This window comes from Culex quinquefasciatus, chromosome 2, assembly GCF_015732765.1.
Source record: "Culex quinquefasciatus strain JHB chromosome 2, VPISU_Cqui_1.0_pri_paternal, whole genome shotgun sequence".
Classification (NCBI taxonomy): Eukaryota; Metazoa; Arthropoda; class Insecta; order Diptera; family Culicidae; genus Culex; species Culex quinquefasciatus.
Window position 1 is genome coordinate 49,932,265 of NC_051862.1, and position 269,279 is coordinate 50,201,543.

Sequence of the window (269,279 nt, forward strand, 5' to 3'; positions counted from 1 at the left end):
TTTCCTCATCCCAGATCATAGAAATTACCTTGTGGAGCGCCCTAGCCAGTTTCTCTCCTCCATATTTGAAAAGCTCGCTCGGCAACCGATCTTTACCGGCGGCTCTGTTGTTCTTCAGCTCCTTGATCTCCTTCTTAACCATCCAGAGATCGGGAGCCGGGAACTGGTCATCAGCTCCGGGAGCTCCAAGGTTAACTTCTATGCCGTCTCCGTCTGCTGTTTCGCCGTTGAGGTGTTCATTGAAGTACTGCTTCCACCTGCGTATCGCCTCGTTTCTGTTCACGAGAAGATTTCCCTCTGCGTCCCGGCACTTCTCAGCTCGCGGCACGAAGCCTTTCCGGAACTGGTTTATCTTCCCGTAGAACTTCCGCGTCTCGTTTGCAAGGAACAGCCGCTCCATCTCGTCGCGGTCCCGGTCTTCTTGCTGGCGCTTCTTTATCTTGAAGACCGCGGTTTGTCGTTCCCTTGCCTGTTTGTATCGATCCTCGTCCTCTATCGTACCGGTCTGCAGCTTTCTGTTGAAAGCAGCTTTCTTCTCGTACGATAATCGTTGGCACTCGTCGTCGTACCAATCGTTTTTCCTGACTCGTTCCACCCTACCTAATGAAGTTTCAGCGACACTACCGATGGCTGAGCAAATCATACTCCAGCCATCCTCGAGAGAAGCAGCGCCTAGTTCTTCCTCACTTGGCAGGTTCGCCTCCAGCTGCTGCGCGTAACTATCAGCCACTTCGCTATCCTGCAAACGCTCGACGTTCAGCGGAGGTGTCGGAGGGCTTCGTCGCTGGTAGCAGACCGTCGACAATTTTGAGCGCATGCATGCTCCTACCAGGTAGTGGTCCGAATCGATATTCGCACCGCGATACGTGCGAACGTTCGTTATGTACGAGAAGAATCGTCCGTCGATTAAAACGTGGTCGATTTGATTTTTCGTTCTTCCATTTGGCGATACCCAAGTGGCTTTGTGGATGTCTTTGCGTGGGAAAAAGGTACTTCTTACCACCATTCCGCGGGAGGCTGCAAAGTTGATGCAGCGTTGGCCGTTATTGTTCGTGGCGGTGTGAAGGCTGCAAGGCCCTATCACCGGTCGATACATCACCTCCCTTCCCACCTGAGCGTTAAAATCCCCGATGACGATTTTCACATCTCTTCGTGAGCAGCTGTCATACTCCTTCTCCAGCCGCGCGTAGAATGCTTCTTTCTCTTCTTCGGGTCTTTCTTCGTGTGGGCAGTGGACATTGATGATGCTGTAGTTGAAGAGACGGCCTCTGATCCTCAACTTGCACATCCGGTTACTGATGTGCTTCCAGCCAATCACCCTATCCTTCATCTTACCCATCACAATAAAGCCGGTCCCCAGCTTCTTGTTGTTGGTGCCGCAGCTCTGGTAGAATGTGGCGTTAGTCCTACGACTATCCCAGTCCTTGTTCCCCTGCCAGCAAAGCTCCTGCAGTGCGACAATGTCGAATTTGCGGGGTCGCAATTCGTTCGCCAAAGCGATGTCGCAACCCTCGAACTTCAGCGACCTACAATTCCAGGTACCGAGTCGCCAATCGGTGTCCTCTTTGTACGTGGGCTTGCGCCGTTGGTTCCGGGTCGTCATTCTCCTTGTCCTTCGCGATTCCTACTTTTCAGCAGGCGGCCGGATCGGGGCAGCGCTGCCTAGTCCCGGGGCGTTTTACGCCTGTGAGCTTCCGGGACCTAGCTCCGGTTTTCTCTCGCTACCGTAACGGGGGCTTTTTTTCCCGTGGCCTAACGGTATTCTTCATTTCCGGAAGAGCACGTGGCGGCACACTTTCGTGCCTCCTTTTAGTGTGCGGCACACCACACGATACACAAACACTTTTTTAGTTATATTTTTAATTATACAAAAACTTTTATTTTTTTTTCCAATTTCCAAAATCTTGCACTCCGAACACTCCGTGCAACGAATCCGCAGTACACGCACACACGCGACACAGCAAAACAACTTCTGCAGGCCACGGCGCAACAATAGAGCTTCTGGACAGTGCACGCGACGACGACGACAAAACGCAAAATAAAATCCACTTTATCTGCTTGGTCTCGATCGCCGGGACGAAAACAACACTCGTAATCGATTCACAACTACCGGCGGCACAAATTAATCACACTTCGGACCGCGGCGGGACTCGGTTTCGGTGGTTTTTTTAGGAAACATTCGCGGAGCCGTATCAAGGTGCATTTGTTTCTGCAATGTTTTTGTTTTTGCAATTAATAAATAACTATTAAAATTTATAAAATATTTTTTGATTTTTTTTTTGCCTTTCTTACTAAAGAAAGGTATAGGTTTTACTTTAAGCCAGGACGTCATTTCCTTCTTTGTAAATATGTCGATTCAGCATGAATTTTAATCGGAAAAATCGCCAAAAAATCACACTGCATCGATTTTCGACGCTCTATCGATTCACCTTGACAGAACTCGTCTATCTCAAACCCTCGAATTTTGAGAAAATAAATTTCGTGGAGGTCGAGTGATGTTCGTATGTGGTAAAATTTTGCAAAATTTTGTGTCGCGCCGTTCTCAGCTCCCATAAATCCGATTTCGATTCTTTTAAATGCAGATGAAAGCTAGTGTGCTGAACCTGGGCGAGTTGCCGCGCAAATTTCGAAATATCCATCTGTTTTCGGATGTGGCAAGACATTTCCAGAAAATACACAGTTTTCAAATGAAAATATGGTCAAAATTTGTCATTTTCATTTCTTTTATTTATCTCAAAAAATGCATTTTTCGAGCTCTACAACCTCCCAAATTTTCATCCCGATTCATAATTTGGTTCTCGAGTTAGAGCCGTTTGATTAACCTACCATAAACAAAAAAATCCCTAAAAAAAGGTAAAAGCCCACCTGGTGACCTTCGCCAACATTTTTCTTCCTAATTTTATTCGAAATTTCTTTCTACATTCATAGTACAGACCATGAGTGAGCATCTGAAACAAATTTGACATCTATCGGCAATCCGGATCAATTTTAGAACGATTTACTTTTTGCCTTTCTTACTAAAGAAAGGTATAGGTTTTACTTTAAGGCAGGACGTCATTTCCATCTTCGTAAATATGTCGATTCAGCATGAATTTTAATCGGAAAAATCGCCAAAAAATCACACTGCATCGATTTTTGACGCTTCGACAAGTTGTCAAGTTGAGCTTCGAATACTGGCGCGAGAATGCTGGCGCATATATGTTTTGCTCGACTTATACTCGTTTGTAGTAGCTTGTCTACCGATGTTTCGTTCAACATGAAAGATATCGTAGCTTCTCGTTTTTTTTTGTCCTGTCCGTTTTGCATATCTGTCCAATGTTTATGCTAAAACTTTTGTGACATAGGATATTCATCCTGCTATAATCAATTTGTTTCCCGTTTGCTCCTAAAATCGCTTAAAAGTAGATTCCATTTTTTCGTGATTTAATAAGTTAATTGAACAGGGTGCAATTTGGCGCCCTCAGCAGGGCCCAAGAGAAACATTGCATTGCTCTATAACTTGTTCTGTTTTGATGAATCTTTCCTCTTTCTAGATGTTGCTACGTTTCTGGGTCGCTGTTCGTTTTATGCATCGCTAGCATACAATGACCGGTGTAATGGTATATCAGGGTCCGGTCTGAGTTAGAAGTAAATATTTTTTGTTCGCTGCGATAATTAAATTTATTGTGGCTGGAGTGGCTATTTATTGCCAAATCATCAAAAAATAAACCTGCAGTAGGGGTGAAATTAGGTCAAAATTGATTTTTTATGGACTTAGCAATTTCTCAGTCTTTTCAATGAAACTTGATCCTGTTTGAAGGGTTTTGTAGGAGACAACTCAAATAACGTTTTCTGAAAATGTCACATTTTTTATATGTACGGTTAAACATATTTTTTTGGTGAAAATTGCGTTTTTTATTTCTTTTGGAAAACATATCATTTATAATACTTTGCTTTCGTCATATTCTTTTGTGCTGACGTTATAAATAAACAAAGTCGATGTTATACATTGAAATATACTTTAGTAAAAAAGGCTCTATCTCACCCCAGGTGGGATTAAATCGGGTTTTTTATTGAAGCAATACAAAAGTATCGTACTTGAAATCCTCAAAATAAACATTTTAAAAAATAAAAAATTGCCAATGATTTTTTTTAATGCTAGGAATATCAATAAAATATTAAATGAATAAAAAAATCTAATTTTCCAAAAATACTTTTTTAAATCAAGGAATTTTTTAAAAAAAAGGCAAAATATTGAGAGAAAATTGAAATTGTAAAAAAATAATAAATAAGCCAAAAAAGATGAAAATAAGCATAATTCTGAAAATGTCAGAGATTTTTTTTAATTTTATAATTCTCAGAAAAATAAAAAGGATTTTAAAAGTAACTTAAAGGATTAATTTAAAGGATGTTAAAAATATAAAATAGAAGAGTTTTAAAAATGTTATACAAATAAAAAGTTTCAGAAAATGAAAAAAAAATTAAACATATAAGAGGTGCCAAAAATTCAAAGTGTAGAAAAATAAGAAAATTAATAAAAAAAAAACCGTCAGTATTCAAAACTCCGAAAGTGTTTAACATATTTAAAACTCATGAAATTTTAAAATTTAAAAGATAAAAAAGTTTAAATAAAAAAAAAATTGAAAGTATTGTTCAAATAAAAAAAAAATGCAATTGAACAAAAAGACATAAATAAAAATAAAATTAAAAAATTATACATAAAAAATTAATTTTAAAAATATAAAAAAATACCAGCAATGAAATTACATAAAATAATATAATTTAAAGAATTCAAGACTGAAATGATATTAACAGTTTATAAATTCAAAGAATAAATAAAAATCTATAAAATTACAAAAAAAAATGCATCCAAACTTTATAAGAAAACAATAAAAAAATAATAGAAATAAATCAAAAAAGATTTTCAAAACTTTCGTAGACTTGATTTTTTTTTAAATTAAGAAAAAACATAATTTTAACTTAAATTTTCATAACAATAACAATAATAAAATGATTTCAAAAAATAGGCCTATTGAAAAAATAGGTCTATTAAAAATAAAATCAATTATTTTAAAACAGAAATAAATCACAGAATAATAAGATCATTTAAAAAAAATAAAAAAGTGAAAAATTTAAAAAATAAAGCTTAAAGAATTATTAAAATTTAATATAACTAAATTTGCTAAATTTCTAAAATTATTAAAACATCATTTTAAATAATAAAATGTTAAAAATCAAAAATAATATTTTTATTGAAGAAATTAAGTGAAAATTCACAAGATCATAAAAATAATTTATAAAATTAAGAAAATCTGTAAAACTAAATAAAATAATTTAAAAATATCAGAATTAAAGAATAATGAAAGTAATACTAAAATATATAAAAAACCAAATAAAAACTGAAGAATTCAGAAAAAAATGATGATTTACTTTTAATATCAGAATTTCAGAATTTTGGAAATTTTCATTTGAAGATTTTTTTAATATCCAAAAGTTTTCCAGATTATGACATTTTTTTATTTTTAGAATTTCTGATGATGATGTTTTTTTTACATTTAGAGCCTTTTTTAATTTAAGATTATTATTTATTTTATAAATTTGAAAAAATCTTTTTTTGTTTTTTTATTTTTGAATTTTTTTACCTTATTTTTAATTTTTTATATGTTTGGAATTTTTAAATTGTAGTATCGAGATATAACGACAGAAATATTTCGATCACTACATCAGTGGAAACTTTTCTGATGAAGATTCTTATTTCGCTGATCTCCAGAGAACACCTCATTTGTACTACACGCGCTGGCCACTGCTGTTGCCGCTCGGACTGGACTTCCCGGGACCCCCCGAAGGGGATGATACCCATTGGGTCCGAACAATAATTCATTGGAGACGAAACAATATTGGTCAGCGGGCGCGTTATGACCCTTCCGGGAGATGTAGCGGCGGGATGGACGTTGGCGAAACTGCATCGTTGCACGTCAAAAAGGGGGAGGCCTGGATATTGGTCAACGGCACCAGAAGCTGCGCCAGCTCGTAGGCTGTGTGGGAATCCGTCCAAGACTCTTTTTTATTAGGTCACGCTGGGCTCGCCATAGTCTCGTGCAGTTTTAGTCGTTAAAGTCATCCTCGTTTGTTAGGTTGGATGAGGGACCTTGCGTGGTCCTCATTAGCCGCAATTACTGTCAGAGGAGTCAGGCAGTCGTGTGGCAGTAAATAATAGAACATGGTCATGGGCCACGGTCTAATGGTGTCAGAGAGGGTGGCGCTTTCGCGCATCCCTACCGGGGTCATGAATTAGAGGGGTGTCCCTTGGAATTTATTGGCGAAGATTATTGGTGGGAAGTTAATGTTATAGGTTGCAGTGATGGGACTCCTTTGCATAACATTTTTGAAGTAAATAGTGACCGCTACAACCGTTACTCATGTTAAGAAAACACAAAATAAACAAATCTTCAATTTTAAACCGTTCTTGAACTCCTTTTCCAATCAAGTAATAGCTCCCACGTCAGCCCAAGTCGTAATAGATAAACATTCACTCCCTTTTTTTCCCTAAATCAGAACACATAATAGATTTGCATTCTTCTCGGATCAGCCCCCAACATCTGCTGACGGTTGATTGTGTTTTCATTCTAGCTAAGTGACCATCATTGATCCATCAAAAAGCCGCCCCAAAAAGCGCTGACTAATCTCGCTCTGATCCACAAGAAGAGTCCAAAATCCAAGAATGCGGTTGGACCAGCAAAACATTGTGATCCCGCAGGGGGTTTATCTTAAGGTTAGGTTGTTTTTGGAGCCGCCCTTTATGTAAACTCATCGTGCCCAAAAAACGGCAGCATCAGATCACAATCGGGACGCTTTTCGGCGATATCTTGAAGAGCGATGCTCGAGCTGAAATCCGTTACAGTTACGTATCAATGTTTGCTCAGCGAGATGAATGACCCTCGTTTTTTGACCGATGCCGTGCATCAACCGATTTCATTCAGATCCCCCCTTCAAAACTTTAGCCCTTTTGCTTACATAATTTAGGCTGGAGCCATTGAGATGCGAGCCGAAATGGCCCCAGGAATTCTAACGATCGATCTTCTTCCTTTTCAAACGATCCGATCCCCTCGAGGGGCGATCCGGCACGTCAAAACCAGTTTCGTAATTTCCCAGAAAAATGTCATCATTACGACTGCAACCGATTTGAACGATGCAATTTAGTGGAATTCTCAACCTTTTTCCTCGTCTCCCCAAAATAGTTTCGGACAGTTTGATGGTCGACCGGGCTGAAATGTGCGAATTTTATGTGACCATTTTACGAGTTTTGTACCAAATCATAAAAAGGATAATGAAAAAAAACTCCACCAGAATTATTGCACGGCTTGGAATTCAATCTGCGATATGAGCTGCAAAGTTGATGGGATGTTAGTCAGAGCCAGTGATGTTCTAAGTTTAGGAAGATTTTTTTGATTTGGAGTGAAAAAAGTTTTCAAATCTTTGAAGATCAAATCATTAAATCATAAAATCATAAAATCATAAAATCATAAAATCATAAAATCATAAAATCATAAAATCATAAAATCATAAAATCATAAAATCATAAAATCATAAAATCATAAAATCATAAAATCATAAAATCATAAAATCATAAAATCATAAAATCATAAAATCATAAAATCATAAAATCATAAAATCATAAAATCATAAAATCATAAAATCATAAAATCATAAAATCATAAAATCATAAAATCATAAAATCATAAAATCATAAAATCATAAAATCATAAAATCATAAAATCATAAAATCATAAAATCATAAAATCATGAAATCATAAAATCATAAAATCATAAAACCATAAAATCATAAAATCATAAAATCATAAAACCATAAAATCATAAAATCATAAAATCATAAAATCATAAAATCATAAAATCATAAAATCATAAAATCATAAAATCATAAAATCATAAAATCATAAAATCATAAAATCATAAAATCATAAAATCATAAAATCATAAAATCATAAAATCATAAAATCATAAAATCATAAAATCATAAAATCATAAAATCATAAAATCATAAAATCATAAAATCATAAAATCATAAAATCATAAAATCATAAAATCATAAAATCATAAAATCATAAAATCATAAAATCATAAAATCATAAAATCATAAAATCATAAAATCATAAAATCATAAAATCATAAAATCATAAAATCATAAAATCATAAAATCATAAAATCATAAAATCATAAAATCATAAAATCATAAAATCATAAAATCATAAAATCATAAAATCATAAAATCATAAAATCATAAAATCATAAAATCATAAAATCATAAAATCATAAAATCATAAAATCATAAAATCATAAAATCATAAAATCATAAAATCATAAAATCATAAAATCATAAAATCATAAAATCATAAAATCATAAAATCATAAAATCATAAAATCATAAAATCATAAAATCATAAAATCATAAAATCATAAAATCATAAAATCATAAAATCATAAAATCATAAAATCATAAAATCATAAAATCATAAAATCATAAAATCATAAAATCATAAAATCATAAAATCATAAAATCATAAAATCATAAAATCATAAAATCATAAAATCATAAAATCATAAAATCATAAAATCATAAAATCATAAAATCATAAAATCATAAAATCATAAAATCATAAAATCATAAAATCATAAAATCATAAAATCATAAAATCATAAAATCATAAAATCATAAAATCATAAAATCATAAAATCATAAAATCATAAAATCATAAAAATAGGAAATTCAGAGTTTTTATTTTGAAGGTCTGCTTCTGGTTTGGCTTAGTGTGAGTTTTGTTTTGGTGATTATGTTAAATTGTCTGGGGAATACGATGGTGAACAAATAAAAAATATTTAAAGTTATGAAATGGGTGAAAATCACATTTTCAACTAAAACTTCAATGAAACAATATTGGAAGGAATTTGAGGGTTGATATTCCTTGGACAATTTCCTATATAATGCAACCAGAAGAAAGTATTTTGGTCTAATAGTTAGAAAGTTACGAGTAAAAGAATAAAAAGTTGTTTAGTAAATCGTCAAAAATGGGCGTGTCAAAGAAAAAGGAATGGTACAATTAGCTCCAAAATCGGAATTTTCGTTAACTATCGATAGGTTGTTTCCCCCAAGTTTGGTCCAAATCGGTGATGGTCGAGTCCAAGTGTACCCTGTTGACCTGGAATGCCCCTAATTTATTTTTGAATGATTGAAAATAAAAGATCTAATAATTTTGAAATTCTATTAAAAAGTTCTTGAAACACATGAAAAATTTAAACATTTTTACCTAACCAATTGTCCAGAATATTGAAGTCAATTATACCTTATTCCGTCCGAGCCGATTCTTCAGCAATACCAAAATTCAAGTGCCCGCACGTCACGTCTGCACAAATCTACCCCGTCATGTCCGGATCGATTGTTGTACCCAGATCGCTCGGAGATGCACATTGCATTGGAAATTGAAAGTTTACTGGCAGGACAAAGGAAGTGGCGTAACTCGCATCAGCATCCACGAAGTTGAATGACCTCCACCGTTTTTATTTTTTCGTCTGCCTCTTTTCTTGGTGGACTTTTTTTCGGGGTCCTTCTCCGGATGACTCATTTTCTGGGAAGAAATTTGATCGAAAAGGAAACAAATCTTCAAATTTGTTTAATTAATTGCCTCTGTTTTACTTTTCGCAGCAGCGTCCAAAATGCGAATTATTAATTTCACGTGAAATTTATTCTTTTTCGGTTTAACTTTCAGAGCGGGAGTCACAATCTGGCAAGGGCACTCCGATTACCCGGTGCTTGCTATCGCGGGGGAAACCTGATTAATGAGCACCACTTAAGGGGGGCCCGCACTCTTGGCATCACTTACGCTGGGTGACCGCCCAGAACGACTTTAACCGGCCAGAAATATTACATCCCATTTTTGATAGCCGATGAAGTGCGGGTTGCCCTTTTCAAATCCACTCGGCGAAGTTCATATGTAAGGTAGTCGCAACGATCATGAATTGTAAGAAAATGTTAAAACCTAAAGTTCCACAATTGGAAACACCACCCTGTAGCCGAAAATACGCGGGAGACTTCAACGCAAGCTCAGCGAAAAACCAGCGAGGAACCCCGTGCTCGCGGTGCGAAATTTGGCCGCAAGTTTTGACGTTCCGTCAGTGTAATTTTCGTTCCTGGGGAGCGAGAGATATCTGGTCTGATACGGCGATTCCGAGAAGTGTGGTGGTTCTTTAAAGCGTAAACAGTAGCCACCACGCCATTCCGCCTGGGCAAAGTGCCCTCTCATTAGGGCTGGAAATGGAACCCGATTTTTTCGGGGTGGACAGTGCGAAGTAGCACGGTGGGTCTAAATAAGTAGAAATTGTTGAAATCTTGATTTCATGTTGATTTCAAATTAACTTTTAAGAACAAAAATTTTATGAAGATAAAATTTGGGTAATTCTCTACCAACTCACACGAAATCGGGAAAAGTTGCCCCGACCCCTCTTCGATTTGCGTGAAACTTTGTCCTAAGGGGTAACTTTTGTCCCTGATCACGAATCCGAGGTTCGTTTTTTGATATCTCGTGACGGAGGGCGGTACGACCCTTCCATTTGAACATGCGAAAAAGAGGTGTTTTCAATAATTTGCAGCCTGAAACGGTGATGAGATAGAAATTTGGTGTCAAAGGGACTTTTATGTAAAATTAGACGCCCGATTTGATGGCGTACTCAGAATTCCGAAAAAACGTATTTTTCATCGAAAAAAACACTAAAAAAGTTTTAAAAATTCTCCCATTTTCCGTTACTCGACTGTAAAATTTTTTGAAACATGTCATTTTATGGGAAATTTAATGTACTTTTCGAATCTACATTGTCTCAGAAGGGTCATTTTTTCATTTAGAACAAAATTTTTCATTTTAAAATTTCGTGTTTTTTCTAACTTTGCAGGGTTATTTTTTAGAGTGTAACAATGTTCTACAAAGTTGTAGAGCAGACAATTACAAAAATTTTGATATATAGACATAAGGGGTTTGCTTATAAACATCACAAGTTATCGCGATTTTACGAAAAAAAGTTTTGAAAAAGTTACTTTTTGCGTTTCTCTTTGTTTCGTCGTCCGTGTCTGTCGCGGGTGACCATGAACGGCCATGATCGATGACGACCAACTTTTTTAAAACTTTTTTTCGTAAAATCGTGATAACTTGTGATGTTTATAAGCAAAACCCTTATGTATATATATTAAATTTTTGTAATTGTCTGCTCTACAACTTTGTAGAACATTGTTACACTCTAAAAATAACCCTGCAAAGTTAGAAAAACACGAAATTTTAAAATGAAAAATTTTGTTCTAAATGAAAAATGACCCTTCTGGGACAATGTAGATTCGAAAAGTACATTAAATTTCCCATAAAATGACATGTTCCAAAATTTTTACAGTCGAGTAACGGAAAATGGGAGAATTTTTAAAACTTTTTAGTGTTTTTTCGATGAAAATACGTTTTTCGGAATTCTGAGTACGCCATCAAATCGGGCGTCTAATTTTACATAAAAGTCCCTTTGACACCAAATTTCTATCTCATCACCGTTTCAGGCTGCAAATTATTGAAAAACACCTCTTTTTCGCATGTTCAAAATGGAAGGGTCGTACCGCCCCTCCGTCACGAGATATCAAAAAACGGACCTCGGATTCGTGATCAGGGACAAAAGTTACCCCTTAGGACAAAGTTTCACGCAAATCGAAGAGGGGTCGGGGCAACTGCTGTGTGAGTTGGCGGAGAATTACCCATTTGATAAAATAAAGAAAATAACAAACCGAAATAAATTCTGATTTTATTTCAAATTTCTCCAAGAACTGCCTTTCCTTGAAATCGGATGGACAATTGATGACAGAAGTTCAAGCTCTGCGACTGGTTCTGCAGAAATTTACACACGGTGAGACGGACGTCTCACGCGGCCCGAACAACCATGCCCGGAATATGGATGTCGTCATTTTCTGGGCTAATTATCTCACGCCAGTCATCAATCACACGGCTGTCGGCGTCTGCAGCTTTGACAGCTGAAGTTCAAGTTTATTTCAAAAGGGTTGTGTGAGTAAATTTGGTTATAATTTTAAGTCTTAATTTAAATTGCAATTAATTCTGGAAGACATCAATTTAATCAATTTAATAAAAAAAATCAAGAAAATTTAAGCCTAAACTATAAAAAAAAAAAACAGAACTTATTCAAGTTCAAGTGCAACTGCACGGAGAAAAAAGAGTTCCCAAAATCATGAACAAGCGTTCATGAAAATGAGAACCTCGAACAAAGTGTTCAAATTCCATGGTACGATTTTGAAAAACGTACCATGAAATTTGAACACTTTGTTCGTGGTTCCCATTTTCATGAACGCTTGTTCACGATTTTGGGAACTCTTTTTTCTCCGTGTGACTACTTTCCGTAAAAGGTAGCGTAGGTTTCAGGTTAAGGGAACTCTCTTTTTCATCGAGTTCAGAGATCCAAAAAACAAGAGGTCCATCCTTTTCACAACCGAGATGAAACAAATAAAAAAAATCCAACAGAAAAAAAGAAAGATTGCATAAACGAGATTTTCAGACTGTCTTTTTTCATTTGTGTTTTTTTTATTTTCTTTCCCCAAGCAACCTCTTCTCGCAAATGGTTCTTCCTCTTCGGAAAACGCCAAAATGCCATAACATGTTCCGCACGACCTCGCCCGGCGAGACTGTCACTTTTACCTGAACCCGTGCCCGCAAGAGGGGCGTTTTGGGGCTTGGACTTGAAAAAATAAGGAATCTCGATTTCTTGCAATGCCGTTCCTGGAGCGTGCTTTTTTTCGTGTATTTTAGTTACGAGTTCGAAAATGAACTCAAGGGCACGCAACGCAGGAATTTCGCAAATTAGAATCTTTTGAAATATTTGATCTTTATTTGAAAAAGTGGGCCTGAAATAACCAAACAATCTTTTTTTTTAATTTCAACTGACAACAATAAAACATCGCGAGAGATTACCCCACCCCAGCACAATCAACCAAAACCTATTTGAGAAGGGCAAACTTACTTTGAAAACTTATATTGCCGATTTTTTTTTAAATATCAATATTATTATATTGTAACGCAAAAAAAATTCTTTTCCTACACGGCGTCAAACTGTTACTCCACCAAGAAATTCCTCGTATTCGGTTTGGCTTATAACTCTTTTTTCATCTTGCCAAAACATTTCTCTCTGACCATTTTGGGGAACCGTGAGGAGAATCTTCAGATAACGATAATAAATGATCCTTTCCTCGGCGCAAGGAGTGCTGCCCGTACGCTGGAATTTAGTGGCAGTCTGAGAAAGATTTGCAATGAAGCTGAATGTTTTTCGATGTTTTCGACATTTTGCGTAAGATTAGGCAAGTTCAAATCATAACAATTTTAGAAAAAAAAACTTTTGAAAAATTCTTCTAAAAATTTCAAGCAATCCGAATAAGTTATAATCGCTTTTGATCCAGAGAAAAAAAAATAATTTGTGACAATTTAAAAAGTGTATTTTTTCCAGCCGCAAAAAAAATCACTAAAATCACAGATTAAAGTTTTTAGAAATCCGAAAAAAATACTATGCGTTTACAACTAAATTAAACTTCTGGAAGCTGGGGAAACAAAATTTTGGATTTGATAACAAACCAAAAGTGAAACTTTTGCTGGAGCATATAAATTTCTCTAACATGAAATTAATCAAAAATATAATGTATGCTGTGCAAATATTAAACGATAGTGAAAATGTTTTGCCACAAAAGATTTACATCGAAATCATTATTGAGAAATGATCAGAAATAGTTTCTGGAGTTTTTGGGGATTATTAGTTCAGTTCAATTTAGCTGACTTACTCTAAAATTTATTGAGGTTATTCTCCACAAATTCACACAAAAAATGCAAGAGATACCCCGAATCAACCTCAATCTCCTTTAAATTTGCACTTAAGGGTAATTTAGATCAGACTCCTTTCATTTGTCTGAACTTTTTACTCAGTTTAGTAAGGAGTAAGGAAAAGAGGCAAAATTTCTAGAATTAAGGAATTCGGTAATTTTTTATTTCAGTGTAGTAAAATCGTGTAAAGATATTCACTGAATTGTTTCTCTAAATTGTACTACAACCTTTTCAAAAATAAAAAGGTATACCAGGTAAGTGTGCGCTAGGGTGCCCAGAAAAAATGACCCCCTGCTCCACAAGCGGAAAACGGTTTTTTGGGGTATTTTAAGCATCTGTGTAAATTTTGAGCGAAATTGGATGAGATTAACCCATTGATACCCGAGCCTAAAAATGGTGAAAAAAAATGATTTTCATACAAAAAATGACTTTTTTAAATCGATAATTACTTTCAGGATAGAATTTCACAGCTTTGGTGTGTTCTACAAAATTGTAGAGCATTAAATTTTCAATAAGAATCTCACATTTGGGAATATTTGGATGGAAGTAGCGCACCGTGCAGACCAAACCGTAAGAAACTTGGGGTTTCCAAACATTTTTTTCGATTTTTCCCATACAAATTTCACCTCCGAGTATCAATGGGTAAATGATGAGCGATTTTGTTCATATTTGGTCCAGAGTCGTAAAATAGCTCAAGGAACAATATTCAGCTTGTGGAGCGAGGTTTTGAAAAAAACTAACTTAATCCACCTATGTGGTTGGAGCCTTCCTCACAACAATGGCTGTACACAAGTTTCATCAATTTTTTAGATCCGGCTTCCAAAAAGTACATCGATATCACTTAAGTAGCCATGTCTCGAGACAGGGTTGCCAGATCTTCGATGTTTTGCACTCGTTGGAAAGGTCTTTTGATAACCTAACCTAACCAACAATGGGTCGGATGATGGACCTGGACATAGTTTACATACATTTAAGTGAGATCCGGCTTCAAAAAAGTTCATCAATATCACTTAAGTGGCCATATCTCGAGACAGGGTTGCCAGATCTTCAATGTTTTGCACTCGTTGGAAAGGTCTTTTGATAACCTAACCAACAATGGGTCGGATAGTGAATCCGTACATAGTTTACATACATTTAAGTGAGATCCGGCTTCAAAAAAGTACATCAATATCACTTAAGGGGCCATATCTCGAAACAGGGTTGCCAGATCTTCAATGTTTTAGACTCGTTGGAAAGGTCTTTTGATAACCTAACCAACAATGGGTCGGATGGAGGATCCGGACATAGTTTACATACATTTAAGTGAGATCCGGCTTCAAAAACGTACATCAATATCACTTAAGTGGCCATATCTCGAGACAGGGTTGCCAGATCTTCAATGTTTTGGACTCGTTGGAAAGTTCTTTTGATAAGTTAACCAACAATAGGTCGGATGGTGGATCCGGACATAGTTTACTTACATTTAAGAGAGATCCGGCTTCAAAAAAGTTCATCAATATCACTTAAGGGGCCATATCTCGAGACAGGGTTGCCAGATCTTCAATGTTTTGGACTTTTTGGAAAGGTCTTTTGATAACCTATCCAACTATGGGTCGGATAATGGATGCGGACATAGTTTACATGCATTTATGTGAGATCCGGCTTCCAAAAAGTACATAAATATCACTTAAATGGCCATATCTTGAGACAGGGTTGCCAGATCTTCAATGTTTTGGACTCATTGAAAAGTTCTTTTGATAAGTTAACCAACAATAGGTCGGATGGTGGATCCGGACATAGTTTACATACATTTAAGTGATATCCGGCTTCAAAAAAGTACATCAATATCACTTAAGTGGCCATATCTCGAGACAGGGTTGCCAGATCTTCAATGTTTTAGACCCGTTGGAAAGGTATTTTGATAATCTAACCAACTATGGGTCGGATGATGGACTCGGACATAGTTTACATACATTTAAGTGAGATCCGGCTTCAAAAAAGTACATCAATATCACTTAAGTTGCCATATCTCGAGACAGGGTTGCCAGATCTTCAATGTTTTGGACTCGTTGGAAAGGTCTTTTGATAACCTAACCAACGATGGGTTGGATGATAGACCCGGACATAGTTTACATACAGTTAAGTGAGATTCAAATATATGTGAAAACACATTTTTATACATAACTTTTGAACTACTTATCGAAACTTCAATCTGTATAAAACTCGATCTATGGGACCCTAAACCAAGTCGAATGCAACAAGTTCGGGTCAAATCGGTTCAGCCAGTGCCGAGAAACATGAACTAGTTTGTTGGTCACATACATACATACACACACACATACACACACACATACACACACACATACACACAGACATTTGTTCAGTTTTCGATTCTGAGTCGATATGTACACATGAAGGTGGGTCTACGACGTTTTTATACGAAGTTCATTTTTAGAGCAGGATTATAGCCTTACCTCAGTGAGGAAGGCAAAAGTCCCATATTCTGAGCACCCTAGTGTAAGCACTTAAATTTCTCGTAAAATTTTATGCGGAAAAAAATTAAATAAATAAAAAATGTTGCTCAAATCAATTGATTTATTACAAAATATGTTGAAACGATGAAAAATTTACATCCATGCCAAAAACATCAAAGTTTTTGATTGCAAATTCGTTTTTTTTAATCGAAAAATGAAATAGAAAAATGTTGCAACCTGTATTTCAATTTTATGAAAAAATCAGTATTGATTTAAAAATAAATAACTTGGTCAAAGATTTTTTTCCCATTCTAGCAATTTCTGAAAAGTTGGCATTTGATGTCCCCTTAAACATATCAAAAAGAAAAAAAAATAATAGTGTTTTTTGCAAATCAAGTTTTAGTGCCAAAAAGTAAAATTATAAAATCACCATAATTTTTTTAGTGTGTATCATTTTTTTCACTGTACCGTCAGTGGGGGTGAGATTGGGTCAAAGTGATTTTTTACGGATTTTACCATTTCTCAGGTTATTCTCAATGAAACTGAATTCTGTTAAAGGGGTTGTGTAGGGGACATCTTAAGATGTCTTCGCTGAAAAAATCTCGTTCCTAGAATAAATCCTGTTATTTTGGCAGAAGTCTAAAGTTGGGGTATGTTTTTGGCCAAAAATGACCTCTCGAAAAATCATTTTTTTAATATTTCTGTTAGAATTGCTCGAAAACTACCCAAATGTTCGAAAATCTCCACATCAAACATTGTAGCGTGTCAATACGATTCCCTCGAACAAGAAACACTTTTGGATGACTTATTTTTACCCCTCTAAGGGGTGAGATTGGGTCAATTTTCAAACTATTGGCATTTAAGGTAGTGTTCATCAAAATCCACCATATTTTGGAAAAATTTTAGTATGTTATTTAAATTGTTTTTGTTATTAAGAGATTTCGAGAGGTGTATCGTTTGACCCATAGTCACCCCCACTGACGGTAGTCCTTGTTCATACCTACAAATTTGCCGAAGACAACAAATCGATCCAAAAATTCCTTCGAAAGATACAGATTTTAGCATTTTCATAAATCATTTTTGTATGGACAGCTGCCACATTTGTATGGAAAAGTATATGGACAAACGAATAATGCAAAATGGCTTCTTTGGGCATACCGAAGGCACCAACAAAGTTTCAGCTGGATTAAAAAAAATCGAATGACTGAAATCTTAGAGAATTGCTTATATAACCAAATAACATGCTTCTTGATATTGCTGAATTCAAATATTTTGGAATATACATAATTCATAGTGAATTAATTTCACCCTAAAAAGCCAAATTCCCACCCATACTGCTCACATTCCCCACATGCTTGTCGTCAAAGTCCCGTTGTCGCGCTCGGCGGTTCAAAAGGTGACGACAAGAAAACTCTATTAGTATAAATTAAATGAAGAATCGGTTGCTTCCGCCTTGACAATCACACTTCTGCCTTCGTGAAGAAGAGAAAGAACCTTCTTCATCTTCTTTTTTATTTTATGCATGCATACATGCATATCTGTTCCCGCGGAGAAGTCCCTTCGTGCAGCTCTCGCACTAGCGCAAAAGACCAGTAAATAATAAAACACAATTTCAATACATTATCATTTTAGCTAACGAATTGCTGCTCTGCCCTCATTCACCCACCCCTTTTCCTCCTCTATTGATTGGGGGGGGGAGGTCGTCTCAGTCCCCAACCAATTGTGTTCTACCAGAAAGAGACCCAACTCTCACGTACGGATCATGCACATGCACAGCAAAAAAAATGATTTTTTTTTTGTAAAAAAATGCTACAAAAGAATCTTAAAAATCTTTCTATTTGTGTAATCGTGTTCGGATCGTGGCGAAAAGGGATAACGAATGCACAATGAGACCTCTGGCTCGACTTCGGCATTTAAGTGCAATTGCGCACAAACCGCAACCAGCAAACCACAATTTTGAACTCTCCTTCCAGGGTCCAAGATTCACAAAGGAAAAAGGGAGACGTCTTCAAGAACAAATATTGAAAGCGCGAGAGTACAGCTCAAATGGGACGGTATTGAGGGGCTAACAAACGACTTTTGCTCTGCAAGTGCGGAAAGGAAGCCACGCCGGGATGTATAGTTGGAAGCCAGGAGCAAACAAAGATCTCCGGGGGAAACCCCAGGTGAACAATTGGTGGGTATCAGAGCAGGAGGACAAAATAGGGATGCTTTTGGAAGTTTTAATTTAAAATTTCTTATGCAAATACATTAAACCGTTTCTTTTTTGTCATAAAATCTGCCTAAAAAAAAGAATAAAAATCTACCAAAAATAAAATTACAACTTGAGCATTCCTAACCTCATAGAACTCATTCCTTTTCGCCCTTTCTCCCGCAACTCCCAAGAATAACAAACGAGCGTTGATGATTCGAATGTAGCTAAATGCATTTGAATAAAATGCGCAATAAAACTCACATTGACTTATGCTCGCCAATTAATCAAACGCAATAAATTCTGAGTAATGGCCCAGGTGCGGCGTAGAATCGGAAGCTCCAGAGAGATGATGGTGGTTGCCTCCCACCTTGGTGCAATCCTTAGATAATAAATACTGGGTCTTGGGGTAACATGCACCGGTAACGGTGGTTTTGGGCTCAACGACGGTGCTGTTCTTCTGACGAAGGGATTTCTCTACGCAGATGTTCAAGGAAAGCACGAAAGAAACGAACCGTTTGATTTGAATACAGCAACCGCAAAAAAACGCCTCCGTACTTTCGTTAATTTCTCCATTCATAGCTGAAATCGAGCCTTCATCAATCGACGCTCGAAACACTTTTACTTACTCATCTACGGTGGAGTGATGATGATAACAAAAAATCTAGTGTTTTTTCTTGCAACTCGAGTCTAATCCGAGAGATAACTCGTAGATTCGACGGTGTGGTCCAGAAAAAATGACCGTGAAATTAATGTGTTTTCTCGCCGAGTTACCCGTAAAAAAGAGGGGCGCTCTAGCTTCTGGCCACATAATGGAATCATTCGCATTTCTTCACTTTCATTGTGCGTCATCAGGGTTGGGTAGATCTAGGAAATTTAGTTTGAAAAAATAAAAAAAAAATATTTTCATTTTTTAAAGAAAACAGTAGCCACAATCAATCAACCGAACAGATCCGTTTATTACATCTTCAAATTCCAAAAACATGAAGAACCACCCTACGCCATAGTCAAAGCCGCTATCTGGAGCCGCCACAGGCCATTTTGATCTGAAAGGTTTTTGATTAACACTATCGCATGGTTGCAGCAGCCCCAGCTGCCGACATGGCCCACCTGGAGCAAGAAAGGGGAATGCTCATCGAAAACGATTGGGAATGAATTGGGCAAGGTGATGAGAATAAATGAAAAAAAAAATAATAGAAACAGAGCAATTGATTTCATAGGCACTCGAACAAGCATTTTATACTTATTTATTTGAGATGTCAGGTAAAGTTGACAATATAAAGAACACAGCTAAAAAAGTAGTAATCCAGCTGCGTGAAAAAGGCCTGGGTGTAAAAGAAATATTGCATTATTTTATGCAATTTTATGTGATTTTACACTCTAAAATATGTAGCCCATCAGTATGGGAAACCTACTTGACCGAAATGTAATGCTCATATATGCGTTTATCCTTACAGCTTTTCATTGGTATGGTGGCCGAGTGGGCTAAGGCGCCAGTCTTTACTGTTGGTGCTGGGTTTGAATCCCGTCGGCTGCAACTTTTTCTTTTGTTTTTGCAAAAATTGTACATGCGATGTGTAATATTAAGTGTTTATTTTGACCAAGGTGATGTGCATGTTTTTGCATGCGATTTTACCATCAGTTTTTTTTTCTTTTTAATTTTAAGTTAATTTTGATTGGCCTTAATTTGAACTAAAATACAGACCTGTTCTCAATAAACAGATACATAAGCATTGAGTAGCTTTCAAATTTGTAAGGAAATTTCTATGAATAAACCAGTACATACTAGTTGAGTCAACGATTTGGTCGATTGCATCATACAGATATTCAAATCAAGTAGATTAAAGTTTGTATTGAACGACTCATTTCAAAATTACATTTATGTCACTTTCTGGCGTTAATCTAAGAAGATGCTCAACAAAATTTTTGTGATAATATTCAAAGCCAACATCAAATTATGTTTATAACTAAACTTGGCAGGAAGAAACATAAATGAATCTTCAAACACCTATATCAAGCATGCTTTTTACTTCAATTTCACGGCAATTTAAATCCACACAAAGCAGATTACCGTACAAGCCAAGGAACGAAACAAACCCATAATAAATCGCACAATTCTTTCCTCGCAAAATCGCGAAAAAAAAGAACCCTCACCAAACATTCCCGGGCCCAAGAGTTATGAATATCATAATTTAGGGATGGAATTTTAATTCGCCCCAAACTGAAATGCTGCTGCGGCTGCTGCACTTCCAACAACCCGGACTTGCACGAAAATTGGCAATTAGACAAGCGGTTGATATAATGAACAGTTGTTTTTCGGGAATCCTCTTCCTTCTCGGGATGTGAATTGAGTGCCCCCCGGCGAGAGTTCCTCCGGTATCCGCCCTGGAACGTCCTTCGTTAAGTGATTCGATCACGCAAAAGAGAGGGATCTCTGGGGCAGGGTTGGGAAATGCTGAGTTAAATCTGGATTAAACATTATATTTCTCAAAATGATCTTTCAACACTGGTTCCGAGGTCTTAAACGACCCTACTGACGTTCTCCACCTTCATTTTACGTTTTTGCTTCCAAATAGCTGGATGTTCTGATTTTTGGACCTTTAAGGTTATATTTCCTCCATCGTTGATAGCCTTCAGCTGATGGGTTGGGTGCAAGGCCATTCGTTACGTTTTAGCTTGCATTTTTTTGGTTGTTTGCCTGCCCAAAAACTAACCTGCCATAGTAATTTACTGCACTCTTGCCCCGGGAGGTTTTATGGAAATTTAATCGATGTTATGATAATTTGATTAAAATCACATCGATCACTGTCCGAAAGCTCTCCGCGTGAGAATGCCATAATTTATGGGCTGCTCAAATTGAATGGGTTTGGTCCAGAGTCATTACCTACCATCCCTCAGGGGGGGGGGGGAGAGCATTTCAGCAAATATTTGGCAAGAGACCCTTGCCAGCACAAAGCGACAAACCCGGTTCTTTATTTATCGCAAGTGCCATCAAGCTTCCATGTTACGCCGTAGGTTTTATCGTGATTTGTAAATGTTGCAACAAGCACTTTCCCCCATGAACTTAAGTGCTGAAAAGTGCAACTTTAAGGTACCCGGTGCAAATTAAGTCTGCACAGGAAAATAAAGTTGAGATCTTTCATTCTAAACTTTAAAAAATATAAACAAGAATTAATCAACCTCGTCTACTTTGCAACAGTCACCCAGGCAAGCCCTGAAACCCACACTTTTTGCATAACAAATGGCTTATGTTGAATGCAAATTGAATGAGTTAACTGCTGGCGACATAAAATGCAGAACCAACCAATCACTTGAAAATGAAAAAAAAAGCGTTGGCGCATTTAAGAATTTAGTTGGGCGTTCGCAACATTGTATCAGCAGGGGATTAAAATGAATTAAATTCTTAAGTCACTATTAAAAATGCATTACAGTGAATGTTTCGGTTACATTTTTGGCACTGACAAGCCGCGCACCAACGTTTGATTGATGTACATTACCGAACGGCTGATCCGTAATGCATTCGCATAAATCGCACAAATGCCACACCGGTTGTAACACTAACGTGTGACGTCTCAGTAGGTTGATGGTGCTGTTTGTTTTTATTTGCTCGATTACGAGCAAATGTTTTCCAATAGCACCACCGGCGAAAGGGGGAACTGTAACGTGGTGCAATTTTGTAAAACTTCAGATTTTTGTAGTTTATTAGTTATAAAGGATTTTTTATTTTTTCAAATTTTTCAGTTGAACAAATTTAGTAACAAACAAAAAGTCGTCAATTTGTCATCAGTTGACGGTGACCGCTATCAATTACAACCCTCCAATAAACACTTGAAGCTTCGGGCCATGTGGCCAAGCATCACTAAGCCCCAAAGAGTTAAAGCTGACAGTCGGAGGCGGCATTAGGAGCTGCTGGGGTGGTGAAAATGAAAGTGAGCAAAAATAATTTATTGATGCATCCAAGCGCGATCGTCGTAATGTTCAGCAGCAGCAGCAGCAAAATTGCAACCCACAACGAACGGGATTGGCTTAGAATTGGATAAACAACGGCAAAACAGTTCCACTAATGATAATTTTTACACTTTCATAGTCACGGGGCTGCGAAGGAGAAGGAAGAGGGGGTAAAACACAATGTGGAGCAAATAATAAAACGCAAATAAAAACCAACCGATTACCGAGGGCTGCCGGAGCCGGGAAAATTGTTTGAGAACGAGTAGAAAACTAAGTCATCGTTCGGGATATGGTTGAGTACGCACTAGGTTAAAGGGCTAGGAATAATTAATGATTTGATTTGTTTGAGTTCAAAAATGTCTAATATTATCACAATCAAATTGAAAAACTATGATTTCGTGTCTCGTGACTTAGAGTATTTGATCATGGTGATTTTTTTTTTGCGCCAAAGATTAATCTATTTAGATTTACTTTGAATTTGTCATATTTGTTAAATGGCCTTTGGAAAATCGATTTGTGCATTATTTACCTGTTAAAAAAATCTAAAATATCACATTTCGTAGGAATTTTTCTCATTATGGAACCATGCATAACCCACGTGACATTTTTTTTAAATCTCAGCCACTTCTTCAATTTACAATGAACTATGTACTCTCAGTGGTTTAACATAAATTTAACATTTTTTCCTAAATATTTTCCTTTATAGGGAATAATGTTTTTGCCCCTTTATCTTTGAAACAAATTGATAGGCAAAGGAGAGGCACACAAATTAAATAAAAATTGAATTGGCCTAATATTGCTTTCAATGTTGCAAAATGCTCAAAATTTTATCGAAAAATATCCTCTTTTTATTTTTTTTGCGGTGCTTTAAACTGAAATTCTACTTTTTTCAGTCTTTCAGTTCATGCAATTTCTTGTCAGTTTGAACTGTTTATAAAAAAAAAACTATGAAATTTATTTGCAATAGTCTAACATTAATATCAAAATACCCTCAGGCCGTAGCAAACATTTTCCAAAGGTTAAAGCACATAATTAATTTCTTCTTCATGTTTTGAATAGGTTTTAGTAAAATTACGATGCCAATATAACAATACAAGCAATTTTTTAACTCGAAAGAAAAAAAGTTTTTTTCTGAGAAATAAGATTCAAAATAACTTTTTTGGTAAATAGTGCATTTTCAACCCCTTTTCGTTGAAATCCTTGAATCCTTTTCAAAATGTGCGCCATTGGTTCCCTATGTTGATGGCACCTTTTGAAAAACTATGCCAAAAATGTTAAAACAATCACTTGTAATTTCGCCCTTCTTATAGATCATCTCAATAAAATTAATCATAAATAAATTTTAAAAAATCAATGAGGGAAACGGTATGTATTTACATAGCGCACCATATGTTGGCATATCAGCACTTTGGCGTTCGATTATGTGATGTTCGAAATGCGAAGATTCTGTCAAATCATTTGCGATACAATTTGTTTAAATAGTGATAAATTGCAAATTCAACGGAATGAGGACCAGGTCCTTAGCCAGTCAAATATACGAAATTTTCCCCTAAGTATCAAAATTTTATGACAGGGATTTAAGATCGTTTGCTTAAATCTCATTAAACAACAATTTGGGAAGTTTATTAATTTCACTCAAGTGCTCATAACTTTTGAAACGAAATGGATTGTTTTAATTTTCTTTCTTGATTTGCAATTTAATTTGAATATGGATTTGGCATATTAAAAAAAACTTACTTAATCCACCTATGTGGTTGATGCCTTCCTCACTTTTAACCAACAATGAGTAATAATAAGGGTTTAGACACGAATTTCATCAATTTTTCTTAGATCCAGAATAACAATGTACATAAATATCACATTAGTGGTCAAAACTCGAAACAGGGTTGCCAGATTTTCAATATGTTGGACTCGTTGGAAAGGTCTTTCGATTACCTAACCAACGATGGGTCGGATAATCGATCAAGACTTTGTTTACATACATTTAAGGGGTTACATACATGTAGAAAATCGCAACATTTCATATTACAGAAAATTAATTGAATCCACTAAAAAGATGATTTTCAATCACTCCTGAAAGTTTCATGAAGATAAACGAAACTATTGGCACTACGCCCCCCGGGGCATGACCTTCCTCTAACGTGGGATTTCTGCTCCAGCGCCTCTGACGAGACAGGAGAAACCGGGACCGACGTTTTACTTCACCATCCGATAGAAGCTCAGTGGATAAGGCGGGAATCGAACCCGCGTCTCATAGCATCATCGGGATCGGCAGCCGAAGCCGCTACCCCTGCGCCACGTGACCCACATGAAGATATTACATGATTAAACTGAGTTAGATACGATTTTAAGCTCAACATTTTGCCGTTCGCAAAGCGGACTGTCAAATTTTCTGAGCGTTTTTCTCGAAACACAGAGTTGATTTACGGGTGCCACGATATCTCGAGATGGGATGAACCAAATTGGCTAAAATTTGGGGTGAAGACTCTCAAGACATATCCCGTGTGCAAGACAAAGCCCGATTTTGAAATTATGCTTTTTTAAAAAATACAAAAATCAAAAACTGACGTTTTTTTATATGAAAAACACAAAAATATTTTCATATTTTTTTAAAATAAGTTTTTTGAAAATCGGTCTTCGTCATGCACACAGGTTTAACGAGCCTTCTCCAAAATTTTGAGCCGATTTGGTCAAGGCAGTGTGGAGATATCGTGGCACTATCAAATAGCTATATCTCGGCAATGATACTACCAAATGTCTTCAAATTTGTTTTGATAATAGATGAAAATGTATATTTTAGTGCCCTGATGACAGATTTTAAATAAAATTAAGTGTGTGCTCACACCAACCTCTGCCTTTTTTGGCGATTTACATGTATGTAACCCCTTAAGTGAGATCCGACTGCAAAAATGTACATAAATATCACTTAAGCGGTCATAAATCTAAGCAGTGTTGCCAGATCGTCAATATTTTGGACTCGTTGGAAAGCTATTTCGATAACCTAACCAACGATGTATTGGATAATGGATCTGGACATTGTTTACCTACATTCAAGTGAGATTCGGCTACAAAAAAGTACATAAATATCACTTACTTGGTCATAACTCAAGGCAGGGTTGCTAGATTTTCAATTTTTAGACTCGTTGGAAAGATATTTTGAGTACTAACCAACAATGGGTCGGAGAATGGATCCGGACTTAGTTTACATACATTTAAGTGAGATCCGGCTACAAAAAAGTACATAAATATAACTTAATTGGAAATAACTCGAGACAGGGTTACCAGATCTTCAATGCTTTGGACTCGTTGCAAAGGTCTTTTGATTACCTAACCAACGATATATAACATCGTCAGCTGTGTGCTATCTTGTGACAACGACCATTTAGTACTTTTCGAGAAAATCGATTTTTAAAGTTTGTTGGTAAATAATTTCAAAACTATGAATGATAGAGCCAAACTTTTTGAAGCAATCGGTTTGTATACTATCGCTTAACAAACGCTCCAAGTTTCAACTAATTTGGTTACACCAGTTAAAAGATACAGTGAATAATGTAAACAAAAATCTGAAAAGCACGTGTCACAAGTGTGTTTCGAAAGTAAAATTGTACTACGTGTCACAAGTGTGCACAGAATTCCTATACAAACTAAAATAAGCTCAAATTAATGGTTAAATTGACATAATCAGTATATTTTGATAAACAAAAGATTGCATTGCCTTTAGAAAGTATGTGTGTACATAAATTTGTGAAAAACAAGAAAAATTTTCCACATTTTTCAACAACATGTATGACGTGTCACAAGTGTGCACAATCATTTTGATGATTAATTGGTCTATGTCACAAGTGTGTATCGCGATATCCGGGAAACGGAAGCGAGTTTCCAAAATCGGGTTAAAGCATCTTGTAGTGTTTGTTAACCTGGCCATGGTCTTCGTTTTCTACATACACGAATGGTATTCCGGGTCTATAGGACCCAGAAATGTTTTCAGCTGCCAAAATTCGAGATTGTAACCGATTTTAGATGTCTTGACCGCAAATGAAAGGCTACGATGTCTACTTTCTGAACCCAACCGGCAGAACCGGTTTTGGACACCGTGGCCACCGGGAACCTGCTACAACCGAAAAAAGTTCTTTTTGAGGCCCCTACTTTGAGGACCTGTATCTCCGAAACGATTGCACATAGCAGGTTGCTTCCGGTTGCATTCGACAGATAATAACCTGAATTTTAAGCCCCAGAAAAATAATTGGTCCATAGTGGCCACCGGTTCCGGTAACCCGGAACTTCCGGACAACTTGATTTTTGCAGTTTTTGACATAAAACCGTCACACAGACCAGTATTTTGAAACGGATTATTTTCCAAATCATTGCAGAAGGATACTACATACTACCCCTGACTGTTTGGTATCGGTTCTGGCCAACTCTGGCCAATCCGGAACCGGTTCCAGGGTACCACTAAAACGGTTCCAATAATTGTCACGCTAGAAACCCGTCATGTTGCATATAAAACTTCATGAAATTGCATGTTATGACCATCTGAGGTCATGCCGATGTCCTCTGACCCATCCTGGTCACTCCGGAACCGGTTACCGGTGGCCACTGGGGGACACTATCGGAATATGCAATGAACCCTATCATCCGACGTATCAAACTTCATGAAATTGAAAGTTATGACCATCTGAGGCCATGCCGATGTCCTCTGACCCATCCTGGTCACTCCGGAACCGGTTACCGGTGGCCACTGGGGGACACTATCGGAATATGCAATGAACCCTATCATCCGACGTATCAAACTTCATGAAATTGAAAGTTATGACCATCTGATGTCATGCCGATGTCCCCTGACCCAACCTGGTCACTCCGGAATCGGTTACCGGAGGCCACTGGGGGACACTATCGGAATATCCAATGAACCCTATCATCCGACGTATCAAATTTCCAGAAATTGAAAGTTATGACCATCTGAGGTCATGCCGATGTCCTCTGACCCATCCTGGTCACTCCGGAACCGGTTACCGGTGGCCACTGGGGGACACTATCGGAATATGCAATGAACCCTATCATCCGACGTATCAAACTTCATGAAATTGAAAGTTATGACCATCTGAGATCCTGCCGATGTCTTCTGACCTAACCTGGCCCGGAACCGGTTTTCGATGGAACTGGTTACCGGTGGCCACTTGGGGACACTATCGGAATATGCAATGAACCCTATCATCCGACGTGTCAAACTTCATGAAATTGAAAGTTATGATCATCTGGGATCAAGACGATGTCCTCTGACCCAACCTGATCACTCCGGAACCGGTTACCTGTGGCCACTTGGTGACACTCTCTGATTATGTAATAAACCCTATCATCCGACGTATCAAACTTCATGAAATTGAACATTATTACCATCTGAGGTCATGCTAACGTCCTTTGAACTTATCTGGTCACTTCGGAATCGGTTTACGATGGCCACTGCGATTGTCCTCAATTCGTCACTTGTGTTATCTTGTAACACGTCTGCTGTAAAAAGATAGGAGATAGATAGCACACAAGCGACGAATTAGTAATTTCTTGCTTCACGGCACGTTTTGAGATTCCAAGGAACGGCTCGGGATCCACGAATATGTTTGATAGGCCTAGTCTGGCAAGTTCATCAGCCATTTCAATGCCTTCAATACCGCAGTATCCTGGTACCCAAAACAACATGCCGAGTAGCAAGTTCCAAACATGTTTGGATTCGCATTTAGAGGATTTTAACGCCAATAGTGCAGCTTAGCTATCCGAGAAAATACCGATTTTTGCGTGTCTATAATTTCTAAAATATCAAAATCAAAGGTTAGATGAAAGAGTTTCTGCACCCAAATCTCGGCAACACTCGGTTTGAGAGAATGACGGCCTCATGAAGTTTGATATGTGGGACGATAGGGTTTCTATTCCGCATATTCCACAAGTGTACACCAGTTGCCACCGGTAACCGATTCCAAAAGCCAGATAGAGTTAGGGGATGTTAGCGTAATTACCTTAGATATAATATTGTTCAATTTCATGTTGTTCGATATGCCGTCATTGCATATTACGATAATGTTCCCCAAAGCCACTGGTAACCGGTCCCGGAGTGGCCCTCAGTGGCCATAGGTAACCGGTTCCAGATTGATCAGGTAAGGTTAGTTTAGGTCGGCATAACCTTGGATAGAAATAATTTTTCAATTCTATGAAGTTTGATATTTCGGATGATAGGGTTTCTAGCATATTCCACAAGTTTCCCCAAGTGGCCATTGGAAACCGACTCCGAAGTGACCAGATATGTTCAAAGAACGTTAGCATGACCTCAGATGGTCATAACTTTCAATTTCATGAAGTTTGATACGTCGGATGATAGGGTTTACTACATACTCAGAGAGTGTCACCAAGTGGCCAACGGTAACCGATTCTGGAGTGACCAGATAAGTTCAAAGGACGTTAGCATGACCTCAGATGGTAAGAATGTTCAATTTCATGAAGTTTGATACGTCGGATGACAGGGTTCATTGCATATTTCGATAGTGCCCCAAGTGGCCACCGGCGACCGGTTCCGGAGTGATCAGGTTAGGTAATAAGACATCGGCATGACCTCAGATGGTCATAACTTGCAATTTCATGAAGTTTGATACGTCGGATGATAGGGTTCATTGCATATTTCGATAGTGTCCCTCAGTGGCCAGCGGTAACCGGTTCCGGAGTAACCAGGTTGTGTCATGGGACATCGGCATGACCTCAGATGGTCATAACTTTCAATTTCATGACGTTTGATACGTCGGATGATAGGGTTCATTGCATATTTCGATAGTGTCCCTCAGTGGCCAGCGGTAACCGGTTCCGGAGTAACCAGGTTGTGTCATGGGACATCGGCATGACCTCAGATGGTCATAACTTTCAATTTCATGACGTTTGATACGTCGGATGATAGGGTTTATGCATATTCCGATAGTGTCCCCCAGTGGCCACCGGTATCCGGTTCCGGAGTGACCAGGATGGGTCAGAAGACATCGGCATGACCTCAGATGGTCATAACTTTCAATTTCATGAAGTTTGATACGTCGGATGATAGGGTTTATGCATATTCCGATATGGTCCCCCAGTGGCCACCGGTATCCGGTTCCGGATTGACCAGGATGGGTCAGAGGACATCGGCAGGATCTCAGATGGTCATAACTTTCAATTTCATGAAGTTTGATACGTCGGATGATAGGGTTCATTGCATATTCCGATAGTGTCCCTCAGTGGCCACCGGTAACCGGTTCCGGAGTGACCAGGATGGGTCAGAGGACATCGGCATGACCTCAGATGGTCATAACTTTCAATTTCTGGAAATTTGATACGTCGGATGATAGGGTTCATTGGATATTCCGATAGTGTCCCCCAGTGGCCTCCGGTAACCGATTCCGGAGTGACCAGGTTGGGTCAGGGGACATCGGCATGACATCAGATGGTCATAACTTTCAATTTCATGAAGTTTGATACGTCGGATGATAGGGTTCATTGCATATTCCGATAGTGTCCCCCAGTGGCCACCGGTAACCGGTTCCGGAGTGACCAGGATGGGTCAGAGGACATCGGCATGGCCTCAGATGGTCATAACTTTCAATTTCATGAAGTTTGATACGTCGGATGATAGGGTTCATTGCATATTCCGATAGTGTCCCCCAGTGGCCACCGGTAACCGGTTCCGGAGTGACCAGGATGGGTCAGAGGACATCGGCATGACCTCAGATGGTCATAACATGCAATTTCATGAAGTTTTATATGCAACATGACGGGTTTCTAGCGTGACAATTATTGGAACCGTTTTAGTGGTACCCTGGAACCGGTTCCGGATTGGCCAGAGTTGGCCAGAACCGATACCAAACAGTCAGGGGTAGTATGTATCCTTCTGCAATGATTTGGAAAATAATCCGTTTCAAAATACTGGTCTGTGTGACGGTTTTATGTCAAAAACTGCAAAAATCAAGTTGTCCGGAAGTTCCGGGTTACCGGAACCGGTGGCCACTATGGACCAATTATTTTTTCTGGGGCTTAAAATTCAGGTTATTATCTGTCGAATGCAACCGGAAGCAACCTGCTATGTGCAATCGTTTCGGAGATACAGGTCCTCAAAGTAGGGGCCTCAAAAGAACTTTTTCGGTTGTAGTAGGTTCCCGGTGGCCACGGTGTCCAAAACCGGTTCTGCCGGTTGGGTTCAGAAAGTAGACATCCTAGCCTTTCATTTGCGGTCAAGACATCCAAAATCGGTTACAATGTCGAATTTTGGCAGCTGAAAACATTTCTGGGTCCTATAGACCCGGAATACCATTGGTGTCAGTTTTTTTGGGCACTTCCGGTGGCCACCGGAAGTTCATTTTTGGCCAAAATGTGTGTCTTAGTAAGATACACAAAGTCACAAAATTTCAGATCTCTAGGTGTTTTTGGTCAAAAGTTACAATTACTTTTATAGTGCTACTGGGTCCTATAGACCCGAAGACCATGCCCGGGTTAAGTATAGCAAAACGTCATCATTAACTCCTTTTTGACCAAAATGGTCTATGTCACAAGCTAGCACACAGCTGACGATATAGTGAATTGTGGACTTTGAAAACAAAGGTTTTTCTAGTGATTTTATTGCCATTCCTCAGTGAGGACTCTGAAATGCAAGATGCACCCAAAATCGGTACGAACATTAATCATTCCATGATGGTTGACGAGATTTCCGGGAAGTATCAGACGAAACAATAAAATGTTTCACTCGTGACTGCTTCTTGGCCAAAACTTTTACTGCTTTCCTGAGAATTTCGCGGTTCCGCTTTTGGCGTCCTCATCGTAACAAAGCGTTGTTTTTATTACAAATTATGAAATTGATATTTTTTTTTTCTTCGGGCAAACCTTTCATTTTCGTCTCTTCCCAAAATTTCAGCACAAAAAAAAGCGCTGCAGACAGATTCACTTTCCGATCAAGGTCACCCAGGGTGCAGTCTCGGCAGATTGCTGGCGTCGTTTTGGTGAGGAAGCTCGGTGTGCTGTTGTTTTCCAGTAAACAAGCAAAATAACATGGTCTTTGGAGGAGCCTCCGTAATTATGCTCCATTTACATGAACACACACACGCGGTCCGGGATCTCAACTGTTTGCATAGGTGGACGACGTCCTTTGGAGTAAAACAGAGAGTAGCTAAGGTTGTAGGTTTGTTGTAGTACAGCATTGTGGTGCATTCGTTTGAATGTTTCAAGAACTTTAGTAATGGTCAACTAGTAGCGGTCAACCCTATCGGTAATCAGGTAGCCCCTGAAGTGCTACATACACACGAGGAGAGGGGGGAATCATTTTCGTACCCATAATCGCGAAGAAGCCTCGAGTAGTTACAAAATTATTTTAATAACATACCATCAAACTCCGCGCGTTGCTGGTGCGCAATTGCTCCTGCCCCAGGTCTTCAGGATGTTCGTCGTCGAGGTAGAACTATTCTGGCCGCTCTTTACTCGACTCGACTCCGATATTACCGCCGCAGGGTAGGTCGTCGTCGTGGCCTCGCCAAGTCGTGAGGAAGTTTTACATTTTTATTATAATTCAAGAAACCGCTTGCGGACCGCGGAGTTCTCCAGCCGCCAAGGTCACCATGGCGATGATACCTCAGCGGGAAAACAAACAAGTGAAATCGACGACATCCCGCCGCTGGTAGAGGTTGTGGTGGTCACTCGGTGATGGGGTGAAATGTGTCCAGGGTAGGGTGACTTAAATGTAATGTTTAAGGGTACACAGCAGGTCTTCCTGAACTTCAACATCAACAGTTCCTCCGCTCCTTTTCTCTCAGAGTCTGGGCACGTCACTGGCCACCAGTTAGTCTCCAGCGGAAGGACAATGGTCCACTTGTGGAACAGGTTATTTTAATAATGAAATAAACACCGACCATTTATGGCGGCGTTGATCCTTAATGAACGTGTCCGGGCACGTCCCGATCGTCACCGGCATCCGTCTTCGGGTGGTTTCCCTTAACAACGTAATTTAATTAAGGGGTGGCTGGCCAACGAGAGCAATCGATGCTGGTGAATTTGGTTTTATTTTTTTAGTATTTTGCATGAAAATAACAGTTGTTTGCTAATTATAATGCATGAAAGACAAAATATTAAAACAAAATGCTATAATTTACCCTTTTATTCGAGGAAATGATTTTTAGTTTTTTGTACAACTATCCATGCATTCAAAGTTTGAAAATAAATTTAGAATGAGGGCCGTAAAATTGAAATTTGATTATTGAAAGCAATGTTAACACAAACATAACCGGACATTACAGGGTCAAAACTGAATGCAGTGTCCCACAAGGGGCAATATTTCGTACCAATTCAAATTAGCCACCACAAGCGTTGTTGGACACCGGGCCGGGTGTCTTAATAGGTGGGTAATAATCCGATTATGGCGAATTTAACCTCCCACCTGATTGCGAGCGGCGCTATAAAAGCACGCAATTCACGGCGCGACGCAAATGTTCGCAAAACTGTTTTGCTCTTTTCACTTTCAACCAGACCTTAACGTGTCGGCTATAATCGCATTTTCCAGTTCAACTGGGGCCAAGTGGCTTGCGGATTCTGGACAACAGCGTGCAGGGTGGAGATGGCGATTTTTGGTTGGGCGTTTTAACAGCTGCAAATGGTTGCCATAATGGCGTCCGCTATAAAGATCGTTTGACAGCTGTGGCCACAATGGCCGACTCTACCCTATTGGAGCAAATCTCAACAAACGAAATGATATCGCAGAGTGTGACACAATGCAGAAATTAAGATTTCGCTTTCCGAACGCTTTGTATTAAGGGATTTCTTATTTCTTGCTTTTTATTAAAACCTCGTGCAAAACCACAGGCTCAGTAACAGCTGGCGGCTCCGGCCTAGACCCGTAGAAAACGACATTCCACCAGCTGGTGTTCACTTTTTGAGGTTTGTAGCGCCAGTCCAGTTGTCAACTGTCGTCGATGCCGCCACCGCACCTAGTGACCTACTTTAGATAGTTGGGGATTTGGTGACCGGCAAAGTAATGGGATAGAGATTTGTGATGTTTTATCTTAGCTGGTTTTTTTTACTTCAGAACACAGTTAGATGATGCTTCTGAACATTTTGGTTGTACAAGACAAGACAATTAATTGGGTCCTAAAATCAGAGCTCCTCCTCCTCTAGATCCTGTTTAAAATCATTCAGCTGAAATTTTAAAATGAGTTCCTTTTTTGTCAGAAAAGCTCCATCATGGCATAACGAAAATCCTACTTTTTAATGCCCTGTTAAAAAATAGTGACCAAAATGCCGGGCCTTTCCTCGAAACGTCATACAGGCACAAAAGCTGCGTACCGAAGAACAGTTGTGGCCGCGTTGACGTTTTGGAATTTTGACATTTTGGAACGAGTGATCATGGCCATTCATGGTCACCCGCGACAGAAACGGACGACAAAACAAAGAGAAACGCAAAAAGTAACTTTTTCAAAACTTTTTTTCGTAAAATCGCGATAACTCGTGATGTTTATAAGCAAACCCCTTATGTCTGTATATCAAAATTTTTGTAATTGTCTGCTCAACAACTTTGTAGAACATTGTTACATTCTAAAAAATAACCCTGCAAAGTTAGAAAAAACACGAAATTTTAAAATGAAAGATTTTGTTCTAAATGAAAAAATTACCCTTCTGGGACAATGTACACGGAGAAAAAAGAGTTCCCAAAATCGTGAACAAGCGTTCATGAAAATGGGAACCACGAACAAAGTGTTCAAATTTCATGGTACGTTTTTCAAAATCGTACCATGGAATTTGAACACTTTGTTCGAGGTTCTCATTTTCATGAACGCTTGTTCACGATTTTAGGAACTCTTTTTTCTCCGTGTAGATTCGAAAAGTACATTAAATTTCCCATAAAATGACATGTACCAAAAAATTTTACAGTCGAGTAACGGAAAATGGGAGAATTTTTAAAACTATTTTAGTGTTTTTTTCGATGAAAAATACGTTAATTCGGAATTCTGAGTACGCCATCAAATCGGGCGTCTAATTTTACATAAAAGTCCCTTTGACACCAAATTTCTATCTCATCACCGTTTCAGGCTGCAAATTGTTGAAAAACACCTCTTTTTTCGCATGTTCAAAAATGGAAGGGGTCGTACCGCCCCTCCGTCACGAGATATCAAAAAACGAACCTCGGTTTCGTGATCAGGGACAAAAGTTACCCCATAGGACAAAGTTTCACGCAAATCGAAGAGGGGTCGGGGCAACTTTTCCCGATTTCGTGTGAGTTGGTAGAGAATTACCCAGAGACATCCATTATTTCGTACACATTTTGGAAAATTTTGAAACAAACTTAGGAAAATCAATACAAGGTTTTAATGTAATGTTAAATTGTATTTTATTGCTTCAAAATCAAAAATTATATCAGTGCTGTAGATTCAAAGGTGGTGAAGTCAGGTTTTTTTTTAAATGTGCTGGAGTTAGAATCGACCAATTATGAGAAGCTGAAGTTGGAGTCGCAAACTTATCGACAGTTGGTTTTTCTAGTAGATATTTGAAACAAACGTAGACAAATCAATACATTAGCTAGTTTTTATTATTTGGATACATCCATTTCTTTGAAACAGATACATTTTTATGTTGCGACTTCTTACATTTGCAATATTTACGAAACCGAACTGTCGATACAATGATTTGTACAAATTCGGATGCCATCTTGAAATTCACGATCGTATCTCTGCGATGTGTCATTTTTATGGTATCATAACAAAATTAGTCTTTCCCAGAATACTTTATGTTTTATGTTGATTTTTACGCTTAACCTTGTGGTTCAGGATTGATTTCACTTTTTTGAATCAAGAAAAGAAAAGAAAACGTTTACTTTTATCAATGTTTATAAACAAACGCCGCCATATTGCCAATGATGTTCGGTAGCGCAAACTGGCCCATCGCCGAGGCCCTGACATTTTTAGTAAAATAACAAGAAAAATTCAAAAAAATAATTGTTAAGTTGTTTTAAACCGGTAAGCAACCGATTCCCATGTATAATAAGACAGGGCTTTAGGAGCTAACTTTGGACAAAATCTATTTTACAAAAAAGTTGAGTTACGAAGCACGTAACGAGTAATTCTCTACGTTTTCGCAAATAGAATTTATTTTTATTTTTTTTTTCTACTTGTTTGAAACTTTGTCCTTCTATTCCTTTTGTCAAAAGAAGCGATTTTGAAATTTTCGAAATTCACAGTATCGGGTACAAATACTCGGTTTTATGTTTTTTTTTATCTTAGTTATCTAAGTTGCAGAATATACGTCTTACCCCCGCAACAGGAGGAATGATCGAAAAAACACTTTGTTTAGATCAATAAAAAGTAAAGATAAGTTAATTTTAATGATTTCATTTAGAAGTCCAATTAGAATCTGTATTAAATTGGAATTTAAAATTACGAGTTATTATGATTTAAAATGTGTTTTAACTCTTTACCATCTTACCCCCATCTTCCCTACTTTGGTTGAACGCAACTGCTCATGTCAGTTGATAATTACGTTAGGAAGAAGCAGGATATACTGTTTGTGTATACTTCGTTGTTAACCCATTAATTCAATGATAAATTTTCTAAATTGTTCTACAAAGTTTCAAAGAAGGTTCATCTCACCCCTAGGTGGATCCAACCAAACTTTATTCCATAGCTGCATCGCGCAAGAAATGCTTGTATCTACATGCACGGAATTCGACAGCAAATCACTGATTTTAATTCTTCCACCAAACTGACACTCTACCCGCAGTCCAACTGTCCGTCTGATAGTCGTAGGTGTCTTGTAACCATCTCCAGGTATCCCAGACAGTACCACATCACACTGTATCCACGCGGAGATCACTCCCGCGAAACGAGCGGCATCGGGATTAGAATTGTAAATGGCATGCGCGCAGCTGCTCTGACGCGGGAAATAGGTCACCATTCCGGCCCGAAGTGAGAGAAGGTTCTGTACCTTCTTCGATCAATAGCGGCTCAACACATCGCACTTCGGTACAACACCCCCTGCGAGACCTGTCAACCCGGTGGCCCACAAAGACACGACGGAATAACTGTTCCTCTGTAGGCCTGCAGCTGGACCCCATCGTTCCATCTATCCCGACCCGTTGATGATCATTGACATGGGAGGGAATGTTCGATCGTTTGGTCGTCCGCGTTGAAGATTTATGGAGGTCCGTCCAGATCGATAGAGCACCAGCACCATCACTTACGGGTCTACTCCGTGGTCCAGCATCAGCGTTAATTACGCTTTCAAGATCTACGGCGGGGTCTTCGGCCGGGCCACGTGGATCACCGATATCAATTCTAAGGGGGTCTAAGAGTCGCTGGGACGTGCGCGAGATGGTCAGAGATTCAATTCTGGTACTGTCATAATTAATCTTCCTGTCGGCCACGACTAGAGGGACCAGCTGGTTTGGATAATGCCCTCGAAGACCTGGAAGACATTGCCCCAATAGAAGTTGAAGGTCCAACTGCGCGATCTATTCTGGAACTTCCTCTCCCCCTTCCTGTCGCGCGTACTCCTGGGCAGGGTGGCTGCTCAATTTGGATGCAATTTCTTAGACACATACTGGAGTACCCGCCCTGCATTCAGGACGTCCCTTGGGAGAACCCCCCTCGTGCCCGCCGTAAAAGGTGCAACATGGCCTTTGAAAAATGCTCACTTCGTAAATCTTCCGGCCCGCCGGGTTGATTTACGGATCGTCGGCACCATCAAGACCGCCAAGGGATGACGGCGATTCTAAGTGCGGTCCGGGCCCTTCCTTGCGGTTCTAACCTCAATAAATAAATGAACATGTTTTTAATGGTTTCCGCTGGGCGCGCGGGCAGTTTGTTGGCGATCGCGTGTGATGGACCGCCGATCAGTTCTGCGGCGTTTTGCGGCTGGCCGTTTAGAACTAAACTAATCGAGCGGTTCTAATTCACAGGGAAGGGGGAGGGTGGGGAGTTGGTAAAACGAACGATTAACACTAATCGCGCGGGTTTGCGGGTGCGCGGCAAACGGTAGAACATCACGCAGGTTTCTAATTAATTTATGTTCAACAGCGGTTCTTAAGTAGCGGACTGCACGTTAGCATGTGTTAATTGAATCCATGCTGGATACCGCGGGTTTGAATGATGCTGAAAATGTCTTCAAATTAAATAAATCAAAGTCATTTTATTTAACACAACTACCATTCATTGAAATAATATTGATTAAAACAATGTATTGATTCAATTTCAAAGTAATCGATTACCAGAAGTCCTTGTCTAAATGTCACTTCGGCTTACCGATAAATAATCGAATCACGATTAGGGGAAGGTGGGGCAAGACGACCATATGGGGCAAGAGGAACAATCGCTCGTACGGCCGTAATTTTTACAATTTTGATTATTTCCAGTATAAGGAATTGTTGCTAGCAATGCAATTAGCTGATTCTACTACCACATAACCGCCAAAACGACGCAAACGCCACGGGGCATAAGATTTAATGAAGTTTGTTTCAAAACCTTTGTTTTCTTATAATATTTGGAAAGTACAAAATAAGGCTTAGGGTTCGTTTTAAGATACATTTTATCAAAATGCTATTTTTCCTAGATCAGTAGTGTCCCTACCAATGACATGAACCTATTACAAAGTATGATTTAACTTTTGGTTATTTTTGTAGAGAGATTTTAAAAAATCTTTTTTAGGTGGGGCAAGTGTACCATATGGATTTTTAGTATGGAAAAAATACGAATTGCTGCAACAACATATTTTATTGGGAAATAAATACATGAAAGTAATTAAAAACTGATAAACAATTGTTTAAAAAAAATTGTCCATACAAAATACAGTGAAATTATGAAAATTTACTATTTATCATCTATGTAATATTTCTTTTCGTAAAAACGATAAAATTTTTAGCAAAACATTATTATTTAATCTAAAAATGGAAGAAACCTTTCAAATACATTCTAATCTGATGTATCTAAGTGATAACAGTTCAATTGTTAGCAAATTAACATGTTTTTTCATGCATTGTTCCACTTGCCCCAACGGGTTGTTCGTCTTGCCCCACTAGTTGAGCAGAACGTACGGAAAATTTACATTTTTTTTTTTTTCATTTTTTTACATTAAAAAACAGGATTTTTTAAAAACATGCTCTGACAAAGTCTTAGTTAAGAACTAGAATAAGATGTTTATGATAAAATCCGACAGATTTTTTAACTTTTTAATGGATTATAACGAGCATTTCCTTAGCTTGTTACACTTGCCCCACTTTCCCCTATTGTTAGTTTTCTAGCTTTAGATCGCCTAGCTGAAATATAACTTTGAAACATTTTCAGACATAATTCGTTAAACATAATTTACACATAATACACATTTATAATATTGTTCAGCACAGGGCTGTGGAGTCGGAGTCGGAGTCGGAGCCGGAGTCGGAGCCGGAGTCGGTGGAGTCGGGTCTTTTTGGGGAGCTGGAGTCGGAGTCGGAGTCGTCAAAACTCGAACAGCTGGAGTCGGAGTCGGAGCCGGAGTCGGCTAAATTTTGAGAGCTGGAGTCGGATTCGGAGCTGAACATTTCTGATAACCTGGAGTCGGAGTCGGAGCCGGAGTTATCTTAAATTCAACAAAAAAAATTTTTTTTTATGGTTCAGTATTTCCTATAGAACAGTTTAATTTAAAAAAATATCTTTTATTTTTAATTGATTTATCAGATGCCATTATGTTATTGAAGCTTTTTATTGTGATTGAAAAGCTCTAATTGTGTTATTACACCATGAGTACAAGAAAATCAAAGTGTTGCATTTAAAATAATTGAAACTATCAAAAAATATCAAAAGAAGTTGCAACAAATTTTGAAATAATCATTGACTGTTGATGTTGATTTTAGGTAAACTATTTTGATATCGTTGCAAATTATCGTTGAACAAATCTCGAGAATTGAGTACAAAAATAAACTAATAAAAAAATGTATAGAACAAAATATAGGATTTTAATTTATTTTTCAAATATTATAAATAAAAAATCAGAATCAAAATATTATCAACTGGTACGAATTTTCTCATACTGTATGTCCCACGCCATTATGACGGAAGGTGATAATCATTGCAAATCAATGTACCTTAACAAAATTAAATATTTGTAACCTAGAAAATATTTTACTTGTGGATATTTGTTTTTTATTATATTTTAAGTTTTTTCATATATTTTGATGGAGGCGCAAGATCATTCATAAAGCTTCGTTTTAGGTTTCACGAAGTATCGTGAACCTCCTTTTTAAAGCATATAAAATATTAAAATTAAAATAAATTAAAAATTTCCAGGGTAAAATATTTTCCATGTCACAGATATTTGAAAAGGACATCTTAAGCGTCCTTTCCACGAAGAAATTGTTAAAATACATTGATTTGCAATAATAATCTCCTTCAGCCATGGCGTGATGTCCATGTACGTCTTAAAAAAAAACAAAAAAATGTTTCGTTTAAAATTGTCATTGAAAAAACAAGGTGCCTGTCACTGTGCTTCTTGCAAATGTCAGACTGAAAGTGAGCAAATTGAATTTTATTGTTGAATAGATCATTAAGGCCAAGTTTCTTTTAGTTATTCATTCAAAAATAACAATTTAATATTTAAATTTATTAGCTTTGAAAAAAATATTGAAGATATTTTTTGATTTCTGTTTCCATAACGTATAAAATTTTTAACCTAGAAACTTTTTTCCGTTTATTTACTTTACTTCACTTTTACTTAACTTATTTTTCTTGAGAAAAACATGACGCTTAGAGAGTATTTAAATAATCCTATTTATCAATGATTTAAAAATAATTAACTGATTATAGATAACTAACTTTTGAAACATTTAAAAATATGTGGAGTCGGAGTCGGAGTCGGAGCCAACTATTTGTTGAAAGCTGGAGTCGGAGTCGGAGTCGGAGTCGGCTAGAGTTGATTGGCCGGAGTCGGAGTCGGAGCCAACCATTTGTTGAAAGCTGGAGCCGGAGTCGGAGTCGGAGTCGGCTAATCTGAGAAAGCCGGAGTTGGAGTCGGAGTCGGAGTCGTTTGAAATATGACCCGACTCCGCAGCCCTGGTTCAGCATAACTTTTGATTTTTGTAACAAAATCATCAGTTTTCAAGGAAGACGAACATTTCGAAGATCCTTCCCAGTATTTAACCATGATTAACGATTAAAACTTGCATTTGACTCTCTCCCAGTTTCCAAAAGCCTCAGCATGAAGTCTCGTTCCAAGCCGGATTCATTGTAACCAAGAGAACTCTCCTAAGGAACTGTTTACGACAATGCAAAGTACCCCTGTCTGCTGCAAATCATTAGTCATTGCAATAAAATGGCGCAAAAATTCTAACAACCTCCCGCCAGCCACCCGGTGGTAATGAACTTGGGACGTGAAAAGTGCATCGTAAAAGTACCATTTGATTGGCTTTGCACAAATAATAACTCAGCACAGCTCGCGTTGCCCGTGGTTAGAACTTCACCATCAGGAGAATGGAACACGCCGCCGTGTGGAACGTGAGGATTCATTAAAATATGATTATGCAAATCTTGAAACATCAATCATCATCGCTGCTCCTGGTCCGAGGGTCTGGGAGTCTGGGATGTTTAGCCTCAACAAGCTGCCAGGCCAGGCCGACTCTCCTTCGACAAGAGTCGTCATCGATAGCTGGGGGCTGTCAAGTTGTTTGAAGTGATCTACCAAGGGAAGAAAACACACGTAGATTCTATGCCTCGAATGCCGCAAGAACTGCAGCTACAACAACAACAATAATCAGCAGGTTCGGTCATTTCGCTGTCGTTGAACTCTCCGGAGATGCTTTTCATTTTATTGCATCGGAAATAACGTCCTTTGGAGGGGAAATGCGATGGGGGAAACATGGCAGAACTTTTGCCTATTCAAATATCACTTTTTATGATGACTGATTGCTTTAAGCCTGGGTTAGCTTGTCGAAGGGTGAAGAATGCTTTTCTTTTACTTGCCTGAAGATTCTCAAGGATCTGTGATATAAGCTGGAAGGGGTTACCTAAAATTTAAAGATCAAAATATTGCATGAAAAGATAAAATAGTAATAGAAATAGTACCTTCATCAGGGGTGATATTGGATCTGGGGGTGAGATTGGGTCTTACAAATTTCAGCGTTTTTGTAAGACCCAATGTCACCCTTGATGACGGTAGTTTTATTTGGTAACAATATCTTGTTGGATAGACTTTATATCAAGGCAAGGATAGCAAAAAGTGTCTTGTTGTTCTTGTTGTTCTTGTTGTTCTTGTTGTTCTTGTTGTTCTTGTTGTTCTTGTTGTTCTTGTTGTTCTTGTTGTTCTTGTTGTTCTTGTTGTTCTTGTTGTTCTTGTTGTTCTTGTTGTTCTTGTTGTTCTTGTTGTTCTTGTTGTTCTTGTTGTTCTTGTTGTTCTTGTTGTTCTTGTTGTTCTTGTTGTTCTTGTTGTTCTTGTTGTTCTTGTTGTTCTTGTTGTTCTTGTTGTTCTTGTTGTTCTTGTTGTTCTTGTTGTTCTTGTTGTTCTTGTTGTTCTTGTTGTTCTTGTTGTTCTTGTTGTTCTTGTTGTTCTTGTTGTTCTTGTTTTCTTGTTGTTCTTGTTGTTCTTGTTGTTCTTGTTGTTCTTGTTGTTCTTGTTGTTCTTGTTGTTCTTGTTGTTCTTGTTGTTCTTGTTGTTCTTGTTGTTCTTGTTGTTCTTGTTGTTCTTGTTGTTCTTGTTGTTCTTGTTGTTCTTGTTGTTCTTGTTGTTCTTGTTGTTCTTGTTGTTCTTGTTGTTCTTGTTGTTCTTGTTGTTCTTGTTGTTCTTGTTGTTCTTGTTGTTCTTGTTGTTCTTGTTGTTCTTGTTGTTCTTGTTGTTCTTGTTGTTCTTGTTGTTCTTGTTGTTCTTGTTGTTCTTGTTGTTCTTGTTGTTCTTGTTGTTCTTGTTGTTCTTGTTGTTCTTGTTGTTCTTGTTGTTCTTGTTGTTCTTGTTGTTCTTGTTGTTCTTGTTGTTCTTGTTTCTTGTTTCTTGTTTCTTGTTTCTTGTTTCTTGTTTCTTGTTTCTTGTTTCTTGTTTCTTGTTTCTTGTTTCTTGTTTCTTGTTTCTTGTTTCTTGTTTCTTGTTTCTTGTTTCTTGTTTCTTGTTTCTTGTTTCTTGTTTCTTGTTTCTTGTTTCTTGTTTCTTGTTTCTTGTTTCTTGTTTCTTGTTTCTTGTTTTGTTTTGTTTTCTTAATGCTTTTTCAAGTTTTTTTTGTTTTATTTTCTCTGTAATGCTGAATTATTTGAATTATTTTTAGTATGTCTATAATTCAAAAAAGTGAAAACAATAATATTTTTCAATAAACTTTAAAACTTGCTTTCAATATGATGTAACCCCTTAAAAACAAAACCCAGCGATCCTCTTGTTCATTCCCGCAGGAATAACTTTTACTTTGTGGTGTACCAATTTGTGGCATTTGCACTTTTGTGGTCAATGTTTCTGTCTGAGCGTGCTCAAAGAAACTCATTGTTATATTGCGCAATTCACACGTCCTAAGAGGAAGAACGCGCGAGGAATAAATAATGAAAGCACTCAGTACAAAACTGAAGTTTTATCGTCACAACACTTAGGGCCAAGACATTGTTGCAAGCATAAACACTTTCGATGAATGCAATTGAAGAAATTAATTTTGTTTGAAATTTTGCATTTCAATTTCGTGTGATAAAGAAGCTTCATCGTTAGTACTGAAATTCTCATTAGCCTAACAAACAGCAATTTTCCAAAATACTCGATTTCCCTAACTGACCATAAAAGGAAAGAACAGAACTAGCAAACACAGGAAATTGAAATCAAATCAAGAGAGAGATTTACAGGAAAAGTGCCATTTCATTAGCACTTCAAGGGTTCTAAATAAGTCATCTCTGAGAGGGCCCCTCGTTTAGACTCAGAAGAGAACCCTCTGTCCGGCAAATTCGTTCCCTTGGCAAAGGTCCCAAGGGGCTCATTTAATCGCAAACCCCGCTCGCGCTCATAATCATAAATCATAAAATTTTATGACCCCACGTTGCAGCTGCAGGATTCTTCCAGCGGAGATGCGCACATAGAGCAAGCCATTTTTATTCTTTTCGCAAAAAGCATTTTGTTGACCACAAGCAGATATCACTCAAACACGGCTGAAGTGGTCAATTCTGGGCAGACGAGGCGTAAGCGTGGACTACGGCACAATAGCTCACTTAGGGCGGTTTTTTATATTTTTTTTAACTAATTGAAACCTTCCTGAACCACCCTATTCTTCTAACAAACTTCCATTCAAAGATTTTTGATTGCGTGAAGAATTGTGATTTTCTCAAAAAATCAGTTCTTAACAATAACAAAATAGACCATCAAGACCCTAATGAACCACCCTAACCCCTGCTCATCTCCAGCATTGAAATGCATTCGACAGAGTGCACAAATCCTGCTCAATTTGCATACCAACATGTAAAAGCAGTTGTACCATAGAGAAAGAGAGAAAAAAGGGGCCCCGTATGATTAGAATGGAATCCCTCTCCGGCAGGGAATGTTCTGCTGGACTGGGCGCCCGGATGGTGCTGGTCAGGGCGGAAAACTCACCGACCAATCAATCCGACATGCAAAGATGAGGTCACCCCTTTGGGCGTCCGTGGCCCCTCCGAGAGTGACCCTGTTTGATGGATGGTCCAGAACACAACCGGAATATCCAATCTGCGGGCTGTTTTGAAGGCAGTGTTTGGGGTTCAGTTTAGAGTTCCTGGCAATTTCCTGTGGAGGTGTTGCAAGGGCCACGCGGTTAAGGAAAACGGCAGTTCTGCAAACATTTTTTGTTGGATTTTTTTTTCTTTATTATGTTATTCTTTTTTTTCACGCTTCCAAATATTCTCACCAACCAGCGCAAACGCAAATTACGGATTTTGTGCATATCAATGCTTTTGTTATTTTTCATTTAGCTCAAACTTTGTGGGTGCCTTCCCTATGACCAAAGAAGCCATTTTGTGTCATTGGTTCAACCATACAAGTCCCCATACAATATTGACAGCTGTCCACTAGGGTGGTCCAAATCCGGGTTTTCTTGGGACTACCCCCTGAAATCATAGGTTGACCCATCACTAGGCCAAATTCCAAATTTGAGCTCATTATGTCCCCTCCCTCTAATCGCTTGAAGTTTGTATGGGAAAAATCGTCAAAATTTATAGAGAAAGGCAATTGTTTCAGATTTTTACATGTGGAGTGTGCAATAGTCGTCCAATCTTTATCAGTTTTCAGATGTAGAACCTTAGTTAAATTTTGAACAACTTTCCCCAAGACACCATATTTTTAGGATTTTTTGCTAAAAAGTTATTAGCTTCCGCAAAGGACCTTTTTTGCGCTGACGGTTCAATTGGGCAACATAACATGCGCACTGCCAGGTAGGCAGGCAGGTAAGCGCGCACGCACGTGCATTTTAAAATAATTGTTTCTAGGTAGCCTCTTAGAGCCGTCTATGCAAAAACGGTGCTTTTCGGAAGCCAATAACTTTTCAGCAAAAAATCCTAAAAATATGGTGTTTTCGGGAAAGTTGTTCAAAATTTAATGAAGGTTCTACATCTGAGAATTGATAAAGATTGGACGACTACTGCGCCCTCCACAGGTAAAAACCTGACACAATTTGCCTTTCTCCATACATTTTGACGATTTTTCCCATACAAACTTCAAGCGATTAGAGGGAGGGGTTCCCGTGGACATATTGAGCTCAAGTTTGGAATTTGGCCTAGCGATGGGTCAATCTATGATTTCAGGGGGTAATCCCGAGAAAGCCCGAATTTGGACCACCCTACTCTGCCCCTGATCGCATAAATGTCCCATATGCATTTTCATCGTTTTTGAGTTATTGATGCAGTTTTGTTCAAAATCGTGAGATCTTTCAGAAAAGCATATAACATCCAATACTTTGTTCTAGAAATCAGGAGGAAATCCAGTTTTTTCGCGAAAACTTATCACGTAGCCTTATGTGTGGGACAAACTTCAAATGCGTTTTTCTCAGCTTGCTGTTTTTGCATATGGGACATTTATGCGAACATTGGCAGTACTGTCCATTCAAATTAGAGGTGGACAAAATCGCTCTTTATTAGGAGCCTCTCATTTTTTTTAGCTCATATAAAAAGATCAGCTATTTTGAACGGATCTTTCACTCTTTTTAAAAAAATTGATTTGATTCTTTTCAAGAATGGTGTGAATTTCAAGGTTTTTATTGGGCTTGTAATAATTATTAAAAAAATAAACGAAAAAATGCGCTCAAAAACCATAAGCCTTGGCGGTCTCTATGTCAAGATTTCTACTCAAACCTTAACTTTCGAACAATTGAATGGCACTCAAACATAAATCTATTTTTTTTTTTGAGATAATTGCCCTTAATTTTACGAAACTGCGTTTATGTTTGCCAAATTGGTTAATTAGTTTATAAATTGATTAAATCGATAATGTCGATACATGCACACGTCTAATCGAGCAACAGAATTTTGTTTTTTTCCAAAATCTCGTAGGCTTTTCATTATCTTTTGATAAAAACTTTATATTCGGGTAAAACGATAAATACGATCAGTTTTACAATGCAAAGATTTTTTCATTCACTCTTGGAATTTAAAAGAAAACTAAGAAAACGGAAAAATATGACTTTGAAAACATTTAAATGGTGTTCATTATGGGAATACTATTTGTAGTCTTTCGATATATTTGATGAAAAAGTTTCAATAGACTCCCAACGAAATGTGACGATTCAGCTTTCAAAATATCGGAAAATAGCCCTGCTTTAACCTTCCGTTTTTTTATCCTAAAGTACTTGCAAGAATACACCGTGAGCCAATTCTGATATTAATTTTTTATCAGCATTGAAATGTATGAAATTATATTTTCAATTCTTAAAACCAAAATTGTGGCAAATAATATAACAATTACAATAAAAATAGGTTTCATTTCGCAATTATCATCAGTCATCAGTAGGTTAAGTGAATTTTCACGATTTCGCGAATAGCGTAAAAACTTTATTATATGTATATTGTATTACATTTATACTGTGATATAAAACATTCTTAAATTCTTAGGAAAACAAAACATACTTAAAAATAAAATTGATACAATATTTATATTTTGAAAAAGTAGTTTATGCAACAAGTTGCAAAAGAGAATTTTTTTCAGCACGAGTCGTACATTTATCCAACGAGGTTCACCGAGTTGGATAAATACGAAGAGTGCTGAAAAAACTCAAGTTTGGCAACGAGTTCCATATAACATTTTTTGCAATTCCAAAAAACACACACTGAGTGAAATTTTATGTCAAATTTTCATGTATTTTGTCAATAAATCGTTTAAATCAAAAAAATGTTGAAAAGTGTTACTTTTCAAAACAAGTGCTGAATAGTTCAACTTTTCAGCACCCATTTGAGCTATTTTTAGATTCTAATCATTTTTTTTTTTTTTCAAGGATAAGGTTACAGATTATTGATTTTTTTCCGTATTGTTTGCCTTTTTAAAAAGGGAGATGAAAACTTTTAAAAATATTTGTGTTGGGCAAAATTTTGCTGAAGGTTCAAGTTATTCAATTATTTTGGCTAGACGAGACTTAAATCTTATATTTATATGAAATTCAATAAAACCCATAAAATAGAAGCAAATCGAAACAAAAAACTTTTAGGTTGGTATAAGGCTTTCAATTCAAAAAATTACTAACACATTCAAAGTATGTTAACATGGCAGCTGCGAGTTCGGATTCATCAGATCTACTTTCTCTTTCTAGCAAAGGTTTTTTTGTCATGCGACTTCTAGCTGGTTTGTTTTACTGATCGCCCGATATTTCAGCCAACATATTTCGCAGGGACAGGGACAGCTCAAGCTCGATCATTGTTTGCATCAGGACACTGTGACGAAAAGTTCGTAATTTTTCACCAAACCACAAAGTAATTTTTCAGTCAAATAATTTTTTTCTCTGGGCCTGGAAGCTTGTTATCAGCTGAAAATATAAATAAAAAACAACAATAATTCATTTAATAAGAATTCAATATAAAGCCCTATATTTATTGATATTAAGGTTTCTTAATAATTATTATCTAATAAAATCAATCTTTTTTCCAATGCCTGTTTTAAATAAAAATATTTGCTTCCAGTTCCACGTTCGAAATTGGACATTGGAAAAAATTATAGTTTAATGAAAAATAATATAAAACGAAAAATAAAAAGAATTTTATGTAATATTTCACATTTCGTGCGATTTCCGTGAATTTTTGTGTTACAAAATTAAGGTCCCATGAAATTTTATTTTTATGAGCGTGAAAAATCAGTCCGGTCCAAATTCAGACCACCAAAAATGTATGTAGCCATACTTTTGAAATTCTTAGATTTTTTTTAAACTCCTCGAATTCCTCCTTAGCGCCAACTCCATGCATTCTACCGGCACTCTCTCTAGCCGCTTTTTATGATGATTTGTAAAACTGCAAAAGCCTTACGCGTTTCGCGCTTCTCTCACTTCAAAAACAACCAAACTCGTAAAATGTACAGGCACATTCGATGCGCGTGTTGGGCTTGGGTCGTTTGTTTATGAGTGGCCAACATAACAAGGTGCTGCTGCTGGGTCGATTGAGCTGAGAGTGATGCAATGTGGGCTGGGGGGCCGGGCTGAATTTAGGTTACCTTTCTACCTTCTTCTTCTACTTCTCGATCGACGGAGTTCACCAAAGGTCTGGTTAAAATAAACATGCCAAATTACCATCCACAACCAATCAGGCACGTAGACTAATTAGTTTTCAACTCCGTCCATCAATTTGCATGTTTCTCCGCTTGTTTGGGGCTGGGGAGGGTCGAACAAAAAAGGGGAGGTGCACTATTTGCAATGTTTGTTTTGATTTCCACTTAATGGCATGAGACCCTTCCAATTTATTTCAAACGTTTAATTTTCAATCTTGAACTGAGTGCTAATAAATTTCATCGAGCCGTTTGTGTGCCCACTTTTTGCTGCGTTCGACAATGTTGGTGTTGTTGAGGGATACTTTTTGAAACATAGTGGGAGAGTGAGTGTGAATAATTGAGATGATTATTATTTTTTTAGTAGTTGAAATCTATTACAAGAAGAAAAAAAGAAGGAAAAACAACAAAGTTGATAATAACAAATCTTATCAAAGAATTTTGTATTTTTTTTATTTGTAGGATTGCTGTTAGAAAGCCCAGGGTTACATACATGTAAAATTGAACAAAAGTTGAAATTTCTAAGAACCTTGACTGTAAATTGGTTTTTCTTTCAATTTTTTCCATGGTTAATTAAGGAATTTCAAAAATTCAAAAATCTATATCAAATTGCGTGCTACATGCTACATTATTTGGAAAGGATTTAATATTGTTAAAAACATAAAAAAAATCCTGACGTTTTTAAATATAAAAACTCATAAATTGCTTTCAAGAGCTGCACTTTTAAATTTTAAATCAAAATGTTTTCTAATGTTTTCAATAATTTTCAGAACTGAACTTGGAATAATCAGAGCTCTGTTTCCAAGAAATTCAAAATAGCTCTTATTTGTGCATTTTTTTTAAATCTTTTTTTTTCTAATTAATAAAAACAGTATTTATTTGAATTCACTAACATGAATACAGTGTGATATTCTGCTCCAAGTACTCCTTATGTTGGACCCTCAATTTATGTCCATTCTTCAATCGATTCCAATTTTTCCGTTCTTCATTCCGCGACGTTCCTCAACATCCAGATTTATTTTATTAGCTCACAGTCGTTTGTTTTTCCTCGAGGCCATGTTTTGCGTTTGAAGAGAGAGAAAAAAATCTCATCTCGTCCCAGTTTACGACGAATGTTCCCTCCCTAGCAATCCCACTGCAACGTTAAAGTGTTCGGAAGCGTTCTGGATTTATTGGCACTGGAAAACAATGCCAACCGAACCCCGACTGCGAGTGCCTTACCGTTCCAATATCTGTGGCCACGGATCACCGTGTGCCTTCCGGAGTACCACGACGTCGCACCTTTTCTGGGTTCTTTCATCGGCGAGCTGGAGCGGGGTCATCACCGTTAGATTCCAGGGTTCTCATGAAATTGGCCCCCTCGATCGGGGGATAAAATGCGCCGAGGTCCCGGAGTATAAATCAATCACTCCCGGAGCTCCCGGGACTGACGACCGCCACCGCCGCCGGAATCCATACGTCGAATCACGATTTCAATTATAGACTTTATTTGGAAAATGGTGTGTTTACTCACTCACAAGGGGTCGATTCTTACCAGAGGGTTTTATCGGTGTTTCTCTTAAAAATCAGATTTTTTAAATATTTACTTCTTTAGTTTGGACTTATTTTAAAAAATAACATAAAAGCATACAAATCAAAATAGTATTATTTATTCTACACAAAAAAAAAATATTTCCGAATGTTACATCATTTATGATGTAACACTTTTGCACGTCATTAAACATCTAAATTTAAATGCAATTTGATGTAAATTTGCAACAAATTATACGTAAAAACATGATTTTACGTGTGATTCAACCGTTTACGTCGAATCTCAAATTTACATCATCTGAGTTTACATGTGATTATTTTTTTCCGTGTCGAGTAAATTCACAATTTTTTTTTCTGTGTATGGTATGAAAATGTTTTTAAATCGGAAAATTGCTTAAAACATTCATAGTATTTTTTATATCCATTATTAAAAAAAATCATTTAAAAGTAAAAGTTTTCGTGAGAATCATTCTTCAATTAAATTGGAAAAGCATCGTTTGAAGCAAGTTTTGTGGTAGCCAGTTGCTTTATTAGAAGCGAATACTGGTGGAAATTGGGTTATCGCCGGATTGTGATTTATCATAACGGTTGGGAGTAAATTGCTAACTTTTGCAAAGTTAAAGTTGGCACTCTCCCACCCAAATGTGTCCGGTTTTGGTTCAATTGTGGTTACACAACCACACTGCAGTGCTGGTTGGCGGCAAGATCAAACGCGTCTACTGCAGCCCAAAGCTCTCCCCCTGGTGGAGTGCTTTATGAGCTTTGATGACTTGACCACTGAAATGGTTAATTTTTGCGCGAATCTGGACATTGTGGAAACGTTTTATATCTCGCGTGCCTCAAGGCGAATTATGATGAATGCAGTTGTAAGTGGGTTGAATTTTTGTGACTGGATTTTTTTATAAAATTCTTAATCAATATGATTTTTTTCTGTGTATTGAGGCAAACTAACAGAAAAAAGAGACCTGTCAATTTAAATTATCAAATAGGACCGTTTTTCAAATGATGAATTTTTGGAAAATTACTAAAATATTATCGAAAAAAATATTTTGGAAATCGAATTCATTATATTGTATCAAAGTCTTAGTAAACTTTTTTTTATTTTTTTCTTACTCTTGGTGACACCTTAATTTACAAGCCATAACTGTTCTAACATGGCTTATGATATAACACACAGCTGTAAGGAACTCTAAAACTCTGTTATGTACCGCAAAAGAACTTATTGTATCTTGGTTATTCACCAATAAAACCGAATTGTATTGAAAATTGAATATATTGTTTCAATTACAATTTTGTGTTTTATTTCAATAAATTCGAATTTAATGTTCAATAGGTCACTAACTTTTGTGAAATTGTCCCAAGAAAACTTTATCTGAATAGGTTTTTCTCAGTGTACCAATAATGCTTGATCAATTTTAAATAAGAAAATAATAAAAAGAAGCTTTCTTTAACAAACAATTGTGTTTTCTTTAATAATTGCGTAAAGCTTACATTTTAAAATGACACATCAATTACAAATTGGAGCTTTTTCAACTATAAAAATTGTTTATGATTTTTTATGGTTTTTGTAAGATTGTTACATTAATTTTTTTATTAAAATTGTGGAAATTCGTAATTTTATTTTTGGTCCTCAAAATTTAGAGCGGGGATCGGTAAAAATGGTAAAACTATATTTGTAAAAAAGAGATTCTTGAGAAAAAACTACAATAGTGTATGAAAAAACAACAAAATAGTTTTTGGATTGAAATTCTGAACTGAAATTCTTTGAAAATATTCACTTCTTCTTGCTATAAACATTTTTCATTCTTTTTTTCTTCTTCTTCAGACTTTTGCAGAATATTTTCAAAAATCTGAAGCAAATAATGCATTTTTATTTGTTGGCTTTCAGTTTAAATTTTGTTTAAAAATAGTTTTTACTAAGTGCCACCTTATTAGCATTAATTTTTCATCTATCGATATCTCTGAAACTATTGATTTGTTTTTCAATTATCAAAGCTGACGTTTTTGTGTTACATTCATTTCTTTTCAATCAAAATAATATCAAAATGACTCCAGTTTTTCAATTTCTAGTGCTTCAAATTATTATTATTACATTTAAGATATACAATTTTAGAATGCACTTCGATCAACATCTTAAGTAGCAACTTTAAAAGGGTGCAAACCTTACGCTACCAGAGCAAATAAAAAAAAAACAAAAAAAGGCAGAAAAACATTTTTCTGGGTATTTTTGGTAGGCTAGATTTTCAAGTTGAATATTCTCACAGAAAAGAACAGAAAATTTGATATTTCAATCAAAACATAGGGCCAATATCGAAGTGTAAACAAAGAGTCTACCCTGCTCATGTCAGTTGATGTTTACATTAGGAACGAGCAGTATATACTCTTTGTTTACACTTCAATATTGGACTAATTACTGGAATGATCATTCATTGACCGATTCTTCGGCTCCTTTTCAAAAAATTCCCAAGTTTTTTTCAGCGTTTTGGCTGTAGTGGCACAATTCAAGAAGAAACCCCCAATGTTATTACATATTTGAAAAGATAATTGATTTTCCAACATAGAAATGACATGCATAATGAACAATATTATACCTGTGCTTCTCCTGAAATGAAAATGTAGCGTGACGGAACAACATCGTAAAACTGTAATTTTAAAAGACACACCAAAATAATCGACACGGTTTTGCCAGATTGATTTTTTTAAACTTTTGCTGGGTTGCCAGATTAAACAAAATATTATTCTCAATAATCATTTCTTACAAATAATATTTAAAAATTGTATGATATTAAAAAAAAATTAATTCATTACAATTTATTTCTGTACTTAACATAATACAATTTGTTAACATAATAACTAACATCATATTATGGAGATCCTTTCATCAATAACAGAATCAAATATCATTAAGTTTGTTTGCTAAACTGATTCACATGTTTAAACAGAAACAGAAAAAAAATCAAATATAAAAAACTGCTAAGATAAAGGCAATTCTCGTATGTTTAGCAGGTTAAGGATTCGCTACTTTTTCCATCCATTTGCGATTTCCATCCATTTGCGATTTTTCCTATTTAAACAACTTAGTTTGCAAAACTTAAAATAAACCTGCTCATTTCGCATTCAGCAATTTTATGTAGATTTCAGTTAAAAACGCATTTAAAACGCTGTATTTGATTGTCAAATTTACAATTTACTAGCGTTAGTGGCCCGATGGAATCACATACTGTTCACTTAGTTAATATATTTTAATCAAAATTATAGTTTTAAAGAGCATTACCAAAGACTGAAAAACGATCAAGATTTACCAGGAATCGTTGAAAATTGAATCGTGAATGTTTCATAATGAATCATGATTGATAGAAACGATTACTTGCGTCAATCGCGCATGTCAGAACTTAGAACCTGCACAAAAGGCGTTCAAGGTGCAAAAAAAGATCAATAAATGTCCATGTCTGAAATGTTTCCGTAATTGTCCTTAAATAATTATGAAATACGCGCAGAATCCCACCATCTCACACAGCCCGCCATCCCATGTCCCCCTATTTAATCACGTAATCAGGTTCCGCAGGCGCAGGTTCCAATTGCGAATAATTGCGCGCACTTTTGAAGGGCGCAATCTCGCGCGACCACAACCCGGGATGGTACGTGCTATCCCGCGATTCACCCTCAATAATTACTTCACCTGGGTAATTGATTGATGTGCAATTACGTGATATTCTTCACCGCAGCACCACCACCACAGAGCATGGGCAGTAATAGCTACGGCTTGAACCTGGGGGTCTTCTATTCATCATATTTCTATTAGATAATGTCTGGCAGCAGCAGCAGCTAGCCGCCGGCCGGATTGTGTGGCTACCGAGTGCAAAATGGACCGTGTTAAGGCTGGTTACTGCCACCGGCTGGAATGACCATTCATTCTGCGGGTGTTAACCCTCTTCGGACAATTTCAGTTCAGCATCAGTTCAGTTTCAGTTTAGTGGGCAGTCCAGGGTTAGAGCACATTTTCAACGCGGGAGAAGTTGGCCACAATTATGGTCACCACAAAGGCACATTGCTGGGCACATAACCCGCGGGAGCTGCTCTGGACTGGGCACAAGGACGACCACCACCAAGACCAGGTTAGGGCGCACTGCGAACCGGCTTCTGTTGGTCATAACCGCCCACCTAGGGGTCGGTTCGATCTTGTTTGATACGCAGCAGTTGCTGCGCTGGGATCTAACAAATAACTCTACCCGGTGGTGGTTGAAAAGTGAACAATTATGAAAGCCCAGTTTGGTTCAAACATCCCTCTGGGATTTGACCACGTCTTGATGAGTTGTGATTTTCATCAGTTCCAGCAATTGAATTAGATGGTAAACAAATTCAGCAGAGAATGGAAATTTATAATAAATGTGGGTCTCGTGGCGCAGGGGTAGCGGCTTCGGCTGCCGATCCCGATGATGCTATGAGACGCGGGTTCGATTCCCGCCTTATCCATTGAGCTTCTATCGGATGGTGAAGTAAAACGTCGGTCCCGGTTTCTCCTGTCTCGTCAGAGGCGCTGGAGCAGAAATCCCACGTTAGAGGAAGGCCATGCCCCGGGGGGCGTAGTGCCAATAGTTTCGTTTTTCGGAAATTTATAATAATTGAGTTTTGCAAATATTAATGCCAAATCCGAGACGCTTCAAATATCTGATGCAATGACTGACTTTCGACCTCTGGTATTTAGGATCATTTTGGAACTTTCTCGCAAAAAAAGCGAAGCCAAGCCCAGAAATTGCCGGCGTCAATCACCACTTTCCATCAAGTTGCACGAACAAAAACTTTGCTTGCACCCATGTTTTACCTGAAATTGATCCCGTAACTTGAGAGAGAGGGACACACCTACGCAGTAGTTGTCATCGTCATCGTCTTGTCAAAAACTCCCTATTCCGGCATATGGTTGAATTAGGCTGCGACGTAGAATTTATTGCATTGAAAAAAAATTCAATTTTTAAAACGTGAGGTCTAACTTCACAACAAAACATATTGTTCCTTAGCAGAACTGATGTGTTAGAGCATCAAGCATCTGTTTTTTTCTATTTTTTTTTTTCGGGCAAACTAAAATATCTTTCATTTCTTTCTTCAAAAGACAAACTCTTTTAAAAAATGTATTACAAAAGCAAAAAAAAACAAATTGACCGAAGTGCCTTTAAATAAAATTATTTTTTTCAGGCAATTTACCGAACACTTTTGAAAATTTAAAAGATCAAAATACCAAAAAATGAAGTCCTCCAAAAAAAATCAAATGGGAAAAAAATATATTTTTTAATAAGTCAAAACAAACAAAACATCAGAATAGAATGATTTTTTGAACGCTTGGGAGGAAAGCACTCATCTTGGGCAAAATAGGAAAGAGAAACTCAGTTAATAAATATGTTGTAATACTTTTTGTTAAAATTGCTAGCACATGCACGCTTACTTTTAAACTGTTCTGAAGAGTTCAAATGAGATGCCTTGAAAAAATAATTGACTCAGATTTTATCGATTAATATTTCCCAAATCAGTTCAATAAAAACAAAATTTCAAAAACATCAAAAGCATCTTCAAATTAAAATCTGAAAATGTATCTTGAAAGGTATAAAACATTCATTCCATCTAGTAAAGAATAATTATCTGATTTTTTTTACCATTATACACTAAAATCAGTCTACAAGTTACATATTCAAATGTTATTGAAACAAAATTCAAAAATGTGATGTCATTTTTTACATGCAAAATATATTTTGAAAAATATAAAAAAATAATACTAATTCTAATTGATTTTTAGCAAAGTTGTCCCTTTTGGTTACCCTAACATAAAATTTGAATACATTTCATTGAAATTTGATTCACAGACCCACTCCAAAATGTTTATTTAGCAATTCTATGATAATATATTGACATTAAGTTGAAATAAAAGTTTGCAAATTTAAGTTAAGATAAGTTTTATATAAAAATTTCCCGAGTTATATAAACTTTTATAATAAGTAGTTAGTAAACTTTATATTCAATCCAAATTATTTTTTTAATCAGTCAAGGATGTCTATTTGGAGTTGGGAGACTGGATTCATGGTGATTTGTCAACAAATAACTTTATTTCTGTTAATTTTTCGAAAGGTGTACAAACTTTTTTTGCACCTTTTTTGATTCTTGTAATAATATTTGTTACATAACTTTTTTTATAGAAATCATTATTTCATAAGTTTTATGTAGCAAAATGTTTGGCATGAGTTTCTGAACAAAACGTAGTACTAGGTTTCTGTCAACATTCAATTGTTTACATGTTTCATCACAAAATGTGCATAGTGCCCAAAGGGTGTAAATATTTTTTTTGCAATTCCGTTGTGAAACTAGCTACTTTTCCTGTCATTCTTGAACGACGAAATAGCCTACTTTTCTGTACCAAAAATAACAGAATCGAATAGCAACACTTTTCAAAATAAATGCTGAAAAGTTCTACTTTTCAGCACTCAAATGGGTGCTGAAAAGTTGAACTTTTCAGCACTTGTTTCGAAAAGAAACACTTTTCAACATTTTTTTTATTTAAACGATTTATTGACAAAATACATGAAAATTTGACTTAAAATTTCACTCAATGGGTGTTTTTCGGATTTGCAAAAAATGTTGTATGGAACTCGTTGCAAAACTTGATTTTTTCAGCACTCTTCGTATTTATCCAACTCGGTGAACCTCGTTGGATAAATGTACGACTCGTGCTGAAAAAATCCTCTTTTTGCAACTTGTTGCATAAACTACTATTTTGACATACTGTATTCAAATCCTACAAATTGCTTTTAAAGATTTCTAAAATGTAGCGTCGTTCCAGAGAACTCGACAAATTAGTAAAACGTAACATATCGCGTAAAAAGTGATTTCCTCTACAAATTAATCGTTGCCTGATGTCGCAGAGAATGGCTTTTGTCAATGTTCTCAATAGTAGTTTATGCAACAAGTTGCGAAATGAGGATTTTATTAGCACGAGTCGTACATTTATCCAACGAGGTTCACCGAGTTGGATAAATACGACGAGTGATGAAAAAATCAAGTTTGGCAACGAGTTCCATACAACGTTTTTTGCAATTCCAAAAACACCCTTGGAACAGATTTATAAGATAAATGTCCATGCATTGAGTCAATGAATCGTTTAATTAAAAAAAATGTTGAAAAGTATAACTTTTTGAAACCAGTGCTGAAAAGTTCAACTTTTCAGGATCAATTTCAGTGCTGAAAAGTAGAACTTTTCAGCATTTGTTTTGAAAAGGGTTACTATTCGATTCTGTTATTTTTGGTACAGAAAAGTAGGCTGTTTCGTCGTTCAAGAATGACAGGAAAAGTTATTAGTTTCACGACGGAATTGCAAAAAATATCTTGTCTCATTTTCATTTCATTTCATTTATTTCGATGTTTAAGCATTGCATGTGTGAAGTAACTATCCTGAGATGTGGACTACCTTTCAACAGCTGATTAATTCAAAGTTGGGAACAGAGTTTGCGAGTGCTTAAAGAATCGAGTAAATCTACTGAAGGAAAAAAGTTACAAAATAACCTTCGAAATAGCTAATAGATGGGGGAAAGTTGGAGGAATTGTCTCTTGTTATATTTTTATTTTCAGCAGTTGATTATTTCTGAACAAGTCTAATAATGATGTTTATTGCCAAAAGCCCTGCTCCACCCGCCACAGGTATCGTCCATACGAGTTCGATCAAGTTTCGATCGCGCTGAAATCGAGCCGTCATCGAAAAAAAACTCCGTAGCATGGTAATGGAAGCGAGGGGTGGGCAATCAAACGTGACGATTTGGGGGAGGGCGGAATGTGAGAAGGTAAACAAACAACAAATGTTCCATAATGCCGGTTTTGGAACCCGTGTGTAATAATTTGTATAACTCCATAAGTTGAGCGTTTGAACAGTTTTTTTTTTCTCAAACTTTGGCAAGACACACTTTGGATGACGTCGTCATCGCCGACTTATTGTAAGTGTATAAATCATGTTGTTTCTCTTGTTCACTTTTTTCATCGTTGCGGCTTCAGCAGTGCTGCCAGCTCTCCGAGAAGCAAAGGATAGTACATGTTTAACGGCGATGTAATAACCGGGGACCCCGACCGGGCACAAGACAAGAAGAAGGGACGTCTGGAAGAAATTATGAATATTTATGGCGTGTGCTGCGATGTCAGCGGCGGTGGAGAGAGCCCAAGGAATCGGATCAACTGAGACCAAAAAGGAGCGCCCTGGGAGTTGCGTAATGACCGCGGCCGTCGCACGCGCCCTCATGAATACATGAATCAACTACATCTCAGTAATGTCTCACGCAGGACAATTCAATTACGCTGTCGCACCAAATTAAGTAATAAGTAGAGCTTGGTTCTTTGCCAACCCAGTTTTTTGGGGTTGAAATCGATTCATAAGCCACAGGGATTCATGCACTCAAGCTAATGGGTTTGTTGACTTTATGTTATCTATCGTTCTCAACATTTCACAAAACATTGAAATTTGTAAAGTTCAATGCCCATTAGATGTTCCAGCTCACTTGTGTCGCGTCTCTAAGACATCCCAAAGGGGGGGGGACATCAATTGAGCGTGCCATAAGTCTGCCTTTGACCTGCTGCGCGCAGCGCATATGGTTCACAAGGTGGAAACATCACGTTCGTGTTCTGCACAGCAAGACTTCAACAACACACATACTCAACATGACCGTTTAAATGCGCCATTCGTCTCGTGTACAGGACCAACATCCGTCGTAACCGCGAAGAGATGAAGAGGACACCTTATAGACCTGGACGTCAAGTTCCAAAGAAGGGTTTTTCGCGAGAAAAGTCGTAAACAGAATGTGTTTTGCGGGTTTTGTTCTGTTTGTATGACCCCGTGGAGAGTGAGGTTTTGCCATAAATTCTTCGTTACCGATGCTGTTTATGTCCCCGTCGTTCAGCTTCGTTTCGGGTTGTAAAAAACTTTAAACATTATCGATCAGAGTTGAAGACCATCCCGAGGAGGCAAATTGGAAATTCCTCATTATAGATATTTAGAGAGGTAATTTGCCGCTCTGTTGAACTTCGCTACCATTCGCTATTTTATCTTATTTTTTGTTTAAAAAGTAGAGTTTATTATCATTTATGCTGCGAATATATTTTTAATCGGTTTATGGAAATTTAGTACAGAAGGAAACTACGCAAAAAAAAATGCGATCTTTTATGTCCAATATAAACTCCACCCAATGTGAACCTGAGCCCTTCCCAGCCAGATAGCTGGTATCACTTTTCTAAATTTCTCACATTCTATGAATAATTAGCGTGCGCCAGCTTATCTCTCACGTGCGCAATTTTTCCTCACGTTGCAACTATTTTTAGCCCAGGTTCCCACTGCGCGGTCTATCTTGTCCCTCTTATACCCAGAACCTGAACCCCGTATCATAGCCAGGCCCCGTTCCTTCTACGGTAATCGGAACAAATTGCGCAAAATTTATTCTCCACGCGCGTGAAGCCTCAGCCTCTCTCTCTCTTGGGTCTCGCGATAAGGACATTCCCGCGTGACATTCGTTAGCAACCCCTTCATGGACCAGCTCTCCGGCTGGCTGTTGGTGACCAGAATCAGGAGGCCTTCTAATCCTTCCCCCCGCGTGTGATGCGACAACGGCGACGACAGCCCACAAATCAAACCGGGCCACGAGTGAGCGCGAGCTCGTACACACTAGACAAGTTGGTTGGGTCCCTCTAGCTCTAGGCTAGCCTTGGAAGGGATATTCGAGAAAGGGGGTGTTTGGGTAAGATGGCCAATATCATAGTGGGATTTTACTGATCGCAAAGGTTTCTACTAGTAGCACTTAGATTTTTATGAATAGTTTATTTAAAAAAAATAAATTATGTTTTTAATAAAGGGGTAATTCTCCGCCAACTCACACAGCAGTTGCCCCGACCACGAATTCGAGGTCTGTTTTTTTGATATCTCATGACGGAGGGGTGGTACGACCCCTTCCATTTTTGAACATGCGAAAAAAGAGGTGTTTTTCAATAATTTGCAGCCTGAAACGGTGATAACACAGAAATTTGGTGTCAAAGGGACTTTATGTAAAATTAGACGCCCGATTTGATGGCGTACTCAGAATTCCGAAAAAACGTATTTTTCATCGAAAAAAAACACTAAAAAAGTTTTAAAAATTCTCCCATTTTCCGTTATTTGATCAAAAAAAAAATCCTCACAAGGATAATTTCCGTCGAGTAGTTATCTCTAGAAATCGATATACTTTACACAAATAATGAGTCATTCGACCTTAAGAGTGCACAAAAAGTGCAAAATTGAAATCAACATTTATTACATAATTAAACTTCAATATTCAAATTTCTATACTTCGTGATCATTGCACAAATTTGGAAAACATAAGATAAATTTTCTTGAAAACACGATGGTGCACTTAAAACATCAACTTATATATGCACTCAATGTGACAATGAGGCAAAAAGTTGATGTTTGAAAATGGAGGTTTTTCAACAGTTTTTAAGAAACAGGCAAAGCTTTGGTGTGATGTCAATAACAAAGGGTTGTCCAATTTTGACGATAATCGCGATTTTTGCTTGTTTCAGTAGTTTCAACAGCCCCACCAAATTTAAGCTTCGTGAGAAAATGTTTATTAGACTGCTTATACTGAAGAACATGTGCATGAAAGTAAATTTTATTTAACATTTTCAAAAACATTAAAATTTAATTCGAAATAAAAATTCGATTCAAAATTCGTTCAAAAAAATCACAAATTATTTTTTGATGAAAATCAAGCACAAATTTGAAAAGTAATTTGGAGATCTTTATCCATGATTCATATTGTTAAATTTAGAACTCTTAAAAAATACAAAGCAAAATAATGTAATCAATTCAAATAAAAATTTCCCAAAAATATTTTAAATGACAAAAAATAATTATTATAACTCCAGCATCCAAATTCAGCCAAACTTCGGGACAATACACAGAACGGTCAGTCAAATTGTGTTTATTATTGTTTACATCGCTTGCTCTATTTTTTGTTTATTCAAGGTCAAATATTAAAACGCATTTTTCTCAGAATTTGTGTTACTAAAAAATGACTTTTTTAATGAGTTTTCTCAAATAAACTGTGGAAATTATTGAACATGTTTAATTAGTACAAAGCCGAAACATAAACTAAACAAAATAAATGCAAAAATAAAAACGTTACTTAATCCACCTTTAGCTGGTTGGTGCCTTGCTCTCATTTATAGAGTGATTACAAAAAAAAATAGACTTCCTACAGACTTTTTGTCAAGATTATACAGACACTGCCTTTCAGAAAAATGGCATCCCTCTACACGGCTTTTTCGAGGCGATCAGACCCGACCATTTGAGGTTATGTAAATTCAGACCATTTTTAAACTGCTTGTAAGTTTTGATAGGTAAGTCAGATCCTGAAAATTCTTAATCCACAAGAAAGGTCTTCTCATACGCTTGCTAAAAATATATAACATGTGAGGGTTTCATGAAAAAACCTCCCTTTTTACCATAATTTTAATTTAATATGAAACAGTTTTTTTAACATAACTTTTTAAATACATGATAAAACTGCATGGATTTAAATAGCAACTTAGGGGACGTTAAGACGGATCGATTAAAACCATTCCGGCCAAAATCGGTTGAGCCTGTGACGAGATATTCCAGTGACATTGATTTGGTACACATGTCTACATACAGCCAAACACACAGACATTTGCTCAGCTGGTGATTCTGAGTCGATATGTACAAATGAAGGTAGGTCTAGGAGGTCTAATTAAAAAGTTTATTTTTCGAGTGATTTTATAGCCATTCCTCAGTAAAGTGAGGAAGGCAAAAACCAAAAATGACACAAGAAAAACATAAAACAAGAAAAAATGACCTTCTGAACACGGGAAAAATAAAAAAAATCCAAATAATGGGCAGTACAGGGTTATTTAGAAATACAGTGGACTCTTTCGTTGTCGATATTGAAGGGGCCGTCGAGAGCGGGAGTTATCAAATATAGAATGAAAAACCCGATTTAATATCACCAGAGGTGAAATAGAGCCTTACTTACAAAATGATGAAACTCCGACAAATATATTGATGCAATTATTTTTTCAGAAACAAAATGATACCACCCAGTGAGAATTTGATCTAAAGCAGGGGTGCCCAACCTTTTTGCCCTGCGGGCCAGATTTGACTATTCTAAACCAGTGGCGGGCCGGATCAAAAGTTTGATAAAAGTTGAAAATGTAAACTTTTTTTAAATTTAAGGTTCTTTCAAGTCTAGAGTTTTTTAAATGTTTTTTATGTGTCCTATCAATAAATAAACAAGTTTTAGTTCATTACCTTGATTTTAAAAAGATAAACAAAGATAAATTTTAAAAATTTGTTCATTTGATTTTTTTTTGTTTAAAATAGTTTGTGTAATTGCTTATGGAAAAAATATATTTTTGCTCGCTGAATTTTTTACTTATTTTGGACTTTTTTAAAAATTCTAGATTTTTTTGCAGCAATCTTTATTTTCAGTATGACTAAATTGCTGTCTGTAAGCTTTTTCAAACAAAACTTTATCACTGCAAAGTTTTACTAAAAAAATACTTTGGTTTGCTTACTCACTAATTGAAAAAATCAATTTTAATCAAGTTCCTCAAAAAAGAAAAGCTTCAATTTGCAGTAAACATGGTACAAATTTTTTAAATTTAAAATTAAATGTCTTTTGTGCATTTTCAGACAGCGATACAAGTTTATTTTTCATTTAACATTTTTACGAAATGGGTAATTTCGTTATCTTGCGCCATTTTACAGTTTATTGGTTAATTCTGAAACTTTCAATAAAGAAATGACATGATGCATTCGAAAGAAAACATATTTCAAAATTACAAAGCCAAATCAAAATGAATTCTTAACATTTTATTGCAAAAAAAAATGATCTCAAGTTTATTTTTTATTTAGACACTCAATTTTTTTATTTAATATTTCATGATCAGCGTTAGGGGCCGGTCATAGAACTATTTTTAAAAATCGTCGCGGGCCGAATAAAATGGCTTCACGGGCCGGACGTTGGCAGGCCTGACCTAAAGCTTCGAATATTTTTAGGCTAAGCCTCGAATACCATTTTTTTTAATTTGAGAGGTACATTATGGGTCGCAAGGTATTAACATTTATTTAAGAAAAACATATTGGATTGACATTATTAGAAAAATATAAAGGGTACACAGTCTTTAAAGTTAGTCTATGATTAACTTAAAAAAATATGTATCGCTATTGCACTTTGTCGATCTATTATCAGAAGCCAAAAAGAACACTTTCACGCGCAAGCATAAATGTGCTGGCGTTTATGCTTCTACTTGACGACTTGTCGAGAGCGAGAACGTGCCGGGGCTTCGTATTAGATGTTCAGTATATGATTCTGTATAAACCACCAATTTAAAAAATAGGGTAATAGTAAGACTAAAAACACTTATATGGCTAATATGGCTATATCTCCGGGAATACATTTTGGAAAAGCTTCAAATTTTGGGCCCAAGCAGTTTATGGCGCAGGTTTTCGAATGGCTTTTTGTTTGAAACTGAATTCTTGTAATTTGATAGTGTTATCTGTAAAATAGTCCAAAAAATACCTCTAAAAATGGCATTGACCACATTTATTGGTCGAAAATTGTGAATCGGAAAATAAAATGTTCGTCTCCGACCCCATGGCTACAAATCTGAAACATTAAAAGTGTGGGTTTTACGAGCGGTTTTCCATTAATGGAAGACACACATTTTTAAGAGCGGATACAGACATCGCTCAAATATTTCAGAAAAAGAGCTCTCAAAAATTAGACTTTGAGTTCCGGGTTTCGGGCCAAAATTCAATCGAAAGAGCGCATTTAAACCTTTAATTTAGTAATAAGATTTTTTTCTGGGACGACTCCTCACCGCGCACGATTTTTTAAAAATTTCTGAGAAAAGTGTTTTTCCAACAGCAAACCTTAAACCTTTCTTTTGTAAGAAAGGCAAAATTAAAGCAATCTATTTGAAGGGACTGAAAAAAATATTGAAAGCTGGAGCAATATTGATACCGAGACGATTGACAGCCAGAGATTCCACTGTAGAAGGTATAAATCACAGCCGTCTGATTTCGAACAAGATATCGTCCCAGTTGTTGGAATCGAATTTCTGAAGCAACTCAAATTATCTTATTTTCTTTAGAATTATAAATACTAGAGTGTGTAGTAGAGCGACATGAAAAATGGGAATTCATGGAACACCTAGGTAAAAAAAGAATTTGGGCCAATTTTTAGCCACATCGGTGAAGGTTTAGTAGTAGCTGTTGAGCGGTGAAGTTTTTTTTGGAAAAATCACTAAAATTTATGGGGTAAAACACTGCTTCAGGATTTTGGCAAAAGGTGGCGCAGGTATCACCCAAAATTGCCCAAGTGTGGGATTCTTGTAACTTTAAAAATTGCCCAAGTGTGGGATTCTTGTAGGAAAATAATCCCACTCTTGGGATTCGACTTTGTCGAAAAGGGTGAAATAAGATCCGAGTTGATCCTGATCAGTTATTAGCTATGCGAAAAAAATAGATAGAATTATGTTTATACAGTGGACTCCAACTATCAAAAAAATTTAAGTCCCCTGCTTCGATTTTTCGTTCTATAATTTGCTAACTCCCTCTCTCGACGGTCCCTTCAATATCGACAACGAGAGAGTCCCCTGTATAATTGAAAGTTTATAAGAGAGGAAGTATATCTGCAAACACATTATGCCAAAACAATCTCCAAAAAATCAGGATCAACTTGGATCGTTTGTCACCCTTTGACAAAGTTGTAGGGAATTGAATTTCCTACAAGAATCTCACCCTTGGTCAAGTTTGTGCAAGGATGCGCCACTTGCGAACAAATCCTGTTTTTTCCATACATTTTCGCAGATTTTCCAATATATCATCGCTTAACAGTGACTTATGAACCTTAAACGATTTGGCTAAAAATTGGCACAGGTAATTATTTTGCATAAGGAATCGAGCTAGAGGATGTCCCATAAATCCTTTTGCATTGTCACCCGAAGTTTCGAGCTTCATATTGCATAAAAATAAAATTTTAGGTCGCAAAACTTAAAGGAAACCGTTAACACTAACCAATTCTAAAATGATTGGAACTTAAATAAAAATAATACAGGTATGTCAAGCCCACAGCACCCATTCCCAAGACCTTCACACTCATGAGACCCTATCCATCCCTGTTGAACGATGCCGGATCTCGCGGCAACTCCAACGAGTCAACCGTGAAAAGCAAAAAAAAACGATACATCCAGCGAGGGGAAACGCAAAAGATTGCGTGGGACTGAACATAATTATAAATTTATCTCTAATTGTAGTGTACAACGATGTCGTCGCCGGTCGTCGTCACATATGTTCTCGGAGTCAGAGTCGGAGTCGGCGTCGATTCGGAAGGAAGAAGAACCCAGGTGGCTGTGTTGTACTGGCTTAAGCGTTGGCTTTATAGGAGGATGCATTCGAGCGGAAAAAGTGCCTCCCCGATAGAACAGTTGGTGGGTAGAACTTATACGTTGCTTATAGCTCTTGGCCTATAGATATCTATAGCCTTGTAGGAGCCGTCTGGTAGCCAAAAGAACCAATCAGCCAAGCAAATAAAAGCTGTGGAAAACGAGCGATAAAAGCCACTTTATTCATGTTAGCGAGCTGATAAATGGGACCATAGTTTGTACGAGCTGTATACACCATTCTCTAGGGAACGGAACCCTTTGGGTAGAGGACTTCCACAGAAGGTCTTCCCCTGCAGCAGAAAAAAAAATATTTTATTGAAGGTGTCCAGATGATACAAGACCCGGGCGGTGAAAAAATAACAAATTTCGCCTTATTGATTCCACGGTGTGTAATTAATAACGGACACAAAATCGTGATTCTACCAAGATTGGATTTTGGTTCCCTCCTGGAAGATTGCATCACCATCGCCGAAACGACTGCTGCTCCTGGTCGATTCATGACTCATGAGCCAACCCATTCGCTCCTGTCAATTCTAATCGTGCTGGCCTCCAAAGTCGGGGAGATAAAACAGAAGACGAATTTACGCGAGTCATCCGGGTCCTCTAATGGATCCGAATGTCCCAAACGATGAAGATACTGGTTGATTGGCTCGATCTTGTAGTCCTCAAAAAATGTTGCCAAAAGTGATCTAAATTTACGATAACGAAGACTTTAAAATAAAGTAAATTAATTCAAGAATTCTTCAAGAACTACACATCTGGCATCACTGCTTCTGATAAGCTTTTCCCAAAAAAAAATATTGCAATACCCTAGGATCACGATCTAATGCGCCGTCTTTCTAACGGTCTAATGTCCGGCGCATCACCTTTCGCGATGATCCATTATTCCAAACGTTATTCTTTAATAGGGACCAAAATCTTTTGTTCACCCAGCTGCCGTCTCTATCTCGTGAGACCTTCAGAAGTGACCTCCCCTGCCGAGATTGGCCAAAAACAGCGAACCATCCATCCAGCCCGTTGCAAAAAGTTGACCCATCTTCGTTGTCTTCCAGAAATCCACACAGATTATTTATTCTCTAAAGCTTAATTATAGGTTTGATTGAATTTACGATGTATGAAAATTTTATGATCCCTCCTCCCGCTCTCCCATTTGCCCAATCCCGATGGTGTCTAATAAATTTTGCATGCTCTTTTACCCCTCCTGAACCTCCGCCCAGTGACCGATTTCTGGAATCGATTCCGAAAATAACTGGACCGTGGCCGTGGCCAGAGGAATTTGGAACTTCTGGGGCTCGCGCGCGCGCGTCAACATCCACCGCAAGGCTCAAATATCCAAGTCATTTGTGAATATTAAGTTATAAATTTTCGCCAATCATCGCTGACCGGTCACTTCAACATTCTGAAACTTTTATTTATGAATCACCCAGCAGCTCCATTAGAACTCTGGAAAGGGTGCTGCCGTGGCAGGGCATCATTAATACATGAAAATGTGAAGCCTGTCGAGAGGGGGGAGGTTGTAAATTTGGCGGACTTTTTAATTGACTGCTGTTGGTTTTCGGGGAATCAAAGCTTGATGGGATATTTGCCGAGTGGTGAATAGAAGCTTTGAATAGCTTTTATGTTGATGCGCTGTTTGGGTCTGGGATAGAATCAAATACGAAGAACACTAAATCTGTCGAAAGATGTTTGAGGTTAAGATTTTAAAAACATTATCATTTGATTTATCTCTTGAGTTTTTTTAAAGCGGTCAAAATTGTTCAAATTATATTCCACTAAAACAATTTCAAAAATTTACTATCCTTAATACATAATTTGAACAACTTGGTAGCCGAAGAGGCAATTGAACTTACCTCCTATTGCGTGCAGCTAATCGTCGACTGCACAAACATGCACTCAACGTTCTTCACGATCATCATCAACGTCAGTCGCCAGTCGGATTGCAGCAGAACGAAATTGTTTCGGTCTTTTTTTGGGGGAGTAAATAAAAAACTACGCGTATTGTGGAGGAATTCCCAAATACGGAACAATGAGGTGCATTACGCAAGATTTTCCAATCAAAGTTATAAAAAATAATTCTTTGAATATGAATTATGATCCATAACGAATAAAACTTCTAAGACTGTTTTTCGTTTTCAAGAAAATATTCAAAATCTTTTTTTTTTTTAATTATGGTTGAAATTGCATAGTTATATCACTATTTTTATGCCACTAACGTTATAATAAAGAGACAAAACCAAAAAAAATGTGCTGATCTTATTATTTAAAAAAATGTCTAAGCTTCTATACAAATTCAATTCATTGATTCCACAGTGCTGAAGTTAAGAATGCATTGAATACTTTTTTATCTTTATGTTATTAAAATTGAATGCATTGATTGTCAAGTTAACATGCTTTGTTTTTGGCCGTTGCAAATATTTGTTTAGGTTTATGTCCTCAATTCTGACTATAATCGACGGGAGGGGCAAACAAATTAAATAATATGAAAATTAATATTACAAGCCATAGTTTCAACATTTCTATGAGAAAAGTGATTTAAAATGCATTTTACACCTGTCCAGTTGATTTGCAATCAAAATATCTAAGTACAGTCGAAACTTTTTTTTTTCACAAAAAAATGAATATTTTCAGAAAAGCATAAACGAGCTTAAAATGATTATAATCCCAGGAAAATGCTTTTTTAATGTTGAAAACTGATTGAACGTTTGTTTTCATTGAATTTTTGAAAAATATGTTTTTTCCTGCTGATTTTTCAAGTCGAAAAAACTTATCGAAATTATTTGCAATGGCCTTACGTAGCGACATTTTTTAAATTAAAAAATATTGATATATAAAAATGCAAAATAAAACAAATTATACGCCAAAGTTATATATTAGTAAATTATTACACAGAAAAAAATTAATTCTCGTAATCGTGAATTAAGTTCACGAATGTGAGAACCACGAAGGAATTTATTCATGAGTATGGTGCATTTGCACTATAAACGTGTATATATTCCTTCGTGGTTCTCGCTTTCGTGAATTTAATTCACGATTTCAAGAATCGGGTTTTTTCAGTGTATTAGATTATTTTATTGAAATTGGTATAAAACAAATATTTATGCATGTAAAAATATTACAAGTTAACTACAAATAATAAAAACATACAATTGCAATCGCAAATATTTTTTTGTGAAGAAAAAACACAAATCACCCAATTCAGTTGAAAAATTATCGACTTTAGGTATTTGATGTTTTGTATAATGAACTTTTAAAACTTTGATTTTAAACAATTCAGAGTTTTCAGTTAAATTTAAGTAGCACCAATAAGACAATTTCGAAGCATTATAGAATCATAATAACAAAGTTATTGCACTTCAGAATCATTACAAAAAAAAATTATATTGTTTTGCCCTCGACTCTAATAATATGAGAGGGAAAAATAAATTAATCAACTTCAAACACAAGCCTAACATACCAACCAATTGAAAATGTATTTCTCATGATTTCATATTTCTCAAAGTTCGTGAAACAAATTCATGCCTGAAGCACAAAATTTTAAAATATTTCAGTCTTATGTCTGAAATGGAACATTTACAAATATATGTATTTTTAAATAAAAATCATAATTAATAATTCGAACATTGCAACATTTCTCTACCAACTCACACGAAATCGGGAAAAGTTGCCCCGACCCCTCTTCGATTTGCGTGAAACTTTGTCCTAAGCAGTAACTTTTGTCCCTGATCACGAATCCGAGGTCCGTTTTTTGATATCTCGTGACGGAGGGGCGGTACGACCCCTTCCATTTTTGAACATGCGAAAAAAGAGGTGTTTTTCAATAATTTGCAGCCTGAAACGGTGATGAGATAGAAATTTGGTGTCAAAGTGACTTTTATGTAAAATTAAACGCCCGATTTGATGGCGTACTCAGAATTCCGAAAAACGTATTTTCATCGAAAAACACTAAAAAGTTTTAAAATTCTCCCATTTTCCGTTACTCGACTGTAAAAATTTTGGAACATGTTATTTTATGGGAAATTTAATGTACTTTTCGAATCTACATTGACCCAGAAGGGTCATTTTTCATTTAGAACAAATTTTTCATTTTAAAATTTCGTGTTTTTTCTAACTTTGCAGGGTTATTTTTTAGAGTGTAACAATGTTCTACAAAGTTGTAAAGCAGACAATTACAAAAATTTTGATATATAGACATAAGGGGTTTGCTTATAAACATCACGAGTTATCGCGATTTTACGAAAAAAAGTTTTGAAAAAGTTACTTTTTGCGTTTTTCTTCGTTTCGTCGTCCGTGTCTGTCACGGGTGACTATGAACGGCCATGATCGATGACGACCACCTTTTTCAAAACTTTTTCTCGTAAAATTGCGATAACTCGTGATGTTTATAAGCAAACCCCTTATGTCTATATGTCTATTTTTTGTAATTGTCTGCTCTACAACTTTGTAGAACATTGTTACACTCTAAAAAATAACCCTGCAAAGTTAGAAAAAACACGAAATTTTATAATGAAAAATTTTGTTCTAAATGAAAAAATGACCCTTCTGGGTCAATGTAGATTCGAAAAGTACTTTAAATTTCCCATAAAATAACATGTTCCAAATTTTTTACAGTCGAGTAACGGAAAATGGGAGAATTTTTAAAACTTTTTTAGTGTTTTTTTCGATGAAAAATACGTTTTTTCGGAATTCTGAGTACGCCATCAAATTGGGCGTCTAATTTTACATAAAAGTCCCTTTGACACCAAATTTCTATCTCATCACCGTTTCAGGCTGCAAATTATTGAAAAACACCTCTTTTTCGCATGTTCAAAATGGAAGGGGTCGTACCGCCCCTCCGTCACGAGATATCAAAAAACGGACCTCGGATTCATGATCAGGGGCAAAAGTTACCCCATAGGACAAAGTTTCACGCAAATCGAAGAGGGGTCGGGGCAACTGCTGTGTGAGTTGGCGGAGAATTACCCAATGAAGATTAACCTGTACAATAGCGTGGTTCACGTTTCTATGAAAAAGACAAAAGTTGTTATTTTGTCTTGCATCAACCGGAATTTCGTTCTTTTATGTCCCCAGAAGCACTCCTGAAAATTTGAGCCCATTTGGTAAGGTCTAGGAGCTCCAGTTTTAATTTGAAATTTATATGGGATTTTGATTTATTTTCCATGGGAAACTATCTTTTTTTACATTGTATTAGGAATTTTTTTTATAAATCGATGAAATGACTTGATTCTTATAGTAGGAGATAGGTTTTGAACTGGGGAACAACTTTGTAGAACATACCAACAAGCTAGGAAGTGACCCTTTTTAGATGGTGGCTTTTGAAGGGGCCAGCCACCATCTAAAAGTATCTGTATCTTTAAAGGGTCACTTCCTAGCTTGTTGGTATGTTCTACAAAGTTGTTCCCCAGTTCAAAACCTATCTCCTACTATAAGAATCAAGTCATTTCATCGATTTATAAAAAAAAATTCCTAATACAATGTAAAAAAAGATAGTTTCCCATGGAAAATAAATCAAAATCCCATATAAATTTCAAATTAAAACTGGAGCTCCTAGACCTTACCAAATGGGCTCAAATTTTCAGGAGTGCTTCTGGGGACATAAAAGAACGAAATTCCGGTTGATGCAAGACAAAATAACAACTTTTGTCTTTTTCATAGAAACGTGAACCACGCTACTGTACAATTGATTTGCAATTGGCATAAAAATTACATTTTCAACAAAAACTTTTTGTGTTATTGTACATAAAAATTTTACTAATATTCAAAATGACGTGCACATAAGAAATACAAACCCAAGGGAATGTATTTTCAATAGTTTGGAGTTGACTAAATTTTATCAGGTTTTAAAACAGTTAAAAGTTAAAATTAAAAACTAACTTAATCCACCTATGTGGTTGGTGCCTTCCTCACTCTTTACAAACAGTGGGTGACATGATGGGACACACACATTTGAACACAAATTTCATTTATTTTTTAGATCCGGCTTCAAAAAGATGCATAAATATAACTAAAGTGGTAATAACTCAAGACAGGGTTGCCAGATCATCAATGTTTTGGACTCGTTGGAAAGGTCTTTCAATTACCTAACCAACGATGGGTGGGATGATGGATTCGGACATAGTTTACATACATTTAGGTGAGATCCGGGTATTTGTGAAAACACATTTTTATACATAACTTTTGAAGTACTTATCAAAACTTCAAACAATTCAATAGCCACGTATGGGACACTAAACCAAGCCGAATGCATTTGGTTTGGTCAAAATTGGTTCAGCCAGTGCTGAGAAAACTGAGTAAGCATTTTGGTCACACACATACACACAGACATTTGTTCAGTTTTCGATTCTGAGTTGATATGTATACATGAAGGTGGGTCTACGACGTTTCTGAAAGAGGTTCATTTTCCGAGCAGGATTATAGCCTTACCTCAGGTGAGGAAGGCAAAAAACTTAATTTAAAATTTACAGCAATATTATTAATTTAATCAAAAACTAACATAAATTTTCAAAGCACGATTACACATTTGCTTCCTAGAAAAAGTCCAGATATTTAAATATTCATGAAAAAAATCTTAAGATTGAAAGTAATAGGTTCAATAATAAACACTAAAACATGTTCTAAAAATATTTTGCAATCTTATGTGGAATGTGTTCAAAGAACTGAACTTAAATTTTATATCTAATAGATATGATTTTGCACTCTGATTTTATGGTCAAACTTCACTCTCATATTTTATGTTTTTCGTTGCATGATAAGTTAACAAAAAATACTGCATGCTTGTTTTTCAAAATTCAAATATAAGTGAAACTAGATGAAATAATTACATTTTTAAAGCACGTCAAACTTCCAGCCTTAAAATTTTTGTAAAATTTTAGGAGTTCGTCTGTCAATTGCTTATTGAAAATTAAAAGTTGGAAGAAACTGATTTTTTGTCGAATTTTTACATCTTAGCTCGTCTAGAGACGATTGGGTTATCGAGGAAAAAAAGATAAATTTTACACTTTGAGGAGGTATATATTTAAATTAAAAAAATGTAAGTACCTAAATAGAGTTTTATAACAAAATAACATTTTGTTAACCACTATACACCCTAAAAACTTGCAGCAACTGGCGACACTTATCTGCCCGCCCGGTGAGAACAACCGGGGTTAATCACTGCCGCTGCACAGCCACCCCAAAAATGCGCAATTATTGTTATTACCACCGAAAAGGGGCAGTCCTGTTAACAGCCATATTTGTTCTCGCGCGATAGTATACGGTGGGCAATGATCGACGGTCATCGTCAGAGGTAACAACCCAACAAAAAAGCAATCATAGAAATATGTTTTTGGAACTTTCAGCAGACTAATTTTTTGGGAAGACTTTTATTTTTTTCTGAAAAAAAAACACTTAAAATGTTTGGAGACCACCCTATGCCAAACGGAGGTGTTCAACAAATTTCGTTAATAACAGTCGTCTGGTACAAACAGGACTACAACCAAAACCTGAAAGCTCTGAACAATGAACGAAAAAAAAACTCAGCCGGCGATAAACGGCCAACGTCACGAGAATGAGATGTCTTCATCTTTCAGCACTTGTCGTCGTCATCGTTCAGCGAGAGTTGAAATAATGTTTTTAAAGCACTTACTTTTGAGGTTGCGTGACCACCCCTTGAGGGCCCGAAAAATAAATGCTCAGAGAAGTATTTCTCTCAGGAAATGCCATTAAATTCAAATCATGGAAATTATTTAGCTTTTACGCAAATTTGCATACTTTGAACGAGGACCGATTTGTCTAACCGTAAATTCTTCCCAAGCCCTTGCCAGTTCAATCAACCAACGCTTGTGCAAAAATGAAGATATCGTTCCCAGCTGCAGGCGCCACCTCGAGCGAAAAAAAGCCCCTGAAGTCCAAAAACCCATTCATCTTCCTCCCCCCAAATGGCCGAACGAGGCAGAATTCTATTACCCCACACCGGGCACTCGTAACGCTAATAAACGTTCATTTGATTCGGATAATCACAGATCATGTGCACGCTTTTCTCCTCCACAATTTCTCTAATGACAAACATAAATCATCCCGGGCTTGGCCAGTTGTCTTGTAGACCGTGAACGTTGCAACGACCACGGCGAGTTCTGCTGCTGCAGCGAACTTCGACAAGATCGTCTTCTAATGGTTCTTCCCCTGCCCGCCCTTGAAGCGCACAGCTGATACATCTATTAGCTTGTGGCTGCCGCGAGCGCACGCGCGACTAAATTGAGTGCTTTTCGATCGCTAATCACGCCATAAATCAAACGTCGATTCGCGAGCAAAGGGTACAAATTAGACCACATTGGAGCGGATGAGTGACGACCGTTCAAAGAGGTCCGAGACGCGTTTTTTTTTTTTGTTAGCGGAAAGACGTTCCGGAATGTGTGGTGGCAGTAGGTTTGGTTTTGCAGTTAAAGGATTTTGAACAAAACAGAAAATAGAAACGTAAAGTATACGAAAACAAAAAAAACGTACAATTAATCAAACGTCTAGAGTATTTTTTTTATTTTTTTGAAAAGATACTATAAAAAACTAACTTAATCCACCTATGTGGTTGATGCCTTCCTCACTTTTTACCAAAAATGGGTATATGAGTGGTTTCATCATTTTTTTAGATCCAGAAAAAAAGAACACAGTGTATAACTTATGTGGTTATAACTCGAGACAGGGTTGCCAGATCTTCAATGTTTTGGACTCATTGGAAAGGCCTTCCAATTACCTAACCAACGATGGGTCGGATGGTGGATTCAGACATAGTTTACATACATTTAAGTGAGATCCGGCTTTAAAAAGTACATAAATATCACTTAAGTGGTCATAACTCGAGACAGGGTTGCCAGATCTTCAATGTTTTGGACTCATTTGATAGGCCTTTCAATTACCTAATCAACGATGGGTCGGATGATGGATCCGGACATCGTTTACATGCATATAATTGAGATCCGGGTATTTGTGAAAACACATTTTTATGCATAACTTTTGAACTACTTATTGAAACTTCAAACAATTCAATAGTGATGTATGGGACCCTAAACCAAGTCGAATGCAACTGGTTCGATCAAAATCGGTTCAGCCAGTGCTGAGAAAACTCAGTGAGAATTTTGGTCACATACATACATACACACACACACACATACACACACATACATACACACATACACACACAGACATTTGTTCAGTTTTCGATTCTGAGTAGATATGTATACATGAAGGTGGGTCTAGGAGCTTTTAATAGAAAGTTCATTTTTAGAGCAGGATTATAGCCTTACCTCAGTGCGGAAGGCAAAAGTTTATAGGACATTTAAAAAAAAAGTTGAAATAAAAAAGAAAATCGACGTCGTCGTGCTATCTTGTCGCACCCGCCATTTCAACGTTCCGAGAAAAACGCGTTTTAATGATTGACCTTGAATAAAAAAAAAACGAAAGCTCGCAATGTAAGCAATAACAAACACGTTTTGTTTGGCTCACCATTCTGTGCATTGTCCCAAAGTTTGGTTGAAGTTGGTTGCTGGAGTCCCGAGTTATAATTACAAATTTAACGATAGTCCATTTTGTACGTGCGTCAAACGCGTTCTGACCTGAAGTCCCTTTGACCAGTTGTCGCACTTACATCAATTTTCAGGGAGTGACAAGATAGCACGACATGATTGAAACTTGTTTCATATGTAAATTGACAGAAATGCACGGAGTTTTTTTCGGATTTCGTTGAATATCTCAGGATTGAAATCGAATTTTGGGGGTCTGTGAAGGTGTGGGGCATTGTGAGCTGCACAAAATGGCGTTCTTAACTCAATTTGGCCCGAAATGCACGTACGACGTTAGCACGGCGGCGACGAAATGAAATATAACAAATTAAAAAAAAGAAACAATGAAAATCAAGTTGAAGAAAAAAGATACAAGAACTTAAAGAAGTTAAGAAAGATATACGAAACACAAGATGAAAAAAGAATACTTGGAAATGAACAAACAATCAAATCTAATACAATAATAATTTCTTCTGATTGAGCTCGCAGGAAGATAAAAAGAAGATAGAATAGAAGATAGAATAGAAGATAGAATAGAAGATAGAATAGAAGATAGAATAGAAGATAGAATAGAAGATAGAATAGAAGATAGAATAGAAGATAGAATAGAAGATAGAATAGAAGATAGAATAGAAAGTAGAATAGAAGATAGAAGAAGATAGAAGAAAAGAGAAGAAGTTAGAAGAAGATAGAAAAAGATAGAGTAAGATTTAAAAGATTGAACAAAATAGAGCAGAAAAAGAAGAAGAAAGCAGGACTTAAATTACAAAGAAAAAGATAATAAACTTAAATTGGATTGAAAAAGATAGAAAGGACTACAAATTCTAATATTTAACAACTCAAAGTATAAATAGATACCAATCGGTAATAGAATAAAGAATACAAAGAAGGAAAAACTTTAAAAATATATTGAAGATTTTAATGATTTTGTAAAGCAGTTTTGGCCATGGTCAAGGGACAAATTAAATTTCTAATTCAAAAATTACTTTGAAAAACATTTTGAATAATATTAAATTATGCTTATAAAGCAAATGCAAAAATTTTAATAGATCTTCAACAAAAAAAATAAAAATGGATTGCAAGCCATAGTTCTAACATTTAGATTGAAAAAGTGTTGTAAAATTCAGCTGAGTTGTTTTGCAATCATCAGTTTTACAAACAAAAATTAGCGAATAAAAAATTCAGTAAAATTTCAATGATTGCTCATTGCACTTAAATTTCCATTGACATTTTGAAGATCTTTGAAAAAATATTTCTTTTTACCTCTGATTTTTCTAACTAAAAGTATTAAATACATAAAATTAATTTTTATTTTTTTAAGTTTATTATATTTGCGTTTTTATGATAAGTATTCAATAAGGCCGATGCAAATATTAAAAAAAGTTTTTGTCCCTCGGCCCTGGCCGAGGTCAAGGGGGGGGGGGGGCAAAAATAAAAAATATAAAAATTTAAATAACAAGCAATAGTCTTCACATTTAAATGAAAAAAGTGTTTTAAAATGCATTTTACACTAGTTCAGTTGTTTTGCAATCATTAGTTTTCAAAAAATCTAAGATCTGACAAAAACAAAAATTGTATCGAAAAAAAGGTTTTGCATCGAAAATTTTCAAAAAATCTTAAGATTTTTTAATAAACCCAAACATGCTAAAAATGATTTTAAACGCAGAAGAATGTATTTTAATTTGATTTCAGCTGGTTGCACTTGAATTTTCATTGAAATTTTGAAGTTTATTGTAAAAATATTTTTTTTGCCCCCTGATTTTTCGGGCCAATTTTGAAGGGGGGGGGTGACAAAAACTTTTAAAAATATTTGTACCAGCCTAATAGAGCTGATAAAAAACTTTAAAACAGATTTACGGCTATTGCAAGTAGTTTCAAAAATTTATGTAGCCCTTCCCCTCTTTCTATATCAACAAAAATATGTTTTAAGATAAAAAAGTGTCTATCGAAATAGACGTGCAATAAACAAGTGGAAAAAATACATATTTTTTTTATTTATTTTTTTCGAAGACTTTTTAAAAGTACCTATATAAACTTCAATAGAAAAATATTAACCCTCAGATTGGAAAGTGTAACCAACATAGTTTTTGTAGTTACATTTCTAAACGAATTTTATCATAAAATGCTGATAGAATTAAAAGAAACAATATTACTGTCACCAAGTTGCAAATTTTTGAGTAAAGTTTGAAAAAATATGATCTACCATAATTTTTTTTTCCTGATTCGGGTTCCAAAAATTAAAGTTATTCCCATTTAATTATGGTAAAATTTAAAATTATGGTAATTTGATTTGATGACACAGAAATGATACCAATGAATGAAATAGTCTACAATTAAAATACTGAGCTATTGCTGGTAGATATAATACAAACATTTAATAACATCATTCCTGTTTATCGCAATGTTCTCTGCATTATTATACTCCAAACAATCTATTTTAAGGATCATATTTTTACTCTCTACCGCTCAATTTATTTTCAGAAAATTTTTATTTTTCCCGTGTTAAGGATATTATTTTGAGCAACTTTTGTTCTACGAAAAACTTTACTTGTCTTGTTTTATGTTTATCTTGTTTCATTTTTAGTACTTTAATTTGCATTTATCTTGTTTAGTTTATGTTTGTTTTTGGTAGTATTTGGCCTTTTTTACCAACTTCTATCATTACATTTTGACAATTCATTTTTTCATGTTTTTACAGTCAATTTTTCAATCTTTTGCTTCTTTTTCACATTTTCTGCTATAAAATGGCACCATTATCATTTATATTGTAAAAAGTGCGTAACGGCATAGTTTAGGACACAAGGAAAATTACTGCAGAATTCTTTTTAACCTAAAATATAGGAAATGTTAGTAAAAAACACAGCCAAAAAAAATAAATTTTTAAAAACATTGGCGAAGTCACATAAAACAAGTATTGAAGTATTAAATAAATTTTCTAAAGTTTTAAAAATTCTTCATTTCCATGTTTTTTTAAGATCAAATATTGATTGAAAAAAGGATTTTCGGCGATTTTTTAAATCGAAACCCGTCTAAAGGCGGAGTTGGGTTGTAGAGGGTTAAAAATAACAATGTAATTTGAGATAATTCTCTAAGGAAGAAGATTCAAAAGCAAACCTCAATTCATTTTGCTAAATTCATGTTTGGTTTTTTTAAGCAGAAAGATTTAAATCACAGGGCTGCCAGAACTTCAAAATTCAACTCTCGTCGTAAAGTTCTGTCAAATACCTTTTTCAATGATTTTGGTCAGGATGCCATCTTCAAAAAAAATCCAGAATCTTGCATTGAGTTGAGTCTTATGTTTTCATTACATCACAAAGGGTTACCAAATTTTCCATACCTTCGTGCTGTTTTTGTTCTATGTAACGATGCCGCTTTTATTTTTAACCTTTTTTTACATTTATTTTATTTTTTTTCTGAGATCTCACCAATTCACGTCACATTTATCGATTGCTACTATTTTACTAACCCTCTGCCGGTAGCATTAATTAAAATCGAAATAAACACAGTACGCAACAAACCCTGCATTAACGATCCAATTTGCACTACAAAAGACCGAACCCGACTCCGTTGCGTACACTCGATCATAAAAACATAAGTACCTACTTCCTCAACAGTGTGTGTTTACTAACCCAGTTCAGCCAAGGAGGTAAATTTTATGCACAGGAAGCAAACTTATCACTCAATTCAGAACGGAGTTGTAAATGCGAGTGCAGTGGGACCTCTCCAGTAGCAGACCTGCTACCTTACGCCAGACGGGTTATTATTTGCACCAAAATGCAGTCAACTGCGGCTGGAAATCGCGGGTGTGACTTGACTTTGTGTTCACTCGCGCAGACCTACCTAGCGCGGTAATACCTTCCACTGCCACCACCTGAGACAGCTAATTAAGGTGTTGGTTAAGTTGTGGTTGTTGTGTTGTGTTGTTGTTCAGACTAGCCACAAACAACCGATTCGAATCTTGAAGATCTTTTTTTTGTCTCTCCGCCAAGAACAACGATCGTTTCCCTTAATGGACCTAGTTTATTGTCCAGATCGATTAGAACGTCCTTTGATATACTCAATTATGTCTCCGCGCGGATCTTCGGCAAACGAGTACTGGACCACCTTCCTCATAGAGTCCCGACCCTTGCGCCAGAGACCATCGTGCGACGGCTATTAATTATAATTTATGGGAACATGTGACTCCCCCTTGCGACGCGGCGAACGGACTCCTCGTGGATCATCCCGTGGGGCAGAGTAGTCGTCGTTCAGGGATCAAGGCTTATGGGTTGTTGGTGTTGGTTGTTCAGGCAGGAGGTTCAACCGCGATCTCACCGATAACAACCAGGACGATGACGGGTCGGTGTTATTTATGACAGCTGCGGAATGATTCATAGGTTTTCGCGCGGCTTCGGGATGGCCGGCGTGGCGTTCAGGGTCTCCAGGTTGTTTGGATAGTGCGTGCGGGGATAGGTGCAGGATGGCACTTTGTGTAGCCCTTTCAAGGTTATGCTGGCAGAGCATTGTTGTAAGCAAATTCTGTAACTAATTTGAAATGTACGACCATAATTGTAACATTTGTTTCGTACTGATGAAAATCATTTAAATCTTATGAAGTACAGATAAAAAAAGTTAAACGTGGCATTAAACACTCTAATCCTGATTTTGATTACTAAAAATTGTTTTAAAAGGACCTATAAACTATTGTCTTGCATATGTTTATGGGACCTATTAATAAAAACTCTAAAATTTTGAAATCATAAAAGTTTTTTTATAAAAGGAACTGTCTTCAACCCGTCCTTATCCAAAACCTCAACAAACGCCTAACAGTCGACAATCCGCATAACAGTTCGAGGCGAAAACATAGAAACGATAAAACAAGCGAGAGTGCAAAAGCAGGAACACAAAACGAAGCAAATGGTCAAAAGCTATCAAAGAGCTTTCAATGTAGGTTGCGAACGCATGGAAAATGAATGCAAAGCTTTGAAGCTTTTAAACACAAAGAAACATAAAAGCTTTGAGATGTTATGCAGATAAGTCTTGTTTTTAATTGAATATTTTTAAGTCGTATAAAAGTAATTGTTTTGAATTAGGTAAAGTTCTTTTCTGTTTTGCAAGACATTTGAGTTTAAAAATTCTTTTTATTATTTATGGTTATTATTTTATTCTTGAAATTGCTGAAAGTTTTAACTAATTCGGCCAAAATATTTGTTTTGGGGAGCAAATATTTGAGCTTTTTGTCTAAAAATTTAATATGAATTGCTACGCTAAAAAAACTGACTTTTGAAGGATTACTCTGATGCTTTTAATTAAACTATTTCAAATTAGCCGTAGAAAGCGTAGATTGAGATAACAATGTTGGTGTCTTGGACAAAGTTTCATGGATTGGCCAAACAACTTAGAAGAGAAAAAAAATTCCCAAAAATAATCCAAAAAAGGTTATGTTTTCTGAAACACCCTAACTGTGAACCACAAAATAAGCATTTTTTTTATATGCAGAAAATCATCGAACTGAAAAAAGTTCCTCATTAAAATGAATTCTCTTCAAATAATTCAATCAGGTTTATGACTACACACTTAAAAGCAGCATTTAAAACTTTATTTACCAAAAAGAGCTTAAAACTTGAAAATTGAAGCATGCGAACATTTCAATAATCATAGGCAATTTTTTATGAGAATGCAAACGCACATTAATTATGAGAGTTATGCTGAATATGTTTTATATACTTGACCAATTTTACACGAAGTTTTGATTGAGATAGTATTTTTTTACTTTTTTTACACCAAAACTATGTAAATCTTTTATAAAAAATTAATAAAAACAATGTAATCAGATAAACACAATTTTCTAACACTATTTTTCACATTAATTTACATTATTTTCAGAGCCAAAGAGTAAATTGGTGTGTGTGTTGCCTCATAATGAAAGATTAGGCAAATTTCACACCGTCGTCATGTACCGTTTCGAGCCAGCTCACGTAGCCGGGTAGGTGTACTGCACACGCAAAAGGAATTTTAAAGTAAGCTAAATGTTGAGTTATGCTTTTGTTTTCGTAAAATTGGACCAGTTTTAAAATGCTGAATGATGATGATTTTGCAGCAAAAAAAAATCTGCAGAAATGAATAAATTAAGCTATTTGGGTCACTTCAAATTAAGAAATTTTAATTGTAAATGATCAAAAGTTAAAGAGAAAATAACTAGGATATTGTTTTCATTAAGCACAACAACAAATCAGGATGTTGACTTTGTAGCTTGTTTTACTAAGTCGACATGAAATGGACGTACCGGATTCGTCCGATCTATGGCCTTCGGATTGGACCAGAAAAAGAATGCGCAAAACTAGTTGCGTTATGAACTATGAGTCATGTCAATACTTTAAGATATAAGAGATTTTATTGTTTACTTCATCTTGAAGCTTTAAATGTTTGTTTATTTACTTGGTATTTAATTATTATTTTTATAATAAATTTGTATTTTTATTTATTAAAAGTAATTGGTTTGACTACTTTTTCTTTGTCCCAAAACTGTCCACGAACGTTGTGCCATCGACAGTTTTGCCCGAACCCGAAGGGTAAATATTAACTGCACGCGTCGCTAAACATCAGAAGCGCGAGGCAAAAATAAATAAAATATCACGTAAAAACCGAATCCGGTGACCAGGCCGGTAATTTTGCCGAGGCCGGGAACGAATTACATAATCTTGTGGATCGCCGCCAGCGACCGCGCAGCCAAAAGCCAAAAGGATTTTTTCTTTCAAGTTGTGACGTTGGCTTTGGCATTGGTATCACAGTAAAAAATGTTCTAATAATTTAGGGAAAGTGTCATGACTAATTAAAAAATCGCATTTTTTGACGCAAAATCTGCCCACACTCTAAGATATAAAATAGCACCATAGATTTTTAACTGTGTGCACCAGTACCGGCCACGAACAAAGATCCGGGTTCGAAGCTTCGACGACGAACGACGAGATGCGAGATGGTGTGAACTTGAGCGATTGCACTTTCGATTGCATAATTTGCCGTTGTGTGGAGTTCGAGTTGCTGTTTTGAAAAGGTTCGAGCGGAGATTGTTGTCCTCGCAGGGGCGACAGGAGAAGGAGATGCAAATGTTGCCGATGACGATTGTGGTCGAGGTCGTTGCGTTGCTTTTGTCGTCATGGTTTGTGTAATGTTGAAGGCGAAATATGCGACGTTACTGGGGTTTTCCGGATAGTTACGGATTTTATGATTGACTTCATTTATGATTGAATTCTGGTTTGTATGTATTTTACATTCTACAGAATAAACAATGAACCCTTTTTTCTCGCTGAAAACGGCTTTGAGTATTTTGACAATTGATTTTTATCAGTGCATATTAGTGAAGCTCAAATTATTTCTTGTCGTTTTCAATTTGAAAAGCCTACGGATCAATCTTCTTCAACTCACACAGCCATTTCTCCAACTCCTCTTCGAATCTCGTGAACATTGTCCTAACTGGTAATTTTAATCTCTGATCACTGAAAGTTAGGGATTGGTCAATGAATAATTATTATACAAATGTCGCGATATGCGTGAAATATAATTGTATCCAAAACATAGATATGAAGGTGACTGTATTTCACAAAAGTGTCACCCAAAAAGTTCTCGCAATCATAAATTAAATCCTATTAAAACAAAATTAATTTACGGAAATTCGAAGCAAATAAATTGACAACCTGCCACACATTTAATTTGACTTAAGATTTTTAAACTATAAAAACATCTATCAAAACAATAAATATTTCGTATACTTTGTCCCAAAATAAACTACAAAAATTTTCTTTCAACATATCCATAATTTAATTTCAGATTTATTTCAAGCGTTCCTACAATAACATACTTGTTTTTTTTTTTAATTCTGGCATTTTCTATCCTATTCTATTCTATTATAATTGGGATTTTCCGTTTTCAGAGTTCTACGAAACCTCTAATTTGATTACACTAAACTATAGTTGGGTATATTTTTCCATCATTTGCAGCTCTAAATATTTTTTAAAACTCTGGATTTTTCCAAACCAAATTTATCGTTTAACCTTCTACAACCCAATCCCACCTTTAAACGAGCTTCGATTTAAAAAATTGCCAAAAATCTATTTTTCAACCAACTTTTGATCTTTAAAAAGCATTGGAAAGAAAAACGCCTTTGCCAATGTTTAAAAAAATGTATTTTTTAAGGGGTCAACTTTTGCTGTGTTTTTTACTAACCTTTCCTATATTTGAGGTAAAAAGAAGTATGCAGTAATTTTTCTAGTGTCCCAGACTATGCCTCTACGCCTTTTTTCAATTTAAATGATAATGGTGCCATTTTATGGCAGAAAATGTGAAAAACAGGCAGACAATTGGAAAGTGTTTACAGTCAAATACTACCAAAAACAAACATAAACAAAACAAGATAAATGCAAATAAAAATATTAAAAATGAAACAAGCAAAACATTTTTCGTAAAACAAAAGTTACTCAAAAAGACCTCCTGAACATAGGAAAAATCTAAAAAATCGAAAATAAGCAATTGGGCAGTAGAGGGTTAAAAATGTTTCGTTTGTTGTTACTTTTCTTCAGAAACAATTTTGAAAGAATATCATAGTTCTACAAAAAAAAGTAAATTAGACACCTAACCCAACCTATTTAATTTGTAAGATATGAAAATATTAGTTTTCTATGTTTTTTTGCCAGTCAGTAGGGCAACTATTGATCCGATTTTCAAAGATAAAATGTGAAAGATCGGAAAATTTCACAAATGTTTCATATTTTAACATTGTAAATTGGACCATAAGATGCTGAGATATCGACGTTAGAAAATGGTGGGTTGTTTTGGGTGAGACTTGGAAAACATAAATTTTCATGTTTTTAAACCTTTGCATTGCAATATCTCAGCAACTAAGGGTCGAACCAACAAAGTTCAAAAAAGAAAAATGTAGAGAATTTTATCAGTTTTTCAAAAATATTTTTTTCGAATGTGGGCAAACATGTGCACTTATTTTATATAATGAAAAACTGCGACTATTTTCAAAAAAGTCACCCTAAAGTGGATTTAACTTGAATTCGGTGCACATTATCATTTTTTCGATTTTGATTTTTTTTTAAATCAGTATTGGTTAAAAAAAAATCATAACTTGTCAAAGATTTTTTGTACAACCTGAAAATTTCTGAAAAGTTGGCATTTGATGTCCTCTAAAACATATCAAAAAATGAAAAAAATAAAAATAGTGTTTTTTTGCAAATCAAGTTTTAGTTACAAAAAGTTAAATAAAAAATCACCAAATTTTATTTACCGTGTATAATTTTTTCCAGTGTGTAGTCCGTATCCATACCTACAACTTTGCCGAAGACACCAAATCGATCAAAAAATTCCTTCAAAGATACAGATTTTTGAATTTTCATGCATCATTTTTGTATGGACAGCTGCCAAATTTGTATGGAAAATTATATGGACAAACTACTGATGCAAAATAGCTTCTGTGGGCATACCATGATTTAAAGTTTCTTTTATTGTTTTTAAAATATATATTTTCTTTTTGCAATTTTGTTCTGAAACTTCAACTAATTTTTATCTTTCTGGGTGCGAAACTTTATCAACGTTGGTGTTTAAGTCACTTTGCTTCCAATTTATTTCTTAATTTCAAAATTAATAATTTTCAATACAAATTAATTGCTTGAATAATTGCCATTTAACTTAAAATTATTGACCTATTAAAAAACTCTATTATTTGGTTTGAAATTCACGGCATGTTTTCTAAAACAAACTTTTCGGAAAAAAATCACCGCCACTTTCAAAGGTGACTTATAAGAAATTTTTGCAACTTTCCGATGCCGATAAGAGCGAAATGTTTCATCAAGAAATAGTTGTGATATATCTATTTTTTTAAATTTTGTTTAACCTTTTCAGGCCTGATGGGTCATGGGGGGCAGGGGTGGCGCAGGGGTAGCGGCTTCGGCTGCCGATCCCGATGATGCTATGAGACGCGGGTTCGATTCCCGCCTTATCCACTGAGCTTCTATCGGATGGTGAAGTAAAACGTCGGTCCCGGTTTCTCCTGTCTCGTCAGAGGCGCTGGAGCAGAAATCCCACGTTAGAGGAAGGCCATGCCCCGGGGGGCGTAGTGCCAATAGTTTCGTTTCGTTTCGGGTCATGACCCAAAAATAAATATTTGCATAGGTAGCCTATAATTTTCGTATGGTCCTCAGGATAATCTTCCCATCATTAACTGAAAAAATATTTAAAAAAAGAATAGACGAATGGTGAAAAACCAAATTGAAAAAATATGCAGGTTTTTAATTCAAGTTTTTTGTTTTACATTTCTTGAATACTATTATTTTCTCTAAAGCATAATATTCATTCCGAGGAATCAAACCGCATGCTTAACCAAGATCCAACTCCATACAAATCATTTCCGATTAATCACCAATAAATCATTTTTTCTCGAACCATAAAGCTAAAGACCCCTGTAAGGTTGTCCACTTCACTGGACACCGACCACAACCGCGCGGCCAGTTTCAACCGCAGCTGGCATTCCATCACGTCCAGCAGTCGCGCCACCACCATCGATATGGACTGAGACATGGGCCCCAGACCAGACCGAGCCAAAGTTTGCAGCGCGAAAGGAGCTCGAAAGAAAGCTCGCTGTCTTTGGCGAGACGTTTTTTGTTTGTCCGTTGCTGCTTTCCTTTTTGTTTGTGGGGAGCTTTTTTTCTGTCTGCTCTGTCTCTTCGACCATTTTGCCTTACTTGATTGGAAAGGTGCAGGTGCCACGGTGCGATGCACTTCGGTGTGAAAATTGCAATTGGTTTTTTTGAATTTAATCAGGATTGGCTGAAGAAAAAAAGTTAAAATCGACATCGGTATATTATAAAATATTATGAAGAATTCAAAAAATGAATAAATTTCTATTCAACAAAACGGCTATTCAATAAATCACTAAAAATACATTTTTATAATATCAAAAGTAATGATTCAATACTGAATTTCGAGACAAAACCGGAGCCGGTCAGTGGGGTAGTTTGTGTCTTAGTGCCATCAGTGAAAATATGTTGGCAAAAGCGAGAGCGACTCGCGAATCGGTTCGTGCTGAACGCGATCTATTAGTGTTAGAGTTCTTTCCCGAAGATGAAAAAAGTTCGGCGCTCTCACCAGTGGGTGGGTGACGTCTGCAGGGGGAGGTGGATATTAGAGTTGTTGCATGCCAATTAAATTCGTTAGTATTGTTGTTTTGTGAAAAATATGTTAGAATTCAACGGTTACAAACGCGGGTGAAGCGAATGGAAGAGCATAGCAGCAAGCAGAGAAGCTTAAATCGAGCGAGGGTACAAAGTGCCAAAATAAGGGGAGAAAATATGCTTTGGGGTTTGTGTGTACCTAGTGTCGAGAGCGAATGAAATGTGCAAAATGAGAAACAGTGCTGAAAATTCATAATGTGTGTGTGTGTGCAAAGCTGATCGCTGCAGATATGCTATCGAATCTCTTTCGGTCGGTTGTCCATAAACGGAGGCGACAGGAGGATCAAGCATTATCATCAAGCATTATCATCAATGACGTTTTTCTAGCAGCGATAATTGGTGAGTTCGTTCCTGATCAGAATACGGCAGAAGAAAAAAATGAAATCGAGTGCCACATTCGCGCTTCTGGTTCTTCGCGGATACTGTTGTCGTTTCCGCTAGAAGCTAAGGGCTAGAAAAAGCTAAGGGATTTAGATTATTTTGTGTTGGAATCGCATTTTTGGCGTGTCTCTCGTGTTTGTTTTTCAATTGTTTTAAATTTTTTTGCTCAATTTTTTTTTCATCATTTTTGTATTTTTGTGTTAATTTCGTCTTTGTTGTCCCTTCGATTGTGTTTGTTTTCCGATCCGAGCGGTTTCGCGGTTTCGCGGTTTCGAATAGAAATCGTGATTTCTGTGTTTGTGTATTATTTGTTATTCTTAGGTAAAGAGTTTGTTAATCTTTTGGTGGCGTGAATACTGTATTATTTGTTTTGTGTTATTTTCTTTCTCTTCAGTCCCTGTCGATACACTTTGTGTAATATTGTTGAATATTGTGTCGCGTTACCGGGTTCATTGACAGAGAAGAGACCGCACAGTCGCATAATTCTTTTCTCGTTGTAACGTGTTTGTTTGCATGAGGTGTTGTGGTGGAGGGATGATCATGTAAAATATTCCATCATCAATTCAGTGGCAGTGTTTGTTTGCATGCGGTGGTGTGGTGGAGGAAATATTTAGTTCTGTGCTCTCTGCCGGTTAACATCACGGACGTCGCGCTTGATTTTTGTTGCCTTTCTAGATAAGGTTTAGTCGGTTACGGGCAGTGAAGCCACGCGCTGCATGTTTCTTAGTCGTTTTGAGTTTTTAAATTATTTGTGTTTATATAGTTTTTGGATTTTTTTTAGTTCGCGCGTTCGATAGAAACGATCCGAATTCTTTTTTTTAAACAAGCAAGTCGTATTGCTGGATTAAGTCCTTTCTATATCATCGATGATCGGAAGGCACGCCGACGAAGAATTTCTGGAGAATCGTGGTCGAATCAATACTATATTGAGTTGGAAAAGAGTCGCGCGATTGAAAAGTTGTTTATTTTTATTTTTCATAAGTCCTTCTTTTATCATCGTTGATTGGAAGGCACGCCGCCGGTTTAGTTCGTTTAAGTTATTGTTTTAATTTCTAATAGTGTCCTGTTTTCTTTTCGTTTATATTCATTGATCGTAATAATTTATTCCAACTGGCAGTTTTAGTATTAACTCATCAAACTATCGATTTCATGAAGAGTAAAGCGTCTTTTATTTACTATTTTTGAAATTTGTTCGCGTTATCTAAATTGTACAAACAGTAAAAATATACCGATAAGTCCAGCCCATAGCACTAGTGCTCGGTTGGCACGCGTTCGATTAAAAAAACTTTCTAAATAATCAATTATTTATCTTTCCGCAGCCGGCTGCCTAAGATTTAAAATTTTCAACCGATAAACAAAATGCTCATGGTCACATCACTGCCACTCGTGAATCCTGACCTCATACCCATCTACTAACCCCTTCAAAACTCATGTGATACTTTGTCGGAGAAGCAGTCGATTGGGCGGTCTCTATCACTCAAGTATCGGACTAACATTCCCATCCACTTCCCGTGACTCTACCACTGGTCGTGGCCGGCGCCGGTATTGATCAGCATGATAGGGGCCTTTGAGAAGTTGCGAAGCGAGGAAAGATAGCACCCACTCATCTTCCACGGCTCGTGGATGTAACTTCTGGAGGTCCTGGTCAATAACGGAGTAGCAACTGCGGGTGGGCACCTATGCTTATGCTTATGCTTATGCTTATCAAAAGTAATGATTCAATACTGATTAAAACTGTTTCATGACCCCTCGCGAAAGCTAATTAATTTATGCTTTCTTTCGGTTATCCAACTTGGGTTCACCCAAAAGAGAATCGTTTTTTTTGTTTCTTCATCGCTCGTATTGTTTCAGCTGATTGCTTCATAAATTTCGAATAGAAAACCCGCGCAGTCCATCGATTCCGTTACGTAACGCACGGGTTCGAAAAACCATATATTCAAAATGTGCACAGCGACGAAAAAAAAGGAAACGAAAAAAAGTGAAAACAGAGCGCAGCGCCCCCCGCACGGCCCGGGTTCGAAACTGGTTCAAACCTCTAGAAAAAAAAAAAAACATTTCTGCCAACGCGACCACGACGACCGATGTCCACAAACGAAGAAAGAGATAGAGATACAGTTGAGAGACCCATCACTTGGCTTCAGCACCCCCCACACTCTCTCTTCCCACCCACCTGTTACCCACCGAGGGTGAAAAGCGAAAGTGAAAGAGTGCGACTCGACTCGACCTGTGTGCAGATAAGCGAAAAAGGGTGCAAAGAGGAAATGAGGAAAAAAGAAGTCGTTAACAAACGGCCCAGGTGGAAACGGACAAACGGCACATAAAGTGGCCAGCTTTTGAGGCTATGTTATAACATTTCTTTATTCTTCTTCAAAATAAAAGGACCAGTTTTGAAAATAAATCGGTCAATTAATATGAGAGCATATTACTATTTCCATTCAAAATTCAATCTGAAATTAATTTCAACTGTAATTGTTTTTTTTAGTGACAGTTTTTTGGTATCAGAGTCGAGAGAATCGTTCCCTCAAAATTTATTGAGGGCTCAGTGCCAAAATCGAAAGAATAAGGCTACCAACTCACAACATCAAAACATAAATGTCATAAATCGACTATTAACCACACATCGGTTATCAAGCTGTGGAGGCTGAGACAGTTGAGTCATTGAGTTAGTGTGTCAAAGGTTCCTAGTTCAATTCCCAAAAGTGCCACATTTTATTTTATTTTAATTTTTTTTGCTGATGAGCTTTTTTGAGGAAACGTACCTCGAGGGAATAATTATCTCGCCCATCTCGAGCTGTGTTCTCTGTGTCCGTAAATGGTACCACCATTCTCTCGGGTTGATGCCATTTTTCTCTCGGACAAGCGCTGCCCAGTTTTGGGTGTAAAATTGGCAGGATACACTTTTGACAGACTACACTTCCTATTGACTATATAGCAGTTCCATATGAAAGTTAAAGAATAAAATAAAAGTGCTTCGATTTGGCTCAAAATTTTTCTGGGGGTTCCTTGGCCAAAATAATTAAACCCGTATTTTTTGTTTGGCCATAAGGGTGGCCAACGCCATGTTAGGGTGGTCCGAAAAAATGGCCATTTTCGTCGATTTTCAAAAAAAAACACTTTTTTCAAAAAATCATAACTTCGCTCCATTTCAACCGATTTTAGCTGTCTTGTGTGCAAATGAAAAATGATAAGTTTGACTTCCAAGAAAAAATAATGTGGAGTTTTTAAAATATAGCCTAATATTTCAAAAAGTCTTATGAAAACATCAATTGCCGTTTTGACAGTGTCTGGACCAAAGAGTAGAGCATCCAATTTCCTGGGGATACAAATTTCCCGGGAAACGGGAAATTTTCATCCAATTTCCCGGGAAATCCCGGGAATTCCCGGGAAATTTTAAATTTATTGAAACTTGTTATGATCTTGGTTTTCATTTATATTATGCAACAAAATTGTATAGGACATCAACATTAATGGTTTAAATAAGTGTAAAGATCAATTAACAGCTTGACTGCATGTTAAAAATCATTCAACTACAAGATTCATTCATTCAACTACAAGAAAATGTATTTTGGTATTTTGTGAGGACAAATTTTAAACTTGCCTCTGTGACCAGTTTATTGAAATGAGAAAAAAAAACATGCATACATTATGTTATTAGTGTTGGTTTTGTTCCAAACAACCCAATGTTTTCAAATATTTGAAGCAAGCTTTAAATATATTTTTGCATTTTTTGAGGACAGACAATAGAAAGTAATTTTTCAATGATTTTTTTGTATTATTATGCAACATGATTTAAATCATACGATAAAATAACATCATTCGACAAAAAGTCTTTTATTTTTTCACTTTTAACCCTCTAACACCTGTAGTTGCACCAGTGCTCCATAATTCTTTAACTTCAAATTGTAATTTTTTTAGTACTAGATATTTAACCAATTGAATAAATTCCTTTTGCAAAAAAAAAGATTTTGATCTTGGTAAACAAAAACGTAAAAAAATCTCAATTTTAATTTGGAGGCAAGGAGTTAATATTGTTTTGATGAAATAACATCAATCTGTTAAATGCTAACCTATTTGTAATAATTTGATACGCATTTTCAAAAAATAAATCCAAAAACTTAAGAAAATGTATACTTCCGCTTGAATTTCGGGAATTCCCAGGAAATTTACAAATTTCCCGGGAAACGGGAATATTTTTTTCGGGAAATCCCGGGAATTCCAAGTAATTTAAATACAAAAATTTTGGTACCCTAACATGTATAGGTCATCACTGAAATTCTCGAGTTATCGCAATTTTAGTGAAAAAAGTGGTTTTTGTGAAAATAAACGAAAATGGCCATTTTTCGGACCACCCTAACACAACGTTGGCCACCCTAATGGCCAAACAAAAAAATACGGGTCTAATTATTTTGGCCAAGGAGCCCCCAGAAAATTTTTGAGCCAAATTGAAGCACTTTTATTTTATTCTTTAACTTTCATATGGAACTGTATATTTATTGTTTATTGACTTGAAAAATATTTATTTCATAATTTTTAGCATTGTAGGGGCTTTTTAGAGTGCATAAATTATAAAAATAGACACAAAACCCCTTCCAAATCGGCCCGAAAAATCAGGGAGCAAAAAATATTTTTTTAAGCTTCAAAGATTTTATGGAAATTCAAGTGCAATTGAAATAAACTTATTTAAAATGCATTCCCCTGCATTAAGAATCATTTTTAGCATGTTTGGATTTATTAAAAATCTTTTAAATCTCTAAAAAATTTTGATGCACAGTACCACAAAAAAAAATTCGAAATATTTTTTGTTTTCGTCATTTTTTTACATTTTTGGAAAACCTAATAATTACAAACAACTGAACTAGTGTAAAATACATTTTAAAACATTTTTTCATACAAATTCGCGAGCCTAGGAACAAATTTTTTTGTAATATTGAATGTTTGGCCCTCTTGAAATGTTAGTCTTGATTAAAAAAAATGAAAATATTGTTTTCGAAAACATCAGAAAATTTTATGAATGTTTAATATATTCACATTGACACATTGACCAAATGTTGCTGACATTCGAAAATTGTGGGTTGTTTGGGTGAGACTTAGAAAACATCAATTTTCCTGTTTTTAAACCTTTGCATGGCAATAACTCAGAAAATAAAGGTCCTATCAACAAAGTTCAAAATATCAAAATAACTTGGGCACTTATTTTGAAAATTATTAACTGCCGCTATTTAAAAAAAAAGTAACCTGAAAATAGCTAAAACTTTAAAACGGTGCACTTTATAAAAATTTAACTAATGACTTTTTGATTGCAAATTCAATTAAAAAAAATAAGTTGACAAATTTTGGCGACCAATTTTTCAATACCACCAATAATCAGTATTAATTAAAAAATGTATGACTCGGCCCAAGATTTTTTGCCCGCCTTGGAAATTTCTAAAAAGTTGGCCATCGGACTGGCAACACCAGCCAGCAACAGTCAAGTGTTCGGAGCTCTTCAGACTTTTCGATTTTTTCGCCGTAATTTACCGTGATTACCCGCGAGTTTGCTCCTCCAGCATGCCAAGGGCCAGCCGTGGCCGAGGCAGTTCGAGTGCGGCCTCGAAAAACCCGCGAAGTTCATCTACCGGCAGAGTGCAGAAAGGTAAACACACCAATGCCGCATCGACCGCCATCGTGCACGGGAGCGTGCCCGGTGACGTCACCGATCCTTCATTTTTACACGTGTCATACCGTCCACGTGAGTCCCCAGTACGGACGAGACAATCGACCCGGGCATCCGGAAGCACTTCCGGCCAGCAGCAGCAGCAGCAGTTCACCAGCACTACGACGACAACCACTTCCAACGTTCCCACCAGCAACGAATTTGAGATGCTGAGTAGAGAAGAAAACAACACCGACAGTGACAGCAGCAGTGCTGGCGACGACGATGACGATGATGAACTTGCGCGCAAGCAAGGAAAGCAGAAAAATGGTAACTCTCCGAAGGAACGACGACCACCTCCAATTTTTGTTTTGGATACGTTGGCTGACGATGTTGACGAGTTGCTTGAGGGACTCCAATATTGTCTCAAAATTAGCAAAACTTCTGTGCAAGTGATAACCCACAAAAAGCTGCATTTCGACTTGGTGGTGAAAAAGTTGAAATTGCGAAACTTCAAATTCTTCACATTTGATCCTGCAGAGAAGGTCCCAGTGAAGATCGTCCTTCAGGGATATCCGGACCGCCCGATCTCCGACCTGGAAGAACACCTGACGGGCGTCAAGGTTAAGCCTTGAGAGATAAAGGTATGTATGTATGTATGTATGTATGATCCCCATACCCGCAGGCAACTTGGTCCTGGAACACATGTGAGCGCTAGGTGAACAATTCGATCATCTTTTACTCTGTAATCTGTACACCCACGTGCATAAGTTTTTTTGCACGAATTTTAGTGCTACAAATACCGGCGCAAAGAATAAAAAGAAACCCCTTTCCCCTCCCCAAGCACCGGAAATTTGTAGCGGGTGTAGGGACACTTTGTATAGACGCCCTTGCTCCCATCACGTCACTGAAGGTATGGAGCGACGAGAAATTAATAAGCATGCCCCCCTAGTCGAACCTTCATTAGAGAAGCAGGCAATCCACAACTCACAGCGAACGACCAAAGGAACACCCTACCGCGTATATAGTAATATTGGCGTGGTTTGTGTTCATTGATGTGTGTGTATGTCAGAATAAATGAAAGTATGGTTGTCTTATAAAAAGAACGAGCTCACCAGTTGATAAAATTTTCAAAATCAGCTTCTCTTCAAAGGTCACGCATGCCCGAAATACACCGAAAAAGGCCGGTTTCTGCTTGGGCTGCTTCAGCTTGCCACCGCCCCACTCGTAATCTGCTCCGTCGTCTTCCTTTCTCTCCTTTCGTGAAAACTGCGGCAACGGAACCTCCCCGCTACAACTGCGTTCCACCTTAACTGGTTCCGACGAACTAAACCGTGGCTCCGATTCCCGTTTGACCTCGACGAGTCCATCCACGAGGAGACCGACGATCGCTTCGCTCTCTGCGTTCCTTCAGATTCCCGGAAGTTGTCCATTTCCAGGCGAACCCACATCCACCCTGGTCGTCGGGGAAGTTTCGAAGGCCTCCGCGTTCCATAGCAGTATCGCGACCGACCCGGAACGAGCCACGTCCTTGATTGAACCGTCCTGTTCAAAATCCTCCGCTGGAACCATTGCTTGAACATTTCCACCACAAACAACACCATTCACCACTGCACTGATTAGTTCCGGAACCACTTTTTATTTTTTGGAACAAAAATTCAAAGAAAAGCAGCAGCGAAAATTTTTGACGTCTTTCTCCAATCGTAGACTGCTTCGATCCCATAAGGGCGCCTCCAGTCAATTCAAGTTAAGCCTTGAGAGATAAAGGTGCTCTCAAAATCGACTACGGTGACGGGTACGTACACCTTGTACCTCCTGTACTTCGATCGCGGGTCCGTCAAAATCCAGGACCTACGGCGGATCAAAGCACTGGACGGCTTCTTTGTGACGTGGCGATTCTATACGAAGAATCCGGCCGACGCAGCCCAATGCCACCGCTGTCAGAAATTCGGACACGGCTCAAGAAACTGCAATCTCCCACCCCGGTGTGTAAAGTGCGGTGAGACCCACTTCACCGAAAGGTGCCTTCTTCCGCGGAAAGACCAACTGGGGGAAAACGCCCAGCAGCACAAAGCACGTGTCAAGTGCGCCAATTGTGGTGGAAACCACACGGCGAATTTCCGTGGCTGTGCCGTGCGGAAAAAGTACATCGAGGAGCAGGACAAGAAGAAGAAAGCGCCAGCGTCCCGCCAACCTCCGAAGACTTTGAGCTCGACCGCTGCAGCAGCTGGCGGCGGAGCGGCTCCATCGACCAAACCAGCGTTCCCTCCCGGTTGGGGAGGTTCGTACGCTAGAGTAGCCGCTTCTGGGGGCGGTTCTCCCCCGGGACAAGCTGATGTTACCGGTGATGATCTCTTCACGCTTCCTGAGTTTTTCGCCCTTGCTGGAGAAATGCTCACGCGCTTTCGTGCCTGCCGAAACAAGGCAGAACAATTCCAAGCTCTCAGTGAGCTGATGATGAAGTACATCTACAACGGATAAGCTGCCTTGTGCAGCGAAGTTTTTCGACGTCAATAGACAAAACATACTGTGATTTAGTTTTAAGCTTTTCTATTTCTATCCTTTTCCTTAGCAAATCTAAAAGGTTTTTTTTTTATTTTTCCTTCTCTTGCCAAATCCATTGTTAGAATATCCAATTACATCAAAATGAATTATAGTGTAAACCATAGTTGAAAGGAACTCCAAAACTCTATTAGGTTATAAGAAATACGGAATTGTAAATTGATTATTTACTGACAAAATAAATTGAATTGAATTAAAAAGTTGGCCTTTGATGTCCCCTAAAACATATCAGAAAATAAGAAATTAAAACATTGTTTTTTCTCAAACAAGTTTTAGAGACAAAAAGTGAGATTAACAATCACCAATTTTTTTTAACCGTTTATATTTTTTTTTCAGTGTAACTTTGCCGAAGACACCAAATCGATCGAAAAATTCATTCAATATTTTCATATATCATTTTTGTATAAGGCACCAAAAAAATTTCAGACGGATTAAAAAATACAAAATTCCCATACAAACTAAAATAAGCTTGAATCAGTAGTTTAACCGACTTTATCAGTATATTTACAAAAACAAAAGATGGCATTGCTTTAAAAAAATAGTGTCAAAATAAATTTAAAAAGAAAAAAATCCACATTTTGCAATAATATGTATGACGTATCACAAGTGTGCACGGTCATTTTCATGAAATATTAATCTCTGTCACAAGTGTGTATTGCGATATCCATATAATTTGGTCACAACCTTATTCTAGTTCATAGCATTCCCAGACTAAAATCCGAACAACAATCATGAATACCAAGCTTCCAATTACGGTCAAGGCAAAAGCAGTAAATCTGCCAGATTAGTTCAACCCGACGATTCCTCAGTTTTGCACAGCCCGCTCCGTAAGCACTAATTGCATTTACGGAGGCACGAATTTGTATGTTATCTATTAAAGACGATATCATGCAAAACAAAATACGATAAACGCAATTTTCCCACCATTACCATGTGCTCTCTCACACTCACACAAAACATAGTAACTTCTGCCGTTAATTAGTGGTAACACTTAGCTGAAATTTTTATTACCACTAGTTGCTAGGTTTAGTGCAAGATGAGCTTCCCACCATATCCCACACAGACAGAGACTTCAGCTTAAACCAGCATCCCGCAAACACGTTCAAACGTGCTCGCGAGAGCGAAATTGCGAGAGAAGGGAGCTCTAAATCAGCCCTGAAATGTCAACTTCGTGACAAAGCGACCTTGAGCATTTCGAGCTCTCGTGGCTGAAAATTTCTCCACCACCGCGAATTAAGAGACTGGCTTTGCTCTTATGCAGATGATGACGCGCTGCCGCCGAAGCTTGTCGAGATTATGCGATCGTGCAAGCGACGAACCCGCGAGCAAAAGAGACTGCAACAGCGCGAGAAAGAGGCATATCAAGCGACGAACCCCAGGCTTAGCTTTCGCCGATCGGTTTTCGACGGAGTTACTTAACCTGTGACGATTTTTTTTGGATTTGTTGAATTATATGTAATAAATAAATCACGAAGCCGCCCCAATCGGATTAGATCGACATAAATCACGCCGGAACTTGAGCAACAACAACTGGTGAAAGGAAAAGCCCAGCGTCATAATTCGAAGCCATAGCTTGAAGGCTTATTTCTGACACTTAATCTATTAAGCCATTTCCATGATTTTACATGCAGCAAAGTAAAAAAAAGAAACATAAGTCGCATGCGCAACATTTGGCGGCCTCTCGGTGAAAGAAAAAAGAGAAATTTACTTGGTAAGCCGCAGGCGCTCCCCACGAACACTGCGCCACCCTAAATAAAATAATAATACTAATAATAAAAATAACAATAATAACAGCTTAACCACAGCGGCACCGAGCCCGAAATCAGAGCCAAAGCACACTTCTTTTATATTTTCCCTCAATGCATTTTGCGGTAACTCCCAGCGGATTCGTCTTCTTTCTTTGCTCTTCTTCTCCTTTTCAATTTCTTTTCGCTCTTGCTCTCTGTTTTGGTCGACAACTTTCATTCGCGAGCGTTTAGGCTTAGAGACAGACAGGCTCAAGGTTGTTCGTGGATTCGTGAAAGAGTGTTAGTGTGGAGTTTGGCAACGAAACTGCATGGAAAGGGGAGCATGAAAGGTTGAACGAAAGTATTTCAGTTATTGGTACCAGTATTTAATTATATTTAAAATTATGCTAAATTTGCTAAAAAGAGGTTTTTTTTCAATTTCTTTGTGATTTTTATGTCGTGAAAAAATAATGTTTTAGAAGAAAACCTAACATATAATACGAAAATTTTACATAACGCTTTATTACCAAAATCTTACAATTAAGTCATATCTTCTCAAAATCTCCATTTGTATCCTAGTGATTATAAGGGTTTTTCCACCTGAGAATAGAAGTATTAGTGTAAAACGACCAAAACGTTGGACACGACGATGAACAAACAACTCGTGTTCAGCATTTCTGATCAAGTTGGAGATGGATTTTGGTACTACAGTCTGGACTCGATTATCCATAGCCTCGTTTATCCGAAGTGCGGTTATCATACGTCCACTTCACGAATCACATTTTTTTTTCTTGATTCTCTAAAATCTTAGTTCAATATCTAGTTCAGAAAAGCGGAAAAATCGCCAACATTTTGAATAATATATTTCCAATTTTATTTTCTTTCCAAACATTCGAGTCGAATTCAAGTTCAACCTATTGAAAAATCGAAATAGTCCATCGCCACTATTTTGGAAAACAAATTTCCAGTTTTTGTCATATTTGAGCTTAACGTTCCTACATGTAAATTACATTTTTTTGTGATTCGTTATTCGAAGACTTCGGATAGCTGAGTCTGATCTTATGACAGAAACAAAATCATGACAGAAAGTCAGCCATAAATTTTGGTAAATACGGCCAAGTGCCTCGAAATTCAAGATTCTTTAGAATCGAATCGAAAATTGCTTCTTAGTGTATTTACACATTGATTGTATAATGAAAATAATCCACAAGATTTTTAAAAGGCATTTTACAAGCATTTCCATGGCAAATTAGGAACTCATTATTTGGAGATAATATTCATTACAAAGTTTAAAATAACGCAGATAATTTATTTTGAATTTCCTGCGAAATAAGCTTAAATTGTATATGTTTAAAGCATTTTTTTTCATTATTACAAAAAAAAAATCTAAAAGAATGTGAAAGGCGTCATCCATAAAGTATGTCACGCTCCAGGGGGGAGGGGGGTCTGAGCAAGTGTGAAATTGCATGTTAAAAGTAAAAGAAAAGCGTGACAAAGGAGGTGAGGGGGTAATTTTTAGCTAATTTTAGCGTGACGTACTTTATGAATGAAGCCAAATAATGTTACGAAACTTCACTGAAAGATAACGCAGATATTTTGAGCTATTTTATTTTTAAATCGCTGTAAAATTTTTGAAATAAAGATAAACACGCATGCATACAACATGAAGAAAATATTTAAAAAATCTATTTTAGTTAGAATTGATATTTTTTATTCAACGATTAAAAACACACATGTAGAAAAAAAAATTAGGGTACTTTGTATCGATTTATTGTTTTCTGAAATTTTTGATGACAAATGTTTAAAAACCCGCTATAAAAATGTTTTGGCAAAACATTTTTTAAAGAATCACATTTCCCTTTTGCTAAAAACCAAGTAAACAAACAAAAGTTTTATTTCTTTCATTAAACTGATTCCACTTTTGTTGAATATGTTGTTAAGAATGTAATTCGTTTTGAATATATTCTAGCAAATTTTATTTCTAAAATTAGAGTAAAGTAAGTATTACATGTACCGTTTTTATTTGACTGGGTATGCGCCAATGTATTTAATTTGTTTTAAAGCAACGATATTAAAGTATTACAACAACTGCTAGTAGTGTTTCAGCGATGGCGAAATAGAATTCCACTTTTTCGCCATCTCTGAAACACTACTAGCAGTTGTTGTAATACTTTAATATCGTTGCTTTAAAACAAAGTAAGTATAGTTTAATTATAATTCCAGCTGATGGAAATATTGAAAGAAATCAATATTCATCAAGGAATTTAACATCAAATCACATGGAAAATACTAAATTTACAAAACATTTGGATTACTTTAGGCTAGTAAAAATTTGATCCGAAAAATGAGGGGGCAAACCATTGAAACTTCACAGTTTCAAAGGAAACTTAAGTACAATCACACAGGAAAAAAATAATGGTAATATCAATTAGAAATGGTGATAGATTTTGTGGCAAAAAATGTGTAACATTACATAAAAAATCAGAAAATGATAAATGACCATCAGTTTCTGGAGAATATTCATCAGGGTCACATTTTAACACATACTTTAGGAAATATTACTCAAAAAAGAGGTAATAAATGGGTAATTCTCTACCAACTCACACGAAATCGGGAAAAGTTGCCCCGACCGCTCTTCGATTTGCATCAAACTTTGTCCTAAGGGGTAACTTTTGTCCCTTTTTTGATATCTCGTGACGGAGGGGCGGTACGACCCCTTCCATTTTTGAACATGCGAAAAAAGAGGTGTTTTTCAATAATTTGCAGCCTGAAACGGTGATGAGATAGAAATTTGGTGTCAAAGGGACTTTTAGTAAAATTAGATGCCCGATTCAAAAGCTTACTCAGAATTCCGAAAAAAACGTATTTTTCATCGAAAAAAACACAAAAAAAAGCTTTAAAAATTCTCCCATTTTCCGTATGTATTGTAAAAAAATTTGGAACATGTCATTTTATGGGAAATTTAATGTACTTTTCGAATCTACATTGACCAAGAAGGGTCATATTTTCAATTAGAACAAAATTTTTCATTTTAAAATTTCGTGTTTTTTCTAACTTTGCAGGGTTATTTTTTAGAGTGTAACAATTTTCTACCAAGTTGAACAGCAGACAATTACAAAAATTTTGATATGTAGATATAAGGGGTTTGCTTATAAACATCACGAGTTATCACGATTTTACGAAAAAAAGTTTTGAAAAAGTTACTTTTTGCGTTTCTCTTTGTTTTGTCGTTCGTGTCTGTCACGGGTGACCATGAACGGCCATGATCGATGACGACCAACTTTTTCAAAACTTTTTTTCGTAAAATCGCGATAACTCGTGTTGTTTATAAGCAAACCCCTCATGTCTATATATGATTAGTGCGCTGACCACGCGGACGCGCTGTCTTGTTTTTGCATGCTCATTTTCATTTCTTTTATGTCGCTGTTTGTGTGCTTGGGTGAGTGGTTATTATAATTAAATACCGTAATCTGGGGTGAATCGGGACTACAGTCTGAATAGGGACAGCAGTTTTTAGAGCACTTAAAGCTTTTAAATTTGGAAATGGATGTACACATTTTGTTGGCCTGAGTCTGTTCTAACCGAAACCAACCAGAAAAATCAAAATATTGTGCTCCAACATGGTTAAAACTGCTGTCCCAATTCGCCCCATGTGTCCCGATTGACCCCAGATTACGGTAATGGCATCATTAGTGCGCTGACCACGCGGACGCGCTGTCTTGTTTTTGCATGCTCATTTTCATTTCTTTTATGTCACTGTTTGTGTGCTTGGGTGAGTGGTTATTATAATTAAATAATGGCATCATTAGTGCGCTGACCACGCGGACGCGCTGTCTTGTTTTTGCATGCTCATTTTCATTTCTTTTATGTCGCTGTTTGTGTGCATGGGGTGATTGGTTATTATAACTTATTGGACATCATAAGTGCAGTGCTTCAGGGGACGTGCAGTCCTGTTCTTTTCGCGATAATTTTCATCGTAAATGATCGTAAAAATTTATTCCAACTGGCATCGATCGATTTTATGAAGAGTAAAGCGTCATTTATTTACTATTTTTGATATTTGCTCGCGTTATCTAAATTGTAAAAATATACTGATAAGTCCAGCCCATAGCACTACTGCTCGGCTGGCACGCGTTCGATAAAAAAAAACTTTTTAAATGATCAATTATCTATCTTTCCGCAGCCGGCTGCCTAAGATTTAAAATTTTCAACCGATAAACAAAATGCTCATGGTCACATCACTGCCACTCGTGAATCCTGACCTCATACCCATCTACTAACCCCTCAAAACTCATGTGATACTTTGTCGGAGATGCAGTCGATTGGGCGGTCTCTATCACTCAAGTATCGGACTAACATTCCCATCCACTTCCCCGTGACCCTACCACTGGTCGTGGCCGGCGCCGGTATTGATCAGCATGATAGGGGCCTTTGAGAAGTTGCGAAGCGAGGAAAGATAGCTCCCACTTATCTTCCACGGCTCGTGGATGTAACTTCTGGAGGTCCTGGTCAATAACGGAGTAGCAACTGCGGGTGGGCACCTATGCTTATGCTTATGCTTATGCTAAACCCCTCATGTCTATATATCTTTTTTTTGTAATTGTCTGCCCAACAACTTTGTAGAACATTGTTACACTCTAAAAAATAACCCTCCAAAGTTAGAAAAAACACGAAATTTGAAAATGAAAATTTTTGTTCTAAATGAAAAAATGACCTATCAGGACAAAGATTCACGCAAATCGAAGAGGGGTCGGGGCAACTGCTGTGTGAGTTGGCGGAGAATTACCCAAATAAAAATTTTAACATTCCAAAATTCAACTTTTTTTTTGCTGTGCCGCTGAAATCAAGTAAAAATATATTCCCCTGCGTTTCGTATCATTTTTAGCAATTTCGGGTTGATGTAAAAATCTTTTGAATTTATGAATTTTTTCGATGTTTATTTTCGCAAAATGTTTTTTTTTTTCAATAAAATTTTTGTATCGTCAAATCAAACATTTTTTAAAAAGTGTTAAAAACAATGAACAATTGTAAAATGCATTTTGAAACACTTTTTGCATTCAAATGTTGAAACCATGGCTTGTTATTTAAATTTTTTTTTAATCATTTATTCACCCTTCCCCCCCCCCCCTTCGACCTTGCCCAGAGCCAAGGGACAAAAACTTTGGAAAATATTTGCATCGGCCTTACCATATTCAAAAACATGTAAGAACCTAAATTAGCAATGGCTAATTCCCCGCCAACTCACACAGCAGTTGCCCCGACCCCTCTTGGATTTGCGTTGTCCTAAGGGGTAACTTTTGTCCCTGAACACGAATCCGAGGTCCGTTTTTTGATATCTCGTGACGGAGGGGCGATACGAACCCTTTCATTTTTCTACATGCGAAAAAAACGTTTTCCAATAATTTGCAGCCTGAAACGTTGATGAGATAGAAATTTGGTGTCCAAGGGACTTTTATGTAAAATTAGACGCCCGATTTGATCGTGTACTCAGAGTTCCGAAAACAAGTATTTTTCATTGAAAAAAAAAAACACTTAAAAAGCTTTTAAAATTCTTCCATTTTCCGTTACTCGTCCGTGCAAAATTTTGGAATATGTCATTTTAAGGGAAATTTAATGTACTTTTCGTATCTACATTGACCCAGAAGGGTAATTTTTCATTTATAACAACAATTTTCATTTTAAAATTTCGCACTCTAAAAAATAACCCTGCAAATATTTTTTCAAACTTTAAAATTTTCTCCAATATTACTAAATGGTCGTTGGCACAAGATAGCACACACCAGACGAAGTGCTGAAAAAGTAATAATTTGCACCGAGTTCCATACAATTTTTTTTTGCAATCACGAAAACACCCTTTGAATAGGTTTTTGAGTGAAAGCAACGTATTTTTTGTTCATTTAACAAAAAAAAAACCATCCAAATTAAAGACCTCCGGGTCTTTTGTAGTCTCTATTGCAAGTTTCTGCTCGAACCTAGGAGTCCGAAGGCTTGAATGGGGAGAGCACCCAAACCTCTTTCTACTCCAAGGAACCTTCCACCCCAGTGTTTGAACTGACGACCTTCGGATTGCGAGTCCAACCGCCGCCAGCGATTCCACCGGAGTAGGCTTGGTTTGGTGTGTTGTTTGTACTTATGGCATGGAGACGACTCCTACACCTGAAATGACTTAACGGCCTAACAACCAAGGCCGGGACCGACATTTTACTTCCTCATCCGATGGAAGGTTGCAGCAGATGGGAATCGAACCCAGAATCATCCGCTTACAAAGCGGACAGCGTAACCATTCGGCCACGCTCTGCCACATACGTAGGATAAATGTTCGACTCGTGCTGAAAAAAAACTTCTTTTTTCCACTTGTTGCATAAACTACTTTATAAACTCAGAAAAAAATTAAAGCTCTTCCATCATGTTGTAGAAAATAATTATAAATATAACAAACAAACATAAAGTTCATGGCCTTATTGTTTGAACTAAAGAGATCGAGCCTCTCTATAATCTTTTGCGAAATACTGAAAATTGAAAATAAATCCTTTGCTCATTGAAGTCTTTTCGAATGCTCGAGAATGGTTTTCCTCATCATTCCAACATGTCTCACTTAAAAAATTGTAAAAAATGTATTTTTTTTATTGTTACATCGTTGTTCAAATGATAATATTGCGTGTATTGTGGACTGATAATTTCTGGTATTTTTATTGTTGGTATCAATTTCAACAATTTGACTAAATAAATATACCGAATCAATGGGGTCTTAATACAATTTATGTTTAACATGCGTTATTTTAACTTGAATCATAATTTTGTTACAACCAATGATTACCAAAATCCCACTCCATCCTCCTGAAGATCACCCATTCGACCAACACCACCCCAAAACCCACGATCACCATTCAAACGGGTATGTAGTTGTACCAACTCCATCCCCCCATCAAACAATCAACGCACCAACACCACCATCACCATTCGGCTCCCCCCGACTCATTCATTCACTCATTCGAGCGACGAGCGATCACCGCCGTTCAGTTCCAACCCGGAGCTCAGTTCGTGTCCGGAGGTGCTCGCGAGAAGGTGGCCAAGGTTCGGTTGTGCCACAGCGCCGTCGATCGGTTCGCAGAAAGGTTCCGGGAGTGTGTTTGACCAGTTTATTGAGAAGATGATGATGAAAAAACTTACTTACGCATACACTTAAACACGTGAAGTGAATGTAAATATTGAATAAGGGCGAATTTGGTTAATGTTGCATCGGTGAGGGATTTTCGCGAGTGAGAGAATCGCCGAGTGAGTGCGAGTGTGCGAGTGAGCGGGAAGTGAAATAAAAACAACAAAAAAACAACAATGGCGTAATTACCAGAAGGGGAGAGATTAATTGTGTTCCCCGATTGTCACGTTTGACGAGCCGAGTTGGGCTGCGGTGATAGTGAGAAAAATATGTAAGTGAATGGTGTACGAGTTTGGCGGAGTCGTAATTCGCGTGACGACCACGATTATGAGTGAGCGAGTGACGGAAGGAGATCGCGAATCTGCTCGAAAGACTCAGTTGAAAGGTGTGCAAGAGAAATTTCTACTGATTGTCGATTAGACTGATTCAAAAAGTGGAGTCTTTAGTAAAATACTTACAAACATATTGAATAACTGCAATTTTAACTTCAATTTGGTGAAAACTCTCCAGAAAGCTTTGTATCAAAATTGTTATATTTGAGTCAGTCTACTACGTAGAAATAAACAACTTCAATGCAGTGAACAAAAAATGATTTCTACACGAAGAGCTAAAGTGTTATGACTGCACTTAAAAAAAAGCACACACCCATAACAAAAGTGACAAATCAACATTAGGAAGTGAGTTTGCACAGTTGAGTAAGCTGAAAAGCCACACAAGAAAAGTGAAGAAATGTCATGCTTCTGACTTTCGAACCTTCGCACGTTGTCGTCACTCTCTCTCACCAACGTTTCGGTTGGATTACTTCTGCATGCTGGTTGGTTGGTTGGTTGGTTGATGTTGGTGGTTTTAAGCTTTATGGAACATTACCCTAATGGACAATGGAAAACAGGCTAGCGTTTGGAGTCTATGCAAGAGTTGAGGAAAATGCGCTGCGGAAATAATGGTGGTAAAATATGTTTATGACACTCTCGAGTTGAAAACGTGAAGCTGCTGAGTGACCAATGAGTGTTTTTGCTGGGGAAGTTGTGGATAAGTTTATGGTTATGTTGCTCCAGCGAAGTGGGTAAGGTTGGAGCTTCTCGTGAGGCTTTGATGCTTTAAGTAGCGGAAAAAGAATCATAAATGTCGGAAGAAAGTGCCAATTAGTTGTAAAGTTTTACAAGATTTGACATAATGAGCGAAGCATATTATTAATAAACCTTTGAAAAGGCAAAACTTTCACTAGAATTAATGTGTTGAATCAGTAGAGGTTCGGGATGTTATCATAATGACTTATAGAAAAAAAATTAAATCTTTATAATTTCTTATGTTCTTGATTACACAACTAATTTCAGCATTGACTACAATAATTTCTTGCCAAAATGCAACCACGCTTTGAACTTAATTGAAAACCCGACAAAATATAACCCTTACCTTTTCTATACACACAGCAATTTCCATATAAAAGTTAAAACTCATAATTTGAAAATGGCTCAAAATTGGTCATGACTGTCCTTGGCCCAAATAATAAGACACGTATTTTTTTATTTGGACATTATGATTGGTTGCATTGCAAAAAATCACAAAATCTGTTTTTGATTCCAAATTGAACTTTGAATCCAAAAATTACTCTTGGTTGTTTTTTTCAAGGAAATTACTTTTAAGAAATCATTATTGTTGTAGAAGATCATAACTTAGCGAAAAACAAAACATCCACTCAACAATTTGTCCACTAAAATAAATATACCAACAAAATAAAAAAAAATTGAAGGCGGTTAAGTTTGTCAAAATTAAATTTATGTGATAAAAAGTTATTCCTAATAGCCCAATTTCGCCAAAGACATCAAATCGATAAGGAAATCCTATCTCAAGATACAGATTTTCGAATATTTGTGAAATCCAAAAAATATTCATGATAAAAAATATGAACTCAATTTTGTGAAATTTTGTACAATTTTCACGAGCTGAAGTTAAATTCAGCCATCCTAGTTTTGCTGAAAAATTAGCGAAAAAATCTTTAAAATGCAGCACATGCTGAACGGAGAATCCACCAAAAGTAGAATCAGTAAATTAAGAGAAGCTTTGTTTTGTTATCAGGATTTCAACAAAAGGGAAATTTGAATATTTCAAAAGAGTTTAGGCAAAAATCCATTTAGCTATGAAAGTTTTTTTTTAACATTTGTTATCCATAATTTCAAAACATAAAACATTTCAATTACCTTAGAACATGTAATGTATTAAAAAAAAAACAAAAAAATGAAATTCGTTCATGACCTCCTGGATTTTTACAATCAATTATCAGCATATAGTAAAAACATTGTAATAAACGATATTCTCACAAATGAGTACCTAAATGCATGTTAAAAATCTTTTGGATTTTTTGAACATAATCAAATCAATGTTCAAATTCACTTAGGTGCAATTTGACAATATATTATTTCGAATTTCGCGGCATTTCACGGTATTTGCCAAATTTCACGGCCAAGGTCAAATTTCACAGATTACGCGGCTTCCGCGAAATCGCGAAAAATCACTAGTCCTACCAATGATGCAAAATGGTTAACCTAGTTAAATAAATGCACGACTCTCGCTGGAAAAATCCTCTTTTTGCAACTTGTTGCATAAACTTCCATTTCAGCACAGTTATTTTTAGTGATAATTATTAATTATTATAATAAGCAGACCATTTAGTCACTACAGAATAATAGGAAAAATTGGCTATTCAACAAGGAATTGCAAGTAATTTATGCAACAAATTGCAAAAAGAGGATTATTTCAGCACGAGTCGTACATTTATCCAACGAGGTTTACCGAGTTGGATAAATACGACGAGTTATGAAAAAATCAAGTTTAGCAACGAGTTCCATACAACGTTTTTTGCAATCCTGAAAACACCATTTAAACAGAATCATATAACAAATGTCCTTGCATTGAGTCAATGAATCGCTAAAATCAAAAAAATGTTGAAAAGTGTAACTTTTCCAAACAAGTGCTGAAAAGTTAAACTTTTCGGGATCCATTTCAGTGCTGAAAAGTAGAACTTTTCAGCATTTGTTTTGAAATGGGGTAACTATTTCATTCTGCTATTTTTGGTACAGAAAAGTAGGTTGTTTCGTCGTTTAAGAATGACAGGAAAGGTAAGCAGTTTCACGACGGAATTGCAAAAAAGTACTTTTTGTAATTCCGCTGTGAAACTGTCAACTTTTCCTGTCCGTCTGGAGAAACGAAACGGCCTACTTTTCCCTCCTACTGATAGCCGAATGGAAAATTAGTACCTTTCAATACCAGTCAATATCAGCACTGAAATGGATGCTGAAAAGTTGAACTTTTCAACACTAGTATCGAAAGTAACATTCTCAAATATTTTTTTGTATTTAAAGGTGATTTTTTCAGCACTCGTCATATTTCTTCAATTCGGTAAAACTCGTTGAATAAATGTACGACTCGTGCTGAAAAAATCAAGTTTTGCAACAAGTTGGTGTTTGATTAAAAAAATTTAATCAGTTACAAATGAAAAGATTAGTTTTTACGACAAAATTAGTATTATTTTTTGGAATGATAGTTGAAATTTGCGTAATAATTTCAATTCATACCTTGTTACCTTCATTATCTAGAAAATCTTAATCAAGTTTGTAAGTCTTAACAAAAACCTGAATTTTCCATAGATCCATTAAGGGACCATCCATAAACCACGTATGGCGATTGTCCACGCTCCATACAAAAAGGTTTGTCCAAGAGGGGGGGGGGGGTAGGCGGGTTTGAGATTTCAAAAAAGTATCCACGTGGTTTGTGGATGGTCCCTAATGGGTCTTGACTCAGTACAAAAAAGACAAAAGCACTTACAACGTGAACCACTTTCGGCATTTATTACCTTCACTCTGACAGCCCGGTGATGGACAACTGCCCGGAGCTGGCAGGCATTATTGCATAAAACAACTGAAGAGAATCGAGCAAAAAAACCGCTGAACTCACGTTCTTTTCCGTGACATTTCATTTGCGTTCTTCGCTGCAGAGTGCGTTTTTGTATTATTTTTTCTCAGTCGAACGACCCCCGATTTGGAGTGGCTTGCCAAGAGAAGTAAGGTTATGTTCCTTCCTTTTTTGTCGGGCCGGCAATTGTCACATCTTAACTTGAGGCAGACGGCAAAGCGAAAAGTAGTCCACTTCCTTTCGCACGAGGTTTTGCATTTTTTTTTCTTTGGGAAGAATTGATGAGATTGCAGTTGTTAAAGTACACTGAAAAAGATTCGTTTTTATTTTGATGGACAAAAAAGCAAACATTTGCAATATGAATTTGTTACTCAATGTAATTGCATGATATCATTGAACTGTAATTACCACAAACAAAAGTGAAATCAAAGAAGCGGCCGAAAATGGAAAGTAAAGTAATTCAACGAAAACCAAAAAACATCACAAATTATATCATGCAAAACACTCATTTCAACTTTCTTCTGCAACTGATGGTGCCCACCCCTTTTCGAACTCTTTGCTTTCAATAGTTTACGTGTTACTTTTTTTCCTGTTACTGCTAAACTGCCTTGCGCGTACACAAATAATTGAAATTTTCCTTTCATGTATCCATCATGCAATCAATTCGGCATGTTTTTTCAACTTGACTACGATCTCTTCGCAAAACAAGAGGAAATCTCTCTGACGTCGAAAGATAAGCTCGGCTTCCACGAGCATCCCCGAGCTCAAAACGTGACGTGATAACGATCTCTCCGGTTTCGAGTCGTCACCTGATCGTCTGAGGCAGAGACTCCCGGCTCCGGGTTCAATTCCAGTCCCCGGCCTATTACCGGGCTCCAGTTTATAACCAGTTTTGATGTGGGAAAAAATTACGCCCATTTAACAGCTGCACGTGGCGTTGCTGCGAATAGTGTTCCAAGTGTTTTGATATCAACAAATGTTTTTGTTTATTCTGTGTGTGTGTACTTGACCTGCACAGCTATGGCGTTCATTGGATGGCGAATGCTGTTTACTCTCCAACTGTAATTCACCTTAACCGACATTATTTTGGTTCTTGAAATGCACAACGCGTCGCAAGGCTGTTTCCAAAACAAAGAATGCAAATCGCAGATTAACTTACCTTTTATGAGTCATGACTCTCACATACTTCGGGGGTTTGAATTTGAATCCGATGGCATACAGAAGAATACGGAGTAGATCAAATCGTTGTAATCGTGCTATCTTGTCACACGTGCATTTTGAGCCAATTTGTGTAGCAATGAATGCCTCATCTTTTGACCTGCACAGATCCCCAAAATTCGATATCAATTTTGATATATTCAATAAAAAAAAACTCTCACTCTTCATGTGAAATAAGTTTCAATAGAGCGTGCTACCTTGACACACCTTGCACGACCGACAACTGGCCAAACGAAATTTTAGTCGAGGAATTTTTGATTATAACTCGGACTCTCGAATTCAAAATCAACAAAATTTCGGGATAATGCATAGAACAGTCAGCCAAACAAAACGTGTTTGTTATTAATTACACTGCATGGTCTAGTTTTTGTTAATTCAAGGTCAAACATTAATAACACGTTTTTCTCAAAACAACTAAAAGGCGGGTGCGACAAGATAGCACGATCACGTCTAAATGTTTTCATTGAAAATACCCAATTACAGTAATTTTTTTCCGGATCAGATTTTGCTTTTTGCCTTCCTCACCTTACTGAGGAAAGGCTATAAAATCACTCGAAAAATGAACTTCTCAATTAGACCTCCTAGACCCACCTTAATGTATACCTATCGACTCAAATTCAAATTCTGAGCAAATGTCTGTGTGTGTGTGTGTGTGTGTGTGTGTGTGTGTGTGTGTGTGTGTGTGTGTGTGTGTGTGTGTGTGTGTGTGTGTGTGTGTGTGTGTGTGTGTGTGTGTGTGTGTGTGTAGGGATGTGGGTCTGTGCACCAAAAAATATGCACTCGATTATCTCGACATTGGCTGAACCGATTTTGTCCGTTTTGGCGTCATTCAATCCGTCTTGAGGTCTCATAAGTCGCTATTAAAAATTATGCAGTTTTGTTAAGTACTTCAAAAGTTATGCTAAAAAAACAATTTTGACTAAAGTTCGGAAGATTGTAAAAAGGGTGGTTTTTGTAAGAAAACCTGTCATGTTATACATTTTCAGAAAGGTATTTGAAAGACCTTTCCAACGCGCCCAAGACATTGAAGATCTGACAACCCTGTCAAAAGTTATAAGCACTTAAGTGTTATTTATGCACTTTTTGGAGGCCGGATCTCAGATATGTTGATGAAACCGTTGTCCGGATCTCTCATGCGACATATCGTTGGATAGATAATCAAAAGACCTTTCCAATGCGTCGAAGAAATTGAAGATCTGACAACCCTATCAAAAGTAATAAGCACTTAATGTCAGTTATGCACTTTTTGGAGGCCGGATCTCAGATATTTTGATAAAAACGTTGTACGGATCTCTCATGCGAATATCGTTGGATAGGTAATCAAAAGACCTTTTCAACGCGTCCAAGACATTGAAGATCTGACAACCCTATCAAAAGTTATAAGCACTTAAGTGTCATTTATGCACTTTTTGGAGGCCGGATCTCAGATATGTTGATGAAACCGTCGTCCGGATCTCTCATGCGACATATCGTTGGATAGGTAATTAAAAGACCTTTCCAACGCGTCCAAGACATTGAAGATCTGACTACCCTATCAAAAGTTATAATCACTTAAGTGTCATTTATGCACTTTTCGGAGGCCGGATCTCAGATATTTTGATGAAACCGTTGTCCGGATCTCTCATGCGACCTATCGTTGGATAGGTAATCAAAAAACCTTTTCAACAAGCACGAATTGGATTGGGGATCTGGCTACCCTATCAAAAGGTGTAAGCATATAAGTGCCCTGCAATATGAAGACTATCCAATCTAGTGGTATGAATAATGAGTCAAATTGATAAAACACTGAAAAACATCGCCCTTTTGTGTCTATTTTGGATAGCACCCTTTAAATGTGAGGAAGGCACCAACCACCCTAGGGTGGATTAAGTTACGTTTTTAAGATATATTTAAAAATATACAATGAACCATTTACTTAAGGTGAAACGGGAAGGTCGCGCCATGTTGACACCTCGACTCGAGTTTTTTGAAAGCTGCGTTAATTATGTCGAGTTCAGAAATTGATTTCAGTTGACCAAAAGTTTTCCAGAAATTGGCGTCCCGTTTCACCTTAACATGTTTTTTTTTCATAAAAATATTTTCATTAGGTCTTTTTGAAACCTTAACTTGCTCGACACCTGGGGCAAAAAATAATAATTTAGCCATAACTTGACATTTTTGATTTTTTTTATAAATTTCGAAAAATTATTCTATTTGAAAAAAAATCAATAAAAAAAAATCTTACCAATAGATATTTGTTGTTCTAGCCAGCGAAGTATTTTCAAGAACAATCGTATGTCTGATATTAAGCATTGTTAAAATATTTCGTCTGAGGTGTCTGGCTCAAAAGTTGCAGGATTTGGTCCCCTAAAACATATTAGAAAGTCTCTAAAGTAAAAAAAAAAAACAATAGTATTTTGGGAATTTGAGTTTTTGTGTAAAAAAGTTAATCAAAAGTCGGCAAATTTCTTTTTTTCCGTGTACCTATTTATAAATTTATATTTATTATATTATGTTCAGCCAGAGGCTGACTTCGAATTTCCTACGTTGTGTTGTTGTTGTTGTAGTCCAGGCGCGTAGAATCTCTTAATTGATTAAAACAATTGTTTGAGGTGACTGCTAAGCCAACCGCCTCGGACTCAGCGCGCGAAGAGACAGAAATACTTTATTGTTCTGATCAGTACAAAAGTAGTGGGGGACGGACACAAATACCGTCTTGCACGAACATATTATATATTTATTCAAAAAAAATCAAATTATTCGCTCTACAGCCTTGCCTTGGCGTTCTCGATTACGAGATTCCTACTCGAAACTAAGTGTCCGAAGGCATGATTGTTGAGGCAATTGCAAACCTCTTTTTACACCTAAGCTTCCATCCATCACGGGATTCGAACTGACGACCTTTGGATTGTTAGTCCAACTATCTACCAGCGACTCCACCGAGACAGGACTCAGGGAGACGACTCCTACACCTGGACTGAGCTATCGACCTAACCTCTAGGTTAGACCGGGGCCAACATTTACTTCCCTGCCCGACGGAAGGCGTGATAAGGCAAATCTCGTCTCAAAATTTGCCACCGGGACCTTCTGGGATCGAACCCAGTCAGGCTGGGTGAGAGGCAACCACGCTTACCCCTACACCACGGTATTATATATTATATTACAAATTCATTAGAAAATTCAAAAAATTATTCAAAATTTTAAATTTTCGAATATCCGTTTTTTGTATGGATAGCTGCCGAAATTATATGGAGACTTGTATGGTTGAACCAATGACACAAAACAGCTTCTTTAATAGTAGGGAAGGCCCCCACAAAGTTTGAACCAAATCAAAAATTTCAAATAAAATCAATTTCTGGTTTTGATAAAGAATTGGTCAAATGTCTTTAAATTGAATTGGAAAGTGATATATATTCCTCTATTTATTAATCCCACCAGATCCCGTTTTGTTGGCCCCAACAAATTTTCAAACAGATTTGTCAAAAGCTCCCCGGGATCCCTGCGGTTCCACCGACAATCGTGCTGCTCACCCGAAAAGAATCATTTCTCAAGCCGAAACAGCTCTACCTGGCGACGAACCCTTTGGTCGGAAACCTCCCGTGTGTCGTCTCTCAAAAAACTTGACTCAAGCTGGTTCGTCGGTCTGGACGACTGACTGACTGGTTGTGGTAAGATTGAATCGCCACCACCATTCACTTTCAATTGAATCTACCACGGCGGTGGTTGTTGCATGGCACGGTAGACCGCGCCGTCAGACGATGGAGCAAAAAAAATATCAGGAAAGACTTTCTCTTCGACTTCAAAACAGCTGCAGAGTTGCATAGTCGTCGTTTCAACAAGGCTGACAACTTGGTGATGGGTCTTGGAACAGAAGGTTGATCTAGACACAAAAGGGTTTGACGTAGAGTCTTCGGGATGTTTGAACAGTTTTTGGATAGAAGACTTTAACGGAGTGCAGCGACGAACCCTATTCTTAATTCATAGCTTTATCAGTTTCGACGAAACTTTTTGAGCATTTTCCAAGAAAGCTACCATAAATCTTACCGTTGACCAAACCCATCCAACCGAATCACAGCTCTACCTTCATTCCGCGATCAATTAGCTGAGCAGTCGCAGAAAGTTGTGTGCGTTTTTTAGCAACTGTTCGCTAATTAATTTAACTAGCTCGTGCTCGCGTGATCAAGATACTAAGCTGGCTGGGAAAACGGCGGTGCAGCAGTCAGGGGAGACTCGCCGAGTCACGATGGTCGAACAACAGTGATTTTGTAGGGCAGTGAAAAGCCTTTTGTGGCTTGGTGGGGAAAAACTAGAGCATATCGGAAATACCCATCGGATGGGAAGAAAGGGGGGTTTGAAGATGTGGGGAGGTGCAGCGAATTGGACGTTATTTTGAATTTGATGGGCTTATTCTGTTGGTAACCAAGCGCGGGACCGTGAATAGACTCATCATTGAAGCGAAATAAAGCAATCTCTCCAGGAATGGTCGCAGCATTCGTCATTCGAATGGTATTTCTTTTGTTTGCTCGTTCCCAAGATCGGGTTACACATTTCACGGTTGGTGACAATTTGAAACAGTCCCAAGCGTCTATAACGGAAACGCTGGAAATAAAATCAGTTTGGAGAACATCATGTATTTCCATCGAGGACCTTATGTTATGTAAGCAGTTTGACCTTGAATTACAGCGATTTTGACTAAAATCAAGTAAAAATTAGTCAGTGGCATGTGGGCAAACAAGTTGGTCACAAATGTTAGAAAAAAGGTTGTTTAAATAGTTTAAAACCATAAATTCGATGGAGATAGAACCAATCCTTACAATGAAAACTCTGATTTCTTTACTTTTGTTTTCAAAATTATTATCATTGTTATTCAGCAATTCCCCACGAAAACAGCATGATTCGAAAAAACCAAAATTTTAGTAATTGAAATATGCATATATTTTTTTTTAAATCGTATCTAAGAAAATTGAAGACATAACTTCACCATTTTTTGATATGTTATGAAAAATTTTACGAGGAATCAGGTAAAAATATTTTCAGACATAGGCTCTTTGGTCACGAGACCTTCAAAGCAGCATTTTAACTTTTCATACGACCTTTTCAAATGTTAGGCTAGATTTTTGAAACTTCTTGCTATTTGTCCCAAATAGCCAAACAAATCACCTTTCTTTTGCGTCTAAGACAGCTAAAATCGGATTGAATGGCGCCGAGATGTGAGTTTTTTGAAAAAAGTGGTTTTTGCGAAAAATGACGAAAATGGCAATTTTTCGGACCAGCCTAACACGGCGTAGGTCACCCTAATGGCCAAACAAAAAAATACTAAAGTCTAATTTTTTTTGCCAAAGAACCCCCTGAAAATTTTTGAGCCCGATCAGAGAACTCTTTTTTTCGAATCGTTTTCGTGGGGAATTGCTGTATGTGTGTTTTCTAATATTTTAGCCCTATTCACAGTTTAAAATAGATTTTGTTGTCGAATTATATATACATAATATTATTTATATATAAACTTGGTAATTGGGTAATTCTCTACCAACTCACACGAAATCGTTTAAAGTTGCCCCGACACCTCTTCGATTTGCGTGAAACTTTGTCCTAAGGAGCAACTATTGTCCCTGATCACGAATCCGAGGTCCGTTTTTTGTTATCTCGTGACGGAGGGGCGGTACGACCCTTCCATTTTTGAACATGCGAAAAAGAGGTGTTTTTCAATAGTTTGCAGCCTGCATAAAAAAAAACACTTAAAAAAGTTTTAAAAATTCTCCCATTTTCCGTTACTTGACTGTAAAAAATTTTAGAACATGTAATTTTAAGGGAAATTTAATGTACTTTTTAAATCAACATTGACCCAGAAGGGTAATTTTTTCATTTTGAACTGCATTTTTCATTTTAAAATTTCGTGTTTTTTCTAACTTTGCAAGATTATTTTTTAAGAGTGTAACAATGTTGTACTAAGTTGTAGAGCAGACAATTACAAAAATTTTGATATATAAACATTAGGGGTTTGCTTAAAAACATCACGAGTTATCGCGATTTTACGAAAAAAAAAATGTTTTGAAAAAGTTGTTGTAGTGTTGTCTTGCGTTTCTCTTTGTTCCGTCGTCGTTTCGTCGTAGGTGACCATGAACGGACATGAATAACGACGACCAACTTTTTCAAAACTTTATTTCGTAAAATCGCGATAACTCGTGATGTTTATAAGCAAACCCCTTATGTTTACATATCAAAATGTTTGTAATTGTCTGCTCTACAACATGGTAGAACATTATTACACTCTAAAAATAACCCTGCAAAGTTTGAAAAAAACACGAAATTCTAAAATGAAAATTCTAAATTAAAAATGCCCCTTCTGGGTCAACGTAGATTTGAAAAGAACATAAAATTTCCCTTAAAATGACTTGTTCCAAAAAAAAATACAGTCGAGTAACGGAAAATGGGAGAATTTTTAAAACTTTTTTTGTGTTTCTTTCGATGAAAAATACGTTTTTTTCAGAATTCTGAGCACGCCATCAAATCAATCATCACCAATTTTATAAAAAACACCTCTTTTTTCACATGTTCAAAAATAAAAGGGGTCGCACCGCCCCTCCGTCACGAGATATCCGAAACGGACCTCGGATTCGTGATCAGGGACAAAAGTTACCCCTGAGGACGAAGTTTCACGCAAATCGAAGAGGAGTCGGGGCAACTGCTGTGTGAGTTGGCGGAGAATTACCCTAATACTTCATCTTTATTTTTTTCTAATTTCCTGCAAAAAGACCAGAATAGTAGTTTATGCAACAAGTTGCAAAAAGAGGATTTTTCAGCACGAGTCGTACATTTATCCAACGAGGTTCACCGAGTTGGATAAATACGAAGAGTGCTGAAAAAACCAAGTTTTGCAACGAGTTCCATACATCATTTTTTGCAATTCCAAAAAACACACACTGAGTGAAATTTTATGTCAAATTTTCATGTATTTTGTCAATAAATCGTTTAAATCAAAAAAATGTTGAAAAGTGTTACTTTTCGAAACAAGTGCTGAAAAGTTCAACTTTTCAGCACCCATTTGAGTGCTGAAAAGTAGAACTTTTCAGCATTTATTTTGAAAAGTGTTGCTATTCGATTCTGTTATTTTTGGTACAGAAAAGTAGGCTATTTCGTCGTTCAAGAATGACAGGAAAAGTAAATAGTTTCACGACGGAATTGCAAAAATATAGATTGTTAAGCTAATTTAGGATTTTTGGTGAGTATGTTCTACGCATGGTTTTGAAGAGAACTTAAAATTTAATAAGTTATCTATCGAAATATAGCTTGGTTCTTTAAATATTTCCCATTTAAAAAATCGTTAGACTTCGTGCAATCAGGTTGCTGGTTTATATTAAAACGATAAAATTTTGTAAATAACTGTTAAAAAGATTAAATTTAAAAAAAATCTAAATAACTGTTAAAAAGATTAAATTGGATAATCTCCAATACCTTTTTCAAAATCTTTTTAAATTTACCAACACAGAAATAAATAAAATAGTGCTTTGTTGAACTGCTTACGATTCCCGCGCCCGCGATGACTTTCAAATTTGAAATAATGCGACATTTAAGCCAGCACATAGCAAACAAAGGGGGATGGTTACCAGAAAACACGTGAATTTGAAGGTGAACTTCTTGGGTACCGGTTTTGGTATAAAATTGCGATGCTGAATACCACCAGGCAGCACAGTCTCTCTCTACCGCCAGCTGAAGTCTATAATTTGTTTCTCAGCTTAATCCAACCTCTCCATCTGGCTGAAGCTGAATGGGCCGAGATTGTGGTGATTAATCTGGTTTGTGTGTTCGCGGATCTTACGGCTTAGCGCGGCCAGTCTGTGGGGTATTGATCCGGGGACCTCCACAAAAGCCCCCCTAGAGAGGGAGAGAGATGCGAACCCGGAAAAGATTATTGGTTTTCTGATGAGGGATGAGAGGATGCTCTGCTATAACAGTGACTGGGAATTCAGCGGGGTCCGTGTCTAACATCGTTTGGGCGGACCAAGAGGTTCCCGTGGCAAGGGTAATTTGGGCGCTTGAGCGTAATTTTGGCGTGAAATTGAGGTGCCTTTTGTGTGCCAAACGAGCCGGGATAGTCTGCGATCTTGGATCGATCCCCGAATCTCGGCAGCAATTGGGAGTGGCAATTGATGGGATAGATCCACACCCCGGGATAATTGGAGATCACCGGGTAGAAACGCTACCTGATGAAGGCTGGCTTTGGCGGCAATCGGAATTGATCTTTTGATCTTATCAGCGGGAAATTGGCGACTGCCGGTTCGCTCACCTTTTGGAAGAAAAGCCTTTTTCTGGGAATTGCAATAATTCGATTGCGAGAAGGTTGTTGCTTAACTTAATTTAATTTTGTACTCTCTGGAAACTTAGAATACGAAACCTCGAGAAGCTTCTTTTTGAGATTTGCCAAATTCTTCAAACTTACAAATATTTTTAAGTCTAGAAGGGTTGGAGCACGAACTTTTTATAAAAATAAAAACAATTTTTAGTATAATGATGCATATTTTATAAAATACTTCGGGAAGCTATTGACTGAGAGCAACAAAACGTGGAAAATAATTTGGCAAAATTGAAGACAAAAGGCTCTTGAAAAAACATTTGGGTAATTCTCTACCAACTCACACGAAATCGGGAAAAGTTGCCCCGACCCCTCTTCGATTTGCGTGAAACTTTGTCCTAAGGGGTAACTTTTGTCCCTGATCATGAATCCGAGGTCCGTTTTTTGATATCTCGTGACGGAGGGGCGGTACGACCCCTTCCATTGTTGAGCATGCGAAAAAAGAGACGTTTTTCAATAATTTGCAGCCTGAAACGGTGATGAGATAGAAATTTGGTGTCAAAGGGACTTTTAAGTAAAATTAGACGCCCGATTTGATGGCGTACTCAGAATTCCGAATAAACGTATTTTTCATCGAAAAAACACTAAAAAAGTTTTAAAAATTCTCCCATTTTCCGTTACTCGACTGTAACATGTAATTTATGGGAAATTTAATGTACTTTTCGAATCTACATTGTCCCATTGTCATTTTTTCATTTAGAACAAAATTTTTCATTTTAAAATTTCGTGTTTTTTCTAACTTTGCAGGGTTATTTTTTAGAGTGTAACAATGTTCTACAAAGTTGTAGAGCAGACAATTACAAAAAAATTGATATATAGACATAAGGGGTTTGCTTATAAACATCACGAGTTATCGCGATTTTACGAAAAAAAAGTTTTGAAAAAGTTTCTTTTTGCGTTTCTCTTTGTTTCGTCGTCCGTGTCTGTCGCGGGTGACCATGAATGGCCATGATCGATGACGACCAACTTTTTCAAAACTTTTTTTCGTAAAATCGCGATAACTCGTGATGTTTATAAGCAAACCCCTTATGTCTATATATCAATTTTTTTGTAATTGTCTGCTCTACAACTTTGTAGAACATTGTTACACTCTAAAAAATAACCCTGCAAAGTTAGAAAAAACACGAAATTTTAAAATGAAAAATTTTGTTCTAAATGAAAAAATGACCCTTCTGGGACAATGTAGATTCGAAAAGTACATTAAATTTCCCATAAAATGACATGTTCCAAAAATTTTACAGTCGAGTAACGGAAAATGGGAGAATTTTTAAAACTTTTTAGTGTTTTTTCGATGAAAATACGTTTATTTGGAATTCTGAGTACGCCATCAAATCGGGCGTCTAATTTTACACAAAAGTCCCTTTGACACCAAATTTCTATCTCATCACCGTTTCAGGCTGCAAATTATTGAAAAACACCTCTTTTTTCACATGTTCAAAAATGGAAGGGGTCGTACCGCCCCTCCGTCACGAGATATCAAAAAACGGACCTCGGATTCGTGATCAGGGACAAAAGTTACCCCTTAGGACAAAGTTTCACGCAAATCGAAGAGGGGTCGGGGCAACTGCTGTGTGAGTTGGCGGAGAATTACCCATTTATAACTCATGTCCAACGTCTTGTAGGTACCCCCGAATTTTCGCAGCCTGTGGCACTCAACATCAACCAATCAACTGCTTCTCAATTCAACAACTGAAATCAACCGAACCAAAAAAAAACCTTGGAAAGGAAGTAATAAATACATCCCACTAACGCCAAGAATTATTTCTTCCTCAGACTCCGTCCGCAGCGGATGCTCGAACAGCTGAAAAACGCCCCAAAACCCCGGAAACCGTGCACAAGAAGATTTCACCTTTCATGGATTTCGATTTGATGATTACTCGTGAAATTAGTGCTGCTCGAAAAAAAGATAATTAAACGAAAAAATGACGCCTCCAAATTCCACGTGGGATCGCAACCGAAGAAGTAACCATCCGAATGTTCCCAAATTCAACTTTTACGTAATCACGTAAGAGCTGTGCCAATTTGAGTGTATTGTAAAGTTGTGTTTTTGGGGGATTTGACCTGAAAAAAGTGTAATAACGAGACGTGAAAAAAACAAACAGCGAAGAAATTTTGTGGTGATGTGCCGAATGAGATCAGCCCGAAGAGTTGCGTCAAGTTGCGTGAAGATCCGTTGAGTCAACGGCAGTGGTGCCATTTCGTTACCGCACAAAAGGCTCCAATTGTGTGCGTTAACACCTTCGCTGCGAAAAAGGAAGTCTCGAAAAAGTGAAAAATTAATATTCCAAACCTGTTTTTGTCAAACACACTCAAAAGTGAATTAAACCATTCGACTAAGGTGTTTGAGGTGTGTTCGGTCAAACAAAAAAAAAAGGCTCAGCAGCACACCATATGATCTCAGTGTCGCAGAATAGTGCGTGTGTGTGCTGTAAAGATCAACACCACCCACCACCACCACGACCATGTTGATCAGCAGTTTGCTGCGAGACTCACCACAAGTGGTGGTGAATAGGCAAATTTTGCGGAGAAGCAGCATGACGTCATCGAGCCAACGGAGTCGAAGTCGGAGGAGAAGCAGCAGCAGCAGCAGCTTCTTGGCTGATCATCATCACTGGTTTGCGGTGCTGCTGTGGATCGCGATTGCGTTGGCACCGGCTGCAGGTGTGTAACCAATGTTTGTTTTGAATGCAAACAATCTAATGTTTAATTGGCACTCTGATCGATCACTAGATGGGGAATGGAAAGAACTGGAATTCCAGTGTGATGAGATCGACGTTAGGAACATTTTAGTTTTTTTTTTTTTTTCATTTTTTTTATCGGCTGAACAGTTGTTCAAATAATTTAAACTGTATTAATGTTTTGTATACAGCATGTACCATAAATACCAAATAGTCGCGTGTGCTCTATTTTGTGATAATTCCCATCTTACACGGAGGCAAAAGCATTAAAAAAAGTCGGCACTGTAACATCCACTCGCTTGATCTCGGCAAAAACTCAATGAATCGAGGCGATTTTTTTTTCAGAGATTCGTAAGGATGTCTAGATGATTTTAGAGTTTTGCAGAACCCGATTTGATCATATCTGTAATTTTTGTTCATTGTTCCATTTTATTATTTTTTTTTTTTTGTAGCGATTGCCTCCGCAGAATTTCACGCACAAAAAAAAAGTTGAAACAATGTTTTTGATCAAAAAATACAGATTTGTTCAAATCGAGTTATGCAAAATACGTAAATCATCTACACAGTAAAAAGTGGTGTAAATTTGGAAGATTAAAAAGAGGAAGGTTTAATAGTACCTCTTTTATGTATTTTTTTAGACTAAAAGTGGCATTACAATCCTCACAAATCTCTGGAAAAAATGTCTCAATTGTTTGAGTTATGGCTAAGATACGTTCTACAAAGACGCCCACTAAAACACATTGACTCATTTTTTGAGGATAAAATTAGAACAAAAAATAAGTTTTTTTTTTAATTTAAATGTATTTTGATTGATTAAAAAAAGTCAATCACGAAATCCAATTTTCGTCTAGGGAGAAAGTAGTACTGTGGTTCTAAAAACCTTGAAAAAAAAATCAAAAAAATCATCAAAAATTTTTATTTTTATTTTTTTTTCTTAAATTTTACACTAGAATGAATGATTTGTGGGTCCTCTATCCAATTTTATCTAAATTTTATATAAAATCAATTCCTTGTTTTCTTTTGATTATTGAGAGCAATTTAAAGAGGGCAGGACAATCTCTAAAAAAAATTTAAATTGCATCACTTTTAACAAATTATTTACAAAAAATTAAACATTATCAGCATTAAAACATGTATGAACATTTTAATTAGTTTAACGTGAAGACTTCCATCATTGTCATGATTTTTCCTTCAAAGATATAAATTTTGCGTCGCTTTCAATATTTTGACAAAATTCCTTCAACAAGTTGTTTAGAATAGTGCCCTACACATGCTGATTCCTTTTGGTAACGATTATCCAATTCTTTGTAAAGTTATGGAAATCGTCATTAATCAATGATTGCCAACTAGGACGTTAATGACTGTGCCACAAAATTATATAAATTTTGAAGCACAATTGATTTAGATCCAAAATTCCTTCAGTGGCTTCAAGAAGGAAACAACCGGCACATGTTGATTCCTTTTGGTGCTGAAATTCGTTAAATTGAATTTAATACAGAATATTTTATAGTGATGATTAATTTTCTTCGAAAATGATCAACGGCTTCACTATAAGTTTGTTCAAGGTACAAAGAGCCGCAGTTCTTTTTGAAACATCGGTCTTTTGAATGAACCGTTCTTAGAGCGAATAATTTTTAAACTTTTTAAAATTATAAATTGAATTTCCAACAAATTGTAGCATGTAATCTGTTTTTTTTAGAGATTTGAAAATGTTATCTAAAATTTTGAAATGCTTTCAAATTAATGTCAAATTTGTGCAAATTGTGTACAGGGTGTACTTAAGCATGTACCAAATTTACTTCAAAAGTTAATGATTTTCTAAATAAAATTAAAAAAAAAACTTTACATTGCACATCGTAAAACCCGGGTACAAATTTGAACATTTCAAAATGCTTAATTTAAAAAAAACTAAATTAATCCACCTATGTGGTTGATGGCCTTCCTTACTTTTTACCAACAACGGCTAATATGATCAGCTATTTTTTATATCCAGGAAAATAAGTACATAAATATCACTTAAGTGGTAATAACTCGATACAGAGTTGCCAGATCTTCAATGTTTTGGACACGTTAGAAAGGTCTTTCAAATACCTAACCAACGATCGTTTGGATGATGGATCCGGACATCGTTTACATACATTTAAGTGAGATCCGACTTCAAAAAAGAATATAAATATCACTTGAGTGGTCATAACTCGAGTCAGGGATGCCGTTTACATGCATATAAATGAGATCCGGATATTTGTGAAAACACATTTTTATACATACACCCAAAACTAGCAGCGCTAGTCCGAGAGAATGATTGTTTCGAGTCGAGAGAATAGTGGTACCATTCACGGACGCAGAGAACACAGCTCGAGATGGGCAATAGAACTATTCTCTCGAGGTTCATTTGAAAAAAAAGTTCATCCGTCAAACAAAAAATCAAAAGTGTCGACAACGGGAATCGAACCAGAGACCTTTGATAAACCAATCCAATGACTTAGCTGCCTCGGCCACCACAGCTTGGTGACCATGGAGAAGTCAGAAGTCGATGTATGACATTTGTTGGAGATTTATTGATTCAACTAACGAGTGAACTCATTTGTTATGATGGTGTGAGTTGGTACCATTATTCTATCGATTTTGGCACTGAGCCCTCATTAAATTTTGAGAGAACGATTATCTCGACTCTGAATTTTGGGTGTAACTTTTGAACTATTTATCAAAACATCAAACAATTCAATAGCTATATATGGGACTCTAAACCAAGTCGAATGCAACTGGTTTGGTCAAAATCGGTTCTGTCAGTGTTGAGAAAACTCAGTGAGAATTTTGGTCACATACATACATACACACACAGACACACACACACAGACACACATACACAGACATTTGTTAAGTTTTCGATACTGAGTCGATATGAATCCATGAAGGTGGGTCTTTGAGCTGTTAATAAAAAGTTCATTTTTAGAGCAGGATTGGGAAGGCAAAAATGCTGAAAAACTACCATTAGCATTTTCTTAACTCCTCTTGGGGGAGGTTCGTACGCTAAAGTAGCCGCTTCTGGGGCCGGCACTTCCCCGGGACAAGCTGATGTTACCGGTGATGATCTCTTCACGCTTCCCGAGTTTTTCGCCCTTGCTGGAGAGATGCTCACGCGTTTTCGTGCCTGCCGGAACAAGGCAGATCAATTCCAAGCTCTTAGTGAGCTGATGATGAAGTACATCTACAACGGATAAGCTGCCTTGTGCAGCGAAGTTTTTCGACGTCAACAGACAAAACAAACTGTGATTTAGTTTTAAGCTTTTTCTATTTCTATCCTTTTCCTTAGCAAATCTCGAAGGTTTTTTTTTATTTTTCCTTCTCTTGCCAAATCCATTGTTAGAATATCCAATTACATCTAAATGAATTATAGTGTAAACCATAATTGAAAGAAACTCCAAAACTCTATTAGGCTATAAGAAACACGAAATTGTAAATTGATTATTTACTAATAAACACTAATTGAATTGAATTGAATTAACTCCTCTTGCCCGATGAAGTTTTGGCATTTATAGACTTTATTGATTAAATCAGAATGTAGATTAGAATTCAAAGAATATTTTCTCAAAATAAAATATCAGGAACTGTTTGATTTTGGCAGTAATAAACACAATTTTGTAAAATTAAAAGATTAAAATTTGGGTGCTCTCCCCATCCAATAACTCGAACGTTTATGCTTATTGTTCTCAAACGAATCATTTCGTTTAAAATTTGTTTAAGAGTATAAAAGTCTACTGAAAAACATAAAATATCACACCATTCTTTAAAAAAAACCTTTTCTACCAAATTTTGAAAAAGAGCGAAAGTACCGTTCAAAAGAGTGGCTCATTTTAATGAGCGAACGAAAATGAGCGGCTCTAAAAAAAGAGCGGTTTTGCCCACCTCTGTTAAAAACTGTTAAAACGCTGGAATTTGTTTTGAATTTATTTTCCCTGTGTTTAGTTAGTCAATTTGAGCAACTTTTGTTCTACGAAATACTTTATTTATCTTGTCTTATGTTTTTCTTCTTTCATTTTTGGTATTTTAATTTTCATTTGTCTTGTTTACTTTATGGTTATTTTTGATAGTATTTGGCTCCTATCATTTAGTTTTTTCATTGTCTGAGTTTTTTTTGCTTGATTCTCACATTTGTGTACTATAGACTGATACCATTATAATTTAAATTATTAAAAAATGCCTAGAAGTATAGTCTTGGACAATACAAAAATTACTGCATATTTATTTTTGTATAATTAAACGAAACGTAGGTAAAATCAAAGCAAAAGTTTTTTTTTTAATTTGGTAAGGCCGTTGCACATATTTTTTAAGTATATGTCTCTCGGCTCTGGCCAAAGTCAAGAGGGGAAGGAGGGGGGGGGGAATAAAGAAGTTAAAAAAATGTAATTACAGGCCACGGAATCAACATTTGAATGAAACAAGTGCATTATACACCTGTTTCAAATATTTGTAAACGAGCCCAAACAAGCTAAATATGATTATCAATGCAGAAAAACGCATTTTAGATTGTTTTGAGTTGGTTAGACTTTTATTTCCATTGAAATTTAACAGTTATACGAAAAAAATATTCTTCTTGATTTTTCGAACTAATTTTGAAGGGGGGGGGGACATAAACTTTGAAAAATATTAGCAACGGCCTAAAGTAACAAAACAAATCAAACTTCCAAACCTAAAATTTTCAAAATTTCAAGAGTTCTTGCTTTCAACAATTTTTGAATATTTTCTTATTACTATTTTACGGTATGCTAAATATATTTAAAAAAAAACAAAAGAGGCCGCATGGGCCAATTTTGGAATCGCGTTTTTTTTTAATATTAGAAACATTTTTTGCTGTCTGATCTTACGCCATTTGCACAAAAACAACAGATCATCGCCAAAACAACCCACCGATATTAGTTCGGCACGTTTCAAAAGTAATGTTAAGACTTTGAATTAGCACTTCATTGAGATATGTACACGTCAGAGCAGTGACTTGGCAATTTTAAGTATTTTCCCGATTATTTTTTTGGTAATATTGCCTTAGCATATCGACGAAACAAAGTGTTTTGTTCTCTGCAGTGGTCATTGACATTTTTGTTAGCGGTCTGTGGAATCTACCATAAACTGTCCCGCCAACCCACACACGCGCGTAGAAAGCCACATAACACATGAGAGGAAAGAGCAGTGGGGATGAAAACAAGTTCACCTTGGCAGAAATTTCCAGCTCGTGTGTCATGGCGCGTGTGGTGGCGAAATGGCATTTCTGCATTGCGTGGCAGCACACACGACTCTTCCTTTCTCACGTCACAACACGACACGTCGTGCCGCTTTGAGAAAGGTTTCGCAGCGAAAGTTTCTATCACCCAACTGGTGGTGGTGGTGGCGGCCATTGCATCGCCGTTTGAAGAAAATGATTAATGATTTCACATCACACCATCACCACTTTCGATATTCATCAATTTTTGCAATTTTCATCACCTCGCCGCCCGCAAATGAGTCGTGTAGCCCGAGGATGATGAAATGGTAGGCTTACCTCATTTTTCACGTGGTCGTAAAAATGGCAATGGGAACTGGTTAAAACGATTGATGGATTCACACTCGTCAATCAGTGAGAGTTGTTAGAAAACGTTTACCCTGGCAGGGATGCGGCTTTTCACTTTTCATGCAATTATTTCGAGGTTTGCTTGCGATGTGTCATACTATCTTGAGACTACAATGTATGTAACCACATCTTGGTACAAAAAGCTCTGGTTGGTGTGCACCGTTAAAAAAGCACAGCTGAAGGAAGTGCATAAAGGCATTTGAACACTCTTAGTTATTTTTTTTTTAAATTAAAGCCTAAACCTCCCTGAGACAGAACAACAAAGTTTATCAACTGTTGTTGATTTTGCTTTGTATTATTTGCATTATTTCCAGCTTGCTGGAATCGAAAAACATTTTAAGCATAAAAAAGAATTATTTTCCAAAAGCCAAATATTTGGCAATAGTATAAATATCATATTGTGACACTTTTCTCAACATTGCAACAAGTCTGGTTATTTGTTATTTCGAGGAAGTGACAAAATCAAAGTTATAAAGAAAACTTGTTTAAGATGTTTTTTGGATACCGTCATCAGGGGTCACATTGGGTCTTGGGGGTGAGATTTCTACAAATTTCTTCATGACGGTAGTTAAGCAATGATTTCAACCAAAACGTAGCAAAAATTTGCCAATTTAATTTCTTTTGTTTATTTAAGGCCAGAAAGACCACTCAAATCCCATTTAAAAATTCCCAACATTTTCTCGACTTTTCCCGAACCTCAAATAATAGGCATTTCTTACCTTAAAACAATGTCAAATCAAAAAAAATCTAAGTGATAAAAAAATCAAACAATTTCCAAAATATGTGTGAAAATAGAAACTTAACACTGAATTTCTAAACAAGATCCTTTTTTTAGATTTTCGCACAATGCACAGTGTTCGGAATGGCAAAATTAAGTGTAATAAATTGATAACACCTTTATTTGACGTCCTAGCGAAATGGTGTCTTCGGAAGAGTTGTTGTACTTGATAAGGGCTATCTTTTGAAGTTATTGACATACAGGGTGACGACCTTCCAGGGTGTCAACCAAAAACTAACTTTGTTGGATGACGTTGTAGGGCTTTGGTGTCTTCGGCAAAGTTGTAGAGAAGAAAATTTCGTGAAAGTTTGTCGAAGGCGCCAAATTTGTAGCTCTTAATCTACTCGAGATAAACGCTATTTTTGCAAAAATGGTCCAAAAAAGCACTTTTTTGGTGATAACTCAAAATGTTAGCATTTTAGCGGCCTACTATGTTCTGAAGAGTTGTTTATGAAATAAAATTACACATCTTTGCCGAAGACAGCAAAATGTTTTGAGCCTTTATTGAGGAGTTATAACAATTTTTAGGTGATTTTGAGCCTATTTTCAAGTTGCTATGTTTTCAAAATGGCGCATTTTGGCGCAAAACCGAACAATGCACCTGAAAGTACTCACTTTCAACTAAATTTCCTGAAAATATCTCCGTGTCTATCGGTGTCTATTTTTAGATAACTCAATTTTAGTTTGACTGTTTTTAATCAATTTATTTATAATTTTTAAGCGGAATCTTATTGAAAACGTGGTAATAATCGGTAAATTGAAGGGTAAATTGATCGCCGCTAAAATGCTAACATTTTGAGTTATCACCAAAAAAGGGCTTTTTTGGACCATTTTTGCAAAAATGGCGTTTATCTCGAGTAGATTAAGAGCTACAAATTTGGCGCCTTCGACAAACTTTCATGAAGTTTTCTTCTCTACAACTTTGCCGAAGACACCAAAGCCCTACAACGTCATCCAACAAAGTTAGTTTTTGGTTGACACCCTGGAAGGTCAATAACTTCAAAAGATAGCCCTTATCAAGTACAACAACTCTTCCGAAGACACCATTTCGCTAGGACGTCAAATAAAGGAGTTATCAATTTATTCCACTTAATTTTGCCATTCCGAACACTGTGCAATGTGACGTAAACGACAAATAATCATGATTGTTTTTTTTTGCATGTACATTCGAATGAAACAAATTCATTTATAAAAAAACTTTTTTTTCCAAAATAGTTACTTATTACAGCTTTATTTGTTCATATCGAGAAGATCACAGAGCAGTACTTATCAATATGTCGTTTACGTCACATCTTGAGAAAATCTCATGTTTTGCCTTCCTCACTGAGGTAAGGCTATAATCCTGCTCTAAAAATGAACTTCGTATAAAAACGTTGTAGACCCACCTTCATGTATACATATCGACTCAGAATCGAAAACTGAACAAATGTCTGTGTGTATGTGTGTGTGTATGTGTGTGTGTATGTGTGTGTGTGTATGTGTGTGTGTATGTATGTATGTGACCAACAAACTAGCTCATGTTTCTCGGCACTGGCTGAACCGATTTGACCCGAACTTGTTGCATTCGACTTGGTTTAGGGTCCCATAGATCGAGTTTTATACAGATTGAAGTTTCGATAAGTAGTTCAAAAGTTATGTATAAAAATGTGTTTTCACATATTTTGGATCTCACTTAACTGCATGTAAACTATGTCCGGGTCCATCATCCGACCCATCGTTGGTTAGGTTATCAAAAGACCTTTCCAACGAGCCCAAAACATTGAAGATCTGGCAACCCTGTCTCGAGATATGGCCACTTAAGTGATATTGATGTACTTTTTGAAGCCGGATCTCACTTAAATGTATGTAAACTATGTCCGGATCCACTATACGACCCATTGTTGGTAAGGTTATCAAAGACCTTTCCAACGAGTCTACAACATTGAAGATCTGGCAGCCCTGTCTCGAGATATGGCCACTTAAGTGATATTGATGTACTTTTTTGAAGCCGGATCTCACTTAAATGTATGTAAACTATGTCCGGATCCACTATACGACCCATCGTTGGTTAGATTATCAAAAGACCTTTTCAACGAGTCTAAAGCATTGAAGATCTGGCAACCCTGTCTCGAGATATGGCCCCTTAAGTGATATTGATGTACTTTTTTGAAGCCGGATCTCACTTAAATGTATGTAAACTATGTCCGGATCCACTATACGACCCATTGTTGGTAAGGTTATCAAAAGACCTTTCCAACGAGTCTACAACATTGAAGATCTGGCAGCCCTGTCTCGAGATATGGCCACTTAAGTGATATTGATGTACTTTTTTGAAGCCGGATCTCACTTAAATGTATGTAAACTATGTCCGGATCCACCATCCAACCCAACGTTGGTTAGGTTATCAAAATACCTTTCCAACGAGTCTAAAACATTGAAGATCTGGCAACCCTGTCTCGAGATATGGCCCCTTAAGTGATATTGATGTACTTTTTTGAAGCCGGATCTCACTTAAATGTATGTAAACTATGTCCGGATCCACCATTTGACCTATTGTTGGTTAACTTATCAAAAGAACTTTCCAATGAGTCTAAAACATTGAAGATCTGGCAACCCTGTCTCGAGATATGGCCACTTAAGTGATATTGATGTACTTTTTTGAAGCCGGATCTCACTTAAATGTATGTAAACTATGTCCGGGTCCATCATCCGACCCATTGTTGGTTAGGTTACCAAAAGACCTTTCCAACGAGTGCAAAACATCGAAGATCTGGCAACCCTGTCTCGAGACATGGCCACTTAAGTGATATCGATGTACTTTTTGGAAGCCGGATATAAAAAATAGATGAAACTTGTGTACAGCCATTGTTGTGAGGAAGGCTCCAACCACATAGGTGGATTAAGTTAGTTTTTTTCATGAAATGTTACTAACAAATATCGTTTTTGAGCGAGCAAATATCTCGGCTTTGCGTGGACATAAATTGAATGTTTAAAAAAGCAAAATGATCTCCCTAAAAATTCCTATAAGCTGAATGCATTAGTTTAGGCTGCAATTTTTTCTGGCTTGTTTTGGGGAGGGATTTTTGAAAAAAAAAAATTGCTGAAAAATACATTTTTTTTTCCCTAAAACGCCCTGCTATGCCCAAATACAAGCTTTTATACTATAACTTGAAGCCCAAGACGAACAAATTTGAATGACGTTAATTATAATTGTTACGCGCATTTCTGAAAAATACTCGAAAAATGCACTTTTTTCATTCAAGCTCCGCACGCGGGTTGTAAACCATTTTTGGGATTTTTTTGTTGTATGAAAACATTGTTCCTGACATCCTAATCTATCATTCTAGGTGTGAGCACCGAAGATTTAACAACTTTTTTTTTTTTTTGGGACGGCCTAGTATATATTCAAGACAAAAAGATGGAATGCTTTGTAATAATTTTTGAATAATTTTTCTTGAATATTTTTTATTTATTTTTTTGCATTTTCAATATTTTTTTATATAAGTTATATTAGTTTTTATGTTATTATATTGGTTTTTTTTTTTCAAAAATGTTTGTCACAAAAAAATATTGCCAAAACACAGGTTCAAATCTTTCAAATATTCAAGTATAAAGCAGAATCATAATTAAAAACATTTAAAGCATAAAAAATAACTACGTCAAGATGCAGGCAAATTGTTTGGCAAAAAGTATCTCTATCAAAGGTTTGAAAATATATCAATAAATTTATGAAAATCACACTTAACAACCAAAATTCAAAATTTGTATGAACGATCAAAAGGTTTTTTTTTTTTTAAATTGTATTCTGAATAGTTTACAATCGATTTTACAAGTTTTTTCAATGAAAATTTTAGTCAATCATTATTTTTTTGCCCTCTATTTTTTTGGAAAATTAAGAAAAGGACAAGTAGGGGAGAGTGGGGAGACTTGATCCCCTTTTTTTGTGTCGCACATAACTCTGTCAATTTCTCACCAAACTATGATCTTTTTGCATGAATTGAAAGCTTAAACATTCAACTATGTTTGGCTGATAAGGGTATTTCATCAGATAAACTCTTCGTATCATGCCAAGCGTTTTAAAAAAATATTTTAAACCGGCATTTTCAAAATGTTGGGGGTAACTTGATCCCCCTTTCAACATTTTGAAGAAATCTTAAGCAAAATGTTTCTTATTCATCCAAACTTTTAATTTTCTATAAGTTACAGCAATTTAACATTAAACCTGTACGTCTGTGTTCAAAATATAACAAGTTTAGCATGCAAAATATTTAAAAACATCAAATTTTCTTTTTTAGACCAAAATTGAGCATGTTTACAAAAGCTGGTAATTTTTGTTTACAAAACTTTTGAAAAATGGTTCAATTTGCAGTAAGTTATATAAAACTATACTAAAGAAAACTATGTACGAAAACCCAGCCCAATTATTTAATCTTGAGGCTGATTCCAGTGACTGTAAAAATTCAGGGATCAAGTCTCACTAAACGCACTTTTTTAAACAATTGATTGTAAAAATAGTATGACGATAAATTTAAAGTCAAATGCTTAAGGGTTTTGGAGTTGATATGTTTATCAAACAATTCATGTATAAAAAATATTTTTTTGAATAATTTTTAAGTGTTTTCTATACTTATCAAAACAAAGAAAAAAGATCTCTTGGAAGTTTTTTGCAGCACTTCTTAGAAAAATGTGTGTAACTCAATCTAAACATTTTTTAATTTTTTTCTTTGTTTTCTACTATGAGTTTTAGTCAATTTCGCACAACTTTCTAGAACAAAGCTAATTGTTTTACCCACATGCTAACGAGATACAGGTTTGGGATCAAGTGTCCCCAGGGATCAAGTCTCCCCACTCTCCCCTACTTAAAATATGTTATAGCCTTAATTTAACGTAAGAATGATACGAATGCCACTGAAGTGATGAAAAAACTAATAATAAAATAATTAAACGTTTGGTTTTAAAACAAAATGACTTGATGTTTAACTTTCATCATTAGAAATCTAAATTGATGAAAAATAGATCAGATTTTTAAACAAATTCTAAAATAGATTTTAAATATACGAATTAACAATATTAAATTTTTTATTCAAGAACTAACAGATAGATGTTTTTTAATTGTGTTAAAGTGTATAATTAATTGTGTCTGCACTAAAACATCAGTTATTTTCTCTGTATCCATCTTATTGAATGGGTTTTCAAAGATTTATAAGAATTTAAATGCAGGCATGACGCGAAACTCTGCCAGTCTTTCTAAACTAATCCCGACAAAAACTAACCCTCCAAACAACTTAAACCGGTATCGTTCGGAATGACTATAGGTACCAGCGATACAATACAAAGTACACACTACGAAAAAACGTGTAATTTTCGGTTTAATTAGATGCACATAACTGGAGCGTCAGATTATACGCAAAATTGTGTCAAATTAGACGTGAAGTTACACGATCCGAACAGTCTCCAAGATCGTGTAAAATTACATCAAACGTAATTTCGGTGCAACAATTTTGAATTGGAATCTGATAATTCTTATTGGAAAAGAGAAAACGAGTCTATATTTTCTAAAATCAAAATGTTTTTATTGCACACAATTCATACAATTAATCACACTTTTTCAAACACTCTTATCACTTGTTTTCTTTGTTTTTTTTTCAATTATTTTCACCGGATTGCTCCCATAAACGCTCTTCATTGGCTTCTTTTCCACCAGTAATCTTCCGGCATACAATTTATACCGTGTTGGCCACCCCGCTGGAGGAAGCATCAGAGGAGAAACAGCGAGATTCTTGGACACTGCTTTTTTGTTTACTTCAGGAGCATTTTTGGTTGTGGAAACATTCCCAGAAAGTTTCCAGCCAGCTGCTCAGCTGCCTCGGCGTAGCGTTTTGGCACATTTTTTTCCTCGCGTTCCACGATGTCCGCAACCTGAAAAACAAAAACAAATTGCAAACGACAATAAACATTAGCTATTTATTTCACATCAAATAAAGAATAAACTCACCTCTGTCAGAAATTTTACCGTTTTTATCCAAAATGGTAGCAGGTTCTGGTCAGTAGAAAAATGTGGTTCGCTGCGACGTGAAAGCTGGCTGACGTTTTGACGTTTCACAAATCAGACAAAGGTGTAGTGGCTAAAGTGCGTGAAATCGGGGTTTATTTGATGTAAAATTACATCTAATTTGATGCTCCAGATATGTGCATCAAATTTAACATAAAATTAGGTTATTTGTGATGTAATTTTAGATCACGCACGATGCAAATGAAACCCAGTGGGAATTTTATCATTTTACGTCAAAGTACACCTAACTTTACATCGAAAATATGATTACATGATATAATCTTAGGTTTACTCCACGATTACGTCAAATGTAATATTCCAATTTTTTTAGTGTGTATCTCCCCTCGCCATTCCATTCCACACGAGGGAGTCACTTGATTTCGTTGAATATTCAATTGAACCTCTCTCGCATGCTCGCATGTATAAGATATTTTGCTTGCGGTGCCATTTTGTCAACCACAATTTATGGATAGTCCCAAGCCTTACTGGACTCAATTAAGATGAAGAATTAATTGACATTCGATCGATGCAGAAAGGGGTGGGGTCGCACGGGGGATCTTGAACCTTCTCGCGAGGTGGTCTTGTACCAAGGTCTCCACGATAATGTCAAACCTCGTCTTGCAGATTGGAATAAATTGGTAGAACCGGTATTTTGAGCTCGATCGCGGGGTGATTGGAACTGACGAAGGCCGTCGATTTTAAATTGTGTCTAATCAACCTCTTTTCATTGTGTTTCTTTCAACAGACTGTCAGGACCTGAACACTCCACCGGTGATCCTGGTCGACCGGAACTGGCGGATACGGGAGAACATGACGGTGGGCACGCTGATCACGCAGGTCCGAGCGGACGATGCCGACAACGACGAACTGGAGTTCGGGCTTGACCCGTTGAAACCGGGCCAGCTGCAGCCCTTTCGGATCGATCCGAACACCGGCTACGTGTACCTTAACGACAGCATCGAGGGGAAGGTTTGTACGCTCGTGGTTTGTTGTTTGTGTTTATGATCTCTAAATCTGTACTTCACTTTGTGCAGGGCGGCCAAAACTTCTTCGTCTACATCACCGTCACGGACGGTCTGGTGACGTCCAAGAACGAGGTGTACGTCAACATTCTAAGTCAGAACGCCACCGGTGTGTACAAAACCCGAGGATCTCAGTTCACACCGGGCATCGACAGCATCCGGAAGCTACTGCCAGCCGGCTTCCCGCTGAACATCCCGCAGGCCCCTCCACCGCCTCCGCCATTCCCTCCGCGTCCCACGACGCCCCTGGTGGTCAACCCGCCAACAAACCAAAAGCAACCTTCGGTTCCTTCCACCACCAAGCAGACCAAAACCTACCCGGATCCGGGACCGGACTCGGACGCCAGCGGCAGTACGGAGCGCCCTGCGGTCACCACCAACGGCAGCATCACCCGACTTACGACGGATGCCTCCGCCGCGCCAGCAAGTCCTGCTCCGTCGGAGGTCACGCCGGCCACAACGCCCAGTACTACCGGAGCAAGCCCGCCCGTACGGACACAACCCGCCGGCGATTCCAACTCGCTGACGTCCTTCGTCCCCGTCATCATTGCCGTGTCCTGCATCTTCCTGACGGCCGGCCTCGTGGCCGTTTGCATCTTCCGCAAGTATCTGTGCGCCATCAGCAAGACGCTCAAGAAGAAGAACAAAATCGACAAAGCCAAAAAGTCAAACCAAAGCAATCTCAGTAGCAATATCACCTCGGGCGGCAGCACCGGCGCCGAGGACAGCCGCAACTCGATCGGCATGAACCACTGGAGCGGGCCGATGGCGTTCAGCAACCGGTACACGTCCCCGTGGGAGCGGGACCAGAACGGGCATATGCAGGTGGGTTGTTATCCATAAACCACGTGAACACTTTAGGGAGGGGGAATATGGCGATTGTCCACGATCCATACAAAAAGTTTTTGTATGAACAATTGTCCACGAGGGCGGGGGGGGGAGGGGGTAACAGATTCCCAAAAAAGGGTCCACGAGATTTATGGATGGTCTCTAATTAGAAAATAACATAACTTCATCATGCATCACAAACTTCCAACCCTAACATTATAAGAAATTTAAAAAGTTTTTCTTTCCAAGGCTTTTTATTAGAGAGCCTATATGGAGAGGCGAAATGTCACTCTCACCCAGTCACGGCGTTCTCGCAGAATTTTTACAGAATTCTAGCAGAGCGAAATTATTCTTACTAGAACCGTGCTATCATCCTGCCAGAACTTTGCAAGAATTCTCAAAGAATTCTAGCTCAAATGCAATAACCGGTTCTAGCAGGAGCCGGCGAAATTAACCGGTTCTGGTAGAATCCTGCTAGAATTTTGCTAGAATTATTCTGACAGGCCTCCTGCTGGAATTCAGTAAGAATTTTGCTAGAATAAAATGGCAGAAATTTTCTGCTAGAATTCTGGTAGAATTTTGTGAGAACATTCTATTAAGATTTTTAAGAAAGGAATTAGCTATAATTTTGTTTGATTTTAGAAAACAGTAACAAGATTTTTCACATTTTATTGGACACAAAATCATTCACACAAAAAAACAACAACTTTATCACTTGTGTGCTTCTCTTTGAGACAATTGCCAATTTTTAAAGGCTCATTTTTCACTTGTTTTTGTTTCCGGAGTTCTTCGAAGCGGGTCAAAGGCGGATACTTCCTGGTTTGGTTCTACCACTTCTACACTATAGGTAGCTTAGCCGGCATCTCCGTGGTGGTGGACTGGCCGACGACGTCGAAGCGGAGCTCCCGAACTCGACGACGAGTCCCAACTCGTATCTGTCCAATGTAGATGGTCCCATCGCGAATCTCGAACCAAAACCGGTGTCCAACATTCCGGTCGACCCAGGGGTGGTGTTAGCTACCAGAATCGAGAATCTTGGCGGTGGAATTCCCTCGTGGGCACCGTGTGGTTATCGATGATTTCTTTCGTAAAGTTGATAGATCTCTGGGATTAGCGCCTGTGGAGGTGAAATAAATAAATTTCATTAACTTGAATGTACACGATTTATTCACAACATCCTTACCTAACTTCGGGAAGTGGATGTAACGAACGGAACGGCGCCTATGTGACAATATTCACGATTGATGAAAAAATTACAATTTTTCCTAACACGTTTTCTGACAAAATGGCGGTGGCAATGCGGTTTGGCGAAAATGACGTCATTTTCGACAGATTTTGCTCTGTCAGAGTGTTCTAACAAAATTCTTATAAAATTCTAGCAGATTTCGCTCTGTCAAAAAATTCTAGCAAAATTCTTAAAGAATTCTGGCAGGCCTGCTAGAACCATTCTGGCAGGATTCTAGCAAAACCAATTCTGCCAGAATTTCTCGTGTCTGGGCAGGGTTCCAATCGAACTGTCAAATCGGGGTTCCAATCGAGCAACAAGATCATGCAAGAACAAGGTTGGAATCAATTTAAAATAGTTTTGGCATAAAAACGAGACTTATAACAATTACAAGTATTGTAAAATTGTTGTTGATAATAATCTGGTAGTTTATGTCATGTTTGTGTTTGTTCGGTAAAAGAAAAGTGCCAGCTCGAAAGAAAAACTACAAGTTTTTCAACCTAAAATTTGAATGACTTTGGGTGTTTGAAATTTCTCCCAGAACATTTCATTTCCCTGTGTAGGTCCCTACTTTTTATAGATCAAATAATTGGGTACTAAAGCCCTATGCCAATTTTTATGTACAACGGTAAAAAACACGATTAAAAACCATTTCTGATCACTCTTTTTCATTTTAATGCAAATTTTTTTTTTGACAAGACAACATTTTTTCGATGGATCAACTATGGTCCCCTTGGAACGACCTGTCAGTTAGGAGCTTTTCTGTCAAGAAGGACCGCGAGGTTAATTTTTCAAAATTGATTTAAAAATCCATTTTAAGCTCTTTATGGTCGTACAAAGGGTCATTGTACTCAGAAAAATAAGCTTTATCGCTGTGAACAATAATATCAGCAATCTAAGCTTCATTTTAGGACCCAATTACGAAAATAAAGGTTTTGCTTTAACCGTGCATTATGATGTGAAAACAAACATTTCGAAAAATCTATTAAATTAGCTATCAACATCGAAATACGTAGTTTTGAGAAAATTTTGTTTTAATCACAGCTTCTCAAAAGCGATTTTAAATTTTATCAGGTAAACAAAATCTTAATAGAATTGAGCTAACAAATTTCTATAGATGTTTCGGAAAATACTCATCGTTCTACACTTAAACCCCGATGGTTTGACACCAACTGTTGTCAAACGAACGGGTTCACATTTTAGTTTGACACCCTTTTTACACGGAGTTCACACACACTACCAAACGTTTGTTTTGATAGTGTTCGTGAGGGCCGTGTAAAAAGTGACAGTTCGTCACTTTTTAGTTTGACTTTGACCAACCAACGGGGTACAAACTAAAAAAATATCAAACAAAAAAGTGACCAACCTCCGGGGGTTGAGTGTATATGGCTCGACAGCTAAATAATTCAAAAAATAAATTTGGAAATCTTATGATTAGTAATGAGTTTTTAAGTGAAAAACTCTGAAATTAGAATTTTTATTTAACATCAGATTCCCAACATCATAGATTCAGAGTGAAAAAATGTTGTTTTTTTACAAAATATCTCTTGCATTAAACTTTCGAAATCGAAAACTTTTAGAAATCATTTAAATTATACGATCAAATTATGTGAAGCAAATAGCATGTAACTTACAAAAAATAACCTGACACCCCTGATAGAAGAATTACTGAACAATATTAATTGAAGAATCGTTATTGGGATGATCGGATTAGTTGTCAAAATAACAAAAAAATATAACAAAGATTTGTTCGAAGAATAACTAATAGTATTATTGGTCTGTTATTACAATAACAATCCAATAACAAAAAAATCATAACGACGAATAACAAATCTTGTTATAAATAACATAAAATGTTATTGGCCTAGTATTTTAAAATATCAAAACATGTTATTCCCAAGTTATTTTCGTCTGCTCGGGTATCGTTATCGTTATTCCAATAATTCTATCGACGATAACGGACGATGACTTATATTTAATATATTTCTAAAATTGACTAAAACCAAACGAATATTTTTATGATAATATGGTAAGTTGCAAAGTTAAAAAACAAAAAATCATTTTAGATTTTATTTGACCGTATTTGTATTTAGACCGTATTTTTTTGAAAATTCTCATTTTTTTCTAATTTGTCTTATGGGTATCAAACGATTCAAAATTTTGCATGCAAAGTTTTGCATGCATTTTTAAATTTGCATACAAATTTTAATGATTCGCAATATAGAAAATAAAAGATTTGAAATTTTGCATGATTTTCAACTGTGAAAATGTATGCAAAATTTCGAATCGTTTGATACCCATATTGCGAATCATAAAATTTTTATTATTTTCGAGAAAATATGGTATTTTATGAAACTTTAAATATTTCATTCAACAAACTCTAAAACAGTTAATATACATGCAAAGATTCGAATCGTTTGATAACCATATTGCGAATTATAAAAATTTGATTATTTTCGAGAAAATACCGTATTTTGTGCAAATTTGAGTATTTCATTCAAAAAAACTCAAAAACAGTGAAAACGCTTGCAAAATTTCAAATCCATTGATGGGTATCGATTGCAAATTATAATTTTTCTTATTATTTTCTTTAAAATACTTCAACATGATTTGGTTTGGTTTTAGTCAATTTTAGAAATATATTAAATGTTAGTTATCGTCCGTTATCGTCGATAAAATTTATCACCGATAGAATTATCGGAGTAACGATAACGCCCAAGTAACATTTTTTTCCAGGAGTTCTACAAGAGCTCTTCAAGATAGCTACAGCATAGCGGTTTGGACCGCGGTAGGATAAAATTCTCTTCAAAACTTCTTCAGGAGTTTGGAAGAGTACTTGAAGAGAGTTTTATCCTACCGCGGTCCAAACTGCTATGCTGTAGCTATCTTGAAGAGCTCTTGTAGAACTCCTGGAAAAAAATGTTACTTGGGCGATAACGATAGATTATCGTTGTCGTTCGACGATAATTCTATCGATTAACAACTTTGGTCTGAACCTCAAATAATCACGAGTGACTTCAACGCTTCCACAAGTAACGACCCTTTCTGTTTCGTTATCTCTCCCCGCTCCCAGGTCACCTCCCAACTCTCAACGGCCAGCTCGAACGGTTCGGCCATCGCAAAGGATCGGTGGGAGTTCCCGCGGCATCGGCTAAAAGTGTTCAACATCCTGGGCGAGGGCGCCTTTGGGCAGGTTTGGCGCTGCGAAGCCACCGACCTCGACGGCAAGGAGGGCATCTCCATAACGGCCGTTAAGACACTCAAGGAGAACGCCTCGGAACCGGAGCGGAATGATTTGCTGTCGGAGCTGCAGGTGCTGAAGTCGCTCGAGCCGCACATTAACGTGGTGAGGCTGCTGGGGTGCTGCACCGAGAAGGATCCCATCTTCGTGATACTGGAGTACGTTAGTCTGGGCAAACTGCAGACGTTCCTGCGGAACTCGCGGGTTGAGAAGTAAGGCCAGTTAACTTAGCGTGGCGGGAGATATTCAAATCTTGATTATTTTTGCAGACACTACGGAAACACTCACGGCAAGTCGAAGATTCTCACGTCGGGAGATTTGACGGCCTTCATGTACCAGGTCGCCAGGGGCATGGACTTTTTGACGTCGCGAGGAGTAAGTAACCCAATTATTTTTAAAAAAGCTACTGGTTGTCCTAACATCACCACCCTTCTAGATCATCCACCGTGACCTGGCGGCGCGTAACATTCTCATCACGGACGACCACACCTGCAAGGTGGCGGACTTTGGCTTTGCCCGTGACATCGTCACCTCCAAGGTGTACGAGCGCAAGAGCGAAGGTCGCCTCCCAATCCGGTGGATGGCCACCGAGTCGCTGTACGACAACATCTTCACCGTCAAGTCGGACATCTGGAGCTTCGGCATCCTGATGTGGGAGATCGTGACGCTCGGTTCGACTCCGTACCCGGGAATTGCCGCCGCGGACGTGATGCGCAAGGTTCGCGACGGCTACCGGCTGGAAAAGCCCGAACACTGCCGCCGCGAGCTGTACAACATCATGTTCTACTGCTGGGCCAAGGATCCGAACGAGCGACCGGACTTTCCCGAGTGCGTCGAAATGCTCGACCGGTTGCTGCAAACCGAAACCGACTACATCGAGCTGGAGCGGTTCCCCGACCACAACTACTACAACATGCTCAACCTGAGCGGTGAAAAGCTGTAAAATTTCCAAAAAGGAAAAAAAACAGACATAGAGATTAAACAAAAAAGCTGTACATAGTCTTAACCATTGTGATAAGAACTGAGTTGTCTCCAGCGAACAACGCGTATTATTTGTGTGCCGCGACGCGACTGAGTTAGGTTTTCGTTTCTCCCCCCGCGGGAGCAGTTTAGAAGTGATACTCGTGAACCACTACGAATGTATTTCCGATTGCTAGAATACGTGTTAGAAAACCTGTGTAAATACATGTCAATAAATATGGATTTTTGAACAAATTACTTGTCGAGTTTTTTTACCAGCAGTTCTGAAAGTTTAACAAAAATATAAAAGTGCCTCAATTTGGCTCAACATAAGACCCGTATTTTTTTACCTTGCCTGTGTTAAGGTGGTCTGAAAATGACCAAGTTTTACAAAAACCACATTTTCAAAAAATAATTCACGCCATTTCATCCGATTCTTAAATGTAAAATGTAAATGTATTATGATTAGTTCGACTTTCAACAAAAAAAATAATTTCAAGTTACAAAAATCTAGCCTTACATTGAGTTAAATCGAATTTGCTTTTAATTGAATTGCCTTTTTTGCAGGAAAATCCACAGGCAACAAAAACCAACATATTTTTTATTACAATAAAATAAATAATAACAATACATTAGTAAATAATCCAGATACAATAAGTTCTTGTACAGTGCATAACAGAGTTTTGGAGTTCCTTTCAGCTATCAGTAGTATGTAGTATCATAATCTATTTGGAACAATTATTTCAAGATTACTTTTTCAATACAGTCAATGAGTTATGGGTTTCCTATGTACATAGGACCTTTTGAAAAAGTAAGCGAGATTTCTTTAACTAAGGCACAAAAGAGAGAAAAATTAAACAATAACATTTACTAAAATTGCAAAGCAAAGGGGATAGAAGTAGAGGAAGCTTACCAGTACATCACAGGTTTTTTATCCTTTGTAGATGCACTTGATCATCAGCTCCCCGAGGGCCAGAAATTGCTCCGCCTTGTTACGGAAGGTCAAAAACCGCATCATCATCTCCCCCGTGAGCAGGTCAAAATTTGAAAAGTCTGGCAAAGTATCGACTAGAAAACTGGAAAAAATCTGGCAGACGAAAATCTAACAATTCTGAATGGTGAAGGGAAGGATATAAATCAATCCAAAAGTTTGTAGAATTTCGATGATTTTTTAACTGATGGCCTAAAAATGTTGAACTTGCATTTTCGTTAAAAAAAAAAAAAACAATTTATTTTTAATGATTTGGAATTAAATTCGTTCATTTTGATCAAAAAGTAGTTCAAAATGGGGATTAAGTGAAAAATTTGGCAAAATCTGTCATTATTCGTCAGAGGGAAGGGCGAATCTTTATTCTAGCAGACACTTGAAAACTTGATTTATCTGGAAACCCTGCCCGTGAGAGCAAGGGTAAAGAGTAGGGCTATTGATTTTTCGCGGAAGCCGCGTATTCCGTGTAATTTGGTCAATACCGTAAAATGCCACGAAATTCGGAAAATTACTTGAAAAATTGCTCCAAAGTGTGGAAAATTTTGATTTTTGAATTTAAGGCTCTGAAAGGTATCATTCCCGGTCGGCCATTTGGCGGCCCTGTTTGTTTTAGAAAAGTAAAAAAAACTTACAAATCTTGATTCAGAATGTTTAAATAAAAAATGGTAAACAAACCACATTAATAAAATATTTTGAAAACTTGTTGAAAAAAGTTGTCAAAATGAAAAAAAATGCTTGTAACATGCCATCGCAATGGTGTGAAATTCAATGAAAAAAAACTAACTTAATCCACCTATGTGGTTGGTGCCTTCCTCACTCTTTTCCAACAATGGGTGATATCTGGAGTTTTTTTTTTTGTAAAGGTCGTATCCAGGTTTTTAAGCAAAGATGGCGTTCGAATGGTGAACGCCCGAAATGTCAAAATCGCGCAGTAGCACCAACATTAGAAAAAAAAATGTAGCTGTCATGCCATGGTACACTTGTTCCGTAATGTTGGTACCACTGCGTGATTTTGACATTTCGGGCGTTCACCATTCGAACGCCATCTTCGCTTAAAAACCTCGATAAACCAAATTTTCATTTTTTGCTTTTTGGGTGTTTTTAGAACCGTCTTGAGTCAGGGGCATTCAAAAACACCCAAAAAGCAAAAAATGAAAATTTGGTTTATTGGACCTTTTCAAAAAAAACTCCAGATATGTAATATGATGGGTTTGGACACAAAATTGATCCAAAAAAACACACATATCACTCAAGGGCTCATAAGTGGCATTATAAGTGGTCAGAACTCGAGACAGGGATGGGTCGGATGATGGATCCGGACATTGTTTACATACATTTTAATGAGATACGGCTACAAAAAAAGTACATAAATATCACTTAAGTGGTTATAACTCGAGACAGGGTTGCCAGATCTTCAATGTTGTAGATTCATTGGAAAGGTCTTTCAATTACCTAATCAACGATGGGTCGGATGATGGATCCGGACATCGTTTACATACATTTAAGTGAGATCCGGCTTCAAAAAAGTACATAAATATTACTTAAGTGGTTATAACTCGAGACAGGGTTGCCAGATCTTCAATGTTGTACATTCGTTGGAAAGGTCTTTCAATTACCTAACCAACGATGGGTCGGATAATGGATCCGGACATTGTTTACATACATTTTAATGAGATACGGCTACAAAAAAAGTACATAAATATCACTTAAGTGGTTATAACTCGAGACAGGGTTGCCAGATCTTCAATGTTGTAGATTCGTTGGAAAGGTCTTTCAATTACCTAACCAACGATGGGTCGGATGATGGATCCGGACATTGTTTACATACATTTAAATGAGATCCGTCTACAAAAAAAGTACATAAATATCACTTAAGTGGTTATAACTCGAGACAGGGTTGCCAGATCTTCAATGTTGTAGATTCGTTGGAAAGGTCTTTCAATTACCTAATCAACGATGGGTCGGATGATGGATCCGGACATCGTTTACATACATTTAAGTGAAATCCGGCTTCAAAAAAGTACATAAATATCACTTAAGTGGTTATAACTCGAGACAGGGTTGCCAGATCTTCAATGTTGTACATTCGTTGGAAAAGTCTTTCAATTACCTAACCAACGATGGGTCGGATGATGGATCCGGACATTGTTTACATACATTTAAATGAGATCCGGCTACAAAAAAAGTACATAAATATCACTTAAGTGGTTATAACTCGAGACAGGGTTGCCAGATCTTCAATGTTGTAGATTCGTTGGAAAGGTCTTTCAATTACCTAACCAACGATGGGTCGGATGATAGATCCAGACATAGTTTACATACATTTAAGTGAGATCCGGCTTCAAAAAAGTACATAAATATCACTTAAGTGGTCAGAACTCGAGACAGGGTTGCCAGATCTTCAATGTTGTAGATTCGTTGGAAAGGTCTTTCAATTATCTAACCAACGATGTGTCAGATGATGGATCCGGACATTGTTTACATACATTTAAATGAGATCCGGCTACAAAAAAGTACATAAATATCACTTAAGTGGTTATAACTCGAGACAGGGTTGCCAGATCTTGGATGTTGTGGACTCGTTGGAAAGGTCTTTCAATTACCTAAATAACGATGTATAACATAATGATGTTTGGTTCAGTTTACTGCCATTTATTCATCTTCCGAAAATATGCGAAAACACATTTTTATACATAACTTTTGAACTACTTATCGAAACTTCAAACAATTCAATAGCACCGTATGGGACCCTTAACCAAGTCGAATGCGACTGGTTTGGTCAAAATCGGTTCAGCCAGTGCTGAGAAAACTGCGTGACATTATTGGTCACACACACACACACATACACACACACATACACACACACATACACACACACATACACACACACATACACACACACATACACACAGACATTTGTTCAGTTTTCGATTCTGAGTCGATATGTATACATCAAGGTGGGTTTTCGAGCTTTTAATAAAAAGTTCAATTTTAGAGCAGGATTATAGCCTTACCTCAGTGAGGAAGGCAATACCTCAGTGAGGAAGGCAAAACGCAAAATAGTTTTAGCCATTTTTATAAATTTCTGTTAAATTTAATAAAATCACGACGAACAAGTTACATATAACGTGAAAAAAGGCAAAACATGTTCATGAACTATTTTTTAAGCATTTTTCAATGTTTTATAATGTTCTGTTACTATCAATACCAAATGTTACAAAAACTATTATAAATGGAACGTTGCCTTTACTATTTAGAAATAATCAAATATCCTTCTAGCTGAAAACCACGAAAACAGATAAAACATTATTTCACTTATTCTACTTTTGGTAAATGGTCTTCTTTTGAAGAGATTTTTGCAAATTATTTTCAGCAGATTTGAGACTACCGTGAAATTCCATTGTTTTACAATTGCTATGCTGTGAAATTTCAAATGTTGTGCCACTGCTGCTCTCTTCTTCCTCTTTTCCTGCTCCTCGAGGTAGTTTTTCCGTGCACTGCATCCACGGTAGTTGCTGGTATGGTTGCCTCCACAGTTGGCGCACTTGGTGCGCGCCTTGGTTTGCTCGGCCTTGTCCCCCAAGTCCGCTTTTCACGGGTGGAGGTATGATTCTCCGGACTTTAGTTCTTTCTGTCGAATGTAAATACTTGCACTGTCGATTTACCAATTTTCAGACAATATACGAGGCCCTCCAGCAGCTAGAAGGATAAAATCGGATTATTTCTCAATGTAAAACGAAAAAAAACACAAAATTAGTAAATGACTAGTATAATTTCCACTTTGTTCATAATAGTTAACAGTAATAGATTGTCTGCACAAGCATAGTCTCAAGGAATCACTTTTTTTCTTTTGTCGACACCACGCCACATCACGTATGACTCTCGACATCATCCGGCGGATAACTCTTCACGTTCGCAATCCCACCGTGCACGTACTTGGGAAACTTGATGTTGAACCTCCGCCCGTTCTTCGCCGTTCCGTTGGCCCGGTACTGCTGACTGCTTCGCGTTCCGGTACTGCTCTCATCGGTGCTGGTTTTCGGCTCTGGAAGTGGAAGGTCATTAGGTTTTGTTGGTCAAGGAAGGGGTCTTTAACCACGGATTACTCTTGCGACTGCTCCGGTTCGTGTACTCGAGGCAGCTCTGGTACAGGAACGCGTACTGCTCACTGGTCTGCACCATTTTGACACGCTGTCGGCGCAGCTGCTTCACCGTATCGTAGATGTTGATCTTCTTCTCTTGTTGGATCCGCTGCAGGATGATGTCCAGCGCGATCAACGTTCCCGTTCGACCAACGCCGGCACTACCAAAAAACAAGATAAGTTAGTAGGTTCTTTAATTTTTTGGGTTTTGATGACTTACCTGCAGTGGACAACCGCCGGGATCGCGAGATTTTTCCGCTCCGTCCGAACTATCTTGATAAACTTGATCAGTTCCGCCGGACTCGCGGGACACCCGTGATCTGGCCAAACCAAAAAGTGATAGTGGAACACGGCCTTGCTCTGGTTACCCCTAGTAACCATCATCAGTCGCTTCTGGTAGAAGGTCAGGTTCATCTCCTGCGTGCACTTCACCGTGATATCCCGGAACGCCATCGACTGTTGATACCGCGGGAAGTACTGGTAGCACTTGATCCGATCGTTCTCCACCGTCTGTGTCAGCATCACGATCGACTCCACCTCGTACTGCAGGATCATGCGCCAAAAGTCGAAGCTCGTCTCCTTCTTGGGTCCCTGCGTTGCGATGTATTCTCGCTGGTACTTGTACCCGTCGATGAAGGACGCGTTGATGTAGTCGTTCACCTCCTCGTCCTCGTCGCCGATCGCGTCGTCAAACTCCAGCGGAACCCGGTTGCCGTCGTAGGGTAGGATACCGAGGTAGCGATTCTTGCGATCGTTTTCTTTTGCTACGAAGAAGGTCACCGTTTCGTTGACCAGCTGCTCCGAAAAGTAGTTGATCGCTTGGTACTCCTTGGTGATTTTCTCCCTGTTGGATTGAATCAGCTCTTCGTAGATGCCGGAGAAGCTCTTCAGCGGGATGTCTGAGGGTTCTTCGTTGGGTGATCGTGACGCTGCCTGAGTTATAGCTAGTAATTTTTGCGTTCGGATGAAGATTACGAGCCCTAGGATGAAGGCGACGAGCAGGCAGCCGAAAATCGTTAATACGATCAACATGAGCTGGATCAGAGAGTCTGAAAAGGAGTTCAACAAGTAAGCTTCTGAACATCTCAACCTACCAAATCAATCCTACCCGTCTGAAAATACTGAATCGGCGAGTCGCTAAACCCACTATCCGTGAAGATCCTCACAATCAACGCGTACTCCGTGCCCGGCTTCAACGGCCCGTTACAATACTCCCTCCCGTCGTCACACGTCTCACTACCAATCACAAACATGATCTGCTCGTCACTTCGCCCAAAGTACCGCCTCGCCGCGATCGGATCCCACAGCTTCGGCGTGGTCTGGTACTGCGGCGAACACTCCAAATGGTACACATCGGCCCACGAGGCCATATCGGGCCACGCTCCCGACAGCGCACGCTTCCGCTCCGGATCAGCCTGGCAGTGACGCTCGGACAGGAGCAACGCTACGTACTTGATGTTACCCACCTCCGAATCGAAGATGATCTCCGACAGGCTGATCTTGGCGGTGTGCGTTGGGTTGGGAGCGCCCATTACGTTCACCGAACCCCAGCTGACGTCCTCCCTGAACTCGGGGACTGCAAGAAGAGAAGTCATTCTAGAAAATCTACAATCAATCAGATTCAAGAAGCGATCTTACTTCCAGCAGGTGCTCGAAACTCCAAGAACAGCGGCGAACTGTGATTGTCCACGTCCTCCACGAACACCACCAGCGACACGTTGTAGACGTACTCCGGCTCTAGCCGGGCGTCCACGTGGGTGTACTTGTCGGCAAGTTCCTCCCCCGGCTCGATCGTCTTCTCCCAGTCTAGGGTCAGTTCAACGCCCGCCCGTACGCCGATCAACTGTCCACTGAAGCTGCGGAGACGTCCGTTCAGGTGACAAGGGGGACTCCACGAGAGGTAGACGGAAGAGTTGTACGGTTCGTCAACCTTCGGTAGCGTTACGTTGTACTCGGAAAACGCATAAACAGGATCGGAAACTAAAATAACTCCACAATCAGTCAACGCGATCACACCTACCCTCCAATCAACCTCACCTTCCGGCAACGTCGACGTAGACACCATCTCCGTGTACGGCCCAAGCCCCGCCTTAGTCCCCGCCGCAACCTGCACCACATAGTCCGTGTACGGTTGCAAGTTCACGATCGTGTGGTTCAACTCCTCGTCGTTCCAGTTCGCCACCCGAGCGTTCGCATCCTCATCGTTCCCGCTCAGGTTGATCGTCTCGTTGTACTGCGGCACCTCCGGGCAGTACGTCGGAATGGGGTACTTTTCGCCCACAGATCGAATGTGCACCCGGTACCAGGTGATGATCCCGTTCTTGACGAGTGGGGCGTTCCAACGGAGCTCGATCCGGCGATTGCCGCGACTCAGCTGTAGTCGCTGGGGTTGCTCTGGAACTAGAAAGGAAATTGGTTAAAGGTTACGCTGGATGTCTGACGATCGCTACCTACAGTACTCATCGGTGGTGAACGGCACCGAAGCCGATTCCTCCGACCAGCCGGCAACGTTCTGGACGCGAGCCGTGCAGTTGTACTCGTTGTAAGGGGTTAGCGGGCTCACCTCGCTGGAGAAGGTTACCGTTGGGTCGGGTATTCCGGTGATCGAGGCTTCTCCGGTGACCTGGAAATTAACGATAAGTGATCTTCTTCTGGCTGTACAAGGAAAAGATCATACCGTAATAACGGGTTCGCCTTCCGGGACTCGATCCGAACGACACGTGAAGCGCACCATCGTCAGCTGGCACAGGTTGTTCGTCTCGTTGGACAACCTGGTGTACAGCTCCAAGCTGTGCGCCAGTTGATTTCGCATTCGAACCGTGTCGATGTGGTAGTACATTATGACTGGAAGCAGGGGTTTATGCAAATTAGTTAGGTTGAAATTTCTGAAATTCGTACTTTTTCAGGCAAATTTACAATATTTTTATTTCGTATTATCAGTTTTTAATTATTTCAAGTATTTCTAGTATTTATAGTATTTCTATTATTCCTAGTATTTCTATTGTTTGTAGTATTTGTAGTATTTGTAGTAATTGCAGTATTTGAAGTATTTCTAGTATTTATATATTTAAAGTATTTCTAGATTACTTTTTCAAAACAACCAATGCGCCATGGGTTTCCTATGTACATACGACCTTTTGAAAAAGTAAGCGAGATTTCTAGTATTTTTAGTATTTCAAGAAATTCAAGTACTTTAGGAACTTTGGGTGACATTGAGTTTGGGGGGTGAGATTGGGTCATGCAAATTTCAGCATTTTTGTATGACCCTATCTCACCCCCAGACCCAATGACGGTACATTGGGTAATTTGGGTACTTTGGGTACTTTTGAGAACTTTGGGTGCTTTTGAATGCTTCGGGTACTTTGGAAACTTTTGGTAGTTTTTGTTACTTTTCGTAATGTTGAGTACTTTTTGATTCTTTTGGGTATTTTTAGGTATTTTTTGTACTTTTCAGTACTTTGGTACCCAAAACCAGGGTTTGTACAGAAATCTGTCACCGCGCCACCGTTCTACTTTTGGTACTTTGAGTACATTGGGTATTATGGGTACTTTGGGTATTCTTGGAAATATTTGATACTTTTGGTAATTTTGGGTACTTCTGGTACCTTTGAGAACTTTTGGATACTTTTGGGAACTGTTGGGTATTTTTGTGTCCTTTTTGGTACTTTTGATAATTGTGGGTACTTATGGGTCTCGTGGCGCAGGGGTAGCGGCTTCGGCTGCCGATCCCGATGATGCTATGAGACGCGGGTTCGATTCCCGCCTTATCCACTGAGCTTCTATCGGATGGTGAAGTAAAACGTCGGTCCCGGTTTCTCCTGTCTCGTCAGAGGCGCTGGAGCAGTAATCCCACGTTAGAGGAAGGCCATGCCCCGGGGGGCGTAGTGCCAATAGTTTCGTTTTTTTTCGGGTACTTATGGATACTTTTGAGTATTTTTTGGGTACTTTGGTTACTTTTGGTACTTTGGTTTCTTTTGGTACTTTGGGTTCTTCAAATAGTTTTAGTACTTTGAGTACTTTGGGCACTTTGATTACTTTTGAGTACAGAATACTTTTAGGTATTTGTAGTTTTTTGGGTACTTTGGATATGTTGAGTACTACAATATTTTTGGGTACTTTGAGTACCTTGGGTACTTGCGGTATTTTGGATACTCTTGGGTACTTTAGTTCCTTTTTGGTTCTATGGTTACTTTTGGTACTTTGGGTTCTTTAGATAGTGTTGATACTTTGAGTACTTTGGGTACATTGATTACTTTTGGGCACTGAATAAATTTGGGTATTTTTGGTTTTTTGGCTAGTTTGGGTACTTTTGTTAATTTTTGTACTTTGAATACCCTTGAACTTTTGGGTCCATTGAAAACCTTTGATACTTTGGGTACTTTGAGTACCTACTTTAGTTACTCTTGGTAGATTTCATTAGATATTGGTACTTTTGGGTACATTGGTTCCTTTGGTATTTTGGTATTGGATTTGTACAGAAATCTGCTTTTAGTACTTTAGATATTTAGGGCATTTTGGGAACTCGGGGATCTTGGATACTTTGGAAACTTTGAGTACTAGTAATTTTGTATATTTCTGGTACATTTGAGTACTTTTAGGTACTTTGAGTACTTTAAGGTACCGTAAACTGGGGTGACTTTGATAGCCTGGGGTGACATTGATAGAAATTTGATTTGGCCACTAATTTTGATACATCCAATGTAACAGGCACATTTTTGCATATATGTTCGATAATAAGCTATCCCTTAATGCTTACATACTCAAAATTCTCAAAAATGTTTAGATATTTATTTGACGGGCATTTTAAAAACCTATCAAAGTCACCTCAGTTTACGGTAATTTTAGGTACTTCTGGTACTTTTTACCTTTCGATACTTTTTGATACTTTTGGGTACTTTTCGGTACCATGGGTACTTTAAGGTGATTTTGGGTACTTCTGGTCTTTTTGGATACTCTTGGGTACTTTTGAGTACTTTGGGTACTTTTTGGTAATTTTGGATACATCCTTTACATTAAGGTACTTTTAGCTACTTTTGGATTCTTTTGATTTGGGTTCTTTGGTTACTTTTGGTACTTTGGGTTTTAGTTTTGGTACTTTGAGTACTTTGATTACTTTGAAGTACTGAATGAATTTGAATACCGTTATCGATTGGGTCATACAAAAATGCTGAAATATGATGATGACGGTATTTTGTGTGTTTTGAGTAGTTGGGGTACTTTTGGTATTTCTAGATCACCCCGATCTTACCTCTCTCCGCCGTATGGATCATCTCGATCGCATTTAGTCCGTCCTCCGTGCCCGTCAAAGACTCCGGAATTACCTGCAACCCGTACGACGCACAAGCGTACACCGGTCCGAACGTCACGTACAAGTTCCCCGTCACATTGTAGTACTCCTCCCTGTCAACCCCGTTGAGCGCTACCCAGGCCTGTACACGGTACTTGGCCACACAATGCGACCCGTTCTCCGGAGGTTTCCACTCCGCAGACAGCCAGTGACCCTCCGTCTCCACGAGCTTTAAATCCACCACACTGCTGATCGGTTCCTCCTTAACCGTCGCATTGATCGCAACTCCCGCCGAACTGATCCCGGCCTGACTGACGGCCGTCACCACAAACCGATACATAACGCACGCGTTGAGCTCGGTAATGGTGAGCGTGGTGTCCGTGATGTTCATAGTTCTACCATCAAAGTCAACCTGGTAGTGGCTGACGCACTCCGGGTTCAAGTCCGGCTTGTCCCAGCTAACCGAGAGCTGTCGCTCGACGGAGATATCAACGCGGATGTTCTGCACGTTACCGACCACCGGTGGGTACATCACCGTCTCGAACTGATCCCCGACGATCCCACCAACCGAAATCGGAGTGATCACGGTCTTGATGCTTGCCGCGCAAGGATCGGCGGGATCGCGCAGGTAGCGGTACAGGGGAGGATCCTGCTTCGACGGAGCGACCTCGATCGTGGCGTTCGTCAAGGTCGAGTCGTCTACCGTTCTGGTGATCAGGAATTTTGCCACGCAAGCGGCGCCTTTGGCCGGAAGAGTCCACTCGAACCAGGTTTGCTGCTGGGCGAAGCTCTGGACTTGACTGATGTGCTCTTCGGGAATGATCGTCACATTTGTGGTAGGGTACTTGGTGAGGTAATGGTTCGTGGGAATTACTTCGAATGTGTAGCTCTTGCATGTCTTCAGGTTGTCAACTTTTGCGTAAGGGGAAGTAACGTTGACCAGAGCATCAGAAAGCAGCGATCTGTACACCATGTAGCGAGTGACGCAGCTTGGTAGAATTGTCGGAGGTTTCCAGGTTATGTTGACCGAAGTAGCGGTCAGCTGTTCAGCTTGCAACTCCTGGACAGGTTCTATCAAAATCAGCACTGCTTTGCGTCCGCGAAGTCCATTCAACGATAGCGGAGTAACGCTTATCGATGACAAACTACAAGCGTCGTCAGTTTTCAGATAAATCTCGTTTTCTGTTGAAAGTAAAAGTAAAGATTACACCAAGCAACTTATCAATCGCAATCAAACCTTACCATGCACCCTGTACGTCTCAATACCAGCGCCAATACTGGAAACCTCTTCAACCTCGTACAAATCTACGCAATACGGCGACACCGTCGGTAGACCCCACCTTGCTTGCACCTTCTTCCCAGACTCTGAACTCTCAAGTACCCGCAAACTTACAACCTCCTCAATTGCTTCCTCAAGAATCGTTACGTTTTGCTCCACTTTCGATTTCTTCTCGTTCTCCGTATCGATTGCGACAACTACAAAATTATACGTTCGACACGCATCCAGGTCGGTGAACTCGTAACTCGTGATTTCAACAGGCACTTGTAACGTCATTTCCGCGAAAGTAACATTATATTCCTTAACACAGTCACCGTTCAGCGAAGGCTTCTGCCAACTTAAGGTCACTTTTCTTCCTAATTTGTTTTCAACTTCAACGTTTTCCACTTGACCGATTTCCACAGAAACTCTCTTCACGTAACTTTTCCCCCTAATCCCAGCTACAAGCAACGGCACGATGGTGATAACCCTCGTAGAACACTTATCCACCGACTCCAACAGTTCACAAGATTGCTGTAATCCACTCGCCACCACAACCTCACTCTCCTCAGCGATTCCCCGGAAAGGAATCTCCTGCTTAACCACAAACCCCTCAACACATCCCAACCCCTCTTCCGGATAGGCCCACTCAACCTTCCCCAAACGTACGGAGATCCCCAACTCGAACCAACCCCCACTCTGCACAATCACCTCCTCCTGATGACTCTGACCAACTTCAAACTCAACCTTCACCTGAAGCCGGTACAGGTGACACACGGCCAACCCGGACACTGTAAACGATCCATCTGGTTCCAGTGACTGCGGGAGGGCTCCACTGTCTAGCGATACCGAAGGTGAGCATGGTTCAATTTCTGGAAGTAGTGTCCACCGGATGTTGGCGGTATCACTGGTAGGATACGTGACGTTGATGAAAAAGGGCGATTCTGCGGCGAAGGGGCATTTGGATATGGCGGAGGTTGAAGTTGGGGCTGGTGTTTCTTCTTCGGTTGTTGGTAGAAGCGTGGTTATATCTTCGGTGGTGGCTGTTGAAGAGAGAAAAAGAGGGAATATTCGATTAGGCCGCTGGAAACATTTTTTGAAATAATGTGTCTTGATTCGATCAAGGTCCAGGGTGGCGTTATCCTTAAAAGATATGTAACTTCCACCATTGTATTTTTTAGCTTTTGAAAAAAAATGTTATCGCGTTGGTGTCTTTGGCAGATTTGTAGATGTAGCGCGGAAAAATGAAGTCACGGCGTGTTTTCTAGAACAAACTTTTCAGGAAAAAATAGTCATCGCTACTTTTAAATGTGTCTTATAGGAAATTTTCTCAGCTTTCCAATACTTCTAAGAGCGAAATGTTTCATCGGGAAATTTCTGAGATATCTCTATTTAAATTTTTTGGTTTTAAATTTCTATATTATTTATTAGAAACTTTATACAAACAGTTCAGAAAACTTATCAAATGATGTGTTTCATTTGTCATTTACTCATCAAAATGTGCAAAATAAGACAAGAAACAACTTTGTAGAAGGTTGCAAACCGCTAAACATTTTGAAAATTATGTTTTGTCTGAGTTTTTGGATATATGGAATTTATTCAGAAATTTAAATGGTAAAACAGTGTAAAAATATATTTTTTACCAAGAATTATGAGATTATTACATATTTTTGGTGTACAAATATCACGTGTCTACTCTAATTTAGCTTGTTCAACCGAAACTTTGGCAGGTTTGTGATTGTGAATGGTATTATTGAATTTTAATGAATAAATTTGATATTTTCTTAAACAAATATTAACCAGGAACATAAATACAAATATGATTTAAAATCGAAAATGTACTACATATTACTGTTGCAAGCTTTAAAAGTCATATTTTCATGAGTATAAAATACATATAAAATTTTATATAATGTTTATTTTGAAAATGCACTTAAAAAGTAGCAATAAAACTCGAGTCTTCCAATTCAGAATGCTGAAAACACCGTCACAAACTTTTTTTTTGTTCGAACAATATCATTTATCATTTCAACAAAAAATTCAAACAGAAACTTCCTTTCAAAACTATTTGAACAACAATCAGGAAGTAAAACATTTTTTTAAAAAGATGAGATTGAAGATGAGAGTCTTATAAACTTAAAAATATTTCTAATTCCTTGATTATTTAATACAAAAAAAAACTAAAACAATCATTTTATACAAATGAAAAGTATTTCTCCTAAAGCTTGCAACAGTAGTTTGCAGTTCACTTTCGAGTATTAAACATTAACATGTTTTGTATCCATGCAACTGGTTAATGTTTGATTGAGGAAATATGATATTAATTCATAAAATTTTTGAAAAACCTCATCAATCTCAAGCCAGAAAAAAATCGGTTGTATCAGCTAGTTCCAAGCTGGATCAGAGCAGACCGGTGCTATTTGTGCACAACAGTTATGTTATAATCTAGTTGTTCTTGTAAAAATAATATTTAAATGCGGTTTTATGATTTTCATTTCTAAATAAATCCCACATATTCATAAAATCGGTAAAAACTTCATTTTCAAAATCTTAAGCGGTTTGCAACCTTCTACAAAGTTGTTTCTTGTCTTATATACACTACACTTGTCAAATACATTGTGATTCAAATTTTATGTCTTTTATAAATATATTTTATTTTTCTTTTATTCATTTTTGTATATGACGTGACTAGAAATGCATGAAAAATTTCTTTGAAAATGTAATAAAAAAACATGAAGCAAAAAAAAATTAAATAATACCGATCATTGTAATATTTTGAATTTCATGGTTTATATAAAACATATTTAAAAAAATATTTTTGAGTTACCTTTTCCAGCTGGGGAAAATCGACACTATAGTCTGAATAGATACAGGAGATTTTAGAGCAATAAATTTGGAAATCGGTATACTGATTGTTTAGTTCTGTTCCTGTGCAAAAAATGGCATCAACAGCTGTCTCAATTCGATGAAAACTAATTCTTTATGATATTATTTTCAAATTCGGTCTTTTAAAAATATATAAAATTAAAAACAAAATATTCAAAGTGCTAGGCATTATGTAAACTAAAATATTAAAATTTTACCTGATATGCCAAATGAAAGCTGATGTATACCGAATATCAGTTTTAATGCTGAGCAGTTCTCTACGAAATCGGTCTTTTTTCTTTAATTTTAATTTTTGTATTTTTTAATACGACTGAAACTTTTTTGGTGCCTTCGGTATGCCCAAAGAAGCCGTTTTGCATCATTAGTTTGTCCATATAATTTTCCATACAAATTTGGCAGCTGGCCATACAAAAATGATGAAAATTCAAAAATCTGTATCTTTTTGAAGCAATTTTTTGATCGATTTGGTGTCTTCAGCAAAGTTGTAGGTATGGATATGGAATACACTGAAAAAAATGATACACGGTAAAATAAATTTTGGTGATTTTTTATTTAACTTTTTGTCACTTAAACTAGAATTGCAAAAAAAAAACACTATTTATATATATATTTTTTTAGATATGTTTTAGAGAACATCAAATGCCAACTTTTTAGAAATTTCCAGGTTGTGCAAAAAATCTTTAAGCGAGTTATGAATTTTTGAATCAATACTGATTTTTTCGAAAAATCAAAAAATTGGTCGCAAAAATTTTTCAACTTCATTTTTTTGATGTAAAATCAAATTTGCAATCAAAAAGTACTTTAGTGAAATTTTGATAAAGTGCACCGATTTCAAGTTAAATCCATTTTAGGTGACTTTTTTGAAAATAGTCGCAGTTTTTCATTTTTTTTATTAGTGTACATGTTTGCCCACCTTTGGAAAAATTTGTTTGTTGATACGACCTTTAGTTGCTGAGATATTGCCATGCAAAGGTTTAAAACAGGAAAATTGATATTTTCTATGTCCCACCCAAACAACACACCATTTTCTAATGTCGATATCTCAGCAACTAATGGTCCGATTTTCAATGTTTAAATATCGTGAAATTATCCGATCTTTTCAAAAAAAAATATTTTAATTTTTTTTCAAACCAAGACTAACATTTCAAAAGGGCCAAACATTCAATATAACGCCCTTTTAAAATGTTAGTCTTGGTTTAAAAATTTGGATTAAAAAATACAAAAAAAAATCGAATGACCGAAATCTGAGAGAACTGCTCTGCTTTTAAATTCTTATCGATTACTTAGTATTCAACTTGTTACTTGTTATTTCCACAACCAAATCTGAATTTTCAAGATAAAATTTGAAAAAAATTCCCGAGAATTCCCGGGACAAATTATAAAAAAAATCCCGGAATGGACGCACTACACTCAACCCCCAGTGGTTGGTCACTTTTTCGTTTGACACTTTTTTAGTTTGTACCCCGTTGGTTGGTCAAAGTCAAACTAAAAGGTGACAAACTGTCACTTTTTACACAGCGCTCACGCACACTATCAAAACAAACGTTTGGTAGTGTGTGTGAACTTCGTGTAAAAGGAGTGTCAAACTAAAACGTAACCCCGTTCGTTTGACAACAGTTGGTGTCAACCCGATGGTTTGGTTTGAGTGTATATATGATCTAAAAATCAAAATTTCAAAAACTAGCCTATAATTTGAGTATGGTCATAAGAATCATTTTCCTATCATTAACTAAAAACATATTTGAAAAAAGGGAGAGGGTCGGAAGCTGTGTTACGCTCCATAGCATTTTTTTTAATTTGTAAGGAACATTAGTTACGGAGGGGTGGGGGGTAATAAAAGAACGCTCCCTTTATGTTACTTTAGTTAATCGGGAGGCTCTAGAAATTCAATACGTTAAGGTACTCAATCACAGTTTGTCAGATTTAATTTTTTTTGTTGACTCAAACATTCAAAATAAATCTCTAATTGCATTAAGTAAAAACAAGGTTTTCAAAGTCCACCCTAAATTTCCCTATATGTTGCCATAAACTTCATCAAAATTGAATCCAATTTGGTTTTCACATAAAAATGAATCATTCTAAATTGCTCTTTACATACTATACTCACTTGTTGATATACTATTCCAGTACTCATCCGCATCAGTCGCAGTTGTTCCATATGTCGTTGTAATTTCACTAGTCGATATCACAGCATCGTTCCCCTCACTGCTAACGGTCGAAACCGCAACGTCCGTTGCTCCAACATTGTAATCGTCTTGAGCAGTCCCACCACTAATCACCAAGATCAACAGCACCAGCTTCGTCGCACTCTGCTCGGTAATCATTTCACTAACTCACTGACCGTGCTGCACATTACACACCGTTGTTCTGCTGCCACCTTCAGACTGTGATTGAACTAAATGCATCTTCTTCGCGTTCCCTGCTGCAACGCGCTGATAAAGTCGATCAAGTCGCTCTCCTGCTTAATCCATCGTAATCTGTACGGGCAAACACAAGGACTATAAAGCCCGGTATAAATTCAAAGCAAATAATTATAGTTTTAAAAGCTAATTTTACAATCCATAAGTTGAAGCAGCACGGGCGGACCATGGTCATAAAATTGGCAGCACTCAATCGATCGCGAATCAATTTCCAATAAACTTTATATAAAGTGTCGTCAGATGGCGTTGGCGGCGATATTGGAGATAGTGTCACTCAACCGCGATGTGATGTCGGCACACTGATAACGGTACCGTGCCGTGATTGGATCGGGTTTTTGCAAGGTGTGATAATGGATCTTGGGGCCAGATGGAATCGAATGCGTGCAGAGACAAGTTGGTGGTGGCACGTACTTTTGTGTTGAGTTCGTAAAATAGTCATGGTTAAAAATAGAGTGCATGTCAGATAAACAAACAAACAGCATAACTTAATCCCCTTTTTACGATTTTTTTTTTCAAAATCTTTTTTTCAAACCTAAAACTGTGCTCAAAAATATCAAAATCTATCAATGGGATTTGCCCATTGAAGGCTTCATATCGTTATATTGAAAGGAAGTAGTGGCTTGTAAAGACCATAAAGATTTTATAATACTAACCTCATTTGTCGAGGCAGATTATCAAATAAAGTTGATAGGTTTTGCGCAGTTTGAATGCTATTGTATGGAACGAGTTTTATCGAAAAGACCAAAGTGCACTCTGGTAAGTCTGTCTATAGCAGATTTATAACAACTCTGATAAGAAATTTATGAAGTTATTAAACCAAGCTTCTGATACAATGGTTATTTTTATTACTTTTTGTTTATTGAGTTGTTTTATATTAAAACTAAACTAGAACACGCGAATCCATTGAATGTTCTGAATATTGCACGCATATTTGCAAAGTTGATGCAAGCAAAATTTGTTCTAATCTAGCATTTTTTTATTGTATTAGCAATTTTTTTTTCTAAAAATAGATTTAAAAAAATTCAAAACCCAGCGCAATTGATGATGATTCTTATTATTAAGAGCATACTATTTGGTTGAAAATATGCAGATAAGAAACATTCCTTCGTTTTTATTGTTTCGTACAGCATTGTTTGGAATATTTTTTTTTTATTTTTTTTCTCTTTTTTCATTGTATGTTTTATTTTTTATTGATTAATTCGTTAATTTAAATTATAAATCTTAAATAATTCAAAGTTATCATACAAAGTCAATTAGTTATGGATATTTGTAAAACTATATTTAGTTTAAAAAATATTCATAACTAATAATTAATTGGCTTTGTACGAAAACGTCGAATTATCTCGAATGTAGAACTTGAATCAACAAATTAAAAATCTGTTTTAATTTAACTAAAACTAAATTTGAAAAAAAACCCTTTTGAAGTTTAAAAATCTCAATTGTTTATTAAATAAAAAATAATAAATTTGGCGAAATAACACATAAAAAGCCTGAAACATTAAATGCATAAAAATGATTGATGTAGAAGATACCGGTAAAACTGAAACTAAAAAAAAAACGTTACTTAATCCACCTTTAGGTGGTTGGTGCCTTCCTCACATTCATAAAGTGAACACACTACACAGCGAATAAATAACACTTAATTTTATCAAAATATCTGAGATCAGGCCTCAACAAAAGGGAATTGAAAACACTAAAGTACTTATAACTTTTGATAGGGTTATCAGATCTTCAATCTTTTGGGTTCGTTGGAAAGGTCTTTTGAATACCTATCCAACGATGGGTCCGGATCCGGACAAGTTTTTCATCAAAATATTTGAGATCCGGCCTCAAAAAAGTGTATAAATAACTTAAGATCATAACTTTTGATGGGGTTGTCAGATCTTCAATCTTTTGGACGCGTTGGAAAGGTATTTCAAATACCTTTCTAACAATACACAGCATGACGGGTTTTCTTACAAAACCCACACTTTTTACAATCTTCCGAAGTTTAGCTAAAACCGTTTTTTAGCATAACTTTTGAAGTACTTTTCTAAACTTCATAATATTAACTAGGGTCTTGTGGGACCCCAAGACGGATCGAATGAGACCAAAACAGTCTAAATCGGTTCAGCCAGTCCGGAGATAATCGAGTGCATATTTTTGGGTGCACGGACTCACATCCAGACACACGCACAGACATTTGTTCAGAATTTGATTCTGAGTCAATAGGTATACATGAAGGTGGGTCTAGGAGGTCGAATAAAGAAGTTCATTTTTCGAGTGATTTTATAGCCTTTCCACATTAAGGTGAGGAAGGCAAAATTAGAACAACTTATGTGCCCTGAAATACAATATTTTATGTTGAAAATAATATTTGTTCTGTTTGGTGAAAAGTAATAATCGTTTTAATTTTGAAACGATTCAATTGCAAAACTCATTTTACTCGAAAAATGTTAGATCAATTTAAATGCACGAGGTTGCTTATCAAAGGGGAATTCGTACTGAAAATATATAAAAGGCCATTTTTGAAACTCGAGTTATCTTCGTTTTAAAATGTCCAAATTTCAATTTAAAAAAGTTTATACTTCAATATTAACATCAATCATATTTCATGGAAATTCAAAATATGACTATCATTTCGATAATTTTGCTCTTCTGAGCCAGGGTCCTGATTGCTCAAAAAAGACTCAGCACAAATCTAGTTCGACAAAAAACTGCTTTGACCGTTTCCTACCGTTTGTCACTTCCACACCAATCGCTACTGAACACTCTCTCTCTCTTTGCTCTCCCTCTCACTCAAATCGGGTATTACAGCGAATGGTTCGGGGAAACTGATTTCGTTAAGCTCAAAGCTGACTGAAAAAAGTTAAGATCGGCTACGCTTTGATCATTGAGTTATTCTGTACGAAATCGGTCTTTTTTTTTAATTTTAATTTTTGTATTTTTTTATCCGGTTTAAACTTTGTTGGTGCCTTCGGTATGCCCAAATAAGCCATATTGCATCATTAGTTTGTCCATATAATTTTCCATACAAGTTTGGCAGCTGTCCATACAAAAATGATTTATGAAAATTCGAAAATCTGTATCTATGGAAGAAATTTTTTGATCGATTTGGTGTCTTCGGTAAAGTTGTAGGTATGGACTATACTGAAAAAGTATGATACACGGTTAACATTTTTTGGTAGTTTTTAATTTCACTTTTTGGCATCAACACTTGATTTGCAAAAAAAAACACTATTCACTATCAATGCCAACTTTTCTGAAATTTCCAGAATGGGCAAAAAATCTTTGACCGAATTATGAATTTTTGAATTAATACTGATTTTTTTTAAATCAAATATTGGTCGCAAAAAATTTTTAGCTTCATTTTTCGTAAAATCTAATTTGCAATCAAAAAGTACTTCAGTGAAATTTTGATAAAGTGCACCGTTTTCAAGTTAAATCTATTTCTAGGTGGCTTGTTTGAAAATAGTCGCAGTTTTTCATTTTTTTTAAATTAGTGCACATTTTTGCCCACTTTTGAAAAAAATATTTTTGAAAAGCTGAGAAAATTCTCTATATTTTGCTTTTTTGAACATTGTTGAAACGACCCTAAGTTGCTGACATATTGCCATGCAAGTTTTTAAAAACAGGAAAATTGATGTTTTCTAAGTCTCACCCAAACAACCCACAATTTTATAATGTCGATATCTCAGCAACTAATGGTCCGATTTTCAATGTTAAAAAATATTTTTGTTTATCAAGACTAACATTTCAAAAGGGCCAAACATTCAATATTACATCCATTTGAAATGTTAGTCTCGATTTAAAAAAATGAAAATATTTTTTTCGAAAAGATCGGAAAATTTCACGAATGTTTCAAATTTTGACATTGAATATCGGACCATTAGTTGCTGAGATATCGACATTAGAAAATAAATAACTGCTACTGTTTTCAAAAAAGTTACCTGAAAATGGCTATAACATGAAATTGGTGCACTTTCATTTCACTAAAGTACTTATTGATTGCAAATTTGATTTTACAACGAAAAATTATTTTAAAAGTATTAGTGACAAAAAGTGAAATTGAAAATTACGAATAGAAATTTTACCGTGTACCTCATATTCGGAACAGTTTACAGATCGGTCAATGTTCAAAAAATCATAGCAAATCGATAATTGAACTTAATGTTTCGCTTTTACCTTAATTTAAAAGCTTTTCTTGCGATCTTTCGAATGCTGTATCGAACAAATGCAAATTTTAACTTTTATACCAAGTTTTTGAAGAAAAACTTTGACCCTTGAAATCCACAAATTTGGAACACTTTTTTCTTACGGATGTAAACAAACTTTGAATCTCTCCATGAGTACATATTTGTAACAAAATAAAGACTTCACACTCTGAAACCAATAAAGCACATGCTTAGTAATGTTTAAGGGATGGTCTAATAACTTTTGATGGGAAAATATCAGTTAAATTCAGGTGTTCCACAATTGTGGGTGGCACAATAACATCCCACAATCATGAAACACGCAATTTGGAGTCAGGATAAAATAGTCTTAAAATGAAGTTTTTTGTTCAAAAAGTACTACTTTGACTAGTGAAATAGCAAGAGAATGTCCAAATAAAGGACCTAAAAATAGTAGGATCAAGAGAAAAGCTGCATTTGGCATGTTATTGACAAATTATCACAAAAGTGTTCCGAATTTGTGGGTGTTCCGAATATGTGGGATGACTGTATCATGACTGATCTTTGAACGGAAAATCAGAACTCTTGCTTCTGAGGGCTGATTGAGAATCTCAGCCAAAATTACATGAACATAAAATATAGTTGGACAATTTGAAGTCTGAAAGAAGATTTGACCTAAAGTTCATTCTTCTTTTTTTTTTTTTTTGATAAAAAATTCAATTTAGTATTAAATATTATTTTTCAAAAATATATTTCAAATTGGAGTGGGGGTTCTTTTTTGTTTTTTTTTGTGTGGTGATTAGGGTGACCTACGCCGTGTTAGGGTGGTCCAAAAAATTTCCATTTTCGTCGATTTTAGCAAAAAAAAAAACCTTTTTCAAAAATCATAACTCCACGCCATTTCAACCGATTTAAGCTGATTTGGAAACAAATGAAAGGTGATTAGTTGGCCATTTAAAGGAAAAAAAGTTAGATGTATCAAAAAAAGAAAATAAAAATAAAAAATAAAAATAAACTAGCCTAGCATTTGAAAAGGTCGTATGAAACTTTAAAATGTCTATGTCTGAAAATATTTTTATCGGATTCCTCACGATTTTTCACGCAACATACTCAAAGAGTTTATTGACAAGATTCCGAGATATGATTTTTTGAAAATAAAATCCGGGGTTTTCGGCGAAATTTTTCTAAGGTTATATCAAAAGCAATCTGCAACCCATGAGTCACTTCAATCGTGTTAAACAATCATCACCTTTCCGCCATTCCCTAATCTCGCCAAAGTCTTTCTCAAATGTTTTCCCAGCTGATAACCCTCACCACCCCATCCAAACACCTTCCTGCTCATCTTGCCAAACATTCTCACGACGACGACGACTTCTTCGTCACTCAGCAGCGCATTCTTGCATTCATTACTCACTAATCCTTGACACTCGGCTCGTCAGCTGGCGATTGACTCGAAGAAACAGAAAAAAAAACATTTTCCCGCGCGCAGTCAATGACTTTGATTCTGACGAAACGCGCGCATACGCATCAAAGACGACGCAATCATCAAATCATTCTGCGCCCCAACGCCAACTACGACGACGACGAATCATTTGCAACATCCGTTTTTGGGGCGGCTATTTTATTGGCTGCCGCCAAGTTCTCAGCTTTGTCGTTGTCGTTGCGTTACTTTGGTTGTCGTCTCAGTCGACCATTTGAATTTGTCACTGTTCCGGATTTGTGCCAGCAACGACGCAAAGTGCTGCGAGAATGTTCAAACAAGGGGCAATGAATCTTTTATCTCGTGATTTTGAATGGTGGTGGTGGTGGTGGTGGGTTGGTGGGAGAGCACATTTATGGGAACTTAAGGTGGTGTTCTGGGAAGCAAAACATCCGCAATTTCAAGTAACTAACAAAACTCCGCCAGAAACTTGGCCGGACGGGGCCCACGCACACCGAAATGACCGGCTAGCTGGAATATAGCACCGCCAAGTTGCGTTGTTTTTGTGTGCCAGATGTGGACTAGAGAGTAAGAAAGAACCGGATACGGATCAGAGTACGTGCGAAACATGCACTTAAACAACAATTTAAAAAAAAACTATTGGGGTATTCAAAAAGAAGGAAAAGAAAACATTGTTTTAATATTTTGAATAATTGGCGCGAAATCGACATAAGTGATGAGTATTAAATTTTGGGAATACAGAAACAATCACCCAATAGTCTATCGATAAGGGTCGACTGTAAACAGCTAACAACGGAAAATGTCTGGGTGTTATTTGGCCAATCAATCAATCACACCACAAGCAAACATGAGACCGTAATGTGGCTCCGTTTTGAAAATTGACTCAGAAAAAAAATCAAATTCAAAATTGGTCGAAGAAAGCTTTTGTGCTTTCTTAGATTTTTTGTAATATCCTTAGACATGACAAATCTAACCATGTCAAACTTTGATTTTTAAAATTTGCACTTTTTGAAACTACGTTTGCTGGTATGTTTGGTATGACAATTTAAAAAGAAAAATATTTGTACAAGCCTAATTAAAAAAAATGATATTCTTGTTTGAACAGAAACACGCGGTTTTAATCCCCATTTTTTCTGAAAAGACGGTATTGGTTTACCTAAAAAAGCTTACAGAAATGAATAGAAACAATAGGAAATTATCTGTTTCTAGGGGAATATGCCCATTTTAAGCCTAATAAACGGTCGTGTTTGAATGATGCTGGATAATCTGGATTTTTCCTTGAAATTCACTAAAACCAAGTACACCAACGAGTAGAGCAACTTTTTGTGAACATTTATGTTTATTTTCACTTTTATTAATAGTTAAGCTATTCATTTTACAAGCATAAAAAAAAATATTTCAAAAATGCATTCTAATCAGTCGAGCGCATTGGGCCACGCCCATTTATCTATTTTCAGCTTAGTTCTTTTTTTCTTCCAGCGCTCTTTTGGGTCTGCTTAGTGTAGCCAAAATTGATGAAATTTCAAGCGAACACTCACGAAAAGTAGCATTTATAGCGAAAGTTTCCTGGCAGCACTTGCTCACTCCAACAGGCGCTGCACCAGCATGTTGGTGGTGTTGGTGCCACCCTTGTTCTGTATTTGCCTTCGCTCTTCGCTCGGTTTTCTTCAGCCTTCGATTGGAATGGGTATTCAAAATTGAAAAGTCAAACGACTTGGCGCGTTTGTTTTTTTGATGGTGCTTGCTAATTATTTACATGTTTCGGGATTATTTTCAAGTGAGTGATTAACTAATCGATGCCTCTGTGCTCTGATGTACTAACTGACTTTTGGGCCAAAATGAGTTAACGATGACATCTTCTAGTTAATTAAATTCCCTACAAAACGCTTCTAAGAGATCTGAAAAATTCGTTTCCTACGCTGAGATATCGCCCTGCAACCATTTGCACTAACTGACATTTGCGAACGCATCATGGATGTGCTCTCTTATTTTTCATCATGGCTTGACCTTTTGAAAACACGCAAATCCATAAAAATACGATTATACTATAATATTATGGTGAATTGCCAGGTGTCCTTACTAGTTTGAGCAATATTATGGAGCACTATTTTGGAAGGCAATTAGCACAAGTGTGCACATTTAGATACGTGAAGAAGTTGTAAGTTAGACGAAGTGTGTCAAATAATTATTTAGTGGCAGAGTTTTATTTTAATTGGATGACCCGTGAGTTAAGCTAAGTGTGACATTGGTAGGTGAATGTTAGCGTTACGTAGTTTTTTTTATTGGACGACCCCTGCAGTTGTGCTAAGTGTGCACAACGATTCAAAAAATGTTTTAAATTGGATATTTCGGATAGGCTAAGTGTAAGATCAGTTAGTGGGTGATGTTGCTACGTAGTTTTTTTTGGATTGGATGACCCCTGCAATTGTGCTAAGTGTGCACAACGACTTAAAAATGTTTTAAATAGGATATTTGGGTTAGGATAAGTGTGAGATTAAGTGGTTGTTATTGTTACGTAGTTTTTTTAATGGACGACCCCTGAAGTAGTGCTAAGTGGGTTAGGCTGAGTGAGAGACTGGTTAGTGGATGTTGTTGTTACGTAGTTTTTTAGATTGGACGACCTCTGCAGTTGTGCTAACTGTGCACAACGACTTAAAAAATGTTTTAATTGCGATGTTTTACGGTGTAACGAATGTCACGGTGTCAAGAATGCTACAATGCAACGAATGTTACGGTATAACGAATGTTACGGTGTAACGAATTTTACCATGTAACAAAAGATGCGGTGTAACGATTGTTATGGTGTTATCATACTACGGTGTAACTAATGTTACGGTGAAATGAATGTGACGGTGTAACGAATTTTACGATGTAACGAATGATGCGGTGTAACGAATGTTATGGTGTAATCATACTACGGAGTAACTAATGATGCGGTGTAAAGAATGTTACGGTGTAACGAATGTTACGGTGTATCGAATGTTACGGTGTAAGTAATTTTACGGTGCAACGAAAGTTACGGTGTAATGAATTTTACGGTGAAACGTATGTTGCGGTGTAACGAATGTTATGGTATGATTACGGAGTAACTAATGATGCGGTGTAAAGAATGTTACGGTGTAACGAATGTTACGGTGTATCGAATGTTACAGTGTAACGAATGTTACGGTGTATCGAATGTTACGGTGTAAGGAATTTTACGGTGCAACGAAAGTTACGGTGTAATGAATTTTACGGTGAAACGTATGTTGCGGTGTAACGAATGTTACGGTGTAACGAATGTTACGGTGTAACGAATGTTACGATGTAACGGATGATGCGGTGTAACGAGTGTTACGGCGTAACGAATGTTACGGTGAAATGAATATTACGGTGTAACGATTGTTACGGTGTAACGAATGTTACGGTGTAACAAATGTTACGGTGTAACGAATGTTACAGTGTAACGAATGATGCGGTGTAACGAATGATGCGGTGTAACGAATGTTACGGTGTAACGAATGTTACGGTGAAATGAATGTTACGGTGTAACGAATGTTACGGTGTAACGAATGTTGCGGTGTAACGAATGGTTCATGGTTCACTGAACCAGGATTGAACCACAAAGGGAGGTTTAAGCCGAACCAATAGGTGAACCTAGCCTAACCGGTTCATTTGAGAACTCTTGTTGTGCACACTTAGCACAATTGCAGGGGTCGTCCAAACAAAAAAACTACGTAACAACAACATACACTAACCAATGGCACACTTAACCTAACCCAAATATCCAACTCAAACACCCTTCAAGAAGTTGTGCACATTTAGCAAAACTGCAGGGATCGTCCAATCCAAAAAAAAAAACTACGTAACAACAACATCCACTAATTAATTGCACAGTTAACCTAACCCAAATATCCAACTCAAACACCCTTCAAGAAGTTGTGCACATTTGGCACAACTGCAATGATCGTCCAAACCAAAAAAACACGTGACAACATTATTCACGTAGTTGTGCACACTTAGCACAACTGTAGGGGTCGTCCATGTTCAAAGACTAAGTTTTGATTTTTTGGAGCACTTTTGTTCTATTCGATACAAACTAAGAATTCATTGCAAGAGACACACTTGTTCTAACTGCAATCTACCATAACAATTATATGGTTTGTGTCCTGGATATCTTGCATTTCTGAAAAGGTCGTATGACATGATGGAAATAAAATAAACTGTCTCAAAGTTTTTACAAAATCATTTTCTTCTGTTTGTAAGCGTAGAACTATTCGGTTTTCGTCATAGTTGATCTTATTGAAGCTATTTCATGGATTATCATACTTATATTCATGAAACCTCAAACTTCACTGAGTTTTTCTTCATAAAATTCAAGTTTTAACGGTAGTTGCTTTCAAAAACTACAATTTTCACAATAAATTTAATGATAAACAAGTCTATTAAAAAAGTATTGTTGTGAAAAATGTTTCTTAACTAACAACAATTCAAAGTTAATACGCAAAAAACATTGAAACAACAAATATCTACTATTTTTACAATAAAATGACTCTGCGCACTTTTGTACCAAGTGCCACGTTGGAAGTATACACGACTCTGCCATCGAAGAAGCATTTTAGCTCAACTGCAAAATTCGCCCTGTGCACGTTTGTGCTAACTCATACAAATCACTGTTCAAGACACACTTGTGCTAATTGCAAGCATGATTTTTTTTCGTAATTTCTCTGCCAAATTTTTTTTTTGCATTTCAAAAGTTTTCATATTTTACCATATCTTTAAGTTATGTCAGGAGCACACTTTAAAATTATTTGGACAATTGTTAGTCGAATAGTTTCCCAGAAACAGTTATTCAAAGTTAAAAAATCGATTTTCTCGTAACCACCAAAATGTCAGTTAGTATAAGAGAGCACACAAGCATCGTAATGTGCAAAAGAACATGTTGCCGGTAGTTGGAAGCAATTTTAAATCTTAAGCGCTTTGAAATCGTTAGCGCAAGTTAAAAGATATTGATGGCGACTTACGTTAAGCAGTTAATCTCTCATCTTGCGTGTGGATGTGTGTGCCACCAAAATGATGAGAAATGGTCTCACAAAATACAAATGATGATCAAAAGTGCATTAAATTTGATCTTTTTGGCCAGTAAGTGGCATAAATTTGCGTGCTTACTCGAGGCGGTGCTGTTGTTGGTACGTTTATAGCCTAAATAGTATTTTTGGAGCTTTAATCGAGCATCAAACTCTTCATTTGACGAAGATAGGTGTTTGATTAGAAAGGGTATATTTCCCCTAGATAAAATTAGACATAAAACTCTTCAATATTTTTACAAAATATTATTATCTGCCATTTCTTATCTTAAAATGATTTCAAACAAAAAGTCTTTTAAAAAATGTAAATATCAAACAACTAAAAACAATAAATAATCTAAATAAATTTTAAAAAATCAAACTGTTGACAATTTTTGAAAAATACAAAAATAGTCTTTTAAATTAACTGAATTCTTTACCATACTTACAATTTCAATGCCTATTTTTAAAATTAGCAAACGTATAGCATAATTCGTTTCAACTTAAAAAGGAAAAAAATAATTATAAATTAATTAAAACTTTTATTTAAAATCAAACAACGCTTGAAACATGGTTACTGTTATTATTCTTTCAAATAATTTAGATAAATATCCAAGAGTTCGATTAAAAAATGTGTTTACAGTTTTTTTCTCAATGAAAAATTCAGTTTGATAAGATTTCATTCTTTACCACTTATTTTATTCAAATTGCAATAACAAAATCAAAATTTCTTGGATTTGTTTTTATTGTAATGCCAATATTTTTTCCATGTTTTCAAAACATAAAACGGAAACGTAAGTTTATTTTTTTTTTATTCAGAGCAAACAACGATTGGATTTAATTCGATATTAAAATTTCCGATAACTGAAAATCAAGATTTATCTACAGTAATTTACCCATACTCACAAAAAATTTTGGGAAGAAAAAAATGTTGGAATGACTTAATAAACCACCTAATAATCAATCAATGTGATAAAATTAAACATAATCATAACTTTATGCCGGCTATAATTGTTTAAATTGGACTTTACTTCAATATTAGCTTATTTTTTTAATGTTGTTGTTGTTTTATGTTAAATGTTAAAAAACATCCGAGAGTCAGCAGCCGTCAGTATAGCTTATGAGTAGGCTTAGTGATTTTTCACGCTCGAAAATTGCAAATTTCAACGGGGACGTCAATTTAAAAACACCAAATTTCACGGAACTTGAAAAATGTTAAAATAACTCTGAAAATCATTTGTTTAAATCACAAAAACTACGTTTTATGCTTCACTAGGGGAAATTCTCGTATCTTTGGCAGGTTAAGCTCTCGCTCCTAACTCCATCCAATTTGCTGATTTTCACTATTTAAACAACTAATTTTGCAAAACTTTTGGTAGAAACTTGCTTGCTCACTTCTTATTGAGCTATTTATCACTCGATTTCAGTTGAAAACGCTTTTATTTAGCTTTAATTGCATGTCAAAGTTCTGACCTGCCAACATTAGAGGCACGCTGGAATTAGATGCTGTTCCCCTATATATTATTATTCAATAAACTAAAAAAATCTTCTCTAAATTTGAATGCAACACAAACAAAAATCCACCTGGTTTATGGATGGGCTCTATATTTATAAATTTTGAAACACAATGTAGGGCACGTGTATTCTCATTGACTGAACTGCTCTTATAATATTCGACTAGTAAAGCTAAAATGTTTTCTGTTATACAATTTTACATTTTATTGAATTTCATACCAAAGCAAGGTTTAACAATTTTGTCCAGTCAGAATGAGTAAAATAAATTGAATTTTCTGGGCCCATTGAACATATTTTTTAGCTCACTTTTCAAAAACTGAATTCAAGATCAATTTGCAAAAATAATATAATTTTTAACAAAATCGAAATTTTTATTCTAAATGAGAAATGAAAACAAAAAAGTAGCCTCTCAATATCTCCGAAAACTGCAATGAGAGAGCGCGAGTTGGGGATTAGGAGCCGACCACGCATGACGTCCCGTTTAACTGCATTTGCGAAATTGGTTTTGTGGCGGCTTTTGTAGTTAAACGCTGTTGCGGTAGGATGATCGTGGAAGCGGGAATGAGAGAGAAAATGAAAATGTCAATCGCGAGTGTGTAAACACGAAAACGTGTTCGGCTATTTTCGGCGCTGAGAGTTTCAATAAAGACAGAAGAGAAGTTGTATTTGAGGCATGAATATTCAGGCTGGATAATTGTAGTTGCTGAGAGCTGATATTTTGATATTTTAACAACCCTGATCTCTTGTTTGATGAACTAAATTCAATGAAAATCTTTTGATTCATAAATATTTTTTTATGAAAATCTGTGTCAAATACATCCAATATTTAATAGAATTATTAATATCTTAAATGACCTTTGCATTCTCAAATACATTGAAATTGTGAAAGGAAACATAAATTTAAAATTAGTCATTAGAATAGAATAATTCAGTTATTGAGTGAATTCAATTTCAAAATTGTATAAAATATTACAAAATTATTTAAGATTTAAAACACTATTTTCAATTAACTATGCTTGGGATTCCCACAAATTCCCGACATTTTGACAAAAAATCACAAATTCCACACTTTTTCCGATTTTTGACGGGTTTTGGCGAATTCCCGTATAAAAATAATCAGTTACTTTTTTTACTCATTAAAGAATTATTTGCAAATATGCTCTAAAACGTTTCATTACCAAAATCAGAGAGCCGGCTTCTGAAAAGTACAAGAAAAGTACTTAATATCCTCATAATTTTGATAGGGTTACCCGAACTTCGATGTTTTAGGCTCATTTGAGAGTTCTTTCAATTACCCAACTCAATATATCTGAGATCCGGCCTCCCAAGGGTACTAAAGTATCACTTAAGTGCTCATAACTTCTGATAGGGATATCAGATCTTCAATTTTTAAGCTCATTGCAAGGGTCTTTCGAATACCTTTCTAAAAATATATAACAAGACGGGTTGTAATCTAATAACTTTTCAAAAACAATCCTGAAATTATAGTGTCTTTTAAAAAGTTGTTCCAGATTTGATGAAAATCCTATTTCCGAGAATTGTTCAACATTTGAAAATAAACGGCCTCCACAGGTAAAAAACTAAACAGCTTTCCTCCAAAAATTTTGACGAATTTTCCCATACAAACTTCAAGGGATTAGAGGAAGGGGTTCCCGTGGTCAGATCGAGCTTAAATTTAGAATTCAGCCTTATGATGAGTTGATCTTTGATTTCAGGGGGTATCCTCGAGGAAGCCCAGGTTCGGACCACCCTAGTGCCCTCATTTTTTACAATTCCTTTAACTTGATTCTCTGTGGCATTTTTTGCTGGCATTCGCAGACATTGAATCGACATTTCAAGAATTCCCACTTATCACACTCTATGGATCAGCACTAAAACATAAAAATAATAATAACGCTATTTTTAACAGCTGAGCATATCAGCGCATGCTTTAAAAGAATGATGACGAATGAAAGAAAATATTTTTTGATTCTTTTTTAGAAGATCCTTTAAGCTGTAAGTTTTCTTTGTTTATATGACCTTTTCAAATACATCGCTAGTGTTGTTCAACTTATGGTGAACGAACCTAATTACTGATTTTACCATCGCAATGGAAATAAAATCACACCCTTCGACGGTACAGATAACTAGTAAAACGTTACTTTCCCAGCACTATCCCGTCAATATCCGTATCCAAACATCCTCTTATCACTTCCGCGTACTCCAGCGCTGCCAATCGATCACACTCCAAGGGAAACGTGGAACAACCCTTGCAAAAACTCCGCCAAAAATAGCACATTCCCCCAGAAAACGCTTTACCGTCACAAATACCGCCACCGCCATTCACGACACTTCCTTTCCAATTAAATTAATCCATCAATCGTGTTCACCTATCGATCTGTAATCATTTCGCGCGAACCAAACCTCGGCAGCAACAACAACAACAGGCTCAAACACTACACACTCTGATAACACCGCGCACCAACAGCAACTTCGCTCCGCTTGCAAGATAAAAGTGGCGTTTTTGGTCTGATTACTGAACGCAGCCGCTCTACACAGCTATTACATTCCACTTGAGACCGACAAGTCTGAGCCGCAACGACGACGACGACAACGACTTGTTGGTGCTGACTTCATTGAGGATTTTTAACGATTTATTTGCTTATTAATTGCTTTTACCACCAACCCGATCTCACTGCACTGCTGTAACTACAAACTACAGAACATCTTCACAAATATCTGTGTGGACATTTCTTCATGTAGTTCAAACGGCAAACAAAAGCCGGAAACACCAGTAGACTGACGTATCTCGATCAATTTCTCCGCCAAGAACACCGAACAATTCAGTATCAGAGTCACTCTTATCTTGTTATTTCTTGACGAGGACAGGACGCAACTCTCGCGACACTCACTTCAACCGAGAAAGTTGGAAAGAACCGACCGTTCTTCACCGAGGTCCGACGAGCACTGAGAGTTCGGCGCGTTTATCTTTTTAGTACAAACGCTGCTGCTGCGTTGCGAGCGCTTCGACCAATAGTCAAACAGACTAACCAGCCTGATAATATTTTGATAGCAGAAGCAGCAGCAGCGGAGGGTGCTACTGTGTGTAATTTGTATGGAAGTGCCCAGACCTCGACTGATTCATTGAAGAGTCGTCGTTGTTGTCCTCCTAAGCATAGAGTAGCAAGGAGGTTACCCTCACGTGTTCCTGGAAAGATTTTGTTTGAACAACTGCAAGATTGTGTCTACAAATTACGTGGAAAAGGAAGTTCCCGATAGGATAAGCTGGAATCGGCTTTGCTTTTTAGTCGTTTTCTTAGCCAAAGTGTTTGCAAACTGATAACGATTTGAACCAGATTTTTGTTATCTTGATTTTTGGTTTGAGTTCAATTTGATAATCAGTTTGAACGACACCTGAAAATTCGTCTGTCAAATTACACGAAACCAACCCCTCTTGATTTTGCATGAAACTTTGTCTTTAAGGCAAGGTTGTAAAAATATCAAACATTGAACTCTCAGCGACTACAACTATCATGCCCAAAATCTCACCTCCCAACTTTCACTGCCCTTCTTGCCGTAGTGAGATTCTCAGCACCTAGAATTCTGGGTATCAATCACGTATGACATTCTGAATAATTACAGGGTGACCACTCAAATCCCATTTTCAAATTCTCGACTTTTTCCGACTTTTCCAGAAAGCTTAGATAATAGGCATTTCTTATCTTAAGATGTATTTCAAACAAAATCTCTTTAGAAAAAAGGCAATAACAACAAAAAAAATTAAAATTAAAAAAAAATCTAGCTATTGGCAATTTTTGTAAACACAGAAACATAAGAAATTCCTTAAAAATACTTCAAAAAATTGCATTCAATCAAAACTCCTTGGAATTATTTTATTGCAATTTAAATAGGGTATATGACCCTATTTTGGACCTATTTTTATGAATCGAGGTAGTTCAGGCTTTTAAAGTACGAATTCACTGAATCCAACAAACAGAAAGTGTAGGCAGGATCGTTTTGCATCTTACCTCTTCCAAAAATGTTAACATTTTTGATTATTTCCGCTTTTTCAGCCACTTTTTACAACGCCATTCGAAGTTCCTTTCATTTTCCTAGCACATCGATTAGGTCCAAAAATTCCCACCTCGTTGCTTATCAGATTTGGCTCACGACACCTTGATGATTTTTTCTGTTTTGCACTGACACCAAGCAATTTCGTCCGGTTTCCGAGCAATGTAACTGTTGTTTATTTAATTCTTTCTGGTTTTCCGTTACTAAACCATTGAAATAACTATTCTATTATCGAAAAAAATCTCATTTCAAAATATTTTTTCAAATCAGCCGCGTTGGATCAGTTTTTGGAGCTACTTTGCCGTCGGTTCAAGGCTATCACCAACACATGCATAACAAGGTGTTGCCAGTTTTGTTTATCAATTTATTTCGATATTTCACTGAAATTGATTGAAATTTTTTAATTTAATATTTCGAATTGAATTTCTTTACTGTAATTATTTGAATAAAATCTATGCTTTAAAAAGCAAATGATTAACAGAAACAATGAAAATATGTTTTTTAAACGATAAAAATGCAAATTGATGCTAGAGATTTAGATGATTGTTAGGACCGAGGTTCAGCGATGTCTCCAAAATACATTCAATAAGTCCAAAAAGCATCCAAAAAATGTTTTACTAGAAATGCTTATTACAATGGAATGGTTAAATTATTTTAAATTTTCAATAGTACACTTTGTTAAGCATAAATTAAGGCACAAAACAATCCTGAAACGAGTCAAATTAGTTAGACCGTTCCTGAGAACTATGCGAAATATGTTGACGCTTTGCATAGTAGGTCCAAAATAGGGCCATATACCCTATTTTTTAATGTTTTCAAAACGTGAAAAAGTTTTTGATTTATTTTGCATTCAAAACGAAAAGCGATTAGATTTTATTCAATCTTAAGTTTTCCGATAAGCGAAAATCATGTTTTATCTATAGTAAATTTACAGATTCTTAAAAAAAAAGTTCAAGGGAAACATTTTGATTTGTTGTTTTGAAATTACTCTATGAATTTAGCTAAAAAATTAAAAATATTTACAAAAAAAAAATCATTGTAAATCTCAAATTGGAATGTTTGTTTCAAATATTCAATTAATGTGACAAAATGAAGCAGTTCTCATCAACTTGTTTGATAAAAAATAAAAAGACCATTTCTGGAGTTTTTTTTTGTAAATGTCCAATAAACCAAATTTTCATTTTTTTTCTTTTTGAGTGTTTTTGAAACCGCTTAAGTCAGGGGTATTAAAAATCACCCAAAAAGCAAAAACTGAAAATTTGGTTTAGTAACAGAAAATTAAAAAATAATAATTAAAAGATCAGACTGACAGTAAACAATTGTTTTAACTGTTTCAAACATATATCACAGCTCCAAACTAAACTTGCAGAATCTGAGCCAAAAATGTCAAAGCAATTAAAACCCCCTAAAAATAGTCATTCGACCAAACAACTCTTCCAAGGTCCGCGCACATCCCAAAACTTCTAATTTTATCGCTTCCATGAAGTGAAGCAAGTGGTCTTCACACCATTTTGATCTTTGCAGAATTGCATTCGATGGCGTACGTTCGATACTTTTTTCTCAAGTCGCAATTGATGGCCTATCGAGATGTTTATCGGCGTTTTGGGAACATTTTAATTTGGTAGTCTTGCGATCTTGTATCGACGACAGGCCTGTTGGCAGTATCAAGTTTCTTCTCGGGTTGACAATGAAGGGATTGTCGTCGTCAGCGCTGGAAATAAAGTATGATTGCCAGCAGGTTGTGCTGACTTGACGGTTTGCGTGAAAGTCACGATATATCGAAAATGGATTCGGACCAAAATTAACCCTTATGCACTGTCGTAAATGAGTGATAGAAGAACCTATCATTTGATGATTCTTGCATCAAAAAGTCAGAGAGGTAAGCGAGTAATCATCTTTTATCTCGTGATTGCCAGCAAGAACATTAAATGAAAATTTTTCTTTCTTTCACTCCTGCTCTTTCCTTCGTTCATGAGCACTCACCGAAGATGCTTTTGTTTTCTCAGTAACTCGTAACAAAGGAATGCTAGAGGGGTACTAATCCACGCATGAGATTGTGTTGGATTGTCTATAAATTTGGATCAGCTGTTATGCCACGTGCTTGAAATTCAGCCAGTCACAGCATTTTTGGTAGTATTCAAATTGAAACGTCAAAATCAGCTGCTTGGAATTCAACCAATCACAAACGATTAAAACTAATACAATACTTTGAAAACGAATACTAATACAGAATCATGGCGTGCGTGAAAGAAACCGTGGAGATCTCTATTACGTCTCATTAAGGTGATAGAAGCTTGCTTTCACTTTTGGGGCAACGACTATCAATGATGGTTCTAAATTCAGGGCCCAGAAATGGTACATTGAAATGAAAAAAAAAAAAAAAAAAAAATCACTTTAGGTAAAATGCTGCTACAAACAACACAAAGAAAGCCATTTTTCGATTGAAACATTCTGAATTAAGATTTGAATGTTTTTCTAAAACAAACATGGTCGCCAAATGACCGATCGGGAATGATGCCTTCCAGAGGCTGTTTTTTTATCAAGTCGGGAAAATCCGCAAAAAAAACCTGGAAAAAGCCGGAAATTTTTGATTTTTTTGTCAAAAAGTCGGGAATAGTTGAGATTTCCAAGCATACATGTTTGAAAATTTTTTTGTAACTCTTGAATTATTTTGTTAATATTTTGTACAATTTTCAAATTAAATTCATTCAATTCTGCTTTAGTAACTTACTTTAAATTTAAGGTTCTTTCACTATTTGAATAAATTTGAGAATGAAAAAGCTATTTAAGGCATCAAAAATCTTTTTTTTTCTTTTAAAATAAATATTGGATACCTTAAAAAACAGATTTTCATAATATTTTTTTATGAATGAAATCTGGTGTTTTTTTTAAAGGTCCAATAAACCAAATTTTCAGTTTTTGCTTTTTGGGTGATTTTTAATACCCCTGACTTAAGCGGTTTCAAAAACACTCAAAAAGAAAAAAATGAAAATTTGGTTTATTGGACCTTTAAAAAAAACACCAGATTTCATTCATAAAAAAATATTATGAAAATCTGTTTTTTAAGGTATCCAATATTTATTTTAAAAGAAAAAAAAAGATTTTTGATGCCTTAAATAGCTTTTTCATTCTCAAATTTATTCAAATAGTGAAAGAACCTTAAATTTAAAGTAAGTTACTAAAGCAGAATTGAATGAATTTAATTTGAAAATTGTACAAAATATTAACAAAATAATTCAAGAGTTACAAAATAATTTTCAAACATGTATGCTTGGAAATCTCAACTATTCCCGACTTTTTGACAAAAAAATCAAAAATTTCCGGCTTTTTCCAGGTTTTTTTTGCGGATTTTCCCGACTTGATAAAAAAACAGCCTCTGGAAGGCATCATTCCCGATCGGTCATTTGGCGACCATGTTTGTTTTAGAAAAACATTCAAATCTTAATTCAGAATGTTTCAATCGAAAAATGGCTTTCTTTGTGTTGTTTGTAGCAGCATTTTACCTAAAGTGATTTTTTTTTCATTTCAATGTACCATTTCTGGGCCAATTTAGAACCATCATTGATAGTCGTTGCCCCAAAAGTGAAAGCAAGCTTCTATCACCTTAATGAGACGTAATAGAGATCTCCACGGTTTCTTTCACGCACGCCATGATTCTGTATTAGTATTCGTTTTCAAAGTATAGAGTTATCTAAGCCCGATCTCACGCACACTAGCTTACCATTTGTTTTTGCTGGCGGGTACAAATTTTAACCTAAAAACCCTTCGTGTACAAACACGCAATACATGCGCACGTAGATAACTCTATTGTATTAGTTTTAATCGTTTGTGATTGGTTGAATTCCAAGCAGCTGATTTTGACGTTTCAATTTGAATACTACCAAAAATGCTGTGACTGGCTGAATTTCAAGCACGTGGCATAACAGCTGATCCAAATTTATAGACAATCCAACACAATCTCATGCGTGGATTAGTACCCCTAGCATTCCTTTGTTACGAGTTACTGAGAAAACAAAAGCATCTTCGGTGAGTGCTCATGAACGAAGGAAAGAGCAGGAGTGAAAGAAAGAAAATTTTCATTTAATGTTCTTGCTGGCAATCACGAGATAAAAGATGATTACTCGCTTACCTCTGACTTTTGATGCAAGAATCATCAAATGATAGGTTCTTCTATCACTCATTTACGACAGTGCATAAGGGTTAATTTTGGTCGAATCCATTTTCGATATATCGTGACTTTCACGCAAACCGTCAAGTCAGCACAACCTGCTGGCAATCATACTTTATTTCCAGCGCTGACGACGACAATCCCTTCATTGTCAACCCGAGAAGAAACTTGATACTGCCAACAGGCCTGCCGTCGATACAAGATCGCAAGACTACCAAATTAAAATGTTCCCAAAACGCCGATACACATCTCGATAGGCCATCAATCGCGACATGAGAAAAAAGTATCGAACGCACGCCATCGAATGCAATTCTGCAAAGATCAAAATGGTGTGAAGACCACTTGCTTCACTTCATGGAAGCGATAAAATTAGAAGTTTTGGGATGTGCGCGAACCTTGGAAGAGTTGTTTGGTCGAATGACTATTTTTAGGGGGTTTTAATTGCTTGGCATTTTTGGCTCTAATGGAACCTTTTGTAAAATTTTGCAATGTTTAGTTTGAAGCTGTGATATAAATTTGAAATATATAATTGTTTACTGTCAGTCTGATCTTTTAATTATTATTTTTTTATTTTCAGTTATTTGCTAGGCATTTTTTTCAACAAATTTACACACAACATACTTATTTCATCACAAAACACGATGCCTCGTCTCGAACCGCTCATACCACTCAATCTGACCGCTCGTCAACGAGGGGCGACTCTCCTCCAGCACGTGTCTAAAGTGCTCCATCCGCACCTTCTCCGCGTCTTCATCTAGCGCTGCCGCATGCAGTGCCGCCTGCCCGCACAAATTCTGCAAATCCGCCCCAGAATAGCGTTCCGTCAGGTCAGCCAACGCTTCCAAGTCCACATCTCGATCCAGCGGAACCTTTTCGGAAACTTTGCGCAATATAGCCAACCGCGCGACACGATCCGGCGCCGGAACGTGAATCAGTTTAGTTAGCCGTCCCGGCCTCAGCAGTGCATCGTCGATCATGTCCGGCCGGTTGGTGGCCGCGATAACCAGGATGTTGCACGAGTCTTCGCTGGTGGCTATGGTGGACTGGACGCTGCCACCGATGCCGTCCATTTCGATGAGGAGGGTGGACAGAACGCGGATGTTGACGTCGTTTGGGCCGCGAACTCCTTGCGAGCCGCGATTTCCCACAAGGGAATCGATTTCGTCGAGGAAGATTACGGCCGGGGCGGACTGGCGGGCCTGGTTGAAGAGTTTGGTGATAAGTTTTTCGGCGTCGCCGACGTACGGGGAGTAGATTTCCGCGGCGGATACCGAGAGTAAAGTCATGCGGGATTCCGCGGCTAGACAGCGGGCGATTGTGGTCTTGGCGCAACCGGGTGGTCCGTACAGGAGAATGCCTTTTAAGGGGGACATCCCGAACCGACGGAAGGCTGCTGGGTTCTGCAGGGGTCCTAGGATGGACACTCTTAGCGTCTTTTTGAGGTTTTCCATTCCACCGATGGTGTACAAGGATTCTTTAAGGCCGGTGATGAGACCAATCGAGTTCCGCAGCGCCGTTGGTCGAATCTTTTTCAGCGACTCGTCCAGCAGCTGTTGGATGTTTAGTGAAGGTTGCCGGCAGCGTGTCCGCTGCAAGGTATGCACAAGCAGCTCCAGGTCGGCTCCGACGTAACCGGGAGTTCGTCTGATGATTTCTTCTACGATCTCTGCTTTGAACGTGGCTCCGCTTTGCTGCAAAACAGCTTCCACAATCTGCCTTCGGTCATTCTCCGAGGCCATTCGAATAAAGACCTCAACTCCCAAGCGACCGGGACGTCGAACACGCTGGTCAAGGTTTTCCAGACTTGAAGTTGTGCCAACGACGATCATCTTCCCCGCCTGATTGTGGTACTTGTCCAAAAGTGCAGTAAACTGTGACGAAATCCGGGAAATGTTGACCACATCTTCACCCCTTCTATTGCTCACCTTGGGACACAATCTGTCCACGTCTTTCACAAGCAGAATCGATTTGCTGGAGACATCTACCAGCTTCGTGAATTGCTCTAACCGTTCAAAGGTTTTCCTCAATTCCGACTCCGTTTCTCCCGGAAGTGACTTGATGAAATCCAACCCACTAATCTCAAACAACGGGTGATTACCTTCCCGAGCGGCCTTTTTCACCAGAGAGTACTTCCCAGAACCAGGAGGTCCTGCCAGCAGAACATTTTCATTCCTTTCTTCACTCAAACAATCTCTCACAGCTTCCAACGGTACCTCCAACCCTACAAGCGGTTTCGACCCTCTCGAATCGTGAAACAGCATCCGATCGATCTCGACGCGAGTCTCGTTCTGAATTTGTCCAAACTTCCCGGCCCCAAACGCCCGCCGAATGGTCACTCCGACAATTCCGTAGCTTTCATTCTCCAAATCGCTCAACGCGACTGTACAATTCTCTCCAAAACAGTACGGCACCAGCAAATCCTTCAACAAGTCCACCAACTCACAACGTGACCTAATCAGCTCCTGGTCCACCTTGGCGCAATCCAGCCGGACATCAAGCAGCACCGATTCAAATCGACACAACGGTTCGTCAACCACTTCTAAACAAGCGATCCTCGGATCGTCGCGCCCCGTTTCATGAAAATCTCCCAACAGTTCCACACTTTCATCCACGTAACAAACGGCATCCCGCAGGAATCGGTCCTCCCCTGGTGGGAACCACTTGGCCAGGAAACGGCGACCACTAGTGTAATTGCACAAAACAGTTGATCCCACCGGAATCCGCGACGCATCCCCTGGAAGCAAACTCGAGGAAATCTCACAAATCTGTGGCGTTCGTAGCAGGTGGCCACTGTCCGGCGTGACCGGGTGGTTGATGGGGATCGGTTCCGGAGGCATTTCGATGCTGCCGGTTAACTGAACAAGAATGTAAATAAACAACAAATCGCACGTGCGTTTGACAGAGCGTGAAATGTTTCAGCAGGCGAGGGGTGCGTCGATTATTTTGGGAGATTTTTTGTAATCATAGGGTAGTTAAGTTTTTGTTAGAGGCTTTTATCAGGGGGGTGCCTCTTTGGGGATAAGAAATCTTCAGAGCAATATTTTAACGGTTTTGATTTACCACGGTAAGCGGTATATAAATGCACTTCGGAAGGAACCGGTCAAGAAAAATTTCAATGGGCAGCAGCGGCAGTGAAAGCAAGCCAGAGAGGGTAAAGAATTGCTCCAAGGAATGGTTCTTTCTCCTTTGTTCTGCTGTAGAGATTCCTGAAATATTTTGTTGGCGTCAAACTGTCAAAAAATGGCCGTGGTAAATACTTTTCTAACACATTTTTTTGATAATCAAGGTAGTTGATGATTTTGTTGATTTTTTACTGTTCGAGACCAAGAAAAATTTATCCCGGATCTACCAAAATCAGTTAAACATTACTGCCTTATAGCTAAAATTACGTATAAACATCAACCTTACACTAGGTTGGTCCAAATACGGGCTTTCTCGGGGCTACCCTCTGAAATCAAAGATTGACCCATCACCAGGCTGAATTCCAAATTTTAGCTCATTTTGACTACGGGAACCCCTCCCTCTAATCGCTTGAAGTTTATATGGGAGAAATCGTCAAAATGTATGAAGAAAAACAACTGTTCTACTTTTCTACCTGTGGAGGGCGCAATATTTAGTGATGGGTCATTCTTTGATTTCAGGGGGTAGTCCCGAGAAAGCCTGGATTTGGACAACCCTACCACTTCATCAGTGACCCTGCCATACACATATCATTTTTTCGGATCATACAACGAATGATGAAGATCATACACCGTATGAAGCCAAACCATAGACGAATTATACCCCATATGATTTTACCAGTCGGGGAATAGTTTGTACCATTTGGGCAATACGTTGTTAGGTTATGTGACTACAGTCCAGACTCGATTATCCGAAGCCTCGATTATCCGAAGTTTCGATTATCCGAAGTTCGATTATCCGAAGGTTTGTATGGGACTTCGAATATTCGAATCACGAACAAAAAAATGTTTTTCGTATTTTTTCATTTTCTTGTTTTTAACATAATTTTTTTAGTTCTACGACCCCATCTTTTGAGTAATTGATCGCCTTTTAAAAACAAAATGCATCACCGCCACTATGGCCGCCATCTTGGATTTAAAAATTCTAAATAATTTTAGCGTAGTTTAGGGGTCATACCTATGCTTAACAATCAAAAAATATGACAACGAAAAAAAAATTTTATCGTGATTCGATTATCCGAAGTGAAATTTTTCCGAGGCCTTCGGATAATCAAGTCTGGACTGTATATAACTTTTGTATGGGAGCGTTCTTTTATTACGTAACGCAAACATTTGGATTTATGGACCCCCTCCCCCTCCCCTCGTAACAAATTTTCCATACAAATTTCAAAAAAAATTGTATGGATCGTAACACATCCTTCGACCCCCCCCCCCCTCCCCCCCCATCTGCGTTACGTAATAAAAGAACGCTCCCTATGGAGAAAAGAAGATGAATAATAGAAGTGGTATTCGTTATGAATTCAATTCATTTCTACTCATTTTTTTTATTTAAATGCAAAAAAAAAGTTGACAAGACATCACTTTTTCGATAGATCAACTATGGTCCCCTTGAAACGAGCTGTCAAGTAGGATCTTTCCTGTCAAGAAGTGACGCGAAATTAATTTTTAAACATTGATTTAAAAATAATTCATATTAAACTCTTTGTGGTCGTACAAAGGGTCATTGTACACTGTAAACAATAATATCAGCAATCTAAGTTTCATTTTAAGACCTAAATGATTCTGAAAAATATTAGTTTTTAATAAAAAGAATGAAATAAAGACAAAAAAGACGTTTTAGAATTTAAAGCAATAATATTTTAATAAAAAAAGACATAATGAAAATACAAATTATAAGTTGATTTAACAACATTTGGAGAAGGAAAGCAAAATCATAAAATATAATTTGTATTGGCCTAAATTTTGTCAATCGTTAGCTCACAAAATTTACCTTTTATTTTGACTCATACAAACTGTTTAAATTTTACTGATTTATTTTATGTGTCCCCAACAAAGTGCAAACATTTAGGGAGCGTTCTTTTATTACATAACGCAGTAGGGGGGGAGGGGGGGTCGGAGGCCGTGTTACGCTCCATACAAAATTTTTAAAATTTGTATGGAAATTTTGTTACGAGGGGGGGGGGAGGGGGTCTAAAAGTCCGATTTTTCGCGTTACGTAATAAAAGAACGCTCCCTTAGTAAAAAAAGATATAGTTTTTTTAAAACTCAAACTGTATTGGAAACATTTACTTTTAAATGACAACCCTGTAGTCCAGACAGTTTTTGAAATCATAAAGATAGCCGAACTCGAAGGACATTCCTCCTAGCATTCCTCCATGAATATCATGAAACCAATGGGCCGTTTGCTGAATTTCTAGGCTTATCTCGTATTAGCAACAATTCTGGAGCAACATTTGAAAAGGGCGCATAAGCAATTTGACAGCCAGCACTATTTTGCTAATTCTGAGCCAAAAGTAAACTATTTAACAAAATCCGCCGTGTTAAAAGGTAGCTGGGAAGGCCAACTATTAATTTACATTTCGTGTTTTGTGAAAAAGTTATCTGTTGGCTCGGAATTTGCAAAATTGTTCATGCCGTCAAAATGCTTATCCGCCCTTTTCTCGTGTTGCTCCAGAATTGTTATATAGACGGTATCGATGCGGGAGATGAAATTTGCTTAAGCCGAAATAATTTATCACTGTCTAGTTTTACCCTAGTCCTGCTTCGAACCGGCCACACGAATTGTTTCTCGAATGAATAGATTAATTTTGGAACTAAACCGTTCTGTCTACACAGGCTAAACACATTAAATATCTTAAATATCCTCAGCCTTATCCAACCGAAAGGTTCAAGTCGGTGGTGCCATCATTCTGATTGCCATCGTAGCCGTAGCAATGGCGGTACCGCTGGCGATCATCTCTGATGACAGTACCTCCGACAACGATAACGATCCCAATCCCTTCTTCGGTCGAACGGTTTGGACGAGGTGCCACTTGTCAACGGTCACAAAGACCTGCCGTGGAACATCCACAACACCACAACTTTGAACGCAACCTGATCAATAACTTTGATCTGGATCGAGATTTGAAGGTAGATTAATAAAAAGAATGAAATAAAGACAAAAAAGACGTTTTAGAATTTAAAGCAATAATATTTTAATAAAAAAAGACATAATGAAAATACAAATTATAAGTTGATTTAACAACATTTGGAGAAGGAAAGCAAAATCATAAAATATAATTTGTATTGGCCTAAATTTTGTCAATCGTTAGCTCACAAAATTTACCTTTTATTTTGACTCATACAAACTGTTTAAATTTTACTGATTTATTTTATGTGTCCCCAACAAAGTGCAAACATTTAGGGAGCGTTCTTTTATTACATAACGCAGTAGGGGGAGGGGGTCGGAGGCCGTGTTACGCTCCATACAAAATTTTTAAAATTTGTATGGAAATTTTGTTACGAGGGGGAGGGGTCTAAAAGTCCGATTTTTCGCGTTACGTAATAAAAGAACGCTCCCTTAGTAAAAAAAGATATAGTTTTTTTAAAACTCAAACTGTATTGGAAACATTTACTTTTAAATGACAACCCTGTAGTCCAGACAGTTTTTGAAATCATAAAGATAGCCGAACTCGAAGGACATTCCTCCTAGCATTCCTCCATGAATATCATGAAACCAATGGGCCGTTTGCTGAATTTCTAGGCTTATCTCGTATTAGCAACAATTCTGGAGCAACATTTGAAAAGGGCGCATAAGCAATTTGACAGCCAGCACTATTTTGCTAATTCTGAGCCAAAAGTAAACTATTTAACAAAATCCGCCGTGTTAAAAGGTAGCTGGGAAGGCCAACTATTAATTTACATTTCGTGTTTTGTGAAAAAGTTATCTGTTGGCTCGGAATTTGCAAAATTGTTCATGCCGTCAAAATGCTTATCCGCCCTTTTCTCGTGTTGCTCCAGAATTGTTATATAGACGGTATCGATGCGGGAGATGAAATTTGCTTAAGCCGAAATAATTTATCACTGTCTAGTTTTACCCTAGTCCTGCTTCGAACCGGCCACACGAATTGTTTCTCGAATGAATAGATTAATTTTGGAACTAAACCGTTCTGTCTACACAGGCTAAACACATTAAATATCTTAAATATCCTCAGCCTTATCCAACCGAAAGGTTCAAGTCGGTGGTGCCATCATTCTGATTGCCATCGTAGCCGTAGCAATGGCGGTACCGCTGGCGATCATCTCTGATGACAGTACCTCCGACAACGATAACGATCCCAATCCCTTCTTCGGTCGAACGGTTTGGACGAGGTGCCACTTGTCAACGGTCACAAAGACCTGCCGTGGAACATCCACAACACCACAACTTTGAACGCAACCTGATCAATAACTTTGATCTGGATCGAGATTTGAAGGTAGATCCCACGTGGGGTCGGTCCGAGTGGAGTCACACGGATATCCCGAGACTGCTGGAGAGTAAGGTCGGTGCCCAGTTCTGGGTGGCGTTCGCGGAATGCAGCACCCAGTAACGAGATACCGTTGAACGGACATTGGAGCAGATTGACGTGATCAAGCGCTTGGTGGCCAAGTATACAAAGTACCTGAAGTTCGTAACGAGCGCGGACGGGATCATGGAGGCGTTTGGGGAGAAGCGGATTGGATCGCTAATTGCGGTTGAGGGGGGCCATTCGAGGGATTCGAGACTTGCGGTGTTGCGGATGATCTACGAGTTGGGGGTTCGTTACATGACGTTGATGCACGCGTGTAGTACTACTTGGGCGGATGCTTCACCGGTTGATGAAGATGGAAATGCTGTGGTGAAGAACATGACCGAGTGGGGCAAGAACGTGATCTGGGAGATGAACCGACTGGGGATGTTGGTTGACATTTCGCACGTTAGCCACGGAGTTATGGGAGACGTGCTGGCACATATGAAGGCGCCGGTAATCTTCAGCCATTCGTCGTCGCACAAGGTTTACGCGCATCATCGTAACGTACAGGACGACGTACTGAAGATGTTGATCGAGAATCGTGGGATTATTATGGTCAACTTCTACACTGGATTCATTGGAGGAAAAAGTATCGACGACGTAGTTCGTAAGTATAGTCTGAGAGAATCGAAATGTACACTTTTCTGAAACTGTCAGCTTTCAGGTCATCTCAATTCAAATCGGTGACCGGTCCGGATCACATCGGCATCGGTGGCGATAGCACCCCGGATGGGTTGGACGATTTCTCCAAGTATCCGGATCTGTTTGACATACTGGCGAATGGTGCGTACAACGATGGAACGACGCTTGAACCGTGGACTCGGGAAGATCTGCAGTAGCTCGCCGGGTTGAACCTGCTGCAAGTGTTCCGTGAGGTGGAACAGGTGCGGGATAGTATGAGTGACGTTTTGCCATACGAGGATCTTATTTCGTACCAGGACTTTGTAGATGTCGGAGTGGAAGTCCAACCGTGTATCACAGATGTGGAGATACACTAGATTTGAGTTCAACATCGACATAATTGCAAGAGGTACCACTCATGTAGCTGTCCACCTCCAAACAAATCAAATAACCATCAACGTCTTATCAATGCAGCAGACGATAATGTCCAACAACCTCCTTTTAATTGTATTTGACAAGACTTCATTGATAGGACAACGCCACAGAGATATCCGCTATCACCTGCTGAAGATTACTGATTTACAGGTTATTCCCAAAATACGAACTTATCTGTATTAGACGTCTTATCGTCATAAATTCGAACCACTTGAGTTGTTGAAGTTCACGAAGCCATCAATCAAGCACGCTCTTCAGTATGAATCCATCCAGGGGCACGCGATGGCCATCCTCCGGAACAGTAAGACCGTTGTCATCAGGTGACGTCAGGAAGACCTCGATCATGGCGTCTTTTCTTCAGTTGTAGGAAACAAAAAGGTGCTGGTGGCATGCCTGCTGGGAGCGGTGATCACCGTTTGCGCCATCACGATCCCGGTTGTAATTGTCACATCGTACGACGACGTACAAGAAGATGCGCAGGCGTTTGCCGGTCGAGATGTCCTGGACGAGGTTCCGCTGATCGATGGGTAAGCTTCATTGATCGACATTGTCTCAGAACTGTCAAACTACACACTTATTCTGAAATGCTTTATTGCGAATTCCATTGTCAGCCACAACGACCTCCCGTTCAACATCTACAAGGTGGAGCGCAACCTGCTGGCCAACTTCGACCTCGACTCTAACCTGAAGCAACACCCGGTGTGGGGCAAAACCGACTCTAGCCACACCGACCTGCCCCGACTTCGGCAGGGCAAGCTGGGTGCCCAGTTCTGGGTGGCGTACATCCGCTGTGCCGACACGCAGTACAAGGACGCCGTAGCGCGAACCATGGAGCAGATCGACGTCGCCAAGCGGGTGATCGCCAAGTACCCGAGCGATCTGAAGTTCGTGACGAGCGCGGACGGGATCGAGGAGGCGTTCCGCGAGAAGAAGATCGGGTCGCTGTTGGTTGTTGAGGGAGGTCACTCGATCGACTCACGGTTGGCGGTTCTGAGGCTGTTCTACGAACTTGGGGTTCGCTACATGACGTTAACGCACTCGTGTAACACGCCTTGGGCGGACGCTTCACCGATCGATGACGAGATCGAGCCGCAGCTGAACAACCTGTCCGACTGGGGTCGCAACGTGATCTGGGAGATGAATAGGTTAGGGATGATGATCGACATTTCGCACGTGAGCTACGGAGTCATGCGGGACGCCATTAGGTATAGCAAGGCTCCGGTGATATTCAGTCACTCCTCGTCGCATAAGGTGTTCCAGCATCACCGGAACGTGCAGGACGATGTTTTGACGGAGCTGATCGAGAACGGAGGGATTGTGATGGTGAACTTTTACCCACTATTTGTGGGTGGAAATACCATCGACAACGTAGTTAGTAAGTATCGCTTGATCACATGATCGTCTTGCAACTCAACTGATCGTTTCAGAACACTTCAACCACATCAAGTCGGTAACGGGGCCGGATCACATCGGGATAGGGGGTGACTACGACGGTGTGGGCCAGACTCCGGAAGGTCTGGAGGACGTGTCCAAGTATCCGGATCTGTTTGACATGCTGGCCGAAGGGAAGTTTAGGTCGGGTGAGACGTTTACTCCGTGGACGAGAGAAGAGTTGCGGAAGTTGGCTGGACTGAACTTGTTGAGGGTGTTCAAAGCGGTTGAGCGAGTTCGGGACGAAATGGTGGAGGTTCCTCCGTACGAAGATTTGATACCTTTCGCCGAGTTTGAGAAGGCTGGAGTTGAGGATCAACCGTGCATGACGAACATGAACGTTCACAAAGAATAAATCATTTTTAATTATTTTTGAGTCGTGTAGATGTGTTGCAAAGAAAATCCTGTTTTACACCTTGCAATCTCCATTTACAGCTCAACGTTATCCTACCAATTATCTCACTATCACCCGCTGGTCGTTCAACGATGGATCTAACCTAGTCCCGCCGCACAAAACAAAACATCGTAAAAAATCTCTTTATATTGCACCCTTCATCTACTTTTAGCAGGTTTATCTCGTATCAACTATACTATGACACCGTACGACTTGAGTTGTCCAACAGTACAGCAATCCATCAGTATCGTCTCGGACTTCAGACGAGACGGTCGGTACTTGGTGTCCTCAACCCATTGTCCAGCGTGCATTGTCCGGTTCATTGTGGTAAACTCGTGTTAATTGAAGTCGTTACAACTTACATCGCTGGGTGCTGTTGGTGCCGACCCGGGATTAGTTTGGACATCGCGGAACGGAAGTGCCGGTATTAAGCAGCATGATCCCCCTTAGAAGAGGTAACGATCAAGTTGGGGAGGTGTGTCGAGAGATCATCATTTACGTAGATGCACGTATAAATTTGCATTGATTTAGTCGTTGGCTGATGAGTTCAAGTCAAGTGCGCAGCTAGTTTAATGGAAAAGTTCACTAACAAGTGCATATTTTAACTAGCAAATGTGCATTCCAGAGTGCGTAAATGCAGCTGAAATTGCAGGGTGCAAATGTTTCGGAAGAACCGTTAGAACAAAAGAACATCGTGACATGTGCGGGATCATAATATCCAACATGAATAAGCAAGCAGCAAGTCATGTCGACTGATGAGTATAAATAACACTGTACGACAGAAAAATTGCGATGGTTGACATTGCTTCTGGTCGAGCTGTGTAATCCTCCCCCATTGTGATCTTAATGTAGTACCTGATTGGACACCTGTCGTCGTCGTCGTCGTAATGTTATCAATCTTGTAGACGTATGGAAGCCGAGTCGGGCTGGCATGGAGAAGTAACGTGTCATTTTAGACAAAACAAATTGTTCAGGAGGGCGAACGTGCCCAGAGGAGCAGCCAGCCAACCCAACGATTATTCGAAACATGCAACGGAGAACTGGGATATTTAGAACGGGCATTGTTACGGAGTGGAATTCTTAGAATGTTGGTACAGAAAGCAAATAAGATTTATTACAAGCATTTTTTTGCAAAAAAATATTTAAAATAAGAAAATTCTATAAAAATATTTGCATGAGAATATCGATGAAATCATCTCCGCACTGCATATCTTCAAAGATGATCTCATCAATAGAAATAGAAAAGTCATCAATTAATTTATGTAAATCCCTGATTTAAATTAGTTTAAAACATTTTAATTCTTCAAGTTAAGATTATGATTAGGATTGTTCTGAGAAAAAGTTATACTCTAAAAAAATATTTACCCGTGTTTTTAAATAACCTTTATCAAAGAAACTCGATTTTTACAAACTTTACCTCCTTCGATTTTTTCACTTGTTGACAAAAAATGTTAAATTGATTTCTGAATCGAAAAAAGTTGAAATCATTTTAAGGTTAAATTACTCAACAAAATTTGATTTGTTTATAATTTTTATAAATAGATAGGAATGCCCATGCTTGTAATTGAAATGCTTAGACAATCATTTACAATAATCCATCTGTCGATATTTTTATTTCGATAAATCCTATCAACGATAACGGACGCAAACTCATTTTCAATGTAATTCTAAAATCCAAACATATCATAACATAAAGGGGTTGAACAAAATGATCGGGACAGGAAGCGAAATTTTGATTTGATTTCGCCTTAAAAAAATATTTTTGGAAAATTCTCAAATTTTCAAAAACACCGTTTTTTTGCAAAAATACTTATATATCAAACGAAGTAAAATTTGAAATGGATGGAAAAAATATAATTTGCAATATGGGAATCAAACAAAGCGAAATTGCATGCATTTTCACTTCATTAGGCCATTGCTAATTATATTTTAGGTTTTTGCCAAATTAGGCCGTTGCAAATATTTTTCAAAAATTATGGTACCAAAATTTTGGTAGAAGCATAACTGTAATGATAAAACATTTTTGAAAATTAGTTTTTTCCCAGAGGAACAAGAATTTTAAATAAAATTTGTACGAGCCATTATTTTTTTTTTTTTTTGCTCAAGTTTTCACAAAGTACCGTATGTTTAAAATATCGCATTTTTCATTAAAATTAAATTATTTTTGAAAAAAATGCGAAAAATGAAAAAAATAGGTTAATAATATTGGGGCGATATTGTGTACAAAATTAGCTAATTAGAAAACTAAAATAATGATAATTTGAGAATTAAAAAAAAACAATTTATGAAAATTTGACAATTTTTGCAAAAAAAACTCTAATAAAGTGAAAATGCATTCAAAATTTCGCTTCGTTCTACCCCATTTAAGCTCAATTTTCAGTCGATGAAGATATCATCTATTGAAACTATAGATCAGATTTTCAATGTTAAAAAGCGTAACTTTTGTGAAATTTTCTCAACTTTATGGAATTTTAAAAGGGCCTCAATCATATCTTTGGCCCAATTGAAAAAAAAAAAATATTGTTTAAAAAATGAGTATTTTTTTCTAAATATTCCATATCAATGTTGCAAATGAGTGATAGAGAAGCTATCAATTGATTATCACTGCACCAAAAACATCCGAGAGTATAGCGGCCGTCACTATAGCTTGTGAAATCTCTTCTTGTGTCTCGTGATTTCCAGCGATGTCATTCTCTCTCTATCACTCCTTCCCTTTTCTTCGACTATGCGCTCCCACCGCTGAGTCTCTCAATCTCTCCGAAAACTGCAATGAGAGAACGCGAGATGGCGATTAGGAGCCGACCACGCATGACGTCCCGTTAAACTGCGTTTGCGAAATTGGTTTTGTGGCGGCTTTTGTGGTTAAACGCTGTTGCGGTAGGATGATCGAGGAAGCGGGAATGAGAGAGAAAATGAAAATGACAATCGCGAGTGTGTAAACACGAAAACGTGTTCGGCTATTTTCGGCGCTGAGAGTTTCAATTAAGGAGAGAAGAGAAGTTGGATTTGAGGTAGAATATTCAGGCTGGATAATTGTAGTTGCTGAGAGCTGATATTTTGATAGTTTAACAACCCTGGTCCATATTATAACCTACAACTTTGCCGAAGACACTTAATAGACCTTCTCAAGATACATATTTTCGAACGTTTTCATAGCACTTCTCTGAGGACAGCCCCAAACTTTGTATAGAGACTTTTATGAAGAAAGTACTGATGCAAAATTGTTTTCTTGTTCTTGTTAAGAAAACAATTTTGCATCAGTTCATTCATACAAGTCTCTATACAAAGTTGGGGGCTGTCCTCAGAGAAGTGCTATGAAAACGTTCGAAAATATGTATCTTGAGAAGGTCTATTAAGTGTCTTCGGCAAAGTTGTAGGTTATAGCTTTTTCCAAAGTGGAAATTTTTGAACCATCGCATAATGTCGACTTGATAAATTGATTTTTTTCACGAAAATAAAAAAAAGTGATCGGAACATAAGATTGTTCTTCTGAAAAATAGATATTTTTTAAGGTTATTTTTACAAAGTTTTCAGAATAATAAATCAAAAATACTCACCTCCCACTCTCCACACAGCCCTCTCGAACCGCAAGGTCCTCGTCGGCGGCGCGATCGTTCTGGTCGCAATCGTAGCCGTTGCCATCGCCGTCCCGCTGTCGATCAACTCGTCCGGCTCGGATGACGATGACCAGGACTCCAACAAGGCCAACGAGGTGAGCCCGTTCTTCGGTAGAACTATCCTGGATGAGGTCCCACTGATCGACGGACACAACGACCTGCCGTGGAACCTGTACAGCAACGAGCGCAACCGCATCAACAACTTTAACCTGGACAGCGATTTGAAGAAGGACCCCAAGTGGGGACCGTCGACCAGCAGTCACACGGATATTCCACGATTGTTGGAGGGTAAGGTTGGAGCTCAATTTTGGGTGGCTTATGTGGGTTGCAACACGCAGTACAGGGACGCCGTTGAACGGACGTTGGAGCAGATCGACGTGATCAAGCGGATGGTGGCCAAGTATCCAAAGTACATGAAGTACGTCACTTCGGCGGAGGGGATCATGGAAGCGTTTGGGGAGAAGCGGATTGGATCGCTGATTGCGGTTGAGGGGGGTCACTCGATGGATAATAGGTTGGCGATGTTGAGGATCTTCTACGAGTTGGGGGTTCGCTACATGACGTTGACGCACTCGTGCAACACTCCTTGGGCGGACGCCTCGCCGATGGATGCCAACGACACTGCTGTGTTGAGGAATGTAACGGAGTGGGGCAAGAACGTGATTTGGGAGATGAACCGACTGGGGATGTTGGTGGATATTTCTCACGTTAGCCATGGAGTTATGGGAGACGTGCTGGCACATACGAAGGCGCCGGTGATCTTCAGCCATTCGTCGTCGCACAAGGTTTACGCGCATCATCGTAACGTACAGGACGACGTACTGAAGATGTTGATCGAGAATCGTGGGATCATCATGGTCAACTTCTACACCGGGTTCATTGGAGGAAAGACGATCGACGACGTTGTTCGTAAGTATAGTCTGAGAGAAGCGCAATGTACACCTTTCTGAAACCGTAATCTTGCAGGTCATCTCAATTACATCAAATCGGTGACCGGTCCGGATCACATCGGCATCGGTGGTGACTTTGACGGCGTCGATAGCACCCCGGAAGGGTTGGACGATGTCTCCAAGTATCCGGATCTGTTTGACATGCTGGCGAATGGTGCGTACAACGATGGAACGACGTTTGAGGCGTGGACTCGGGAGGATTTGCAGAAGCTCGCCGGGTTGAACCTACTGCGAGTGTTCCGCGAGGTGGAACAGGTTCGAGATAGTATGAGGGATGTGCCGCCGTACGAGGAACTGATTCCGTACCAGGAGTTTGTGGATGCCGGCGTGGAGGATCAACCCTGTATGAGCGACATGGATATTCACAAGAGTTGAGAAGGGGGGGCTGTCATCCGAAAGGGAAAGAACTGTAGTAATTGTATATAATTGTAGTCCTTATATTATACACGGTATAATAAAACACATCCTGATTAGAATGTGTGCGTCACTTGCTCGATCTCCATCAAATCCGCCGTAATTTCGTCGATCCTCGTGCCGATCTTCTTCGCGACCTCGAGCTTCTCGTTCGCCGGCAGACTCAGGAACGACCAGATCAGATCTCCGTCGACGACGCACCGACTTGGGTTGATCGGTAGCTTGCGGACGCTCTTGATCGTGCGGAACGCCTTCGGGTTGAGCCCGCACAGATGTGGACTGTGCGTCATCAGGACATTCTGCAACATGAACAGTCGGCGGTAGGTCTTTTCGGGGAGTGGGAGAACGTACCCGAGGCCACCGTCCAGGGTGGAGAAGAAGGTAATGTGCTTGTGGTCGTAGTTCTGGTTGCGTCGGTGGGAGTCACTCTCGTGGAAGTCGCACTGCACGCGGAACATCGAGTTGACCCGCTGGCCGAGGTGGTAGTCGCATTTGCGAAGCAGACGTTGACCGCCAATCGACTCGCGGGACTCGGGTTGGTACATGTAGGTTATGAGGTTGCACTGTTCGTCGGTTACGAGGAAACCTAGGTTATTGTTGTCTACGGCGTACTCGATCTGGAACACGTTCAGCGGTTGGTAGTCACGGGAGACCAGGGATAAGGTGCGGAACGATTCCTGGAAGCGCAGCAAGCTGATCGATTTGTACACATCGGCTACCAGGATCAATGACTTGATCGAGACGAGTTGATGCACGAAGATGTTGGTGTCGATGAACGCCACACCAACCAAATCTCCGTCCTTCAACTGCCAAAGGTACACCTTTTGACCGACGGAACCAACCAAGAACCCAGAAACGTGACAGATCGCCGAAACCGGTCCCTTTTGCTCCTTTACGATCACCTCCTTGAACTTGTACCGCGTCAACGGCTTACCGGGCTCCGGAACGACCTCAATAATGTCGTACAGCAGCAACCGCCCACGCGAGGTAATATCCTCGCTGTAGTTAAAGTTCGTCCCAACCGCGATGTACTCTTTCAAACCCGATCGCGCTCCCTCGTACGCCAAGCTGACGTTCTTGAGCGCGATCACATGCTCCCACTCCTCAAGTTGTATCGACGTCTCCGGGATAATCTCCCACGCCGAAGGCGTAACCAACACCACCGAAAAGTTGTGTCCCATCGGGTAGAGAAACCTTTCTCCCTTATTCTCCTCGGTGAGTTCCTTATCCTCTCCGTTGAAGCGGTAGTACTTGTTGCAGACCTCCTCGGCGTCCATCACGACGCAGTACACCTTGTTCTCCTTGTGGTACTCGATCTGCTTGGGGGACGAACGCAGCGGAATCTTGCGCACCGGCCAAAGCGAGTCGTACGAGAGGTAGCCCGGGAAGACGGCGATCTTGAGCTCGTACTGCTCGTCAAAGTACAGGAAGCCGTTCGGGCAGTTGATGTTGTTGAACGGGGCGAATCCCTTCAGTATGGTTTTGGCGTACAGGCGATGGGTGCGGAGTTCGCCGCGGGACGTCAGGAAGATGAAGTAGGGCTTTTCGCCGCACACGGCGACGCCGTTGTAGCCCTGGACGTTGTTGAAGTAGCGGATCATCGAGATGTTCTCGTACAGGATTTTGGTGGACTGTTCGTCGGGCTTTTCGCCTTCCTGATCGATTGGCGCGGTTTGACGGTTGACGCGAAAGATCGGGCCCGTAACACCATTCGCGAGTCGCTTGAAACGAAGCTTGAGGTGGCCTTTGGCGTAGCGATAGACTCGGTAGACCAGGAGATCGTTTTCGAGACGTAGGAAAAGCATCGGACGCGATCCGTAGTGACCTAAGGCGACCATCAGTATCTCTTTGGGCAGCAAGTTGGCGTTGAATCCGAACGGACTGGAGAAGGTCCCGGTTGAGACATCGCCGTCAGCGACAGATTGGCCAACTTGGAGTGGGACAAATTCCATCGAATCAGACAGAACTTTACTACCATTGCCGATGTTGGTGATCAAGTAGACAAGCTTCAGATCCGGCATCGAGTAGATCTCCAGGTTTCCGTTGTCCCGGACGGCAAACAGCCAGTAGGTCGGCTTGGCCGGCTGCATGAACTTGCGCCAAAAGTCGGTGTTTTTCTTCTGCGTATCGATCGCCATGTCCGCCATCGAGGTCATCTTGAACGATCGTCCCGTTTCACCGTACAGCAGGTCTTCTTCGTCCTCGATTTTCATGTGCGGTTCCGGCTTCATGTACCCAAACCCGCTGGAGTACGCCGACGGTCCACCCTTCGAGGCGTCGTAGAAATCTTCGTACTTTGTCGTAAACATCCCCGAAACGTCCTTGTACACGCTGATCGCGACCACGGCCGGAGTCGTACTGATCGTGTTCTTGTTGACCGCCAACCGAGGCGTTCCCTTACCCTCACGCAAAGCCAACGTAATCACACGACCCTCCGAAGATCGCACGCAGACGTACGGGTCGGCGATCGACACCGCCGCCAGCGGGCAACCCAAGTCGATCGGGATGTTCTGCAACAGTCGCGTTCCTTGCAGCAGCCGAATCGATTTGGTCGTCACCTGCACGATGAACCGATTCCCGCCAATGTTCCCCACGTGAATCGTCGGCACGTTCGTCGCAAATCCGGTATTATCGATCTCGTTGATCTCATCCCCCGTTTGCAGCACCATCGTGCCCGCCTCCTGGGACAGAATCATAAACGAGTGCATATCATCCCCTTTGTCCCCGAGCACCGTCCAAACGTCCAAACAGCCCGAAAGCCCAAAACTCGTAATGACCTGCGGCTTGATCGAGTTCTGCAGCACGCACAGCGCCCCATTCTTCCCATGTCCGCTGCTCGTCACCACCTCCAAATCCAGCTTGTTCGGAACGAACTGAATGTCCTTATTCTCGTCCTGCTCCTCCTCGGCAGTTCGCTCGCCCACGGCCATGTGCCCAATCGGGCCAATGTTCAAAATACTGTCACAAACCTCAAAGATGTAGCTGGTCAGCTGGACCGACGTCTTCTGGCCCGTTCCGTACACCTCCAGCTCCTCCTGCTCGAGCCGCATCCGCTTCGGTTCCTTCTCCACCACCTCCTCGGTGTCGTCGATCGTGATGACCATGCTTTCGTCCTTCTCCTTAAAGCGAAGCAGAAGAGAATTTCCTAGTCGTGAGCCCAAGAACAGGTACTCCTCTTCGACGACGCAAATCTGTAACGGAAGCCGTTAGTACAAAACTATAATTTTAAAAATAAAGGGCTTCTAAACTCTTGGGGGTAGTCAAATTTGATAAATTCTTTAAAAAAAAACTTCGATTAGAGAACCCCGCGGGAACAAATTTGCAAAATTTCAAAAAATAAACATTTTGAAAAATATCAACATAGAATTTGTTCTCTCAAGGAGGAAAAGAATTAAAGAATTAAAGAATTAAAGAATTAAAGAATTAAAGAATTAAAGAATTAAAGAATTAAAGAATTAAAGAATTAAAGAATTAATGAATTAAAGAATTAAAGAATTAAAGAATTAAAGAATTAAAGAATTAAAGAATTAAAAAATTAAAGAATTAAAGAATTAAAGAATTAAAGAATTAAAGAATTAAAGAATTAAAGAATTAAAGAATTAAAGAATTAAAGAACTAAAGAATTAAAGAATTAAAGAATTAAAGAATTAAAGAATTAAAGAATTAAAGAATTAAAGAATTAAAGAATTAAAGAATTACAGAATTAAAGAATAAAAGAAGAATAGAATTAAAGAATTAAAGAATTAAAGAATAAAAGAATTAAAGAATTAAAGAAGAATAGAATTAAAGAATTAAAGAATTAAAGAATTAAAGAATTAAAGAATTAAAGAATTAAAGAATTAAAGAATTAAAGAATTAAAGAATTAAAGAATTAAAGAATTAAAGAATTAAAGAATTACAGAATTAAAGAATAAAAGAAGAATAGAATTAAAGAATTAAAGAATTAAAGAATTAAAGAATTAAAGAATTAAAGAATTAAAGAATTACAGAATTAAAGAATTAAAGAATTAAAGAATTAAAGAATTAAAGAATTAAAGAATTAAAGAATTAAAGAATTATAGAATTAAAGAATTAAAGAATTAAAGAATTAAAGAATTAATGAATTAAAGAATTAAAGAATTAAAGAATTAAAGAATTAAAGAATTAAAGAATTAAAGAATTAAAGAATTAAAGAATTAAAGAATTAAAGAATTAAAGAATTAAAGAATTAAAGAATTAAAGAATTACAGAATTAAAGAATTAAAGAATTAAAAAATTAAAGAATTAAAAAAAATAAGAATTAAAGAATTAAAGAATTAAAGAACTAAAGAATTAAAGAATTAAAAAATTAAAGAATTAAAAAAAATAAGAATTAAAGAATTAAAGAATTAAAGAATTAAAGAATTAAAGAATTAAAGAATTAAAGAATTAAAGAATTAAAGAATTTAAGAATTTAAGAATTAAAGAATTAAAGAATTTAAGAATTTAAGAATTTAAGAATTTAAGAATTTAAGAATTTAAGAATTAAAGAATTAAAGAATCAAAGAATTAAAGAATTAAATAATTAAAGAATTAAAGAATTAAAGAATTAAAGAATTAAAGAATTAAATAAATAAAGAATTAAAGAATTAAAGAATTAAAGAATTAAAGAATTGAAGAATTAAAGAATTAAAAAATTAAATTAAAGAATTAATGAATTAAAGAATTTTAACTAAATAATTATATAAGTTTGAACAAAAACAAAAGAAATGAATAATTTTTTAGTTTTAATAATTTAAAAATTCAAAAGTTTGAGAAGTTAGAGTTTGAAAATTGAAGAATAAATAGAATTCAAGGGGGGGGGGACATTTTATTTGCCTTCGTCTTTGCCCCCAGGAGTGGAGATACCCTTAAAACCAAATTCATTTGAAATTCCGTTTGTTCAGGACTTCAAGTTCAACGCAAGGTTCCAAATTACTGTGTGCTTAAAAAGTTAAAACTTACGCAACTGGTCAGCACACTGGCAGCGGCCTTGCTAAAGTGGAACGACCGAACCGAGCGCATCGAGTCGGCACACAACGTGAGGACGTAGAGTTCACCACCGCGCAGGGAAAGTACCAACTTTTCCGGCTCGATGAAGCACACCTGCGCCGAGTCCAGACTGATGCGGACGCCGTCCTGGGGTTCTGTTGAAGAAGGAAATTATCAGCTCGTATTTTTAAGGTTGTTCGGCAAATCAACACTTACTCAGCGGGAAATTGGTGCAATGGTCGGCGGTGCTGTTCAAGCTAACTCCGTACGGCGGCACGCTCTGATTGAGGTAGATCAACGCGTTCACACTCAGAATTAAACAGCCTCCGATGGGCTTGCTGATGGCGATCGCCTGCAGACAATCGAACGGCAAACTGTTCACCGTCCAGATGACCGGATGGACGCGCTGTTGAATGTTCAACGACAGTGCCACCATCATACATGTGTCCGAACGAACTGCAATTCGACCCGGGAAGGTTTTCACCGGTTCGTAGAGAATCAGCAGTGTTGGTTCGTAATATCCGTGAAGAAACTGGATGTCGACCACGTTGTCGATGCGCTCTTCGGACTCTTTCAGCTCGATTACGTACGAAGCTAGAATGGGGGTCTTAGCAATCATCTGCGTCGGCGCCTTCTTCATAGGCTTGACGTCCTGCACCTCAATCTCGTCCAACGAGCTATCCTTCCGGAAGGGCAACACCACCAACTTCCGGCCGTAAACCAACATGACGGCGCAACGATTGTCCGGATCTACCCGCACGATAGGCGTATGGTAGTGACCCGTCCACCCTCCCTTTATATCCTCCTCCTCAAAGTAATGCAGCGACAGAGTCTTCAACTCAAAATTATCCGGATCGAACTGAACCACCGAAAGCTTCGCATCCTGGAAGCTTATCAACAGCGCATCCCGCTGGGAACCGGCCAGCGAAACCGACTGCATGGACATTATGTTCCCGAACAGCGTGTACGCTGCCAAACACTCCAGCTTCATGTTGGGAGGACGGACCGCTGAAAGATACAGAGTAACACGTAAACAAACAATCTAAAACCCTAAATCAACCAACTTACTCGTAAACTTCTCCTTGCTGGCAGGATCCACATCCGGGATGAGTCGGTACACCTTGAGGACATTGGCGCCGCCGGTGACGAGCGATTTCTCGCTGCTGTTGAAGAAGTGGCACGTCACGGAGAACTCCACCGCCGTGGCTTCGTGCGTTTGCTTGCAGATCGAGAACATCTTGGCGGCTCGATCACCTGAATTTCACTGTGCAGAACGTCACGCAGAGCGCTCACAGCATTTCCCGAGTAAATGAACGGAAGTGGACCGGTTCAAGGCCGGAATATACCGCGAAATCGACGGAGCACAAAAAGTAACAAGCCGGCGTGTGTTTTGGAAAATTTGTTTTGAGACTTTTGACAGATGTTTGAGCGTCAACAGTGAACGGGGGGTCAGGCGATGCAACGATTACAAGCTGTAATCGGGATTGGTGAAATATTTCGCTTGCATTGGAGACGAACCTGAAAGATGCACGCACGGCAAAAAAAGGTAAAATAAATATCGCAAAATGTCCAGACCGACAACGTAGCATCACACTATGGCAGAGCCACGTAGCCCAGTGGTAACGCTTCCGCCTCGTAAGCAGAAGATCGAAGTTCACATCCCGACTCGGACCAACACAACTAATGATCTTTTCCCTTCTAGATTCGATTGCTTCAGGGGGTAGCGAAGAAGCCGCCATCTTGGAAGTTCAGATAACAAACACTAAGAATCAGTATTATACATATTACTTTGGTAACACGAAGTGTGTTATCCTGGTTAAACTCAAAAGAACCATGCAAATGTGTAAAACCAAACTGAAAAATGTGTAATGCCGATTCTTAGTGTACGGGTGCACTGTTTGATCGACCCAAAGAAAAAAAGCAAAAAAAGATTAACAGAAAAATCACTTTTTTCGATATGAATTTTCAGCCAATATAGAGATCTCCACGGTTTCTCTCACGCACACCATCATTCTGTGTTAGTATTTGTATTTGAAGTATTGTTTTGGTTTTGAAAGATTGTGATTGGCTGAATTCCAAGCAGCTGATTTTGTTTACACTTTTTTTACGCAGACATAAGCAAATCGAGTAGATCAATCGTCTGTAAAAACAGCTGTTTACCACGTGCTCGTGGTATAACAAAGGACACAGCTGATTTTGACAGACGAATCATTCTACTCGATTTGTCTATGTCTGCGTGTAAATTTTGTTACAAACTAACACACTCTCGCGCTTGGATATCTCTATAGAGCTTTCTAAGCCCGATCTCACACACACTAGCGCACCATTTGTTTTGCTGGCTGGTACAAAATTTAACCTAACTTTTTTTCGTGTACGTACACGCAATACATGCGCACGTAGATAACTCTATTGGGATGGAATCTCCAAGGATATGATAGAATTTACCATCAGCAATACAATTCACTTGTTTTTTTCAGATATTTATCGTTTGAATTGCGGGAAATTTGAAAATCAAAAATCCAAACAATAATTTGTTATGGGCTACCATTTGACAGCCAGTGCTCTTGTTGTGGGCTCTCATTTGACAACCGTGCTAATGTCGACTGTTGTCAGTTTGCTTAGATCGGAATAGGGTTGCCATCCCCCCGGATTGCTCAGTAAAGGGGAAGGTAGTGTATCGTCACAAACTGGACCTTATCACGACACCTTGGGAAGACAACCAATGTTGAATGTTTGGCCCGTTTAAAATGTTAGTCTTGATTTTAAATTTTTGAAAATATTTTTTTCGAAAATATCAGAAAATTTCAAGAATGTTTCATGTTTTAACATTGTAAATCGGAGGGCTTTTGTTAATTTGATTTGGTTAACCGCGGTGGATTTTCTTGAAATAATTCGAACTGTCAAAAATCCACCAAAGCATCTACCGGTGGATACTTTTCTACCACAGATTTTTGTGCGATCAATGTGGTAGATGCTTTGGTGGATTTTTGACAGTTCGAATTATTACAAGAAAATCCACCGCGGTTAACCAAATCAAATTAACAAAAGCCTTCGGACCTATAGTTGCTGAGATATCGACATTCGAAAATGGTGGGTTGTTTGGGTGAGACTTAGAAAACAACAATTTTCCTGTTTTTTAACCTTGGCATGGCAATATCTCAGCAACTATGGGTCGTATCAACAAAGTACAAAAAAGCAAAATATAGAGAATTTTCTCAGCTTTTCAAAATTATTTTTTTCAAAGGTGGGCAAACATGGGCACTAATTTAAAAAAATGAAAAACTGCGACTATTTTCAAAAAACTTACCTAAAATGGTTATAACTTGAAAACGGTGCACTTTATCAAAAATTCAGTAAAGTACTTTTTGATTGCAAATTCGATTTTACATCGAAAAATGAAGTTGAAAAATTTTTGCGACCAATATTCGATTTTTTGCAAAAATCTGTATTGATTCTAAAACTCATAACTCGGTCAAAGATTTTTTGCCCATTCTGGAAATTTCTGAAAAGTTGGCATTTTATGTCCTCTAAAACATATCAAAAAATAAAAATAGTGTTTTTTGCAAATCAAGTTTTAGTGACAAAAAGCTAAATTAAAAATCACCAATTTTTTTTACCGTGTATCATTTTTTTCAGTGTAGTCCATATCCATACCTACAACTTTGCCCAAGACACCAAATCGATCAAAAAATTCCTTCAAAAGATACATATTTTTGAATTTTCACATATCATTTTTGTATGGACAGCTGTCAAATTTGTATGGAAAATTATATGGATAAACTAATGATGCAAAATGGCTTCTTTGGGCATACCGAAGGCACCAAAAAAGTTTCAGCCGGATTAAAAAATATAAAAATTAAAATTGAAGAAAAAAGACCGATTCCGCAGAGAAATGCTCCCCATACAAACTTCAAGCGAGTAGAGGGAGTGGTTCCCGTGGTCAGAATGAGCTCAAATTTGGATTTTAGCCTAGTGATGGTTCAATCTTTGATTTCAGGTGGTAGCCCCGAGAAAGCCCGGATTTGGACCACCCTAAATACATACATACACACTTTTAACATATGAATGAATTCAGTGTTTTAAAATGCATTTTGCATCAGTCCAGTTATTTGGCAATCGTTTGTTTTCAAAAATCTAAGAGTCGACGAAACATTTTTTGCGCAAAAAATCTTTGGTGGTTTTGGACATTAGAGTTTTACAAAATATCAAAACATGTTCACATGCTTATTATTTGAACTATGGACATTTAACCACTTTTGGGGCACTCATGTCTTATGCTTTGCTATGATTATGAACGCAGGAAAATGCATTTACAATTGTTTACAGTTGATAAATTTTCACTAAAACTTAGAAGTTTCCGGAAAAAATATTTGTTTGTCCCAGGATTTTTCGGGCCGATAATCATAAAAGAGTGGCCTAAACATTCAAAAACATTTGCAGGAACTTTTAATTCGCATTGCTATTTATTATGTTCATGTCTGAAAAATACAACACAATATTATTTTGAAGCAAAAAAGCAAAGCAATCCACTTTAACGACCCTCGGGTCTTTTGTGGGCTCTGTTGCAAATTTCTGCTCATTTCTAGGCGTCCGAAGGTTATGTGTGGTGAGTAACCCAAAACCTCTTTTACGCAAATGGACCGACGTTTTACTTCCCCATCCGATAGAAGCACTTGTTTTAAATTTTGAAGTTAAAAAAACTATATTTTTGTCCTCTGTTTTTTTTGGGAAATTTTTGAAGAGGACTTAAATCTAGAATAATATTTGCTTTGATCCTGTTTGAGGTTTTTAGAATAGGTTTGATACCATATAGACTAATTGAGTACTAAAGACAAGACAACATTTTTTCGATGGATCAACTATGGTCCCCTTGGAACGAGCTGTCAAGTAGGACCTTCTTTCAAGAAGGGCCGTGAATTAATTTTAAAAAATTGTATTAAAAATCATAAACAAAAACGAGATAACCAAATATAAAAATAGTTCTAATGAAAAAATCCAAAAGAAAAAAACTATGTTTGCACTGTAAATATTAAGAAACTTGGTCCCACCTGGAAAAAATCCATTTGTTTATTTGAACACGTAAAAAATGCAGTCATTTTATTTTTTTCTAAAATTGTTTTTATTAATTTTGGTTTTTGTTAATTTGGCGGAAAACGGGGGGAAGTAATTATTTTATATACCTAAATGCCTACGATGCGAAGGAGGAATAACGCGAACTTTTTTTTTTCAAAGACTCAAAACAGAACACGAAACCATCCAAACTCAACAAGTCTCTCAGCATTACACAACAAGGGGGAAGTTGTGATATCGGTACGAAACAGTCAAAGCCAGATTGTGATGAAAAATTCGTATATATATTAAAATTAAAATTCATTTCATTACACTATCGTACAATTTTGATTATTTGTAATAAGTTAACGTTTACAGCTGTGGGTTGGAAATGATATCTCAATTTGCGCTCCCACGGCAGCGTCGACATTGGCTCCTAAAACGGAACCAAACCGTGCCGCACCGCATCGCGCACGGTGTATTATATAGTAATAGTATGTTTTCCTTCGTCAGCGATTACCGACTCTACTCTTCTATTAATAGTGCTGTTTCATAATTCCAGAACCGTGTTGAAGACACCTGCTCTCTTTCTCGCTAAGATTAGTTTATTTGACGAGGACAAAGTTCAAATTGATCCGTTCGCTGTGCTCAAAGACTGCTGTGCACTTCACAGATTTTTTTCCACTAAGAAGTATAGTTTTACCGATTGATTTAAAAAGAGTTCTACCGTAAGTTTTAACAATTATGCCTACGCGCTAGGTAAGTGTGTTGGAAATTAAAAAGTTTTTTTTAATGTTTTCTGCGCTGACGTTTGCTGCTAATACTCTTCTAGCCTTTTTTTCATATACACATGGTCTCAACGGTACAGTCGTCGCGCGCGATGTGATGTTTACATAATCCGAACCGCGATATAATTGGTGCTTGCTCTACGGGTCCACCTGGGTCAGCACCACCCCCTACCACACAACAAAACACAGTGATGATTACTCGGGGGTATTACGTGAGAACTGTTGCACATCAACAACATGAGGAGCGCGATTCAGCTACAGATTCCATGCTCGCCTGTAGGGGTGGGGAGATCCACTTCTGAACTCATTATTGGTGGTGTGTCCTTTTTATTTGCAAATGCAACATCCAATGGCTTCGACGCCGCTCTACAAGTTATATAAACTTTCACTTTCATGCTCGGTCGACCAGCGCGCGATGGGTTATTTACTTGTCATTAGTAATGACGACGAATGTGAGCTATGTGTCTGTGTGAAGGACGCCCCAGCTGGCCGGCGCAGCGCGCTCATGGAATCCAATTCAATCTCCGAGTACGGCGTTTGGTGTGTTACTAAACCTTCGAGTTCAACGCACCCGAAGCGCGCGAAGTTGGCGCAAAAGAAATGAGCGCGTTACGTCGCGATTTACGGCCACAGACAATGAAACAGCCAAAAGGCAGTGGACAAACGCGAGCTAGGCGTCTCCGAACGACGCCTTACGTAGGAGACTATCAGCGCTGATCCACGGGAGCTGGTAGTCGCGTCGAGACAAAACAGTTATGATTATGGCCCCTTCTTCCTACTACACGGCACGTTCGCGAGCGCTCTCCTTCTCTTGTCCTCCTCTTGCATTCACCTTTGGTCTACAATCCACGCCGAGAGTTACTCACTGCGCGATTAAAGAAAGGCGAGTGTATGTTTGTGTCGGTATGTGAGCCATATACAGTGTTTCTAGTTTCTTCTTGTGCGCTTTCTTCCTGCCGCGCGAAACAGTTATCTTGAGCGCTGACCTGACTTCCTACCGTGCGATGGTCACGACTTAGTTATGCTTCGCTACCTCTTCGTATTCAAATAACGCAGTCGTCGGCTACACTTGATTTGCGCGTGAGATTGACTCGGCGCTTCACTCGGCGACAGTCCGATGGATAAATCACGCCGTAAATGTATTCCAAGCAGCGCGATTTCACCCTAATAGGAGGTTTCCCTTTGCACACAGATTTCGCGGATCGTCTCGCTCGCTCTCCCAACGCTGTTGCATCGCTGCAAAAGAGAGACCACACTCCCAGCGATGGAAACGTGAGGGCCTCGTCGTAATTATTCATCTCACACTGTCGTCCGCTTTCGGTTGCGTCTTCCAGCGAACGTCGTATCACAAAGCTTCCTGCGGTTGACTCATCCGGACAACACCAGGTACCGGAAGCGCGAGATTGCTAGTGTGATTCCCACGGCGCGATGACCATCAGGCGTGATTTACTCAGGGTTGTGCTCCGGTTTGTGTGCCGCTGCACCTCTACCACCTGCTGTGCGCGTTGACGCGTATCGGCCGTCACACTTACAGTACGTAATAGGTGTACGTATGTGTGCGAATGCTGTGCGCGCAGCGCAATCACAGGAGTACGAGTTGGTTTGCGCTAATTGCTAATACTTGGCGTCGTCGTAATGCAGTAGTGCTCGTTCAGCAACAGCAGCAGTTATACGGTCATCGTTAGGTAACCTCGTTGCGAGTGCTGCTGCTGCAGCTGCGTCAGTGCGTTGTCGGAGTCTTTGGCCTGGGCCGCGCAAAAGTCGGGCGTCGAAACGGAGCGGGACAGGTTGCCGAAGCTGAAGATCGACACCAGTGACGTTATTCGATCGATGCTTTCGACCGAGGGCGTATGGGGAAGGGACTCGGACGACTGACGCGACAGGTCCTCAGCTTCCAGCTGGCTGGACACGGACTCGGATAGGGCGGTTGCATCGGCGGATGATTGTTCCTGGTCCGACTCGGACTTGAGACGTTTCGGGAGGATCGACTGCACCGCTTCTTCCGTTTCCGACTCGGCAGCTTCACGCCTTCGCTTGTTGCCACTGTTTTCCTTCTCCACTTTCTTCACTTCCTCATGGGTCGAGGGCGCCGTTTCGGCTTGCACTTCAGCTGCACCGTCTTCGTTTGCACTCTGCACCACCGCTGGCGGGCTGTTTTCCTTGTCTTCCGTGTCGCTTTCATCGTTGGTTTCACTCGACGCGTACGATTCCGACTCGTCACTGTCCTCACTTTCACTGCAGCTTTCGTCGTCTCCGTTGTTGTTTACCGAAGCGGCTGCTGCAGCAGCTGCTGCCGCGGCCGCCGCAGCATGTCGCTGCTTCTCCATCTCCAGCTCCATACACTTGTTCTGCTGCAGGTAGTGCCCGTGCACGATGTGGTACGCTTCCTCCATGAAGATGTACCGGGCCTTCTGCAGCACCGTCGCCACTAGCAGGTTCTTGTGCAGCGAGACCCCACCCCGACAGACCCGCGATTGGGCTATCTTGGCCAGCGAGATGCCAATCAGACGTTGAGCTTCCGCCATGGTATCTATCTTGAAACTGCGAAACGACGTAGCAGAAGTATCCTCCACTGGTGACTCACAACGGTCCACGCTGCTGTCTGTCCTCTGCATAAACGCTTTTGAGTAATTTTCCGTTACGCACTCCGAAGGTAGCTGCTACAGAGTCCAATGTCGCACCAATAGCTGCGGCCAGTTTGCATGTATTTACTCGTGTACCCCCCGCTTTAATTCCACACTTCACTCTCTGCTTTGCTTCTGCTGTCGTTGCTACTATCCCACCACTCTCAAAGTCTTTTCAATAATCCGGGTACTTGAATGTTTTATTTTCCTTTGCCGAATCGCCTTTTTGCCTTCCGCACACTTTGCGCTCAATTTGTACACTGACGTTCGGGTCGCCGCTTGCTGCTGTGGTTGCCCCCGTTTGCACTGCCTCCTCTAAATCTTCTTCTCACGCTTATTTGTTTGTGTATGTCAGCACGGCTCTGCCACTCATTAGCAATTATTCACTTTCCTCTCACGCCCCGAAGTTAACTGCACCGAGCGGAGAGTGAGCAACATCAATCTTTACTCTCTCGCGTTCGCGCGCTCTCTGTTTTCAATTCGCCACCCCACACACAACAATACCACAAAATATAAGTATAATTCAATCGGAAGAGTAGGCGACGACGACAACGACCGCGATCTGCACGCTTTGAAAGACGAAACTAAATTGAAAGTTTTGTGCGCGCCTGCATATATTTATAAACTCGACGAAGGTGACGTCACGGCCTACATTTTTTACGTATGTATTTACGAGAGTTCCAGCGCGGTGCGGCGGCGGACAAGTGAGTAAAGATAATACAAAGAGGAAGAGCGACAGCCTTCAGCGTACGAGATGTGTGACGGCGGCGTTAAGAGGTTTGGCGCGCGAGAATCCGATCGGCCCGTCCACATTCGTCTTGGCGCGCGTTCGCGTTTCGTTGCGGGCGGGAGAGGAAAAAATCTCGTGGTCGCTCTCTGGGCGCAATAAAAAAAACACACACACACACACAATTGTATGTGTGTAAACAAAGCGATAAAATGCGATGATTAACCCTATACGCTTCGCCGTGGCAGAGGGGCGTCTGGTCACCAGAAAAATTCCGCTTTACACGTAGATCTACGTTTTCGGGCGTTCGTTTCCATTTGGCAGGAGAGCAAGAGAGCATGGATGGGCCCACCGCAAATCGGACGGTAGTTGGAGAACGGAGTCAGGTTTGTCGTTGGCTTGTTGATGCGAGAGCTGGTTGATGAATAGTTGTTTTTATCCTTTTTTTTAATAATATTTTAGAGATGAAGACAGAATGTTTATAGAATGACTTAGAACATTGTTTTCTTAATCTCTTTTCAGTAAAACTTAAAATTTGTATCCGTTCCGAATCCGTTAATGTAGTCCGTTTTCCAAATCAAACTCATTTTTGACAAAGAACTTTGTCTTAAAGCTCTATCTGCGGTGTCATTCCAAAATTTGTGGAAAATGTCGCGTTACCGTGCTGCACCCTACATTCAGGAACTTGAAGTTTCCGTCCCGTGTTTGGGAAGTGGTATGCAACGCAACAAATCATGTTGCGTGGTATTTTCAACACAGTTGCAACAAAAAGCGAATGACGTAGGAACGTATACGTATACGTCTCCATTCTAAGCCTGGCTAGGTTAGTCCAGGGAAATCATTCTATCGCTGGACGCCGAGGAGTTTACATCAATCTGGAGGCAGGCCAGCCGGAATGATTAAAAGCTCCCGGAATATTCCTGTCACAAGACCCGAAGAGCGTGTTCCTACCACAAGACCTGGAAGAGCTGGTGTCCTCAGGGAGGTTCTCCCGGGGGGACATTTGCCAAACCATGGATAGAAACTTGCTTACTCACTTCTTATTGAGCTATTTATCACTCGATTTCAGTTGAAAACGCATTTAATTAGCTTTAATTGAATGTCAAAGTTCAGACCTGCCAACATTAGAGGCACGCTGGAATTAAATGCTGTTCCCCTAGAAGGGCTCCAAAAAAGTCAAATTTAAAAATGAAAATAAAAATCAAAATGTCTAGAAACTGGGCCGTTCTCATAAGCAAATATTTTAATTCCAAATATTAAAACGAAAATATATATTTTATTGTATCGCGGGAATAAACCTACAATATTCCGTTTAAAAATAAGTGCAATCGATTTTGAACTCATGTAAACATGTTTTTTAATCTTTCCCAATTTGTATTTACAAAAATGGATTGGATTTTTTTGAGGCCACTTTTAAATATAAACTGAGTCGAATAATCCTTTGATAAACAGGTTTTACGGCTGAAAACAAATGTCAAGAAATTAAGCATTTGAATCTGGGTGATGAATAGAGAAAATACGTAACGTGATTTTCGAATGATCCCACTTTGTTTACATCTACAAAGTAGGAGGCTTTTCAAGCACAAGCATGACTTTTTTCTCTTTGGTGAATGAGCTGTTTTATAATCAGTATGGTTGGTTATATTTTGTCTAATTTTGAACATTTTTGCTGTAAAATTGTGTGTGTTTTCAAGTTTTAATCGATTTGAAGATGTTTTTCTTCTTTACGGATGACGACGAACTGCGGCGAGAGTGTCACTCTGCGATGTCACAGATAAATTTTCTGGCTGATTATAGAATCCTGCAGCTCTTCTTTGTCCAGCGAAAAAAAATATCGCTGATTCTAGCAAAGCTGATTCAACAAACAGAGAAGATTTTTACTAACCAGTAGATTTTCAAACGGAATAATAAAAATGGTGATCCCGTCCCGTAAGATTTCTTGACTTCAACTTCAGGTCCTAAACAGCCACATTTTTTTCATTCTTGCAATAAAAAACGAAACAATTTTTAATGATCGATAACAATACTCTCTACTTTTGGCGAACAGTAAATTGGTTCCACTTTGACATTTCAAAATTGGGTCCTAATATGAAGCTTAGATTGCTGATATTATTGTTCACAGCGATAAAGCTTATTTTTCTGAGTACAATGACCCTTTGTACGACCATAAAGAGCTTAAAATGGATTTTTAAATCAATTTTGAAAAATTAACCTCGCGGTCCTTCTTGACAGGAAAGCTCCTACTTGACAAGTCGTTCCAAGGGGACCATAGTTGAACATCGAAAAAATGTTGTCTTGTCAGAAAAAAAATTACATTAAAATGAAAAAAAGTGATCAGAAATGGTTTTTAATCGTGTTTTTTACCGTTGTAGGGGAACTATACCCTTTCTCAGCCTATTTCTATTATCGGCCTAGCAGCACTTTGGTCATGAATTACAGCTTGAATAAAGTGTTTTTGATTGTTTCAAAGCAATAAATAGCTCAAATAAAAGTGAGCAAGCAACTCTTCATTGTTGATACATCTGAAAATGTTGATTTAATAGCGGAAAACGGCAAATGTTATGAGAATTGGTCGAACGGCTTAGTGTGATTAAAATGGGTATAATTCCCCTACATAAAAATTGGCATAGGGCTTTAGTACCCAATTTAGGCCGTTTTGCGAACCACTTTTCAGCACCCAGATTTGAATCTGCCTATAGTGTTTAGAAAAATAATATGTAAAATAAATGACAAATGAAGAATATATTTGAAAAGAAGATTCTAAACAATTAAGAAGTCGTGCTTTCCAGTTTTGTAAACAAGAGTGTATCCCTCTCACACCTTATGCAAACTGTCATTTGAGTGAAAGGGATACACTGCCCACCATTGAAAAAAACGGCTAATATCCACTTTTGGCAAAAACGAGATATTAGCACCAGGTGGTAGAGGATGTTCCAACGCATCTTCTGGAACATGAATTTCACTGAAATAGTGTTTAGACTTGGCTGCCGATGCGAAAAACCAAACGGCTAATATGCCACTCTTATGGGAAATAGCCTTGACAGAGATTTTGTGACAAACACTAAAACGCGTTTTTCTCGGAATACTTGATTTGGCATAATAGCCGAATTTTCAATTATGGGCAGTACACTATTGTTTACAAAATTTTTGTGCCCTTTTAAAATGTTAGGCTCCAAGTTAGTTTTACATGACAAACTATACTATTTCAGGTTTACATGAGGAAGTCTGTAATAAAATTTAATGCAATATGGTAACTTTTTTTTCAATAGAGATCTCCACGGTTTCTTTCACGCACACAATGATTCTATGTTAGTATTTGTATTTGAAGTATTGTTTTGGTTTTGAACGATTGTGATTGGCTGAATTCCAAGCAGCTGATTTTGTTTACACTTTTTTTACGCAGACATAGGCAAATCGAGTAGATCAATCGTCTGTAAAACCAGCTGTTTACCACGTGCTCGTGGTATAACAAAGGACACAGCTGATTTTGACAGACGGATCATTCTACTCGATTTGCCTATGTCTGCGTGTAAATTTTGTTACAAACTAACACACTCTCGCGCGTGGACATCTTTATACACAGATTTTATCCACTCTAAGCATTTTGTTTTTTTTTTTCATATTTCTGCAAAACTTTTTTATTATAAATTCATTCATTGATTTGCTTCATTCAACCAGCTCTCGCACTGCCAAGACCCACCACACACTCGACACCATCGCTGAAGCTTCTGATCGGATGTCGTGCACTTATTATGAGCTACGAGTTGGTACAAAGTGAGAGGAGCGCGCGAGGTGTGTGTGTTTTTTTGGCTTGCTTACTTTGCCCCGTTCATCTCCTTCTGCTATCTCGTCGCCGTCCAACGACGATGCTCTTTTACTATTAATGGTTTGTTTGTGTTGGTGCAGGCATGTTCCGCTCCACATTTCCACTCCTATGAATGAAATAGCCAAATATCGCTGGCTGCGAGGCTGCTGGCCAACCAACTGTACTTACGTACGTAAAGTCTAATCGTGAGAATTGTATGCTGGTGGTAATGGTGTTGGCACCGATTTTAACTCTTTTTTTCTATTTCGCTTTTTTACACATAAAGGAATTTGGCATGATTTTCGTTTTTCTGGCCATCCGATGAAAAAAGTGCGATTAAGTCGTGTTGGACTGACGCAAATGAGTCATAATTGATGGCCCTGAACAGAAAAAAAAGAAGAAATAAAATCATAAAAAACAGGTCACCACGCAAAAGTCCGAACTCATCTTTTTTTTTGTCATTTGATTGTATGTGGGAGTACACCTTCGCGTCATTGCAGACAGACTCTGTGTACTCTCATTTTAAAATCTTTTTTTTTTTCGTTTCACCTTTTCGAATCGTCCTCGGCCCAAAGTGCAACGACGACGACGACGACGACGAAAACGACTTTATCTGGTGCAATCTGCATACATTCTTACATGTTGTCGTTTGCAGTCTCGAAGCGCGCGCGTGGCATTATTGTGTGTGGCACCAGCAACAGCAGCAGCAATGCATTCGGTAAAGGTACAACGATTCGGATTTCCCGAGCAGCCCGAGCACCACACCACACAACAACACACCATTAAAAGTTTTTCTTTCGTGTGTTTCTTTTGAAGAGCTGCTCTGATATGCCTTTGATGCCAGTGACGTACCGGGGAGAAGTTAGCGATGGGCATGTTTTCGTACCTGATGTTAACTTTTGAGTAATAATTGAAAATATTCTTCAATCAAAATTAGCACATTTTTTAAGCCTCTATCCTCTGCACAGTAAACAGAACCATGGCAGGAAAAGATGGGAATCGAACCCATGATCAAAGCGAAGCGAACAGCGCGACCATTCGCTTCACTTCGCTAGGAGACGGTGATTTTAGCGGATTGCAGACTGGATTTTCGCCATGTGATGTGATGATTGTCTAAGCCCGAGTTGCCTATGAATCGATAATTAGGAATAGAACCAATTCCACCTGAACCAGATTCTCACCACCATGGCAGCCGTCCATTGCCGGCCGCTCCCATCTCCACCGCGCACCAGGGACAAGGAAAGGGATTTGGAAGACGGGAAGTGTTGATGCTCCACTTTTTTCAGAGTATTAAGGGAAAATCTCCACGGTATCCTCAAGTAAGTTTCGCTTGGAGTTGGACGGTTTTTGGGAAGGTGAATGGTCTGAGGAGCCACCCTAGGCGAGTGGTTACGACCGTTTGCGTTGTTGTTCGAATTCTTCGTGTGTTCTCATTTCTAATGGGAAAGCTTTCAATTCTTCTCATCGCTTATTGGATGAATTCTATCAGTCGCCCAGGCTATTTTTATAGCGAGGTAATGTAGGTTCATTTCAAATACGCCTGCATGCATGCAATGCAATGCATTCTTGTATGTTCTGATATTCAACTTGCATTCAATTTTATTCTCGTCCGTTTCTTAGAATCAACTATATCAGTCTAAGTCCTACTCAAGCTACCAATGCTCCGCGGTAAAGTGGAAAGCATTTTGCTTGCCAATCCTAAGGACAGGGGATCGAACCCCGCCGTGAGCTTCATGTTTTTTCATTAATTTCTAAATTCAATGAGTCCAGAACTTTCTCGTTGGGAGCAGATGGGTTTCGAACCCAGGACCATTCGCTTATAAAGTGAACACCGTAACCATTCAGCCACGACCGCTCCCCGAAGCGAACAGCGCGACCATTCACCTATAAATAAATTTGTGAATTTATCAATCAAATGCAGGTGTTTCACAATTGTGATAAGTATGGAACAATTATTGAACAGGCAATTTGAAGGGATTTTTTCAATGTAACATTCATAATTCTTTTTTTTTGTTCACGTTTTTTTTACCTCAAGAGATTTTTTAATAGGTCCTGTAAACATATGAAAGACAATAATAGTTTATAGGACCTTTAATAACTCTAGAATTGATCTCTTCATGTGTCATTCATAACTACCGTACATTTTTATTTGCAGAATAATAAACCTTAACCTAATATTACCAGGTTTGTTTTGTTTGTTTTTGTTTGTGCTCTTGTAAAACATGTTATTCAATTTATTATTTGGGAAATTACATGATTAATTTAAGTCTATTCAACTTATTGCACAATGTTTAAATGACGCCTCGTCTACTTCATAATTTTCCTGCTTTCCAACTCAATCCAATCTAAGATTACCTTAGGTTACCTTTGCGCCACTAATTCATTCTTGTTCGATTGTTGCAGTTATAATAATTCTAAGTGTAATCTAGATCTCTACCATGTTCCATTTTTTATTAATCTCTCATTAAAAAAAACAGCAATCTGAAGATAACAAATGCAAATCAATTTATTGAGAGGCAGTTTTTGTAAACATTGCTCGGTTTGCTCTAGAGGTCGTATCGAGGTGCTCCGATTTGAATGAAACTTTCAGCGTTTGTTTGTCTATATATGAGATGAACTCAAGCCAAATATGAGAGGGCTCGACGAAGGGAAGTGAGGTAAAACGGGTTTTGAATTTTGTGGTTCAAAAAACATAAAAATCTTAAAACTTCGTCAATTCCAATTCTCTAAGATGCATTCGAAAGGTCTTTTGAAGCACTTCAAAATGAGCCATAGACATCCAGGATTTGTTTAACTTTTTCTCATAGCTTTTGCAAATTACTGTTAAAAATTAATTTTTTAAAGCCTTAATATCTTTTTGCAACAGCCTCCAACACCCATACTCCCATGAGTCAAAAGTTAGGGAATTTCATGGACTATAAGCCTACGGTATTAACTTTTAGGCCAATCGCAGTTTTTCTCAAAGTTTTTCGATTTTTCAATATTGTGGATTTCAAAAACATCCCGTTTTGAAACATGCACAAAGCAAAACGTGCATCGCCCAGGAAAATGAGTTTACTGCGCCTGCAAATGTGTTCACTGTGCCAGCAAATGTGTTCACTGCGCCAGCAAATGTGAGTTCCGGTGAGGATATAGGGGAGAAAATCATGACGTCAGGAATGAACTCAAATCACTCAAAGTTCATTTTGTGAGTGACTTTAAAATTTTGGCATAGTTTGACAGCTACCTCGTTCCCAGGTTTCCTGTGGGAGAGAAAAGGAGGCGAATACTTTATGAAAATCATACCTGTCAAAATTCCTAGCCTCAAAATTTTGTCGCGAGTTGCTTTTCTCCTCTATTGCTAAAATTCTCTCAAATCAACGGTGGGTGTGGTGAGTAACGCGTGTGACAGATAAAGATGGATCTTCTTGACATTTCTAAGAGATGGATTGTTTTGGTTTTACCTTTCTTTAGCCACAAAGTTTTCCCCACCAGCAGAGTACAGACTGTCAGAGTTAAGTTCTCTGGCAAGCTGCCGGGTAGACTGTCGAGTTAAACATGGCGAATCTGTATTTAAAACTCACGTTCTCTACAGCAGAGTCTCTGTCTTCAAGTATTTTGCAATATTCTGTTGCACGCGTTGAGTGCGCTCGTCGTATTACATCGAGGATGGAGCAGCGTAAAGTAATTATTTGATATAAAATCACGGTTTTATCATCGAAATTGTAAAACAAAAAACTCAAATGCCATCGAATAATAACCGTGACATACAGTAAAACCCCGCTGGATGGACACCAATTGATGTTGAATCATCGGGTTTCCTTTTACACGGCTCACACTTTTGCTTTCCTCTCCATACTGAGAAAAGGTTATAAAATCTCTTGTATAATGAACATAATGTTTTCGTTTAACTTTGTTGTTATCTAAGCAAGTTATCCTTTTGTTTTCAGAACAAGGTTACACATGAAAATAGTTGTCCTGTCGGACATTACGATTCAACCACCACAAATTGAAGTAGACGAGTTCAGACAACTGCTGACCAGGATGATCCGTGGTGGAGTTTCGATTCAAGAGGTAAATTCGTCTTCAGCGCCATCCCACCAAGCCGTACAAGGACCAGTGCCCTCTGTAGTCTTTGCAGCAGGTCAGCCACCTACGATACCAGTATCAGGAACTCAATTACGGCCTGAAGCATCTCGAAACCTTCCAAAACCTATCCGAGCTTCACGACCAGTTGTGCCATTTCCTGCAAGCAGCCCATTAGCACCACACATGCTCGAAATAACGCGAGTCTTGCCGCAAGAACGTAACGGTGACACACCGTTACCGCTAGCCGCCGCCAGAACGAAACCCTACCCTGCCATCCCCATTCCATGTTTTGCGACCGGAACTCCAAGAAGGCCGAGCGTCATTGTTTTCGCCGGAGACACCTTCATTCCCCCTTCCATCCCCGCTAAATCAGACAAGAATCTCGTCGCTGCAAGGCTCCCTGTCCAAGTCTAGAATACCATTACGAACGCCAGAGAGTGAAGCTGGCCGATCAATACTAAAACCGCCACCGGAACGAAACGTGGTCCTGCCATCACCAATCAACGTTTCGCGACCGGAACGCGAAGACGGTCGAACGCCATCAAAGTCTCTAACACCAGTACGTCCGGCGTCTCCGCCGGAGAACAAAGCTGGACGTTCAAAACTTAACATACGTGAACCATTTCGACAGCTGCAAAATTTTGTCTCGCCGCAGAAACGGCGAAGGGACAGCATCTAAGAAGACTTGGCCAGGACGAAGAAAATTTGCGCGAAAGTGGTAATTTGCTTGAAATCGTTCCGTTTTTTAACCGTTTTTTACCGTTTTTTTTCTTCTGTCGCAGAAGTTTAATTTCGGCATACAATTTAGCAGCACTCCTGAGAAAATCTCGGAGCGAGACATACTTACAGAAAAAAACGGACGCTTCGATCGACTTGAACCCTTCGTTGCCGTACACAGACTGTGATGGCCAGGATGAGCAGCAGAAGAACCATGGTGCCGGAAAGGAAAAGAACGAACGCCGAGGGGATAGACACCGCACAGAATCGGAGTCCAGTTTCCGCCGGGACGGACGCTGGGAATCGCTGAAAGTGACTTTTTTGCTCGACCAAACCGAATCGGAACCCAGGTTCCGCCGCGACGAATCGCGCAAGGGAGCAAGTTTGCACGACCGGACCGGATCGGAGTCCAGTTTCCGGACCAGCCCGGAATCAGTTTTCCGCCGGGAAAAACGTCACGAAAGGACCGGATCATCATCAAGACGGCGTGAGCAGGTATTTTCTAGTGCAATTAAAGTGACACACAAACTGCTAATATTTTTTTCATTTTCCAGAACGAACGCCGAAAGGATACACACCGCACAGAATCGAAGTCCGATTTCCGCCGGGACGGACGCCGGGAAGACGATCGCAAGTGGGAGGAATCGCTGAAAGCAGTCATGCTTTTGAACGGGTTCTCCGTTCGTTCAAGTTCACACAGCAACACGAAAAATAACAGCTCTGAGAACGAACGCTCGTCTCTAAGAAACGTTCGTTCAGTAGGCCTTTTTGAAACGAACGGAGAACCCAGTTCAGAACTTCAACATTAACCTTTGATAAGACCTCAGTAGACTAGCTAAATTTCATTGACTTTTAATCACCCATTTACATATCAGTACTGCTAGCCAGCCAGAAAGTGCCATTTTTGCTCGACCAAACCGGATCGGAACGCAGGTTCCGCCGCGACGAATCGCGCGAGGGAGCAAGTTTGCACGACCGGACCGGATCGGAGTCCAGTTTCCGGACCAGACCGGAATCCGTTTTCCGCCGGAAAAATGATCAGGTATTTCTAGCGCAATGAAACTGACTCACGCACGGCTAATACTTTTTTTTCCTTTTATTTTATTTTTCATTCGCCAGGATCGTCAAGACGCAGTGTCAAAGAGGATCAAGAAGCCTGCATTCGAGGGTGATAACCACCGATCTTCGTCCTCTTCTTCGTACTCTTCGGAATCTTCTGCGCCGGTGTCCCACGATGCTCGGCTTACGACAACGATCCAGCAGGCTTTCCAGGGTGGACGCCGTCACGAGATGGATGATGTTGAGCAGAATCAGTCAATCTCTGTTGAGCAGGAGCAGGTATATTGTAGTTGATGTTCTTCTTCCCCTTCTTTCCTATCTTTTGGGAGATTGGCCAGAGACCGAACTACTGCAGTTAAGTGAATTTTACCGGGTTTGATGGACGTGACGGCCCTGGAACGGCCATCACCTCCTTAGGAACCAGAAGTAGATCCTCAGCAACCGTTGTCTGCTCGAGCGGCATCTCTTCAAGCTCCTCTCCAACAGGATCAGCATATGTTTCAACTCCAGTCCGGTTCACGCTAAACTTCTCCAACAGCACGTTTAGTGGTAGGTCGGTCTCGGCTCGAACTACTGGTTCGTCAGTTGCTGCTCGCGATCGCAGTTGGTTTGCGTGCGCCCTAATCAATCCTCGACGTCGTGAAACCGCTGTTCAGAACCCGGTGCGGACCAACACACCTAGTTATCGTTTCCCTTGTTATATAAAAAAATTCTAGTTTATGTTGATTAACAGAGCAGAACCACAGCCTTTTCAAAAAAAATATTGTAATAACAAAATTCCCCACCGTTGTAACGTCACGCAACATATTTGCTCGTAGAACAGAAATGACAACTGACAACGAAAAATCCTAAGCCCGAGGTTGATTCTTATGACAAATTTAACGTTCTTTCAGAATCTGTATAAATATTGAGATGTTTTCTTTGAAATTTATGAGTTACAGGAAAAAAAAACTGAAAAAATAACGGTTTAACCGTTGTAACTTCTCGCTAGAATGTGTCAAACACATCTTTTATTTACATTTTATGCTGAAATCATTTATTAATGTCTTGGAAATGTCGATGTTTTAAGCAAAACATAAATGCCATTTGGCTATTTTACCCCACACCCACCGTTGATTTGAGAGAATTTTAACCATATCCTCACCGGAACTCACATTTGCTGGCGCAGTGAACACATTTGCTGGCACAGTGAACACATTTGCAGGCGCAGTGAACTCATTTTCCTGGGCGATGACCGTTTTGCTTTGTGCATGTTTCAAAACATCTCAGTGAAATCCATAATAACAAACATTTTACAACTTTAGTTTTTTGCCCTGTAGGCTTCCATAGCAGCACTTTTGGTCTCAATTTTAACATTTTTCTCAATTTTGACAATCAATTTTTAACAGTAATTTGCAAAAGCTATGAGAAAAAGTTTTACAAATCCTGGATGTCTGGATGTCTAGTCCGTTTTACCCCACTTCCCTTTGTCGTAGAGGGTTCATATTTGGCATGAGTTCTTCTCATGTATAGACAAACAAACGCTGAAAATTTCGTCTAGATCGGAGCACCTCGATACGACCTGTTACACATTGGTGAAATACTCGCTCTTAAGATTTTGTGTGAGAATTTCACGAAATACAGTCCAGACTCGATTATCCGAAGGCCTTGGCTAAATTTCACTTTGGATAATCGAATAACGAAAAAAAATTGTTTCGTTGTCTTATTTTTTTCTTGACCTTCAGTTCGACCCCAAACTAATCTAAAGTGATTTTGAATTTTTAAATCCAAGACGGCGGTGATGAAATATTGAAAAAATGCATTGTTTTAATTTTATAGGCTTTAATTTGGCTTAAAATTTGTTCGTGGTTCGATTATCCGAAGTCCCTTACAAACCTTCGGATAATCGAAACTTCGGATAATCGAGGCTTCGGATAATCGAGTCTGGACTGTAGTGAGATTTTATCGGCTTTTCTGGAGCAAAGCACTAACTTTTAAAAATGTTCATTAGATTTAGAACCAGACAGAATCATTAACTCAAAAGTGATTAAAATGCATATGGGACAGTTTTGCGAACTGAAGCGGTACACGAGTTTAAACTATAAGAGCAATTTTTATATCGAACGTGTGATCGAGAGATTGCGTAATGAGTCATCGGGTAAAGTATTTGAAATACTTAAATTCGATACTGATTTTTACATTTTCGGTACATTAGTTTTCCCAAGTTGTGCAAACCTATTTCATAAACAAACACCAGTAAACTTAAAATTAATCCAAACATAAGAGCTATAAACGCTGGAACGAGATCCGAAAAGCGAAGGACATCTTCCGAGGGCAAATAACTGAATTTAAATATAGATGCAGTGTGTTTAGCGTTCCAAACATTCCAAATACCACTTTCGATAAAGGCAAAATATGTATAACCAAAAAGATCCATCAATGAACTTCTAATCGGAAAACTAAAGGATTGCACAAATGTTCCGAGAGTTTGTTCCATTATACTATATCTATGGGTACGTTTATGAACGTTATTGTACAATGGCACCAAAACATCAGCGACGTCCTTCGTAGCAATGTACGCATGTTGCTTGTCCATTTCATTTAAAGTATCATTACTGTTAGTTAGTAACCCATGTAATAATCTATTTCTCTTGTGGTCAGGGTTTAGTAGCAAATTCGATTTGATCTTGATGCCTGACTTCAGAAGGTCCTTCAAAGTGTCGATCTTTGGACTCACAGGTTTGTCCACTAACATTGAAAGGATCTTGGTTTCGTAAGCGCAGCTCATGATAAACATTAACACGATCAAGGAAATCAAAACAGTTCTTTCAAAACGGTTCACACGGTAAAGACTTCGTCGTTCAAATCCACAAACAGAAATCAGAATGGGATCATTATGGAAACAGGCAGGCCTCATAACTGAAACAACTTTAACCACTGTGAGGAGTAACACTAGAATAATCCACACCTCCCACTTAAATGGTAAAACAAACAGTTCCACCACACTTCTTTGCGATCTGGGAACCAGAACAACCTGTACGACTGGAAAATGCAAGAGAAGAAAGCCAAAATCTCTTTTTGCAGTACGTTTCATGGAATAGATACTAGTGTCCATACTTACGTTGTGTGTTGTTAAATGTTTAAAAAAGCAATCATCGAACAAATCATAAAAGCTTAACATGCACGAATGTTTCAGCTCTTGCGTTGTTGAATTTGTATAAATTCCAGTTTCCTGAATCAGCTGTACCGTTGGATCGAAAGGTTTCGGTTCTACTCTGCTGGAATATGTTATAGGTTCTCCGTTACGGTTACGCCTCAGGCCAAAGTTGATTGAATTTTCCACTTTCAATTCTCGTTGGCTAATGTTTAAACTTGATCTGTTGAGGTATAAACTCAAATAAACCACATTATAGAATCCCAGACGTTTCATTACTTGTTGAGAGTGATTATAAGTTTTGCTTTCCATGCTTGAAAGCATTATAACGATTTTAGTGTTTGGATTGAAGGCGAGCAAAGTCTCGTTGATTATTTTATCAGCTTTTGGCATATTTCTGGCCAAAATTAACATCATCAGCGGTTCTCTTGGTATCACCTCAAAGTGAAGCTTCACTTTTCGATTGATGACATATTTGGGAATCAGTGCCAACCTCGGAGACTGCATGACACGCTCTAGAATACCTCTGAAGTGATTGTTGAGTGTAACGCTGTAGAAGATGCAATCCGGAATTGCCGTTTCTTTTGCTGCCTGCTCTTCGATGGTGGACAATAAGAGGTCTACCTTATTTCGATGACAAACCGTACCAAAAGAGTAGAATGTGATCGTAAAGATCAGTGCGGTCCATCTCGATGGGGTCATTTTAGTAGAACAACTGAAGAAATGTGCAATGTGACTGGTATCCGACAGACGATAGGGGAATTGACTACTCTACGTGTTGATAATAAGTATTTGCTAACACATATCACCATACGATCGAAGTAGAACATGTTTGCAAATGTTGTTGGAACCAGCTGACTGGACAGTAGGGTGCCCAGAATATGGGCCTTTCATTAAATTTTATATTTGAAGGTGAAGTTTGTTTGAGAAAAATCGGAAAAAATGAAAAATCTTTCATCAAAGCTATAAAACTCGATCATTTTTGCATGGAAAATATTTTCTCAACTCCATGACAACCGTCCATTGCAGGTCGCTTCCATCTCCACTGCACACCAGAGACACCAAGGATAGAGGATTTGGAAGTCGGGAATTGTTGATGCTTGACTTTTTTAACAGGACAAGGGAAATTCTCCACGGTATCCTGAGTAGTATAAAGTTATATCATTTAGATTTAAACAAATATTTATTCCCATAAAAAGCTTCCCCAATCAACGATCAGATGAAATCCCCAGAGGTGATTCCAGCACGCCACTGGCCGCCACTTTTGCCTGCACCTTATAAGTGGATTTTTCGCCAAGCATCGTGTGTGTATGCGCGCTATGGATGACGAACTCAAATGCTCACCGTCCTTCCTTTTATTTCCTCTCCTCTCCTGCCTCTTACTTCACCAACTTTTCGACACTCCACGAGGTCGGCGGGATGAGTATCGAAAAACATGCGATCGATACTCTCGGGTCGGGTTGGTGGTGAGCGTGTGAGAAATTGTCGTAAATTGTCTCAACCTCATTTACCTATATCGTCGTTTTGACCACAAGGAAATGGGGTTTGCAAAAGTTATTTAGAAAATACTTTTGATGCTTTTTTTTGTGGCTTATTTGACCTTTCGCCTTGAATGATTTGACGCTCCAACACCTTAAGGTGTGCGACTCAAATATGCAGTTGGCGCGCTGTTCAACTCGTTGGCAATTTAAAAATTATGAAATTCTCGTTCCCAACCAATATGGCGACGACAAGTAATTAACGCGCCATTAACGCGTACGCGCCATGAGTCACTCTCGGTGTGTTTTAAGAGTAAGTAAGTGAATGAGTGTGTTTGCGTCGACTGCATTCGTACACAAAAGCGATTATACTTTCAAGAGTTTGTGTCCCATGCCCTTGGGTCATACACTAGCGACCAGACCAGGCATGTCCAAGCCCAAGATGTGCAACGAGGCACTTTTGCCCTGTTTTGCATTACAAATTCTGCAAAGTTCAAACAACGGCCCTCTCTCTCTCTCTCTCGTTTATTCAAGACAAAAACTGCAAGCCAAACGGAAACAAAAGAGCAACGTGTAAGAAAAATAAAATATTTCAAAAAAATAAAACAACATAACAGAAAAAGAAGTACCTCGAAACTACCAGAGCAATCGAAAAGTCTCGTTGAATGAGTTCTCTTTTCCGATACATAAAATACATTTCCCTTCCCATCCCCATTCCCCACTTCCTCTTCTCATTGAGATATGCCATGCCACTCGTTTTTTTATGAATCCCATCACAAACACCATCTTATTAGTCCAAGTCGGGCGACTATCACTCACCGCAAAATAGCAGTCAACGTTCAGCGGCAGCACCATGCTCTTCTGGTGGCCCACCCTCCCCGACGAAACGCCTTTTGTTATCGCTGTATTGATGCGACCCGACCACACGAATATGCCATCGATGCTCAGAAGAGCTCACACTCGAATTTGCGCGCTCATAACCTCGTGTGTGCCTGAAAGAGAGAGAAAGATGAGGCACAATCAAGCGAAAATAATTTACAAATAAAGAAACAAAAATTAAATCCATACACAGCAGCAGCAGCAGCAGAGAGAGAAACATATTTAAAGGAGAGCTGCTGGTGCTGACGATAGTAAAATAAACAACGACGAAAAAGCAAAAGCAAAAAAGAAACGTACGTAAAGCGGAAAATACCCATGGCTCGTGCGCCCGCGAGCGTAAACACGTGACTTGCTCATTGTGAGGAAAAGGAAGTCATGCAAAAGGTCAAGAATTGATAAGGTTGACATCAACATTCAACAAGTTTTACGGTAAAATCCGATTTTTCAACTGTTCGAACGCATCAGCTATCAATGGATACAGTCCAGACTCGATGATCCGAAGTTTCGATTATCCGAAGTTCGATTATCAAAAGGTTTGTATGGAACTTCAGACAATCGAATCTCGAACAAAAAAAAAGTTTTTTCTTATTTTTTTTATTTTCTTTTTTAACATTTTCGAGTTCTGCGAACCCATTTTAGTTAATTCAAAATGATTGATTGCCTATTAAATTTATATTGCACTTTTTCAATATAATCCATCACCGCTATTTTGGTCGCCATCTTTGATTAAAAAATTCTAAATCATATTAGAGATACAATTTTGCCAAGACCATAGAATATTCGAGTCTGGACTGTATCATGTTGAAGAATCTATTGCGAAAAGGATTTTAATGTTAAACCATGTTTCTAATCTCGCAAAAAAAAACTGTAGATTTTTGAATTTATTATGGTTTGATCACAGCATTTAAAGTGAACTTAGGAAACGTTTTCATCGTAATCTGATTGTTCCACGATTTTTAATTAGTTGCAGAAACTCGTTCGTGGTCTGGACTTTGATCTGATAAAGAAATTAAAGACAACATTAATTATAAAATAATTATAAGACAGGTGCCAAATTGACAATTTTGAAATGTCCAGTTGGGACACGAACTACAAGAAGAAAAAAATGAGGAATTGTGTAGAAAAACGACCTTTGTTGAGGACTTCTAAAAAAACAGTCAAATACTAAACAAAATTGAAAAATATAGATAGTTGGCAATGTTACGTATTTAACGTTTTATTAATTTTTATTGGCTGTAACTGGAAAACGGCGCACAATATCAAAATTTCCCCTGAATACTTTTCGATTGCAAATTTGATTCTACATTTCAAAATAAAGTAAAATAATTTTGTAATTTGGCAGGGCTTTAGCTAATATATAAAGAAGAAACAGGAGAATTTTAGGAAAAGCGATTACATTTGAATAAATTTATTAGATTTTTCAGTTTAAATTAAAAATAGGTTCTAAAAGGCATTTCCAAACATTTTTCATTAAAAAATATATATGTTACAACTATAAAAAATGCATCAGATTTTTTAGATTTATCTATTTTTTAATCAGTCCTTAATTACAACTCTGTTTACACGAAATTAGATTCCAAAATTACTATATTACTATAAGAAAGCATACCCTGACCTGCATATGCTTGCAACGTCGTGTAGGGGAGAGTGGGGAGACTTGATCCCCTTTTTTTGTATCGCACAAAACTCTGTCAATTTCTCATAAAACTATAAACTTTTTGCATGAATTGAAAGCTTAAACATTCAACTATGTTTGGCTGATAAGGGTATTTCACCAGATAATTCCCCTTTCATCATTTTGAAAAAATCTTAAGCAAAATGTTTCTTATTCATCCATACTTTTAATTTTCTATAAGATACAGCAATTTCACATTAAACCTGTACGTTTGTGTTCAAAATATAACAAGTTTAGCATGCAAAATATTTAAAAACTTAAAATTTTCTTTTTTAGACCAAAATTGAGCATGTTTACAAAAGCTGATAATTTTTGTTTACAAAACATTTGAAAAATGGTTCAAACTGCAGTAAGTTATGTACAACTATACTAAAAGAAACTATGTACGAAAACCCAGCCCAATTCTTTAATCTTGAGGCTGATTCCAGTGACTGTAAAAATGCAGGGATCAAGTCTCCCTAAACGCATTTTGCGTAAGGGTTTTGGAGTTGATATGTTTATCAAACAATTCATGTAGAAAAAATATTTTTTTGAATAATTTTTGAGTGTTTTCCATACTTATCAAAATAAAGAAAAAAGATCTCTTCGAAGTTTTTTGCAGCACTTTTTAGAAAAATGTGTGTTACTCAATCTAAACATTTTTTAATTTTTTTCTTTGTTTTCTACAATGAGTTTTAGTTAATTTCGCACAACTTTCTAGAACAAAGCTAAATCACGGCGTGTTTTATAGAACAACCTTATCAGGAAAAAATAGTCATCGCCACTTTCAAATGTGTCTTACAGGAAATTCTTGCAGCTTTCTAATGCTTCTAAGAGCGAAATGTTTCATCGGGAAATTTCTGAGATATCTCTATTTTAAGTTTTTTGGTTTTAAATTCCTTTATTATTTATTGGAAACTTTATACTAACAGTTCAGAAAACTTATCAAATGATGTGTTTCATGAGTCATTTACTCATCAAAATGTTTGCACATTTTGATGAGTAAGACAAGAAACAACTTTGTAGAAGGTTGCAAACCGCTAAACAATTTGAAAATTGTGTTTGTCTAAATTTTTGAATATATGGGATTTATTTAGAAATTAAAATCATAAAACAGTGTAAAAATGTATTTTTTACAAGAATTATTTGAAAATTACATATTTTTTGTGTACAAATATCACGTGTCTACTCTGATTTAGCTTGTTCAACCGAAACTTTGGCAGGTTTGTGATTGTTAATGGTATTATTGAATTTTAATGAATAAATTTGATATTTTCTTAAGCAAATATTAACCTGGAACATAAATACAAATATGATTTGAAATCGAAAATGTACTACATATTACTGTGGCAAGCTTCAAAAGTCATATTTTCATGAGTATAAATAAAGGTAAAATTTTATAAAATGTTTTCTGTAGAAAATGCACTTAAAAGTAGCAATAAAACTCGAGTCTTCCAATTCAGAATTCTGAAAACACCGTCACAAACATTTATTTTTGATTGAACAAAAATTAAATAGTATTTTAACTAAAAAAAAATCTTTCTTCTTGGAACTTTCTTTCCAAACTATTTTAACAAAAATCAAGACATATATATTTTTTATGATGAGATTGAATATGAGAGTCTGATAAACTTTTAAAATATTGCTAATTCCTTGATCATTTAATACAAAAAAAAACTGAAAAATCATTTCATACTAATGAAAAGTATTTCTCCTAAAGCTAGCAACGGTAATTTGCGGTATAATTTCGAGTATAAAACATGTTTTGTATCCATGCAACTAGTTAGTGTTTGATTAAGGAAATATGATATTTATTCATAAAAATCTCGTAATACCCTATCAATCTCAAACCTGTAGAAATTTCGGTTGTATCAGCTAATTCCAAGCTGAATCAGAGCAGACCGGTGTTATTTGTATACAACAATTATGTAATAACCTATTTGTTCTTGTAAAAATAATATTTCAATTCGGTTTTATTATTTTATTATTTGAATAAATCCCACATATTCAAAAATTCGGTTAAAACTAAATTTCCAAAACGTTTACCGGTTTGCAACCTTCTACAAAGTTGTTTCTTGTCTTATTTTGCACATTTTGGTCAGTAAAATACACACGAAACACATCATTTGACAAGTTTCCTGGACTGTTATTTAAAAGTTTCCAATAAATGATCAAGGATTTTAAAAGAAAAAAAATCAAATAGAGATATCTCAGAAATTTCCCAATGAAACATTTCGCTCTTAGAAGCATTGGAAAGCTGAGAAAATTTCCTATAAGACACTTTTGAAAGTAGTGATGACTATTTTTTCTCCTTAAGGTTGCCCAGAAAACACGCCGTGAAATGTTTTACCCACATGCTGACGAGATACAGGCTTGGGATCAAGTGTCCCCGGGGATCAAGTCTCCCCACTCTCCCCTAATTAGTAGGCCTTGCTTCTAAATTCAGAGAAATTTCAAAAATTGGCAGTTTTTCCTCACTAAAACTGAATTATCCCGGCATAGGAGTGTCGAAATTGCATTTTCTCAGAGGGAAAAATGTTTGCTGTGAAATTTCAAACAAGCTAAAGCAGTAAAAAAAATCATGGTAACATAACATCTGGGAAGGTTACTGTGTATACATAGAGTCGTTGTTTTTTCTCGTCGACGTGCCAAACAAGCCACGATGTTGGGATGCAAGCAAGGGTCCTGATTTCCGACTGAAACACCAGAAATCACTCACTCACCGCTGAACGAATCTTTGCCGTAGGGAGCGCGCAACCATTCGCTAGCGAACACGATACGCTAGCTGCCTGCGTCTTGGTCAATCGCTTCACCCAGCGAATCAAACACTTCGTGAATTTCTCTGCCTACTCCGTCCGTTGACCCGAGTCACAAGCGAATATATTGAGGGAGGAGAAAATCTAACAAAATGGTCGTGAGGCGCTCATTTGGCCGTCAATTTACATTTGGCATGGTGGAAATGGCTGTCAAATCTGCCTTTGATATTGTGTTATTTTCAAAATTGCAAAACATTTTGGATAACATTAATTTTAAGCAGTTAAATAAATGATCAACACAAAGCCGATCGCAGCATATTTCGAGTCAGTTTTGAGCGACATAGCGCAATCAGCCTCTCTGAGCCATTCGCTGTACTACCCGATTAGAGTGAGAGGGAGAGCGAAGATAGAATTCGGTAGCGATTGGTGTTGAAGTGAGTTTTTCAGAACAATTTTTCGTCGCGCTCGATTTGTGATCGCGAGTGAATGAGTCCTGTTTGAGCAATAGGACCCTTGGATGCCTGTTACAAGGTTAATTCATGATACACAGAAAAAAAATCATGGTAATATTACATCTGGGAAGGGGTACATCTTTTATGTCAGAAAAAATGTGTAATTCTCGGGTTAGTTTTCAAATGGTCCTAAGCGCCAGTTGTAAACAAAGCAGTTTTTCGATTGGTTCTCGTTCAAATTACGAATTCCCAAATTCAAAAATGCTTTGAATTGTTCATCTGCACGTCCTCTAAAGGCTCTTTACTGAAACACAATGAAAATTTGGTTTGTTTCAGAGAAAAGTTCAAATAATTGTCTGAGGTCGCGATGGCTCTTACGACGTATTGCAAACTAACCAGAGAATTTTACCTCTGGAAATGTGTAATTTTACCACATTTCTGGTGTAATGTCACTTTTTTAGTTTAAATTGAGGTAAAATTACATCATAAAAGAGGTAATATTCAACCTTCAAAAATTTCAGCTTCCAAATTTACATTATTTTTTTCTGTGTAGCAATACAATGAAGATTTTAAGCTACAGAATACAAAACTTTTCCTCAGCCACAACCGTCAGCCCGCTTACGCTTACGGTGTTTTCCTCAAGCATGCAGTTCGTCAGTCAGCAGACCTGATATGACACGAAGTTTCACGATGCTTCTCGGGGCTGCTTTGTATAGTAATGGATTGAAATTGGATGAAGTGTAAAACGACAACGCCAACACGATGTCGTTGCGGCGCGGCCAGACGATCATACATTTTTGGCGGAGAGCAAAGAGAGAGAGAGAGAGAGAGAGCGACTGTGCAGTTAATGAGAGAGTGTTTGGGATTTTGGAGAGCGCGTGGTGTTGTGTCGCGGAGTGTGCTTTGACACGGTGAGCACGAATAATCAAGCGCGTCGATCGCACAAGTTGGCGGTATCTCTTGTTGTTGTTGCTCTCTGCGCGGTTGTAAAGGTGATGCAAAACGCTGGTGTGTATTGTATCTAGCTCATTCCGATTGTGGATATATACGAATGGGTACCGCTTGATTTCTTTCCCTTTGCCTCTGCTCTCACCTCCTCCTCCCTGCCTTCCCACCTGGGGTTTGCCTGTTGGTCCGTGTTTATTGCCTTGGAGTACCTTTCGTGAGGTTGCGGTGATGTTGATGTATGGGTAGAGTGTCATGTTTTCTACCTATTCTTCTCGTTAAATTGGTACTAACGGCGACGACGAGGGGTTCGGGTTATAAATGCCATTTGAGGCGCAAAAAATTTGGTGCCTACGTGCTTTACGACATTTGAGCTAATGTTACGACAGACAAACAGCGTCGTCGACGACCCGTAACGTGGCCAGTCAGTCAGTTTTGATTCAATGACTTTTTGTAATTTGAATTTGTAGCTACCGCGATGTCGCGTGCTTGCATATGTGATTCACAACCCACAGGTTGAATGACATTGATCCAAAAGGGATTTCTCGGCGCAAAACCTGACTTCATTAAAAATTCATTACTGACGTCAATCGAGAGCCGTTTGGGGAAGCATCTCAATTCCTCCGTCAACCCACTTGTGTCAGTCCAACGAGCGTCATTTGTTCGTCAATTATTCCAAAATGCCCACGCCTTCTTCGCCCTCAACTTGCGTGGGATTCACTCACATTTTCCCGAACTTTTCCGCTTCTTTTCCACAACCACGTGCGTTCCTGTTCTTGATATATCTACAATCTACATACATCACACGTTGGTGGTTGAATCGTGTCAATCACGACGACTCTACCAACAAAACGATTCCAAAGCATCCTTGTGTGGTTGTGTTGCTCAGACGACGACGACGACGACAGCTATCTGGACTGGAGAGGGGTCGCGCGCGTTGGGATTACGTCACCCTATCAACTCGTATAGAGTATGGAGTCGTTACCGAACAGCGCGGATATCTCCGAATGGGCGCCGCTACCTTGAGAGAGCATGCAAGGACGTGTTCGATCGGGAAAAAGGACAAAGTCAGGACAGCGGATAGGGCAGGGGCCACGCGAGTATGAGTAATCAATTTTCCCAAAACGAGGGGTTTGATACAAACATTGTGTGACCATGATAGAGGTACAGTTGTGAAATCAACAAGAGGGAGCGTTCTGGGTTTTGGATTTCACAACCCGGTTTGATTTGAGGAAATTGAAAAACAAACTGTTTGGAGTGTGTTTAATAAAATAATGATTGCTTTGGTGATTAGTAATTTGCCTAAAATTTAATCAGAACGGTTTTTAAGAAAATACACGAGATGTTCATTTTTATTTCCCTCTCAAAACTTACTTAAACAACCTATGTGGTTGATGCCTTCCTCACTCCTTATCAAAAATGGGTCACACAAAAGCCCCGAAAATAATTGACATCTGATTTCAAACTTAGTTTTTGATACGGAGCCACTAAAACCAAAGTAGGCTTTAGTAAAGTGCAATTAATACCACGTAAGAATTCATAACTCTAAACAAGTTTGACAGATCTCTAAACTTTCAGATAAGAGAGATCCATAAATAAATATTAGTAACTTGAGACAGGATTACCAGATCAAAATGATAGTATCATTTCGACGCTGTCGTGCTATTATGCCGTACGCTGCTTTTTGACGTTCCGAGAAAAACGCGTTTCAATGTTTGACCTTGAATAAACAAAAACGAGTGCACCCAATGTAAACAATAACAAACACGTTTTGTTTGGTTGACCATTTTGTGCATTGCCCCGAGTTTTGGTTGAATTTGGTTGCCTGAGTCCCGAGTAATGATTAAAAATATTTACATTAGTCGGGCATGTACGTGTGCCAAACGCGTTCTGACTTGATATCCCTTTGGCCAGTTGTCGTACTTACATCAATGTTCAGGCTGTGTTAAGATAGCATGACAAGATTGAAACTTCTACCATATAAAAAGCGACAAAAATGCACGGAGCTTTTTTAGGTTTTTATTGAATAACTCAGGATTGAAATCGAATTTTGGGGATCTGTGAAAGTCAAAAGGTAAGGCATTGTGAGCTGCACAAAATGGCGTTCTTAACTCAATTAGGCCCAAAATGCAGGTACGACAAGTTAGCACGACGGCGACGCTTTGGAAGGTCTTTTGATTACCTATATGACGTTTTATGATACTTCAGACGATTTCTGGCCATTAAGGCCGTTGCAAATATTTTTCAAAGTTTATGTCGCCCCCTTCTTCAAAGTTGGCCTGAAAAATCAGGGGGCAGACAATTTTTTTTTTGGAAAAAACTTCTAAATTTTAATGCAAATTAAAGTTTAACCAACTGAAAACCAGTTAAAATGCATTTTCCCGCGTTTATACCCTAGTAACATTTTTAAACTTACAGGTTTTATCATGGTCCTGAAAACCCTCATACGGCCTAAATAGGCTTTTATGGCCTACTTAAAACCTAAAATGTTACTAGGGTAAACATATTAAGCATGTTTGAACTCCTTTGAAACCATATTAAATTTTCATGAAATACCAATGTTTTTTTGGGGAAAAAATTCCGTCAATACCTCGATATTTTTAAAACTAATGATTGGAAAGCAACTGTACGCCTGTCAAAAGTATTTTAATTTTTTTTCGGATAATCGAAACTTCGGTTAATTAAGTCTGGATTGTGTTGAAAATAGAGCCTTAACGCCAATGATGATTTTTTCAATAAATACGTAAAAAGAGAAGATCATGCTACAATTTCAACATACACGGAGAAAAAAGAGTTCCTAAAATCGTGAACAAGCGTTCATGAAAATAGGAACCACGAACAAAGTGTTCAAATTCCATGGTACGTTTTTCGAAATCGTACCATGAGATTTGAACACTTTGTTTGTGGTTCCTATTTTCATGAACGCTTGTTCACGATTTTGGGAACTCTTTTTTCTCCGTGTAACCATTTCAAGCCAAAATAGAAACGATCAGATCCCACCAGAAAACTTCATTCAAATCGAACCCCCTTAGCATCAAGCTCGCCCCTCGCACCAAAAAAGAAATCTAAATGAAATCACTCGGAGTTGCAGTTATAATTTCAATAATTTGACGACTGTACAAAGTCAAAAGCGAAACCCAGTGGAACGTATCCGCGCGCCAGCCAACCCAATCTCTCACAAATACTGGCACAAAACGCTCCTCACACTCTATCCACCCCACAACACACAACAGGGGGAACGTTAATTACCCCCGTTTTGCCTTTTTTTGCTACTTCCATACCGACATACCAACTTGAGAGTACAAATCTCCCACATTTAACACAAAACGCATCACCGCCGCCGTCCAAGAAGAAGTGATTGTACAACAAATCGAATAGAGTACAAACGCGCTGAGAGAGAGCGGATTGAGCATAAGAGCAAAAGAATGCAAAAGAAAACGACGAGCGGCAAGGACGCGCAATGCAAGGCGACTCTCCGCAAACTTCAACTTCGGAGAGAGAAGTCATCAATACACCCTGCTCGGAAGCGCGCTGGTTCCGTGCATATAAAAACACACAAAAGTGTGAGAAACTCGCGCCGAACGAGTGGACGACGCGGGGAAGGAAGAAGGCAACTCACCAAAGTATCGGGTGTAAGTTTGTTCAATAAAAATTACCCGCTTGGCGATCACCCTATCGAGAGAAGACATCATCATAAAGGGGCATGGAAAGGGGTCGAAACGTCGGGAAGAAGAAGAAGGGACAAATCCAAGAAGTAACGCTGAGGAAACGAATGGAAAGGGGGCAAAACCAAGACAAGAGAAATCGACCTAAACGCGGACGATAAAAGAATTTTATAATTTCAATTCCGAATGTAAATGAAACACACTCATGATGAGAAACACTCTCTCGCGTGTCACCGAGGAATATGCTTCGTATAAGCACAATATTTACGAAAAACTCTGAGAAAAAACTACAAAAAAACGCTACTCTAAACTTCGTCCAGCAAAAAGTCAACCATCGGATCGTAGAAGCACTTTGCCGAAGCAATTACCTCTACGTATGGCGCTCGTGTGCGTGTATAATTCTCACAAACGAGAGCGGCAGCACGAGTATGCTAATAAAGCATGAGGAGACAACAAACCGATACACATGTGCACGAACTGACCGATTCGCCTTGATACTCTTAAAATGGCAGACATTTTGCCTTGCTCACCACCTTTGTGAGCGCACTAATTGAATTACTATCGAGCGACAAAGTGACGACTTATTGCAGTTAAATTGTGACAACATAAACCCAACCAGCAATCACAGAGGAAACCATCCATAATTACAAACAGAAATAACATTTTCTGCGATTATTACGGCAACCCCTTTCGTCAAAAGACTTTTGTATGTAAATATCATTCAAAACAGAATGTATACAATTAATTCACCCCCTTTCGACGTCACACTTCAAAGTACAGGGGCCTAAGCAGCAAGTACAGCCTTCAAAAAAGGCCATTCAGAAGCCGAACCACGACGACACCAACAACTCTGAATCCCCGATACCACACCACCACCACCACTACTACTCGGTGACAGAGAGGACGCAATAAAACAAAAATATCATTCCACGCGGACTAAGTGGCGCGTTAACCATTGGAAAACAAGATCATTTATCGCCATGGTTTAGAGGGGCCTAATGTCGATGATGTTCGTACAGAGGAGTCGTCCCAGCGGACGGAACTCACACTCGAACGCAACAAAAAGAAGGGGGAAAGAGTACAGCACTTATTGACAAACACAACAACCATAATAAACTGTTACGGGGTGAGCAATTCAGTGCGGGTATAAAACCCTGTCAAGGACTGTTATCAGTCGGGCAGAGCTTGAATATGAACAACAAAAAAAAGGTGTAGGTACATCACACAGATGAGTTAGTGTGGATTCAGAACGGCACGTGCAAAGCTGGTGTTGATCATCATCTCAGGTACCGGTTGACGAACGATGCGGCACGTATCGTCGATCTGCGAGTGGAAAATGGCAGTTTGAAACAAATAAGACTCTGAAAACATACAAGCTTGGTTTTCGGTAAAAATGTCTTTTCTGCTTAGACTATGCTGATTAAACTTTTTTTCGAACTGATCATACAAAATTGGCATGTGAATATTCGAAAATCTGTTTCGGGACCATCCATAAACCACGTGGACACTTTTTTGGGAATCTTTTGCAAACAAATTGTCTTAAAAAGCTGTCTAAATTTGTATTTTTTTTTATTTTATTTTTTATTTTTTTTCAAATTATTTATTTTTTTCAAATTTAAAATCATAGATATACGTAATTATAATTCCCTGTTTTTTTTTAATATATAAAATTAAATAGAAAATAATAAAAAAAAGCGCTAGGCATTTTACGGATCTGTTTTAACATTTTTTCCTTATAAGCCAAATTAATGCTGATATATGTTGAATACTAATTGTGATACTTTAAAATTCTTATCGCTTACTTGCACTGAAATAAAACAAAGAACAAAATTTCTATACATATTGTAGGAATTTTGCCTTTTTTCCTTATTTAGTAATTTGAAAAACCTTATTACTAAATAAGGAATGGAAGCAATTTTGTACTTTTTTTTATTTCAGTTTGTACTAAGGGTATCCAGCAGACCTACCTTTCCCTAAAAAAACTCAAAAATACTAATAGTTAGATGTTCAAAAATCACTTATTTTGAAAAATGTATATTTTGTCATAAAAAAACATAAATTTTGCATATTGTTTTGTCGACCCGAAAAGTTATGTTATATTTTTTCAAAAAAGTTTAAATTTTCAATGGAAATTTATTTGTAGTCAACTGAAATCAATTTAAAATGCATTCCCCTGTGTTTAGAATCATTTTCAGCATGTTTGGGTAAGTCAAAAAAGTTTAAAAAAGCTGTGTTATTTTTTTTTCAAATTTAAAATCATCGAAATATGTAATTGTAATTCCCTGTTTTTTTTTTTATATTTTAAATTTAATAGAAAATATTTAAAAAGCGCTAGGCATTTTGCGGATCTGTAAGCTAAAATCTAAACAATTTTCCCCAAAAATCCAATTTAATGCTGATATATGTTGAATACAAATTGTAATGCTCTAAAATTCTTATCGCTAATTTAGTAATCTCAAAAACCTTATTACTAAATTAGGAATGGAGGCAAATATCCTAGAACATAGGAATTTTGTACTTTTTCGTTATTTCAGTGTAGTATTGAATTTCCACAACCAAAACTGAATTTTCAGACCTAAATCTGATTTTATTTAATTTCGGGAATTCCTGGGACAAAATATGAAAATTCCGGGATTCGGGAACTCCCGGTTTCGAAAAAATCTCGGGAATTTTGTCAGGGTGATTCCCGGGTTGGATGCACTAGATACAGCTCATAAAGTTTAAACTGAGAATAGACTATTTGGTTTAAATTTTGTGAAAAAATAGTTTTTCTCATTATTATCATTTTATCAGACCCAAGCTTCCATAAAAACTAAACCTTCAAGAAATTTCCTCCTTTTTTAAAAAAATATATTTTGAAATTTTTGAAACTCGAGTTGCTATTTAAAAGGGCTTAGAACGCTCATTTTGAACATATTAAAATGTTGCATTTTTAATTTCTGAATTATAATAATTACAAAGAACATAGAATTTAACAAGAGTAGACTTATTATCATTGAAAATCCAACAAGTAGTTTCCAAGATATCACGAGTCGAAAGAGTGAGGGCTAAATAAGTAGTAACACTTAGAAAAACCTTGAAAGGACGTATTTCAGCTAAGTCTACAAAGTCCAAAAAGTAAAAGTAGGCCATTTTCCAAGCTTTTCGGAAATATTTTGTTTTAGGTTATGTTTTGAGATTTTTCCAAAAATTTAAATAATTTAAAAAATCAAAATTACCGTAAATACGTAGTACATAGAATTTCATTCAAAAAACAATACAAAGAAAAGTCTATTAGCGAAAACGCTGCCAAATTATTTTCAAACGCGTTGTTTTAATTTTTTTTTAATGCAAACCTTGCGTTTTAGCTGATGGGTTTATTCAAAAATCTTTTGAACTTTGAAAAATTATCGTTTTTTTATTATTTCGCGAAATATGATTCTTCATTAAATGTTAAACGGTATTTTTTTTTATGCTAATGACTGTACGGATGTATTGTTTATACTCCTCTTGACTAAAACAAAACATGTTTGGACAATTATGCGTAAAAGTCAAAAGTGTAATATTGGACAAACAGACTTGTTATTTTTTTTTAATGAGTATCCGTACAAAGTACTAGATTTTTTGAATTTATCTAAAAGTATTCATCTAAATTTGAAAATGTTAAAACATGTCCCATTATGCAGCAAAGCGGTCATAAATTCAGAATGCTTCTGTATAACCAAAATTGACAATTTATGATGATTTTTCAGTTCGAAGCTTATCTAAAGGTGGGCTTGGGCTATAATCGTTTCTTCCTGATGCGGCCTTGACAGGGCCATCTCAACAAATGAAGCAACACAATTCGGGCCATTCAGGAGGGGGAAAGTTCCCGACATCATCTGACCAAGGAGGAGGTTTGCACCCCTGGAACTAGCGTGTCCTCGTAATGCCGCCATGAGTCACAGGAGGCAGAAGGCACGGTGTGCGGAGTGGAGACGAATGATGATAATTGTGGAAATCGAATAAATTTTTCAAGCAAAACACACACCAGAGTGCCTTAACAATCGGGGAAGGATATTAGGGTGACGACGAGCTGTATCGATTTGAGCGCGTCGAGTCAAATTGAGGTCGATCGAATTGTAAAGAGGGGGAAATTGTGCTGTGCGACGACACTTTGTCGACGGGAAATAGAGAGGGAGAGAGAGCTATCAGATCTAATAAGTGATGCCGGTATAGCCCTTCTGGTGAACTTGAACGCTGTTAGTTGGAATTATTTATTTATACAATTGTGTTTAATCGCTTGTTTGATTATTATTATAGTTATTTGAAACTTGAATGATTGATTTCTTCTAAACTTGTCTCAAGTTACTTGCTCAATAATTGAGAAAATTTTCGAAAAACTTAAAAATGCTCAAAAATGTCTTGTCTGGGTTTTGTAAAACATCTCCAATGCCAAATAATTTATAAACAACGCAAAATACCACACCATCAAGATCGTTCCGCATAGTTTGCGGCGTAATGCTGGAAGTCACCAAGCAGTTACGTAACAACATCAACAACACCGCCGCCGTTCAACAAACATTCAGCACTTTTTGTATTTCGGACATTAGCAACAATTTGCAACCTCGCAAGTCAGGCAAAAAATCGTCACAACAAACACGGTTGGCGTGTCGGCACACGATCTCGCGCGACTTAAGCTTATACCAAGTGGTATCATACCCCCCTGCTACAACCAACTAAGCTAATAAGACCTACCAGTCGAAAAAAAACCGGATGGCCTTCAGAGTGGCGTTTTTTCTTCTCATTTTTTTTTTTGTGTTCGAGAAGAAATTAATATGTATAACTGGCGGCACGCAGACATGAGTCGGTGAAGCGTTTATAACCTGTTCTACTCGATAGTCGTCAACGCGATCGTCGATCATGATCTCGATGGTTCAGGTGTTTTTTTTTTTTTTTTTGTTTTGTTTTGTGGTTTGTGTGTGATGGTTCCTCTTGCATTCCAGTTGCCGGTCGACACGCAAACACGCAAATCGATTCGACAAGGGTCAAACCAAATGCTAATAAGGACAAGAATTGGCGCAAAAATGCGGCTTCCAAGCCCTGACGATCGATGAGTAACGCTTCGACGGTTTGGCTATATTAAGCTGCTCAAAAGACTGTACAAAGAAGTGCGTTAAGTCGTCGAACACAATGCGTGAGTCATTCTAAAGCTACACTGTTTGCGTATGTGCAGCATGTGTCATTCATCAACTCCATTTCTCGGGCCATGATCAAACAACAGCCAACGCCGGCCCTCGTCGGTTCTTTCTGGGTAAATATAAATAATGTGTAATTCCTAGCATTTCTCGTATTTATAGACACGACGGGGATTAATGCTGACCAGCAGATTCGAACGTGTAAATCAGCTTAAGTGAATCATCGATTCCGTAAATCCGAACGTCGCGGGCTTCCACGCGTAAAAACCTGCGCCGATAGAGTCGACTACAGTAGTAACAGCTTTCAATGACAGGTTGATAAGATAACGAGCTCCATGTGTTCTTGAACTAATTACCCAACAGTCCCGGAGTAGTGTCACTTATCTGCAACACAAAATCATCATTCCCTGATAGCGGATGACGCGCGCGACTTCTGAAGTAATCACGGCGCAATTCAATATGGTTATTCCTACCTCCTATACTTTGCGAATAACCCCAACATTCCAAACGGGGCGACACACGCCGCACCAACAACCGGTTTAAGGCGCTGGCGGTTTCTTCCGCAAAGTCTCTCTCCTGGTCGCGACCTCTTTTTGTTTCCCTACAACAGCTCTTGAAAACAGTTTAAGGGTCTCGCAAGCCCCGGACTCGTGGAGCTAATTGTTGCCCCTCGTCACCTCGGAGGGTTTTGGACAGGGACGTAGCGTACGTAATTTTTTTTTCTTATCATATCTTGAAAACTTTACTTTTTTCAGTTATTGGTTTGGGGAGTATCGAGGATCGTTCTTATAATATTCATTTTAAATATTGTTGGTTCTTTTTTTTATGTTGGAAGATTGTGGTACAGTCCAGACTCGATTATCCGAAGGCCTCGGAAAAGTTTCACTTCGGATAATCGAATCACGAAAAAGATTTTTTTTTCGATGTCTAATTTTTTATTGTCGAGCTTAGGTATGACCCCTAAACTATGCTAAAATGAAAAATAAAATGGTTTGATTATCCGAAGTCCCATACAAACCTTCGGATAATCGAGTCTGGGCTGTAATCAATAATTCAAATTTGACTAAAATTTGGTCGAAAAAAAAACACAAAAAATTGTTCGTGATTCGATTATCCGAAGTCCCATGGGACCATCCATAAACCACGTGGACACTTACAAAAAATATTTATGTTGTGTGTGTGTGTGTGTGTGTGTGTGTGTGTGTGTGTGTGTGTGTGTGTGTGTGTGTGTGTGCAACCAACCAAACGGAGCCACGCGGCCGCTTCTTACAAATTGAGTTGTTTCCATGTATTTTAGATTTACATTCTATACATGCAAATAACTCGCATAGGCATTTGGATAGTGTTAGCTCTGCCGAGCTTCGGTCACTTCGGTGACCCATTTCTACGCAGGCTAGCCGTGCGCGAGGTACCTTAGCTTGAACCGACAAGCCCCGCCCTAAAGAACGTTTGCATCAATCGGATTTAAACGTTATTCAGAACTTCCGGGTCCTTGCCAAATGGACAAAGACCCAGCACCTATTTAGTTGATAGTAATAGTATTCCTAATTCCAGTCAAAGCTTACCAAGCCGTGATGGCACAGTGGTTAGCATTTTTGCTTACCAATCCATAGAACGGGGGATCGAACCCCGCCTCGAGCGACTTTGATTTTTATTTCATATTACATATTTCAAGTATTTTAAGTCTTAAACTTTCTCGTTGGATGATGAGATGGGCATCGAACCCAGGACCATTCGCTTACAAAGCGAACACCGTTACCAGGCAGCCACGGCACTCCCATATTTTTTTCCGTTATGTAATACATGAAAATTAAACGTAGATCCAAAAAGGAAAGAGCTCACCGGGATGGGACAACACGATCCAGGACGAAACATAGAGATAAAACCATTTTTTGACTCGATCATCTCGATCACCATTCAGCATGAATCGATCCCGACAGCACCGAAATTTCCACCAGCAGGTTCAAAGGGTTCTGCTTCTAGCTAGGGCAAGCTCACTCTTGAAGGTCCCTGTCTTCGGATTTGCTTGCCAAACAAAACTGCCACCGTATTTCCAGTTCACGAATCATATTTCTCTTTGACCTCCAATTTGAGAATTCGTCGCTCAGCATTCGTAATCCGACTCTGAACCTCCCGGGCAATCAAAATATTAAAATTAAAATTCACTTAGAAAACTATAACAATCAAAACAAGAAACGAAAAAAATCGCGGAGCAAAAATTGAAAACGTCACGACACGCGCACGGCTTGCTTCGATCCCTTACAAAAAATATTTATGTTGTATGGAAATTGTCCACGATAGGAGAGGGGATTGATATTTCCAAAAAAAAGTGTCCACGTGGATGGTCCCCATACAAACCTTCGGATAATCGAACTTTGGATAATCAAAACTTCGGATAATCGAGGCTTTAGCTAATCGAGTCTGGACTGTATCAGAATGATTATGATTAAACAATTCTCAAAAACTACCATGATTTCAAAAATAGTACATATTACCTATTAACAAAAAAAGTAAGATAAGTTTACATTTATAAATTGTGACAAAACCCTTTGGACCTCCCTGGTTTCAAGCTCAGTTCACCACATCGATCGCGCCAGTTGTCTTCACCCGAGCAACACGCCAACAGCAGTCAACAAGAGCATACACACGACGATATTACACTAATCCGCAATAACTGGTTCTTGAACGAGACCTGCGTCCCCAACTCTATTCCTCCTCCAACCAACCACCTCTTCGCGATCATAATTTCGTTGTGTCGTTCTGTGAAATTTCTCAGCGGGTTCGTTCGTTCCCGCTCGAGATTTCTCCCGCAGCTTCGAGACCTCAATTCCTCTTCCTGTGCTGCGTTCGGACTCTACACCAGCGAAATCCATCATCCAGCTAGCATACAAGATCGCTCGAATCGATTAGGTTAGCCAGAGTGCCTAGCTTAACACAAAGAAATCAACGCGCCCAAAGTGCCACGACAACCAGTTTGGCTGGGGCGCGCTTCAACCCACGAGAGTCGTCGTCGAATCTGTCTCGTAACGACTTACTCTCTGGCACGATATCCGACTCGCCTCTCTCTCTCTCTCTCAGGTATTTTTCCTCATAAACCTCGAAGTGATCCGCTTCTGTGAGTCCGACCTGGAACACCTGTGGGAACACCCGCAGGTCACCCACACCAACAAGGCGGTTGTCGATCCCGACCTCCTCCTTGTCGGAGAATGAGAGAAGGTAGCAGCGGCAGCGACTGTACAACATCTGGAAGTTGGCGCGTGATCTTTTGTTTGGACTAATCCTCCTTCGATACCTACTTCTTACAAGTGGATAAAGTGGTTCCCTATACCTCCTCTGACTCCGGATTTCTTCGCCTGGAGGAGTTCCCACTCTGTTCTTCTCTGCGCTCTCCGTTTGTGGAGTTCGGCCGATATAGTCAGAAGAGCGCGCTATTTCGCGAGATGTCGGCCCATATTCCTATGCTTCTCTATCCAATTGTATATAGCATAAGATATTGGGCTCACCGAGTCCCGTCACCTCGTGCTACCTCCTCCGCCATGATGTTTGGAGAAGTCAATAAACTTTTGCCACCGTTTTCTCCAAACGAGTTCGAACCAGTTATTAGACGTGAACAGCACTCTCCCGGCGTTTTGTAAGCTACCCATGACGATAGTACACAAATACACAAAGAAACCAAGCATCAGGTAAAAGGTATTCGCGAGGCGATCGACGACGTAAAGTCGGGCGGCGTCGTCCGTCGTCAAGGCGGAAGTGTTTTGGGCGAATTCCTCGATACGAGCTAAGCGGACTATGACGCGGCTGGCTGCTGATTCAGAGTCCGTTAACGATATGGACGCTAAAGATGAAAATGTTTGCAGTTGAATCATTCTGACCTACCTCCTGTTGTCAACGCCAGACGACGACGACGATGTGAGTCAGAGAGTTCCACAATGCATGCATGCTTCTTATGATGTTAATAGCTGAGAACGACGCGCAATTATCGGTGAACTAATTATGATGAATCATTTCAATGAAATATGTTTGAGCATTTCAGTGCGATTCTATGCTTGATCACGTGTAATAACGTGACATTTGTGGAAAATTCACTTCACTTATCTAATACCAATTTAAAACAACATTTGGGGAAAATATTTTCGACTATCAGCAGTTAGGGGCCATGCACAAACCACGAGGAAATTTTGTTTTCTAAACTCTGGACTCTCTCATCCCCCCATGTGGACAATAGTACATACAAATAAAAAATCATTTTTGTATGAAATGTCCATTTTTCGTTACTAAATGTCATACATAAGAGGTAGGAAAAAAATGTTGCGTGCTGGAAATGTTAAAATGATACACAAATGAAAATGAGTTTATATTAAAAAAAACTAACTTAATCCACCTATGTGGTTGGAGCCTTCCTCACTTTTTACCAACAATGGGTAATATGAGTGGTTTGGACACATACTTCAGCTATTTTTTTAAATCCAGAAAAATAAGTACACAGATATAACTTAAGTGGTAATAACTCGATACAGGGTTGCCAGATCTTCAATGTTGTGGACTCGTTAGAAAGGTTTTTCAATTACCTAACCAACGATTGGTCAGATGATGGATCCGGACATCGTTTACATACATTTAAGTGAGATCCGGCATCAAAAAAGTACAAATATATCACTTAAGAGGTCATAACTCGAGACAGGGTTGCCAGATCTTCAATGTTGTGGACTCATTGAAAAGGCCTTTCAATTACCTAACCAACGATATGTCGAATGATGAATCCGGACATCGTTTACATACATTTAAGTGAGATCCGGCATCAAAAAGTACAAATATATCACTTAAGTGGTCATAACTCGAGACAGGGTTGCCAGATCTTCAATGTTGTGGACTCATTAGAAAGGCCTTTCAATTACCTAACCAACGATATGTCGGATGATGGATCCGGACATCGTTTACATACATTTAAGTGAGATCCGGCATCAAAAAAGTACAAATATATCACTTAAGTGGTCATAACTCGAGATAGGGTTGCCAGATCTTCAATGTTGTAGACTCGTTAGAAAGGTCTTTTAATAACCTAACCAACGATATGTCGGATGATGGATCCGGACATCGTTTACATACATTTAAGTAAGATCCGGCATCAAAAAAATACAAATATATCACTTAAGAGGTTATAACTCGAGACAGGGTTGCCAGATCTTCAATGTTGTAGACTCGTTAGAAAGGTCTTTCAATTACCTAACCAACGATATGTCAGATGATGGATCCGGACATCGTTTACATACATTTAAGTAAGATCCGGCATCGAAAAAATACAAATATATCACTTAAGAGGTTATAACTCGAGACAGGGTTGCCAGATCTTCAATGTTGTGGACTCATTAGAAAGGTCTTTCAATTACCTAATTAACGATATGTCGAATGATGGATCCGGACATCGTTTACATACATTTAAGTGAGATCCGGCATCAAAAAAGTACAAATATATCACTTAAGAGGTCATAACTCGAGACAGGGTTGCCAGATCTTCAATGTTGTGGACTCATTGAAAAGGCCTTTCAATTACCTAACCAACGATATGTCGAATGATGAATCCGGACATCGTTTACATACATTTAAGTGAGATCCGGCATCAAAAAAGTACAAATATATCACTTAAGTGGTCATAACTCGAGACAGGGTTGCCAGATCTTCAATGTTGTGGACTCATTAGAAAGGTCTTTCAATTACCTAACCAACGATATGTCGGATGATGGATCCGGACATCGTTTACATACATTTAAGTGAGATCCGGCATCAAAAAAGTACAAATATATCACTTAAGTGGTCATAACTCGAGACAGGGTTGCCAGATCTTCAATATTGTAGACTCGTTAGAAAGGTCTTTTAATAACCTAACCAACGATATGTCGGATGATGGATCCGGACATCGTTTACATACATTTAAGTAAGATCCGGCATCGAAAAAATACAAATATATCACTTAAGAGGTTATAACTCGAGACAGGGTTGCCAGATCTTCAATATTGTGGACTCATTAGAAAGGTCTTTCAATTACCTAACCAACGATATGTCGGATGATGGATCCGGACATCGTTTACATACATTTAAGTGAGATCCGGCATCAAAAAAGTACAAATATATCACTTAAGTGGTCATAACTCGAGACAGGGTTGCCAGATCTTCAATGTTGTGGACTCATTAGAAAGGTCTTTCAATTACCTAACCAACGATATGTCGGATGATGGATCCGGACATCGTTTACATACATTTAAGTGAGATCCGGCATCAAAAAAGTACAAATATATCACTTAAGTGGTCATAACTCGAGATAGGGTTGCCAGATCTTCAATGTTGTGGACTCATTAGAAAGGCCTTTCAATTACCTAACCAACGATATGTCGGATGATGGATCCGGACATCGTTTACATACATTTAAGAAAGATCCGGCATCGAAAAAATACAAATATATCACTTAAGTGGTCATAACTCGAGACAGGGTTGCCAGATCTTCAATGTTGTGGACTCGTTGGAAAGGTTTTTCAATTACCTAACCAACGATATGTCGAATGATGAATCCGGACATCGTTTACATACATTTAAGTAAGATCCGGCATCAAAAAAGTGCAAATATATCACTTAAGAGGTCATAACTCGAGACAGGGTTGCCAGATCTTCAATGTTGTGGACTCGTTGGAAAGGTCTTTCAATTACCTAACCAACGATATGTCGGATGATGGATCCGGACATCGTTTACATACATTTAAGTGAGATCCGGCATAAAAAAAGTACAAATATATCACTTAAGTGGTCATAACTCGAGACAGGGTTGCCAGATCTTCAATGTTGTGGACTCGTTGGAAAGGTCTTTCAATTAACTAACCAACGATAGGTCGGATGATGGATCCGGACATCGTTTACATACATTTAAGTGAGATCCGGATATATGTGAAAACACATTTTTATACATAACTTTTGAACTAGTTATCGAAACTTCAAACAATTCAATAGCGATGTATGGGACCCTAAACCAAGTCGAATGCAACTGGTTTGGTCAAAATTGGTTCAGCCAGTTCTGAGAAAACTCAGTGAGAATTTTGGTCACATACATACATACACACACACATACACACACACAGACATTTGTTCAGTTTTCGATTCTGAGTCGATATGTATACATGAAGGTGGGTCTTTGAGCTTTTGATAAAAAGTTCATTTTTAGAGCAGGATTATAGCCTTACCTCAGTGAGGAAGGCAAAAGGTTTAAATCGAAGGGCATATCATAAGAAGAGAAATTTCATGTATTTTTGAGATTTCGGTCATTATTTTTTTATTTTGGAGCAATTCCATGCCAAATAGGGAATCGGTTGTACCCGACCCTCTCCGATTTCAATGAAACTTTGTAGACATGTTATCCTACGCTTGTATAAGCCATTTTTATGTATATGGAGCCAGTTCCACACGATAATGACATTTGAGAAGGGCGTGAGTGTTTTAAATATGTTTGTAATTCGGAATATAAATATTTCTGTATCTCGAAGCCGTTGCATCGTATCAAAAAGTGGTCTAAGACAAACTTGTAGGCAAATTTGACGGGCTTTTCGATAAAAATACACTGAAAGAAAAAAACACTCAACTTTTATAAGATTTTTTGATTTTTAAGTTTAAAAGTCAAATTTGAGGGGGAGCCCACGATTTTTTTTTCGTTCAAAATTTTTGTGAAAATAGCCTAAGATGTCACAAAAAGAATCACGAAATGTGCAGGATGGAGCAACTCACCTAAAAAAATACAAAAATCATTTACTGAAACTGTTTTTTTGAAAAGTGCTCTAAACGTCAAAATTTTCAAAAACCGAATAAGGGAATCGATTCTCCAGACAATTTTACATAAAAGTCTTCATATTGACTACTGTCCTGAGTCCAATCCTTGTGAAGTTACAGTGGTTTTAAAAATAAAAATGTTGAAAAAATGGGTTTTTTATGGTTTTTGGCAATTTCTATATGACAGACTTGATTTTTCAGTCTCGAAAATATTTTTACCGGAAAGCTCGTCCAATTTCTCATAAGTTTGTCTTTGACCACATTTCAATTGGATATATGGGCTTACAGATATAAGCTAATTACATTGCTACAGGTATTTTTTTTTTTGTGATTTTCAATTTCACTTATTGTCACTAAAACTTGATTTGCAAAAAATAAACTATTATATTTTTTTTAATTTTCTGATATGTTTTAGGGGACATTAAATGCCAACTTTTCAGAAATTTCCAGAACGGGCAAAAAATCTTTGAACGAGTTATGAATGACCCATTCACATGACATTCACTGATACAGATTTTTTCAAAAACTGGACATATTTGTCGCAAAAAAATGTAAACTTCACTTTTTAATGTAAAACCGAATTTGCGATCAAAAATCAAAAATTGTTTTAAAAATCAAGGTAAACATTTCAAAAATCCCAAAAATTTCCCAAAACGCCCTTTTAAAACGTAAGTCTTGATTTAAAAAAAATAAAATATTGTTTGCGAAAAGATAGGAAAATTTCACGAATGTTTCATATTTTAACATTGAAAATCGGACCATAAGCTGAGATATCGACATTAGAAAATGTTGGGTTGTTTGGGATGTACTTACAAAAAATCAATTTTCCTGTTTTTAAACCTTTGCATGGCAATATCTCAGCAACTAAGGGTCGTATCAACAAAGTTCAAAATCGCAAAATATAGAGAATTTTCTCAGCTGTTCTAATCTAATCTAATCTAATCGAACACAAGCGCAGCCAGTCCGAAGAAAGCATCCTGGAAGAACTTTTGGTTAGATTACGCCCCAAGTCCTTTCTTGTCAATATTAATGATTGCATTACATCCGAGTAACCCCGAACATATATTGCAAAAATTAAAGCGGCCAGGCCTACTGCTTTGCATTAACCGCAGAGACAGATTCTGAGAACGGATCACATTTCACAGAATCAACAGGGGAGGAAGGATGCATGGACATACCGTACCAAACGCTCCGAATGCGTTGTGGTTGGGTGTGTAAGTGTAAATTTGGCAAGTAATTGTTATTATTTTAGGAGCGGGAAGAGTGAGGAGGGGGGGGGGGGGGGGGAATTTGGATTAAGGACGTGGAGGATGGGGTGGGGTAGTAAGGATATTTCATTTGATAAAGAGAACATAATATGAATTATCTAGAAAAAAACGTATGGAAAGATCTCATCAAGGGTCTACAATGCATTCGACAAACCGAATATACATCGAATATGATGCTGTTGCTTCACTAGAACATCATCAAATCCAGGCATCCACGGGTTGTGAACAACTTCTGGCCTTGTCGGAACGGCTGGAACTAAACGGAAATCCTTTCCGTTACGCCCCACAAAAAAAAATCTCGCAGAGCTTCACTTTTGTCTTCAGCATGTAGATTCACTTACAGCACAAAAAAATCCGTGAAAAAAACATCAGAAACTTTCTTCGAATTTTTCAATGAAAAACAACTCTAAACCGAAGAAAAACGTCAAATTTTCGGCACCGAACAAATTTCACGTCCGATCTCACGCATGGCTACTTCAAGAGAATTTTCTCAGCTGTTCAAAAATATTTTTTCAAAGATGGGCAAACATGTGCACTAATTCAAAATAATGAAAAACTGCGACTGTTTTCAAAAAAGTTACTTAAAAATGGCTTTAACTTGAAAACGGTGCACTTTATCAAAATTTCACTGAAGTACTGATTGATTGCAAATTTAATTTTACATCGAAAAATGAAGTTGAAAAATTTTTGCGATCGATATTTCGATTTGTTGAAAACATCAGTATTGATTAAAAAATTCTTAACTCGGTCAAAGATTTTTCGCACAACCTGGAAATTTCTAAAAAGTTGGCATTTTATGTCTTCTAAAACATATCAAAAAATGAAAAAAAAATTAAAAATAGTGTTTTTTTGCAAATCAAGTTTTAGTGACAAAAAGTTAAATAAAAAATTACCAATTTTTTTTAACCGTGTATCATTTTTTTCAGTGTAGTCCATATCCATACCTACAACTTTGCCGAAGACACCAAATCGATCAAAAATTCCTTCAAAAGACACAGATTTTTGAATTTTCATACATCTTTTTAGTATGGACAGCTGCCATATTTCTATGGAAAATTATTTGGACAAACTAATGATGCAAAATGGCTTCTTTGAGCATACCGAAGGCACCAACAAAGTTTCATTCGGATTAAAAAATACAAAAAATAAAATTTAAAAAAATACCGATTTCGTAGAGAATTACTCATATATGAGCTAACTGAATTGAATACATGCAATTTATTTAGAACAAAATTTTCATACTGAAATTAAGATTTTTATTTGTTACTTTTCAGGGTTATGTGCCATAAAGTTATATAGCAAACATAATTACAAACATTGTGGTGTATAAACATAAACGGTTCGAGATATCGTGATTAAAAAAAAAAGTTACTTTTTGCGTTTATCTTTGTTTTGACGTTAGTGTCTGTCGTGATCGTGAGTGACATTGAACGACCATGATCGACAACGACAGTTTTTTTCTATTTTTTTCCTAAAATCGTGATATCTCGTGATTTACTTTTAAAAACTTTTATGCTTTTGTAAACTTCTGGCGAAGAAATTTAATGAAAATTGATATCAAATCTGATTTTTTTGCTAAATTTTAACTATTATTCAAATGAGTAAATATTTATCAATCGACTCACAACTCCAACAAAGTGGCGTTTCTCGTCACGCCGACTTTTTCCACAACTTCTGTTCGGCTCTCATTTTTTCAGCATTTTTACTCAACCCATTCCCTCTGGCAACAGAGTCGTGATATTATTAGCGATGCTTACCTTCTCCATCGTTGTCCGCGTATATAAATTTTATTAATCTTTCATCTCTGCTTGTTTTTTTTTTTTGCTTCTACATTTACATGTCTGTATGACGATCTCACCCGCGTTGTTTGCATGTAAGTGTGCTACATTTATGGCTCCACCACTGCTGTGTGCGTTTGGATATCGTGGGGAGAAATTAATTCCACTTTACCACCGTTTGAGGGCCGCGGGAATGTCCTCCAGCCCCCCGCTCCCCCGTCATCCCCCTTGGGATGAAATACTCATCGAATTTACACTCGCTCTTTATTTTGGATAATTTTCTTTCAACGCACGCGGCCGAGTTGAGCTTAAGTGAGAGAGAGGGGCGATTTGGTGAGTTGTGTCTTCTTACGGCTCATATCCGGTCCGGTTCAGCGCGTGTTTTTTTTTTTTCTTTACATATCTGTGTTTGTGCGTTTGTGGATAAAAGTAACACCAGCAGCATCAACATCATCATAAGCATAAACAGCGAAGGCGATCACCGCAGGAAGACGCTTCTTCTTCTGTTTGAACTGCTTTGGTGTGCGGCGTCGGTCGCCGTCATCGGTAATGAGAGTGCTCTGAGCTGCGGGCTGGAGGGAAAGTCCCTTGTTGCGGATGAGGCCATGATTGTGAAATCTACTCAAGCACTGTGTTCATGGTTGGATGTCTCATTACTAGTATGAGCTTGGCATATTGTGGTGAAATTATGAGGAAGCACATGATTGAATGCTCTAAATTTAGCACAAAGCGTTACACGGAATTTAACTTTTAGAATTTTATATAGAATTTGTATTACAATCAGATAAAACTAATTATTTGTGGTAAAATGAATGAAACATTATTTTGTCTCATGAACAACTTTCTACAAAATCGGCCGATTTCGACCATTTTTATTTTGGCTCAAACTTTGTGGTGGCCATCCCTATGACCAAAGAAGCTATTTTGTGTCATTGGTTCACCCATGCAAGTCTCCATACAATTTTGGCAGCTGTCCGTACAAAAATGGTACATAAATGTTCAAACAGGTGAAACTTTTGAGTGAATTTTCTGATCAATTTGGTGTCTTCGGCAAAGTTGTAGGTATTGTTGAGGACTATTGAGACAATAATGGGTACACAGAAAAAAAATGCAGAATATTTGAACAACTTTTTTTTCACAAAAACTTATTTCCCAAAATACCTATTTTTTATTTTCGGAATTTTTGGATATGTTTTAGGGGACAAAACCCCGCAACTTTTGAGCCATAGAGAAACATGGTCAAAAAATCTGCCACCGAGTTATGATTTTTGTTTAAATTGGGATTTTTTGAAAAAAAAAAAGAAATTTCATGCAAAAACAAATTTGACTTAATGTTATAATGTACAATTTAATTTGCAATCGAAAAGTAATTTACAGATTTTTTGATTAAGAGCTCCGTTTTCAAGACCGAAAGTTTGATTTTAGCGAAATATTTGCAGTTTTTCGATTTTTAAAACTAGTGACCATGAGTGACCATTTCTAATATATTTTTTTTTTTTGAAAAGTTCAGGAAATTGGCTGTAATAAAAATAATTGCCTAAAAGAGTCTCGAATTAATAGATATTTTGTAATTTTTCACAGTCCATAACTGTTATCACGTTATGGCTGAAGGAGTTTATTATTGTAATTCAATGTACCTTCAAATTTTCTTCAGGGATGCTTGTTTTATAAATTCCAATTTTTAAAATTTTCATACATTTCAAAGGAGGCGCGCGATACTTCTTGAATCGGCGTAGCGAATGATCTTGTGCCTCCATCAAAATAAATGAAAAAACTTTAAATTATGAAAAATAAAAATTCCCTTGGTAAAATATTGTCTACTTCACGGATATTTGAAAAGAATCCCTTAAAGCCCTGAAAGGCATCATTCCCAATTGGCCATTTGGTGGCCATGTTTGTTTTAGTTGTTAACATTCAAATCTTGATTCCGAATGTTTTAATCAAAAAATGGTTACATATAGTGATTATGTCTTCGTTTCAATTAACTATTTCTGGACCCTGAATTCAGAACTATCATTGACAGTCATTTTCCCAAAAGTGAAAGACACCATCTACCACCTTAAGCGACCATTCCACAAATACGGGTACATTGATTTGCAATAGTAATCATCTTCCACCATGGCACTTGCCCTATAATTAGTTATATTTAAGGCAAGTGTTAATTCACGTCAAAAAAAAATAAATTAAGCGTCATTACAGTTGCATTTTTTAAACCGCTTGAAATGATTGCAAAACAAGTATTTTTTAAAGAATTGCGCACAGAAAAATTACTGTAAAATGTAGCAGTATTCCGAGATTGGAAAAAATGCACATTTTGATGAATTCAGTAATGTAATCTTTTACAGAATTGACCTTACTAAAATTAAAAACATTGAAATTTTGAAATAAAATTTATCTGTTTTGATGGTTTTGGCAAAAATAAAATAAGAGTTTTTAGAAAAAAAATGGGACAATGCTGTAATTTGCAACTTTTTGTACTTACAACTTTAAATAGTAGTTTATGCAACAAGTTGCAAAAAGAGGATTTTTTCAGCACGAGTCGTACATTTATCCAACGAGGTTCACCGAGTTGGATAAATACGACGAGTGTTGAAAAAATCAAGTTTTGCAACGAGTTCCATACAATATTTTTTGCAATTCCGAAAAACACCCATTGAGTGAAATTTTAAGTAAAATTTTCATGTATTTTTCCAATAAATCGTTTAAATAAAAAAAATGTTGAAAAGTTTTACTTTTCGAAACAAGTGCTGAAAAGTTCAACTTTTCAGCACCCATTTCAGTGCTGAAAAGTAGAACTTTTCAGCATTTATTTTGAAAAGTGTTGCTTTTCGATTCTGTTATTTTTGGTAGGAAAAAGTAGGCCGTTTCATTTCTTCAGAAGGACAGGAAAAGTTGACAGTTTCACAGCGGAATTGCAAAATAGTAGTTTATGCAACAAGTTGCAAAAAGAGGATTTTTTCAGCACGAGTCGTACATTTATCTAACGAGGTTCACCGAGTTAGATAAATACGACGAGTGATGAAAAATCAAGTTTTGCAACGTGTTGCATAAACTACTATTTTGAAAAAAAAGTTGAACTTTTCAGCACTAGTTTTGAAAAGTAATACTTTTCAACATTTTTTTTTTTGATTTGAACGATTTATTGACAAAATACAAGAACATTCGACTTATAATTTCACTCAATGGGTGTTTTTCAGAAATGCAAAAAATGTTGTATGGAACTCGTTGCAAAACTTGATTTTTTTAGCACTCGTTGTATTTATCGAACTCGGTGAACCTCTTTGGATAAATGTACGACTCGTGCTGAAAAAATCATCCTTTTCATCATCAACTTGTTGCATAAACTACTATTTTAAAAGTGTTTAAATATATTTTAATTTAAAATATGAATTTAACAGAAACTCCAACTGCACAAAAAAGTAGATGCAACTTTTTCGTAATTTTTTAACTTTATGAAAAAGATTTTTGAAAATAAAACCGATCCAGTTGATTTGCTGTATTTAATTATAGTTTTGATTGAGTTATTGTGGAAAACACTTCTTCTTTATGCAACACAATGTTAAAAAATATTGTTTGATTTATAGATAAAACAATGCTGGAAAATATATATTGTATAGCATTCAATTCCCTGCTCTTCGAACTTCTTTTTTGAGGCTTATTGCAATTTTGTTTTGTTCCCAGATTTGTTGAGACATTTTTATTTAACATTGAAAAAATAATTTAATTGCAAAACAAAAATGATCGAGTCAGAGTTGGTCAGAGTCAAGGGACATAAACCTCAAAAAATATTTGCAAAGGCCTAACTGATTGGATAAAATATCTTAAATTTATTTTTAGGAACCTTTAACTTCCTCATTCTATCAATTAAATTATTAAACAATCATTCTATTGTAAGTAAACATAAATTTTTTAAGTAACATTAATATCTCTTTTGTACATTTAAAGCCAATATTTAATTTTAAAAAAGTTTAATACGGAAAATTTTGATCCCTGATGTCTTTCTTTCAATCAAATAATTGATTCTGGAAAATATTGTTTTTGGATAGAAAATAATGGAATTCAAACAAAAAATATGTTTAAGATTATTTTGAAACAATAGTATTCACATAAAAAAGATAAAAATACCATACAAAAATTGATTTTTAATTTAAAAAAAATGTGAAAAAGAACAAAGCATCAGACAACAAAATGTAACATGGGTAGAGAGACAAAAGCATTAAATAATTGCATTGATCTATATCGGAGTTCACCAAATTCCATCTCAATGATGACCGCCTTCTCCAGCAAAGACTGTTAAAACCTAGAGTGCCTGCTGGAGTGACTTCCGAGAGACCCTCTCTCGGGAAGTCCCGCACGCGACGGCGTCCGTCGACCAACCAAGAAGCAAGTGGCTCCAAAAGTGGCCGTTTGAGCATGTGCGCGCGCGGCCACCAACTTGTGACGATAAGTGCGATGATGTGGTTGATGTTCCAGCAAAAAAAAAAAGAAACGAGCATAAAGTGTAAAGAGAAGCGTTCGTCTTCTTCGTCGTCGTACCAGAGTACGTAAGCAAATACCGGTTAAATTTAACGGTTAATCTGCACACCCACCGCACACTCAGCGGCGGCACCGGCAGCACGATTTGCCCCAGAATCATCATCACCACCACCACCACCAGTGTGACTTGCGGCGGGTTTGTGCACTGCAAGAACGATGAGTACCGCACTGACGCGATCAAGACATACTTTCGAGATTAGTCAAATCGAGCCGCGGCCATTTTGTTCCGGGTCGTGCATACGATACCTCCAAACTACCGCGCACTTGTGGTGCGAAATTCCTTCGTTCGGCCCACGGAACCGAAAATAGATCACGGCAATGGCCTAGGGCCTTAGTGTTGCCAGATATGCTTTTTATCATGGTTATTTGAATTTCTATCACCGTTTGGTTTGAATAACTATAATTTTATTCAAAGTAGAACTAAGTTAGGAAGAATATAAAAAGTTTAAAAAAATGCAATCCAATTTATAAATTTCCATAACCCTCACAAAATCTGGCAACACTGCCCGAGAACGCGGCGCAATTGGCCACGAATGGAAGAGTGTCGATTGGAAGCGGTGTCGATATTGGCACATGGTCCAAAAATAACCACGCAAACACGTCGTCGTCTCCGTAGATTCAGAACAAGATCACTAACGGCGTTGACGACAGCACGACGGCGAAGCTGTGTTTTGTTGATCATTTTCGTGCCCGATTATCGGATGATCTTATTGAAAGAGTTTTCGAGACGAAGTTTTAATTGGGACTTATTTGTTTTTTTTTTTTTGCTTATAAAACAATTAAATTATTTTAAGAAGGGATGATCATCACATTATTTACACAAATTATCTCTTGAAAATTTTGGGATAAATTTATTTTGACAAAATAATGTAAAATACAGTTTTATAGAAATACAAAAAAACTTCAAAAACATGAACTCGATAAGCCCCTTTGAAAACCATGTCCCGCTTTGTCGTGTGATCTTCCGCTGTGACGTACAGTTCATTGGCGATAAGATTGGCATTGACCTCTCACCCTTACACGGGGGACGGACAGACGCGCGATACTGATTGATTGAATCGTCGCGAGTGCAGCTGAGAACAGCTCACACAAGAATGCAGTTCGATCGAGATTGCGTCAGCTGCAGTCCGCGCAGTGCAGCAGCACACGCCAAAACGAGTTGGTTTTGACCGGAAATAAAAAACCTTGATTTGAGCGATTCTGACGCAATATAACAGTTTGCACTCTGTAGAAAATATTCGACAGAGAATGAAATTTCAAAATTTAGACTCATTTCAGTGCAGTTTTTATTAGTGCAATAATTGATAATTTTACCCTAAACAATTAGTGACTCATTCTGCCTCATTAGTACCGATTAAAGCTAATGTAGACTGATGGACGCAAACTAAAATGCTACCTACGAACTATCATGCAGGATCGTGTAAACATGATCACTACGAATTGCGCACTACTGTTTGTTGTGTTTTATTGCCAGATTAGCCGATGGCCTTTGCCTAGTCAAGGACAACTTGACTTGAAGTGTAATGTTTTTGCAGTTTGTAGAAGATCTTTACAAATATATAATTTTATATGGTTTTAACTTTTCGAAAATATCACTGGACAATGAAACATTTAAAAAAATCATTAACCCTCTACTGCCCAATTTTTTTTTTGATTTTTTTTATTTTTCCCGTGTTCAGGAGGTCATTTTGAGCAATTTTTGTTCTACGAAAAACTTTAATTCTCTTGTTTTATTTTTTTCTTGTTTTATTTTCAGTATTTTAATTTGCATTTATCTTGTTTAGTTTATGTTTGCTTTTGTTAGTATTTGGCCTATTCTACCACCTAATATAATTACATTTTGCCTTTCTAATTTTTTCACGGTTTACAGGCACTATTTCAATTTTTACTTGTTTTTCACATTTTCCGCTATAGAACGGCACCATCATCATTTGAATTGTAAAAAATGCGTAGAGGCATAGTCTGGGACACTACAAAAATTACTGCTTACTTCTTTTTACTGAAAATATAGGAAATGTTAGTAAAAAAACACAGCCAAAGTTGACCCCCAAAAAATTACATTTTTAAAAACATTGGCAAAGTCACATAAAACAAGTTAAACTTCCAACCCTAAAATTTTCTAATATTTTAAGAGTTCTTCTTTCCAATGCTTTTTAAAGATCAAAAATTAGTTGAAAAACTGATATTTTTGGCGAATTTTTAGATCGAAGCCCGTCTAAAGGCGGGGTTAGGTTGTAGAGGGTTAAGACAGTCATTCGACAAACAAACCAAAATGCTTTAAAATTATGTTAACTTGCTTTACTGTCATTTTTGGACGATTCTGACTTTTTATCATTTTTAAGTTTAGTTTGACATAAATATAAAGAAAAACTCATAAAATCTAGCACTTTGTTCGGAAAACCATTGAAAATAACACCAAGTCGGTTTGTCCCACCAAGTATTTTCTATCACGAAATCATTAGTTTTAAGAAGCCTTTTATCATGTTTACCTGTTGTATAGCAAAAAGATTACAAATAAGGGAGACAATTTTTAACGGGGGTGATTAGGGCCCAATGGGGTGTCTGGGACCCACGGGACAATTTTGCGTAGAAACACAGAAATCGATCGAAAAATTTCAATCGCGTTTTTCTCAGTTGCCCTTTTTTGAACATGGGACAGTTATCCGTAGAACGGCAGTTCAGCGAAAGTTATTTTTATAATTCTAGTTCAGTTGTAACGTAATAATTTATTTCTACTGTAGCCGTTTATGCATAATTATTAGAGTGTAACAAAAAATGACTTTTTGGCGGGCATTCAAGGGTCTGTTCCGGTGGGCATACTAAGCCAAACTCCAAAATATGAGCTTGATTGGACGTAACAGGAGCTGGCGCTTTGCAATTGAATTTTAAATGGGATTTAACCAATAAAAAAAGATTTTTTTCAAAAATGTCACTTTTTGAAGCATTTTGGCCACCAATGTGTTTACCATATCATATCTTTTTTGCCAGGGCTGATTTTTCGAAAAAAATGCCAAACTTTGAAGGTCTGTAGTGCCGTTCTATGCATAATTGTCCCATGTTCAAAAAAGTGCAACTGAGAAAAACGCTGTTGAATTTTTTCGACCGATTTCTGTGTTTCTACGCATAATTGTCCCGTGGGTTCCTATTCGCCCTATGTGTTCCTAATAGCCCCAGTTAGCAGTTTATCGCCCTTATTTGTGATACTCTTGCTATACAACAGGTAAACAAGACATAATGCTTAGTAAAACTAATGATTCCGTGTGAGAAAATACTTGGTGGGACAATTATGCGTAGAAGCTTAACAATGGGACAAACAGACTTGGTGTTGTTTTAAATGAGTTTCCGAACAAAGTACCAGATATTATTTGTTTTTCTTTAAGTACATTTTTAAGCCAAATCGAAGCATTTTTTTTCGTTAACTTTCCTATGGAACTGCTGTATACGTAGAAAAGGGTTGCTCAAACAAAGTGTCATACTGAACACGGAAAAAAATGTAAATAATTGGGCATAAGATCTTTATACTCAATTTTTTTTCTGTTGATCACAAGTATTTCAAAATCTGTATTCTATGTTATGATCATGTATAATTATTAGGATGTAACAAAAATGACTTTTTGGCACTTATTCAAAAAAAATCATAACTTCTCACCATTTTAACTGATTTTAGCTGTCTTGGACGCAAATGAAAGATGGTAGTTTGACTTTTAAGAAAAAATAGTTTGGAATTTCAAAAGTCTAGCCTAACATTTGAAAAAGTATTATAAAAACTTCACATGCCGTTTTGACGGTCTCTGGACCAAAGAGTCTATATCGGAACAGCATCTGCCAAACATGCGAGAATTTCACCTATCTGGAAATATTTTTAACGGATTCCTCGGACATTTTTAACATTACATATCAAAAAACGATCGGGCTTCGAAAATCGATCGTCCATGATTTTTTGCAGATTTTTCGAATGAATATTTCTCGAGAAATGATTTGGGAACGAAGCTTGATTTGGCGTCGGAGCCAAAAGCAAACCCTATACCTTTCTTTAGTAAGAAAGGCAAAAAACGTGCGAGGTTCATTAAGGTGAAGCCGTTGATCATTTTCGAAGAAAATTAATCATCACTATAAAATATTCTGTATTAAATTCAATTTAACGAATTTTAGCACCAAAAGGAATCAGCATATGCCGGATGTTGCCTTCTTGAACCCACTGAAAGAATTTTTGATCTAAATCAAATGTGCTTCAAAATTTATATAATTTTGTGGCACAGTCATTGACGTCCTAGTTGGCAATCATTGTTTAATGACGATTTCCATAACTTTACATGGAATGGGATAATCGTTACCAAAAGGAATCAGCATGTGTAGGGCACTATTCTAAACAACTTGTTGAAGGAATTTTGTCAAATTATTGAAAGCGACGCAAAAATTATATCTTTGATCGAAAAATCATGACAATGATGGAAGTCTTCACGTTAGCAGGATTCCGAGATATGATTTTTTGAAAATAAAATGTGGGTTTTTCGACGCGCCACGCGCAAAAACCAAAAAATGATGAAATTGGGAAAATATCAACTATTTTCACTGAAACAGAGATAACTCGAAAATTTCAGCGATGACCTTTAGATGTTTGGGTACCACAAATTGCGTCTTTTAGTTACGAAAATTACAAAAAATACTGTATAGTAATTCTCAACAATTTCGCAAATTTTTCGCGTTTTTTTTATTTTTTTTAATTTGAATGAAACTATGTTTCAAGTCAAAAGAAGAATGTTTGCCTCGACTCGATTCAGGCTCAATCTCGAGCCAGATCGACTTGAGGCTCGAACTAGAATTCTTAGTGGGATCTTCATACAATGGGTATGTAAATGAATGAAATTCCGTATCTCCTGATTTGATGTCTTCGGCAAAATTTTAGGTTATGATTAGAACTTTTCGGAAAAAAGTGTTCTGTCTTTTTTTAAACTTTTATCACTAAAAGTTAAATTCCCAATGTTTTATGTTTTAGGAGACTAAAAACTACATTTTTCTGTTTTTTTTTCTGTCATCTTAGTTCGCCTAGTTAGTCTGTAATTTTCAACTGAAGATATCTTGGAAACTATTGGTCCGATTTTCAATGTTAAAAATTAAAACTTTTTCAAAATTTCTAATCGGATCTCGGGCGTCTTATACCTTCCAATTTTGATTTTGAAAAGCTAGAAATCTGATGAATTTGGTTCGAAAAATTGTTATTGAATGTCAAATATTTTTGGTTAAATATGTTAGTTAGAGTCTCTCAAGGCATATTCATAAGAAATTTGATGGATATCAACGTGATTGCATCGATTTTCAGCGACTTTTCTGAAGAAATATCCTATAAAATCGAAAAAAAAATCCTCAAAAAAGTAGTTCTAGACCCCCCGACGAAATATTTCAGTAAAACCCGGAAAATGTCGGGAAGAGCCCTTCTTTCGTGGTGCCAAATATCAGAATTGCTCATTTTTTTTTTTAATTTTACTGTGCTTGGAATTTATTTAACCTCCGACCTGCGAAGCCATTTCGTCCGACCCGCGACAGCCTTTAAAAATGTGTCAATGACTGGCCCATACAATTTTCACTTACTGTCGAGTATTTAAATTAAAATAAGTTGATAACATTTTTTCACTATTTCGAACAGCAAACTATTTGGATTTTGCTTTTAACATTTTAACATAAATATTTTTGGTCCAAATTTTTAAAAGATATTCGAATTTGATTCTTTTCTATTGCATACTCATATTTTTCAGAAAAAAAATATTTATTGAAAAAATGACACCAGAGAACTTTTTTGTAATTTTGTGAAACTGTTAATTAGGCCGTTGCAAATATTTTTCAAAGTTTTTTCGCCCTCTTCTAAATGGTCAGAAAAATCAGGAGGCAAAAAAACTTCAAAATTTTCATAAAAATAGAAATCCAATCATTTAAAAATAATCTAAAATGCATTTTTTGCATTGATAATCATATTTAGGACGTTCGGCTCGTTGAAAAATGTTTTGAATTTATATGAAATTCCGATTACAGCACCGCAATTTTTTTTTCGTGAAAAATAAAATTTTCGTCTATATTAAGATATTTGGAACAGTCGGACAGGTGTATAATGCATTTTAAAACACTTTATCTTTAAAATGTTGGAAGTATGGATCCTTGTTTCAATTTTTATACTATTTTATTTCTTTTGAAAATTTGAAGTCATTGTATGAAGGGTTGAATACATTTTTGTGTACGTGATTCTCAAAAAAATATTTCCGAATGTTAAATCATTTATGATGTGACACTATTGCACGTCATTTATCATTTAAATTTAAATGCAATTTGATGTAAATTTGCAACAAATTATATGTGAAAACATGATGTTACGTGTGATTCGACCGTTTACGTCGAATCTCAAGTTTACATTATTTACATTTCTTTCCGTATCGAGTAAATTCACACATTCTTTCTGTGTAAAAACAAATATTTAAGCATTAACAAGCTCTCCAAAAAACGTAATCAAACTATAACATCACTTTATATAACTGCAAAGCATAAAACCACCTCAAAGACGCACCCCAAATTGCATTTACCTTCGCAAAACTCCTATTTTTTGCCAATCCCACAAAGCTCGGCCCGCAGAGTGTCAAACAAACGCGAGCGGATTTTTTCACCTTCTCTCTTGGCTCAACACCTCTGCTGCATCCACATCTATCTGTCTATCTTCGATATTCGTCTAATGAAGCCTTCGGCGTTGTTGGCGGCAGCAGCAACCAACATAACAAACGAGTGAATGTCGTGGTTTTCGTACTTGGAGTTGGAGTAGTAGCAGCAGCAGCAGTAGAGAGTGTTGATTTTACATAATCAATTCGTGTACCTAACACACAGACTGGGTGGTTAGGTGAAAGGTTTTTCGAAACGATTTCATTTGACGGGGGAGAGAAACAAAAAACAAACTGATCGATGCAAGAAATGTGATTGAAAATCTATTTTTTCTAAGTATTTTTTTTTTTTTCAGTGTAAAAACAACTAAAAGTAATGAAGAAATTAATTCAAAAATCATCAAAAAAGCTCAGTTGATTTTGAAATGTCTAATTAAAAATAAAATACAAAAATTAACTCTTTTTTGCTAACTCAATCAAACGCGAAAACGACACCACACACTCAAGAGCATCATGTCGCATTTTCGAGCTTGACATGTCTTGGTGGTATGTTGCCTTTCATAATGTGACACGACCCCCACCCCACACCCACCAATATCATTTCAATTAAGGTTGTATGTTTTCCATCACACTTCCCGCAAGAAAAGCGCACTGATTTCCGCTTGGGAATTTTTTGAGAGCGGAGAAGGAAAAAAAGTCAAACGACATAATCAGAGAGACAATAAGCATGTTTGCGTGTGTTGGTGTAAGGAAATCATTTATTGAGAAAAGTCCTCCCGAAAAAAATACATAACCCTCCAACAAAAAAAAGACAAGACAAAAAATAACCAAATTCAGGTGCTATCGGGGAGGGAAATTTTGGTTGTATGGCTCTTTTAATGCGTCGTCGCGGTCGTGCACGAAATTGCGAAAGAGTGCGCCGCACACACACACTTGTGAGTTCATTGATTTTCCTCCAACTGCATATATGGGATGGAAAGATTTTCCATGCTCAACCACCCTCCCGAAAAGAGATAACTTTTTGCCCTGCAAACTTTGTGCACCTTTTTCTTTGGACACAACGACGTCGACGACGGATTAGCGTGTGTGCGGTCGCGCGCTCTTTGTGCGATTTCCACTCTCCATCGAGCACGGTGAGCAACGAGCCAAGTGTGCATGGTGCAGATGTGTACTCTATGGGAGCGCAGGGTGGCTGTTTGAAGCGAAATTTTAAAGATCTGGAGTTGTTTTTGAAAAGGTCCAATAATCCAAAATTTGCTTTTTGGGTGTTTTTTAATAACCCTGACTCAAGGCGGTTTTAAAAACACCCAAACAGCAAAAACTGAAAATTTGGTTTATTGGACCTTTTCAAAAAAAACTCCAGAGATGTTTATTGGAACAAAATATCGATTTTCAGAGATAAGCAAAATTTTATTTTGATTTAATTTGATCACAAATACGTAATTAGCGTTTAACATTGTACTGTGAAAAGATTACAATTGATTTAACAAGTTTTCCCAATAACAATTCTGCTTTGTTAACAAACATTTCTTTTATCCTTCTTAAAACTAACTCAACAACCAAAATAGTTTTTCTTCGAACACCGTAAAATAACATAAAAATCAGAGATCTTTCCACAAAGTAGTCAATCAATTAGCATTTCAGTAATTCTTTAGAATTTCCCAAATTGAATCTAGGTTTTCAATCAGGTACCGTAAACCGAGGTGACTTCGATAGGATTTCAATTTGTTTTTGGAATATTATCCAACAGGTAAGGTTTTTCTTAGAGGTGGGCAAAACCGCTCTTTTTTAGGAGCCGCTCATTTCCGTTCGTTCATTAAAAAGAGCCGCTCTTTGGAACGGCTCTTTCACTCTTTTTCAAAATTTGGATGGAAAGGGTTTTTTTTAGAATCGTGTGATTTTATAAGTTATTTCACTTTGGACTTCTATAAATTATTTGATTAACAAAAAATAAAACTGAAAACGAGAAGATGCCATTGAAAACCATAGGTCTTTGCGGTCTCTATCTCAAGATTTCTACTCGTACCTAAACATTCGAGTAATTGAATGGCATCCAAACTTAAATCTAGGATGCTGGAAAAAATGTAATTAATTTTAAAATTACGTTCATTTCGGCAAGAATTGAACTAATGGTGATATTTTATTTGAAGAAAATATTCAATGAAGTTTTTTCTATACATGTTGCAGTTTAATCGCACAAAAGAATATTTTTTCCAAAATGTCTAAACTATTCAATAGATTTTTGGTCATATTTTACAAATTATGCAATTTGAAATGCTCAAATTTGTATTCCGGTAATACTTTAATGTACAATCAGTTGTTCAATTAAAAGTTTTTTTCATTGTGTTTAGATAATCATTTACTTTTGGGATTAATTATTATAAGCATTGAAATACTTTAAATTGCATTTACAATTCTCAAAAACAAGTTTAATACTATTTTTTTGGAAATTCAATAAATTATATTCCTACCAAAAATCATGTTGTCTTGAAACGGTTCCTTCAAAAGACCGGAGTTTTAAAAGAACCGCGGTTCTTTTTTTGTGAGCCACGGTTCGTTCGCTGTTTTCAGCGAACCGGTTCTTTGAGCGGCTCGCTCTTTTTTTCCTTACCTCTAGTTTTTCTCAAGATTATTACGTTTAAAACATGTACTAGGGTAGGCCACACAAAGTCCATGCACTATTTTGGAAAAAAAAAAATAATTCAATAGTGTTTAGAAAAATAGTTGCGTTAAAAATTCTTAGTTTAAATTCCGCGGTGACTAAAATCATATTAAAAATGTTCAAACTTTATTTGAACGTTAAATGTAGCATTACTAAAGTAGCTGATATATTTTTAAGAGAAAAAATCAATGTTTATTATTAGGCCGATGCAAATATTTTTAAAAGTTTTTGTCCCTCGGCTCTGGCCGGAGTCGAGGGGGTGGCAAAAAAATAAAAAATATAAACATTAAAATAACATGCCATAGTTTCAACATTTGCATGGAAAAAGGGTTTTAAAATATATTTTACACTAGTTCAGTTGTTTTGCAATAAAAGTTTTCAAAAAATGTAAAATTTGACGAAAACAAAAATTTTATCGAAAAAAAAACTTTAGCAATAGTAGACATCGAAAATTTTTAAAAATTCAAAAGATTTTTAAATCAACCCAAACTTGCTAAAAATGATTCTTAACGCAGGGGAATTCATTTTAAATTGATTTTAACTAATTGCACTTACATTTTCATAAAAATATTGAAGTTTTTTGAAAAAATATTTTTTTGCCTTCCGATTTCTCGGGCCAACTTTGAAGGGGGGGGGAGGGACAAAAACTTTAAATAAAATTTGTACCAGCCTTAGTTAACTAAGTTTATAAGCTTTTTTAACAAAATACATATAAATATTAAGGGGTCAGATACATGTAAATCGTCAAAAATGTCAGAGGTTGGTATGAGCACACAATTAACCTTTTTTAAATCTTTTTGCAGGGCATTAAAATGTACATTTTCATCTTTTAACAAAATAAATATGAAGACATTTGGATGTACCATTATCGAGATAGAGCTATTTTAAGTTAACAGTTTCAAAAAACAGGTGCCACGATATCTCAACACTGCTTTGACCAAATCGGCTCAAAATTTTGGTGAAGACTCGTTAAACTGATCCTGTGTGCATGACGAAGGCCGATTTTCAAAAACTCAATTTTAAAAAATGATAAAAATATTTTTATGTTTTTCATATAAAAAATCGTCAGTTTTTGATTTTTGTATTTTTTAAAAAGTCGTAATTTCAAAATCGGGCTTCGTCATGCACACGGGATATGTCTTGAGAGTCTTCACTCCAAATTTCAGCCAATTTGGTACATCCCATCTCGAGATATCGTGGCACCCGTAAATCAACTCGTTGTTTCGAGAAAAAATGTTTACAAAGGTAGACCGTTCGCTTTGCGCCTGGCAAAGTTGTGAAATTAAATCGTCTCTTACTCAGTTCAGTCACGAAATATCTTCATGAAACTTTCAGGAGTGATTGAAAATCATCTTTTTAGTGAATTTAGTAAATTTTCTGTAATATGACATTTTTGAATTTTCTACCTGTATGTAACTCCTTAAGTAAAATTGTTAAAAAGTCGGAATTTTGCCTGAAATTTGTTGAAACTAGTGTTTTTTTAATAAAATTATCGTTTTATATTTATACTGAATTCGAAGCACGAATCAAAAGTTTTCACATTTGACAAGAAACTGTCTGACTGAAATTGCCTATAATTTTTTAGATTTTTTTTTAAATTGTGTTTCAAAAACCCATATTATTTATTATAAACAACTTATTTAACCTTCTCCTAGTTGAAAATTGTCCAAAGAATCCAAAAATGCATTCCGTTTTCCGATTTTAAACCATGTTCAGTGTGAAAATCATTACACTTTGTGAAGGTTTAAATAATGACTTTCATCAACACTTTCTTAACTATAGTTAACTAACTTTTTAAACTTTTCAAAGTGTTATGAAAAGTTCTTTTTGAGGTACTTTGGACACTTCTCTACCACGGTCAGTATGATTTTAAACCATTCCGTACGTATTATAATAGTACTCTTCATTTTGCGGAAAAATCGCAAACCTATTAAAGTCACCCCGTTTTACGGTATATTTTTTTATTCGGATGAATTTTAGTCATATATGTGTCAAAAGAAGCCATTCTCACCATTCGTTTTTTTTTCATATTATATGGAAAAAAACTAAAGTACTCGGTGTGGGCTCAACATTTTTTTTTTTGTTTAGCCATTACAGTGACCTACACCGTGTTAGGGTGGTCCGAAAAATTGCCATTTTCGTCGATTTTAGTAAAAACCACTTTTTTCAAAAAATCATAACTCCCCGCCATTTTGACCGAATTTAGCTGTCTTTACGCCAATGAATGGTGATAAGTTGGCCTTTCAGAGAAAAAAAGTAAGAAGTTTCAAAAATCTAGCCCAACATTTGAAAAGGTAGAATGAAACTTTAAAATGCCGTTTTGACAGTATCTGGACCAAGAAGTCTATGTATAAAAATATTTAAAATCGGATTCCTTGGACAATTTTAAGTAACGCACTCAAAAATGGGAGGAGTTCATTAAGTTCATTAACAGGATTCCAGGATATAACTTTGAAAATAAATAAAAATAACGAAATCGACTAAATTTTGGTATAAAAACTTATATAGGTCAAAGATGAAATTTTGGAGTTATCTCAGTTTAAGTGAAAAAAAAAATGTTTTAGTATGTTACGTAAAATTGTCCGAGGAATCCGATAAAAATATTTTCAGAGAAAGGCTCTTTGTTCCAGACACAGTCAAAACGGTATTTTAAAGTTTCATACGACTTTTTTCGAGGCTAGATTTCTGAAAATTTTAACTATTTTTCTTTTAAAAGCCAACTATTCACCTTTCATTTGCGTCCAAGGCAGCTAAAATCGTTTGAAATCGCGAGAAGTCATGATTTAAAAAAATGGTTTTTGTGAAAATTGATGAAAATGGCCATTTTACGGACCACCCTAATGGCAACACACAAAAATACGGGTCTAATTATTCGGCCAAGAAACCCCCAGAAAAATATTGAGCCCGATCCCAGCACTTTTGTTCTTTTTTTTCATTCATTCGTGAGGAATTGCTGTATTTTGAAACCTATTTTTTCAGTTGAACAATTTGGCCGCTTTTAATAGTTTTATTGATAATTGGTGATAATAATTTGATAATTGCTGATAAAATTTTGAAATTTTGAAAAGCACCCTTTCAAAAAAAATCATTCTAATTTTTTTACTTTGATATTATACTGGTTGCTGAGCTTCTTAATGTTAAAATTTAGAGAAAAATGAGTTTTTCTTAGTGTCATCTTAGCCCTCATTTTTCAACTAGCGATATCTCGGAAACTATTGGTTCGATTTTATTTAACGATTTATTTGACAGTCACATTTTGAAAGGGCTGAAACACGTATTTTGACCATTTTCAAATGCTGGGTTAGATTTATAAATTTTGAATTATTTTTTGTAGAAATCATCACAAAATTGCAAAACATTTTCGTTCTTTAACATTGAAAATCGAACCAATAGTTTCCGAGATATCACGTTTTAAAAAACGGTGGCTTATTAGATTAGAATTAGAATTAGAAGTCATTCAAAATTGCAAATTTAATTTTTTCACAGCTTTACATTTTCGGTACCAGATTTTGCACCATCCTAAACTCTAACGCATAGGTGCCTGGTTTAGTAATCTAAAACATATGTCATATATATTTGGGTAATTCTCCGCCAACTGTCTCGACCCCTCTTTGATTAACGTGAAACTTTGTAATAATGGTTAATTTTGGTCCCTGATCTCAAATCCAAGGGCCATGTTTTGATATGTTGTGATAAAGGGGTGGTACGACCCCTTTTATTTTTGGACATTCGAAAAAAACGTGTTGTTCAATAATTTGCATCCAGAAATGATCATGATTTGGAATTTTGGTGTCCCAGGGACTTTTGTGTAAAATTGAACGTACTGAACATTCCGAAAAAACGTATTTTTCATAGAAAAAAAAAACAAAAATAATTTTTCGGTGCTATTTGTAAAAAAATCGTAACATGACAATTAATGCGAATTATTGAAATAACAAGCCATGGATTCAAAATTTGCATGAAAAATGTGTAAGATTTGACGAAAACAAACATTTTAGCGAAAAAAAAAACATTTTGCGATAATAACCATCGAAAATTCTCAAAAATTTAAAAGATTTTTAAATTAAGCCAAACATGCTAAAAATGATTCAAAACGCAAGGGAATACATTTTAAATTGATTTCAGCTGTTTGCAGTTCAATAACCATTGAAATTTTGAAGATTTTTTAATATGTGTCGATGAGTAATATTTGTCTCGATTTGAGTCGTAGTTAAGTAAGCAGATCTTCTGTAAAAATCTAAAAATAATCTATATTAAAGTTCAAATTGCTTCTCCTGAGACTACAGAAACCTAAAATTTGGTATGATTCGTTGTTGATAAATTCGAAAAAATATGTTTTAAAAAGCTGAAAAAATAACTAAAGGTGGCGAGAGTCGCCACCATGCAGTCACATGCCTTGACTAAATTGTCGCGACCCCGCGCAAAGAAGGTTTTGCCACCGACCGCCGCCGCCGTTTCGGATCAGAGAGATACACCAACATAGGTTAGAGTGCTCCCCTCCCCCCAAATAATGGGGAGGGGGGTCTTATTGACGCTGGTTTCTTTTTTTGTTCAACCGTACTGGACCGCCACCTTAAGTGGCCGCTGTACGAGCGTGAGAGATTGGTGACGGACGGTGCTTGCCTATGCTACTAAATGCTATTCGCTTGCCCATGTTGTTGTGGTACGAAAAACCAATATAAATCGGACGTCTTTGTTGGTGGTGCCATCTGTGTGTGTGTGTGCGTAATTCGTGCCCCTACACATATGCAGCTTTTGCATCTTTTGCAGCACTGCGGTGAACGACCGTCCTAGTGGCGAAATAAAAGGGGGGGGGGGAGGCAAAATCAGGTGGGGCTTTTTTGGAGTCTGTTTTATGTAGTTTTAAAAGACGTATGTGAAGCGTTTTGAGGGTGCCCAAATTAAACGTGGTGGTTTAAAAGAAGGGTGGGGAGTGGGGGGCATCGGCACTGATGCATGACGTAAGACACTTTTAGAGATTAAAACTTTATATTTGCATAACAGTGTTGATTTGTGTTGGAGCAAAAAGAAAAGAAAACCGTGTAGGCCACGCTCATTTTCTGCCGCTGACTGAATGGCTGTTTTTCGGCCAAATGGCCAAGTTGCCAGCACCGGAGAGCCCACGGCACGAGTGTGGTCAAAATATGGTCTTTAGAGCGAGCGCGGGAGTTGCAACACACCTGGCGAGACCACTACTTTAGCTCATCGATGGGTTCATAATCACGATGCAAAAGAGTTGAGTCGAATTGAGTTGAGTTGTACTATACGTGATTATTGGCCTGCAAAAATCCATGGTCGTGTAATGACCATCGCGTTTATATAGTAGCTCTGTGTACCTACCCCTACAGCTCCAGTTGCCATTTATTATATATTTTGGTTTGATTTACCTCACTTTGGAACTGCTGCCAGTGCGCTTGGGTTGAAGTCAATTCGTTCGTGGGAAGATGGAAATTGATTTACTTATTTCGTTGAAACTGGTTTACGCCATACGTGATGAACGTCGGATATTGCTTATGCCAGCTTGTAATTTAACTGAGGTCGTAATTGAGTGTTGGAATTATACTTATTTATTACCTTTGAAATTAGGTAAACGAATTTTATGGATTCTTTGAGGTGGACGAGAAATTCATGTTTTAAGTTTTAGATTAAAAAAAAAAATACAACTTAAAAGCTGTTGCACAAGTTCATGAAATTGTTTTCACCCAAATTTGGAACCTAATACATAATGTAAAATCGAACATGCAATCGAAATGCACATTACATTTGTTACACCCTTTTCACGTTATAATCACAATGTTGCTGTTGGTAATTAATTTATTTCTAGCGACTTCAATCTTAATGTTTATTTCTTGCACTAGTTTTTTTTTTCTCTAAAATTAAGATGTAATAGCTACCACGAGGCATTTTTTATCATTTCGAAGAATCCGTGAAAATTGGTCTAGTCCGTGAAACTTGCTCATTACTGTGAAAGCCAGTTGTTCAAATGAAAGTGAATTGTTTTTGATTAAACAAATTTGATATTTTTTCTTTCTTTAGATTTTCAACTAAATTAAAATTTCCCGATTTAGCTCAAAATTTCTCCGGAGGTTTTATTTTGCTTGGTCATTAAGTTGACCTAGATCGTGCACGGAGAAAAAAGAGTTCCCAAAATCGTGAACAAGTGTTCATGAAAATGGGAACCTCGAACAAAGTGTTTAAGTGTTTAGGAACTCTTTTTTCTCCGTGTGAGGGTCCCAAGAGTAACATTTTTGCAAAATAAAAACAATTTGAAAAATCATAGCTTCAAGGCCAAAGCAATTCCAGCTCAAATCAGGACCTTCTCCGATTTCAATGACTTTGTAGACATGTTATCCTAGGCCTATAAAAGCCATTTTAGTGTATATGGGGCCAGTTATACTCGAAAAAGACATTGGAGAAGGGAGTAAGTTATTCAAATATTTTTGTATTTAGGAATTTAAAAATTACTGTATCTTGAAGCCGTTGCATCGTATCAAAAGTGGTCGAAGACAAACTTGTAGGAAATTGAACTTGTTTTCCGGTAAACATATTTTCGAGACTGAAAAACCAAGTCTGTCATGTAGAAATAGCCAAAAAATTTCAAAAAAGCTTTTTTTTCAAGATTTTTATTTTTAAAATCGCTGATTTTTAACAAGGAAAATGGTCAAAATATGGCGACTTTCATGTAAAATTGCCTGGAGAATCGATTCCCACGATTTGTTTTTAAAAATGTTGACGTTTAGACCACTTTTATAAAACACAGTTTTGGTCAATGATTATTGTTTTTCTTAGGAGAGACATACCAACCTACATTTTTTGGGAGTCTTCTTTTAACATCTTAGGCTATTTCTTCAAAAATTTTGAACGAAAGGAAAATCGTGACATAATTTTAAAAATTAACTCTTTAACTTAAAAATTGTAAAATCTCACAGAATTGGCGTGTATTTTTCTTTCGGTGTATTTTTAAGCCTGTCTAATAGACCTATCTAAGCCCGATCTCATACACATTAGCACTCCATTTGTTTTGCTGGCCGGTACAAAATTTAACCTCACTTTTTTTCGTGTACGTACACGCAATACATGCGCACGTAAATAACTTTATTTCCAACATGTTTGTGGTTGACCACATTTTGAAACAATGCAACGGCTTCAAAGTAATTTTTAAATTACAAATTACAAAAATATTTATATCACTTATGCTCTTCTGAAATGTAATTCTAGAGCACAATTGGCTCCATATTCACTAAAATTGCTTATATAGGCCTAGGATAACATGTCTACAAATTTTCATTGAAATCGGAGAGGGGCGGATACAAAAGTGCCAGAAAAATAACTGATTTGAGCTGGAATGGCTCTTAAGCAAAAATAGTTCAGTGTCCAAAAAATATGTAATTTTACCTGTGAAAATGTGTAATCTTAACACTTTTCTGGTGTAATGTCACTTTTCAGTCTAAATTGAGGTAAAATTGCATAATAAAAGAGTTACACTCAACCCCCGGTGGTTGGTCACTTTTTCGTTTGACACTTTTTTAGTTTGTACCCCGTTGGTTGGTCAAAGTCAAACTAAAAAGTGACGAACTGTCACTTTTTACACAGCGCTCACGCACACTATCAAAACAAACGTTTGGTAGTGTGTGTGAACTTCGTGTAAAAGGGGTGTCAAACTAAAACGTTACCCCGTTCGTTTGACAACAGTTGCACTATGGGGTTTCAGGCGGCCATAAATCGAAAAACCGACATACTCTAATTATTTTTTTGGTATTTTTTTTCGAAAATAAACATTCTAACTAAGAAAAATCCGGAGTTTGAAAGTTGTAGGTTCAATATTCACTGAATTGCAGACCTTCAAAGGCGAAAATGGTAAGAAAAAACATGTTTTTTTGACAAAAAATGATTATTTTTCATAGTTGTACTGTGTAGCTGTTTATGTATTTTTTCCTGCATCATTATAAATATTCAGAAAGGTAATTGATTCAACTTTTAAATAACATTTTACAAAACACACTTTTATAGGCTAAAAAATAATAAAAATCAAAAAAGATGGATTTTTATTCAAAATTTAGTTTTTCAACTTTGTTAATGGAGTACTTTTTTTGTGTGCATTTGTGCGATCTGAAAATTTTGCAGCTTAAAATTTGAACCATGTCCTAACTTGTCTCCAAATTTCAAAGTGCACTTATGTGCACTTTTTGAGTTATGCCATTTTGAACATTTTGATTCATGCAAGAAAATTGATGATTTCGCGTATACGCTTGGTTAAAATCAACTCAGGGAAAACCCACAGAGGAAAAACTACGCATGCTGTTCTGTAGCTTCAAAACGAGGTATACAAAAGCCCATAGAAGAAGTTCATATTTTAAGTAATCTAAAGACAATCGGTTACATAGTGATTTTGATTTAGAAGAATTTATCGTGGAAAACGTGAATTTTGCAAGTGGATCAACCAAAAACGTGGACGAGAATCCATACAATGTTCCATAAAATAAACCGTCTAAAATTCTAAAACACCGCAAAAATCAAATTTTAATTGGAGGGGATGGGGGGTCTTCAAAGAGAGGTGGATTTAAACTCAAGAAAAGAGGAGGGAGATTGAACGTAAATCAGAAACTTTAACATAGCATAAACCGCCATTCCGTGCATCAAATAGACAGAGCAAGAATATCAAAATTCACAACTTTAATGCATGTGGCCTCAAATATATGAAAAAATCGAAAATTAAACTTTTTTTTTGGAAAAATATCAAAATTCATTTGTTTTCATTATACTAAGTACAAACAACACAAAAAAGTCACAAAAAAGC

At 37.6% G+C, this 269,279-nt stretch overlaps 7 protein-coding genes and 1 pseudogene across 17 annotated transcripts; 4 read left to right on the plus strand and 4 right to left on the minus strand.

The window, feature by feature from the left end:
* The first annotated feature begins 103,204 nt into the window (after positions 1 to 103,204).
* LOC119767243 (tyrosine kinase receptor Cad96Ca-like) lies at positions 103,205 to 139,406 on the plus strand. Of its 3 annotated transcripts, none has more exons than XM_038255388.1 (7): positions 103,205 to 103,598; positions 118,557 to 119,444; positions 132,618 to 132,841; positions 132,907 to 133,719; positions 138,021 to 138,400; positions 138,458 to 138,563; positions 138,625 to 139,406. In XM_038255388.1, exons 2-7 carry the CDS (start codon positions 119,246 to 119,248, stop codon positions 139,129 to 139,131), a joined length of 2,229 nt encoding a protein of 742 aa, XP_038111316.1. In that variant the 5' UTR covers positions 103,205 to 103,598; positions 118,557 to 119,245; the 3' UTR covers positions 139,132 to 139,406. The 3 variants fall into 3 exon arrangements, with proteins under 3 accessions (XP_038111316.1, XP_038111318.1, XP_038111317.1); XM_038255390.1 differs by lacking the exon at positions 103,205 to 103,598 and adding an exon at positions 103,859 to 104,004; XM_038255389.1 differs by lacking the exon at positions 103,205 to 103,598 and adding an exon at positions 104,170 to 104,273.
* Positions 139,407 to 143,889: 4,483 nt separating this feature from the next.
* LOC119766934 (phosphatidylinositol phosphatase PTPRQ) lies at positions 143,890 to 171,222 on the minus strand. 9 transcript variants are annotated; one of them, XM_038253489.1, is made up of 12 exons: positions 171,173 to 171,222; positions 155,817 to 156,186; positions 150,808 to 151,866; positions 149,527 to 150,747; positions 146,956 to 147,122; positions 146,733 to 146,901; positions 146,316 to 146,678; positions 145,917 to 146,258; positions 145,387 to 145,854; positions 144,499 to 145,327; positions 144,243 to 144,439; positions 143,890 to 144,181 (listed from the first exon to the last, which is right to left on the minus strand). In XM_038253489.1, the coding sequence occupies exons 2-12, from the start codon at positions 156,031 to 156,033 to the stop codon at positions 144,006 to 144,008; spliced, it is 5,208 nt and encodes a 1,735-aa protein (XP_038109417.1). In that variant the 5' UTR covers positions 156,034 to 156,186; positions 171,173 to 171,222; the 3' UTR covers positions 143,890 to 144,005. The 9 variants fall into 9 exon arrangements, with proteins under 9 accessions (XP_038109417.1, XP_038109414.1, XP_038109413.1 ...); XM_038253486.1 differs by having other exon boundaries at positions 155,817 to 156,207; XM_038253485.1 differs by having other exon boundaries at positions 170,947 to 171,222.
* Positions 171,223 to 177,061: 5,839 nt separating this feature from the next.
* LOC119767727 (spermatogenesis-associated protein 5-like protein 1) lies at positions 177,062 to 179,375 on the minus strand. The gene has a single exon (XM_038257067.1). The coding sequence runs from the start codon at positions 179,334 to 179,336 to the stop codon at positions 177,129 to 177,131; it is 2,208 nt and encodes a 735-aa protein (XP_038112995.1). The 5' UTR covers positions 179,337 to 179,375; the 3' UTR covers positions 177,062 to 177,128.
* An 861-nt stretch (positions 179,376 to 180,236) lies between these two features.
* Positions 180,237 to 184,986, plus strand: LOC119765993 (annotated as a pseudogene).
* A 267-nt stretch (positions 184,987 to 185,253) lies between these two features.
* LOC119765995 lies at positions 185,254 to 191,912 on the plus strand. Its single transcript, XM_038250306.1, has 6 exons — positions 185,254 to 185,345; positions 185,406 to 185,571; positions 185,656 to 186,419; positions 186,472 to 186,828; positions 190,445 to 191,395; positions 191,453 to 191,912. The coding sequence occupies exons 1-6, from the start codon at positions 185,327 to 185,329 to the stop codon at positions 191,809 to 191,811; spliced, it is 2,616 nt and encodes an 871-aa protein (XP_038106234.1). The 5' UTR covers positions 185,254 to 185,326; the 3' UTR covers positions 191,812 to 191,912.
* On the minus strand, positions 191,850 to 198,247 carry LOC119766669 (cleavage and polyadenylation specificity factor subunit 1). Its single transcript, XM_038251856.1, has 4 exons — positions 197,908 to 198,247; positions 197,056 to 197,847; positions 196,813 to 196,994; positions 191,850 to 195,041 (listed from the first exon to the last, which is right to left on the minus strand). The coding sequence occupies exons 1-4, from the start codon at positions 198,074 to 198,076 to the stop codon at positions 191,907 to 191,909; spliced, it is 4,278 nt and encodes a 1,425-aa protein (XP_038107784.1). The 5' UTR covers positions 198,077 to 198,247; the 3' UTR covers positions 191,850 to 191,906.
* Positions 198,248 to 202,171: 3,924 nt separating this feature from the next.
* On the minus strand, positions 202,172 to 206,066 carry LOC119767016 (AF4/FMR2 family member lilli-like). The gene has a single exon (XM_038254231.1). It carries the CDS (start codon positions 205,289 to 205,291, stop codon positions 204,344 to 204,346), a length of 948 nt encoding a protein of 315 aa, XP_038110159.1. The 5' UTR covers positions 205,292 to 206,066; the 3' UTR covers positions 202,172 to 204,343.
* A 6,814-nt stretch (positions 206,067 to 212,880) lies between these two features.
* LOC119765996 (pre-mRNA-splicing factor 38B-like) lies at positions 212,881 to 216,093 on the plus strand. Its single transcript, XM_038250307.1, has 6 exons — positions 212,881 to 212,945; positions 213,762 to 213,885; positions 214,274 to 214,459; positions 214,750 to 215,112; positions 215,172 to 215,659; positions 215,737 to 216,093. The coding sequence occupies exons 1-5, from the start codon at positions 212,881 to 212,883 to the stop codon at positions 215,424 to 215,426; spliced, it is 993 nt and encodes a 330-aa protein (XP_038106235.1). The 3' UTR covers positions 215,427 to 215,659; positions 215,737 to 216,093.
* Positions 216,094 to 269,279: the final 53,186 nt, after the last annotated feature.

Coding starts and splice junctions, on each gene's coding strand:
- LOC119767243 (XM_038255388.1), top strand. CDS start 119,246: ATGTTGATCAGCAGTTTGCTGCGAGACTCACCACAAGTGGTGGTGAAT. Junction 119,445..132,617: donor TGCGTTGGCACCGGCTGCAG/GTGTGTAACCAA, acceptor TTCTTTCAACAG/ACTGTCAGGACCTGAACACT. Junction 138,564..138,624: donor ACTTTTTGACGTCGCGAGGA/GTAAGTAACCCA, acceptor CCACCCTTCTAG/ATCATCCACCGTGACCTGGC.
- LOC119766934 (XM_038253489.1), bottom strand. CDS start 156,033: ATGATTACCGAGCAGAGTGCGACGAAGCTGGTGCTGTTGATCTTGGTG. Junction 151,867..155,816: donor CTGGAATAGTATATCAACAA/GTGAGTATAGTA, acceptor TCTCTTCAACAG/CCACCACCGAAGATATAACC. Junction 145,328..145,386: donor GATTCAGTATTTTCAGACGG/GTAGGATTGATT, acceptor ACTCCTTTTCAG/ACTCTCTGATCCAGCTCATG.
- LOC119767727 (XM_038257067.1), bottom strand. CDS start 179,336: ATGCCTCCGGAACCGATCCCCATCAACCACCCGGTCACGCCGGACAGT.
- LOC119765995 (XM_038250306.1), top strand. Junction 186,420..186,471: donor TACCATCGACAACGTAGTTA/GTAAGTATCGCT, acceptor TGATCGTTTCAG/AACACTTCAACCACATCAAG. Junction 191,396..191,452: donor GACGATCGACGACGTTGTTC/GTAAGTATAGTC, acceptor GTAATCTTGCAG/GTCATCTCAATTACATCAAA.
- LOC119766669 (XM_038251856.1), bottom strand. CDS start 198,076: ATGTTCTCGATCTGCAAGCAAACGCACGAAGCCACGGCGGTGGAGTTC. Junction 197,848..197,907: donor CAGCAAGGAGAAGTTTACGA/GTAAGTTGGTTG, acceptor TGTATCTTTCAG/CGGTCCGTCCTCCCAACATG. Junction 196,995..197,055: donor TTGCACCAATTTCCCGCTGA/GTAAGTGTTGAT, acceptor CTTCTTCAACAG/AACCCCAGGACGGCGTCCGC.
- LOC119767016 (XM_038254231.1), bottom strand. CDS start 205,291: ATGCAGAGGACAGACAGCAGCGTGGACCGTTGTGAGTCACCAGTGGAG.
- LOC119765996 (XM_038250307.1), top strand. CDS start 212,881: ATGAGTTTACTGCGCCTGCAAATGTGTTCACTGTGCCAGCAAATGTGT. Junction 214,460..214,749: donor CATCAAAGTCTCTAACACCA/GTACGTCCGGCG, acceptor ACATACTTACAG/AAAAAAACGGACGCTTCGAT. Junction 215,113..215,171: donor CATCAAGACGGCGTGAGCAG/GTATTTTCTAGT, acceptor TTCATTTTCCAG/AACGAACGCCGAAAGGATAC.